Genomic DNA, 287,500 nt, shown 5'->3' with positions numbered 1-287,500 from the left:
GTTACCACCTTTGTTCAGGATCTCAGCACCTCACCTAGATTATTGCAACAGCACCCTACTAATTGGTCTCCCTGCTTTAAATCTCTCACTAGCCTACTCCATCCTACACACCATCGCTGAAGTCATTGTTCCATAAGTACAGACACAAACGTGTCATCCTTTCTCAGTCAACTCCAGTGGCTCCCTATTGCCCTACGATAAAATATAATAAACTCTTGTCGTTAGCTTTTAAGCCCTTTAGGACATTGCTCCAACCTATATTTCCAGCCTCGCTGGACATTATCCCACTTCCAGCACTTCTCAATCCATCCAAACTGACCTTCTCTGTTTGTCATACATGACAATTCATCTCCCACCCCTTGCCTTTGCATAGCTGGTTTCCATGATTGAATGGATTATTCAGTCATTCCAGGTGTGTCTGATTCTTCGTGACCCCATTTGAGGTTTTCTTGGCAAATACTGGAGTAATTTGTCATTTTCTTCTCCAATTCATTTTGCAGAAAAGGAAATCGAGGCACACAGGGTGAAGTGACCTGCCCAGGGTCATTCAGCTAGGAAGTGTCTGAGGCCAGATTTGACCTGAGGAAGATAAGTTATCCTAACTCCACGGAGTCACCTAGTTGCCTGGATGTGCTCCCTCTCCAATTCAGTCTCATACGGTCCCTTTCTTCCTTCAAGATACACCTCAAGTTCCTCCTTCTGTTTGAAAGCCTTTCCAGATCTACCCCCTGCAGCTGCTAGTTCTCAGTGTACCCTCACCTACTCTGAATTTAATGACTTTTCACTTAATCGCTTTATGTTTATTTTGTGTATACACACACATAGATAACACATAGATGGGCACATAGATGTACTTGTTACCTCCTTGATTAACATGTAGGCTTTTTGAGAGTGGGGACTGTTATGTTCTTGATCTGTCTCCTTAGTCCTTATCACAGAGCCTGGCACACAGTAGGTATTTAATAAATGTTTATTAACTGATTAAGGATATCATGGAATATTTCTAGCAGTCCCAAAGCTGGAAGATCATTCTGGAGTCAGAAATGTAGGGAGGGTAAATTAAGGGAGCTCTCCAAACAACGAGCTAGGTTTGCAAGAAGTTGACTCCTGGTTTGGGGTGTTTCTGTCTGCCTAGGTTCTAGACAAAAAAGAGATCAGCTGTACAGTCAGCCCTTTTTTGACTTTCCCTCTCCATTTATTGGGAGAATGGGTCTAGAGAGACTTCTTAACACTACCACACGAAAGAAGCTATACCTTGGGTATATAAAGAGAAGCAAAAGGCTTATAATCTAATGGAGTGGGGAGGAAAAACATGCAAACAAATATGTATAAAGTAAGCTAAGTAACAGGAAAATAAGAAGAATAACAAAGGAAAGGCACTGGGATTAAAAGAGGTTAGGGGAGACTTCTTATAGGAGATGGGATTTTGTAGGGACTTGAAGGAACCAAGATGGTCAGTAGTCAAAGTGGTAGAGGGAAACCATACCAGGCATGGGGGGCAGTCACCAGAAAGAATGAACCCCTGGAGTGGGACATGAAGCATCTTATTCATGGGACATCCAGGAAACCAATGTCACTGATCCAGAGAATGTGTTAGGGAGTAATAAGCTAGCGTGGAAGAGGGAGAGCATTCCAGCATGGGGGACAGTCACTCCTGTGATAAAGAACTAGAAATAAATAGGGTAACTATCAATTGGAGAGTGGCTGAACAAATTAATTAATTAGTAAAATAATTATATGAATGTAATGGAATATTTTTGTGCTATAAGAAATGACAAAAGGGATAGTTTCAGAAAAACCTGGGAAGATGTATATAAACTGATGAAAGAGAAAATGAACAAAACCAGGAGAACAATTTATACTGTGACAACATCATAAAAAATGACAACTCAGAAACACTTAAAGATTAATCAGTGCAATGACCAACCTCAACTCCCAAGGACCAATGGAGACACATGTTACCCATCTCCTGACAGAGTAGTGAGAGATGCAGGGTGCAGAATGAGACCTATTTTTGAATATGGAAAATGTATGGAGTTGTTTTGTTTGATTTTGCATATTTGATACAAAGACTTTTTTATTAGGGGGAGAGAGATGTCAGAGTCAAAAAAGGGAGCTTAGAGCTAGAGCTGACAAGAAAAAGGAAAGAAAACATTGACGCATTATGGAAGTTTGGAAGGAAACAGAAAAGTAGGACTACTTTGAAAGTAACATGTTGACTGGACATGGATAACCTATATCCGTGGTTGGTGAACCAATGGCACATGTACCAGAGTGGGCACCCAAGCCCTCTCTGTGGCATGTGCACCATCACCCCAGCAGAGCATGCCAGTGTTCATTACTAGAAAGCCAGAGGGAAGAGGGGCCAGTCTGCTCCCCTCCCCATCTCCACACATGCCTGAGGACATTTCTCACTTCACCTGCCTCTCTAAAAGGTTGGCCATCACTGACCTATATCAAATTGCTCACTTTCTCAATGGCAGAAAGAGGAAGAGAGGAAGGAGGAAGATAATCTAGAACTAATTATAATTATAAATTATATATATATAATTATAAATTATATTATAAATTATAAATTATAAATAATTATTTTATAGGTAACTGGAAATAATAAAATATTTTAAAAAGTGATATACTGAAATTATTATATTTTATTATATTTTTTTAAAATGCAAGTTGCATATAATGAGATTCATGGCTTCACATGATTTCACGTGGCTCCTGTTCTGCTTTGCATGTAAAAATGTTCTTTTCAGTTATTCAGAATATAGTTTTTTTAAATAGATGATGAAATGTTAAACCCAGTAGAATTGCTCGTTGGCTATGACGGGGGTGGGGGGAAGGAAAGAACATGAATCATGTAACCATGGGAAAATATTCTAAATTAATCAATTAAACAAACTTAAAAATAATAATAATAAATAGATGATGAAATACAGAATCTTAATATATATGTTTAAATGACAGCATATAAGGGCTTAGAGTAAAAGTTAATTGAATTACAAGAAGAAATAGACATCAACTCTAATAGAGGGGGACCTTAATATGACATCTTTCAGACTTAAACAAATCTCACAAATAGAGAGGTAAGCAAGGAGGGCCTGAATAGGATTTTAGCAAAGTTAAGATAGAATAGATCTTTAATGACTACAGAATGGGAATAAAAAGGTTTTCACTTAACCCCAATTACCTAGTCCTCATGGTCTTAGAACTAATACTCAGTGTGGATTCTAAGACAGAAGGTGAGAGTTTAAAAAAACAAAACCAAAAAATTTTAAGAGGGAAGGAAACAAGCATTTATATCCTACAATATCTCAGGCACTGTGCTGAGTGCTTTAAAATATAATCTCATTTGATCCTTACAACAAATGCGGGAAATAGGTGTTATTATGTTCCCTATTTTATGGTTGAGGAAATTGAAGCAGCTGGGTTAAGTGACTTAGCTTAAGGTCACACAGCTAAGGTTGGATTTGAACTCAGGACTTTCTGACTTCTAAGCCCAGCATTCTATCTGTTTCCATCTAGTTGCCTAGAGAAAATTTAAAACAAATACATAAGAAATAAAGAAATTACTACAATATTTTGTACAATTATCTGCCAATAAAACTGGTAACAAATAAAATAGATGAATATTTACCAAAAAGTTATCTGTATTAAATAAATAAGAAAAAAATTTAATAACCCAATTTTATTTTATTTTATCTTTTTAAACCCTTACCTTCCATCTTAGAATCAGAAGTAGGGCAAGGAATAGGCAATGGAGGTTCAGTGACTTTCCCAAGTTCATATAGCTAGAAAGTGTCTGAGGCCAGATTTGAACCCTGGGACCTCCTGTCTGTAGGTCTGGCTCTCAATTCAGTGAGCCACTCCGCAGCCACCTTAAATAACCCAATTTTAGAAAAAGAAACTGAACAAGCCATAAAAGATCTACCAAAATGGGGATGGAGCTGGGGCTGGGGTGGATAGGACAAGATAGATTCATGATGGGATTCTATAAAACAGTCAAAGGACAATTAATTAAATTAGATAATCTAATAAATCAAAATAATTAATCTAATAAATTATATACATAAATTGATTGCAAAAGTAGGCAAGGAAGAAATCCTATCAAACTCCATCTATGAGAAAACTAGAACAACAGCATCTTAAACATCTGAAACCTGACATTTCTATTCCCTTTGACACCTCCTCTAGGTGTCCTGATACACATCACATACAATGTCAGAAGTAGAAAGACCTAGTCCAAACTACTCATTTTACAAAGAAGGAAACAGAGTCACAGAAAGGCAAAGTATCTGATCCAGTGGTCACAGGCTCATAAGATTTAGAATTAGAAGGAATCAGGTGGTATATGGGTATAAGATCTTTATTTTTACAGATGAGGAAAGTGAGGCTCAGAGATATTAATTAATAATAATAATTAATATTAATATTATATAATAACAATTATATTATATAATTACTATATTATATATTATATATACAATAATATACATTATATGATAAGTAAATAATTAAAATAATATTATATAATAATAATTAATAATTAATAATACTCTCAAGAGTAATGGCGGAAGGAGAATTCAAATCCAAATCTCCACGTCCTTATTGGTCTTTTTTTCTCTCCTTGTAAATTTGATTAGCTATTTTTTTTTTTAAGCATGGTACGGGCAGCTAGGTAACTCAGTAGCTAGAAATCCAGGCCTAGAAACAGGAGGTCCTTGGGTTCAAATCTGGCCTCCGATACATCCTAGCTCTGTGACCCTAGGCAAGTCACTTAACCTCAATTGCCTAGCCTTTATTCCTCTTCTGCCTTGAAACTGATATTTAGCATGGAAGGTAAAGGTTTAAAAAAACAAAAAAAGCACGGTAAGGTCAAACAGAAACAGGCATGATATTCTCCCACAGTCCAATTTGCCATGGGTGAGGCAAGGAGACCATTTCGCTGCCTCAATTTACCCATGTGCTTGTTTGTTACATGAAATATCCAGATGTCTCCCTCCGTCCCTCCTCTCCCTACACTAGAGAAAGCGTCCCTTGACAAGACGATGCCTTCCTTGTTCCTGTTATTGGTTCACAAGTTACTCTTCCACTCCTCTTGCTGGTTCTGTGTCTTTTGCTCTTTATAATTTCCTGAATTCGTTTGCTCATCATTTTATCCCAAGCGGTAGGACCCCAGCGCAGTCAGAGGCCACGGCTGGTTTGGCCATTGCCCAGTGGATGGGCATCCCCTCGACGCCCGCTTCTTTGCCATTATCAAGAGAGCTGCTACAAACAGTTTAGCATATGGAGGTTGGCTTTTCCCTTTCTCCTACTCGCCTTAGAAAACTGGCATAATAGTGGTGTTTCTGGGCCAAAGAGTATTTAATTTCTAATGTTAGGGGCATAACTCCAGATCGCCCTCCAAAAGGGTGGATCGGCTCACAGTTGCACCAACTGGCTTTTCCCTCCAAGCAGGATGGCAACAGCCGGGCTCCCTGTCTGTACTTTGTCCACCAGTCCCCACCAGAGATATGCTGGTGAATGTTTAACAGCCCCCCCCTTCCCCCCCCCAGGAGGCAGAACACACTTTTAAGATTTAATTTGTGATGTTAGCATTTCCTCTATCATTTCCTGAAGTCTAGACAGTCGACAAAACGATAAATCAAGCCCCGATTTGTAAGACTTGCAATTTCTAAGGCGCAAACACTCACCCTGAAAATTTAACAATCAGCCCTTCCAAGCTCGGGGGCTCCAGTCAATTGTCCATGGCCTCTCTGGAACATGCTCGCTTTGGCGTTTGCGTGTATGTGGGTTGCATGTGCTTCGAAGTGCAGACTAAGATCACATTAGATTTTTGTATGTCATAAGAAAGGGTCAGCGCAGTCCATCCTGCACTCTGCTGTCTCTCTCTAAAGAAAACATGGTAGCCTAAATGCTTCTCCTTGCCTTGCCTCCAGGGGAGACACTGTGGGCAAGGGGCGCCATCTAGTGGAGCTCACTGGTCACTGCTGATTGGCCAATGGAGCCCTCGTGGAAATTTAAGGAAATGGACATGGAATTGACCTAACAGGGATTTTTGCACCAACAAATAGGAAAAAATAAACAAACAAAACATCTCCCAGACATCCGACCACTGGGCAAAGTGGTTGAGGAAGAGATGGATAGTCTTTTTAAAATTTTAAACCATTATTTTAGTATCCGTCCCGAGGCAGAAGGATAGTAAGGACTAACGATGAAGGTGAAGGGACTTGCCCAGGGTCACACAGTTAGGAAGTGTCTGAGGTTACATTTGAACCCAGGACGTCTCATCTCCAGGCCTGGCTCTCTATTTCCTCTGATAACTTTATGCAACTGCCTCCCTTCGATCCAATTCATACATCGCTCTGTGGCATCCTTGGTCCCCTCCAACATGGAGGTCAAGCAACCACAACGCAGCATCCTTCAAAGCCCCAGCAAAAATCTTCACAAAATGACTAACAAACCATTAGCCTCTCTTTGAGGAAGAAGAGCTCACTCCTTCCTGAGGCCGCCCATTCCACGTTGGGGTAGTGGTATTGCTTAGGAAAAATGTCTTTGCATCAAGCATGAATTTGCTTCTCTTGAGCAAAACCTCACTCTAATTTCCCCTTACTCCTACCTCTCCCCTCAGTTAACAAGCCACCCAAATCGAATTCCTCTTTCAGATGGCAGCCCTTCAAAGACTTGAAGACAGATCTCAAGCCCCTCCCCCTACTCCCTCTGGACACTCCCTGTTTTATCAATGTCCTTCCAAAAATGTGGCTCCAAGAAATGAACATGATGCTAGCATCTTGCCTCTCAAGGTAGATTAGACTCGCAGTAGCTTTTTTGAGCTGTTATATCATACGGCTGACTCATGTTGAGCTAGCAGTCTACCAAGACTTCCAAATCTTTTTCAGAGGAATTCATCTCTGATCATGACTTTCCCATCTTGAGTGTGGGGAGCTGATTGCTTTTTACAAAAATCTAAATGTAAAACTTTGTCTCTTTATTGCATTAAAAGTTTTTATTATCTTTTATCTTTATTACATTTCATCTTGTTGGATTCAGCCCAATCATCTAACCTGTAAATATTGTTTTGAATCCAGACTCTGTCATCAAATGTTCGCTTTGTGTCATCTGCAAATCTACTGTTTTTGCCTTTATTCGAGTCATCAATCAATCAATCAATGTTTCTTAAGTGCCGAGCACTGAGGATCGAACAAAAACGAGAAAAGACAGTCCCCCTCTCAAGAGGTACACAGCCCAGTGAAACAACACACAAACGAATATATACAAAGAAAACTATATCCAAGACAATATTAGGTTATTATTAGATTAAAATCTTTGATGAAAATGTTAAAGTATAGGGTCAAGCCTAGTTTTCGAGGGCACTCTGCTATATGCCTTCTTCCATATCGACATGGTTATTCATGATTATTGATAGACTTATTGATGATTCTCCATTTATTAATGAATAATAATGAAGCGCAGCTATCCAATCAATTCTGAATTCACCTATTCTGCTACCCAGTTCCTATCTCCTTACCTTCGTCCACAAGGAGAACACGAGATCTTTGTCAAATGCTTTGCTAAAAATGCGGCAGGCTAAATCTACAGCATTCCTCTTACTATCGAGATTGTTATCCTGCCCCCCAATAATGATGATGATCAGCTGAGGCTGTCACGACCTGCTCCCCACGATCGCTGCTTCCTCATCTAGCTGCTCATTAGCCACACGCAGAGCAGTCTTCCCCTACGTGAGTGTTTTGGTTTCGCTTTGCTCGCCTTGTTCTCCCCAAATGCCCAGTGCCTGGAGAAGACGGCTTAGGATTGGATGGAGTCACTTGTAGACATGACGCAAAACATGGGAGTGATGCATGGAACAAAGATAGAAAAAACGAGAGTGCAGACATGGAAATGCGGTGGCCATCCTCTGTTCCGATGCCAGCAAAGAGGCTGAGAAGCGCTCCTACTGGAGACACCGGTGCAAGCAGGAGACACTGGCGACCCACACAAGACCTCCCTGGGAGGTGGGGCTGGAAGAGAGCCATATGCCTTAGGATGCTTGGCTTAGTGACCAACGTCGTATTATTCTGCTCAGCAAGCGTTTTGTGCCTCAAACCTAGCAGTTACTCCTGAGTTAATCACAACTGGCCTCCTTCACTGAGAAATAGAAGCACGTCTCCTGCTGGTGGGACGTGAGCGGATACTAACCTTGCAACATGGAACCAGACTCGAAGGGCCACCAAGCTGCGTGCCCTTCGGACCAGCAGTACCTCTACTGGTCTGTGTTCCAAAGGCCAGAGAGAAGGGAAAAGGACGTACTTGTACACACATCTTTGTAGCCGCTTTTCCCCCAGTGGCAAAGAATTAGAAACTGAGAGCTGGCCATCGCTTGGGAAATGGCTGAACAAGGTGTGGTACACGGTTGTAAGGGAATACGATCGAGCCGTAAGAAACGGGGAGCAGCACGAGTCCAGAAAACCGGAACCGACTTCTGTGAACTCGTGCAAAGAGAAGTAAATGCAACCAAGAGAACAATGTATGTAAAAACAGAAATATTATGTGATTCTCACCGGTGAAGGACTAAACTGTTACCAATCAAGTTCCCAAGATACCCACAAGGGACCGATATCCACAGATAAAGAAGGCGCTGTCAGAGTCTGCTTACAGACCAAAGAATCTCATCTTCCACTTTATTTCCTTCATGAATTTTTTTATTATATGTGAGATAAGTCTTCTGTCATGGTATGAGCAAAATGGAAATATTTATTGCATGAAAGCCTTGGTATGACCTACATTAAACTATTTACTGCCTGGGTTGGGGGTAGAAAATCTGAATCCTAAAATATCAGAAAACAACTGTCAAAAATAGGTGGTTCAATAGATTGAGAACCAGGCCTAGAGATGGGAGGTCCTGGGTTCAAATCTGACCTCGGGCACTTCCTAGCTATGTGACCCTGGGCAAGTCACTTAACCCCATGACCTAGCCTTTACCTCTCCTCTGCCTTGGAATTGCTACTTAGTCAATTCTAACACAGAAAGGAAGGGTTTTTTAATTAAATTTTTAAAAAATTATTTCTACATGTAACTGAATAAATAAATTAATTAATTAAATATGTATATGTCTGCTTTCTGCCTCCCTTCCTGTGGTAAGGAATGAAACAAGGGAATGGGGAAAGACTGGAGTTCATGACTTTCTATCCTAAGAGGTGGGAAGGAAATGAGGTGGCTTCCTTGCGCCAAGGGTTATATGTTCGCCTCTGTTGCATTCCTTTGATTTTACTCTGCTTTTACTAATCTAATTAACTTATCTGTTTCACTATAAACTTGCGTCTGAGGTGCTTTATGAGCACAATGCAGGATCTAAGAGAAAATAGGGATTTCCAGAGGAATGAAAGCTCAAGGGCTGCTTGGAAAGTAGAGCCTGTGAGTTTCTGGATCTTCTCTCTCCTCCCACTCCCACCCCCTTAGCATTTGTGAAGAGGTTCCTGTTATAAATACATTCTAGAATTTTGGAAGGAATAAAAGTCAAGCTCATTTGCCTACAATTTGCATAGTCCATCCTCCTCCCTTTGAGGAAGTTGGGACATTGGTTCTTCAACCTTCCCATTCTCGAGGAGATTTCAGAAACCACTGACACACAACACTGAAGACTTGGGAACTCTGAACAACCCAATGATCAGCCACAGCTCAGGGGCCTCCCGATGAATACGCTGCCCACCTCCTGATGGAGAAGTGATGAGCTCAGTACAGACTGAGACACACGCTTGGACATAGCCAATGCAGTGATTGGCTTTGCTTGATGGTACATGTTTGTAACAGGGAATTTGGTTTTTATTTCTTTCTCAGTGGAGGTGGGGGAGGGAGTCAAAAAGATAGAAGGAAGATTTTTATTGACTCGAAATAATAAAATTTTATTGAAAATTTTAAAAAATCACTGACAGAGGTTCAGCAATCACCCCTGCCAGTTCTTTTGGTTGGGTTAAAGTTCATCTGCACCTAAAACTCATGCCAGCCAGCCAGATACAATGAATATTCCTGTCTCTGTGACTCTGCTCATACTGTTTCCCCTTCCCAAGCCCCCCAAAGTACCCTTCCTCCCCCTCTCCAAATCCTCTTAGTTTTAGTTCAGACATTTTTTAGTTGTATCTGACTCTTTGTGACCCCATTTGAGGTTTTCTTGGCAAAGATATTAGAGTGTTTGCCATTTCCTTCTCCGGCTTATTTTACAGATGAGGAACTGAGGCAAAGAAAGTTAAGTGACTTGCTCAGGGTCACACAGCTGGTAAGTGTCTAAGGCCAGATTTAAATTCAGGTACTCTTAATTCCAGACCAGGCACTAGGTCACCCAGCTGCCTAAATTCTTCTGATTCTTTCAAGTCCAATTTAAGTCCAACATCCTCCAAGAAACCTTCCTGGGCCACCCTAGTCAAACTTTTCTGTTTATTCTTGAAATCCTGACAGCTTTTATTATCCAGACTCCTCAGGCTGGCATTTCTCCTTATAAAAAAAATCTCATTAGGCTTTCGTTGTTGTTTTTACTATTTCCTACATATTTTTTCCTGTATGTTATCTCCTCTGGACCTGGACATCCAGATTTTGCAAGTGAAGGAGGGAAGAGGGATTATATCACAGGCTCCCTTTTGACACCATCTGGTCCAGTCCTTCTGCCTATCCTGAATCCCTTCTACATCATCCCTAACCAAAGGCCAGTAATGGAGAAGTGTAACTTGCCTTTACATAGCTCTCTAAAGACTTACAAAGTACTGCTTTCTACACAACCCTATGAAGCAGGTAATGCAAATGTTATGAACCCCATCTTTGCAGAAGAAACAGAGGCATAAGGAAATGAAGTGACTTACCCAAGGACATGCATCTAGGAAGTATCAGAGTCAGAATGTGAACATCAAAGGTTCTGCTGTCTTCTATACCACTATACTTTGTCTCACTGGTGTGGTATACCAACTTTCAGGGGCATCCAAGCAAAGTGCCTAGCGTATGTTGATTTTCAGTCATTTTCAGTCACATCCAACTCTTCATGACCCCATTTGGAGTTTTCTTCTTTTTTAAAATTTTATTTTTGTCATGCAAGACACATTTCTATACCCATCATTGTTGTCAGAATACATTCATACTATAACCAAAATCCCAAAATAAAATAAAAAATACACTGAGGTGAAAGATGGCCCCAAGAGTTCTTTCTCTGGAGATGGATAGCCTTCCTTGTCATAAGTCTTTCAGGATTGTCCCAGAACAGTGCATTGCTGAGAATAACCAAGTTTTCACAGATAATCATTACCCAATATTGCTGTTACTGTGTACAATGTTCTCCCAGTTCTGCTTATTTTTTTCTGCATCAGTTCCTGCAGATCTTTCCAACCATTTGGAGTTTTCTTGGCCAAGATACTGAATTACACAGCTAGTAAGTGTCTGAGGCCAGATTAGAACTCAGGAAAATGACTCTTCCTGATTCCGGGCCCGTCCCTCTAACTACAGAGCCACTTAACTGCCCACCTGTAATAAATACATTCTAGAATTTTGGGAGGAATAAAAGTCAAACTCACTTGCTGTAATTTGCATAGTCTGTCCTCTTCCCTTTTTGGGGAAAGTTGGATCAGAAATGCTTATTAATTAATTACTTGATTGATTCTTTTTTTCAGATAAAAGGTAGCAAGTATACCTTCAATACCTCAATGTTCCCTCTCTACCCCTTGACCATTCTAGTCTCAATCACAGGAATTTAGTTGTAGACTAGAAGGAACCTTAGCAATCCTCTAATCCAGTCCTATCATTTTTAGAGAACTGAGGCTCAGAGAGGTTATTCACCCAATATCACATAGGCACTAAGGGGTGGAGCTGAGATGTAAATGCGCATCATTCAAGTAGAAAGACTTTGAAAAGCTGGAGAGACTCCAGAGAGGTCAACCAGGATGGCAAAGCGCCCTAAATTTGTGTCATATAAGGATAGCTATAAGGAACTAGAGATGTTAATCCTGAAAGAGACAATTCAAGAAGAAACATAGTCTACTAAAGGGCTGTCACATGGAAGAGGGATTGAACTTGTTTTGAGTAAGGTAGAACCCAAAATACTAGTTTGTAAATTTAGGTAGGAGAGCAGGAAAACTCTGGAACTATCAGTTATCAATAAGTGCACTGGGCTGCCTTGAAGTTCAAAGGGCTCCCTCTTGTTGAAGATTCTTAAGAAAAGCCTGAAGAACCACCACTTAGTTTTTATGTGGATTCTTTTGAGAGGTATGAATTGGTTCCTTCCAAATATGAAATTCTGGAATAATGAAGGAATAGAACCTTTACAATCCTTTCCAGCTCTAAATTTATAATTGTATTCTGTGAATCCATGATGCTGACTACAAATACAGCATTCTTTCTTTCTACTAAAACTCCTCAAATTTTTCATATCTAAGATTTTATACATACTATATTTTAGTCTATCATATCACATTCTTATATTGATGTTTTTATATTTATTATATTTGTTATTATCTCTGATGTCCAGTAATATTATTCCTATTCCTACTGAAGTATAGTGGCCTTCTATGCCTCATTCTCCCTCCCCTAAAAGTGGAGCCTAAAGAAAGTAGAATTTAGTCTAAAAAAAATGAAGTATTTAACCCCAAAGAATGTTTAGCTAGTACCTAAGATAGTCCAGACTATCTATGTATCTGGAAGGGTGGGTTTTGGGAAGTTGGATGCCTTATTTGTCTGACTTTGTTCTTAGGGGATAGATAGCCTTACCACCCCCTCCCCACCACTGAAGCTTAAAGGGTTTAATGCACAGATCCAGCCCCTCAGGAACACAAAAAAAAACAAAACAAATAAAAACCTCCCCATTCAGAGTTATTGCGTTTAGAAGAATTGTCAGAGTGGCTTCAGCTTTTGCTGCTACTAGACCGCCATCTTGGCTCCACTGTTCAGAGTTATTGGGGCAGAGCATTCATTAGTCACACTCTCTTCTATGGGCATCAAGGAAGCAGAGCCAGCTCCATGTGTCACTAACCCTCTCTGATTTCCAGTTACCTTATTTATAAAACAAAGACATTGGGTTGGATCTGTGTTGGTGAATCTATGGCACATGTGCTGGAGTGGGCTGCTTCCCTCCCCCTCTCCATTGTGCCTGAGGACATTTCTCACATGACCCACCTCTCTGCCCAGCTGCCCAATGGGAGCACTTCCTCCCCTCCCCCTCTCCATCCCACCTGAGGACATTTCTCACATGACCCACCTCTCTGCCCAGCTGCCCAATGGGAGCACTTCCTCCCCTCCCCCTCTCCATTGTGCCTGAGGGCATTTCTCACATGACCCACCTCTCTGCCCAGCTGCCCAATGGGAGCACTTCCTCCCCTCCCCCTCTCCATCCCACCTGAGGACATTTCTCACATGACCCACCTCTCTGCCCAGCTGCCCAATGGGAGCACTTCTTCCCCTCCCCCTCTCCATCCCACCTGAGGACATTTCTCACATGACCTACCCCTCTGCCTAGCAGCCCAACTGGGAGTGCTTTCTCCCTCCTCTGTCTGGAGTAAAGGGGTGGCTCAAATGTGTGTGAGGGTGCAGTCTCGGCACTAGGTCTCTAAAAGGTCACTAGGCAAGATGATCTCTAAGACCCTTTCCAATTCTGATTCTAGTAGCTTCTCTCTACTTAATATTAACAGCTAGCCATCTAAACATCAGAGGTCTAATTCTAGGGCCCCAGCTGGGCTGCCCCTACCCTTGTTTCATTTGGGGTCACAAGTTCATTGGATTAGACAGCTTCTGGCCCCTCCTGTCACCTGATCCATGGGGAGACCATTCAAGTAAAAAAGGGAGAAGTAAAAAACCCAGTGGCTCATTCAATAGATTTATTTTCAGGCAAGTTGAGGGCAGTGACCTGAACAGACTGAGTTTAGGTGATCAACAGTTCCTTTCTGGCAACCTTGGGTTCTTCTCCCACTGAGTAGCGGCCTTCAGACTGTCTAAGCTCTGCCTTACAAATGTTATGTTCCGGCGGAGGGATCAGGCCTTGAAAATAAAATCCAGGTCAATCACCTCTCAGGGGCCAGGACTGGATTATGCTGGAAAAAAAACCTTTCTTCGTCCCAAAGCAATAACTATATATCCAACATCCCAAATGTGCAGTACCATATGGCCCAACTTTGGGCCTGCAGCTATGAGTAAATGCAAGAGGATGTGGGCCCACTCGGCAGCCTATTTTTCTGGGAAGAAGCCGAGCTGGCAATGGGTTTCATCACTCTCCTCTTTGGCCCTTCTCCAATGGCGCATCAGCTTTCAGGGATCAGGAGCAGTGGAACTGACCCTCTTCCTTAACTCCCTTACAATACTTAAGAGCAGACTTTTCCAGGCTAGACAAAAAAAGAAGAGAAAGAATTTGGTAGGTACTAAAAGAACTTGGTGGTACAGTAGATAGAGCACTATGCCTGGAGTCAGGAAGAACTGAGTTCAAATCTGACCTCAGACGCTTATTGCTGGGCAAGTCGGATCCATAACTTCGGATTTCATGGATTCATGTGTGCCCCTGTGCGCATGCCTTAGTTTTCTCATCTGTAAAATGAGCTGCAGAAGGAAATGACAAACCACTCTAGTATCTTTGCCAAGAAAATCTCTAGAAAGGAGTTAGAGTCAGCGGATAGAACAATGGACTTGGAATCAGGAACTCATCCTTCATGAGTTCAAATCTGGCCTCAGATACTTATTAGCTATGTGACTCTGGATGAGCCATTTAACTGTTTGCCTCAGTTTCTTCATATATAAAATGGGCTGGAGAAAGAAATGGCAAACCATCCTAGTATCTTTTCCAAGAAAATCCCAAATGGGAACATGAAGAGTTGGACACGACTAAAATGACTGACCAACACCAAAAAAGCATCCTTGGACATAACAAATCCACCAGAAAGTCACAGGGTCATCCATGCTGTCACCAAATACTAAAGGCTAAAAATCTGTTGGAAAGAGTCCTACGCTGATAATAATCGCTAGTACTTAGATGGCACTTTAAGGTTGGCAAAGTATTTTACAAATATTATCTCATTTGATCCTCACAAGAGCCCCGTATGGTAGGTGCTATTATTATCGCCCTTTTATAGATAAAAGAGACTGGGGGAGACAGAGGTTCAATGACTCACGTATCAGAACTCAGGTTCTCCTGATCCCAGATCAAGCCTATTATCATCTGTACTACCTAGATGTCATGAAAGAAAAGTCTAGTCTAGTCATGAGAGCTGAGTTCCAATCCCAGCTCTTCCCCTACCTTGGACGAGAAGGAATTCACAGATGGGCATGCACACGTGCACACGTGAATCCATGAATCCTTGGCTTGAAGTCATCTTCCTCTGACTCCCCCCAGGGGCGACGCTTTCTTTTGGCACTCATGCATCCCGCTTTGTAGTGCAGCATTTGGTGTACAGTCTGAGCTCCCCCCTCTATTTGTAGATTCCTTAAGGACAGGGACTAGCGTTCTCCCATCTCGCCCGCAGTGCTGGGCGTGTGGCAGTCATTGGTCACTATGCTGATTTCCTTTGGGTTCTCCAACTCTGGGAGACCCTGACCTCTCCTCTGCTTCTGGGTCTTTGGCAGTACCAACCAGCCCGTCTGGTGGGGCCATTTTGCTACCAAGCCCAGAGGGGCCATCTTGAAGGAGGGCGGAGAGACAAGAAAGACTTACTTCACGGACACCGAGAATTCTCCTGGGGAACTCTCGCTTTCCCGGATCAAGAAGGCTCCCAGGTGATTTCTTCTGAGCAAAATCTCTTCTGCAAACTGCCTGGAGATCCGACCTGCAAACCACCTGGGGAAAGATGGGCACAGAGTCTGAGGAGGTCTGATGTTCTCAAGGGAGCCCAAGAGAAGAGAAGAACAAAGGACAGGAAACTGAACTCCAGGAAAAGCAGGACCACTCGATGTTTGGAAGCCAGGAATGCCTTCTAAGCAAACAGAGCTGAGGCCACAAAAGGCACCGATTCAACCCCTAGAACCATGGCTATGAGACCTGGAAGAGAATTCACAGACCTAACTTGGCTAACTCTATTTTACAAAGGAGGAAGAAACTAAGCACACACACACACACACACACACACACACACACACGCACACACGCGCGCACACACACACACACACACACACACACACACACACACACACACACACACTGACCTGGGTCACACAATGCTAGTAGAAGAAGTGAGCCTGGACCTCTGCCCTCCTACTTCCCATTCCAGGCTCCTTTGCACACCGGACCACATTTTTTCACATTCCTAGCACATCTGCCTCAGAAGCCCGACCTCTGACTATGGAATGCGAGGCTAGTCTTTGGGTCTGAGTCCTGGCTTCATCCCCAGCTAGGTGTATGGCCTTGGGTAAGGTCTCTGAGCCTTTCTTCTCATCTGCAAATTGGGCACACGCAGGGTTTTCTAATGTTGCATAAAATAATGTCTAGCTTATAGTACACAGACATTCGCTGTTTAGCCCTGGATCATATATAGTCTGGGTTGTCCGCTGTCAGTTTTCTGTATGTGACTCCTCTTCCCAAGGAGATAATGGCTTTGTCTTTTCTTTCTTGTGTTTCCCTGGCCTGGATTTCATATATATCCATCCCTAAGCACTCAGCACAGACTTGTTACTGTAAGGAAGAAATGGAAAAGGCAGCTAGTTTGCTCAGTGATTAGAAAGCAGGGCCTGGAGATGGGAGGTCTTGAGTTCAAATTTGACCTCAGACACTTCCTAGCTGTGTGACCCTGGGCAAGTCACAACCCCCTTTGCCTGGCCCTTACCATTCTTATGCCTTGGAAACAACACACAATATTGATTCCAAGACAGAAGGTAAGGGAAGGAAGAAGAAAAGGAAAGGGAGAAAAAGGAAGAGAAGGAGATGGAGAAATACACATTTTCCTTTCTCTACTATCTGGTCAGCTCAGGACCAGATCTATCTATGATGTACTCTCCTGCATACTCGCTACTCTTCTCCCCCCATACCACAGTGAGCCTCACAGCGGAAAATCTCAGGTTGACTCAGTTACAGACGGGGGATCCCCTCCAGGGCTATTCTGGGATCTAAAGAGTACCTGTTTTACATCAACAAGAAGCTACAATTTGGCAGCCAATGTTGTTATCTCTGTTCATCTCACTGGAAGATGATGGTCAAGGAGTATCTTCTCCTTCTCTGATCTATCCTACCCCACAGTAGCTGATGGGAAAGGGCATGCGGTCTGTACAAACTCACTAATAGAAAAAAAAATACTAGGTGACTGGGGATCTTGAACTGAGCTCTCTCTCTCTCTCTCTCTCTCTCTCTCTCTGTCTCTGGCTCCCTCTCTGTCTCTCTGTCTCTGGCTCCCTCTCTGTCTCTCTGTCTCTGTCTCTCCCTCTCTCTGTCTCTGGCTCCCTCTCTGTCTCTGTCTCTCTGTCTCTCTGTCTCTGTCTCTCTGTCTCTGTCTCTCTCTCTCTCTCTCTCTGTCTCTGTCTCTGTCTCTCTCTCTCTGGCTCCCTCTCTCTCTGTCTCTGTCTCTCTGGCTCCCCCCCCCCCCGTCTCTCTCTCTCTCTGTCTCTCTCTCTCTTTCTCTGTTTCTCTTTCTCTCTCTCTCTGTCTCTCTCTCTCTCTGTCTCTCTGTCTCTCTCTCTCTCTCTGTCTCTGGCTCCCTCTCTGTCTCTGTCTCTCTGTCTCTCTCTGTCTCTGTCTCTCTGTCTCTGTCTCTGTCTCTGTCTCTGTCTCTCTCTCTCTCTGTCTCTGTCTCTCTCTCTGGCTCCCTCTCTCTCTCTCTGTCTCTGTCTCTCTCTCTGTCTCTGTCTCTCTGTCTCTGTCTCTGTCTCTCTGGCTCTGGCTCCCCCCCTCTCTGTCTCTCTCTCTCTCTGTCTGTCTGTCTGTCTCTCTCTTTCTCTGTTTCTATTCTCTCTCTCTCTCTCTCTCTCTCTCTCTCTCTCTCTCTCTCTCTCTCTCTCTCTGTCTCTCTCTGTCTCTGGCTCCCTCTCTCTCTCTGTCTCTGGATCCCTCTCTCTCTCTGTCTCTCTCTGTCTCTCTCTCTCTCTGCCTCTCTCTCTCTGTCTCTCTCTCTCTCTGTCTGTCTGTCTGTCTCTCTCTTTCTCTGTTTCTATTTCTCTCTCTCTCTCTCTCTCTCTCTCTCTCTCTCTCTCTCTCTCTCTCTCTCTCTCTCTCTCTGTCTCTCTCTGTCTCTGGCTCCCTCTCTCTCTCTGTCTCTCTCTGTCTCTCTCTCTCTCTGCCTCTCTCTCTCTGTCTCTCTCTGTCTCTCCCTCTCTGTCTCTCTGTCTCTGCCTCTCTCTCTCTCTCTCTCTCTCTGTCTCTCTCTCTGTCTCTGGCTCCCTCTCTGTCTCTGTCTCTCTGTCTCTCTCTCTCTCTGTGTCTCTGTCTTTCTCTCTGTCTCTGTCTCTCTGTCTCTGTCTCTGTCTCTCTGTCTCTCTCTCTCTCTGTCTCTCTGTCTTTCTCTCTGTCTCTATCTCTCTGTCTCTGTCTCTCTCTGTCTCTCTGTCTCTCTGTCTCTGCCCCCCCCCTTCTCTTTCAGGAAGGAAAATGAGGATATCAGAACAGGAAGTCAGGAGAAAACAAAGGGACAGAAAGTCAGATGCTGCCAGCCTTCACATGTTCTCCAAATTAGATTGGGAAACTCATCCACTATAACACATTCCACCCAGAACTTCCTGGTTTATCATTGTCGCAGGCTCATGGCCTTCAGAGAGCCTCAGGTGTGTACAGGCTAATGTCTAAAATCCGCAGGCTGGCCTTTCCGATGGGCCTTCTCTCTGGTCCCCAGGGCACAGCCTGCTGCAGCCAGACTCCCTCCGAACGGGTTAGAGCTGGCTTCAGCACATCCCTGAAGAGACATTTCGGCCCTTGGGACATCGTCCACACCCGGCCTTGGAGGGAAAGAAAAGGCCCCGGGCCTGGAGCGCTGCTCTTGGGCCGTGGGTGGGGAAGGGGAGCACCTTAGGGCGGCTTCTTCCTTTCACCCATGAACGTTTGCTGGCCAGATGCTCAATTTAACAGTTTCAATGGCCAAATAAGAACCCGCTACATTTGGATGTTGTGGGGAAACCTGCGGAGTGGAGGTAGATTGGAAACCTGGTTTTCTGTGTAGAGGGAGTTCCTGGGTGTCTAGACTTGAGTCACGGAGCAGATGTTAATTATGCAGATTAAACTTAAAAGAGTGTTGTGGGATATTCCTGCCCCGCCCCCCCCAGCTCTGCTGACTCTCGCCCTCTGTCCAAGCCCTCGCTGGCCTCTGACAATGCCTTGTACAAGGTGCCAACGCATTCACGGTCTACGGATGAGTTTTGTCTTAGAATCGGTGGCACGTCCTAGAAGAGAAACAGGATGAGACGCCCTTAGCCAAGCTCGCTCTTTGTCAGGGTTCTCACCAAGCCGCAATTCTTTTTTTTTTTAAACCCTCACCTTCCATCTTAGAGTCAATACTGTGTATTGGCTCCAAGGCAGAAGAGTGGTAAGGGCTAGGCAATGGGGGTCAAGTGACTTGCCCAGGGTCACACAGCTGGGAAGTGTCTGAGGCCAGATTTGAACCTGGGACCTCCCGTCTCTAGGTCTGACTGTCAATCCACTGAGCCACCCAGCTGCCCCCAAATATTACAATTCTTAAGAACTGCATCAGCAAAGAGGTCTTGATCAATGACACATGTAAAACCCGGTGGAATTGGTCGCTGGCTACAGGAGGGGGTGGGAAGAGGGGAGGGAGAGAACATGATCCACGCATCTATGAGAAAATATTCTAAGTTAATTAATTAAATAAAAACTCTCAAATTTAAAAAAGGGACTGTTTTGGTCCCTAGAAATGTGGGGCTCACCAGAAGTGTATAAGGTGTTGCCCAGCAGCCCTTATACGAAAGGAAAGATAGAAGATTGACCCTTGGGGGAAGGGGCTGGAGCTGAGGGGATGGATAAAAAGGAGGCAGACACCAAGCAGTTTTACCAAGTAGCGAGCTACACAGATCAAGCTCCAGCTACCCAACTTCACAAGGACAGGAGACAGTTAGGTAACTTTAAAACAACACAGGGGAGTTAGGAATGAGTATTGAAATCAGCTGAGAGAAAAGCCATTGATCGCTTAGAGCCAGTGCTCTGAGCACGGATCATTCCAGCTTGAGGACAGGAGATTAAGAAGGAAAGGTCTTTCGCATAGATAAAGGAAATTCCATGAGGAAGCTGTTCTTTGCCAGAGGCCAAGCTCCAGGAAGGAGAGAGACAGGTGAAAAGATAATAAGAGGTAAAAGAGGTTAGCATGCTGGGAGCTGCTCCTATTTATTGGCATTGAGATGCAAAGGTTCATGATACGTATTAATGAAGACACAGTGGATTGCCACTGGTTCAGTTGTAAATTACGACAAGGCAGAGTCGTGGATTTCCTCCTCCAGGTGAGCACAAAGAAAGCTGAGTTTGCGCCTAAACTTTAGGAATGTTGGGATCAAAGGTCAATGCCTTTCTCGCCATGTGCAGGACTGAGCATGCACTTTCCTAAGACAGTCCTTACAGATTAATGATTTCCCCTGTGCATACACAGGTGGGGACTGTTACAAGAAGTAGCTGCTCCGCTCTCTAGTAACTGAGTACTCTCCTTTTTCAGGGAGGGGGTGTCAATACTAGAAGAATATATGTTTGGAGCACTCTATAGGTCCCTTGCAGGGAAAAAAGAGTTGGTTTGGTTGTTTGGGGCCTTGGATATGAGGTCTTTGAGCTTTTTGTTGGGCTAAACAAAGGCTTGCAAATGAAGACCTGAAGGCAGAGAGGATGCCAGTGGGCATTGGTAGAGGGAGTTTACTCACACCAGTGAGCCAAGAGCAAAGCCCAGTTCCTGTCCTTAAATGAAGCCTGCCCTGCGTTAAGTAAATGGGCAGCCCAAGTGCTCACTCGGGAGCTCTCCAGAGAGTGAGGCAGAAGCCAAATTCGATGGGGATAACCCAGGTGGGCCAAGGAGTCCACAGCTCTGGTTAGCAACAAGTGGCCCAAGATCGAATCCAGCCCGTGTAAAGGGAGCTGGTCTCAGTGCTGAGACCCGGGGTGCTGCCGCATCTTCTTGTGACACAACGATAATAATAACTGCCCTACATAGGATGGGTGTGAGCAGCAGGGAGCTGCGGGGTGTGAAAGTATCTTATACACTGTGAAGGGTGACATCAATGCAGCTTGTGACTGTTACTCACTGAGCTGAGTCTCTCTAAAATCAGCAGCCCGGCAGCGCGTGGCCTCCTCTGGCCGGTGCCCTTCTGGCTCTCAGGCCCTGGAGGAGTTCTCGGCCCCAGGCTGGGGCAGGGGACGGTCTCCAGCCTGTGGGCAGATAAGGGGCTCCCGAGAAGGGGATCAGAAGCAGAGGAAGGAAGGCAGCGGTCAGAAGGTCGAGAGACTTGTGTCAAAGTACCCTCAGACGCTGGAAACTGGAGGTGGCAGCCCAAAATAAGCAGACAGGACAGAAAAGAAACCTCCCTCTTGGAGGGAGCAGATCATGAGGCTCCTCTCTGGTGTTCAGCATGGGGGGAGGGGCTACTTGAGAGCTTGGGTTGGGGGGGATGATTTCCCCCTAAGGCAGGGATCACGACTAAGGAAAGGAAGTGTGGTGTAATTGAACCCAGCATCAGGCAGGAGCTAGCTGAGTTTGAATCCCTCCTCTAAAGCTAGTTGTGACCCAAAGCTCTGAGCCTCCGCTGGATCATCCTTACAATGATGAGAATATCTGTAGTGCCCACCTCACTAAGAAGTAGGGAAGGCAGAATTTGAACCCACATCTTCTGACTCTGAGCCCAGCATTCTATCCTTAATGCAGGCTGCCTCAGTCAACATCTATTGATTCGAGTAACAGAACAGGGGGCTAAAAGGAACTTGGAGATAATCTAGCCTTTACACATGAAGAAACTGAGGCCCCAGAGAAGGGAAATGCCTCGTCCAAGCTCTCCCATGAGTCAAGGGCAGAGCCCAGGATTAGACCCAGATGGGGGGTGGGGGGGCAGTGTTCTACAGCTTGAGAGTGTCTGGAACAAGCCAAGCACGGGACAAGAAGGCACACTGTACCCCGGCTGGTGGCTGGGTGTCTCCTTTGCTCACTCAGCCCGATTGTGGGTCCTCTGAGGGGAGAATGTTCCTGCTGGCCCAACAGGAGGCAGAGGAGCAGCCATTGAGGAACTTACGGATGGGGCTTGACTTGGATGTAATTCTTTGGGATGAAGCCTTCAGCACCGCGCAGCTCCGCCTTGTACCAATTCTGGTCATCTTCCATGTTCAGAATCTGTGTTCAAGAAAGCAGAGCCAATGTAGTCCGGAGGTGAGCCCAGCCCGCGAGCCCAGCCTGTGCCGGGCGCTGTGGGGGAGGCAGCTAGACGCAGAGCCTCTTCATGCTCGGGGAGGTCAGTACCAGGGAAACTGAGGCAGGACCCGGGGCGCCAGAGCTAGACAGTCCCTAGCCGGGGCTCTGCTGGGCTGCTCAAGGTACCCTGACTGGTGGAAGTGAGACTTGAACCCTCCAGCCTTGAATGACGACAAGGAGCATTTGTATACTGCTCAAATGTTTGCAACCTGCTTCACAGCTATCATCACCATCCAGGCGGGGGAAACGGAGTCATCATTTACTGAGAGCCTGCTCTCTGTGCGGCAGGCACCGCGCCAGTGTCTGGGGATGCTGACGGGGGAAACGAGCCCCGGTTTGAAGGAGTTTGCACTCTGCAGGGGCAAACGCGCAGCGGGGAGAGGCGAACCTCAAGCCGACCACTCTGTGGGTTACGGGACTCACACAGAGGAGCCCAGAACCCGGGGCCTCTCCTAGGCTCTTTCCTGGACTCGGTGAACTGGATTTTACAGGCTGCCCTTCCTATGACTCCCTTTTTGATCCACTTATCGATGGTTTCGAGCTTCATAAAGGGATCAGGGAGTTTCCACACGCTTCTCTTCGGCAGCTACATCCACTATGTTGGAGGGGGAGGTCCCTCGCTCTTACACAGCTATTCTCCAACTATTCCAGGAAATCTGGGGTCTCACTGATGTGGGAATCCCCCCCAACACTGCAGATTTCAATCAAGCAATCATTATGCATTTGCTTATTTATTTTAAGAACCCTTCCTTGCCTTCCGGCTTGGAATCAATACTGTGTATTGGCTCCAAGGCAGAAGAGTGATCAGGCTAGGCAATGGGGGTCAAGTGACTTGCCCAGGGTCACACAGCTGGGAGGTGTCTGAGGCTACACTTGAACCCAGGACCTCCCATCTCTAGGCCTGGCTCTCAATCCACTGAGCTGCCCCCAATCATTATGCATTTATTAAGCACCTACCATTTGCTGGACAGCTGGGGGTACCAGTACAAAGAAAGAAAAAATCCCTACTTTTACATTTATATTCTAAACCCACCTCAGCCTATTCATCCTGTGTGACTTCACCATATCCTTCCATAAGGACCCCACAGGAGGTCAACCCACTTTGTTAGCAGTTTCCTCCAGTTGTCTCCACATCCTGGGAACGATCAGCTGTCTCTCTCACTCCCATCTGTTTTTTGGCACTTTTTTTGTCATAATCACTTTGACAACTTCCTTTACACCACTTCCTCTGCATAATCCCGTGTCTGAAATGTGTGCTTGTCTACTCAGGCCCACTCATAGAATTTTTCTGAGACTGAGAAGTGTCTGAGGTCAGATTTGAACCCAGGTGCTCTATCCACCCAAGTGCCCCTCTAGCCTCCTGTTAACGTATCCAAAGAATCTATGCACAGGTCGAGGGTATCCTTGATGAAGGGAACAGGCTGCTGGTGAAAATAAATAAACAAAACAAACACCCAAGAGTCCTTCCAGAGAGTAGAGACTTGTTTCAGGGGCAAGACTGGGAGGGAGAACAGAATGGGAAATCGTGTTTGCTCCAAAGGGTGTCAAGGTAAGAAGAAAGGAGAAATTGTGGCAGGGAAAAGACAGGTGAAGAATTGGTGAGTCTGATAGGGTAAGAGTGTCACTGAAGGAGGAAAAAAAGCAGAACAAACCCTAGAATCCTTAGAAGAAAAGAGAAAGGATGACTGAAGAGCAGACTGAGAGCAAGGGTCCAGGAGCTGGTGTTATATCAGCAAGACACTAGGGATAAACTTTGGAGTCAGACTATCTAGGCTCTTCTTTCTTCCTGCCCTTGGGCAGTGATTTCATTTCTCTGAAAGGAAGGAAATAAGCGTTTAAGGGCTTATTCGGTGCCAGACACCATGCTGAGTAAGCATTGGAGATACAAATATAAGTAAAAATCAAGTCCCTGCCCTCTTTCTGAGGGGAAAGACAACATGCAGAAGGCAGCTAAAAGAGGAGAAGAGAAGAGCAACCCTCTTGGAGGCATGGTTCTGAAGTCTAGAAAGCTGGGAACAGGGCTAAGAGAAGAAAGAGCTTGCTGACTGAGATTTCCCACCAAATAAAGGCTCTAGAAAGAGATCACCAAAGGGAAAAGGGGACTTGACCTTGTAGAGGAATATTCCAAAAGGAGCAAGCCACGAGGATGCTAGTCTGTCCCAGGACAAAGAGGCCCCAGAGGCTAAGGGAAGTTCTAGGATGAGCTTCTAGGCTTTGATTTCCTCATTTACAAAATAAGGGGTTTAATCTTTCAGGATTCTTAATCTAAACTCTGTGAACTTTAAAAAAGATTATTTCTTTAAGCCTTTACCTTCTCTTGTAGTATTAATTCTAAGATTGTCCAGGGCCAGGCTATTGGAATTAAATGACTTGCCCAGGGTCACACAGCTAGGAAGTGTCTGAAGCCATATTTGAACCCACGTCCTTTAGACTCCAGGCCTGGTACACTACCCATTGTGCTACCTAGCTGCCCCCAAAATACTTTGATAACTGTATTTCAACATAATTGGTTTTCTTCGTAATCTCACCTATTATAGCATTTTAAAACATTATTCTGAGAAATGTTTCACCACGTTGTCAATGGCATCTATAACACACAGAAAAGTTTAAGAGCTCTGGAAATGTATCTCTAAGGTCTCTTGCAGTCCTAAAGTGATGATTCTAGATTCCTAATTTGATCGTTTCCATTCTTGCTCTTTTGCAAACTTGTGCCACTCAAGGCAGGTCTCCTTACCCTTCTCCTCCACCGTTTCCTCATCTTGCAAAATCAGAAGATTGGAATAGGTTGTTTCTAAGGTTCCCTTCCAGTTCTGGCCTTCATGGCTCTATATTGTAATCCTCCTGCTCCTACCCCTGCCTCACCGAAATCCAATTCATGCTCACGACAAGACGTCGCCCTGCCATGTCTCTGGGCTCCTTCCAAAGGAAGGATGAACGATAATATGGTTCACCTATAGATGTGATTACGAAGCGTCTTACACACATTCAATGCTTTGCTCAAGCAAGAACCTGAGAATGGGTAGGGGTATCACCTCCATTTTACAGATGAGGAAAATGCACAACCCTACATTTTAAGCACAAATGTGTACAGACTAACTGAATTGTCTCATATTTATAGAAAATATTCTTCCAGGCTGATAGGATAATCCCTCTCTTTACTTTATCCCACCTCCCATAGGAAGATTCCTCAAGAAATAATATCTGTTAGGAATGAGTGAACAAGTTGTAGAATGTGCTTGTAATGGAATACTATTGTGCCATAAGAAATGACAGACAAGATGATTAAAAAAAAACAACTGAAAAGACTTATATGAACTGATGAAAAGCAAAGTGAGCAGAACTAGAACAATTGTACACAGTAATAACAATAATAATGTATGATAATCAACTATGAATGACTTAACTAGGAAAAGCTCCAAGCCAGCTCCAAGTGTGAAATTGGAATCCGTTACCCTAAAAACTATGATTCCGAGCAAAACTACAATTCCCAGGAGCCTACTTACTTCCTGTCATGTGCTGACATAAACAGGAGATAAATTGGGTGGAGTTCTGTGTCTAGGGCTCCTTCCTTCCTGTTGGTGGCTTTGGTGGAGCAAGCACTTTGAGCAGGAAGAAAACTTAGTCACATGGTTCTATTTTGTTAGAAAATAAACTTTATAAAAATAATACTTGAAGTATTGGAGATTAATTTAACTCTTACACAAGGAACATATGATAAATGCAGATTGAAACATACCATTCGGTTTTTTTCTTTCTTAATTGCATGTAATAACAATTATCAATATAGGTTTTCCAAAACTATAAGATCCAAATTGTCTCCCTCCCTCCTTCTTCCCCCCTCTGTTGGAGATAGTAAGCAATTTAATCTGGGTTTTATATATATGCATATATATATTATCATGCAGAACATATTTCAATACTGGTCATTGTTGTAAAAGAATATTCATATAAAACCCAGACCCTGAAATAAAAACACAAATAAGCTACAGTAAAAAATAGTATGAGGGGGCAGCTGGGTAGCTCAGTGGATTGAGAGCCAGTCCTAGAGACGGGAGGTCCTAGGTTCAAATCTGGCCTCAGCCACTTCCCAGCTGTGTGACCCTGGGCAAGTCACTTGACTAGCCCTTACCACTCTTCTGCCTTGGAGCCAATACACAGTATTGACTCCAACATGGAAGGTAAGGGTTTAAAAAAAAATAGTATGCTGTGATTTGCATTCCGACTCCAACAGTTCTTTCCCTGGAACTAGATAGAATTCTTTGTCTTAAGTCCTTCAGCATTGTCCTACATCATTGTTTTGCTGACAGTAGCTAAATCTTTCATAGTTGATCATTGTATAATATTGTTGTTACTGTACATCATGTTCTCCTGGTTCTGTTTACTTCACTCTGCATCAGTTCATGTAGGTCTTTCCAGCTTTTTCTAAAATCATCCTGCTTGTCATTTCTGATGGCACAATAGTATTCCATCACCATCATATGGTACAAATTGTTCAACCATTCCCAATTGATGGATATTCCCTCAATTTCCAATTCTTTACCACCACAAAAAGAGCTGCTATAAATATTTTTGTACAAGTAGGTCCTTCCCCCTCTCCAACTTTTTTTTAACCACTTTTATCACTAGTGATTGTGTTGCTGGATCAAAGGGAAACATAACATTCCATACTTTATTTCCTCCATGAATTTTTCCCTAGTATAAGCAATCTATGTCTTGTTTCACAACTTGATGAATATGGACATATGTATTATATTTTAATATACATACAACTTATACATATTACCCATCTTCTTAGGAAGAGGGAAGGGATGGGAGGGAGGAAGAGAAAATGGATTGCAAAATGTCAGAAAATGAATATTAAAAGTTATATTGACTTGTAATCTGGAAAAATAAAAATTTGTTATGAAAAAAAAGAAGAAACAATCAGCCACCTAGTTCCCAAGTCTGGACCCAACAACTACCATAGACCCAAATTTGTACTAGGGATCTAAATCACCTGGACATTTATTTTGGCTGGATTAGTCCAAGGTGACCTTTTTAGAGGTGGGAGCAATGTATAGCAGAAATAGCATTTGCTATGGGAACCAGGAAACTACGGTTTCAATTATGACTGCGAGAGACTTGAGTGACTCTAGGTATATCTTTTTTACCTGTCAACAACAGTTTCCTTATTTTTCAAAGTGGGATTGGACTAGATTATTTGTAAGGTCTCTTCTAATTTTGGCCTTAGATGATTCTAGATTATAATTTTATAATTTATAAAATCCCAGGAGGCAGACTCCCCAGTGCAGGTCAGGCATTCATCATTATAATATCTAGTCATTAGGATTAGCATCCAGGTCTTTGCAGCATCCTTTCCCTTTCAAAAACCTAATTTTTCAATGCAAAAAAGAAATGTCCTCTCCCTGCTTTGGATTCATGCCCCATTGCCCTCTATCTAGACTTATATACGTACCTACTGTCTCCTCTATTAAAATGTAAGCTCCTTAAAGGCAGGACTATCTTACCTATGTCTTTCTATCCCCAGTTCCATCGGCTGATGAATGGTTACCCATTGAGCCACTAACCCAAGATATACATTAAATTCTAATAAATCTGGCCTCTGACCCTTATTAGCTGTAGGACCCTGGACAAGTCACTTAACCCTGTTTGCCTCAGCTTCTGCATATGTAAAATGAATCATAGAAGGAAGTGGCAAACCACTCCAGTATCTTTGCTAAGAAAATTCCAAATGGGGTCTTGAAGGGTGGAATAAGACTGAAATGACTGAACAATGACTGTCTATAAGCTGGGCCATGAAACATGTCAGTGTTAGCCATAGGCCAGGGCCAATATAAATGTATGCATGCCTTGGAACCAGACAGAGTGGGGAGGAAGGTGGCCCATCAATACTTCTGGGAAAGCAACTTAAAACCCAGAAGTGAAGTAAGGGCACCATTTTCCTCCCTCTTGTCATCACTGAGGTCTATAAATTCCCAAATAGCCTTGATGAATTGCTCATCTTACAACCCCAGGAGAATGAGATTTGTTTTGCTGGAGGGTTTCCTTTGCTTTTTTCTTTAATTTCCAGTTTTGTTGTTTTTTTCAGTGTGACCAGTGCCTGACACGAGGTAGGAAATACAGACTTGACCTGTGATTTCATTGGTATCTAGAATTCCCGGGAGAAAAAACTCTCTTTGCCAATGCATATCAGTACCTTCCCTTGCCACTTAGACTTAAGAGTTTCAAGCAATGGTATCAAACCCAGTAGGAACAGATTCCTGTAGGCAGAAGACTGATTCAGCAGCCACAAATTAACATAATCTATGTACTAATAGAATATATTTGTAATATAATCTATTAATATAATCTTGGTATAATCGTAATTTTGTTTATTTTGTGAAACGTTTACCAATGATATTTTCATCTGGAGCCAGCTCTCTCTCCACAGAGCCTCTTAAAATACCTGTCTGGTTCAAGGAGCTGTTTCCATTGTGTTTAGAGCTCCAGGTGTATGTAGCATGATGAGCAAAGAATAGGAGTTGAGATCAGATCTCCAAGTCCCCCAGTGGTAGCATTATCCATCCCCTCTTCCAAACACTGTTGGGGAGTCCTTCTGTGACTATGGCCTCAGGGATGCATCTCTACCCCTCTATCATTCATCTCCCTTACCCTCTCCCCCTAGTCATTCCAGCTTTGCCTAGGAAAGCAACCCACTCTCAAGCCATTTGTAGAGCACTATCATGTTGTTAGTAAAGCGCACATTTACTAATAGAGAGTCCATGGCTTCCTCGGGAGCTCAAAAACCTGGAGGGAGACAGGCAGCACCTTGTTAAAAGAACAAAGAATAGAAGCTGGTAGTTGGGGAAAACAGTATGATTGGTTAAAGGTTTGACAACCAGCCATTCTTCTGGAGAGCAAAAGAAACGCCTTCATCAGCACCTTCAGTTAAACAGAATAGTCACAGAATCCAACAGGCCCAGGTGTGGAGGGAGGCAAGCCTTAGGGAGATTCCTTTGAAAGAAATTTCTAGCCAACACCAGGATGTCTTCCACTTCCAGAGGTTAGAAAAGTCGGCTTAGATGTCACTTCTCCTCATTCGATTTCCATTTCTTACTGTCTGACTCTCTGAAGAAGCTAGGTTTTGTTTTTCTAGTTCTAATATGCTTCTTCCCTAGTCTAAGCTGAGTTTCTCTCCCCATTCCGTCATATCTCTGCTGGTCCTAAGTATCTCAGACTCCTTCCCTTCCCCTTAGCTATTTGAATAGCAAGTCATTCAGCTCTCGCTCTCTCTCTCTCTCTCTCTCTCTCTCTCTCTCTCTCTCTCTTTTTCTCACTGAATTAACCTCTGGTTCTAATAATCCTCTGATTCCTACTTGGGTATATGTGTTTTCTTCAGATTCATTGTTTGTTTGGACCCAATTCAAATGAAAGGTATCAGGTTTGGTTGACCCCACCTGAGTTCAAATCTCAGGAATTGCCTAAGTATACAAAATTACAAGTCCAAGAAGGAAAGAATGGAGGTAATAAACATGTATTAAATGCCTACTGTATGCCAAGCATTGTGCTACACAAATCAAATATTTAATTTGATTCGAGCTACAACCCTGGAAAAGTGGTACTATAATTAACCCCATTTTACAAGAAAGGAAGGAAGGAAGGGAGGGAGGGAGGGAGGGAGGGAGAGAGAGAGAGAGAGAGAGAGAGAGAGAGAGAGAGAGAGAGAGAGAGAGAGAGAGAAAGAGAGAGAGAGAAAGAAAGAAAGGAAGAAAGAAAGGAAGGAAGGAAGGAAGGAAGGAAGGAAGGAAGGAAGGAAGGAAGGAAGGAAGGAAGGAAGGAAGGAAGGAAGGAAGGAAGGAAGGAAGGAAATGAAAAAATTATGCTTCAGCCTGCACATTCACTTCTTTCTGTGAAAGCGGATAGTATTTTTCCTTGCAAGTCCTTTGGAATTAATCATTGTATTGATCAGAGTAGTCAAGCTATTCACAGTTAATCATCATTACAATATTGCTGTTATTTCGTGTACAGTGTTCTGGTTCTGCTCACTTCCATCAGGTCATAGAAGTCTTCCCAAATATTTCTGAAACCATCCTGTTCAAAAATGAAAGGTTTCAACTGGATGGTTTCTAAGATTCCTCAAAGTTCTATGAGTCTTTTCTATAGAAAGATTCTGAAATTCACTCATACCAGGGTGTAAATGGATGATAATAGCTTAGATTCCTCCCCTCCTGAGGGGATAGGGCTCAAAGTCTTGAGCTAAATGGATAGTCATGCATTTCAAACTTTAGGGAGCAAGTCAAGGAAATATTTGGAGGAGCAGGCATCTTATAACTCCACCAAAAAAAAAATTACTGGTAGTAAGCCTTGTAAGATTGGCTCTTTGTGTATGTATGTGTGTGTGTGTGTGTGTGTGTGTGTGTGTGTGTGTGTAATTTGCATTCATGTGTGTGAATATGTCTCTGAGGCAAGAAATGACTCTTTAGTAGGTATTTATGACATCTGCCACAGAAGTAGATAACTTGAGGATGCCCTTCTGAGTATTCTCTTTTTAAGTCATCTCATTGGCTCCTGGAAGGTCAAATATCATCTCTGAAGATAATTTCCAAACTCGTCCTGTGCTCTAGTCTCACATAACCAAAGTGGAAATCTGTTTTTCTTACTTGTGAAACTATTAGGTGTTTTCCACGTGCTACCTTACTATACAGCTACTAGTTGTAAAAAAAAAGAGCCAATCAGGAGCCTGCAGTGAACCAGAAGTCTTGTTCATCATCCAGCTGTCTTTGCTAAAATCTTGCTCACTCCCAGATGCCTCCATGTTATTCACTGACTAACACCGTGGAGCTATCTATCACAAACTCTATCTGAAACAGTCTAAACCAAATTAAGCCAACCTTGTGGTCACCTATTGCTATAAAACATCCTGAAAGATGCTGCTTCTGTATCCCACATATCCCTGGATATCCATTTTTCACCCTCAATTCTTTCCCAGCCTACTTTCTTAGAGGTCTGTAAGCTTAAATTGTCCTTTTCCTCCTTAGGCCTAGCACCCCATCATACTCCATTCTTTGACCACTCCAACATGCGTGTCCAATAATTTCCCTTTTAATAAACATCTTTGTAACTCAACCAGGACTTCTCAATATCTGAGGGGTAGGTTTTTCATGGTTGACACCAACTATCTGCTAAACAGCTATACCTGGGTGTTCCGTAGGCAGCTCAAACTCAACATACCCCAAATGGAATCTATACCCTACTTAGACCTATCCCTTATTCAACATTCACTATTTCTGTTAAGGGTATCCCAATTCTTCAAGACACCCAACTTTTTCTCCTTGGTATTTATCGTTGACTCTTATTTCTCCCTCTCCACACACACATTCAAACAATAGCCACATCTTGTTTAGTCAGTCCATCAATAAGTATTTAGTGAGATATGCTAAGTGCCAGACACTAAACTAAGCTGAAGATACAAAAAAAAAAAAGGCAAAATATAGTCCCTGCCTTCAAGGAGCTTACAATCCAGTGGTCTCAACAAGCAAACACATATATAAATAAGTCATCTGCAAGAAAAATAGGAAATAATTAAAAGAAGGAAGGCATCAGGATTAAAAGGGTCAGGGAAAGGCTTCCTGTAGAAGATGGGATTTTACTTGGGACTTAAAAGAAGCCAGGGAATCCAGGAGGTGAGAATGAGGGAGTGCTTCCAGGGCTGAGGGGCAAATGCCCAGAGCCCAGAAATAGTGTCTTGTTTGAGGAACAGCAACATCATCAGTGTCATTGCATTGAAAAGGGTAGTATATATTGGGGAATAAGATATAAGAAAACTGGGAAAGTTAAGGGATGGGGGTAGATTATGAAGGCCTTTGAATGCCAAACAGAGGAGTTGTATTTAATCCTGGAAGTGATAAGGAGACACTGGAGTTTATTGAATAGGAAATGTGAGGGGATGAGACCTGCTTTTTAGGAAAATCGTTCTGTCAGCTAAATGGAGAATGAATTGGAGTGAGGAGAGACAAATCAAAGAGACCCACCAGCAGGCTATTGCAATAGTTCAAGCATGAAATGATGAGAGCCAGTACCAGGGTGGTGGCAGTATCGGGGGAGACAATGTGGTGGATTTTAGATGTTACAAAGGTGAGATCAACAGTCTTGGGCAACAGATTGGATATAGAAGGAGGAGGTGGTGAGAGATGGTAAGGAGTATTGTCTAAAGTACCTCTACAGCATATCTTAAATCTCTACCCTCTTCTCTTTTCTCATGGCCACCACCCTAGCTCAAGTCCTCCTCATTTCTCTCCCGGACTATTGCAATAGCTTCCTAATTAGACTCCCAGATTCCAGCCTCTCCCTTCTCCAATTCAGCCTCCAGATAGCTACTAAGTTGATATTCCTGAAACACAAGTCTAACCATGTTGCTCCCCTGCTCAAAAAGTTCCAGTGGATCTCTGTTGCCTCTAGGATAAAATATAAACTCCTCTGTTTGGTTTTCAAAACCCTCCAAATAGCTGTGAATTGGTTCAACCATTCCAGAGAGCAATTTGGAATCATGCTAAGAAAGTGAGTAAAAATTCCTCACCTTCTGTCTGAGGGATTTCTCTGAGAGGTATTTACCCTCGAAGAGGTCAGTGTCAAAAAGAAAGGCGTCATCCACAACAAAATTTTTGCAGTAGCAAAGAACTGAGAACAAAGCATCCCCATCAATTGGGGAATGACTAACCACATTGTAGCTCATGAATGTAATGGAATACTACTGCTGCTGTTAAGAAATAATGGTCATGATGAATACACAGAAGCTGGAGAAGCTTGAACTGATTGCAAAGAGAACTAAACAGAGCCAGGGAAACTGGCAATGTCTACAGCAATGTGAATAGAAAGAACAATGACAACAAAAACAATCAAAACAAAATGCGATGAAATCATGATGACCAAGCTTGTCCCCAAAGACAAGGACCATAATAGAAAACACCTCCCTCCCATCTCTGAAGAGGTGGGGGACTGTGGGTGTAAAACTCTAGTAGGTAGCACAGTGGACAGAGTGCCAGATCTGGAGTTGAGAGGACCTGGATTCAAATCTCACCTTGGACACTTTCTAGCTGTGTGACCCTGGGCAAGTCACTTAACCCCATTTGCCTAGCTGCATTTCTGTCTTAGAATGGATACTAAGACAGAAAGTAAAAAAAAAAATTTAAAAACATCTCCTTCCTATCTTTGAAAAGGCGAGGGACTATAAATGTGAAACTATGTAATCTCAGGTTCAATCTATAGATTAGTTAGTTTTATTGAGTTGCTTTTCTCCTTCTTTTAAAAAATTCTTTGTTATAAAAGATGGTTCTCAAGGAGTACCTGAGAAGGAAGAATATATTGAAAAATCTAAGTGATGAAAAAACGAAAGACAACAGTAATTTCTTAATGCCCTCCATCCTATTTTTCCAGATATCTTTCCCATTTCTGTCCTCTAGGCACTCTATGTTTCAGTCCAATTGGCCTAATGGTTGTTTCCTCATAAGACGATGTTTTGGTCTCTGACCCTGCCCTATACTTGTAATCCATTCCTGCTTTGCCTCTGCCTCAGACCGATATGAGTTCAGATGGTTCTGCCACAGGTTGGGCACAAATACTCCAAAGGAACATTTGGGAGGGAAACGTCTTTCAATTTGCAAACCTCATATTTTAGATACGCTTTTTGTGGTGGCAAAAAACTGGGAAATGAGGGAGTGTCTCTCGATTGGGGAATGGTCGAACCAAGTGTGGTATATGATGGTGATGGAATACTATTGTGCCGTAAGGACTGATGAGCTGGATGATTTCTTTAAGAACTGGCAAGACCTCCACGAACTAACGCTAAGTGAGGTGAGCAGAACCAGAACAGTGGCTACGGTAACAGTATATTGTGAGATGATCAACTGTGAAGGATTAAACTATTATCATCAAAACAATCTCCCAAAATAACCCCCAAGGGATCCATGACCAAAAATGCTATCCAGAGCCAAAGAAGGAACTATTGGGATCGGATTGCAGATCAAAGCAAGCCATCTTTCACTTAATTTCCTTCGTGAAATTTTTTATTGTATGTATGATATGTGTCGTCACCCCACGGGAATCTAGAAATATGTATTGTATGAAAGCACTGGCATAGCCTCTATCAGACTATTCACCACCTCAGGAAGGCAGGAGGAAGAGAGAAGGAAAGCATCTGAAGAGTAAAAGGTCAGAAAACGATTGTCCAAAATCGTTTCTAGATGTAATCTGAAATATATATAATATAATAAAACTATAATATATAATAATAAAATATAAAGTATTATATATACATTTATATAGAATATGTGTATATATATATGTGTGTGTGTGTATATATATATTATATATATAATATAAATCCTTGAGGGCAGGAACTGTTTTTCTTTTGGCTTTGTATTTCCAGTGCCTAGCATAGTGCTTGACACAATACTTGTCTGCTGAATGTATGCAACACTTCAGAGTTTGCATTATCTCATTGATAAGCTGGTCAAGGATTAATACTTCCTTTTTACAGAGAGGGAAAGAAAACAGGTTCAGGGATATTAAGTGACTTGTCCACAGTCACACCTCTAGTAAACATCAGAAGGGAGATTCATATTTAGAACTCCCTGAATCCCTTTCTAGCACTCCATCCAATATGCACCACTCTCTCTCTCTCTCTCTCTCTCCCTCTCTCTCCCTCTCCCTCCCCCCCCTCTCTCTGTCTCTGTCTCTGTCTCTGTCTCTCTCTCCCTCTCTCTCCCTCTCCCTCCCCTCCTCTCTGTCTCTGTCTCTGTCTCTGTCTCTTTCTCTCTCTCTCTCTCTCCCTCTCTCTCCCTCTCCCTCCCCCCCTCTCTCTGTCTCTGTCTCTGTCTCTTTCTCTCTCTCTCTCTCTCTCTCTCTCTCTCTCTCTCTCTCTCTCTCTCTCTCTCTCTCTCTCTCTCCCTCCCTCTCCTTCCCTCTCCTTCCCTCTCTCTCTGTCTCTCTCTCTCTCTCTCTCTCAAAAAACAAAACAAAACTCTTACCTTCTGACTTAAAATGGATACTAAGCAACAAATCTAAGGCAGAAGATCAGTAAGAGCTAGACAAATAGGGTTAAGTGACTTGCCCAGGGTCACACAGCTAGGAAGTATCTAAAGCCACATCAGAACCCAGTTCTTCACAACTCCAGGCCTGGTACTATCCACTGTGATACCCAGTCTTCCCTCACCTTCCCTCTTTAACCCTACTTAGAAGCCAGGACTGGGCCAGAGCAGGGGAAAAAACCTAGGTATTGAAGTCCTGGCTCATGCCATTGAGAGGAAGGGCCTCCTCTCTTTGAGGCCAGGCCAGGGACTTGTTTGTTCACAGATGGATTTTCCATTGTTCTGCTAACAGAGTTAAGCAAACAGGAACTGAAAGGAACAAGGGGGTGGGGAAGAGTCCTTGCTGTAAAGTACACCAGCACATTCATTAGTCTTCAAGGGCTTTTTATTATTTAAAAATAGTAGGCAAGGGGGCAGCTGGGTGGCTCAAATCTGGCCTTAGACACTTCCTAGCTATGTGACCCTGGGCAAGTCACTTACCCTCCATTGGGGAGCCCTTGCCCTTCTGTCTTAGAGTTGTTATTAAGACAGAAGGTATGTGTTTAAAATAATGATAATAATAATAATAATATTAAATGAGAGTGTGTTTGTGTGTTCATGCCAAATCATGAGAGGTGAGGTATAGACCACCTATGTTTTCTGCTGGGGGTTAGGGGCAAGTATGTTAGTGGATGCATGACACTTCCTGTTTGTATGTGTCTATACATGTTAATATTTATATGCAGGCTGGTCTCTGTGTGTATCTATGTGCGATCAACTAAAGAAACCGGGAACATTTAGCCTAGAGAAGAAAAGACTAAGTGAGTTCATGATTATTGTTTTCAACTCTGTCGGACTCTTCATGACCTTGTGAACAGTCTATCATTCCCTCGGCAAACATGCAGGATTTGCCATATTTTCCTTCCTGTCCTCCGGTGGATTAAGGCAAACAGAGTTCAGGTGACTTACCCAGGATCTCACAGTTACATTTGAACTCGGGTCTTCGTGACTCCAGCCCCCCTGAGCCAGCTAGCTGGCTCTGAGTTCATGAGAACTGCATTCAAATGTTTAAAGAGTTGTGCAGTAGAGAGACTAGAGATGTTTGGCTCCAGATCATAGAGCCAGGAGCCACTGGTGAAAATTGCAAAGAAACAAATTGAGGACTTGATGAAAGGAAATGCTTTCTAAAAAGCAGAGCCATCCCAAAGTGGAACGAGCTGCCTGGGAGAAGAGTGTGCTCTCCCTGGTGGAAGGTCTCTGACAGGGGCTGACCTGCTGTCTCATTGCTGTTAGGACTGCGGAGACACCTTTCAGCTCTAAAATTCTATTTTGGCGTACTTAGAAGAATGTTTTTCGGTTTGCCTGAGTGTGTGTGTTCCTTCGCACAGGTGTGGCCCAGAAGTACCACCCACAGAGCTGTTGTTTCATGTGGTGAAGGAGGCAAGACTGGAGGGGAATTTCCACCAAACCAGAGACCAGAAAACTCTAAATTAACTTTTGCCCCAATCTGCCAAGTTGGGGGAAGCCACACTGTATAAATATGCTCAGTTTCCTCTCTTCTCTACCTCCTTGCTGGGCTTATATTCATGTTGTTTAGTCATTTCAGTGGTGTCCAACTCTTTATGGCCTCTTTGGGGGAGTTTCTTGGCAGAGATACTGGAGTGGTTTGCTATTTCCTTTTCTGGCTCATTTTATAGATGAGGAAACTGAGGCAAAAAGTATTAAGTGTTAAGTGACTTGCTCAGGGTCACACAGCTATCATCTGCAATGAGGATAAACTAGAAGCCTTCCCAATAAGATCAGGAGTGAAACAAGGATGCCCATTATCACCTCTACTATTTGACATTGTACTAGAAACACTAGCAGGAGCAATTAGAGAAGAAAAAGAAATTGAAGGCATCAAAATAGGCAAGGAGGAGACCAAGCTATCACTCTTTGCAGATGATATGATATTTTACTTAAAGAATCCTAGAGAATCAACTAAAAAGCTAGTGGAAATAATCAACAACTTTAGCAAAGTCGCAGGATACAAAATAAATGCACATAAGTCATCAGCATTTCTATACATCTCCAACACATCACAGCAGCAGGAAATTGAAAGAGAAATTCCATTTAAAATCACCTTAGACAAAATAAAATACCTAGGAATCTATCTCCCGAGACAAACACAGGAACTATATGAACACAACTACAAGACACTCTCCACACAACTAGAACTAGATCTAAATAACTGGGAAAACATCAGGGTCACACGGCTAGTAAGCATCTGATTTGAACTTTGATTTTCCTCATTGCAGACTTGGCATTCTGTTCTCTGAACCATTTAGCTATCCTGGGCTTATACTCATAGCAGACCTGGCTCCCATTTTCTCAAAAGAAGTTTTCTAGGCATTGAACCAGCCCTGCTGGGAGGAACCATTCTAAAATCATGGACTCTCAGAGCTGGAAGGATTCTGAGAAGTCATGGCATCTAACGCCTACCTGAACAGTTCAACTCTTTCTCCAGACTGGGATATCCAAAGAAAGCCATGGACCGAAGAAACCCAAGAATTCAGAGCTCTTGGAAAAGTGGAGAAGCATAGTAGAAAGAGTGTGGAATTTGGAGAGCCAGGAACTGGGTACAAACCCTAATTCTGTCACTACCTTTGTGACGTTGGACAAATCACTTGAATTTTCTGGGACTTAGTTTCCTCATCTGTAAAATGAAGAGATTGGATTAAGTGACTTCTGTCTGACATCCTTCCCAGCTCAATTTGTGATCCTGTAAGATCCAAGCAAGGTAGAATTTTGAAGTAAACGGAGTTTTCTCCAGCCTTTCTTTCTTAGCTAAAAGATCCTTGATCCACTTTCTCAAACCTTGCTCTCAGAAAAGAACCCAGCCACTGGCCATTGCTTGGTGTGATTATCAGTCATGAAGCAACAGGCTTCAACTTTCTCTCTTACTAAGGAATGAAAATCTCTTCTCCATATTAAAGGTAAACTCAGAATTGAATTTCTTCTGGCCAAAGTAGAATGGATTTCTGAGCATGAGGTCACAGCCATCTAGTAAAGGCATATGTAATCGTAAAAGCTAGCATTTATATAGCACTTTAGGATTTACAAAGCACTTTACAAATATTATCTCTTTTGATCCTCACAACAACCCTTGGGGGTATGTGCTAATATTCTCCCCATTTTATAGATGAGGATACTGATGCTAAGAGATCAAATGACATGGTCAAAGTCATATAGCTAATAAGTGTCTAAGGTCTGATTTGAACTCAGGTCTTACTTTCAGAGATAGCTAAGAGGTATAGTAGATAAAGCATTGTACCTAGAGTCATAAAAAAAAACTGGATTCAAATCTGACATCAGACATTTACTATTTGTAAAGTACTTAGTACAGTGCTTGGCACATAGTAGGTACTTAATAAATGCTTAGGGCAGCTAGGTGATGCAGTGTATCAAGTGCTGGTCCTAGAGTGAGGGTAACCTGAGTTCAAATTTTACCTCAAATACTTATTAGTTGTGTGACCCTGGGCAAGTCACTTGATTTTGTTTGCTTCAGCTTCCTCATCTGTAAAATAAGCTGGACTCTTTTTTGCAGTAGGAAAGAAATGGAAATTGAAGGAATGGCTGAACAAATTGTGGCATATGATGGTGATGGAATATTACTGTGCTCTAAGGAATGATGAACAGGATGATTTTTGAAAAAGCTGGAAAGATCTACATGAACTAATGCAGAGTGAAATAAGCAGAATCGGGAGAGCACTGTACACAGTAACAGCAATATTATATGATGATCAACTGGGAAAGACTTAGCTGCTCTCAACAAAACAATGATCCAGGGCAATTCCAAAGGAGTTACGACAAAGAAAGATCTCCACCTCCCGAGAAAGAACTATTGGAGTCCAAATGCAGATCAAAGCATACGATTGTTCACTTTAGTCTGTGTTTTTATTTGGGGGGGGGGTTGGTTTATATGAGTATTCTCTTATGCCAATGACCAATATGAAAACATGTCTTGCACAATAATACATATATAATGCAGATCAAATCACTTACCATCTCTGGGAGGGAGGAGGAAAGGGAAGAGGGAGACAATTTGGATCTTATAATTTTGGAAAATGTATGTTAAAATTGTTTTTGCATGTAATTGGGAAAATTAAATTAAAAATTAAATATATTTTAAAATCCACAGGTTAGTTTGCTCAGTAAATACTCAGCCCACTGGAGAATGTAGTAAATGGGGAGAAGCCATATGATTCTGTACGTGATCCTGAACATGCTAGTAAAGCTTGCTTCCCACCCCTCCCCCTATAGTCTCAGACAGAAGCTCCTCAACTTCTCAGAGAACTCACATTCCCCACCTACATCCTGAAGACTCCAATTTGCTGAATCCTCTTTTTCAAGTAGGGTCAAAAAATGGCAGAGGAGTCAGCAGTGGAGACAGCAGCATCCACAGAAAGACAGGCTACAATTTAGGAATCACAGATAACACGGTCCATTCAGCCAAGGTTGGCCCAGATGCTCCTGAGCCTGAAGGCAGAAGCTAATTTTTGAGTCTGTCTATCTCTGAAATGTAATTCCTATCCTCCACCCCATCCCAAAGTCCAAGTCTGGTACATAGGTGCTCGTTCTTTGCTCCGTCTTATCAATAGCCCCCAAACGAATGGATAAATGAAGGAAAGAAACATCTATTAAATGCTGTCTTTGGCACGAAAGATACAAATAGAAAAGTAATTGCAGTCACTGCTCTCTAACAGGGAAGACACACACACCTTTCTTCAGTCTTAGGCCAAGAAAAACCCTCAGATCTTGCCACTTACTTCTCAGGGGATTTGGGGCAAGTTACTTGGCTTTCCTGGGGCTCTGTTAGCTCATCCATAAAATGAATGGGTTGGTCTGGACAGCCTCTGAAGTCCCTTTCACTTCTAAAATCTATGACCAGGAGGCAGCTGTGTGGTTCAGTGGATAGAGAGCCAGGCTTAGAAACAAGAGGTCCTGTGATTAAGTCTGACCTCAGACACTTCCTACCTGTGTTACTGACCAAAATCACTTAACTGCAATTGCCTAGCCTTTACGGCTCTTCTGCTTTGGATCCGGTAAACAAATTATTGATTCCAAGACAGAAGGTCAGGTTTCAAAAATAAACAAACAAACAAGTGAGAGCCAAGACCCACTGGGTCTGTTAGCTGAGCAACAGGACAAAAAAGAGGCTCTCAATAAGATTTTTATACCAGTTGTAAAAGCCTGGCAGCAGCACGTCGCAGGTAGAACACTAGTCCCACCTTTCCCACTAAATCTTTTTATGGCCTTGAGTCAATTGTTTCCCTTATTGCTCCTCAGTTTTCTTCTTGGCAATATGAAGGAATGGTACCAAATCGGGGATTCTTAAATACTGTTGCCTTATGGACTATGGCCGAGAGAAGGAGAAACAGGAGCCTATCCCTTGGCCTCCCATTCATCCCACTGTTCATAGGAGAAGGAGCCACTGGTCTAGAAATAAAAAAATGTGCCTCTGAGTCCTACTTTTCCCTCTTAGTAGCGTGGGAATTTGAGCCTCTCTTAAGTTTCAGCATTTTCTTCCGTAGAACAAATAAATAACATATCCCAGGATCGAACAATATACGTTCCCTTTATTATAAGTAAACTACTTTGTAAAAGGTAAAGCACTACATTGTAGCACGGAAGACACGGAAGCACAGGCAGATTCATGACTTTTCCGTCCTGAGGCAAGGGGATGGATGGGAAAATCTTTGCTTTTTTCTTTTAGACCCTATACATAATCCCGACGTTAATGACCAGGCTACTCGTCCAATAGAGAATTTTCCCTCTTCCTTTCCCCAAAATCTTGTAAGTAAGGGAAAAACAGCTTGAACACCAAACGAGCCTCCCCTGATAATACACCCAATCGGACAGAGGCGTCTTTCTCCAACCAGAGTTAGACCTTCCTGAAATTTCAGAAATAGAAAGACCCTCGGGGCCATCTTGTTCAATCCTGTCGTGTTAGAGCTGAAGTCACTGAAAGCCGGGCAGTGGAAATGACTTACAGAAGGTCTCCTGGCAGGTACAGTTAATACCAGAACCGGCACATCCTGACTAAATGCAGGGCTCCTTCTCTTGCTGTGGATGGCCTCAAAGTCCTAAATCTGTCTGAGCAGTTCTAATCCATTTCCTGAGCATCTCTCCTGCAGGGATCCAGGCATTCCAAAAGCAGAACTGCCCCCGCCCACCTGTGCTCTTACCTTCAGAGTGTCGCCTTTGTTAAAGGGCAGCTCATCATTTTCAGTGGCCTGGAAGCTGTACAAGGCCACAGACTCCATCCCGGGCAGCCACGTAGACTCGGGACTGGTCAGTCAGATCTGTAGTAGGGTGAGGAGACACACACCACTCTTGGGTCCTCCCCACGGCCCCACGGGGCTCACACCGGCAGGGATCCTCAAAGGCGCTTCCGGTGTGCGGCCCCTAAACCCCTTCACCTTCCGGACCCCGTGTGCCCTTCTCTCCGACCCAAAGGGACAACAACACTGGTTTCCTGCTTCCTCCAGCAGAGGAGTGTGTGCGTGTGTGTGTTTGCATGCTCTTTTGAAGAGGAGACTGAAAGTGCCCCTCAGGGAGAGAAACAGGAAGCCACTGATGTGTCACTCTATGGGGGGAAGGAAGGTGTCACCCAGCTGCGAAGCAGCCATGACTGCTCCAATCGAAGGTCTCAAAGCACTCTGAAGAGAACTAAGAACTCCGTTTGTTCGGGTATAGAGTACTTGAGAGCCTCCCTCTCATCTTCTCCTCACAAATAGCCCCCTGAGGATATGACTGGGGATGAACATTAACAATCACCCCAGTGCAAATATCAATAATATAGAAATAGGTCTTGATCCATGGCACGTGGAATGGAGCACTGGCTACGGGAGGCAGGTGGGGGGAGGGGAGGGAAAGAGCATCAATCATGTGACCATGGAAAAATTCTCTTAGTTAATCCGTTAAATGGAATGTAAAAAATAGCTCCCCCCGCCCCCCCCCCAGGTAAAGAGAGTAGCGATTCCTCTTTTACAAATGGGGAAACTGAAACTCAAAGAGGCTAAATAACTAGTCCAAACACACCGACGAGCCACCTTTAAAAGTCAAGTCTACCGGATTTCTGTTGGGTGTTCTTCCCAGCGTTCCATCCTGCCTCTGAGACGCGAGGAGCCCGAAAGCCCAGCGAGGAGGTGACTTTCCCAGGGAGTTACGGTTTTGAGTTTCTGGGCCACAAGAGGAAGAGGAGAACTCAGGGCTGTCCTTAGGCACAGCAGCTTCATTTGAGGACTGTTAGGAAGAGGGCTCCCAGCCCCAGTGTACCACCCCTACCCCCTGATTTGTCACGGCCCCTGAAATTCTACCTCTGGACACATTTCTTTAGCTCTCCGTGGCTGTTAAAAAATAAATACTGGGTCAGCTAGGTGGCTCAGTGGAGCCAGGCCTAGACATGGGAAATCCTGGGTTCAAATTTGGCCTCAGAGACTTTCAGGCTATGTAAATCACTTAACTCTAATCATCTAGCCTGGTACCTCACCGCCCTTCTGCCTAGAAATCTCTATTTAATATTTATTTTAAGACAGAAAGTAAGAGTTAAAAAAAAAACTTCCAGTTTAAAAACAAATAAATGAATAAATACTTCCAGGGCAGCTAGGTAGCATAAGTCGATAGAATGTCAGGCCTGGAGTCAGGAGGACCTGGGTTCAAATCTAGACTCACACTTCCTAACTGTGTGACCCTGGGCAAGGCACTTAACCCTCTTTGCCTAGCTCTTATCCTTCTCTCTTACAGTTGTTAGGAAGACATAAAATAATGTTAAATAGATAAACAAATGAATGGATGGGGGCAGATAGGTGGCTCAGTGGATTGAGAGCTTAGCCTAGAGAGGGGAGGTCCTGGGTTCAAATGTGATCTCAGATATTTCCTAACAGTGTGATCCTGGGCAAGTTGCCTAACCCCCACTGCCTGGCCCTTACACTGTATTGATTCTAAGGTTTTGTTTTGTTTTTTTAGAGTGAATTTACAGCTTATTGAATTTATTTTTCTGTAATTGCTATTTAAATGTATTTATTCTACTTCTTATAACCAAAGTATCTTAAAATATATTCATTTCATATAGGTTGTCAATTTTTGCGGGGAAATAATTTGACAAAATATTCTAACAACTTTATTTCTTTTCATTTGTTACAATTTTTATAATAGCAATTTGACTTTCTTTTGTTTATATATGTATACACATATATGTATAATATACATATACATGTATGCAAATATATGTACACATGTATAAATTATCTGTGTATGTGCATATACATAAAACACAAATACATATATGTATATATATTTTCATTTTATAATATTTTATTTGATCATTTCCATGCATTATTCTTTAAAGACAAAGATCATTTTCTTTTCTTCCCCCCCACCCCCTGTAGCCAATGCATGATTCCACTGGGTATCACATGTGTTCTTGATTCAAACCCATTGCCATGTTGTTAATATTTGCATTAGAGTGTTCGTTTAGAGTCTCTCCTCTGTCATGTCCCCTCAACCGCTGTAGTGAGGCAGTTGCTTTTCCTCGGTGTTTCTACTCCCACAGTTTATCCTCTGCTTGTGGATAGTATTTTTTAGATCCCTGCAGATTGTTCAGGAACATTGCATTGTCACTAATGGAGAAGTCCATCACCTTCGATTGTACCACAATGTATCAGTCTCTGTGTATAATGATTTCCTGGTTCTGCTCCTCTCACTCTGCATCACTTCCTGGAGGTTGTTCCAGTCTCCGTGGAATTCCTCCACTTTATTATTCCTTTGAGCACAATAGTATTCCATCACCAACATATGCCACAATTTGTTCAGCCATTCCCCAATTGATGGGCATCCCCTCATTTTCCAATTTTTGGCCACCACAAAGAGCGCAGCTATGAATATTCTTGTACAAGTCTTTTTCTCCATTATCTCTTTGGGGTACAAGCCCAGCAGTGCTATAGCTGGATCAAAGGGCAGACAGTCTTTTATTGCCCTTTGGGCATAGTTCCAAATTGCCCTCCAGAATGGTTGGATCAGTTCACAACTCCACCAGCAATGAATTAATGTCCCTACTTTGCCACATCCCCTCCAGCATTCATTACTTTCCTTTGCTATCATGTTAGCCAATCTGCTAGGTGTGAGGTGATACCTCAGAGTTGTTTTGATTTGCATCTCTCTGATTATAAGAGATGTAGAACACTTTTTCATGTGCTTATTAATAGTTTTGATTTCTTTATCTGAAAACTGCCTATTCGTGTCCCTTGCCCATTTATCAATTGGAGAATGGCTTGGTTTTTTGTACAATTGATTTAGCTCTTTATAAATTTGAGTAATTAAACCTTTGTCAGAGGTTTTTATGAAGATTTTTTCCCCAATTTGTTGTTTTCCTTCTGACTTTAGTTACATTGGTTTTGTTTGTACAAAAGCTTTTTAATTTGATGTAGTCAAAATTATTTATTTTACATTTTGTGATTCTTTCTATGTCTTGCTTGGTTTTAAAGTCTTTCCCCTCCCAAAGGTCTGACATGTATACTATTCTGTGTTTACCCAATTTACTTATGGTTTCCTTCTTTATGTTTAAGTCATTCACCCATTTTGAATTTATCTTGGTGTAGGGTGTGAGGTGTTGATCAATTCCTAATCTCTCCCACACTGTCTTCTAATTTTCCCAGCAGTTTTTATTGAATAGTGGATTTTTGTCCCAAAAGCTGGGATCTTTGGGCTTATCATAGACTGTCTTGCTGAGGTCAGTTGCCCCCAGTCTATTCCACTGATCCTCCTTTCTGTCTCTTAGCCAGTACCAAATTGTTTTGATGACTGCTGCTTTGTAATATAGTTTGAGGTCTGGGACTGCAAGGCCCCCCTCATACCACCCTGAACGCGCCCGATCTCGTCTGTTTTTTTTTTTTAATGAATGAATGAATAAATAAATAAATACTTCCTAGAAGAGAATTGATGTGGTAGGTGGGAAGAGTGCAGAAGTCTGAGAGAATTGGATTTGAATCCTGCCTCTGGTACTTAGTAGCTGAGTACCTGTGGAAAATTCAATTAATTGTCATGTCTTTTTGATTTCCTCAAATTTAAAATGAGGATGGTGGTATTTATTTCACAGGGTTGTTACAAAACCCAAAGCAGGTAATTTGTGGGGCTTTGCAAACCTCAAAGCACTATTTAAATATCAGTTATTATTTTTGTTTGATGATGTCCTTTTCTCACTTTACAGTACTTACTTTCTTTTTTAACCCTTACCTTCTATCTTAGACAGGCAAAAGAGTAGTAAGAGCTAGACAATTGGGGTTAAGTGACTTAACCAAGATCTGAGGCCAGATTTGAACCCAAGTCTACTATAGTGTTAGATACATACATACACACACATTTATATATACATACTTATAACTCTAAAGAAGACTATATAAATATGCCTATAACTCCATATAATATACACATATAACTCCATATGTGTTATAATTCTATTTTAGTCATTCCAACTCATCAATAGGATCCTTTGTGGTCATATTTTTTAAACATAAAATTGGAACATTTTGCCTGACAGAGAATTTCTCATAGTTACCATCACATTATCATAATTAATTGCCTTTGAGTCTGGAATTTTCTCAGAAAAATCCATGATGAGTAGTGACATATATGTCACATACATGTATATTATTTATTGTTTATATGTGTTTATATACCCATTTAAATATATAAATATATGTATATATCCTTTTATATACATACCCCCACATATATATTACAATAAAAGTTTATGTATATATATGTGTATATAACTTTTTCCTGTCTTTGCTGTTGTTCATATATGGTGACTTGTCAGGTTATTGGACCAGAAAGTATATGCAGTTTCGTGATCTTTTTAAAAAGTCTAATTCCAAATGAACACCCTAATGCAAATACCAACAACATGGAAATGGGTTCGAATCAAAGACACATGTGATACCCAGTGGAATCGCATGTCAGCTATGGGAGGGGTGGTGGGAGGGGGTGGGAGGAAAAGAAAATGATCTTTGTTTCCAAGGAATAATGTTTGAAAATGACCAAATAAAATAATGTTTTAAAGGGGAAAAAAAATCTAATTCCAAATTGTTGTCAGGAATGGTTGGACCAATTTACAGCTGTGCCAATAACATATAGAGTTCCCTGTTTTCCCATTTGCACTCCAAAATTTCCTATTTTTGTCTTTTACTATCATTGCTATTGCAGTGACCATGAGGTAAAGCCGTAGAATTGTTTTAATACATATGATTTGGAACTATTCTTTCATACACTTGTCAATAATGTACAATTCCAAAACTTCCTGTTCAAACCTTTTTTTTTTTTAAGCCTTTACTTTGTCTTAAAATCAATACTAAATATTGGTTCCAAGGCAAAAGAGAGGCAATTGGGCTTAAATGACTTGTCCAGGGACTGTGGAAGAGTCTGTATTCATATCCTTTAACCATTTATCTAATGGAAAATGATTCCTGTTCTCATATAGATTGCCAATTTTTTTGTTTATTATATATAAAACCCATATCCTAGAGCTCTGCTGTAAAGGTTTTCTGCCAATTAACTACCGTTCTCCTAACTCTAACCACATTGATTACAGAAGCTTTGGCCATAAGAACTTCGATCAATATAATGACCACTCATGATTCCAGATAATAGATGCTGAAACATGCTACCCACCTCTTGACCGAGAGAGATAATGGACTCAGAATATAGAATATATATATATATATATATATACATAGAAATGTTTGTAGATATATCTAATTGTGTTCAAACATATGTTTGTTTATGTCAATATGTATATACATACATATATATGCAATAGGAAGAATCATTGGAAAATAAGTTAAGAAAGTAAGAAAAGAACATCAATAAACATACCCACACACATATATTTGCACACATCCAATAAGGCAATTTGTTTTGCTTGACAACAAATATTTTATTAAAGAGTTTTTCCTCTTTTTTTCAATGGTGGAAAATCAATATTTATTCACTAAAAAAACCATTTTTCAATGTTATTTAATCAAAATTGTTTGTTTTATCCTTTAAAATGATCTCCATCCCTTGTTAGTTAAGAATTCTTCCACTACACTTTCTGGCAAAACTTAGCGTTGAATATCAACACAATTAAGCTTGCTTAATAACCACTTACATTTTAATTAATTAGTCAACATATTAAGTATCATAACTCTAATTTAGTTACTCCTTCAAATCACCACTAGGATTCTTTGTGATGCTATTTTTTAAACCTAAAATTGGAACATTTATCCTGATGGGGAATTTCTCAAAGTTATCATATTATCTCAGTTAATCACCTTTGAGATTAGAATTTTCTCAGAAAACCCAGGATGTCTGGTTGCATAATTATAGCCAAGAGACTGATTTTTTTGGAGTGGTTTATACCTGGCTCTGAGAACAGTTCCCAAAAAGGAGATCTGAGTTTTCTGGGAACAATGGCTAGCTACATCACTGGAAAGAGCGAATGTCTTCCCCTGGGAACTGCTTAGAAGGGCAGAACTTATGTTTGTTTGTGGTAAAAACAAACCAGTCACATGACTGATCTGACAGGGCCCTTGAGATCTTCCTGCATTCTTGAGAACTCTGTGGGTCAGCCTACCCCAGTCTATGTTAGTTACTAAGAATACTCCAGTTTGAAAACCCTATTCCTCCCCTTCTGCACTAAGCAGTGTCCTTGGCTTGAGGAGTCCCAATGACTAAGCAAGAAGAGACAGGAAGGAATGCAAAACGTCAGTGTTTGGTGACCTCAGTAAAAGAATTGGGTTGTTTTGTTTGTTTTAACTGGCATATTGAAAGGGCTTTAGAGATCCTGCAGAGGACAACATTTAACAATGAAAAAAAAATAGCACGTCCACAGAGCTCCCAACGCTTCCAGTGTCCAATGAGGATAGAAGATCTGACAGCTAATCAGATTATGGGGGCTTTGTCTAGAGCAGTGATGATGAATCTTTTAGAGGGGTAGATGATGTGAGAAATGTCCTGGGGTACTCCTGGAGAGGGGAAGGGGCAAACCTGACCCCAAATCCCTCTGATTTTCTAGTAACAAACTCTGGTGAACTCTGTGCTGGGGCAATGGCATGGGTGCTCACAGAGAGGGCTCTGAGTGCCTCTTCTGGCATGCATGCCATAGGTCTGCCACCATGAGTCTAGAGCACCTTCCATAGTTTTCACTGGTTGGGTAAAGCAAGGGAGTTCCCCAGAAAAAAAGTAATTGAGACTTTGAAGATAGTAGGGAATGATAATGATTAAGAAATCTGGAAGCCAAAACAGAACCTTAGTAGGCTAAAATTTTACAGTATTGAGCCATTGACTAAGAGCTGCAGTTCACTCCATGATTGGAATAAAAGGAACCTGAAATACTAGAGGCACTACTATGGAGGAAATCCATAATCCAGTCTCCCAGGGCCTATCAGACATGAAATAACAGTCTGATGAGATTACCCTGGCATTACCATTTAGTATAGTAGAGACCCACTCTCCCTTATTTGCTTCAATCTAGTTTATGTGTTACTCGTCCCAGCAGAAAATGGGGGTGGGAAAGAGGTTACAAAGTAGGCAAGTGGTATTTTAGAGGTACCTTGTTATACTTTTCTACCATTGAGGTATTGCTCAGCTGGCTAACTGATGCTTTTCAATCTTCTATAGCCACTAGGGTTTGTAGACTGAGTTCAGAGCTTGAGAAGCCCGACCTTTAATTAAGGAGACTAATTTAGGCTCTCCTTTATGAAACTTATTGGCTCAATAACATATTTCTACTGCCTTCCAAAGATGATATTAATTATAATAAAAACCTCTTGTTCAAACTTGGGGATCCCCTAAAAGAAGGGAATTAATGAAGTACCTCAATGTACAATATAAATTGGATATGGGACAGGTAGTGATAATAGCTAATAGCTTGATTTTATCTTTAATCTTTGTATAGCACTTTACGTGTAATTTATTCCTATTCACACAAAATAGAATCATAAAAATAAAAGAATCAGCACATTAACAGGTTGATTAGAATAAATTTAGTGACAGTTTGTGACTATTGTCATAAACAGCTGGGAGGCTAATATTTAAGCCTCAAAAGAACATAAAATGGCTTTTTTTTATGGTTACTAATTAGTCCTTTATGTTTCACCTCAGCTCTGCACTGTCCAACCACTCAAGACACATGTAAAACTGGTCAGATTGAGGCTAACTATCCCATTAATGGTCTTTTTTCTCTAATGCAGAAAATTCCCTTACTGCTCTTCTTACCACTTACCTCAGCCACTATGATTCTAGGGCTATCATTGCTACAATATTCATAAATCTCCCAGGACCTTTAGACATCTTTAATTCATAAAGTAACCTTTTAGGAGGAAAGCAAAAAACAAAAACAAACCACCACAGGGGCTTCTTAGGTTTGTTTAGCTGCAACCCCCAGAACAAGCTAGGACCATCATGACACCAATCTAAGGAAGGATCCTATCCTTCTCCATTCTTTAATCTTGTCATCTGTAGGGCCATACCTGGGAGCCCCAAACAGCAGCTAACTCTTCTTTTAAAAGTATATTGAGTCATCAATTTCTCTGGCTCCAAAGCAAATTAGGGAACCCCTTGTCATATCAATGAACAAGCTCTTTAGTCCTGAGTAATATATGGCTGGAAGTCAGCCCAAAGCTCTCATGAACCAGGAAGGAAAACTCTGAGATGTTCTACACAGTGGAAGATGCAGGTGGAGAGGTAAAGAATTGCAGCTGCTATATATTTTTAAATTGAATTAAAATCAGATATCTATTAAATCCATACCAGCTCCATTTATTTGAATGTCTGTTGGGAAATTGCAAAGGAACAAGACAACATGCCAGGGTGGAGGTCTAAATTATTGAGAGTTTGTAAATCCAATTTGAATTTTGCCAGTGCAGACTGGCTTGGGGTGTGTAGCCACACATCTAAGAGAGATAGGAATTTATTTTAAGAGGGAGGAAGAATAATTCTCAGGAGTCACTCCTACTTAACACAAGTTGGTAGCCATAGAGGTAGTTAATAGAGCAAAGCAGGCAGTCATTTTTCCCCTTTCCCCTGGAACACAAGACATGGAGTTTAAAAAGAAAGCCATTGGGGAAGTATTGATTCTAAGACAGGTAAGAAGGTAAAGGTCAAAAAAACTTAATCCTTATCTTTTGTCTTAGAAGCAATACTGTGTATCAGTTCCAAGGCAGAAGAGCAATAAGGGCTAGGCAATGGGGGTTAAGTGACTTGTCCAGATTCTCACAAGTAGGAAATGTCTGGGGTCACATTTGAACCCTGGACCTCCTGTCTCCAGGCCTGACTCTCCATCTGCTGAGCTACCCAACTGCCCCAAATGGAAAGAAAGAAAGAAAGAAGGAAGGAAGGAAGGAAGGAAGGAAGGAAGGAAGGAAGGAAGGAAGGAAGGGAAAGAAGGAAGGAAGGAAGGAAGGAAGGAAGGAAGGAAGGAAGGAAGGAAGGAAGGAAGGAAGGAAGGAAGGAAGGAAGGAAGGAAGGAAGGAAGGAAGGAAGGAAGGAAGGAAGGGAAAGAAGGAAGGAAGGAAGGAAGGGAAAGAAGGAAGGAAGGAAGGAAGTGAAAGAAGGAAGGAAGGAAGGAAGTGAAAGAAGGAAGGAAGGAAGGAAGGAAGGAAGGAAGGAAGGAAGGAAGGAAGGAAGGAAGGAAAAGAAAAGAAACCAATGCCTCCAAAGAAGAGTGGGTTTCTGGAGAAGTTTCAGGCACATAGAGGGATCAGAGACAGTTCTACAGATATACATTTAGTGCCCCAGGCTAAGACAACTTGGTACAACTCTTAAAAACAAAAATGGTTTTCTGGAAAAGGAGACACTAAAACAAAGTCAGCCTAGGACAAGATCATGATGGCAATAGACTAAGTTCAAAGAGTTGGAGCTAAAAGGGGCCTCAGAGCCAAAATTCCACACTGCAAAACAATGCTAGACTATAGATAACATTTCATCATGCAGAAGAAAACATAAATTCTAGAAAAGGAAATGAAAAAAATGGAGAATCCCATTGGCAAATCTTCAATAATGGAATCTTTGAACTCAGGAGTGTTGATATGTTCCTGAGACCAATGGAAGAAGAACTGAGGGAAGGGATATGAAAAGGACCCCCATGTCAAGAAACCTGAACCACTGATTAAGGGATGATTTCATTAGAGGATACAATTTCCTTGTTCCTGTTTGAGAGATTACCCAGTAGCCTAACTCTCCACACTTTGTTCTAAGATGGGCGTATGAACTGTGAACAAAGGCACAGAGATGGAATATGTTTGGGACAGGACAAGTATAGAAGTATGGCAGAAAAACAGATGAGTAAAGGGAGTAGAATGTTCCAGGAGGAATGACGAAGGTGGCCAATGCTGAGTAATGTTGGCAAAGCTGGGAGATATTACATTCACTTCCTTTCTTATTCAACATAATCTAACATGAGTTGTATGTCCATCACATCGCAATTCCTCTATTACCCTCCTTTACCACCACCTCCAAAAAAGAAAAAGAAAATCTCAGTGGCAATGCTAAGCCTATGAAAGTACTTAAATAATTTGGGGCAAGATATCTCTCCAACTTCCACCTAGCCTTCCCCCAAGTGCTACCACACTCCCTATACATACACACACAAATATATCCAGCTTTGATCTATATTATTGAGTGAAATTCCACCATTAGAGACTCAACTCTTTGGGTTAAAATATTTACTACTATTAAGATACTAAGAACTCTGGCAGATATACCATGTTGAGGCTTATATATAAAAAATAGCACCATAATGTAATAGAAAGAGCAATGAATTAGAATAAGCAGATCTCTTCTTCCACAAGCTTGCTATGTGATCCTGTATAAATAATTTCAAATCTTTGAATTGCTTGCTTATCTTTAAATTGGGGAATGATTATACTTGTATGGGCTATCTCTTGCTGTGTAAAGGGTAATGAGCCTGGAAATATAGGAAGGGGCCAAATTATAAAAACTCCAAATGCCAAATAGATGTTACATTCAGTCTTGGAAATAATAAGATCCTGTTGGAGTTTACTGAGTTGTGGGAAGTGGGGCAGGGACTAAAGGGAAACACACAATCAAACCCTCATTTTAGAAAAATTACTTTGGTAGCTGAATAGAGGAAGCACTAGAATAGGGAGAGACAAGACAAGAAAAACAGTTAAAAGGCTATCTCAATTGTCCAGGAACAAATAATAGTCAACACTTAACATTTATATAGCACTTACTATTTGCCAGGCATTGGTACTAAGTGCCTTATAATTATTATTTCATTTGATCCAAACAACCATTCTGAGAGGTAGGTACTATGACATTTTACAGTCCAGGATATCAAAATCGGGTATATGGAGTATTCAGAGAGGACTAAGAGGTGTGCGCTTTTGCTGAGTCTTTTTTAAGGCTGCTCATCCACTTTTGGTGTCAACCCGGCCCCCAACGCTCACCTGTGACTCCAAGAAGCTATAGAATGTACAGTGGCACATCGTGATGAAACCTGCTTGCCAGAGGGGCTAAACCAGCTTGAAGGTAACTGACAGGCCACAAACCCATGGATGAGTTAGGTGGATGTTGCCCCCAAGCATGTGAAGAATGGGTCGGTGAGAGCAATTTGTTCCAGTAGCCATGGAGGGGCTAAGGCAGGGGCTGTGGAGCACTTAGAGCTTGGTCAGACATGGAAGACTCTAAGGTCATCCATGGGCCATTGCCAGTTGTCCTGACATTTGTCTTGCCACTAGACTTTGATGACTCTGAAAGAGAGAATGAGGCTGGTGACTTTGGGTAACTCTGCCTCACATAAATCCAATTCACCTGCAAGTCAAGGCATCACCTTATGATGTCAGTGGTCCTCTTTGAAACAAAAGAACACATGTCTTGCCCAGAGTCATACAGCTAGGAAGTGTCTAAGGTCAAATTTGAATTCAGGTCTTCCTGACTCAAGAACTGGCTCTTTATTCTCTTCATCATCTAGCTATGCTAGTGCATCATCACCTAGAAATGACATATTCCTGAATCTGGGAAATAGCTTTGTGAGTAGAGAGACACCATGAAGCTAGAAGCTACAAGATTTGGCAACAGACAAGATATGTAGGATAAGTAAGAATGAGCAGAGGATGACAGAGCAGACAGATGACTGGGTGGCTAATATCGCCCTCGGGAGTAAGGAAGGGAAATCTCCATGACTGGTGTCTTTCCTGAGACAGTGTTCCCAGAGTGGTGGCTCTGTGTGGTGGCCCATGAGCATTGGCTCTCATGTCCTGATTAGAGATGTATTCTACTATATAAACTACTTTGGTAGTTCTGTATTTTTTCAGGTGGACATATTCAAAGAGAACTCTTGCTTGGAGAGTCCCAAAAGAGACCGGTGAAGGCTGGGGCTTTTGTCCCTTATCAGCTCTACCTTACCCCTCACTCGGTGAAATTTCTTAAAATGTATGCTAACTTTTATAATTAATAAAGTTTTATGGAAAAATAGTAATAGGAAAGATGAGAGGAGGATTTGGATGGAAAGATGATGTGTTCTGTTTCTTGTTGGGGGTGGGAAACCAAAGGAAAGGGGAGAAAATGAAGCTAACTCATGGCAACACTAAATGGGTTTGAATGGGAGGCTTGTTTGAACATGGCAGAGAGAAAGCAAGCCCATAGCATCCAGAGAAAGATTTAACATGAAAAGGCAACAACTGTAGTTCCAAGGTATATTTGAAAGAGGAATTTCAAAAGAACTGAGATACTTTGGCCCCAAGGTGTGTTTTCACACTTAAAACACAATTAGGGGACAGCCAGGTGACTCATGGAATAGATAGCCCTGCCTGGAGATGAGAACTTTGGGATTTAGATCTGGCCTCAGACACTTCTTAGCTGTGTGATCCTGGGCAAGTCACTTAACGTCCATGACCTAGCTCTTACTGCTCTTATAACTTAAAACCAATACATAGTATTAATTCTAAGACAGAATATAAAAGTTAAAAAAACACAATTGAACAAAGCAGAAACATTCTACATGAGACCAACAACTGGTAAGCTTACCTTCTGGGGAAGTTGTTGAGTAATATTTGCTGGAGAGTAAGAGAACTGAGGAAGTTAGCAAAAATTATTGAGCTGCAAAATATGGAGATACATACAGTACTTTAGTCATGAAGACACATATCAAAAACACCCATAAGAAAATAAGTTGAAAAATAATAAGTCTTGATATAAAAATAATAAGTCACCGAGAGCGTTTTTTTGCCATGAGTCCTTTGGAATTGTTTTGGATCATTGTATTGCTGAGAAGAGCCAAGATAGTCACAGTTGATAATATTAATATTAATATTGCTGTGTAAAATGTCCTAGCATCCTTTCAAGCTGGCTGCCACCTGACAACCCCCTCTCACCAGGCAGTAAGCCCCAGGGATTTAAGAGGTTAGTGAGATTGCTTGTAACCTTGTAAACAAGAGTTACCTGAAGAAGTACTTTATAAACCCCCCAAAATTGTACAAATATATGCTATTATTACAAACATAAAATAAGAGAAAAGGTAGTGTTTGAGCTGCATCTTGAAAGAAGAGGATTCCAAGAATTAGAGATATGGAGGGATAAGAACCTGTAGGGCAAGGCACAAGAGATGAGCGATGGAGTGCTGGGTATAAAGAATAGAGCAAAGACCATTTTAGCTAAGCTGAAGGACCTCAAAGGTTGAACTATGTATAGAGGTCAAAAAGATGAGAACAAATTTTGGAAACCATAATGGCTAATATAAATGTAGGATATTATTATCATTATTAATCAGTGATTAGTAAGGAGAGTGAACGACTAAAGAATAAGTTTTTCAGTACTGTCTCTCTCAGTACAGTCCAGGCTAGAAAATGACTTGATCTGTTCATAGTACCCTGGACAGGGACATCTATACCTGTAGGAGAGCAGAGTTAATAATTAAATAAGCATTTCTTTAGCACTTACTATGTGTCAGTTACTGTGCTAGGGATACAAAGAAAGGCAAAAGGCAATCATTGCCCTCAAGGAGCTCACAATCTGAGTGAGACAATGCAAACAACCATATATGAGGAAGCTCCACATAGGATAAATCGGAAATCATCAACAGAGGGAAAGCACTAGAATTATGAAGGATTGGGAAAGGGTTCCTGAAGAAGATGGATTATAGCTAAGACTCAAATGATGTCTCAGACCATCATGGTCTCCTGGCACTATCTCTTAAAAATATCTAGCTACCTTTATTCTGACTCTATCCTCATTATGGCATCATATGTCTAGAATTGGAAGGGATTTCAGAAACCATCTCATCTAAACCAGATGTTTTACAGATGTGGAAGCCAAAGGAGGTTAAAAGACTTTGCCCAAAGTCATGAAGATAGTTGCAGAGGTAAAAACAAAACCAATGAAACCAAAATTAGAAGGGAAGCCACAAACTGGGGGTAAAAATTTATAACAAAAACCTCTGACAAAGGTCTAATTTCTCATATTTATAATGAACTAAGTCAAATGTACAAGAAATAAAGCCATTCCCCAATTGGCAAATGGTTAAGGGACAAGAATAGGCATTTTCAGATAAAGAAATCAAAACTATCAGTAATCACATGGAAAAATGTTCTAAACCCCTCCTGATTAGAGAAATGCAAATCAAAACAACTCTGAGGTACCACCTCACACCTAGCCAATATTACAGTGAAGGAAAATAATAAATATTGGAGGGTATGTGGCAAAATTGGGACACTAATACACTGCTAGTGGAGCTGTGAATTAATCCAACCGTTCTGGAAGGCAATTTGAAATTATGCCTAAATGGCTTTAAAAGAATGCATACCTTTTGATCCAGCAATACCACTACTAGATTTGTACCCTAAAGAGATAATAATGAAAAATGTTTGGACAAAAATATTCATAGCTGCACTCTTTGTGGTGGCAAAAATTGGAAAATGAGGGGATGCCCTTCAATTGGGGAATGGCTGAACAAATCGTGGTATATGTTGGTGATGGAATATTACTGTGCTATAAGGAATGATGAACTGGAGGATTTCTATATGAACTGGATGAACCTCCAGAAACTGATGCAGAGTGAAATGAGGAGAACCAAGAGAACATTATATACAGAAAGTGAAACATTGTGGAACAATACAATGTAATGGATTTTGCTACTACAAGACAATCCTAAGGGATTTATGAGAAAGAATGTTATCCACATTGAGAGAAAGAACTGTGGGAATTGTGATATCGAAATCACTTTAAAAGATTGATATATATTAATTTAAGGTCGCCAAGGAATTCAGCTATGTAATTCCTAAATGAAAACTCAAGTCAGCAGTCAACCTTTTATGGAGTTTTAATTACAAACAGGAGGAAGAAAGGTATTAGAGAGAGAGAGAGAGAGAGAGAGAGAGAGAGAGAGAGAGAGAGAGAGAGAGAGAGAGAGAGAGAGAGAAAGGAGAGAGAAGGGAATAGGGCTTAAATACCCCCTCTGTTTAGGCTGGGCCAAAGGCCCAAGCCCTTAGATAGCTGAGGCAAAGAAAAGAGATCAGTCCCTATCACTCACATGACCAAAATGGAGAAACAGTCTCAGGGGCCTCCACCTCCAGCCTCCTTCAGAGCAAAACTTCTCAGAGCAAAACCTCTCAGAGCAAAACCTCTCAGAGTAAAACCTCTCAGAGCAAAACCTCTCAGAGCAAAAACCTCTCAGAGCAAAAACCTCCCCCCCTCCTCAGACCCCACTATCTTTAAGGACACCATCTAAGTCCCCTCCCCTCAGTTCTCACATCTACCAATCACTGTCAATGTCTCCCCTGTGCCAATGGTGGCTCTAGCTTAACCCAGGACTGCCCAGAGGTTTGTTTCCTTTGCACATGTCTGTTGAAGGTCACATTCTCAAATAATTAAATCTTGATCTTTGCTGCAGCCCTTCCTAAATCCTGTTAGACTGAGCAGGGTGGAGATTGTAAGTTCCAAGACCTGGTTCTGTCATTCCAAGTATCTCTATTGTATCAATTCTAAAATCAATCATGACTCAAAGAACTTCCTGTTCTATGCTTAAGCATAGGTCAAAGCCCTTTCCATTGTTTAGCAAAAGGTTTCTGTCCTAAAGTAGTCTTAAGTAGGGAGGAGAAGGACCCTCCCATGCCAAGGGTTTTCACATTCCAATAGAGTTCTTACTATCAGTAGGAAATTTTTCAAGTATGAAATTTCCCAATGGGGAAATTTCCAACATTCATAAGTCTAAGAAATTTTAAGGTTTACAATTGAATAGAAACACAGAAGAAAAACAAATGAGTTATCACTTATTTATATGGATATATGATTAGGGGTTTTGGTTTTAAAAGATTATTCTATTGCAAAAATGAATAATATGAAAATAGATATAAGTGATAACATTTGGATGACATAGTAGAAATGCTTATTGGATCCAGGAGGGTGGAGGGAACAGGGGAGGGAAAGAATGAATCTTGTAAACATGGAAAAATATTTTTTTAAAAGATATATAAGTTCAACTTGTAAAAAATAAAATTTAAAAATATTTTTAATAAAAAAAGAAATATTTGGAATCTTTTATGGGCCAGGCACTGTGCTAATTGTTAGGGATATAGAATGATGCAAAAAACAGTCCCTACTCTCCAGGAGCTTACAGTCTAATGGAGGAGAGAACATGAAAATGAAAATATAAAAAACAAGATATATACAACTATAAGTAGGGAATAATTAAAAGAAGGGAGGCTCTGAAATTAAGAGGGGTTGGGGAAGGCTTTTTGTAGAAGTGAAGACCTAAAGGAAGCTGGGAAGGTCAGTAGTCAGAGAAGAGAATGGAGAGTTTCAATCATGGGAGAATCAGAGCGAATGCAGGATCTGAGAGATAGAATGTTTTATTTGTGGAATAGCAAGAAGGCCACTATCCCTGAACTGAAGGGTGCCTGTAGGGGAGTAAAATATAAAAAGACCAGAAAGGTGGCTAGGTTATTAAAGGCTTTGAAAGTCAAAAGGAGAATTTTCTATTTGCTCTTGGATGCAACAGGAAACCAATGGAATTTATAGAGGAAGTAGGGTATGGGAGTAGAGATGACAATCCATTTTAGTGGCTAAGTGTAGGATAGATTAGAGTGGGGAAGAGACTTGATGCAGGAATACTTGATACAAGTATATAAGAATAAGAGTCATTCCCCAATAGATAAGTGGCATATGTGTGAGTGCACACATATAATAAAAAAATAAATGTAAACTACTAATAACTATATGAAAAAAATGCTCCATTACTAATAATAAAAGAAACACAAATCAGAACAACCCCAAGGTTCTACCTCAGATTATCAAAAAGAAAAAAAAAGTGGAAAATTATTATTTTGGGAGAGATTGTGGAAGGCCAGATATACTAAAGCACTGGTGGTAAAGTGTGGATTTTTTCAGCCATTCTGAAAACAATTTGAAACTATATTTTAAAAATCACTAAACTGTATATACATTTTAATCCAGTGATCCTGTGTAAATAGAACCCAATCACAAAGGCATGTGTCCCTGAAGCTCAAAGGCAGAGAAGGGCCTATATGTATGTGAATATGTATGTGAAAATTGAATATAGCAAAGAACTTGAAAGATATCCCTTCCACATCATGATTTTCCCCATTGAAGTTTCAATATATTTTGGGTTGGCATAAGAAATTAAATGGGAATCTTGGGGGGAGTTTTGCAAAAGCAAACAGATAACACATAAGGACTGGCTGATAACAAAGAAAAAGTTTAGAAACTCAGAAACACATATATGTATAGTATTGTATAATATCAACATGTTTTATCTTTTAATATAAATATACACTATTTCTTTTTATAAGTTAAAATAAGTAAAAAGTTAAAGTTTTCAAAAAGACTGTGAAAGCCATCAAATGACATGCAAAGGCTAGGAATGTAGAGATATCATAAGTTTAGTAACTCATAAGTGTGTATAAGGCACTGGAAACACCCCATAAAAGAAAAAGGGAAAATTCAAATTTCTTCTCTGGTATAACAGGAGGACCAAAAAGTTTTACTCAGATTTTTCAGATTGTCGGGGTGCAATACCCCTAACCCCTGTAATGTGGAAGGGATACCTGTTTATGCCCTTAAGTTGGGGAATGGTTAAACAAATTATGGCAAGTGAATATAATAAAATTGCACTTTTAAAATGACGATTTTGATGCTCACGGAGACATGGAAAGACTTGAATGAACTGATGATATACAATAAAGTAAATCAGAGAATGATTTTTTTGATGGCCTTAATACTGTAAAGTAAATCTATCTGAAAACCTCCAGAACTGTAACCAAAGCAGCCACCAAACATGACTTCAAAAGCATGATGATAGAACCTATCTTCAGTCTCTCAGTAGAGTGGTGATAGAGGCAAAGAATTAGACATGAATTTTGAGACATGGACAATAGCTTAACTTTTTCAGCTAGACTACACATATTGGCTGGTTGGTTTTTTAATTGGGGAAGGTTTCTACTTGGGAGTTGTCACTATGAACAGTGACATAGCTTTAAAAGATAATGAACAAAATTCTTTAAAAAGTACAAAGGATGTGTGACCCTGGGCAAGTCAGTTGACCCCCATTGCCTAGCCCTTACCACACTCTTCTGCCTACACAGTATTGACTCCAAGACAGAAGGTAAGGGTTTTGAAAAATAAATAAATAAAAATTAAAAAGTACAAAGGACATGCAAAAGGGATCAAGAAGATTCAAGTTCTAATCTAGCCTCAGACACTTCCTAGCTATGTGACCTTAGGCAAGTCATTTAAACTCTATATGCCTAGGAGTTAGCTAGGTGGCTCAGTAGATAGAGTCCTGGGTCTTTAGTCAGGAAGACCTGGGTTCAAATGTGAATTTAGATACTTCCTAGCTGTGTCATCCTGGACAAGTCATTTAACCTCTGATTGCCTGGCAAAAGGATTCACTGAAAAGGAAATAGCAAACACTCAAGTATTCTTGCCAAGACAACATGGATAGCTATGGTCCATGGGGTTGCAAAGAATCAGATCTGACTAAACAACAAAAACAAAGCAAAAGGGTAAAAAAAAACCAAACAACTTGTTATTGTCTGGTTAAAATTACAGATATTTCTATCATTATATATATATTAATTGTACATAAGAAAGTTTACAGTTTCTTATATATTTCTCTTTCCTGTTCATCAATCTTGATATATTTGTTTGATGAATTAAAATATTTTTTAAAAATTGTAAATTCTTGAGAGTAGGAATTATTTCATTCTTTGTCTTTGTATTCCCAGTGCCTAGCAGAATTCCTGGCATCTAGTAGTCACTTAATAACTGCTTACTGATTGACTGATTGATCAGCAAACCAGCCAGTCACAGGGCCTCTCTCTAATCATTTTATTTGCAAGAGTCCCTATTCTAAGGCAATCAGGGAACAAAGGATTCTGCCAAGTCACCATGGAGATGTTTGGAAAATTCAGTCTTTTTTGAGCATCTACTGAATACAAGACATGTGGGAGGTGCAACAATTAATAAGATCTATTCCTTGCCTTCCTATAAAGTGAAAGGATTACAGAGTGTCAGAGTAGAAAGGAACTAGATCTTCTAAAACAATCCTATGTTTCAGTTCCTCAAAACTTTGATCCCTCTTTATTTTCCTTCAGGACTGGTATGGATCATGTTAGTGATTGAAAGTCAAAAAGATTAATTCCTTGTAAGTCTCCTACTTTTTCCAACTGTTGCTGCTTCCCTTAGGCCACTCCCTCCCTCTCCCCCATATTTTAGAAAATGTCCAAGATTCTCTGTATCTAGTTTTTTTCTCTCTCAGAACTCTTAAATAAATTTCTTTTAAGATTTTTGTGCAACCTTTAGTTGTACTTGTGTACATCTTTGTCTCCCCCTACAGGGGAAGTGGAAAGAGCCCCGGATTTGGATTCAAAGGATCTGGGTTTGAATTTCAGCTCTGTTAATTACAATCATGTGCTATTGGTAACATGGCTCTCTGGGCCTCAGTACTCACATCTGCAATCCTAGATAGCCTCTGAGGTCCCTTCCCAGATCAAAACTTATGATCCTAGGGTCTCCACAAGTAATTTATGGCTCTGGGCTCTGATGGACTGGTTTTGCTCTTACAGGTTGAACCCCCAAAGTTCAATATCTTTCTTCAGATCATTGCCCCTTTATGGAATAACTCAAAGAAAATCTCCAAATGTGTTCATGGTAGCTCACATACAGATTTCCTTGAATGTGGGTAGCAGGATCCCTAGCTCCTGTACAAGTAGTAAAGGCAACAATATAAAGATCAGATAGTTTCACACCTTTATTTTAACTGATAATGAGAAAGATACAGAGGATCCATAAAAGCCAAATACAAGTATTTAAAAATACATATAAAGCACTCAAAGATCCCACTAGTTTCCCACAAAAGAGCATTGTACTCAAGTCTACTATTGGGGCAAACCTTTGTGAATTGCAATCCATTGGATCCCTCTTTCACATAGAAAACCATCTGTGATTATATATACTTTGAAGGAATTAAACAAGCAATATTCTTTCTATCAGAACAACACTGAGAAAATTCATGGTAATGGGAAGGAATGGCAAAGTTACAGAGTAGAAAGGAACTAGATCTTCTATTCCACCCAAGCTATTGTCATGCCTCAGCAACAGGAGGGAGGGAGAGAAGCTAGAAGTCTTTTCTTTTTCAGAGGCCTGATATGGGTGTAATTTTAGTCTATGAGATGGCTCTAGTCCTTCATCTGCATGAGCTTCCTTCAATAATCATGATTTGAAGCAATCTTCTTTATTTTCATCCATAACTTCAATAAGGTAGCAGGCACTAAAATAACCCACAAAATTACAATCTTTCTGGATATTATCAATAAAAAGTACAGCAAGTAGAGAGAGAAATATATATATTCTAGTCCAAATAACATGACACACAAAGTAACTGCATGTGCGGCATCTTCTTTGAGTTACTTCCCCAACTTGATCCTCTATTCCTGGGCTAGTTCTCCAATGAGTGGTTGCTACCTCAAGTTTCTTGGAAGAACCTGTGGGCCACTTATTTTACACTATACAGTTCATGAGCCCTTATTTGTGATCTTCCCCAAAAGGAAGAGATAAGAAAAAAAATGTTCCTCTTTCTTTCATTCTTAACCTTTGTTGTGTCATAGACCCTATGAAGCCTAAGGATCCTTTCTCAGAATAACATTTTTAAATAAATACAATATAAAGGAAAGCAAAGGATAGTGAAAATAGAAACGTAATATAATATTTTCCTCATCCAAGTTCATGGAGTTCTTGGATATCTAATCGACCCCAGGTATCGAACCCTTGCTGTTGAAGGTCACCCCTCTGTATGTGAGGCCATACATGTAACAACTCTCTTCTCAGGCTGATTCTGACAAGGAAGTCACAGTGTTCCAAATGTTTCAGAAAGCCACAGGGAGCTAGCACCGAAACAGTGAAAATCTGCTTTCTGGAACCCTTCCTTTGGGGCGTCTACAAGCAGGTGCAACTCTCACCTTCCCGTGCCACAGAGCAGTTATTACTAATTCCTAGGTGGAGAAGACTTTGCAGGAATGGTTTCCCCTGGCACAGAATCAGATATGGTCTGCTGTGTACTGATCTGCCTTTTGAACAAAGCAAGGTGAAAAGAAAGTCCAAAAGAGATGGTAAACTATTCTGTCAGGATGCATTTATAGACCACAGAGAATATAGCTCCTCTTTCAATAAGAATCCATCTTCCTGAGGTTTGGCCAGCCATTCATCTAATCCCTGGAAACAAGTCACTAGACCACGTATGTCAATGTTTCTATGGGTCATTACATTTAATTTTAATTGAGAAACTGACAAATATCTCCTACAACTGGAATTCTGATAACTGGATAAGTCCTCCATCCCTCATTTCACCATAGACAGCTTTAATCTAAAGAGAAGGGGGAGGGGGAGGCATTCTAGGCTGTAAGCAAAGATTTCTGATCAGATTAAGTATCATTTCAAAGGCAGAAGAGTGGTAAGGGCTAGGCAACTGGGGTTAAGTGACTTGCCTAGACTCACACAACCAGGAAGTATCTGAGACTAAATTCGAACCCATGACCTTCCATCTTTGCGTCTGTCCCTCTATCTATTGAGCTACATAGCTGCCTCAATAAAGTATTATATTAAAAAAGGAAGAAAGAACTTCTGGGAAATAGTCTGGCAGAAAATAAATTTAGACTAACATCTCATACCATATATCACAATAAATTCCTAGATATGAGGTTATGTCATAAACAAATGAGAAGAACTGAAATTGGCATTTACTCCATGACTAAGCCTATTCTTGCAGCTTCTCCAATAAAGTAGGATTTGCCAAAAATGGATTTCTCCTAAAATGACCTTAAAGAGCCCACAGCTATCTCCATGTCAGACTAAATCACCAACACAGAACATTACTTAGAGGAAATGGCAGGGTCATCACTGTAAAACAGTCAAACAAAGCTGAAAGATATCAGGGTTGAAAGAAACCTCTGATTTTATCTCATTTAACCTCCATATTTTTCAAATAAAGCAAATGAGACCTAGGAAAGAGAATCAACTTGTTGAAAATCATACTTGTTAAGTAGATGCCAGGAACTGTGCTAGGCACTGGGAATATATAAACTTGTTGTTTCATTGAGTAGTAAATTGGTTACATAATGTTATTTAACATTGTTATACTAGGCTATATATATTGTTCTGTCATCTTGAAACTAAATAGCAAGCCCAGAACTTCTGTTTTGACTATTGAGGCAGCAGATGGGAGACTGATCCCAGAAAACCATTTGGTAGGGGGTACATATTGGCTTGGGGAATGACCATGAGTTGAGCATAGAGATATCCAAGGTTTATTGATGTGGGTGAATTTAAGGCCTTCCACTATGTGGCTCCCAACACATTTCCAGACATCTCACATTCTTCTATCCCTCTAAACCAGTTTACTAATTTTTCCCTGAAATCTACTTTCTTCACACAAGCTGATCTCCAAGACTAGAATGAACTTCCTCCTCCTTTTGCCTCTTAAAAACTCTTTCATCAAGGTCGAATCTGGGTGCCCATTTCTTATATAAAGACATTCCTGATGCTTTCCATTGTTAATACTCACTCCCTTCTGAAATTACCTTGCATTTATTTAACATGTACCTGCTATATACTTTCCCCTTAGAACTTAAGCCCCATGAGGTCAAGATTTGTTTTATTTTTGCCTATATAGCCCTCCAACTTAGCATGGTGCCATAAACATATTAGTCGCTTAATTATTTGTTGAGTTAGATTTGTCCATATTTTATGTTAGTCATATTTAAGCCTAGTAGACAATTAATCCCTTTATAGATGGTGATGAGGAGTAGAGTTGGGTAGACAGATTGGAGGAAGAGAATGGGGAGAAAGATAAGAAATACACAAAATAATTGCAATACCAATTAGGGCAGGAGAGGGCACCCTAAGTATGTAATTCAATCCCTAGGGATTAATAGACTACCAGAACGTCTGAGCTAGAAGAGACTGAAATCATCCCTTTGTTTTAACTTCCTCATTTAAAGATGGGGAAATGGAAGTCTATAAAAATGAAGTCACTTTCTCCAAGTCATAATGGCAGGTAGAACTAGAACCAACTCAGTCCTGGGCTCTGTTGGTTTGGGCTATGAAGTGAGTACAAGGTAATTAATTAATGCCAGTTAATGCTATTCTGACCCTTCCTGAGGTCAAATGGCATTAACCCTTACAGGAAGGCTCATGCGGCTACTAAATTAAAGACTTAGGGAAAGGACCTAAAACTGTGTTGGCGAACCTATGGCACATGTGCTGGAGGGGGCTGCTCCTCCCCCCCACACTCCATGTGCCTGAGGACATTTCTCAAATGACCTGTCCCTTTGTCCAGAGCCCAATGGGAGCCCTTCCTTCCTCCCCTGTCTGGGGTGGGGGGTGGAGGGGCTCACATGTGGTGTGAGGGGTGCAGACATTATGTGACTGACCTTGGGCAAGTGACTTAACCCTTTTTGCCTTGTTTGTTTCCTCATTTGTAAAATGAGCTGGAGAAGGAAATCACAAACTACTCCAGTACTTTTGCCAAGAAGACCCAAATGGGGTCATGGAGAATTGGACATGACTGGAAAACAAGAGAGCAACAACAAAATCCTTCACTTTGTGAATTTTGGAAGATGAGAAGATTTGAACTTTTTGTAGGCATCGTAGTACTCCAGTACCCAGAATGGCAGCATCCATTGACAGGGTCTGAATTAGGAACCAGGAATAGACTGGAAACAACAAGGAAAGTTAAAAACTACAACCCAAAAGAAAAACTACACCATACAAAAGAACTCCAACAACTTCAACTATGGCTTAAAGCTGCAAGTTGCCCCTGTGCCACATTTGCTTTTTCTAAGTTTGATCCCATTCGCCCCACTAATTATTGATTGATGTCAATTAATTACCCCATTTCATTAGCTTTTAGAAAGGGAAATATTGCTAATGGTGGGGGATTAGCTGGATTGTTTTCTTTTTATTTTAATTTAAACATACAGACAAACAAGACACATAATTTGAGAGAACAAGACATAACTCACAACAATCTACTTTCTGGGTGGGGGGAAACAACCCCAAGAATAAAACAAACTTTAAACACACACACACACACACACACCCCAAAGCTCAGATGGTGGCATACTCTCATATTATGAAGAGGCCCAAACCTGACTTTAAGGCCTGGATACAGATATCTGATGGATGAGGGATGTGATCAGAGATTGGGTCCTGAACCAAAATAGTAGAATTCCTAACCCTTCTCATTGTTCAAGGCAGGGCAGGAACTGTGCCAGTAGGCTCATTATTTCAGAAATTATGACATAAAAATTTAATCCCCTTTTTATGTCATAATTTCTGAAATAATAATAAAATATTATATTATATATTTAAATAAAAAAATAAAAAAATAATAAAACAACTTTGCTGCTACTTTGGTTCTGGCTTACATTTTTAGCATAATTAGATATTACATTAAAAGTTAAGGGCAACAAGGTGGCCCAGTAGATAGAGCACTAGACCTAAAATCAGGAAGACCTGAGTTCAAATTTGTCCTCAGACACTTACAAGCTGTGTGGCAAATCTCTTAACCCTGGTTGCCTCAGTTTCTTCATCTGTAAAATGAGCTGGAAAAGGAGATGACAAACCATTCTAGGATCTTTGCCAAGAAAACCCCAAATAGGATCACAAAGAGTTAGATACAACTAAATAATAATGTTAAAAATATCTGTGTACCCATTAAACTCATATGTGTCTTAAATGACTAACTCCTGTCTTTCTGTGCTATATCTTGAATATATCTAATAATAATGATGATGATAATATTGTCTTGATTAAAATTGCCTCAAGACTGATTTTGGAGTAAAAATATGTTTAGTGATTATATAAAGTTTATTGGTTAGGTCAGCATCATAACCGATAAAGTGATATGGTTCTCTCTTGAAATTCAGGGATGGCCTGAGGTGGTTCAGGCAGCCTGATAAAATAGAGTTTTAGGAGTTCATTATTCAGTTCCTCTCTTGAACATCCCAAGACATCTTTAATTGGTGATAACTAATTAAGAAGTGGTCCATCAATCTTTTTATCCTTCCCCATCCCCACATCATAGGAAACCCATACACAAGAAAAGAACTCTTGTCCCTTTCAGTTATTAAACAAATTCTGTTAAAAAGGAAGATATTCCTTAGGATTCTAAAAGATAAAGAAAATATAAAAAGCAGCAGAATGGATGGTATCTCTGGCCTGGATCCCAAATACAGGAATACACATAATTCTCCCTAAAATATAGGAGTTAATACAGTATATGAAGAATAAATTCTCACAATAGAAAATAATAGTAGTTAATATTCATATAAGATTTGTAAAGTTTAAAGCACTTTACAAATGTCATCTTATTTTAACTTTATAATATTTTACAGATAAAGAAACTGAGGTTGGGAGAAATTAAGTGATTTTTCACACATCAATGGAAACAAACATCAATTGAAAAAAATATAATCTCAAGAATAGAGAACTATGGTCTCTGGAGGAATGTTTAATGTTTAAAATGTCATAAGGTCTAAAGAATGATGTTTTGTGATGAACTTGGAGCCAGGAAGACCCGAATTCAAACCCTACTTCAAATCCTTGCTCTGCATATATGACTTGAAAAGTCACACTAGCTGGGGCAACTAGGTGGCTTAGTGTATAGTGCCAGGTCTGGATTTGGGAGGACCTGGGTTCAAATCTGACCTCAGGCACTTCCTAGCCATGTATTCCTAGGCAAGTCACTTAACCCTTTTTGCTTTGAAAAAAAAAGTCATACTAGCTAAGTCATTCAACTTCTCCCAGACTTAGTTTCCCCATTTTAACAAAGGGTTGATAATATCAACTCAAATGAGATGGATAATATATGTATAGTACTTTGCAAATTTTAAGGTACATTATAAATGCTAATTATTTTTATTGTTATTATTAGTCTCAAACTTCAACATGCATCATGTTACTTGTTTGAAACTCCTAATATGCTTTGTTATTAACAGCTGTTGCATAGAGGTTATATATTTTTCTTCAGCAAGGAGATATATTGATAATTGCTTCATAATATGAGGCAAGCAATACTGTACATTCGTTACTACTAAATTAAAGTAATACTGTAAGTAGTACAATTGTTTCATGTATAATAATAACAATAATTTTTGTAAAACCTTGACAAGGGGAAAGGAGTTGGAGGAAGGAGAAAAAAGAGATATATTTTTGGATACAATCAATATGAGAATTTGTTTCTTTTAGATAAGCATGTTTATTATAATTCTTTACATATTTATAACAAATCATATATATCATATTATTGTTCTGTTACATATTGTGTTATATATGGGTTTTTTAATGGTAATCAAAAAAAGAGCAATATCCCAACAAAACTAAATGATCTCCAATAGAAATAAGCCAAAATCTAAAATTACTTCCAACATTTTCATGAAGTTCAACTTTTTCTAATGTCTTTTCAAAACTATATGAATGTTGAGAAAGAACACTATCCACTTCCAGGGAAAGAACTGTGGGAACAAAAACGCAGAAGAAAAACAAATGATCGATCACTTAGTTTGATAGACATATGATTAGGGTTTTGATATTAAAAGATCATTCTACTGCAAATATGAATAACATGGAAATGGGTTTTGAACAATGATACATTATAACCCAGTGGAACTGCTTGTTAACGCCAAGAGGGGGGAAGGAAAAGGGATGGGAAAAATTATGAATCAGTAACCTTGGGAAAATATTGTCAATTAAAAAAACTATATGGATGTTTTGAAATTGGGCGTGGATAGAGAAGAAAAACATGTTTGACTAATAAAAATGTAATCTATCTTATTACAATTTACTCACCATGATACCACACAAGAACCACACAAGGGAGAAAAATACTTCTGTTCAAAGCAACTCGCCAAGTTCTAATAATAACATGGTAGAATAATGTGGAGCTGCAGAGAGAAAAGAAAATAAGCTGAGTACGGACAATGATACAATTGAACTGAGCAATGTTACCTGGAAAATAAATGCAACCATTCTGAAGCTCACAAAGAAAGGAGAGGCTTTGGTGCTTATTAAATAGCCTCCATCCGTGTTGGCAGCCTCATCTCTTGAGGCTTGAAAAGAACATCATTTAATGCAAACAATTCATCTTGATCCAAAGTTACCAACGTAAGCAAGTTAGCAAGCAAAATTCAAAATGCAGTCACAAGTTTCCACTGTGTGTCTCAGTAAGCTTGCTGTGTTAATGAGAAGAGTTTTAGTTCCACTCCATAAATTATACTCAATCACAGAAGAGTTTGAGGGCGGGGTGGGGTGGAGGGTTCCCCCAGATTCATTGTCAAGTTATGATTATGTCCTCAAACTTTAATTCATAGATTTCAGATGCTAAATATTCAAGGCAATAAATATAATCTAGTGGCTTTATTATTAAATATTTCTGGAAAAAAAAGGGTCTGTCCTGGGTGAAAAAAAATCTTAACAATATAGATAAGCCAGAGAAGGCTCTAGTGAATGCTAGTAGTGGAGACTGGATGGCAGGATAGGGAACAAGAAGGGACCTGAGAAGATTAAAATGCTACCACTTTGGATATGAAGTTAGCCAAGGTATCTCCATGGGCAACTCTATCACATATAATTTCTTCGGTCATTCATAAAGACAGAGAATTAGTTTCATCCAGCAAGTAGGCTGCATTTGGACATGAACTTCGTGAGACCAAAACTATGTAGAAAATGAGTTCAATCTGAGCCCACTCTCATCTATAAATGGGTCCAGCCATTTTGGAAAACAATTGGGGACTAGACCCATAAAGTTACATCCCCTTTCGCCCAGCTATACTCAATCTGTAGCTCAAAAAAAAAAGAGGTAAAGGGCATACATGTTTTATAAAAAGTACTTTTATAACTCCACAGTAACTGAAAACTGGAATCAAAGGGGCCATTTTCCTTTTGGGGAATAGCTAACCAAATAGTGGTATATGAATGCAATGTAATATTATAACATAAGATATTACAAAATGGGCAATTTCAGAGGAAACTGGAAAGACTTCTATGAAGTGATACAGAATAAAATAATCAGAACTAGGAGAATAATGTATACAATAATTACAGTATAATAGAGAAAAAACTCTGAAACACTTAAGATCAGTACCCTGATAAATCATTACTCCAAAAGAATAAAGATGAAATATATGACTCACCTGACTGAAAGGTGATAACTTAATTTTCAAAACCATGACAACAATATACCTAGCAGATTGGCCAATATTACAGTAAAGGAAAATATTAAATGTTGGAGGGGATGCAGCAAAATTGGGACACTAATGCATTACTGGTGGAGTTGTGAATGGATCCAACAATCCTTGAAGGCAATTTGGAATTATGCCCAAAGGATTTTAAAATAATGCATACCTTTTGATCCAGCAATACCACTACAAGGTCTCTATCCCAAATAGATTTTTAAAAATGAGAAAGAACCTGTTTGCATAAAAATATTTATAGCTGTATGTTTTGTGGTGGCAAAGAATTGAAAAGTAAAGAGATGTCCTTCAATTGGGAAATGGCTGAACAAATTGTGGCACATGATGGCCATGGAATACTATTGTGCTATAAGAAATGATGAACAGGATGATTTCTGAAAGAACTGGAAAGACCTACATGAACTGAGGCACAGTGAAATAAGCAGAACCAGGAGAACACTATACACACTAACTAAAGAACTGTAGAACAATCCAATGTAATAGACTTTGCTACTAACATCAATACAATGATCTAGGACAATTCTGAAAGACTTAGGAACACGATCCACCTCTAGAAAAAGAACTGTTGGGGTAGAAATGCAAAGAAAACATGTGATTTATCTCTTGTTTATTTGGGTGTTTGATTTGGAGTTTTGGTTTTATAAGATTATTCTCTTACAAAAATGAATAATATGGAAATATGTTTTGAATGATAATACATGTATAACCCAGTGGAATTGCTTGTCGACTCTGGGAGGGGGGAGGGAAGAGGGGAGGAAGACAACATGAATCTTATAACTTTGGAAAATTTATGTGTAAATTTGTTATTGGAATAAAACAAAGATTTTAAAAAGGTGATGTTTTAAATTTAAAGGTGATAAAATACCTTTAAAACATAGCTAATGTGAGAGTTTGTTTTGCTAAATTACACAGTTTGGGGATAGATTGATTTTTAAAAATATTTGTTAAATTAAAAAATAAAAAATTGTAAACTTTTAAAAAAAGTTTTAATCCACTTTCCTCAGGAGAGATGCTGTCTCTCAGGGAGAGAATGTGTCCCACAGGTGTGGGGGAGAAATGTTTGTACTTCTTTATATATCTTTTCAGTAAACATGCCTTTGTAAAAATAATTTGATTTTAACTGATTAAAGGGATGTGGGGGTGGGGACCACTAAACCCTAGTGGTCAACAGTAATATGATCACACCAGAATTGGGGCTCAAGTCAATAGTATTAGAGAAACACCTAAGAGTACCTCTAGAACCCCAAGAGGGCAATGTATAGCTGACCTTGTTTTGGAAGAGTGAGTCTTGAATAACTGCTGTACTTATATTTTTTCTCAGTGACTTATTTTCTAGATCTGTTGTTTTGATATGAGATACCTCAAATTTTTTTACTCTTTTGATTTTGTCTTTTTGTTTTTGGGAGTCTTCATTTCTGTTTGGGTCATAATGATTTTCAAAGTATCTCTTAGCAGAGTAAGTCTTTGTGACTCCTAGAGTAAGTTCTTAATTCTTCCTCTAAGCTTTTCTTCCATAGCTCTCATTTCTCTTCCAGTTTCTTTTAGAGCTCTTATTTCTTTTATAATTTCATTTTAAAACTCTTGCTTCATTTCTTACAGTAACTCTGTTTGATCTTAAAATCAAGCTATAGTTTTTTTTAATGTTTTGCTTATAGATATTGTATAGTTATTCCTTTTTCTGGGATACTGTTGAGCATTCTTGGCTCCATAATAGTTTCTTATTACAGGTGTCTTTTTTGACTCACTCGTTCTTCTAGCCTTATTTCCTTAATTGGGACTATATGTTAAGAATAAACTATGTTCACTCCAAGAAGGAAGTTTGGTCCATGCTTTGTTCTAACCTATATTATAAGACCCTACCACAGATTTTTCTAAGTATTGAGTGCTATCCTATGTTCTTCAAGGCTTTCAGTGACTTAAGCAAGGGAACCCCAAACTTCTAGCAGTCTGATCTGACCTGAAGTCTGATTGTTTCCCTCCTGGATTGAGTTTTGCAGGCTCATATCTCCATTTGAATCTGAGAGACATAATTGCCAGCTTGCCCATGGTTAGATCTTCTGCTAGGCCAAAGGGGTCATTAAAATTACAGGAAGGCAGATTTGATTTTCGTTGTTCTTTCTATTTACATTATTGCCCTAGGTATGAGAAGAATTAATTTTAACCTAGATGTTATGATTCAATGATTATAGTCATTGATTCTACTAATTTCCTAGTTCCACTTAATTAATTTTACATCAGTTAATATAAGTGCAACCCTTTCCTCCTTGTATCCTCCATATTTATAGATTATTATAGTGTCATAATATTCCATTACAAATGCCACACCTTATTTTGGTATGTACCAGATCTTTCTATTTTTCTTTGACTTCCTTAGGGAATATACCTATCAATCTCTTGGTCAAAGAGCATAGACATCTTACTCATTTTCTTAGCTTAAGTCCAACTTTATTTCCAGAACGATGGGAATAATTCATAGCTCCATTAGTAGTGTATTGGTATGCATGCTTTTTCACAACCTGCTTAAAATGGCTATTCCTATCCTTTTCTTTTTTTTTTTAAACTTTACCTTCCATCTTAGAATCAATATTCTAAGGCAGAATAATGGTAAGGGCTAGGCAATGGAGATTAAGTGACTCGCCTAGTATCACAGCGCCAGGAAGTGTCTGAGGTCATATTTGAATGCAGGATCTCCCATGCCTAGGCCTAAGCCTGATTCTTAATCCACTAAACCACCTAGCAGCCTCTAGTCCCATCTTTTGTCATATGAACAGTTTTCAATTGAAAAATTAGAAACTGTAAATGACGATGTGAAAAATGTTCCAAATCCCTATTAATAAGAGAAATCCACATTTAAAATACTCCAAGGTTTCAGATTGGCTAATATAACAGCAAAGGAAAGCAATGAATGCTGGAGGGGGTGTGGCAAAGTTGGGACATTAATTCATTGCTGGTGGAGTTGTGAATTGATCCAACCATTCTGGAGGGCAATTTGGAACTATGTCCAAAGTGTGATAAAAGACTGTCTGCCCTTTGATCCAGCCATAGCACTGCTGGGTTTGTACCCCAAAGAGATAATAAGGAAAAAGACTTGTGCAAGAATATTCATAGCTGCACTCTTTGTGGTGGCCAAAAATTGGAAAATGAGGGGATGCCCTTCAATAGGGGAATGGCTGAACACATTGTGGTATATGTTGATGATGGAATACTATTGTGCTCAAAGGAATAATAAAGTGGAGGAATTCCACGGAGACTGGAACAACCTCCAGGAAGTGATGCAGAGTGAGAGGAGCAGAACCAGGAGAACATTGTACACAGAGACTGATACACTGTGGTACAATTGAATGTAATGGACTTCTCTACTAGCAGCAATGCAATAATCCAAGACAATTCTAAGAGAGCTATGAGAAAGAACACTATCCATATCCAGAGAAAGAACTGTGGGAATAGAAACACAGAAGAAAAACAACTGCTTGAATACATGGTTTGATGGGGATATGATTGGGAATGTAGACTCTAAACAATCACCCTAATAAAAATATTAATAATATGGAAATAGGTCTGGATAAGTGGCACATGTAAAACCCAGTGAAATTGCTCATTGGGGTGGGAGGAAAGGAGGGAAAGAACATGAATCATGTAACCATGGAAAAAATATTCTAAATTAATTAATTAAATAAACTTAATTTAAAATACTCTAAGGTTTTATTTTTTACTCTTCAAAGATGACAAATCGGAATAGTCAATGTTACAGGGGATATGGGAAGACAGGCAATTCTATATTGTTAATGTACTGCAAATTGGACCAACTTTTATGTATATTGATTTAGAATTATCCAAAAAAGTTACTAATGCATCCATAGCCTTTATTCCAATAATTGTACTACGGGACGTGAATTAAAGGTGGTCAAAGAGAGAAACAAAGGTCCAATATATACAATGATAACAACATTTTTTGTGGCGTCAAAGAATTGGAAACAAAATTGCTGAACAAAGTAGAAACTGAATGTAACACAAAATCATTGTGCAGTAAGAAATAACAAATATAAGGAATTCAGAGAAATATGGAAATTTTTGAATCAACACATACAGAAGGAATAAGTGGAACTAGAAAAACACTACATATGATGACTAAAACAATGTTAATGGAAAGATTACTAAAAGGAATTTGAACTCTGAGTAACTTGAAAACCAATACCAACCCTGGAGAATGGCCAACAAAACATACTTCTCCTCTTCTAGGAAATAATGCTGTAAGAGGTCACTGTATTGGGTATTTTTGCTTAATTATTTAGGTCTTATCTTTTGTTTTGTCACAAGGGGAGGTTCCGTTCTGAAGGAGCAGAGGTCAGGAAAGAGAAGAGATATTTCCAGAAATGACTATGATCCACCTTGCTGTAGCAGCTTTTGCTTTGTCAGTCTGTCCACACCAGCCATAAGAATAGACCAAAAACTCTTTGAGGAAAACAACTCTGTTGCTGTGCCTCTTAGACCCAGCTCTGAGGTTGAAGACCTTGTTTGAGTATTTGTGATAGACCTAACACTAACGCAGTCATCATGAGAAGAGCTTTGTCAACTATGCATATGGCCCTAGGAATAATTAGAGTAAACATCCACCTGCATGGTATGATTCTAAGGACTTCAAGGCCCTCTGGCCCACTATCCTACCAACATGTGGAAGAGTAACCCTTGAACCCTTGAATAAACTCAAGACTCAAGAAGTCTCAAAACAATATGGTTTTATCTGTGCATAAGGGCTTTAAAAAAAGGATTGTATTGGCTAAGAGGAATCAAGAGATCCCCTATCTCTGTCTGACCAACCTCCTCTGCCTCAAGGAGATAGACAATATTTATTTTCTTGGGTGGGGGAGTGGAGAAGTGGCTAGCAAGGAAGAAGGTCAATATTCACTCTTTCATGTCATCTGCCTTTTCACCAACAGTTCTCCCTCAGTTGATGTTCCTCCTGAGTCCTTAGTCTACACCATTTATTGGTCATTCACTAGCAACTCTCTCTTGGTTCTGTTTGCCTTTAATGCTCTCTGCTGTGTTGTGTCTCATCTACCAACATCATGGTTACAAGGCCCTGAGGAAGGAGTCACAGAACCCTATGATGTCAGCGGTGCAAAGAACTCTGGCAATCATCTTTTCTAGCCCATCTCTTTCATTTTGCAGTGGAGGAAACTGAGGCCCAAAGAGATAAAAGGACTTGTTCAAGGTCATAGAATGAGCGTATCAGAGTCAAGATACAAACTCACACTCCTGACTCCCAGTCCTGGGTTCTTTTGACCACAGTTTGCTCCCAGTTCTTTTGGCATGTCTTCCTGTAGACAATTCTCTGATCCTGGACAGAGAATTCAAATGTGACATAATCCCTTAAGCAAGAACAAACAACCAACCAAACAAAAATAGGCACTAACTCTTACCTCAGAGTCCAAAGAGGCAGAAGCACATTTCTAGCATTATTCATGTAACTAAGAAAAAAGATAAGTAAGAGATATTGGCTTCTCCCTTTTGCTGCCACGTTCAGTAGACATTCTCTGGCTCTCAACTTAGCAATAGTGTGCAATAAAGGATTCTGCCCCTTCCCTGGTCCTGGGTTCCAGACTGTCAGCATAAAGAGTTCGGAACCAGGACGCAGGAACCCAGAGTTCTATCAGCCATTAATTATTAAAGGGTGACAACGAACTCTCCCTGGACAGGTTTCCTCCTCTATAAAGTGAAAGAGTTGAACTAGGTACTATCTAAGGTCTCCTGCAGGTTTTATATTCTATGGTTCTAATACATATTTGCATTTTAACAGAGATCTTCAATGCCTTCTCCAAAGGAGTCACTCCCTCATGGTGGAATTTTAGAGATTTGTGGGAAAAGTACTAAAAAAGAACTCTTAAGAGTTCCTCGAGCCCCACCACATAACTGGGCAGTCACTTTCTTCACCTCTGAGGAGGGTCAAACTAGGAGCAAGTGGCAAGGGATGGATGGATCACAAAGCCAAGTTCTTTAGGAAACACAGGAGGGGGTTGGGGGCAAAAAGAAAGAGCCCCACAGGCTCTAAGGCCTGAAATAAACAATTCATGAAGGAAAATATGGAATGAGGGAGAGGGAGAGAAAGAGAGCCCAGACCAGATGGAGCACTGAGGCCTTCTGTCTTAGCCTGGGTCCTGCTGCAGCTGTCACTCAGTATTCTTAGCATGTTCTGTCCCCGAGGTTGGGGGAGGGAGCCATTTCCTGGCCTGGGGTGGCAGTGGGACAGGGAGCTCATACAAGAGCATTCCAGGTCTGTTCATTCCCTCTAGCAAAGACAGAGTGTTCTTGCTGGGCTACACAGGCCTTTTCCAAGTGCTGAATACCTACCTCCCCCAAGCCAAATGGAGCTTTCTCTAGGATCTGGAAGGATGGAGAGGCAAAGCAATCCCCAGCTGCTTCCTGGGAGTCTAGAAGAGCCACCTGACTGACCACACCCTGTTGGCCTTTGGTAAAAATGGGGAAGGAAGGGAAATATGTCTTCAAGGCCATGCCCTCCCTTTTCTGTACCCATTTGCCCACCAAGTTCCTCTCCCACTCAGCCCCTTTCTCAACACCTTCAGGGTTGCCTTGACACGCCTTTAGAGAAGAAAGACATTGACAAACTCATCTATGCTGGGATTTTGGAAACTAAAATGCTTCTACCTCTTAAGGATATTTTAAAGAAGATTTAATTACATTTAAAAGAGAAGCTTGGAAAAGGGATGAAGTAATAAAGTAGAATTGGTATTGTGGCACCTACCATGCAGGAAAATATTTGTACAAGGAGATTGTTCTAATGCAGAAGAAAAACACATGATGGATCCCATGGTTCAATGGGGATATTTTTGGGGATAGAGACTCTAAATGATCACTCTATTGCAAATACTAATAATATGGAAATAGGTTTTGAACAATGATACATATAAAACCCAGTGGAATTGCTTGTTGGCTCTAGGAAGGGGGAGGGAGGAAGGGAGGGAAAGATAATGAGCCATGGAACCATGGAAAATATTCTAAATTAATTAATTTTTTTAAAAATTTTTTAAATACTTAATTTTAATAAATAATTAGTTGAAATTTTTTTAATTAAAAAAAGGATATTTTTCTAGCACCTCAAATGGTGCCTTTGGATGACCGCACTTCCCATGGCATGAATATGGATGATTTCCTCTAGTGTAGAGGGGAGGGCTGGTTCTGCATATCAGAGTCATACCCTGAAATTCCAAGAAAGAAAAGTGTATTAGGAGGAAAATCTCCCAGAATCTCCCACAATGTGGGCTGGGATCATTTTTTCCCCTTAAAATGAATCAAAAACAATCTTTGAGGCATTACTGAATCACAGAACTAAAAACACAGACTTCATTTTTTTCCTGAATACAAGAATCTAGGAGCAGCTTTAGCTCATTCTGGATACTTGATTGGTGGACCCCCAGGGACAACAAAGAAATAAGGAAATTTTGCTCAGCTGAATAAACCCAGTGCCCTTGCAGCAGAGCCTTGTCAAACATCCTTCTCCTGCTGTGGTTAAGCAAATCTTCTTTTGTTAACTGTCAAGTTTTCTACAGGTGTTTAATTTCCTTCTAACATCAAACTTAACCTATGAAAAGATGGGTCTGAGTCAGACTTTTCCAACAACAAAAAAATGGAACCCAAAGGAGACTGGAGTGAAAAAAACCAGAGCAGGAACATTGTAACGGATCGTTGTAAGGGAGGAGGGTGCTTTGAAATGGCAGAATTTGAACTTCAAAATTTAAAACTTCATTTATATGTAGGTAGAGGTTGGTTGACCAAGAGGACCCTGATCGCCTGAATCCTCTCAATTCACCTGATGAAGTTCCATGGGGTGATGGGAGCAATATTCGAAGCCTGCCCCAGTGAAAGTTGGGCCAGTTTTTCCTTCAAAGGCATGGAAACCATTCTCAAGATTTGATTGCCAGAGAGGGCTAAAGGCTCTGACTGTTGACATAATTTTCTGGTCACCTGAGAACACAACAGCCACGAGGAATGCCAAGGCACTTCTACACTTGGCTGATGGAAAATAACTGGCAATCGAGGCAAAGCTAACCAGCTAATCAAATCCAAGTATCTTTAATGCGTATCAGTATGGAATATCCATCTCTTGCTATGGCTAAGGAAATCTCCTTTTATTAACTGTGGAATGACTTTTGCTTCATTCATTTTTTTTCTAATAATGAACATGAACTACCAGCCTGAGTCAAGCCCAACCCAGAACAATTGGTCTAGTCATGTGAGATGGGGGCGGAATTGGGCATTATACAATTTGTTGAAGTGGGGGATGTGCAGTGCTCATATCAGCCTTCATCCTTTTGGTGGTTCTTCTAAAGATGCGATGGCTTATCTCAGAGGTCAAATTCTGTGGGTCATTTTGGGGACTGCAACACTCCCAGTACTACCCAAACTAGATAAAAATGTAATTGGAGGGGCAGCTAGTTGGCTCAGTGTATTGAGAGTCAGGCTTGGAGAAGGGAAGTTCTGAGTTCAAATATGGCCTGGGACACTTCCATCTGTGTGACCCTGGGAAAGTCACTTAACCCCTATTTCCTACCCCTTACAGCTCTTCTCCCTTGAAACAGACACACGATATTGATTCTAAGACATACGGTAGATGTTTTTAAAAAACTGGAAAACATTTAACAAAATAAATAAAAATACAATAAACTTTTTTTCTTGTCATTCCAAACTCTTTGTGACCATTTTCTTGGCAAAAATGAGGCAAATAGGGTTTAAGAGACTTGCCTAGTTACATAGATAATAAATGGCCAAGGATGAATTTGAACTCATGAAAATGAGTCTTCCTGACTCCAAGTTCAGTGCTCTATCCACTATACCACCTAGCAGCCCATATAATAGGATGTAGATGTTGTTAATACTTAGCCTTTTAAGGGCCCTCAGGGATCCCAAGGCCTCCCATCCTTGATCACTGACAATTTACTTTCTCCAAGTTCTATTAGAGATTTTCCTTAGAGCTCTGTTTACTTTCAAAGCAGTCAGAAGGAAATGGAATTGGGGGGATTGAAAGGGATATTTTCTTCACAAAAAAAGAATAATAAACCATGTGCTTTCCCCTTGCTGGGACTGGATGCCTTTGTTTCCCTAATGGTCTTGATCCCTTAATTGCTCTTGGGGGACCTACTGAAAGAAGGCCTTTCCCAGCTTTAATGGAATTATATTTGTGTACTACTGAAGGGGAAAAAAACCCACGTGGTTTTAAATAGCTTTTTAGAAATGATAGTGCTATTGAACAAACATTCCTCCTCTTGTGATGGTTTGAGGAATGTCCAGTAGTGACAGAATCAAAGCAGATTCATAGAAATTTAGGTTTGTCTACATGTGTTGAAGGAAATATTGTTGTTTTACATTTTTACTTGGCATTCAAGAAGCTGATTGGAATTGTGCCATGTGGCCATTGCTATGATTTGGTGGTATAAGCCACTGGGGCTATACCTGAATAGTAATTCTCAGAGACATTTCTAGAGTGGGGGGGGGTGGAACAAAGGTTCTGGTTGCACCCCAGTTCATTGCTGAGTATAGATATAAGTAGATATTCATCAGTTTAAAAAGTTTCCATTCTCTCTCTCAAATTATTGAACTAGAACTTTTTTCTCTGTAGCTTTCAATGAAGGGCCCTAGAAGAACTTCAGGTCCCAGGTGCCTTCTTCCATCTCAAGGAAGCCTGTGATACTGAGTTAGACATTTGCAATCTTTGTGGCAGTCTTGTGAATTTGAGGTATTAGGAGCTCCTTGGGACCCTCAGTGGACACTAGCTGAAAGCAGGAGGAATTTCTTGAATTGGAGAGGATGACCACTAACAAGAAAGGAACTCAAACCCTGGCCTGAAAGGCCATAATTCTTTACCTGAGCTATCCCAAGTGTCAGTTACTGTCCTCATCAACTAAGGTAGACCAGCCAGAGGCAGTGATACTGTGTTCTATAATCCCTGCCCCATACCATGCACACACTCTAGCAATAATAATACCCATCAAGCACTGGGAAAGCAATGGCAGCTCAATTCGTAAATACAATCAGAGTCAGGTCTCCGCATTGGATGGGTATTCCAATAGGGCATACAGTCAAGTAGACATAGTGGGATAGTCAGGTTCCAGCATAGGGCAGTGATTGTCAAAGAACAAGGCAGCTGGGCTCCAGCCTCATTGGTGACAGTTGTCTTAGCCTGACACCACGGCAGTGGCAACACTTAAGTAATGTTCATGACCCTGGGAAACTAGTAGTGGTATAGGTTCCAGAGGTAACGATCAATGGGCAGAGACATAGACCTCAGCAGTGGTGGCCAGGGAGCAGTAGACATCGAGACAATGCCCCAGGTATAAGTGAGCAGAGAGACATGGCATCCAGCAGCCCTGACAGTCATATTGGCCTCAGTAGCAGAATAGACATTAGTGGCAATCCAACAATATGGCTGGTCACTGATATGGGCAGCAGCAGAAGGCAGACCTACTGTAATCCATTGCTTATTGAAATCTAGAACTAACTGACCCTTTCACATTGCTGCCTGCTCTGCCATCAATATTGTAACTGTGACAGGATGTGTCATCATCTTTGCAGTGGTCCTGATGTTCCTGATAGAGCTCCTTAAATGGAGAGACCCACTTTGAACTACAAAGATTTGGCATCACCTACACTGTGAACTTGATCCTTTGTTCTTCCAAAAGGGGGGGTGGGGCATGAGGAAGTCTGGGATTTCTGGTCTTTGTTCTCCCCAATTCAGCCACTCCTCCTGGGGGGTTCTACATTATTTATTTTGTTTTGTTTTTGCTAAGTTAATTTTAGTTTTTCTTTTCCTCCTTTATTGCTGCTCTGTGATATCACAGAATCAGAGAGTTTGGTGGTAGTAATATCCTAACCCCTGCCCCCAAGCAAGTCAGGCTGGTTTTTCTTTCAAAGGTATTGTATTCATACTGAAACTTTGTTATCTCAAGAGACTAAAATCTCTGGCTGTTGACCTCACTTCTAGTTTCCTGAGTACACAGCAGATGTAGAAGGAGTTCCAGGAATGTTCTGAAATTTAGCTGGCGGAAAATGATGGGCAACTCAGGCAAAAGGACTTCACTCATTTGAGTTAATGCCTGTCCTTGCAGAATGCCCACCTCCTTTTACAGCTAAGTTAACTTTTGCTAACTAGTGAATGACCTACCATTTTCTCATTTTGTTTCCAAATTAGACATATTGAACAAGAGTCTGATTTAAAGTCAAGCCTAGCCCAAAATACAGGACTTGGACCTTTTTCGTAGCCACTGACTTCCTCCCTCCCCTGCCTCCCTCCCCCACCCTCCAAGCACACTCTCTAAAGGCAAGGGTACTCCAGAAGAATGCAAATGAAAATAACCTTATCTTTATCTGGGGTCAGTCAGTCATCAAAGTACAAATATCAAGCAAATAAAATTCAGCAGAACAAAAGAAAACAAAGCTAAACTGATTGCCCAGCAACAATAAAGAAGAGGGGGGTGAGAAGAAGGATTTCACCAGATTTCTATATCTCTTGAGACCACAGATAATCAGTTTTTTTTTTTTCCCAAGAAGATTCTTCCTTAAGAACATCCGCCAGGGAAGAAGAACTACTTAGCTGATTATGGTCATTATGGTCATTCACCAAGGTTCAGGGTCTTCCTTTCATTTCAGACTTATTCAGACTGCATTTCCCAATAATTCAACCAAGTCTTTCCAGGCTGGGAAAAAACTTCAGCTCCTGGAAGTCTGTGTAACTGTTAGCTCAATGTGAGGTTACAGTCCTTCCCTAAGGACAGGTCTGCAAATAGCAATCTTGAAAAAAATGATTCATTTCCAGCTTTGACAACTGCCTTAGGGATTTAAGAGTCTGGAAATTCTAGAGTCGGATACCAGTTGCCAATAGAGAGGCAATTCTCATAACGTGCATCTCTGGCGTGAAATAGGAAGTACTCATTACAAAAAACTAGACCTGGCCAGCCAGATCTGGGCCATGTCAGTTGCCTGGACAATGCAGATCAGATGTGAAGGGGAAATAACCTTCCCAGTTATTTCTTCCATCCTAGAAAGTTGTCATACTTCCTGGGAGAGTATAATCAGTATAACAAATTATTTTATTTTTTCTATATGTCTTAATAAGGTTTTTTTAATCTTAAGCCATTTCTGTGATTGATTAAATAGCTTTCCTATACCTGATACCCATATTATAAACAGAGTAACTTTTCTAGGAGGGAGTCTGTTGCTCATTTCAGAGAAGACTAAGCCATACTTAAGCCTTGTTTCAAAGATTTTCCTAGATCTATTCTAGGGGGAAGGCCAGAGAGTCAATGAGAGAGAAGCCTAACTCAGATATCCCCATTTTGGGGTCAGCCCACACCTTCAATTAATTCCAAGAATTCAATTAACTCCAAGAATAACAGCCTGAGCCTTCAAGGAAGAAGACTGTTTTTCTTTAATATAGATAAAAAATGCAACTAATGGAGGGGTGTGTGGCAAAATTGGGACACTAATGCCTTGTTGGTGGAGTTGTGAACAGATACAACCATCATGGAGGGCAATTGGAAACTATACCCAAAGGGCTACAAAACTCCCTTTGATGCTACTACTGGGTCTGAATCCCCAAAAGATAATAAAAAGGGGGAAGGACCTACTTGTACAAAAATATTTATAGAAGCTCTTTTTGTAGTGGCAAAGAATTGGAAATTGAGGGAATTGGTTGGGGAATGCCTGAATAAATTGCGGTACATGTTGGTGGTGGAATACTATTCTGCTATATGAAATAATAAGCAAGATGATTTCAGAAAAAGCTGGAAAGTGCTGCAGGAATTGATACAGAGTGAAATAAGTAGAACTGGGAGAAAATGGTACACAACAACAACTATATTGAATGATGATTATCTGTGAAAACTTGGCTACTTTCAACAGTGCAATGATCCGGGACAATCCTGAAAGACTTATGATGGGGACTGCTCTCTACCTTCAGAGAAAGAACTGTTAGAGTTGTGGACCTTTGTTTTTATTTTGGGGTTTTGGTTATGCATGAGTTTGCTCTTGCAAGGATGACCAAAATGGAAGTATGTTCTGCAGGACAATAAAAAATCCAACTGACAAATACAAGACTGGTGAAATATGAGTTGGTCTACTGAAAAAGATCTGGGAATTTTAGTCAGCTGTGTTCAATATAAGTTAACAGAATAGTAATTGAATGAATTGTAACAAAACCTTGAGAGGCAGTGGTGTGGTAGATAAGAGAGCAAGACAACATAAGGAAGATCTGGGTTCATATCCTACTTCTGATACATATTGGTTGACTGACCCTGGGCAAGTCACAGGCATCCATGTTTCACTCTCTGGACTTTGCCATGATGCTTTAGCTGCCTTCTCCCTCCTGCCCCTTCTTCTGTTGGCAAATCCCTTCTGGAAAGCCTTCTTTATTCTGACCTTTATCACCGTGCTGCCCCCTACTCTCCTCTGGTTTTCAGTTCTTTTATTTGTTGTCTTCCTCCATTAGAATGTAAGCTCCTTGAAGGCAGGCACTGTTTGTGGGTTTTTTTTGCTTATATTTGTATCCTTACTGTTCACACAGTGCCTGGCACATAGTAAGCAACTAGCTTCTTTTTTTAAGATACCATTTTTATATATAACATAATACGTAACATGACAATAATATATGTGATTTGTTATAAATATGTAATAAATTATAACAAATATGCTTATCTAAGAGAAACAAATTCTCACATGAGCTATGTTAAAAAATCTGTGCTATCCTTTTTTTCCTCTTCCCACCTTCACTCCTCCCCAAGAAGATAGGTAAATAATATAGGTTGTATATGTATTATAACACATATTTCCCCATTTGTCATATTGTGAAACAAAAACACGTACTGCTTACACACTAGAGAAAATTTGGGGGAGGAAACAAAGTGAAGAATGGTATGTTTCAATATGCGTTCAGACTCCATCTGCTCCTTCTATATAGGGCAGTGGTTGTTTTTTCATCATGAATCCCTTGAGGTTGATGATCATTCACAGATGATCATCATTCATCATACTTCCTGACTTGACGTCTACACAGTCCTCTAAGATTGTAAGTTTCAGGGAAGGAGGCAACATTGGCACAGGGAGTTTCTTCACCCGAAAGTTTCCTAACACAATATGAAATTATAGGGACAGACCCTATACTTATCCTAACCTTAGCCTGGACCACTTTTGTGAAAGGAGGTTAATGTGGGAGGTGAGGAAGGCTCAGAGGCAAGGGGTATAGGAAGGAGCCATGGGATCCAGAAAGACAGATCATAACAGTGGAAGTGATCTGAGATTGTTATCAAGTCTAGCAGAAATCTTCTCTATCATATTCCCAATGAGTCGTCATCTAGCTTCCCTGAAGAACCCTAGTGATAGGGAGCTCATTACCTTATGTAGCAGCAGCCCATCCTACTTTTGCACAGCAAGGTTTAATAGGAAACTTTTCCTCACATTGAGCTGAAATCTTCCTCCCTTTGACTTCCATCTGTTGCTTCTAGCACAAAAAACCCCAACCTTCTGTCCTAGAATAAACACTACATTTCAGTTCTAAGGCAAAAGAGTAGTAAGGGCTAGGCTTAAGTGACTTGTTCAGGGCCACCAAACTAGGAAATGTCTGAGGCCAGATTTAAACTCAGGTCCTCTAGAATCCAGGCTTGGCACTCTGTCCACTGAGACACCCAGCTGCTGCCCCGATCCCTCTTTTTTCAAATTCTTGAAGACAGTTGATAAACGCCCTTCAACGTTTTCTTCCTTTACACTAAACATCCTGGGTCTTTTATCTTAGCTCTATTTTTATCTTATCCAAAGGCTTGTTTTGATTATGCTCATTAATAATTTATTTCCTTCCCTGGATGTGCTTTAATGTGTCAAGTGTCCTTCCTTCCCATGTTTCTGAGCCATTTCAGCCATGTCAGTCTCTTCTTGACTTCATTTGGGGGTTTTCTTGTCCAAGATACTAGCTTGGTTTGCTATTTCCTTTTCCACCTTATTTTTTTTAAACCCTTACCTTCCATCTTGGAGTCAATACTGTGTATTGGCTCCAAGGCAGAAGAGTGGTAAGGGCTAGGCAATGGGGGTCAAGTGACTTGCCCAGGGTCACACAGCTGGGAAGTGGCTGAGGCCAGATTTGAACCTAGGACCTCCCATCTCTAGGACTGGCTCTTAATCCACTGAGCTACCCAGCTGCCCCCCACCTCATTTTATAGATGAGGAAATATAGGCAAACAGGGTTAAGTGACTTGCCCGATGAGACCAGAGTGGGGAAGATGAGTCTTCCTGACTCCAAGCCCAGTGCTCTATTCCCTGGGCCACCAAGCTCCCCTTTCCTCCCCATACTTGATATATACTCCAGGATTCAGGCTGACCAGGGCAGAATCCAGCAATATGATCACCCCCTCGAGTATGCTTTTCTATTAATGTAGCCCAAGCCTGAACTACTTCTTTCAGTGCCATGCCACACTGTTGACTCATACTGAGAGTGTAGTTCTCTATTTCCACATCTTTTCCCTATAGTCTATAGGCATGCACACCTCCTAGATGAAAGAGTGGATAGAATTCTAGACCCAGGATTAGGAAGACCTCAGTTCAAATCCAGCCTCACATACTAACTGGCTATGAGAACTTGGGCAAACCACTTCACTCTCTCATCCTCAGTTTTCTCATTGGAAAAATGGGAATAATTAACCTTTCAGAGTTGTTGGGCATACTAAATGAGATAGTAAATATAATTTGTAAATTTTAAAGTGCTACATAAATGCTAGCTATTGTTATTTCATGTTTTATTTATAATAATTTCAAATTTATTTTTAAGACCTATATGTAAATCATATACTTATCTCCATTATATTTGGCATATTCAACTCATCTCATCGTTCCAGACTATTAAGATCTTGTCAGAATAGGATTCTATCATCTAGCTTATCAATTCTAGTTCCTATGTTTAAGCCTGCCTTCTCAGCTGCAAGGCCATCATGGTCTGTCTGAAGAGGAAGTTATAAACTCTAGTGAAATCATAGGATCTTAGATAAAGAACTGGAATGAACCTTAGAAATTATCTTGTCCAACCCTCTCATTTTATAGACAAAGAGACTGACGCCCAGACAGATGAAATCACTTGCAAAGCAGAGTTGGATTTGAACCCAGGTCCTCTGTCTTCTTATCCAGGGTTCCTCCTACTCTTCCATGCCGCCGCCTCCTCTTTGTTTAATTATTTGTCAGCAGGAAACAATAGCAAGAAAGACTCTGGGCCAAACACTGTGTTAGAAACTAAAGTTACAAAATTTAGATAAGATATGATGGTTGTCCTCAGGGAAAGTCAGTTGTGAGTGAAGAAACTGTAACATGCTGAGAGGCTATAAAAACAATAAAACTATCTTAGCAGATGGGCTAAAACTAGGTTGAGGATGTCCACCCCAAGTATGTGTAGACTTCCCCTGGTTACGGAATGGGCAGATAAAAACAGTTTGAGGACAAATAACAACAATTGGTGGTCTAGTTGAAATAGAAGACATCTATACAGATAGCTATAGTACATGCTATTGCAGAATGTGGTAGGGCAGCTAAGAGGTACAATGGATTGAGAGCCCCCTCTAAAATCAGAAAGGCTAACCCAAGTTCAAATCTGGCCTCAGACATTTACTAGTTGTACAACCCTGTTTGCCTCAGTTTCCTCATGTGTGAAATGAGCCGGAGAAGGAAATGACAAACCATTCCAGTGTCTTTGCCAAGAAGACCCCAAAAATGGGGTCACAAAGAGTCAGACATAACTTGAACAACAACTGTAAAACATGTTCAACTTTTGCGCCTCAAGGACAATTTGGTCCCTATGGATGCCATATTTCTGGTGGTCCTAAGGTTTTGAGGCAGTGATTTGGGATTTATAGCTATGCCGTGACAATAAGTGAGCCTCAAAACTTGCTATACTAACTTATTTCTAGCTAGACATGCACAGAAAATAACTAGCCACCCAACCTTTCTCTCCTGGGGCAATCAGAGTCTGTATTTTAAAGCTGCCCAGAGGTATGGATTTCCCGTGTTGTTGTAGAGTCATTTTCAATTGTGTCTGTCTCTTTGTGAGTGGAATTCTAGACTCCAGGTCTGGCACTCTAACCACTTTACCACCTAGCTGCCCTGGATTTCCAATAACATCTCATGATTCTTTTCTAGCCTGTGCCCTCATTCACCTGGATGCCAGTCTCACTTTTCTTCTTCGTTCAGAAGGATTCATTCAATAAGAATATATGATAAATTGCATTTAATTCAGTGAAAATGAAACTAAAATATACCATTAACATCCAAACAGCTTGAAAATCTGGTAGTCTGAATTTTTAACTCATTTCTGGAATTCAATGTTATGTAACTCATGGCACCTAACATAATGTTCAGCACAGATCAGACAATTAATAAATGTTGTTGCTCTTGTTACTGTGTTTGGGATCAGGAGGAAAGCATCAAGAGAAAAAAATACTGGAAATGGAGTTAGAGAACCTACATTCAAATTCCAGCCTTGTTATCTTCTATGATTTTGGGCAAATCATTTTACATTTCTCTATAATGATTACAATAATGTAAGTGGAAAGAAAAAATCGGAACAATACCTAAATGCTATGTGATTATAATGACCAAGTTTGGCCCTAGAAAAGAGTTGAGAAAATGTACCTCCTTAAATTTTTTTGCAGAGATGAGGAACTATATGTAGAAAGTATTCCATATGCTATTAACAGAGATAGTTGATGTATCAAATATATTTTCCAAATATATTTCTCTTCTCTCCTAACCACAGAGTGATCACTAGTAACAAAAATAAAAAAATATAAGGTAAAAACGTTCAGCAAAAACCAACCAACACATAAACTGCTTTTGTTGTTGCTGTAGTTCTTTCGCACACATTGTTTGGTAAACCAAATATTTTTTTTATTCCCCTGGCATCAAGGGATCTATCACAGAAAAGGAGCCAAAAATGATATGTTAAACTAATTACAAAAATGCTGTCAAACTGGGTGATCCTTTTACATGGTGTAACTAATTCCTTTAGGTGAATTAGAAAGGGAATAATGCCACAGAACAAACAATGATTGGTTGTGCCTCTCCTTACCTTTAAAAATTCGGTCAGTCCAGGCAAGAGAGAAACCCAGCTCTTGGATGAATGAGTAGAAGCATAGAATTGAAGGGGGAGGCTATAAAATGCATGGAAATGATCAAATAAAATACTATAAAATTTAAAAAAAAAAGAATCCAGAGGAAAATGTGAAAGTAGAGGCAACCAGAAAAGAAAAAGGTCAGGATTCCATCAAGGAGTGTTTGAGGCAATCAAGCATGAAGAATGTTGGATCAGGTGCTATCTTTAACTACTTGTGTTGCTTCATCCATTTGGAGTGATATGAAGTAGGGGTAGACAGAGTCAGGAAGACTTGAGCTAAATCCTGCCTCAGATATTTATTAGCTGTGTGACTTACCCTGGGTAAGTTATTCAACCTCTCCAAGCCTCAGATTCCTCATCTGTAAAATGAGGGTGTTGGACTTGATGGCCTGTAAGGTCTATTCCAGCTCTAAATCCCTGCTCAATCCAAAATAAAAAGATTTTTTTTTTTAATTTTCACAGTGGATTGTATTTTCTAGATTTTTGACTTTTTATTTTGGACTATTTGTTTCTGTATTTAAACTATTTTTGTTATTATTTCCTTCCAGTAGTTTAAGCCATATTAGCATATTTTTTTCTTCAAACCAATTATATATTTTTCTATCGCTCTATCTATCATTTAATGGGACATTATTTAAATTAAAACAATTGAATGTAAATTTGAGCTACCAAAAAGCACTTTAAACACCTATAGAAACCAGTCTCTTTCCTAGCCACTGGAGATACAGAGAAAGGAAAAATAAACCATTCAGGTGATGACACTATTTGACCCTGGAGACAAAATTATTTGTCTGGAATAATTAGCCTGGTTGCCCTAGAGATCCTAACCAGCAGCATACCCTTTCCAGCTGTAGGAATTTGTGGCTGAGGTGCTTCTACTGCTAGTCACATACATTTAAGTCTTGGAGGCATGGGGATTAGACATTTCCCTGGAAAGATCTTGCTCACCTTTTTCTTGGTTTTCCAGAAGCTTAGTTGACTGGCTTATAGGTTCATAGATCTACAGTTGGTCATTTAGTTCAAGATCATCCTATTCACCTAGTTTCCCCATTTTACAGATGCCTGCATAAGCTAAATCAATTGCCCTAGGTCACATATGTAATATGGAGCAAGGCTGGGATTTGAACCCAGATCCTCTAACTTCAAATCATGAATTCTTTCCTTTGTCCCCAGTGACTGTCCTATTAGCTCCATATATTTGTCAGAACATTTGTCTGACAATGTAGGAGATTTAGCAAATGCTGTTCCATATGTGCAGTATTTAAGTATTATTTTGGTCTTTTTTGACTGCCTAGTAGTTCAGAGAAAGATGCATTTAATTTTTAAAAAATCAGTAATAATCAGTTGTCTTTTTTTAATGCACAGGACTTATCATATAGTTTTTGTTCCACATTTGATAAATTGAACCAGGCAACAATATAAAATATTGTTCTGACTTAGGGCAGTGTGGAAGATAGCACCCCTGAACTGCAGATGCGGAAGTGGGACACATGGAAAGAGCTCCCCAGGGTGCCCATCTACCTGGGGACCCGAGCAAGTTAGGATTTTGAAGAAGAAGAAATGCAGGCATTGCTGATGTATTTTGAAAGTCATCCTCATCGTTTTGTGGATGCTAAGAGATACTGAGCAAGGTGAGGAGGATGAGGACCCTACGTAGTCTTCTTGGGAGTCCTTAGGTGTCAGCAAGGCAGTGCAATTGTGATCAGTTTAGGTCCCTGGTTTTTGCCATTCTCCATGTGTATTAGTATGTTTTCTAGCTAGTTGGTAAAATAGATAAGAGTGCTAGGCCTGGAGTCAGGAAATTATGGTGCCGTTCAGTTGTTTCAGTCACATCTGACTCTTTGTGACCCATTAGGGGTTTTCTTGGCAAAGACACTGGAGTGGTTTACTATTTCCTTCTCCAGCTCATTTTACAGATGAGCAAACTCAGGCAAACAGGGTCAAATGACTTGTCTGGGGAGTCTGGAAGACCTGAGTTCAAATCCCACCTCAGGTACTTACTGACTGTGTGAACTTGGGCAAGTCATTTAACTTCTATTTGTTTCAGTTTTCTCAACTGTGAAATGGGAGTAATTACAGCACCTTCCTCCCAAAGTTATTGGAGAGATCAAATGAGATAACATTTGTAGAGTGCTCAGCACAGTGTCTGGCACCTAGGAGGCACCATTTAAATATTTATTCCCTCCCAAATGCAACGAGGAGAGAAGGTGGCTTCTGTATTTTCTCCCAACTTGTTCTGAGAGGCTATGGCTGAACCCTACAATATGACAACCTGCTTTTGTCATCTCAGCTCACTGCAGTTGCTTTGGGGTTCAGATATTTTCATGCACTGGCCAGCAAGGCTAAAGGAATAGGGGTCTTTATTTGAACTCCTCTAAGGGATCGCCTAACACTTAGCCTGAGATACCCAGAGGCAAGAGGGATTCAGGACAAAGCATCCATCAGGCCTTAATCTTGGGAGGGACCAGGATAAAGCCAGGTCTCTGTGGCTTGGGGAAGGCGGAGGGTAAGTTCATACAAGGACTTGAGTGTGAAGATCTTCTGGGCACAGCAGCAAGAGAAAAGGGCTCAATGATATTGGGAGAAGCAACTCTGCTTTTTTGGCACACTCAGGAGATTCCAAGCTCTGGTCACTCCTCCTAGTTCTATAGGAGGATTCCCCAAATGGGAGATGCGGATTTTTTAGTGCTGGGGAGAGCTCTCTAGCAGGGACTTCTTAGTGCTTTCTTACCCCTGATATCACAGAAAGAGAAATGCTTAGGAGTTACTAGAGAAAGCCCAATTGTCCAGCTTCCCTCCCTTCCGCCCATCACAGGTCTTGGATGTTTCTAGAAAAGAAGATTCCATAGAAAGAAGATTCTAGAAAAGAGATCAGGGTGTGATGCCAGGAAGGAAGGCAGGAAAAGAGACAGACTGTTCCAAAATGAGTTCTGTGGATCTCACAGGGGTCCAAAGAACAGGAGATCAACCTGACGACCCCTGAGTTCTGTTGAGGCCATTTCACATGGGAACATTCTGTATCCGCTGGCCATTGTTCTGCAACATAAACCTGAAGCAGTCCAAGAGTCCGTGACTCTGACATGCTCTACTAGACAGAATTCCATCTTGGCAGTCCTTCATTGCTACCTCTGCCGTGCTGGTGTGCCCTCTTGCACACACTAAGATGCCAGGGCAGAGGAAGCAACTGAGCAAAAAGCTTTATGGTACCAAGGTTTTCTCATCCTTGGACTTGCCTGCTTCTGGTATGGGGGTACCCCTGGGCTCCCTGGACACCCCAAGTCTCCAGAGGAATCCCAGGGTAAAGAGCATGTGAAGAATGTCCTACTCTTGCACCGCTGCAGTGCTGGCTAAAGAAAGCCAGCCTTAATGTACCTAACCCAACAAAAACTGTGTGTTCAAAGGAGTCTCTGAGAGAATACATCCAGGCGCATTTCCCCCTGCCTTCTGAGAAGCGCAAATATGTACCTTCTGTTTGCATCTCAAGCATGGATTCATGTCTGAGACATGCAGTTTGCCCTCCTTTATGATCACGGATACCTGTGCACCTCAATCTCATCGCATATCTCCTTGTCTGGTCACCGTCTCTGATCCTTTACAGTACACACATCCTGGACCCTTCTCGTCAGGGAGGCAGTCTTCACCTGCATCCACCTCCCAGCCATTCCCTCAATAAATTGATCTATTTCAAATATTCACGGAGCCTGTTAATTCCTTAAGAAAGTATATCGGACATATCAAGCTCTCCCACAACACTTCCAGATTCACATAGAAAGAAACACCTGCCGTAAATCTCTCTCAAGCCAACTTTAAGCATAGACTCATAGAAATCATTCTTTCTTCAAATATTTCCCATTCTGAATCTCTTAGCATTCTAATCTCATGCAAATGAATGCCCCAAACCCTCATGGAACATCTGATTTTCCTTTTATGTGAGCGTGCTCATGGTGTCCAGGCTGGGCTCCCAATTCACCAATTGACACAAGCCAGCACTAGAGAGTCTAAATAACCTCTCTAGGATGGCAAATACATATTTCCTCATCTTCTTCCAGCTCTATCCAGAGAGAGCAAAATCTGCAAAGGGGTACAACATGCCTCCCATGCCACCCCTTTCATGCCACATGAGCCCAAATATCTGATAGCACTAAAGAGAGGGATTTGTAGCAAAAGGTGAAAAAATGAGAAGTATAATTGTAAAAATTGTCATTGTTGGAATACACAGTATAATAATAAAGAACTGGGCTGGAATACATGGGTCGAGGGGATATGATTGGGGATGGAGACTCTCAATGAACATCCCAGTGCAAACACCAACAATATGGAAATGGGTTCTGATCAAGGACACATGTAAAACCCAATGAAAGTGGGCTGTGGGAAGGGTGGGTGGATGGAGAGGGAGGGAAATAATGTAACTCCTGTAAAATAATGTTCAAAATTGACTAAATTAATTAAAAAAAACATAAAGAAAGAACTGAACTAGTAGGCATGGGGTAGCCATCTTGGCTGAGGAGCCAGGAACTCACTGACTAGTTTTAGTTCTGGTAGATCCCATCCCCTAATAAAAGGGTTCAGGACCTTTTTTTTTTTAACTCTCTGCCTCTTCACACTCTTGTCTCAGAGCCCTTAAACATTATCTGAAGTTTAGGTTTGAACTTAGAAAGATTTTACAACTCCAGTTGATGTCATGATGAACCATTTAGTCTTGTAGACTAAAGATGAATCAAGGCATCCTACCAAAGAAGTGATTGATTTAAAGTCCAGAATTTTTGACACAGCCAATCATGAAATTTACTTTTCTAAACTATGAGTATTTGCCATGAGGATTTTGTTTTTAAGTTTTTAATTGTTTAATGGGGGAAAAGGGGGGCAATAGGAAGGACAGATAATAGAACAAATAAATAAAATTTAGGTTTTTATTATTATCTAGGGATTCCCCCAAAAGGGGTAAATTTAAAAAATACTCAATGTACAATGTATATTGCTATAGGTTATCTACCTATCACAAAAGAAATAGGAAACATAAAAGATTCATAAGTGTATATACTAACTGAAGAGTTTAAACAAGCAGCAATAATGTAACTATTATGTTCTCTCAGGAAGGCGAGTACCTAAATATCAGAAATCAAAGTTTCATATTTTAATGGTCAGTCATTAAGTGCCTATATTAAGTGTCAGGCACTGTGCTAAGTACTGAGGATACAAAAAGAGGTAAAAGAGAGTCTTTGTACTCAAGATGTTCACAATCTAATGACAGAGACAAGAGCAAACAAGTAAAAAAAATGCTGCCAGGGGATGAAAAGGAAATAGAAGAAGGTCTTAGAAATGAGAAGGATTGGGAAATATTTCCTAGAAAAGCTGAGATTTCACCTCAGCTTTATACCATACAAAAAATTCTCTTCAGGTTCATGTTTTCCAGCAAACTAGGCTGGAGTTGAACTCATCCTTCTGCTGGTAGAACTCTGAAATGGAAACTCCTGTTGTGTTAGTCAGTATGTCCAAGGGACCCAAAAGCTCTGATCTGTCAGATCCAAGAGTAGAACTCTCCACCTCAGGATCTATGCTCTGAAAGAACCACAAAATGGAACAAGCATCTAGGAGCCAAAGGTACAGACCTACTTTTCCTAGTCAGGTCTCTGTGTGAGTTGCTGTGCTACTAGGTTTGGGGGGAAAGGGTGCTACCCAGGAAGGAAGAGCTAATTGCAACATGTTCAAGAGACAGGAAAGAAGAGAGTAAGATGGAAACTATCTCTCCTTTTCTAACTATTGCACCATTCTGCTTCTCTGATGCCGTCATGGGGAAGGGTGAAGAACAAGGAACTACTCAGGGTTTGTTTCTTTATACCAGAGCACCAAGTCCTTTTAGCAATGAGACACGTGTTTTTCTGAAAGTGACTGGTTGCAAGCTTAGTGCTCCATATATGTTCTTTACCTAGAGCATATCAGAGGGTTTAATGTTGATACTTTATTCCTGCAGTTTCTACAGTTCTACTGGCTTACCTTTTCATAGCAGCCTGCCTCAGTTAACCTGTGGTCCTATTCCTAGTCATCTTAATGACTCAAGACCTTGCATGATTTCCAGTAAGATGGTTCTTCTTCCTTTTTCTTCTCTAGTCCAGAAATCTTTTTATACCAATCAAGATTTGGACCTATACAGAAAACTTCAGGCCCATACTCCCATAGGAAATGAAATCTTAGGAAGCCTCTCCAATGGTTTAGTAGATAGAGTATAAAACTTGGAGCCAGAAAGATCCTGATTCTTCAGGTTTCAGAACTTTAGGATTTAGAGTCTACCTCTGATTACTTAGAACAGTGTGACCATCTGCAAGTCATTTAATCAACCTTTCAGCCTCAGTTTCCAGAAATGTAACAAGGGATAATAAAACTCATACTATCTTATTCTATAAGTACATATCAAGTATCAAGCATTTTTGAATAACTGAATTGATCAGGTGACTCACAGAGTACTTGCTGCGTGGTTTCGTCAGGCCTGAACTTGCAATGAATTCTCTTGACATTACCCAACTCTTTCATCCTTTCTTTCCAAAGTTCTTCTGTCCTTATTGTTACCAACTAAATCAATCCTTAGATCAAAAAACTCGATGGATTTTGACACCCATAACATGGCAGTACATTTCCACCAAATCAATCATTTTTTCAAGAGATTGATTCATAATTAGTATATTCAGAAAATCAATAATGCTAATGAACACATTAAAATGTAGCATACTTCAGCAATAAAAAATAGGTCAGATGATGAAAATGTAATACAAAAAACAATAAAGCATATTTTCAAGTTAAAACCAATGCAATAGTTACAATAACTGCGTCCATATATACCAGTAGTAAATGTACACTAAGCAAACTGTCTACAAAGTCAAAGTCACCTAACTGTAACTCCAACTCTAACCCAAAGCCTTTCAAAATGAAGTGATGCTGACTCTTTTTTTCTCATAAGCTATTGCTTTTTTGATTGCCTATTTTTTAATCAATGAAATTGAGACATTCAGTACACTTTCAGAAGATAGGCTCTTCCTGTATGATTCTAGCCCATTCCAGTTTCTGTTGAGTACAAATTTTCTCTCAGTCCTGAAAAGAGAAGTTACTCGTCTTGTATTGTGCCTTTTGTAAGCAAAGCAAACAGAAGGGAGAGAGAGAGAGAGAGAGAGAGAGAGAGAGAGAGAGAGAGAGAGAGAGAGAGAGAGAGAGAGAGAGAGAGAGAGAGAGAGAGAGAGAGAGATGAGAGAGAGAGAGAGAGAGAGAGAGAGAGAGAGAGAGAGAGAGAATGAGAGAGAAATAGAGAGAGGGGAGGGGAGAGAGAGAATGAGAGAGAGGAATGAGAGAGAGGGAGAAGGAGAGAGAGAGAGAGAGAGAGAGAGAGAGAGAGAGAGAGAGAGAGAGAGAGAGAGAGAGAGAGAGAGAGAATCACTGTCTTGCCTTTCCTGTCACTTGATCATCAATGGAGACTTTGTTCAATCCAGAGTTCATGCTTGGAATGTCTTCATCGTCCCCTGGCAATTAGTTCCTAAGCTTTTTCTGTAGAAAGCCAAGCTGCAATGACTTTCTGGTATCCTCTTTCTTCTTCCCACTAGCCTATTCGAGTTCAAGGTCAAGAGCACAGACCCCAGGAACTTGGAGAATGCTGTCTGAACTCTCCTAGCTAGCAGGTGGTCCCCTCTCCCAAATCTTCTGATAGTGTATGTTCTCTCATCAAGATCATAAGGTGAGTTATACATGCAAATCTTCCAGAAAACTCTAAGGCATTATATAGATACCAGTTATTAATGAGCAACTATTCTCTAAGCCCAGATATCATGGTAAATGCAATCTGCTTCCCTTCTCAATCATGCATTTATCTAAACATTTCATAAAGACTTGTTATGGACAGTGTCCTGTATTATAAAGTAGGGACATAAAGATGATCAATAGTATTCTATTCTTACCCTCAAGGAACCTACAATATAATTGGGAAAACAAAACAGGCTCATGAATAACCATAAAAATACAACTTGGAATACCTATATAACAGAGATACAAAAAAAGTGTTGGGTGCCCCGAGGAGCAGGGAGATTACTTCCATTTGGGTAAGCAATTTCCACAAATATAAGCCTCTACTTACACTGCCATTATCTTTTATCATAGTTCAAACTCTAATCACAGTCTCTTCTCTAGATTATTATAAGAGACTTTTATTTGGTTTGCCAGAATCCAAATTTCCTCCTATCCAACCTGTCTTCCATATAGCTGTCAAAATAATCTCTCTAAGATGCAGATATGACCATGTCACATCCCAAACCAAAAACATTCAATTGTTCCCTACTCTGGCTAGGATAAAATGCAAATTCTTCACTTTAGCATTTAAAATTTTCTGTAATCTATCTTTCCAGTTTTGTTTTACTCTATTCTCTTTTATGCACTTTATTTTCCAAACTATTTTTGTAGTTGTTCTCTAGCTAGACATTCCAACTCTGGCCTCTATGTATTTGCATAAACTATTTACTGTGTTTAAAATGAAATCCTTCCTCAATCTTGCTTTTATCTTCCCATCAAGGCTCAGCTTAGGGACCATCTCCGTGAAGCATTTCCTGATCTGTTAGCCTCTTTTCCTTTCTTAAATTATTTTGTATTTATTTATATATGTACATGTTGCATTCTACTTTTCCCTCCTCCAGGGGTAGGATATAAGTTCCATGAGGGAAGGGAATTTTTGGTGTTCATTTTTATGTTTGTTGCCTAGTACAGAATTTTGTCTGTCAAATTAAGGATGTGGCATCTAAGCTAGGCCCCAAAGGACAAAATAACTTTCTTTTAATAAATAATAAAAATTTAATAAATAATAAAAAAATAAAAATAACTTGGTGTCTGGGAATTTGTCAGTTTGTTGAATACAAAAAATTGATTCAGAACAAGCAACATGTATAATTGCAAACATAACAGAGAGAAAGAAGAGTTTATTTTTTAGGGTGAAGTGAAAAAATAAGTAGTTCAACTAAATTTAAAGTAAGTTATTGGTCAATACACAAGGGTATGCTAGAGTCAACTAGACTAGAAAGCTGATTGTTAAATTTTCAGTGTGAGCATTTACACCTCAGAAACTGACAAATCAAGGCTTGATTTTATTTTGTTGATTGCTTAGAAAATGAAGATGAAACTTAAAAGTGTGTTTTGTTCAGTGCCTGGCACATAGTGGGTACTTAATGTTTTTACAATTGAATTGACTTGTCCCCAGAAATCCAGTTGTTACCAGCTTGCCACTAGATACATGTATGAATTCCTTTACGAAAACTCAAGGGACAACTAGATAACTTCAGAGAGCCTGGAGAGGGGAGGTCTTGGGTTCAAATGTGACCTCAGACACTTGCTAGCTATGTGACCCTGGGCAAGGATCACAACTCCAATTGTCCAGTCTTTACTGTTCTTTTGCCTTAGAACAGATACTTAATATTTATTTTAAAACAGAAGGTAAGGGTTTAAAAAAAGAAAGAAAACATAATTACATATGAAAATTCATATTTAAAAAGCATATAAACTAGGGGGTGGTACTTTGTTTTATTAAAGTATCCTTGGTTTTATAAAAGTAGTCACTATAACATTCCTTTAAAAAGGAGTTGCCTTGGCACACCTAAAATAAGATTAACTTTAAAATAATTTGGTTTGCTCTTGCTTCAAGAATTCTGAATTGTGATCATTGCACACTTTAAATAGGAATTTGATGTATGTCAGGGATGAGGAGTAGGGAAATGGTTTGGTTTATTTTCTGTGCTCAGAATTCTGGGTAGAAAAATAGTCAAAAGACTTTTAACCAAGAAGGAAATAGAAATTATATATATATATGTATATATATATATATATAATAAGATTAGAAACTATATGTTAATACTTTATGGAGCTGTGATTTCATTGGTCTGAATACTCTACCCACCAATTTGGAACCTTTTCCCATGTATCTTCATGAGTTGCTATGTCTAAATAATTAATTGCCTTGTAGCCCAACATGATGATTCAACTGGTCTTCTCTTAGGGGCATTCATGTAGTTCCTAATGTCATATACAAATCCTTTTCAGTTTGGCAGGGCTTGTCAGAGCTTGTGTTCTTCCTGCAAAGCCACAAACCCAGGGTTATCTTTCTGCTATGTCAGAGGAAAACTTTAGAGAAGATATTACGTGGATTTTAAATGTTTTTATACTTCCAAAGAATGTCTCAGAGAAAAATAATGAAAAAGTTTACAAGGATAACTGAGACACCATTTATAGGATGTTTGGAATTTCTTCTGAAAGGAAAGTATTGTATAAATACTAATTATATCTATTAGTTCATTGATCAATTTAATTAATATTATAACTCCAAAAGCTTGAGGCTGCTGTAAAACAGTTACCATGGAGTTATTTGGAAATGGAATTGATGACATCTGACCCTAATGTCTTCCCTGTGCCCAAATCTGGGGTTCTTAATGTGACTTTCCCTGTTGTATAAGGGTTCAATGCACAGATTTCAGGGATTCCATGAACCTGAATGGGGGGGGGGAGGAAATGCATTTATATTTTTCACTAACCTCTACCTTACATTTAGCATATTCTCTAATTATTTAAAAAATGGTATTCTCAGGAGTCCATAGGTTTCACCTGACTAACAAAGGAGTTCATGAAACCAAAAATTTAAGAATCTCTGCCCTAAAGGAAGTCCTTTATCTGACCTGGCCTAAAAATACATTTTTTTAAAGTATGTTTTCTAATATATTTTCAAATATTTTTATATAATTTTAATATTTTTCTATCTGATGGTTTTCTTCTAAAATGAATCAATATATCTAATTGAACTTTAAAAAACTCTTATTTTTTAATTACATGTGGAGATAATTTTTGATAATTGTTATCTGACATTTTTTAATTCAGAGTCTCTCCCTCCTTCTTTCCCCCTCACCCCAAGGTGATAAATAGTTTGATATTGGTTATACCAGTACTGTCATGCAATACCTCATGCTATGAAAGAAAACACATATCACACATACGATAAAAAAATTCATGGTGAAAAATGGCATTGTTTGATCTGCAATCAGACTCCAACAATTACTTCTTTGGTGTGAATGGTGTTTTTTTTTTTATCATGAGTCCTTTGGATTTATTGGAACTTTGCTTGGTGATAATAGTTTAGTTCTTCACCGTCGATCATTGTACAATATTTGTTTCTATATACATTGTTCTCCTGGTTCTGCTCACTTCACTCTGCATCAATTCATATAAGTCTTTCTGAAGATTTTTCTGAACTTATCTTGTCATTTCTTATGGCCCAATAGCATTGCATTACAACCATATGCCACAGTTTGTTCAGCCATTCTGCAATGGATGAACATTCCCTTAGATTCCATTTCTTTGCCTTACAAAAAGAGCTGCTAATATTATTTTTGTAGAAGTCCTCTCCCTGTATGTCTGTATCTAATAGTCTTCTGGTATTATTTCACTTACATAATCTTACCACATCCATGACAAGTGACACACCCTTTTAATAAACTGGTAAAGTGAAATTGAGTGACTTTACCCAATGCTACCGTGTGCTGCAATAGAAAACTCTTATTTTCAATAGAAAAAGATTTAGTAACTTATGACCTAAAGCCTGTTAAACAACTGCAAAGACCTATGCAAAGTACTCAAATCTGCCTTGAAGCAATTTGAGATGGATCCTATAAAACCTGGAAGGCTAGTCATTGCTCTGCCATGACCAGGACATTTAAGAATATAGGACTTTTTAGGAATCACATGTTGGAAGGAATCTAAATTAGTCCTTCAATTCACAGAGGAGGAAATTAAGCCTAGCAAAGAGAAGTGACCTGTCCACAGACATCCAGCTTGTTCTCACTAAGAAGGAAAATAATCCTGGGCTCTTCACTTTTTGTCCTTGGCTTTTTCTCCTTTCATACACTGCCTCTAGCTGAAAGAGTTAAGAATTTTACAGAAGTGGTGGCCACGACACTTCTCTCACTTCTCTATAACCACTCTTACCCATCCAATCCAACCAGAAATAGAATTTAGAGAGTGGGAGTTCTTCGAGGTTATAATAGCATCAGCATCTAGAGTTTTGTGGTTTCCTCTTCCACCTTGTTATTGGTTCAGATGATTTGGAAAAATTAGCATTTGGTCCAGAGACATCAGTAACTGCCCAAGCCACAAATATTTGATTGCACAAACAATACTCTGGCCTGTCTAGGTAAAAATTGGACAAGGGGCAAACAGATGCCCTATTTTTAAAAAATGGTCAGGCAAGTACTTATGGCTGAAGTCTATAGAATCTAAATTTTTATACTTTTGCTCTTATATGTTACCACTGCCCGCCCCTTCCCACTCTTCCTACTACCTATCCTTTTCATTTTCCTTAAGACTCAACTCCAAAGAGGCAGTTAGATAGCACAGTGGATAGGGTGCCAGGCTTGAAGTCAGAAGGACCTGGGTTCAAATCTTACCTTAGAAACTTCCTAGCTATATGACTCTTTAGTGGGCTGGGATGTCCCCAGACTGAAGCTGGTTTGTGCATGTGGGAGCCTTATTAGAGAGTGAAGATGTGAGCGTCCCAGCGTCAATGTTTATTGTTACACACATGACAAAGAAAAATGACAGAAAAGAGGGAGGCAAATGAAGTCCTTCATTTGCTGCAATAGATTTCTAGTGCTTTATGGATGGAACAACATCCTTATGTGCAAACAATTCCTTGGAAGTTGGTTAAGAGGGAGCTGATCAGTGAGAGTTCAATCTTTATGAACATGCATTGTAAACTCTGCATGATACGATCCTTCATGTGGGGCATCCCCATGTATTCTCTGAATGTTTCTTGTCCACTTATTATGTGGCAAAGAGGGCCTTTTGATTGGCCCTGTGATAGGTCCGATGTTTCCCAGAGTTCCCCACACCCCTTCTCCCAACTTGGACTAGGAAAAAAGGAACCAAGCTAAGACTTGATTGTTTTAGGAGTGATGTAAAACTTAAGCTGTGTCTTCCTAGATCCAGCTTCTCCATGGCTTCTGGCAGTGTTTGGTTGGTTTTCTGATCTACTAGGGAATAAAAGGTCCTGATCATGTAGGATAGTTAGTGTTGGTCAGTCATTTTAGTCATGCACAACTCTTTGTGACTCCCCTTGGGGTTTTCTTGGCAAAGATACTCGAGTGGTTTACTGTTTCCTTCTCCAGTTCATTTTACAAATGAGGAAACTGAGGCAATTAGGTTAAGTGACTTGTCTAGGGTCACACAGCTATTGTCTGAAGCTGCATTTGAACTGAGGTCTTTCTGACTCCATAGCACCACATAGCTGCCACCTAGGGTAGTAGGGTTGGGTAGAGGGGGCACCTTTCTAGTTTGGTGGAGGGCTGAAGACCATGAGGGTAATTACAACCTTCTCTGCTGATCATATGGAAATGAGGGAAGGGGTCATATCTATAGTAGCTGAGTACTCCTGTGTCCTCATTATATGCCCTTGCTATACTAGTTCTAAGTAAACTTCCTTTTGTTAACGATTCAGTGACTTATGAGTGCCTCTTGGCATTCTAACTCCAAACCTGAACTAACATGGCGTTGGGGTCAGATGTATGCCTAACAACCCTGAGTTGGAACATTACTATATACCAGCCAACCAAATCCATTCTGTTGTGGTGGCAAGAGCTATATGGAGCCTCTCTTAACCAGGCTGTGGGTCAAGAGCATGTGGCCCTTTCGTTTCCTCTATTACTATCTGGTCTTTTCCCCCTCTAGCTCTTAGGTGATAGCCTGTCAGATAGTTTTGGTCTTGTTATCTTTGAAATGTCCTGGAACTGGAGTTCGTACCAATTCTGCTGTGACTAGTGCAAGGCTGAGGAATGACTTGCAGGACCCAGCCCAGAAAGTGCATTGATATGATGCTGAGAGTATTTGGCAAACAAAGGAGTAATTTTAAGTTCTTAGAAGTAAATTTGTTGGGATGAATACTTCATAATTGTTTTAAATTTGAATCTTTTCTCCTGCGTCGGAAGTTGTGCAATGGAAAATACGCCTCAGTACCTGTAGTTACTATATCTCTACTCAGTAAATATCTCTTGATTAAAGCTAATTGGTGATAATGGGTCAAGTGATACTATAGCACTTAATAGAATTGATGATATTGAGAAGACATTAATTGGTGTGGATAATTGTTAGCCCCTTCCTGGATCACTGAATTAAGGTGCTGGAGAAGACTTTTGTTTGTCTCTTGGACAGCAAGGAGATCCAATCAGTCAATACTTAAAGAAATTAGTTCAGACTATTCACTGGAAGGTCAAATATTGAAACTGAGGCTTGAACACTTTGGCCACATAATGAGAAGATGGGACTGATTGGAAAAAAACTCAGATGTTGGGAAAGATTGAAGACAAAAAGGAGAAGAGGATGACAGAGGAATAGATGGATAGATAGTGTTATGGAAACAACAAACATAAATTCAGACTTTGATAGTAGAGGATAGAAGGACCTGACCTGCTCTGATCCATGGGGTCATGAAGAAATCAGACACAACTGAACAAAAACTGATGTTAGAAACAACACACTAAAATGGGGGCTCAAACTGATAGCATTAGAATATTCCATATTCTTTTGGGTTGTCCCTATAACCCTAAAGGGGAAGATGTAATCAATCCTCTAGAGACCCAACACAAAAGTGTCAGTATGAGTTGAGATAAGGATCCCCAGAATGGATATGGGTTACATTAGGATACATTAGAAAAGTACACTAATACTTTCAGACTGATGGTGCTCTTACTAAATGGAGTTTTCAGTTCATTAAAGGCACTCTTGTCTACCAGCTAAGTTAAGTTAATTTCCTTCAAAATGACATTTTTAGCCCAGAGACTAATGGCACCATTATGAAATTCAAAGCCTTCATCATGCAATCACACTCCCAGCTTAAAAAATTTTTAGTGGCTCTTCATTTATTGGACTTAATATAGCCCAAGCCTATCGTGGTATTATTGAAAGTCCTCCCCCTAATATGCTCTCCAGCTTACCTTTGCAGTCCCACTTTCCCTTAAATCTGTTTCCTCAACTTTAAAGTAAGGATCTCTTCATCTGTGAGTTTCATAAGAAATAATGTAAAATACTTTGAAAACAATGTGCTATAATAAATGTGAATTATTATTTTCACTTATTATATGTCTGGAATGCTCCACTTGTCTTCTTCTCTACCTTTTGAAATCCTACCCATCTTCCAAGGCCCATTTTCTCCAGGAGGATTTTATTTTAAACCCTTACCTTCCGTCTTGGAGTCAATACTGTGTATTGGCTCCAAGGCAGAAGAGTGGTAAGGGCTAGGCAATGGGGGTCAAGTGACTTGCCCAGGGTCACACAGCTGGGCCGTGTCAGGCCAGATTTGAACCTAGGACCTCCCGTCTCTAGGCCTGGCTCTCCATCCACTGAGCTACCCAGCTGCCCCCTCCAGGAGAATTTTCTTGATCCAAAGCCAGAAGTGATTTTTCCTTCTTTTGAAATTTCAGAACATTCTGTAACTTTTGGTTGGTGTTGAACATATCCTGTCTTGAACTACAGTTATTTTCATATAGCTCCTCTCCTCTGTGCCCCATTCCATTGTAAATTCCTTAAAAGTAGGGATTTATGTCTCTTGGTGTCCTCTGTAGCTGAATCCATGCCTTATGTACATATGTGCTCTAAGTACTATGTACTCTATGTACATAGAAAGGAGCTTGATCTATATTTGTTGAAAAAATGTTTGAATTTAATTGAAGCTTATTCCGACCACCTCAACCCAACAGTATCACTCTGTTCTCTGAGTTTCTAGTCTTTATTGTCTCTTTCACTTTCCTAGAATTTCCTACCTATTCTGATGTCCACAATTAAATTGCAAACGTGTTACGGGCAGGTCACATGTCACCACATGCGTCAGTATCTTCCTCAGCCTACCTCATTGCCTTGGCTACATAGTGTAGGTTCTCAGGAGAGGGTAATTGACACGATTACTCCGGAGTAGAAAACACTTGTTGAGTCAATCAAGTCCAATTCTTCGGGACCCTTCGTGGGCTTTCGTGGCAAAGATACTGGAGCTGTTTGCTAGATCTTTCTCCAGCTCATTTTACAGATGAGGAAACGGAGGCAAGCGGGGTTAAGTGACTTGTCCAGGGACTCTTCCTGCCTCCAGGCCGGCACTATCTGCTCTACTACCTCGTTGTTCCACAGAAAACGCCAAATCCTGCTGTCCAAGAGACTGTCGCGGAGGAGGCTGGCCGACAGGCATACGTAATGAGCCAGAGTGGGTGCTTTCATCTGAGAGGTAGCGATATAGCAGACAGACATAGCCAGGTTCCTGGCTTGACCCAGAGACCTTGGGTAAATCGCTTAACCACCGTTTCCTTACACGTATAATGGAGATAATAATAGCACCTACCTCAGGGCTTGTGGTAAGGGTCAGATGAGATGATCTATGTAAGGCACCTCATGGAGTCGGCCGGATTCTCATTATTACTCTGAAGCACACAGACCCTGGCCTTCGGCGGCGGGGAGGAACAAACACAAACGGCCCTCCAGCACGGTGAATAAAGCGGGGAGTAAAAGGGCAGAGAAGGGTGAGGTTGCTGCTTTTCCCCTTTTCTCCCAGTATAACATGGACAGCTCCTGACTGCTTCCCCAACTGCCTCAGCTCTTACTGATCGAATCTCTTTCCTCTAGACTTGTCTGGACACTTGTGTGGAGCAGATGGAGCAACTTGACACTTGCTACCTTGTATTCCTATTTATCTGTAAGTACATGTCTAATCAATACGACTCCGATCTTAGTACAACATTTCCAGGGAACTCAAAGCTACTCAGAGCGGGCAGAGTTTTTAGGGTTGTGTCCCTCAGGAATGCTCCACGAATAAATAGATTCTCAATCATGCTCACAGCTGATTTAAAGCCTGGGCGGGATCTGAGACGGGAGCTAATCCTGGTTCCTCATTTGAGGGAAACTGAGGCGGGAGGAGGAAGGTGCTTCTCGCACTGTCACAAGGCTGTCTCGACTCCGGAATTGGCCGAACTCCAGAATTAGCAGTTCTTTTCTCAGGGAAGGCATGAATATATGGTCAGTCCCGGGCTGAAATGGGGAAAAGGCCACAGGCTGAGTCGCTACGACCCAATCCTAAGAGAAAAGGAAGTTAGACAGAAGGGGTGGACGCCAGACGGTGACAGAGATTTGTTTTCAGACATGTGGGTTCAGGGGAAGATGTTTCCCCTTTGGAGCCGTGCCTCAGTTTCCTAACAAGGGAAATGGGCGTGGTGCGTGGGAACCGAGAGAGCACCGAGCACCCATCAGTCCGGCGGAGGGAGGCAAGACCTCGGGAAAAGGGGTGGTGTCTGCCTGGGGTGGAGGACAGCAGCTGTGTTCCAGTAGTTAGAAAGCCAAATCGTGGGAGGAGACTTGGGGGCAAGGAGCCGGGGGCTTAAAGAGGGGGAGGTCCCTGTTTACTTCAAACATCTATGTGTCTGAGTGTCAAGTCTCTCGGGATCCTAGCTCGGGCCAAGGACCTGGAGCTTGGGGAGTTCTCTGGGCCGGGAGGGAGGCGGGGCTCCCGTGCACGCGGCGCCCCCAGCAAGGAGAAGGGGAGGAGGGGGCCCGACCGAGGCGGTTGGGGTTAGGGGGGCCAGGGACAGGGGAAGGAAGCGCGTCCTCGCGCAAGCGCGCGCACGCCCCAGCGCGCGAATCCGCTCGGCTAGCTTTGCTCGAGGGGGCGGGTGGGGAGCGGGGGAAGCGGGGCGGGGGGAGGGGGCGCGGAACGCACGGATGCGCGCACGCAGGCAGGCGCGCCCCCTCCCGGCCGCCATGTTGGATGGTGTGTGGGTGTCAAACCGAGGCAGACGCGGTGGCGGCTAGCAAGCTGAGAGGGTGGCCCCCCACTAGGCTCCTGCTCCTTCCCTTCGTCCCCTCCTCCCCCTGCGCCCCGCACTCGAGGGCCCCTGGGTTTCCGGCGCGGGGGGGGACCGGAGGAGGAGGAGAAGAGAAAAAGGTGAGCTTTGGGCAGCGATGGTGGAGGGGGAGGTGGGAGGTTTTAGGCTCCCTCCTTCCCCAGGGAACGGCGCGGGAGCCGAGCTTTGGAGCCAGTACTTGGCTGGCGGTGGCGGCTGCTGCGGAGGCTCGAGGATTCACCAACGCCTTCAGTCTAGCCGGGGGTGGGTAGGAGGGGGTAGCCAGGCAGGACTCAGCCCCTCCCCCCACGCGGGGCGATGGTGGGGGCGTGGGAGGGGCGCCCCTCCTCCCTCCCTCCCTCCCTCCCTCCCCTCGCCTCCCCTTTGCTCTCAGTCCGAGCTGCCACTGTTGCCGCTTCCGCGGCCGCTTCTCCAGCCCTGACCCCTCCCCTAAGCTGAGAGTCACCCTCCTGCTCCTGCTGCGGGGTTGAGGCTGCCTTTTGTTCCCTGTGTGGCTGTGAGAGCGAGCTCGGTCGGGGGTCCCGGACTGTCTGCCCGGGGGTGGATTGTGCCGGCTGCGCGCTCGAGATCATCTCCCCACCCGACCCCCCTTTCCCCTCCTCCCCCCGTAACCCCGGGGCTCTGTATTTCCCTTCCCATTTTGGCACATCACTACTGTTGCTTTCAGATCATGGCATCCCAGGCTCTAAGGTGAGCTAAGACTATCTGAGACGGCTGGCTGCTCAGGCTGCCGTAAAGTGGAAGAGGTGCCACAGGTCCACCTCGCCTCTCTCCTTTCCGGGGGTGGTTCTCTGCCCAAAGTTTTCCTGCAAATGGCTTTGGCGTCTCCAAGCAGACTCCCCTCATTCAGGCCACATGCGAGCCTTTGAATGGGAGTCTCAAGATCCAATGATATAACATGTAAAAGCGCTCCGTAAGCTTAAAGCGTCGTGTCGCTGTTAGCTGCCGCTATGACTGTGATCGGGTTTTGTTGATTCGAACTTCATCCTGCTCCTTGTTCAGGGAATGGTTATCCGGGTTCGTAGGAAAAATCAAGAATCGCGCTTTCGTCTTTTCCCAGCTCTGGACGGCCAGAGGCCGAAGTTCTTGATTCAGGGAGGCCGGCTCTTACGGAGAGGAGGGGGAGACGAGTTCCTACAGTCTTCTCCCCCTTGACCACGAGATAGCGGAGGTGTGTGGCAGACATTCCCACTCATAAACGGAATCTCAATTTCGCAGCGAGTTTTTTTTCTTCGATTTGTATTAAGTAATTCAGTTTTTATCTGTATTGGCCTGAACCTAGATTGCTTAGGAGAATCCGAGGATGATTTGCAAACCAATGAATGTTAGCAATTTGGTATTATAGTTAGGGTTTGTCCCAGATCTTATAAAATCGTGGACAAACTAAGAGTTCCAGGAGACTCTTGTAGAGAGCTGTTTTGCTCTTAAAGTTTATTTTCTGTTCCATTGACTTCACTTTGCTCATTGGCAAAGATTTATGTAGTGTTGCAAAGGCAACCATCAATAATAAGTAAGATTAGTTCGGCCCAACCACAGGAGGCATTAGAATATAAACATTTAAAACTAGAAAATATTTTACAATCGGACGTCCATTGAGCTAAATCAGAAAAATGTCTCTTGTAGAATGAGGTTTCCTTACCTAGACATTTCTTATGTAAAGGGTCTTCCATGGCAAATTGAGGATTAGTATTATGACTTTAATATATTGCGATAAATAGCTCAAATCGTTCCAAATTTTTTTCACTTGATTATTAAACATATTGCTTTTCTGACATTAAATGAAACATTTGTAACATTTCATAAGAAGTGCAAATTTCAGCTACACACAGCCTTAGGCCCATTTTATTGTTTTGGGGGAGGGGGGAGTAGGAAGTTTGCACCTGTGGAGAGTCCTGATTAGAGCAGTGAGGACTGGGGTTACCTAACCTCTGGACCTCAATCCCTCTGTAAAATAAGGGACAAAACTAGTGTACTAGTTCATTCTAAATCCAAATCTGTGATTTCCTGATCTTTTTATTTCATTTTCACTCATTAAAAATAAAGACCCAAAATGTCTCTGTAATTTAGCTTCTGAGTTTTGCCTGCTACAAGTGACTTACCCTTTTCATCAGACTATTGAATTCTAAAGGCCGCCCCTCAAGTGGCCCAAGGCAGCTTAGAGTAATAGAATATTAGAATTTTAGACTTGGAAGGGATCTGAGTTTATCTCATCTATCCCCTTCATTTTATAGATGAGAATCTTATAGATGGGAACAGTGCTGGGACTAGCGCCCAGGCCTGATGACCCATAATTTTTTCTTGTTTTTCATCGCACTGCTCTTCAAATACAGAATTTTAAATTCTAAAACATTGTCTTTAGTAATAGATGTTGCACTGTTGAAATGCAGTTATATGGACAAAACATTTGGGATTTTTAATTCACTTGAAGCTGTGATCAAAAAGAAAAAAATCCAGGAAATGTATTTTTAGCAAGGTCAGAGAGAGACCAACTATATTTGCATCAATTTCATATAAATTTAGCGTTACTATATAGGATAACCCAATAGTAGAGTTTAGCTTTTTTTTTTTTTTGGATGGATGGTTTTAGATAGAATCTATTTTGCTTCTGTCAGATGCTATATTATATTACTAGATGCTATAAAAAATGGGCATACTTTCAAATAAATTCTGTAATTTTTTTGGTTGTATTCTCCATGTTGTTCATTATTGGCAAAGATACTAGAATGGTTTGCCATTTCTTTCTCCAGTGTATTAAGGCAAACGGTTTAAGTGACTTGCCCAGGGTCACGGGGTTAGAAAAGTCTGAGGCCAAATTTGAACTTGGGTCATCCTGACTCCCAGCCCAGCACTATCTACTGGGCCACCTAGCTACTTCCCTATAGCTGAAAATAAAAGCTTGGTTGAGAAAGAATAATTGAAATTAAGTAAACAAATTTAGGTACTTTTTTGTTTATGGAATTATTTGATCAGTCATGTAAATCTAATATTGAATTACCTATTAGCCTTTTAATGCATATCTTTTTCAAAGGCTGGATTTTTCTTGAATATATTGAAACTCTAGTGGTGTCCTAATGATAGGAAAGGCTTTTGACTTTAAAATTTAACCTAAGAACTACTGAAATTTATTTAAAACTTGAAGGAATTGTACAAGTAGGTCATAGGATCAAGGCTTTAGAAATGAAAGTAGTCTTAGAGCCAATATAGATACAACCCCTTAGTTTTACTGATGAGTAAACTGAGTTTAAGTAACTTGCCTAAGGTCACACAGATACTGATGGAAGTAAAATTGGAGTCCAAGTCAGGTCCTTATACAGCCTAGATTCTTTTCTCAGTAGAAATATTCATTCTTGTTTGTAAGTTTAGGAAGATAAATTATAAATTGGATGGCCAGAATTAAATGGACCTCCTGGCAGCTGACAGGCAAGTGAGACTGAGGAACAGTCAGCCGAATATTGAAAAGGCTTCTAATTTATTTTAAAATCAGTTTGAGGAGATTTTGCATGGTGGAATGGATAGAGAGAAGCAGACTGGCCGGCTGCAGAGTCTAGAAGGCTGGATTCAAGGGTTTCTTTGGACATATATCTGCTCCCTCTGCCACCCACAGTGTAAATCACTTAACCTCCCAGTGGCCCAGACTCCTTTACAAAATAACAAGTTAGACATCAGTGACTCATCTGAACTTAGAGGAATTTTCTTATCCAGAGCTCCCTATGCCAATGAAATCACAGGTATGGACCAAAAACAAAAAATCCTTGAGATTTTGTTCCAGAAATTCTAATAATGGGTCAGTGTTTTTCAGTCCAGATCTGTGTCAGCGCTAAAACTTTGCCTTTCTCAGGGATCCATTCACAACAATAACTGCTGATTTTGTAGGGTACTTTAAGGTTTGCAAAGCCCTTTATATATGTGTTATCTCATTTGATTTTCACATCTCTATAAATAAAGTAGGTACCATTTCCCCCATATAAACGAGTAAACTAACACTGATCGTGGTTAAATGATTTGTTCAGGTTTAGCTAATAAGTATTGTCAACAGTTTTTAGTCTGTTCTAACTTCTAACTCAGAGTCCAGTCAGAGCATTTGCCATGCCACCCAACAATTAAACAGATATAGGGGATTTGTTTTCCTATATGTAAAAACCATTTCATAATGCTATTTGTCCTGCTAGTTAAGTGAGGCAGGCAGGTGGCAAATGGATAAGATTGGAGTCAAGGAAAATCTCAATTCAGATCTGGCTTCTGGTGCTTGCTAACTGTATGACCCTGGAGAGTCACTTAACCTCTGCTTCATGTTTCTCACCTGTAAAGTGGGGAAATCGTATCTACCTCCCAGGATTGTTGTGAGTCATACTAGATAATTGTAAAGTGCTTAGCACAGTGCCTGGCACATATAAACATTAGCTGTTAATACAGGAAGATGCATCTTCGTGAATTCAGATCCAGCCTCAGACGTTTACTGTGTCATCCTGGGCAAGATATTGTCTCAGTTCCTCATAAAATGAACTGAAAAAGGAAAGGGCAAACCTCTCCAATATCTTTGCCAAAAAAACCCCAAATAGGTCACAAAGAGTGAATACCACTGGAATAAATGGACAACCACAAGGACAGAGTATGCAACATTGAAGAATAATGTCTTAAAAAATCTAGAGAAGGGATGATTTAGAACCCTAGTTATAATAATTTCCATTTATATAGTGTTTTGAAGTTATAAGACACCCAGCATGGTTATTCATTAGAGTCTTTAAAAAAACAGCCTTGAAAGGTAGTTACTTATTATTATTGCCATTTTATAAAGAGGAAACTGAGACTGAAAAGGGCCACAAAAGCTAAGTAACTTTTTGAGTCAGAATTTAAACTCCAGTCTTCCTTATTCCAAGTCCAACCAACACTATCTCCTGTGCCTCTTAGCTGTACTATTCAAGAAATGGGGTATGATTTTTTGTGAAATTACACTAATGATAAACACAAAAGCAGCTTCATCCCAAGAGATTATTGATTATTGTGAATGATGTAATTTAAAACTGTCATTATTTCATAGTTGCTTTTGAGTGCAGATTCCTTCTCTAATTGTTTCAGAGCACTGTAAAAGTCACATTGCAGTGATAAATATGGATTAGTAAGAATATAATGATTAAAGACTACTAATTACTGTTCTAAAATTGATTTACAAAATTCAGGAATTAAATTTGGTTTCACAAAAGGAATTTAATTTAGGTATTTTCTGTTTATAGTTTTGACTGGTCACAAGTATTAAGGTAGAGTTTTTGTTTTTAATTTGATTTAATGATGGCAGTTATAGGAAGTGCCTATACCAGTGATGGTGAACTTTTAGGAGAAGGAGTGCTGGGACCCTCCACCAAGTGCTGCCTCCCCCCCACCCCCCTCCCCGGACGGGGGGGGGGGGGAGGAAGCACTCCCATTGGACATGCTGGGCACAGGGTTGCGTGATGATAGGCCTGTGTGGAGAGGGAGAGGAGAATGGTTAAAGCATTCCACCCCCCCCCCAGCTCTGCTCCCCTCCAGCTATGTGCCATGCTGTGAGCTATGCTCCTCTCAAACCTAGCTCCTTTCCAACCCCACCATGGGAATCACCTTCGTCACAGACTCAACAGGCTACTGTCTGCACAGCACCCTTACACAGCATGTGAGGCTCCTCTCCCTTCTGCCTTTCTCCCCTTACCCCAAGTGCCTTACCCCAGAGAGGGGAGAGAGGAAGCCTTTCCATCGAGCTACTGGACAGAGGGACTGGGGAAGTGAGGAATGTCCTCAGGTGTATGAAGAGGGGGAGGGGAACAGCTCCACCCAAGTCCCTCTGGCTTTCTAGTAAAAAACTGGTGGGCAACCCCAGGGTTAGACCACAGAGAGGGTGCTGCATACTCCTTTTTGGCACACGTGCCATAGGTTCACCATCACTGCTCTAGTTGGTCTGACTCTAGTCCTTTCCCTTCCAATAAATTCTGCATCCAGTTGCCAGGTGTCCTAAAAATTTTCATTTTTTTATTCCTCCACTCAATTCTTTTACCATCTATAAAGTCCAAACTATTGTTTGTTTATTGATGTTGATTACACACATGATCACTTCCTAAGAAATCTCCTCCTCAAAAGAATCAAAGTAGACTCGAGCAAAATAAATGAACATGGATACTACCCAAGTCTGAAAATTTGTGCTTTGCTTCACTCTGAACCTATAAGGTCATCAACTCTCTGCCCAATAGCAGTGTTTTTCAAGTTCTATTCTCTATCTCAATGGGACAGCTAAATAGCTATGTCTAGTAAGCAGTTGATGACTTAGGACTAAAACTCAGGGAAGAGATATGGGCTGGATATATGCATTTATGAGTCATCTGCAGATTTGATTACTACACCCAGGGGAATTGATATGGTCACCAAGACCATGAAGAAATAGAAAAGGGCCTAACAAAGCACTGGGATGTGGCAAGACATAGAGGGCATGGCAAAGGAAATCAGAGCATGCAATCAGATAGATAGGAGAACCTGCAGATAACAACTTTACAAAAAATACTGAGTAGTTCTAGGAGGAAGAATTAGTCATCAGAAGTCAAATGCTTTAGAAGTCAAGAAAGGCAAAAACTGAGAAGCTGTGGAATTTAGCAATTTAAGAGAACTATCTTGTCAGTAACCTTTAAAAAAGTTTCAATTTAGTTCTTTCTAGGTTTAGAATGAAAGGAGTAAAGAAAATTTGAAGAAAAGATGGGGAATGAACCCTGGCAATAGGATGGCCAAAACAAAGAATAAAAGGGTCACTGCAACATTTTTTTAGTCAAATGAGCAGAACAGAAAAGAAAGACAACTTTGATGATTACTTTGAATTTATAGTATACTCAAAAGGAAAAACAGATTTTATATTGGATTTTTAATTTCATATATGGTCCTTTCTGTTCTAATTTGTATATGGAAATGTTTGGTGTGGCTAAGTTAAGAACTTATTTTTCATTGTAAGTTATTTATTTAGTCAATTTAGAACATTATTCCTTGGTTACAAGAATCATATTCTTTCCCTCCCTTTCCTCCCCCCACCCTTCCTGTGGCTGATTCACAATTTCACTGGGTATCACCTGTGTCCTTGATCAAAACCCATTTCCATGTTGTTGGTGTTTGCACTAGGATGTCCATTTAGAGTCTACCTCTCGACCATATCCCCTCGACCCATGTATTCAAGCAGTTGTTTTTCCTTCTGAGTTTCTGCTCCCACAGGGTCTCCTCTGAATGTGGATAGTGTTTTTTCTTGTAGATCCCTCCAGGTTGTTCAGGGACACTCATGGAGAAGTCCATTACATTCGATTGTACCACACTGTATCAGTCTCTGTGTATAATGTTCTCCTGGTTCTGCCTCTCTGCATCAATTCCTGCAGGTCATTCCAGTTCACACGACTTTAATTTTTTAAAGAGAGATGAGACCTTTACTAAAAGTTTGGTTTCAAAAGGGACAAGATATGGGATAATAGCTTGAGAGGATGTCAAAGGCAAATGAAGTGGTTTGGTTTTGTTTTTTAAAGGATATAGGAAGATATAGATCAAGAAAGGCATCAGTAAAAGAGAAAGGGCTGGAGGTAGTCGTAAACTCCAAGGGATAGGAGTAGAGGGGTTTGGCCTGAACAAGAAAAGTTCACCTCTTCCTCAAGAGGGTGGAGAAATGGAGAGAATAAAAAATGTTGCAGAGATTGGAGATGTAGAAGTAGGGAGGAAGGCCAAGATGAATAATCTCTACCTAATCAAGTATGATGAGAGGAAGAGAGAATCAGTGATCTAGGTGAAGTTTGGAACATTGTAAAGGGAGAAGGCCGGGGTGTAGGCGGGTTTTGTTGTTCCCTCAACTAGACTAGCTTTTTGAAGGTAGAAACCATTGTGTTGGTCTTCCATTTTGAAATTCAGCACAGTGGAAACAGTATTTATATTTAATAAGCACTCAAAGACCTGTGGCCTAAAAAATGTCGGGTTTAATTTTATTTCACAATTTCTTCTCATTACTACTTGTTTAACCTTTTAAATCATGTTCTCAGAGTTTGTGAAGAGGTTATAAAATTACAATGATAAAATTGCTGGTTAGAGCTACAGGATAATAATAGGCATTAAATGATTTCCGTTTATCATATTTTTATTTCTATAACTTTAGGCAACTTTTAATCAGTGTAAAAATAGTTACACTCCAATTATTTTCAATTATTTTGTATGACTAGCTAAAACAGTATTATTTCAAATTGCATATTCAGTATTTTCATCATTTTCCATTGAATAAAATCCCCCAATTATAGGATTAATTTGATAAAAGAGCTACAATAGCATCCAATATTTATCCTTAAAAACAAGGGTATTATATGAAATATAATGTGAAGTGCAAAGAAAAGCCCATGATCTCTGTCCTAAGACATGAAAAAAAAATCTCCCAGTCACCTGTCAGTAATTTACTTCAACAATTCTCATATCTACAACATGTATAGGAACTTCTATTTGTCCTGTTAAAAAATTATCAGCAAAAATGATGTCAATCTAGGCTGTAGGAGAATGAAATTTCGATCAGGATTATGTCCTAAAAAGCCCCCATTATGTACCAGCTGATATGCCCTACACCTCATGCTTCCACAATAGAGATCTTTACTAGAAGGCATAAATGGCTCTAGGAAAAGCATCAATAAAAGTTTTAAAAAGAATTTTTTTCAACTTCTTAAAATTCCATTGTAAAGCTGGAACCATACATAGTAAAGGTTCAGTTGACAGCTGATTAAGGTTAATATGGTTCAAATAAGAACTATATTTGAAAATTATAAAATTGAAAAATACCTTAAGGGTTTTGTTTTTCAGTTTACACAGTTCTTTTATGTACATCTTTGTTAGAATCACGAGCTTTGATTTTCGACACACACTTGTATTGATCATCTTTAAAGAGTATAGGCCCCTGGTGGTAAACCTATAGCACATGTTCCAGAGAGGACACCCGCCCTCTACCTGCCAGAATTCTTTATTAGAGAGGCAGAGGGGCTGGGGTGAAGCTGTTCCCCTCCCCCTTTCCATGCACCTGAGGACAGTCCTCACTTCACCCACCCCTCTGCCCAGCAGCCCAGTGAAAGTGCTTCCTTCCCCCCCTGTCTGGGAGAGGGGAGCAGGCATTTGGTCTTGGCAGGGGCACAGCATGCAGTCTCTAAAAGGTTTGCCATCATTGTTGTAGATGTAAATTTGGTAGACATTAGAATTATAGTGAAAGCCATGAATAAGATCTTGGGAGGCAGAGTGCTGAGAGATGAGGATGGGGTACTGAACCTTGGGGAACATACATGTGGAATCCTAGATTTAGAACTGGAAGGTGCCATAGAAGACATTGACTCCAATACCCCGAGACCCCCCAAGGGTAAGGGAATTGGTTGTCCAAGGCCATACAGGTAGGCAATGACAGCAGTCACAGTGGAACCTAAGTCCGCCTCAGATTATCGGGGACAGAAGACCTATTGCAGAAGGTTAAGAAGGAAAACGTGTGGATGGGGAGTGGAAAAAAGCAGGGGAGACCACATACTTGATAAGTCTGGCATTGAAGTAAAGGAAGGAAATTGCAAGGTTGTTGGAAAGGGTAACAGAGTCAGCCAACTTTTTTTTTTTTTTAAGTTGAGTGGCCTGAAGATGTTTGAAGGTAAAAGGATCGATTGATTGAACATGCTAAAAAAAGCAAAGATGATTTTGGGAGCCAGGCCCAGAGACCGAGTTGAGAAGGATCTCCGAGGCCACCTAATCCAGGAGAGAGAGTCTTCTGGGTATACTCTTCTGAGCAAAATCGGTCAGCCTTTATTTAAGTATTTTCAGTAAGCTCTCTGCCTCCTTAGCAGCCAAAGTCACTTTTTACCTGGGGGGGGGACCCCTTGCCACTTTTGATTAGTTTTAATAAGTTTTTCCTTATGAGAAGTCTAAATGTGTTTCTTTGTAACTTTCTCCTACTCCTGTACTGTCTCATGGGTTCAAGTGAAAAAAGCTCATCTTTTTTCTTCTTCAAGACAGCTATTATGACCTTCCAAATCTCTTCTTCAGGCTAACCCCAGTGATCTGAAACTCTTCCTTAAGCTTAGTTGCTCCCCTTAGGAAGGGCTCCAGCTCATCAGAGGTTGTCCTCTCTGAATCTTCCAAGTGAATTTACTATTCTGAAGGTGGTCTGACTTGGGCAGAGGGACCATCACCATCTTAGTTCCAGATACTATGCCTCTTTTAATGCAGACTAAGATTATGTTGGCTTTCTTTCCCTGACTGGCACGTCTGACCATGTCACCTCATTTCCCTTATCAAGAATACACAGTACCTCCCAGTTGCCTCTTAGGGAAAAACAGACTCCTCAACTTGCCCTCTAAAGGCCTTCATAGTTTCTAGATTTCATTCGATTGATTTTCCTTCATATGTTCTTTGTTCCAGCCAGAATGGCCTGCTTGCTATTTCCCCAGTTCAGGCATCATTCCATCCTTTCATGACTTTTGCCTGGATTGGACCTCTTATCTACGTCTTAGCCTCTTTAGCTTGCTTTAAGACCGCGCTCGGACTGTACCTCCTTCCAGACTGCTTTCTTGGCTCTTTCTCCCCAGCTAATCTCATCCTTAAACTAAATTGTATTTACTTATTTGTTTGTATCTTTCAGTAGAATGTGAGCTCGTGAGGGTAGGGGCGGTTTTTCATTTCCATCTTTGTATCCCCAAGTTCTTAGCACAGTATTCTGCATAGAGTAATAAATTATAGAACTCCTAAAACCCCTGGATCTATTTCAGAGAAGGCATGGAGTGCAGAGTACTTTTGACTTGAGTAGAAGGAAAAAACACAAGATTATTTTAAAAATAATTTTTTATTGATGTAATTTGTTAAATGTAACCACAATCCCCCTCCCCATTCTCTCTCTTCCCCCTTCTAGCAAGCCATTTCATGTAACATTTTTTAAGGCTTAAAAAAAAGATGAGGAAAGTTTGAAAGTCCTACCTCTGCAAAGGGGTGGTTGAAAAAGGTGTGTTCTAATGTCTTGCCTTTCTTTTTTTTTTAAACTCTCGCCTTCCATCTTGGAATTAATACTGTGTATTGGTTCCAAGGCAGAAGGGTGGTAAGGGCTAGGCAATGGGGGTCAAGTGACTTGCCCAGGGTCACACAGCTGGGAAGTGTCTGGGGCCAGATTTGAATCCAGGACCTCCCGTCTCTACGCCTGGCTTTCAATCCACTGAGCTACCCAGCTGCACCTTAATGTCTTTTCTTTCTATAAGAGCTTTTTCTTTTAATTTTGCAACATTCTTTTTTTGGGTGGTTTTTTACTTTGTTGTAGTCATTGTATATATTGAGTTTTTTTTGGCTCTGCTTGCTTCATTCTGCATCACCTGATGTTAATCTTTCCATGCTTCTCTGTATTCATCATATATATAATGTTTTACCTCACAGTAATATTTCATTATATTCAAGTACCACTTTTATTTAGCTATTCTCATACTTGCAGTTCTTGCTTTAACAAAAAGTATTGCTATAAATATCTTGGTGCCTATGGGGACTTTTTTCTTATCAGTAGCTTTGGGAGTATGAGCCAAGATGGAATCTCTGGGTCATAGGGCAGAGACATTTTAATCACTTAAGTTGTGGAATTCCAGATTACTTTATAACGATGATACTGATTCACCACTGGATCAAGAACAGAGTGTGCTTTTATTATTTATTTTTAAAACCTTTTCTTCCTCCCTCCCTCCCACTCATCCATCCACCAGGCAGTTGAGTGACTTGATTAGAGCTATGAAGCTAGGATTTGTACATCCTGTGGCCAGATTTGAACCCATGTTTTTCTCAATCCAGGCCTAGAGCTCTATCTACTATGCCAACTTAGCTGCCCCTGTAGTGTGCTTTTATTCCCATAACCCTTCCAATGTTGACTGTTCCCATCTTCTGTCATGTTTGCCAGTTTGCAAAGTGTGAAATGAAATTGGAGCATTATTTTGAATTTCATTTCTCTTATTATTGGTGATTTGGAGCATCCTTTCCAACGGTTATATTAATAGGTTACAATTCTTCTTTTGAGATGTTCATATTCTTTGACCACTTATGGGACTGGCCTTTGGTTGTATGTGTTATCTGTTAATTGTATATGTAGCTTAGAAGATGAGCCCTTATTAGAAACTTGATGAAAAAAATTTTTTCCCCACATTCTACAATTTTCTCTTATCCTGGATGCCTAAATCTTGTTTGTGCAGAAGCTTTTCAGTTTCATACCATCAGCTGTCTATTTTAATCTTTTGTAACTGCCTCTATCCCTTGTTTGGTTACAAAAACCTATTCTACCCATAACTGTCAGAGGTTTAAGATGTGCTTCTCTTCATTTTGTTTTTTCATAGTAACATTAGGTATTTTCTAAGCACTTAAAGTAATACTAAAGCCTGCTTTGCTTATATACAGCAAATACCTAATTTTCAAATGCTTATTCATTAGTGTGCAGGACTCTTTTTTTGCATAGACATTAGTCACATACCTTCCTGAGTTCATTGAAAACTTTTCATTAGTTTGATACTTGTCATTATTAAGGACCATTTAGTGGTTAAACCTCATTATTATGTTGTAGCCCTTTTTTTTTTTTTAAAACCCTTACCTTTAGTCTTAGAATTAATGCTCTTTATTGGTTCTAAGGCAAAAGAGTGGTAAAGGCTAGGCAGTGGAGGTTAAATAACTTGCCCAGGGTCACACAGCTAGGAAGTGTTTGAGGTTAGATTTGAACCCAGGACTGCCTGGCCCTGGGCCTTAATCTCAATCCACGGAGCCACTCAGATGTTTCTTAGCTTTTTTAAAAAGCATGTTTAGAGGGGGCAGCTGGGTAGCTCAGTGGATTGAGAGCTAGCCCTAGAGACGGGAGGTCCTAGGTTCAAATCTGGCCTCATACACTTCCCAGCTGTGTGACCCTGGGCAAGTCACTTGACCCCCATTGCCTACCCTTACCACTCTTCTGCCTTGGAGCCAATACACAGTATTGACTCCAAGACAGGAGGTAAGGGTTTAAAAAAAAAAAAAAAGCATGTTTAGAAAGAATTTAACTAGTACAGTTGCTGATAATGACAACTTATCTTAGCATATACTTAGTGAAATAAATGCTTTTAAAAATATGTGCAAAATATTTTCATTTGATTCTTACAGTCCTACTAAGAGATAGGCAAGATTATTTCAAATATAGTGAACTACATAGGGCAGCAATTCTCACCATTTTATGAATGAAGATAACAAAACAAGATAATAACAATAAAGATAAGATAACCAAATGACAATAATTAGGCATTATGCCAAAGCTTACATGGCTATTTAATATATAGTTCAGTGGAATGGTGGCCAGTGGCTCTGAGGTCAGAGGACCAGGTTTCAAATCCTGAATCAGATACTTATCCATGTGGCCATGGACAGCTCACTTAACCTTCATTGGACTCACATTCCTCAAACGTAAATTTAGAGAATTGGATTAGTTGGTCTTCCAGATACCTTCTAACTCTATGACCCTATGAAAGAATAATGACTAAAAAGCAGGCTTCCAAAACCTAAACTGTTGCTAATTATTCTATTATTATACCGCAATCCAAACTAAAGAGCCGCGGGGCATATGGGTTGCTAACTAGTTTGTTCCTTCCATTCTAGTTTCCTCTGACCCAGAAGTAGAGAGACTTAAGAGACCCTGTCATTGCCACCATCAGGAATCTTGATGAACAAAATATGCTCTTTGAATTGTTAGTGCCTATTTTTCATCTTTTCTTTACCGCTAAACTTTTAGAAAAAGTAATTTTCACACTCTACCTTTCATTTCCTCTTTTTTTACTCAACCCTTTGCAGTCTAGCTATCACTACTGAAACTACTCTTTTCACACTCATTAATGTACTCCTTTCTAAAACCATTTTCCCCTTGTTACTCTTTTGAGTTCCCGTAACACTTACCACCCATGACTATTTCCTCCTTTTTGGTACATTTTACTCTTCAGGACCTCTTTACAGAATTTGTCAGTGGAGGGATCTTTAATCAATAGAGCTCCAGGGTTTGGGAAGACCTGGTTCAAATGGGATCTCAGACACTTCCTAGCTGTGTGACCCTGGCCAAGTTATTTCTCTTTTGACTTGGAACTGATACATGTGTATTCTAAGACAAAAAGTAAGGGTTTCATTTTTATTTTTTAAAATAATGTATTTGAAGGGGCAGCTCTAGGTAGCACAGTGAATGGTGTTCCAGACCTAGAGTCAGAGGACCTGATGTCAAATCTGGTCTCAGATATTTACTCGGGGGGTTACTCCGGGCAAGTCACTTACTCCCAGTTGCCTATTCCTTCTCCTCTATCTTAGAAATGATAGACAGAAGAGAAGGGTTATTAAAACAAAAAAAGATTTTGATGCTGGGTTGGTAATGGCATATGCCTCAACTGTAGTATTCCTGCCAAGTAGAACTTCACACATCAAAAATGCCTTTGTGAAAAGATATGGTTTGCTCCATGCCGTGAAAGAAATGGAACCAACACTAGGCAAAATTGGGAAGTTGATGGCAGGCATCTTAATTATTCAGATCCCCTCCCTCTTCACTCTGCTCCTGGATGAGCACAAAACTGCCTACCATTTTAGGTACCTGATCTTTACCTATTCTTTTTTTATAAACTTCTTTCCTTGATTAAAAGAGAAAAGCATCGGATGTCAGTCGTTTTTGCTTATTTTCAATAATTCCACGCTCCCCTTTCTGTATCCTGCTTCGCTAAGATGAACAAGCCAGGGACTCGCCCTTTATAGTAAGAATATTCGTAATTATGTCAGGAACTTGGATGGAGATCCGCTTTTAGAAGTTGCTAGGGGTAGAAACTTATGTCTTCCTCTGTTACTCAATTTTGCCAGAATTTGGAAAACTTTCTGCTCCAGCATGGGTCAGTTTGACAGACTCCTTTCAGCATCAGACCTTCCTTATTCCATCCCCTTTCTCTTTCCTGACTTAATTCATGTAAGGCTTACTTTCCCTTTAGCCTTTTCTATTTTCCAAGTCTATCAGGTAGTCAATGAAGGTAGCTGTAGAGTGACTCAGATTCCTAGGAGAAGCTGAGAATCAAGGCAGTTGAGCTCACAGAAGTAAATCAACAATGACTGTGAAAGAAGAATTCTTGGATCAAGTTTCTGAATAAAGTAGAAACTTGTTCTGGAAGAATACGATGGTACAGAGTCATGATTGTAGAAGAACAAACTGATCTTTTGCCTGTAAGTAAGGTGAAATATACTGGTCTGGGGGAAAGGACTTCTAGGGAGTAGATCTCAACTTCTTAGTGGTTCCGTAAGTTTAGAAGAATATTACAGATCTTTGCAGAGGCAGGTCTACTGGGAAGGGAAGGAGAGATGTTTTGACCACTTTGGGATCTTGAAGGATGTCCTTTAAATTTTGTTGTTGGGTTATACAATATTTGGTCAATATTCAATATTTTGCTAGTCTGCACTGGATTTTGATTGTGGAGGCCTATGAAACAGGAGCCAAATTTTGAGGTTTCTAGTGAACATCTTGGATGAGAATATGAGCAAAAAAAGATATCCATGAGAAAACTCTCAAATTTGGTCACAGGTCATATTAATCCAGTCTGAGGCTTGGGATCATGAATTAAATGAACTTGAGAGGCTGTATGATGTATTGCAAACCCAAACAAAAGTAATTTTTTACCCCTTACTGAGGTTAATCTAGAAAGATAATTCAAAGATGAAAGCTATGTTCATATTTCAATTGAGTATTTTTTGATCTATTGATTTAGAATAGATACTCCCTCAAGACAAACAAGAACAACAATGTTATCCTGTTGTCAGATTAGTTATAACCTATCCATGTTATTACATTCTTTGCTAAATTGTGGATTTCTCCTTCCTTTAAAATCTTTTTGCATGGACTCAGCCTGTGGTAATTAGCCAGTGAATTTCTCCTAAGAAATGTCCTTTGGTTTCTTCAAATGTGTTCTTATTTCTTGATACCACTTGGTTTCCATTTGAAAATTTCATTTAAGAAATTTTTAACATTCGTTTTTTAAGTTTTGTGCTTCAATTCTCTTCCTCTAACCCCTACCCCTTCCTTGAGACAGTAAGCAATCTGATATAGATTTTACATGTGCAATTATGTAAAACATTTTCCCACGTTAATTATTTTGTGGAGGAGAACTCAAAAGTATTTTTGGTTCACATTAAGACTCCTTCATTTCTTTATCTGAAGGCAGATGGCATTTTTCATCATGCATTTTTGTGATTGTCTTGCATCATTGTATTGCTGAGAAAAACTAGACCATTCACAATGCTGTTATTGTGTATAATGTATAGTATTCTTTTGGTTCTGCTCACTTCACTTTGCATCAGTCTATGCAAGTCTTTTGAGGTTTTTCTGAAATCATCCTGCTTGTCATTTCTTACAACACAATAGTATTCTATTACAACCATATTCCATAACTTATTCAGCCATCCTCTAATTGATAGACAATCTTTCAATCTCCATTTCTTTGCTACAGCAGCAATAAATATTTTTCTACGATAGGCCCATTTTATTTTATTTTTATCTCTTTGGAATACAGATGTAGTGGTAGTAGTATTACTAGATCAAAGAATATATACAGTTTTATAGCCCTTTGGATATATATGAAACTGAAAACTATTCAATTATAATGACCAACCTTGGCCCTGAAGAGAAGAGAAAAGGTACCTCCTTTCTCATCTTTGCATTTGATACTTGCTAGCTTTATTTTTCATATTTTGTTTTTTTGAAGAGTTAAAAAAAATTCCATATAACAAATAAGCTTAGTCAAGCAAAATGAGTTCATATAGTGGCCATGTTCATATGTCTCTCCACTTTGTGTCCATCACCTCTCTTATCAGAAATTGCTTCATATGGAGACATAGTTGATCATTCCATTGATCAGATAACTATCTTAAGAATTTAAAAGTTGTTTTTTAGAGTGTTGCTGTCCTTTTATAAATTTTTTGATACCGATCACTTTGCCTCAGTTAATGCTATCCAAGATTCTTTGAAATACTTTTGTCATTTCTTACAATAATCTTCTAAATATATCAATTTATATTTTCATATAATTCTTATAATCATAATTTCCTTCTGAATGTGGGGGATCCTTTCAAGTTATTTGTAATTTCTTTCTATTTATACTTTTCTCTCTGGTACTAAAAATAGCACAAGACAGTTTTAATTTATAATTTCTTGAAATATACTTTCCAGGGTTTTTATTCTGGTTTTCAAGGTGTCTAGCAGCATTCCTTAAATTATATATATATATATATACATATATATATATATTAGTAAAACCCTTACTTTCCATCTTCGAATCAATACTGTGTATTGGTTCCAAGGCAGACTAGTAAGGGCTAGACAATGGGGATTAAATGACTTAACCAGGGTCACACAGCTAGGAGGTATATGAGGCCAGATTTGAACCTAGGACCTCCTGTCTTTAGACCTGGCTCTTAGTCCACTGAGCTACCCAGCTGCCCCCCTTAAATTATATTTCTTTGGTCTTTTTTCTAGGTCATGTTTTTACATGAATATCTTAATTTTCTTCTATTTTTTATAATCATTTTATTTTGATCAGATATTTCTTGCTGACAGTAATTGGTTTATTCCTGTTTTCAGGGTGACCATTTCTTGGATGGTGTTCATTTCCTTTCTAAGCTACTGCTCCCTTCAATTTTTTTCCTCAAGAATCTTTGTTTAATTTTTTAAGCTTTTCATTTCTCCTATATATTTATAGCCTTTCTGGAAAATTCATTTTTATAGTGGTTATATGATTTATTCATCTCTCCAGCTTCCTGAATTAGGTCTTTGTGCCCAGAGCTCCATTGCAGTTTTTGCTTGGGGTGATTGGTCTGTATGGTCTTTTCTAGGATCTCTTGCATTCCTACATTGATTTCCCCTTTTAAAGCTGAGACTTTGTATCTTAGGGGTTCAGAATGTTGGATCTCCTGGACCTTCTTTGCATCTCAGGATAGTATAAAGGGCCTCAGAGCCCCTATATTGGTCTGAAGACTGTGGGTTACCATTCCCCGTTGCTTCTAAAGCACTTACCCTGGGCCTTTCACAGGACATCTCCTCCTGCACTTGATGCCCATTGATAAAGAGCCTTGCGGATCAGCCATGTCCTACTTAGAAGCTGGCAGGCTCCCTTTCTTATTGCCCTTTGGTTTCTGGTTGGCACCTAAGTTGATTGCCCTAGGAATAGTGGAGACTAGAAGAAAAAAAGATCATTAGTGATCTTACTAGAAAATAGAGTTCTGACCCCTTTCTCTATATTTATAAAATAGAAAAGAGCCTGAGCAAAGTACCCTATAGTCTAGATGTGTGAACTTAATGGAAATGTTGCTTTTTTATTTTCTGGTTGAAGTTTTGTGCTGTTCTGGAGTGAAAGAAGTTACTATAGTTTTCCACTGAACTTTGTCATTATTTTCTTTGGTGTGAAACTCAAGAATTTTTGCTAGAATATGTACATGGGAAATTTATTATCTGCCTCTTATTCGAGCAGCCATATTGTCCATATGAGTATATTAAATTTAGAGGTCCTTTAGGAATATATGCAATTAAGCAGTGTATTTTTTTTAATTCAAATATGTCTTTATTTTAAAATATCAATTAAAAATAACTGCATTTTATTCACTGTCATTTGGAATAGTTTTAGAAATGTCATATTTTTGCTTTTAATTTGAACTAAGATTTTTTTTTAACATTATTTTATTTGGACATTTCCAAACATTATTCACTGGAAACAAAGATCATTTTCTTTTCCTCCCCCCTCCCTGCACCCCCCCCCCCTTTCCCTCTCCCATAGCCGATGCACGATTCCACTGGGTATCACATGTGTTCCTGTTTCTAACCCATTTCCATGTTGTTGGTATTTGCATTAGAGTGTTCATTTAGAGTCCTCAGTCCTATCACCTACACCCCTGTAGTCAGGCTGTTGCTTTTCCTTGTTGTTTTTACTCCCACAGTTTATCCTCTGCTTGTGGATAGTGTTTTTTAGATCCCTGCAGATTGTTCAGGGACATTGCATTGTCACTAATGGAGAGGTCCATCACCTTCGATTGTACCACAGTGTATCAGTCTCTGTGTACAATGTTTTCCTGGTTTTGCTCCTCTCGCTCTGCATCACTTCCTGGAGGTTGTTCCAGTCTCCGTGGAATTCCTCCACTTTATTATTCCTTTTAGCACAATAGAATTCCATCACCAACATATACCACAATTTGTTCAGCCATTCCCCAATTGATGGGCATCCCCTCGTTTTCCAATTTTTTGCCACCACAAAGAGCACAGCTATGAATATTCTTGTATAAGTCTTTTTCCTCATTATCTCTTTGGGGTACAGACCCAGCAGTGCTATGGCTGGATCAAAGGGCAGACAGTCTTTTATCACCCTTTGGGCATAGTTCCAAATTGCCCTCCAGAATGGTTGGATCAATTCACAACTCCATCAGCAATGAATTAGTGTCCCCACTTTGCCACATCCCCTCCAGCATTCATTACTTTCCTTTGCAGTCATGTTAGCCAATCTGCTAGGTGTGAGGTGACACCTCACAGTTGTTTTGATTTGCATCTCTCTGATTATAAGAGATTTAGAACACTTCTTCATGTGCTTATTAATAGTTTTTATTTCTTTGGCTGAGAACTGCCTGTTCATGTCCCTTGCCCATTTGTCAATTGGAGAATGGCTTGATTTTTTGTACAATTGATTTAGCTCTTTGTAAATTTGAGTAATTAAACCTTTGTCAGAGGTTTTTATGAAGATTGCTTCCCAATTTGTTGCTTCCCTTCTGATTTTAGTTACATTGGTTTTGTTTATACAAAACCTTTTTAATTTGATGTATTCCAGATTATTTATTTTGCATTTTGTAACTCTTTCTAAGTCTTGCTTGGTTTTGAAGTCTTTCCCTTCCCAAAGGTCTGACATGTATGCTATTCTGTGTTCGCCTAATTTTCTTATAGTTTCCTTCTTTATGTTCAAGTCATTCACCCATTTTGAATTTATCTTGGTGGAGGGTGTGAGGTGTTGATCTAAACCTAATCTTTCCCACACTGTCCTACAATTTTCCCAGCAGTTTTTATGAAATAGTGGATTTTTGTCCCAAAAGCTGGGATCTTTGGGTTTATCGTATACTGTCTTGCTGAGGTCATTTATGCCAAGTCTATTCCACTGATCCTCCTTTCTGTCTCTTAGCCAGTACCAGATTGTTTTGATGACCGCTGCTTTATAATATAGTCTGAGATCTGGGACTGCAAGGCCCCCTTCCTTTGTATTTTTTTTTCATTATTTCCCTGGATATACTTGATCTTTTGTTCTTCCAAATGAACTTTGTTATGGTTTTTTCTAAATCAGTAAAAACAATTTTTGGAAGTTCCATGGGTATGGCACTAAATAGATAGATGAGTTTGGGTAGGATGGTCATTTTTATTATATTGGCTCATCCTACCCATGAGCAGTTAATGTTTTTCCAATTGTTCAAGTCTAGTTTTAGTTGTGTGGAGAGTGTTTTGTAGTTGTGTTCATATAATTTCTGTGTTTGTCTCGGGAGATAGATTCCTAAGTATTTTATTTTGTCTAAGGTGATTTTGAATAGGATTTCTCTTTCTAGTTCTTGCTGCTGAGCTGTGTTGAAATTATATAGAAATGCTGATGACTTATGTGGGTTTATTTTGTATCCTGCAACTTTGCTAAGGTTTGTTGATTATTTCAATTAGCTTTTTGGTTGAATCTCTAGGATTCTTTAAGTAGACCATCATGTCATCTGCAAAGAGCGATAACTTGGTCTCCTCCTTGCCTATTTTGATGCCTTCAATTTCTTTTTCTTCTCTAATTGCTACTGCTAGTGTTTCTAGTACAATGTCAAATAGTAGAGGTGATAATGGGCATCCTTGTTTCACTCCTGATCTTAATGGGAATGGATCTAGTTTATCCCCATTGCAGATGATATTAGTTGATGGTTTTAGATATATACTGTTTATTATTTTTAGGAAAGGCCCTTCTATTCCTATGCTTTCCAGTGTTTTTAATAGGAATGGGTGTTGTATTTTATCAAAGGCTTTTTCTGCATCTATTGAGATAATCATGTGGTTCTTGCTGGTTTGCTTGTTGATGTGGTCAATTATGTGGATGGTTTTCCTAATATTGAACCAGCCCTGCATCCCTGGTATTAATCCTACTTGATCATGGTGGATGACCCTTCTGATCACTTGCTGGAGTCTTTTTGCTAGTATCCTATTTAAGATTTTTGCATCTATGTTCATTAGGGAGATTGGTCTATAATTTTCTTTCTCTGTTTCTGGCCTGCCTGGCTTTGGAATTAGTACCATGTTTGTGTTATAAAAGGAATTTGGTAGAAATCCCTCTTTGCTTACTATGTCAAATAGTTTGTATAGTATTGGGGTTAGTTGTTCTTTGAATGTTTGATAGAATTCCCTGGTGAATCCATCAGGCCCTGGGGATTTTTTCTTAGGAAGTTCTTTGATGGCCTGTTGGATTTCTTTTTCTGATATGGGATTATTTAAGAATTCTATTTCTTCTGTTAGTCTAGGCAGTTTGTATTTTTGTAGATATTCATCCATATCACCTAGGTTGGTATATTTATTGCCATATAGTTGGGCAAAGTAGTTTTTAGTGATTGCCTTAATTTCCTCTTTGTTGGAGGTGAGGTCCCCCTTTTCATCCTTGATGCTGTTAATTTGCCTTTCTTCTTACCTTTTTTAAATTGGATTGACCAGTACTTTGTCTATTTTGTCTGTTTTTTTCAAAGTACCAGCATCTAGTCTTGTTTATTAGCTCAATAGTTCTATCACTTTCAATTTTATTAATTTCTCCCTTAATTTTTAGGATCTCTAGTTTGGTTTTCTTCTGGGGGTTTTTAATTTGTTTGTTCTCAATTTTTTGATTTGCATTTCCAATTCATTGATCTCTGCCCTCCCTAATTTGTTAATATATGCACTCATGGATATGAATTTTCCTCTAAGTACTGCTTTGGCTGCATCCCATAACGTTTGAAAGAATGTCTCACCTTTGTCATTTTCCTCAATGAAATTATTAATTGTTTCTATGATTTCTTCTCTAACCGATTTTGGAGTATCATATTATTTTATTTCCAATTAATTTTTGATTTGGCTCTCCATGTACCCTTTCTGATCAACATTTTTATTGCTTTATGATCTGAAAAGGTTGCATTTATTATTTCTGCTTTTCTGCATTTGAGTGCCATGTTTCTGTGACCTAGTGTATGATCTATTTTTGTGAATGTGCCATGTGGTGCTGAGAATAAGGTGTATTCCTTTTTGTCCCTTTTTATTTTTCTCCATATGTCTATTAACTCTAATTTTTCTAAGATTTCATTCACCTCTTTTACCTCTTTATTATTTATTTTTTGGTTTGATTTATTTAAATTTGATAGTGGTTGGTTCAAATCTCCCACTAATATGGTTTTACTGTCTATTTCCTCCTTCAATTCTCCTAGTTTCTCCATTAAAAATTTGGATGCTATACCATTTCGTGCATACATGTTGATTAGTGATATTTCCTCATTGTCTATACTCCCTTTTAACAGAATATATTTACTTTCTCTATCCCTTTTGATCAGGTCTATTTTTGCTTTGCCTTTGTCCGATATCATGATTGCAGCTCCTGCCTTCTTTCTATCAGTTGAGGCCCAAAAGGTCTTACTCCATTCTTTAATTCTAACCTTGTGAGTATCAACCCGCCTCATATGTGTTTCTTGAAGACAACAAATGGTAGGGTTTTGAGTTCTAATCCAATCTGCTATTTGTCTATGTTTTATGGGTGAGTTCATCCCATTCACATTCAAAGTTATGATTGTCATTTGTGGATTCCCTGGCATTTTGATATGTTCCCCTAGTTCTGACCTTTCTTCTTTAGCTTTCTCCTTTTGAACCAGTGATTTACTTTAGGTCAGTCCTCCTAGTCCCCTCCCTTGAGATGCTTCCCTTTCTAGCCCATAAGCAGTGTATTTTATTGGAATATACAGTTCATAAATGCTGATTTTTAAATTACCAGTGTCTCCTTTTTAAGCTAGAAGATGGTTCAATGACCAAGTTAACAAAATTGGCAAAGAACAAAGATTATAACTCAATAGATTTAATTCAGCATTTGGGGATGAAGCATCACCTTTTACAGGATCCTATGAACACTAGACAATAAATGCTGATAAGTGCTAATGATATAGATAGCAATTTGTACCTAGGGTGCCTTTTTAATTTTCTGAAGTGAAAATCACTACTTGTAGCAGGAGCTAGTGTTATTTACTTCCCTCAGAGAGAGTTTGATGCATTAAATATCCTAGCATATCTTTCATGAAGAATGTTTGATGGGGGTGGGGTGGGAGTGGGGAGATTCCATACTCATAGAATCAGATAATTTTAGAAGTTGAAGGGATCTTAGAAACCATCTGATCTTTTATTTTATATCTAATTAATCAGTAAGCCTTTATTTTTCCCAGGCACTGGGCTAGGCATAAAAGATACAAGTGGACCCTTCCCTCTAGGAACTTGCATTCATTCCATTGAGGGAGGCAAGCATGTATAGGCACGGATTTATACACAATAACCACAAGGCAGTTTTTGAGGGAAAATATACTAGTAGCTAGGGTTTTCAGGAAGGGCCTTATTCAGTTGTGAGCTTTTCATTAGATCGTGAGCTCAGTTAGTGCACTGACTGTTTTCCCCTTTATTGTATCCCAGGGCATAGGATAGTGCCTAGTATATAGAAGGCTTTTAATGCATGCTTGTTGACTTGACCTATAGAAGGCGATTCTTGGGCTCAGTCTTGAAGTAAACTAGAGACGGCGTGTAAGAGTTAGAGGTAAGGAGGCAGCAGTGCGTTTCAGGCACAAAGTCATGGAGACAGGAAATGGGGGTGTCTGTTGTGAGGAACAGCGAGAAGCCTAGCATGGCCAATAGAGTATTTAGTGGGGGCAGCTAGAAGGCCCCACAAATTGAGAGGCCCCTGCAGAGACTGGGCATGGAAAGAGGTGGCGGAGAACTACGGAGAGAGCCGTGGAGGCCAGGCTGTGAAGGACCTTCGTGGTGGTAACAGGGAACATGAGAGTACCAAAGAGGAGTCACGTGGCCAGAGACGGTATTGTTGGAAACTCCCTTTGGTGGGCCGGGATGGGGAAAGACGACATTAGGAGGCGATCCTCAAGGGAGAAGTGACGAGGCCCTGAGTTAGGACATGTCAGGGAGAGGGGTGGGTGTATGGGAGAGATGGCCGTGGCAGAGATGGAAAGATTGGGCAGCCGGTTGGGGATGCACGATGAGTGAGGAGGCGAGTATAACGGCGAATCGGGAGCCCGGGGTCCTAGAGAAGAATGCCGTGGACGAGGTCGAGTTGGAGAGGAAGGAGAGTGAACAGGGTGCTCAGCTGCCTTGTGGGACACACACTGTTCAGGATGGCCACGTGGCAGTTGATGATGTGGGCCTGCACTCAGGAACGAGTCTCTTTGTCTTTTTTCTCTCTACATCAATGCACGCACACACAAACAGCCTGGCTATATGGGTCCGGAGACCTAGGTGATAATTGAATCCATGAGAGCTGATGTCAGCGTAAGAGAGGACGGCCCTGAACAGACCCTTGGGATGTGTCCGGTTAGCGAGCTAGTGATGATTGAGTAAAGGCGATCAAGAGCACGCTCAGGAGAAAGCCAAGAAGGAGAAAGCTGTACTCCTAGATCCCAGGGAGAGGAGAGTACTCAAGAAGATGGGCCAGCGATGCCACATGCTATGGAGAAGCCAGGAAGGATGGTGACTTGAGAAGAAGCCAGCAACTTGGGGAAGGTGGATGATTTATCCATAGCCACATAGCCATGCAGTGTCAGAGCTTGGGGGGCTGATGTGGTTTTTTAGCTCTCAAGCTGATGCCATTTTTGTAATACCAGAACTCCAATAATAAATTTTGCCTGCTTCATGATTTTGCTCATAGTAATTCCTGGAGGAAGGATTCTCAGCTGCCCTTTTTCTTAATTTTCTACCTTTGCTGTAGCAGTACCAGCCATATTACTCCAGAGTTTTAAAAGGTGGCTGTATTTTCTTCAGAAACTGCTCTTCCTTTGACTTAACCTATTTCTGGTAATATTACTATAAACTCACCCGCTCATGTTTAAATCCTTAGTTTCAGTCTTTGTTCTCGTTGCCTAGAATGTCCTCCCTCTTCCAATTTCCCGTTTGACTTCCTATCTTTTCCTCAACTCAAATGACAGCCCCTCAAATCAGACTTCCACAGTTTTTCCAGTCCGTTGTTACTTTTATTCCAGCTCTTCATTGATCACTTTGTGAACTTGCTAAGAGTTGGCAGAGGACCAAAGTATCTAGAGTTAGAACTAATTTAAAATATAATTTTTAGCCCAGTGCCCTCATTTTACAGATTTAAAAAGATGAGGTTCAGAGGGAATGAAGTAACTTGCCTAAGATCACACAGATCTTAAATAGTAGATCTGGGATTCAGACCCAAGCCTTATGACTGCAAATCAACTGTTGTTGTTTTTTATGGCTTATGGTATCCTGCCATTATTTGTATGTGGCTTAGCTCCTATTAGAACTAAGCTTCAAGAGATCTAAAACTCTACTTTGCACAGAGCACAATCTTAGTACGTCTCTAAATTGAATTGATGATCTCTGGTCCATTAGCAGTGATGTCCATAGTTTTTACTAAACTTGGAAATAGTGATCCAAGGAAAGTCAAACCTTAGATGATTAAAATAGATAAAACGCTCCTATTAGTGTTTTTCACCTTGAAGTATTGGTATCCTTTGTCAGAATGACAATCTTAGAACTGGAAGGGACCCTAAAAAACATCTAGTTTGATTAGCGTGTTATTTCTAAAGAACTAACCATTTGATCCTCAATTTACTTTATCTTTAGCATTAATGTGTGCTTTGACTGCCTTTTCATTATTTAGTTCTAGTGATCTGTATGCTCGTTTCAAGTAATTTGAATTTAGATTTAATAATTCCTGGGGCGAGAGAATTGCAATTCTGTTAGCTTTCAGGAAAATGGAGGCATCTGGAAGTGTCTGTGGAAAGCTATCATTTCTAAGGACAAAAGTGCCTTAGAGTCATGAACTTAAGCTATTTCTAGTCTAGAAAGAAAAGAACCACCAAAAAAACAACCAGAGGATTTCTTAGAGAGGTTGTTTTAGGGGAGAGGACCTTCGACCCTCCCTCAGGACTTTTAAATCTTGGTGATAGTTTTAGAATTCTCAATTTAAAAAAGTACCATCTAAATAACAAGAGCCATAGAGATCATATAGACCAAGTCCATGAATAGATTTCAGAGATTCTGTGGTTTTGGATAGGGAAAAAATTACATACTAATTTTCTACTTGAAATTCAGCATTTCCTTCTAATATGAATTTAGGTAATAAACCACAGTAAAACTCATTTTCATATCAATTACAGTTGAAAATTTACAGAATATCTATGATACTTATGTTGCCTTGTCAAAGACTACTTATTCATGCTAAGCAAAAAAAAAACAACAACAAAAAACTTTCATACTATCTTTAAAAAATAAAATTTATGTTTAACTTGCTAATATTTTAAGTGTTGTATATAGTGGGGGCAGCTAGATGACTCAAGAAATTGAGAGCCACAGCCAGACACTGGGAGGTCCTGGGTTCAAATTTGACCTCAGAAACTTCCTAGCTGTGTGACCCTGGACAAGTCACTTGACCCTCATTGCCTATCCTTTCCATTCTTCTGCCTTAGAATCCACAGTATTGATTCTAAGTTGGAAGGCAAGGGCTTTAAAAAATAAAAATAAAAACATTTTGGTAGCTATTTCTAGATAATTAGTTTTCTTTGCAAACCTGTATATTTTATGCATTAAAACAAATGATCTGTGGACTTCACCAGATTATCAGAGGGGGTCCATGACACAAAAAAAAGTGTTAAGAATCTTTGAATCTAGATCAACCCTCTAATATACAAGATGAGAAAATTTATGCTTGGAGAAGGGAAGTGAGGGACAGATAATGCGACAAGGACTTTAGAAGATATTGCTACGGGTCACGTGATTTTTTCCTTCACAGCTGTGCTTTAAAAAGAGCTTCAATAGTTTTGGAGAATGTAAAATTGTTTTAAGAGAATCATCTCTACATTTGATATTGTTGAGTACTTTCTCTCCTCTGGATTTTCAGGATGCTCCTTTCTCTTGGTTCTTCTAATTTTTGGCTCCTTGATTTGATCTCTTTTGCTAATTCATCATCCATGGTATTTATTCCTCTTAATTGGATGTGCCCATATTATCTGTCCTGAGCCTTCTTTTCTTTTCTCTTTACATTAGTCCTCTGAGTGATTGCTTTGGGTTCCTTGGATTCACTTTTTTTTTTTAACCCTTACCTTCTGTCTTGGAGTCAATACCACTCTGTATTGGCTCTAAGGCAGAAGGAGTGGTAAGAGCTAGGCAAGGGGAGGGGGGTCAAGTGACTTGCCCAGGGTCACATAGCTGGGAAGTGTCTGAGGCCACATTTGAACCTAGGACCTCCTGTCTCTGGGCCTGACTCTCAATCCACTGAGCTACCCAGCTGCCCCCGATTCACTTCTTTATATGTAGATGGCTCCCATATTTATATATCCAGACCTCATCACTCTTCTTCTTTTTCTTATTTTTAAATCACTAGGCTTTTTGTTTTTTTCATTTCATTTAAAAACAATTTTGGGGGGAAATTTCTGACAATTTTTTTCCTGACAGTTTATGATTCAGATTTTCTCCTTTCCTTCTTTCCTTCCCCCTCCTGGAGATGGTGAATAATCTAATGTTATACTAGTGCTTTCTTACAGTACATATTTCCATATTGCTCATGCTGAGACAGAAGACACATGCTATAAAAAAACTCATGAAGAAAATTAAGTTGAAAATGATGTGCTTTTATCCGCAATCAGCTGAAATAGTCTCTTCTTTAGCTCTGGATAGCATTTTTCATCATGAATTCCTTGTGGATATCTTGGAAACTTGTTTTGCTGGTAATAGTTTAGTCCTTCACAGCTGAATCATTATATAATATTTCTGTTATTATATACTGTATTCTTTTGGCTTTCTGCTCACTTTTGTATCAGTCCATATGAGTATTTCCAGGTTTTTCTGAACTCATCCCGTTCATCATTTCTTATGGCACAATAGTATGTCATCACAAACATTACAACTTGTCTAGCCATGCCTCAATTAATGGGCCTCTCTTCAGTTTCCAATTCTTTGCCACTACAAAAGGAGCTGCCAAAAATATTTTTGCATAGGCAGGTGCTTTTCTCTTATCTCTGATCTCTTATTTATGATCTGATCTCTGGATACAGACCCAGTCGTGGTATTGCTTTATCAAAGGGTATGCATAGTTTCTATGGCCCTTTGAGTCTGGTTCCATATTGTTCTTCAGAAATGGTTGTGTCAGTTCATAGTTCCACTAACAGTGTGTTAGTGTCTGAATTTTTCCACATCCCCTTCAACATTTATCATTTTCTTTTTTGGTCATATTAGTCAGTCTGATAGATATGAGCTGGTATCTCAGAGTTGTTTTAATTTGTGTTCCTTGAGTCAATAGTGATTTGAAGCATTTTTTCATATGACTATTGATATTTTTAATTTTTTTCCTCTGATAACTTCCTGGTTCATATTCTTTGTTTGTCAATTGAGGAATGCTTTGTATTTCCTTATCCTACTTCTGAGCTTTGATACCACATTACCAACCGTCTACCAAACATTTCAAACTGAATATCCTGTAAGGCATCTCAAACTCAGCATGTCAAAACGGAATCCATCATCTCCTTTTCTGCCCCAGCCAACTTGATCTACTCTTCCTTCCTGTTACTGTCTAACGACACTGCCTTCTAGTCACTATAGTTTCCAGCCTTGGTGTCTTCCTTGGCTCCTCACATTCAGCCAAGTTGCCAAATTTCCTTTTTTCTAGGCCAGCATTGGCGAAGGTTTTTAATTTTGTGTGCCCATACTGCAACTTCAAGCTAGCTTCCTGCATTACCCCAGAGAGTGGAGGGAGGAAGTATTAGCTTTGGGTGTCTGGACAGAGAGGTGGGGATTGCAAAAAACGTCCTCAGGTGTTGGGAAGAGGGTAATGGAGCAGCTTTCCCAATGCCTGCTTGGCACACATGTGCCAGTACTTTGCCAATGCTGATCTAGGCTATACAGTATCTCATATATAATGTTTTCTCTCAGCTCACACATACCACAGAGCCTCTTTAATGACTTTTTCTCAAGACTATCTCAGTAGCCTTCTATTTGGGCTCTCTTCCCCATGCCTTCCCCAAACTGCCAAAGAGATTTTCCTAAAGAATAGGACTGATATAACCCCTACCCCTACTTCAGCAAATTATAGGTAGGTGTCTTATTTCCTTGATCTGATAATAGCTAACATTTATGTGGTGCTTACTATATGCCAGACTTTACATTTACAAATGCTTTACATTTATTTCATTTAATCCTCAACAACACTGTGAAGTAAATCCTATTATTATTATCCCCATTTTACAGATGAGGAAACTGAGGAAACACTTACCTAGTAGAAGGTTACACAGCTAGTGATTGTCTGAAGCTGGATTGAACCTCAGAACCTATCCGCTATGCTACCTAGCCCCTTTGACATTTAAAGCTCTTTACAACTTGGCACCTTTCTACCTTATTAGTGGTCTGATGTTACTTTTGTCTAGTCTGAAGTGTAGCCTACTGGATCACAGAGGACTGGCCTACTAGCTGTTCCAAATGCTACATCTCCCTTCTTTGTGTTTTTGGATTATCTCTTTCCCATAATTGGAACCTATTGCTTCCTCATCTCCTCTACTGCTTAGACTCTCTCATTTCCTTCAGGACCCAGCTCAAGCATCAGCTTTCCTGATCCAAGTCTCCCCCTCCTTCCCCATACTACCCGATAATCGTGTTGTATATGTTCTGTGCATCCTTCTATGTGTAAGCAGTGTCTCCTCCAAGGGAGTTTCACTTCTGTCTTTGTATCTCCAGTGCTTCAGATACCTCACACATAATAAGTGCATGATAATTTCTTGTTGATTGTCACTTGAGAACAGTATTTCAGTTTTTAGAGCGCTTCTTAAAATACAGGAATCATGGATTCTTGGTTGACCTCATGAGGGCTGGTAAAGATATATTTGCCCTGGTCTTCCAAATCTAATCCAACTGGCCATTAAAGTGAAAAGGAAAAGGGAAGGAGAAAATTACTATCATATACATGCTAAACTAGAGCTCAAATTGGTTTCAATGAAGAAATTCATTAGTAGAAATACCCAGTAATTGATAGGAAAAAAATCCAAGAAAAGAGCCAATTTTAAAATTTTAGTGATAGCCTCACGTGTCTATATACAAACGAATTATAAGTGAAAAAAGGCAAGGTGAATTAGAAATCTTACTTTGGGAAGTAAACATAGTTGTCACTGGGACTTGGGCAGATAAAACTCAAACATGGTACAGCTCGGAACAGGCTAGGGGAGTCTCTTCAAAAACTGATAAAAAGAAGAGTAGATGATGAAAAAATCATATGAGGATATCCAAGATCCAGATAGGGGAACACTTGGAGTAATATTATCGGAACGAGAAAGAGAAGTGATGTTCATGTTAATCTAGTAGAGACTACCCAGCCAGGAAGAAGCAATAAATGAATTTGGAAACAGATAAGCCTAACTTGGAGAAATGATATGTAGTAGTGATGAGAAGACACATTTGGTGGAACTCTTTCTGTCTGCCAAGCAAAAAAAAAAAAAGCTAATAAAATGTTGGCTTGCTTTAGTGACGATTTCATTCCTTAAAAGGTTGAGGACATGGCAAGAAAAATAGATACTCTGGATCTGATTCTGACCAAGAAGGAGGAACTAGTTGCCCAGGTAGAAATGTTAGAAGCTATTGAATCTTAGAATTTGTGATAGAGAAAGAAAGGAAAATGAGGCATAATTTAATATACATCTTAGATTTTTGTGGAAATAAGATTTCAAAGGATTCAGAGAGACAACAGGATGTCATCTCAGGAGAGTTGTAGAACTCTCAAGGATTACTTGAAGATACACATAGGTACATAAATTCCAGTAAGAAGAGAAAGGGAACATTGTTCAAAAAGATCAATGTAAGTGGACAACACATTTAATTTAGACTTTAAAAAAGATGTAATGGTATAGAAGTATAGAGTAGTGGAAAGACATTAGAGTTCAGAAAGACCTAAAGTTCATGATAAATCTTAGGAACAACAACAAAAAAGTATGTTTAACTACTTTGAGGAAAAAGAGTTATGATTAACAAAAGAATGCAGAATCAATCACTCCATGTGTTAGACAGAACAACAGGATGACGGAGAGATGGCACAATTATTCAACTCTTTATTTTGTTTGTTTTCTTTGATGATAAGAATAATATTTAGACTGGAAAAGAACAACAACAACAAAAAACAGAATAAGGAACTGAAATCTAAGATAAGAAAGAAGATAAGTGTATACCTAACTGTAGTTGATGAGTTCAGATCACCAGTCCTAGGTGAACTACATCGCAGGGTATCATGTGGATGAGAGACTGATCTTAGAAAGATTATAGAGACTAAGGAAAGATGACACAGGACTGAATAAGGGCAAGTCCCAATTTTTGAGAGAGAAAAATGAATGAGAATGAGTGAGACTATAGACTAGTAGCTTGATTCTGACTCCTGGCAAAATTCTAGGACATCTGTTAAATATCATTTACATATACAAATGAAAACATTTAAAAAGCTGGCTTCAGTTATGAACAGATGTGGGAATACATATGTAGAAGATATAGGTAGATTTTATAGAGATTTCAGCAAAAAATTTGATGAAGTCTCACATGTGGGTGAGATAGCGAAAAGAAGGCAAAAGATGGTAGTTTGGTATACTTAGAATATGTTGAGTGGAATGGAAATAGTAATTATTAGTGGGCAAATATTGTGGAAGACTGTTCTTAGTAGAGTGCCCCAAGTATATGCTTGGCTCTTCAGTTCAGCCTTTTTATCACTACTAGAATAAAGTCACAGACTGCGTGCTTATCAAATTTGCAAATGACTTATCTGGGAGAGAGAGTTATTAATCAATTGGTTTGTCAGGTTTAAGCTCCAAAAAATATCTTTGCAGAGTAGGAAATGGGGTTAATCTAATATATATGAAATTTAATAGTACGTGCAAAATTGTATATTTGGATTCAAAAGATCAGTTTTTCAAATATGAAATGGGAGAAAGTATGTCCATAAATAGCTGCCTTTCACATGAAGATAATCTTAGAATTTTAATGGACTGCAAATGCAATAAGCTGGTATAATAGCCAAAATTAACAAGCGTCTGTCCCAGAAAATAAATAAGTAGAGTCAGAGTTAATTGAGATGGGTAAGAGCTTAGTAGCAAATTAAAAAAAAAAATGATACATGTGTAATAATCAAGATCCATTGCCCAGTATCTAAGAAGTCATAGAATAGGAAGTTCTATAATGAGTGGCAAGCTTATCAACAGTAATATGAAAAAAAAACAAAACCTCAAGTTACTATTAAAATAGAAGTGCAGATTCAAAACACCCAAGGTGTATGTGCGTATGTGTGTGTGTGTGTGTGTATATATATATGTATATATATAAATAGTTTATATCTGTTTAAATGTACACAAACCAAAGTTCATGATTTCTTATACTATTCCCTAGTCATCTTCTTATCTTGAAATATTTGTGTTTGTTGAGGATTTCAGGTTCACAAAAAGTTTGTTAAAGCTTATAATCTAGGAAGGTAAGAGAAATAAATGTAAAATAATTAGGTGTTAAAATGTATGGCATAAACTGCTACCAGAATTCAGATAAGGGGGCAGCTAGGTGGTTCAGTGGATAGAGCACCAGGCCAGTCAGGAGGACCTGTGTTCAAATGTGGTCTCAAACACTTCCTAGTTGTGTGACCCTAGACAAGTCACTGGACCCTAATTGCCTAGCCCTCATAGCTCTTCTGCCTTGGAAAGGATAGTATCAATTCTAAGACAGAAAGTAGAGATTGAAAAAAGAATTCATATAAGTGGAGAAAAAAAATTGGGAGTTGCATTGAGAACTGGAGCACAGGTCTTGGATGAAAGGGAAGTATGGGGTAACATTTTCATATATATCATTGCAGAACACAAAAATAAGTCTGAAGTAAACCTCCGTTGTGTGTGTGTGTGTGTGTGTGTGTATAAACTCTACATACTCATTCTGCTTGTCTGTACTGTATATTTAAAAAAATTGTTTCAGTGGCCCTCTTTTTTTGGCATCACTGTTGCTAATCCTCCTTTCTGTTTCTTTCCCCCCTTACTTCTCCCTACCCTATTCACTTTGAAAAAGAAAGCATCTTAAATGAACATAGTCAAAATAAATCTACAATGTCCAGAAATGTATATATATCTATATGTCTTGTTTATCACTTCTCTGTCAGGAGATAGGCAACATGCTTCATCATAGGTCCTCTGGGTTCAGAGTTCTTAAGTCTTAAAAAGTTGGTTTTGTAATGTTTTTGCTGTGTATAAATTGTTCTCCTGGGTTTATTAACCCTAGTTCAATATTTTCATTTTACAGAAGTCTCTCACAAGTGTCATCAGCCCAGGTTATTTCACACTAATCAAAATTTGCTAAATTTGTATCTAGTGTATGTCACACCTAAGGTGCATTATTGTACTTAGTATTTTTATATTGAACTTACAAGAATTTATTATACAAATGAGTAACATAGATCCAGGTTCTAATATGGGTTCTACTAATTAGTCATGCCCTTGGGTAAGTCATTTACTTCTCTGTGAGAGAATTTTTTGTAAAATGAGGCTATTAGACCAGAGGGACTATAAGACTTCTTCCTATTGAAATTCTGTGATTCTATAAGTATTATTTATTGAATACCAAAATTCAGTTGAATTGTATGTGAAATTCTTAGGAATGGAATGAGATAGCAATATTGATAATTTGTCTTAATTTCCACTATAAATACTTCAGATTTTTTTAGGATTACAGGCTAGAGCTAGGAAGGATTGCCAGAACCATCTAGTCCAAATTCTTCATTTTACAGATGAAAAAAACAGAGGCTCAGGAAGGTGAGGCCACAAGTTGTCAACATTAGAGATCATATTTCATTCTAGGTCCTCTGACTACAGAACCAGTCCATTGTATCATGCATATTGTACATGATTACTTAAGTAATTGGTCATAACTTTGAAGAGAAAAGAACATGTAGAAACTCTTAACGTTTGTTTAAAATGTTAGTAAAAATTTAACCATTTTGAAATGTTAAAACTGATTTAATTTTGATTCTTTCTTTAGGTCATGGCTTACAGTTTTTTGCCTTTGAGTCTCAGAAGAAAATGATATTATAAGGGCCTTGCTTCAGATCATTCAATGATACAGAACCTTCATAGGACATAAACTTTCTGAATACCAAATTGCGTCTTTGTAAAGGGCTTTAAAAGTATAACAGAAAATAAAAATGACGACTTCGTCTATAAGACGGCAGATGAAAAACATTGTGAACAATTATTCAGAGGCTGAAATTAAAGTTCGAGAAGCAACCTCCAATGACCCTTGGGGTCCTTCTAGCTCTTTAATGACTGAAATAGCAGATCTGACTTACAATGTGGTTGCATTTTCTGAAATCATGAGTATGATCTGGAAACGGCTAAATGACCATGGGAAGAACTGGAGACATGTGTATAAGGCCCTGACCCTCTTGGATTACCTGATTAAAACTGGCTCAGAACGGGTGGCACAACAATGTAAGGAAAATATATTTGCTATCCAGACACTAAAAGATTTCCAGTACATTGATCGAGATGGTAAAGATCAAGGAATTAACGTAAGGGAGAAATCTAAGCAGCTGGTATCCCTTCTGAAGGATGATGAGCGACTTAAAATTGAGAGGGCCCAAGCCCTGAAGACCAAAGAGCGCATGGCTCAGGTGGCCACTGGGGTTGGTAGTAACCAGATTACCTTTGGTAGAGGTTCCAGTCAGCCCAATCTGTCAACTAGCTACTCTGAACAAGAGTATGGCAAGTCTGGAGGCTCCCCAGCATCTTACCATGGCTGTAAGTACAATAGTCTTTCTTCATGTAAAGAATATGGCTTTAGTTTACAAAGTGTTAATTTTGATAAGATTTGAAATATTCATGATTTTTTGTATGTTAAATGGAAGAGGTAACAAACATCTAAAGCACTATATAATTATAATCTCTTTAGTCATTTTATATTTGATCCTCAGGATGTTTTGTAAAGTTGTGTAGTCTCTGACTTCGCAACACTGAATGTCCATGAAAATACAGTGAAGAATTGATTTTGTATTTTGCTCCAGATCCTGCTCAGGTCCTTTTTGTTCTCCACTGTTTTTTCTTGCACATAATATATCTTCTCTAAAATTGTTGTTATATAGCATCAACCTGAGTGTAGCTTATTCCTCTTCTTGCTAAACAATATGATGTGACTAGATCTAGTTCCTATCTTCTCAGAGGGGGCAGTATATATATCTATATAGATATATATATAGATATATATATGTGTGTGTGTGTGTGTGTATTTTTTTAAGAGCTTTTTTTCCTGGATCTTATGCATGAGCAGAACTTCCCTTCTAGTTTTATTTTGGAACCTAAAGTAAACAAAGGTAGTGTTCATGTCAACAAAAGTTGGAAGAAAAACCTGGCATCCCAGTTTCTACAAAATATAAAATGTTTGCCACAAGGAAGTGGTTAATCTCCCTCCCTAGGCAAATTAAGATTTACTTTCTTTTGTAGTTACAAAGAAATTGCTAGGTTTTAAAGATTGTATTTCTATAATCGATATCCTTAATAACTCCATATTTTGTTTCATTGTCACAAAGGACAGTTTTTTCTGTCCGATTTTTCCATCATACATTTATATTGAAAATATCCTGGCAGTTTTAGTTCATTTCTGGACTTGAAATGTGAACTTTGAAATGTTTCCTCATTTTGCACATTTTAGACTAGTTTGGCTTTGTGCCTCTTCCCTGTGCTGAAGAAGGTTTCCTTTGTAAACAGAATATAGGAATGAAAATACAATTAAATATCTAATAGAAAAGGTTACTTTGAGACAACTCTAATAAAGTAATGCCTGTTTGCACAGATGTAATTAGATAGTATATAAATGTTTCCATCTGTATAGCATTCTAGTATAGCTTTGCAAATAGTAATCCTTATTTTCTAGAAAGCCTGCTTGGCTCAACGAATGTAACTTTTAATTCAGTTCCTTTGCTCAGTGCAAAGGGGATGGTTTGGGTGTAGAAACATTTTCTATTCATGTATGTAGGAATTTTGATTTAACATTCAGGTTATGTTATATGTCTTCTTATTTTCAGTTTCCATAGTTTTTCTCCTTTTAATCTGAGCATTAGTAATTTAAGTTTATTAACCACTTAAAATTTTTCTGCTTATCTTCCCATTTATCTTCAAATAGAGAACTATGACATTTCACATAAATAAACCTTTGTCTAAAAATTAAAGGTGTAATATGAAGCAGAAACCCTTTGTATTCTTTGTTTTTCTTTTCTCCATCTTGACATTTCCCTTAAGAGCCCTTTTAATTGTTAACATCTGTTTGATTAATACTTATTTCTGGTAAGTTCTGGTGTACCTTTCTTGCTTAAGGTATAATTTAGGTTTAATAAGGAATCACAAAACAGAAAATGAAAACATTAAAAGACTTGTGCTTGATAAAATATTTGTGAAACTGTTATGTAGCTAAAAAGAGACAGCATAGTACAGCAGAAAGAGTATTAGGATTGCTCATTCTCGGGGCTTCAGTTTCCTAACATATAAACTGAAGGGATTGAATTAAATTATCCTGAATGACATTTCTAGCTTTAGAGTGATTTGATTAACCTCTAAAATAAAAGTTATTTTATGGAGATTATATTTAATTGAACGTGAAATAGTGCTTCCAAATGAAGTATAGGCTAAAGGAAATCAGTTTAGGTTTAAGTCTAGTTGGCCAATCCTGAATTCCCTTCTTTTGCAAAAACTGCAATGGGATCTCTAATCACAATTTTTCTTTTTGTATCTGTGTGTGTATGTGAACTGAATGACAGCACCTGGAGCTGCACTGTGTCCCCAGCACTGTGCAGGTGCCCTAGTGAATCAAAGTGAGGATCTCCATCAACTGAATCACCACCATCATTTCCTGCAGCACTTTGGGTTTTCCTCCTTTCCAAATAGTGACTGGCCCCAATCCTGCTTAACTTGTGATCTCACAGCCCAAGGTGGTATGGCTGTTAACTTTACTTGTTCCAGTAAAAATGATCAGCACATTTGCTAGTCGTCTGCATATCTTTCAAGTACAGCCAACTCTTTTATTATTCAGAGATAGAATGTGGGGTTTGGGAATTATCTGGGCCCTTTTGCTTTTCTTCTTCCCCTCTGCTTCCTGATTTGGCCATTTTGCTAATTGCTAGCATTATCACTGGAAAATAAAATGAAATATAGTCACATATTACTTGTTAGAAGCTTTGGTAAAGGTATAATTGGGGAAGAATTATTTGGATTAGGCATACATTTTGTTTATCCACACTGTCCCTGTTTTCCATTACTATGGAAAAACAGATGCTAATTACACCATTGTTTCTCAGCTCTTGGAGTAGGATTGAAAGAACCTGGTTTCTAGTCCTAGTTTTGCCACCAGATGTTCTATGACCTTGGTGTACATTTCTTAACTTCTGTTTAGGTATGGGACTTGATCTTTAGGGTCTTGTCCTATGTCTTCTGTCCTTTGTTTTTAGAAACCAGTTTGAAGATTGACTTATTAAAATGCTTGAGTTGTTTTAAAATAAGAAATTTAAAGTTTAGAATTTCATACTACTATAGTGCTGGCTTACGTAATAGATGTGCTTTAAGTACTTTTTGTCATTTGCATTACAGTAGTTTTATGAAGATAGAATTAATGTTAAGTTATGGATTTCAGTTACCTACTTTACCTTCCCCTTTATATTCCTCAATTAGTATGGATAATTGAGAGTTAGCTGTACTAAAAATTCTAGGCACATTCATTAAAGATAGGGCCAGTTGGTGACAATTGCATCTGTTAGCCAAGTAATTAATAATACATCTTGGTCTGAATCTAACAGGTTATTAAAAAGTGAAGATTTCACTATTGTCTACTAGACCTACAAAATTCTTTTGGGATAATTTGCCACCAGTTGTAATTTATGTACTTCTAAAGATAAAAATGCCTCTCATTCTCTTTGTATTAGTAGAACAAAATATGTTTTCTTGAAAATATAGTAAGCAAACATTAATTCAGTCCTGGAGATAGCAACAACTCATTCATATTACTAACTTGTTTGATTTATACTTAGTGAAGGTATTTGAGTATATGTTCTCTATTTTTATTTCTGAAATATTTTTTCTACCATTCCTTCTGCATTATCTAACGACGTATGGTGTTATATGCAAAATTAACTTCTTTAGAAATAATGGCCCAAATTTTGCTTTAAAGCATCACACAAATGCAATTTAATAATGTCTTTTGACTCTGATCCCTAATATTCTTTGAATTTCCAAGAAAGGGAATGCTAGGCTTGGAGTTCATTCAATCCATATTTATCAATCAGTCAAGATTCTGGCAGCTGTTATCTACCTTCTCCAAGGATATTCTCCTTTCTTCCTTAAAGAATACTGTGCCTGGCTCTTAGTCTTTCAGTCTTTTTCAAATCCAGCCCTCATTCAAGGAGGCTTCAACATACGTATTGCAATTTTCTTAAAAACCCTAATTTCTTAGTGTCTCAGTTTACTCACTTCCTATGACCTTTTTTTACCCAACAAAGGTATTAAAAATTCTGAAATTTCTTTTCTTTTATCACTATTTCTTCCCCTCTGCTTTACCATCCCAAAATCCTCAACCCTATTCTTCATTTACAAACCACGAATCCCTCCATCTTTTAGTTATTTATTATCAAGGCCATCACTCTTGAACTTCCTTGACTTTCCTCTCTTCATCATCTCCATCCTGTGGGAAACTATACACAGTCCTCTATTCTCAAATCTGCTGCCCCTTTACTTATATCACTTCACATACTTGAAAATTCCAGCCGTGGAATAGTTCCTATACCTCTAGGGCCTTCCGATTCTCAGTGTAGCTGAATGGAGCTGGAGAAAATCTCAGAACCAAGTGGACTGATTCTACTACAAATTTATGTTTCATTATCTCAGTTGAGCTCTCATTCCTGCAGGAGTACTAATCAATTCACTATCCTAAACTATTTTTCTTCATTCTTCAGATCTCCTTGGGCACTTTCCTTCCTGCTTCCCCTCCCCCACCCCCACCCCAGAACCTTGTCTCATATTTTACTGAAAAAATTGAGGTTCTTAGCTGAGAGCCTCCTCTTTTCCCCTCATTTCACATCACTCAGCTGCCTTCTGTCCCTATCTCCATCATATTAAAAAAGTGGCCCTTTTTTTTTTTGCTGTAAGCATAAGTTATCCTATCATTTTCCAGCAGTTTGCCTCCTCTTGTTATTCCCACTCTCATTTTCCTTGACCACTGCTTTCCTGCTACCTACAAACAAACCTATTTCTTCCCCATTCTCAAAAAACCCTCACTTGATTCATCTAACCCCCAATAACTATCATCCTATATTTCTCTTCCTTTTTGTGGCTCCTTGAGAAAGCTGCCTACAATAGATGATTCCATTTCCTTTTCTCTTACTCTTAACTCTACAGTTTTGCTTACAACCTCATCATTCAGAAACTGCCCTTTCTACTGGTTAATCTAATAAAAAAAGAAAGAAGAGAATCAAATTAACAGTATCAAAGATGAAAAGGGTGATTTCACCTCTAATGAAGAGGAAATGAAGGTCATTATTAAGAACTATTTTGCCCAATTATATATGGCAGCAAATATGACAATCTGGGTGAAATGGGTGAATATTTACAAAAAATATAAATGGCCTAGATTAACAAAAGAGGAAATAGAATACTTAAATCATCTCATCTCAGAAAAAGAAATTGAACAAGTTATCAAGGAACTTCTTCCCTAAGAAAAAATCCCCAGGGCCAGATGGATTCACAAGTGAATTCCATCAAACATTTAAAGAACAACTATTTCTAATACTATACAAATTATTTGACAACAAAACCCTGCCCTTTCCAGAGTTATGGATTTCTTTTCTCTTGGTTTTCATGCTTCTTCCCTGCCTATCTGATCACTTATTCTTGTCTCCTTTGCTGGATCTTCATCCAGGTCATACCTGCTAAAAGGGAGTCTCCCACAGCATTCTGCCTTGGTCTCTCTTCTCTCCTCCCTCTATACTATTTGACTTCATGACCTCATCATTTTTCATGGATTCAGTTAGTATTTCTTTGCTGATTCTTAAATCTACTTACCTATCCCTGATCTCTCTGCTAGGTAGCACAGTGTTCCTGAAGTCAGAAAGACCTCATTTTCCCTGAGTTCAAATCTAGCCTTAGACACTTAAAAGCTGTGTGACCCTGGGAAAATCACTGAATCCTGTTTGCTTTGGTTTCCTCATCTGTAAAATAAGCTCGAGAAGGAAATGGCAAACTACTCCATTATCTTTGCCATCTTATCCATAAGAAAACCTCCAATGGTTTCATGAAGAATTGGACGTGATTGAACAACAACAACAAAAAATCTCTCTGCTGACCTCCAGCCTCTCAAATCTCCAACTGTTTTTTGGATATCTCAAACTGAATGTTTGTTATGTATCTTAAACTCACCATGTCCAGAACTAAACTCATTATAAACCCCCAAATTCCTCTTTTCCTCTTAATTACCCAAACTTAACAACCTGTCATCCTCACTTTATCTTACTCCCTATTTCTTGTGTTGTCAAGTCCTATTGATTCGACCTTTGTAATAATATCTTTTAAAAATATTTTTAAATTTTAAAGTATTTTTCCATGGCTGCATGATTCATGCTTTTTCCCTTCCCCCTTCTGGAGCCAACAAACAATTCCTCTGGGCTATACATGTATTATCACTCAATACTTACTTCCGAATTATTCATTTTTGTAATCATTTAAAAACCAAAACCCCATATCTTATTTCCATGTAAACAAGTGATAAATCATGTTTTTCTTCTGCATTTCTGCTCCCACAGTTCTTTCTCTTGATGTGGATAGTGTTCTTTCACATAAGTCCCTCGGGATTGTCTTGTCTCATTGCATTGCTATTAGTAGCAAAGTCAGTTACATTTGATAGTTCCACAGAGTTTCACTTTCTATGTACAATGTTCTTCTAGTTCTGCTTATTTCACTCTGCATCTGTTTATGGAGGTTCTTCCAGGTCATATAGAAATCCTCCAGTTCATCATTCCATCACCATCATATACCACAATTTGTTCAGTCATTCCCCAATTGAGGGACACTCACTTTTGTACAAACATTTTTCATGGTCTCTTTGGGGTACAAGCCCAGTATCAGTAGTGCTGTATCAAAGGGCATGTGTAATATCTTGTATACACTACCGTTTCTCCTGTGACACTGCTACACCCTGGTACCGACCAGTGTCTTCTCATGCTTGGAACATAGCCTCTGTTTGGTCTCCTTGCCTCAAATCTGACTACGTGTCTGTCTCTCTGTCTAGCTTTCAAAGAAAGCCCTTCATAAATAATCTACTCCCTTCCAGGTTTTCCAGTCTTCTGTTACACTTTACTCTGTGATCCAGTTACATTGGCCCATTGGCTGTTCTTCCTACAAGACAGTTGTTCTCCAGATGGCATTGTCACTGACTGACCCCCATACCTGGAATGTTCTCCCTTCATCTCCGTTGAATCTCAGCTGGTCCTGCCTTTAAGGCTAGTCCCTTCCTTCTGAGATTACAGTCTTCCATCTACTTCTGATTATGGTTATTTGTATGTTTTCTCCCCCATTAGACTGTGAACTCTTTGAAGACAGGAACTGTTGTGCTTTATTTTTTTCCCCACCTTTCTTGGTATTCCTGGTACTAAGCACAGTGCCTGGCATACAGTAGCTTCTTAAACTTTTGTTGACTGACATTTAATTGAAGGATCTAGTCTCCTTTTCTGGTGGATGATTGTTTGATATCTTTTTATTTTTACACTAAATTAATTTCTTTATATAGTTATCCATATATAGTCCCTTACAACAAAATCCTTCATGAGAAACTGTATAACAACATAAAATACTTTGTAACAAAGAATTTAAAATAAAGAGGAAGCAAAGCAGTTCGGCAAAACCAGGTAACATTGATGTCTTACACATATATTACTTTTTAAAAAGGAATTGCTGTCATTTCAGTACCTGCTTTCCCTAAGAACTCTAACAAAGAAATGCAGTTAAGCAGAACCAACACATTAGTCTTGTCTGACTGCATAGACCTCATTCCCTGCCTATGTGCATCATTGTTGTGTGTCCTCTTTAGTGAAACTTGTTCCCAATTCTTTGCTCCTATTATGGTCCCTATCAATCCCCAATTCTTTAATCTTAAAATAGTTTCCTTTATATTTTTGTGGTCATTTTTCCTATCCTATATTGTTCTTTTGATTCTGTTTGCTTGAATTGCACACAGCTTCTTAAGTAGCATTTTATTTCATATATTCTGAGAAATTATAGAGCCATTGTGATGTAAAGTTGGAGTAATTCTCCAGCAGAGATTTTTATCGTTTACTGTTATTGTTGACATTTCATAGAATCTGAACTGGAAGGGACATCAGAGGTCAAGCCTTCTTTTAATTTGAAGATGATGATTTTATCAAGAGTTCAAAAAAAAGAACATTTGTACTGACTCATCCGAATGGTGTGCCCTGGCTTTACAAGTAATTTTTAATATTGTTATAAGGTATAAATTGGCATTTATCTACATTATTAAGATCTGTGTATGATTCCCACAGTAAAAGAATAGTAGTTAATAATACTTTTTCTCTTAAGATAAAAATAAAAAACAAATATCTTATACACATATCCAAGTTAGTTTTTAATTTAAATGCAGGACTTCCACAAGTTAGAATTGATTCTAGCTTTGCCCATTTCCCTTCTGTTAGGGGTTGCTATGTCTCAGTGGTAAATTTCTACTTACCGCTTCTTTAAGGGTATAGCTGTGAGCTGGAGAAATTCTGTTCCTGATAAGGCTACTGTAGTAAAAAGTTGGGGGTGGGAGGTTGGAGATAAATCCTCTTTTACTTTTTTGTTGTTGGGGACTTACAAACGTTTTTGAGAGATTCAGATTATAAATTTTATTGCTACTATACATAATAAGTGTATAGTAGCAGCATAATCCTCAAGGAATTAAATGCTAAATTTTATGGACCATTGCTCTCTACTCCTACCTTTTTGAGCTGCTAATCCTGATAAGGGTTGATTCAGAAGGGAAAAGAAGGCAAACTTTCAATTTCATATGGAAAACATCTTTTTAAACACATTATATATTATCCCAACCTTAAATACTTTCCATATATTATTGTTGATGTTTGGGTGGAGAACCATTCTTTAATATCATTATGTTATCAATCAGTTATAGACCCCTTTTGCTTAGTCTTTCTCATGTCTTTTCCCCCCATTCTGTTTCATTCAAAGAAGGTTCCATATAAGCATTTGAATCAAACCTTTTAAAAGTGTGATGAATTTTGAGGTCAGTAAGTAGAGAGAAACCTGGTAGAGCATAAGCAAAGATAAGGATAAGAAAACACTCAGTTCTCAAACTGATCTTCTTAAAGCACAGACTTACCTTATAACCTCTTCTTTCTCTCTATTCAAGGAACTCCAGTGTTTCCCTATCACTGCAGGATAAAATGTAAAATCTTTTATTTGACATTCAAAGTTCTTTACAACCTGGTTCTTTCCTGTCCTGCTCATCTTTTTACTAACCCTATCTTCCTTATTCTTTCCTGGATCTTTCCTTTTTCAAATGCTGGCTGATATGCCACCTTAATGTTAGTGTCTCCTTTCTGTTGAGTATATCCAATTTATCCTGTGTATAGCTTGTTTGTACTTTGTGTTTGTGTGTTGTCTTTCCCATTAGACTGGGCTTCAGAGTAGGGATTGTTTTTTTACTTTTGTATCCCCAGTGCCTGGCACTGTAATAAGTACTTATTAAACAAGTTCTGACTTGACTTTGGCACTTAAAGCCCTTCACAAACTGATCATTTCCTACCTTTGCAATCTCCTCACACATTACCACTCTTTCTACCCATTGTATGGTCTAGCCTTACTGGCTTGCTTGCTTTTCCACCTCTGATCCCTCTGCCTTTGTATTAGATCCCCCTCTTGCCTAGAATGCTCTTTCCCTACCTCCACTTCTTAGAATCCCTTGCTTTTTTCCAAAATCAGGTCAAGTACCACATTCTGAAAGGGATCTTTCCCAGACCCTCCAGCTGCTAATGTCTTCCATCTAAAGTTTCCTTCCAAGTAGGGCAGCTAGGGTAGAAAGTGGATATAGTCTCAGGTCTGGAGTTGGACACTTCATTTTCCTGAGTTCAACTCTGACCTCAAATACTTAGTAAATTTGTGGCCCTGAATAAATTATAACTCTGTTTGGCTTAGTTTCCCCATCTGTAAAATGACCTGGAGAAGGAAATGGCAAACCACTCTTGCATTTTTGCCAAGAAAACTTCAAATGGGGTTATGAAGAGTATGGCGGCAACTCAAAATCCACCGCAAAACAAATAGCAAATGTATAATGTATGAACCTATTTATGCATATGTTGTCTACATCCATTAGTAAGTTCCTTGAGGACAGGCTGTTTTTGCTTTATCTTTGTATCTCCAGTTATTAACATAGTGCCTGACACTTTAAAAAATGCGTATTGTGATTAACTATGTGGTAGCTGAGTGATTTGAGAGCCAGGCCTAGAAATGGGAGATCCTGAATTCAAATCTGGCCTCAGACCTCCTAGTTATGTGACCCTGGGCAAGTCACTTAATTCCAGTTACCTAGCCCTTACTGCTCTTTTGCCTTGGAGCCAATACACAGTATTGATTCTCAGGTGGAAGTTAAGGGGTTTTAAAAAATGGTTGAGTAACTGATAGATTTAGATGGGGAGATAAAAAATTTAGATGAAGAAATTACTGTACTCCTGAAATTTGTACCAAAAAAGTGCTCTGTGAGGTCCACATAGAAAGCTAGTTATAAAAGGAAGGTTTCATATAAGCATTGGCATTTGAGTTGAACCTCTAAAAAGTGTGATCGAATTCTACAGTCAGTGGGTTGAGAGAAACAGGACATTCCAGGCATAGAGGATACCATAAGCAAAAACAAGGATAAGGAAAACACAGAGTATGTGTCGAGAAGGTAAATAAGGGAAAGAGAAACAAAGTAGTCCACTTTATTTGGAGCATGGAGTATGTGGAGGAAAAGAGTATGAGATGTCTAGAATGGTAGAGTGACTCCCTATGTTCGAGGGTCTTGGAAACCAAAGAAAGAAGTTGAATTGAACCCTTTTTTGTTACATTGAGAGGAAAAATGTAACAAGATTTATGTAACTAGATCCATGAATAAAACAGATTATTATGGCAAGTAAAGATGATTAATGGTGAAATCTGGGAGACCTTTCTCCTCACCTTCTCCCAAATCCTAGACATGTTCAGCCTCGGCCCATTGTTTTTATTTCTGTTTTGAAGGGATGCGACATTTGATAAGATGTGTCAAAGAACTACCCTCACACGAAAAACTAGATATGAATTGTATTGAGTGGTTGAAGAATAGCTTATCAAATTGTGGTACATCAAAATGTAATAGAGTACTTCTACATCATAAAAACCAGTGAACTGGAAGAAACATTCAGAGAAAATATAGGGAAAATTCCGAGAAATTATTTATAAAATAAAGAAAGCAGAACGCGAAGAACAATATATACATAATGACGACAATAGTGTAAATTGAGATAAAACTCAAAGGCAGCAAAACAGATCCAATACAGTGAAATAGTATTGGCACCAGATTAAGAATACACATGCTGTAGTGGTGTTTCTATTGTATATGAATTTAGCATATAAATTCAGTAATGCATGCCATTTCCATTTTGTGCCTTTCTAATTGAACTTAAGCTGAAGGACAAGGTCTTCCCCTTCAAATGGTCCATTAGAGGAACCCACTGATACCTCTCTCTTCTTTCCCTCAAAAGTTGAGCAAAGGGAGTAGACAGCCCTCTTCTTATCCCAAAGTTATCTTATTTTACATTGTTCTCTTTTGTCTGAGGTTATTCAGCTTGGAAAGAGATTATAATATTGACTGAAAACTCTTATATACCCAGCTGATAATAGACCTAAGTCAGTAAGATAAAACTGTACTGTATTAACAAACTAAGTTACAAAAATCAAAATGATATTTACTGTTTATTGATCACTCGTCAGTTTTGTTTATATTTTTAGGGAATGAGTATTTGAGAAATGTCTCTTGTGTCCAAGTAAAATAGCTCTTAAGCCCCCCCCCCCATAATACCTAGATGTTTTTTAATTTCTTGTGGGAAGAGATTATAATATTGACTGAAAACTCTTATATACCCAGCTGATAATAGACCTAAATCAGTAAGATAAAACTGTACTGTATTAACAAACTAAGCTTTTTTTTTTTACTGTTTATTGATCACTCGTCAGTTTGGTTTATATTTTTAGGGAATGAGTATTTGAGAAATGTCTCTTGTGTCCAAGTAAAATAGCACTTAAGCCCCCCCATAATACCTAGATGTTTTTTAATTTGTTGTAACAGAGTGAACATCATTTAGCCTCTTTCTTCTAAGTAAAATATAGCAGCCATCAGTAAATATTTATTAAGTACCTATCATGTGCCAGGCACTATGCTAAGAGCTGGAAATACCAAAAGAGGCAAAGGACAGTTCTTGCCCTCAAGGAGACAACATGAAAACAAATATATACAAAGCAAATTACAGGATAAATAGAACATAATTAACAGAGAGAAATCACTAGAATTAAGGGGCATTGGGAAAGGCTTCTCATAGAAGGTAAGATTTTCATTGGGGCTTAAAGGAATCCTGGAAGGAGCTTATGAGATACCAAATGAAATATAGAGGAAGGAGAGAAAGGGGAGACAGATATATTACCTATCTTAAGGCTTTTGTGGAGAAAGAGCTTTGTAAACATTAAGTTATTATTTAAAGGTGAGTGACTTGATAATATGAGACAACTTTTTGGTATTGGAGTTGTCATTATCAAGACAGGTTCATGAGTAGAAATAAAGTAAATGGAGAATTGTGTTAGAGAAGATTTTAATCTCCTAATTCAGGAGTTCTTAACTGGAGTTTTGTGAACTTGTTTTAAAAAGTATTTTGATAGTTAAATTTTGGTAACAGTTTCAGTGTAAGTGGTTTCCTTTATAACCCTGTGCATTTAAAAATACTCTTTTGAGGAGTCCATAGACTTCACCAGATTATCTAAAGGGACCATTATATACAAAGCAGTTAAGAATTCCTGTTCTAAATGTTGAAAGTAGCACTAGCAGAGAATTAGAATTTTAGGAAGAGTCAGTGTGGTATTGCATGCCTAAATAGTCTTTACTCTTGAGGGTGTTGACGCTGAGGAATTTGAGTTTCTCATTTACATTTTTTAAAAATTTAATTAATTTATTTGTTTATTTAATTTAGAATATTTTTCATGGTTACATGATTCATGTTTTTTCCCCTACCCTCCTTCCTGCCCCCTCTGAGAGCCAACAAGCAATTCCACTGGGTTTTAAATGTATCATTGTTTAAAACCTATTTCCATATTATTATTTGTAATAGAGTGATCATTTAAAGACAACATTCTCAATCATATCCCCATCGAATCATGTGATCAATCATGTTTTTCTTCTGCATTTCTGCTCCCACAGTTCTTTCTCTGGATGTGGATAGCTTCTTTCTCATAAGTCCCTCAGAATGTCCTGGGTCATTGCATCACTGCTAGTAATAAAGTCAGTTACATTCGATTGTGCCACAATGTATCCGTCTCTGTGTACATTGTTCTCCTGGTTCTGCTCCTCTCACTCTGCATCAATGCCTGGAGGTCGTTCCAGTTCACATAGAATTCCTCCAGTTTGTTATTCCTTTGAGCACAAGAGTATTCCATCATCACCAAGTGCCACAGTTTGTTCAGCCATTCCCCAATCAATGGACACCTCTTCATGAATTTGAGTTTCTGACTTGCCATAGGGCTAAAACACTAAGTCTGACACTGAGATAGTAAGTCTCCAGGGCTTCAGTGTTGCCTGAGGAGGTTAAATTGGCCTAGGTTGGAAGTGGAGCAGGTCAAAACTCTTTCCAATCAGATAGGGTCAGGCAGTGAGTAGCAACTTCTTATTTCTAGTCTGGATGTAAGGGAAACCCAGGGACATGCCATGCTCCCCCCGCCCAACTTTTTTACTCTAAGGGTATACTCATTAAAAGTGAAATCATTAAGAAAGGGATAAAAAATTAGGTTTGCTTTTTTTTAGTATTTTAAAGTATTCTTCCTACTTTCTCACCTAAAATCTAAAAACCTAAAAATTTTAAGTTGTAGTATTCTTTTATTATTCTAATGTTAGTAGTTTTTATGTTGTAATAAAATCATATTCAATTTTAATATAAGTGGCAAATTTTGATAATTCATGGTACCTGACTTTTTTTTCACTGCTCCTTGGTGGTGATAGATTCCTAACTTGACCAGGAATACAAGTTAGGTAGAAATTTCACTTTGACAGGTATATAAATAGTCTGGGAACAGGGAAGCAGTCAATAGGTTTATTTCATTGAAAATCAGCACTGTGTAGGCACTTTGGGTGGAATTTATGAGAAAAATGTTAATTCTTGCTTGTAGGAAGCTTCAATTTCAATTTCAGAACCCTAAAATTAATGAAACAATTGGAGATCAGAAAAATAATTTTCATTATGTTAAATAATTGCTGTCAAGAATAAATTAAAGTCATATAGAAGTATATGAAAAAGTTCTCAAAGTCATTACTGATTAGAGAAATGTAAACCAAAATAATTCTGAGATGCCGCATCATCAGACTAGCTAAAGTGACAAAAGGGTAAAATGACAAATGTTGGAAGGAAACATGGAAAAATGGGGACACATATGTTGTTGTTGGAACTGTGAACTGATCCACCCGTTTTCAAGGGCAATTTGGAATTATGCCCAGAAAGTTATAAAAACTGGGTATATCCTTAGAACCAGCATGCTGGGTCTATTTCCCAAGGAGATTAGGAAAAAAGGAAAAGAACCTATATGTTCCAAAATGTTCATAGCAGTTCTTCTTGTGGTGCCAAAGAACTGGAAATTATGGGGATGTCCATCAGTGGCTAAACAAATTGTGGTATATGATTGTAAGGAAATAACTGCTGTGTGCCAAAAGAAAGATGAGCAAGTTCATTAAAAAAATTTTTTTGGAAAGAACTACATGAGGTAATGAAGAGTGAAATGAACAGAACCAAGAAAACACATACAGCAACAGATTTAATATTGGAAGAATAACTGAATGTTTACCTCCAGAGAAAGAACTTCCCTTCATTATAATTTAATATTTTAAAAGGTGAAGAAAATGTCAAGGAAAATAATACGATTTGTTCTGAAAAATCAGGAGTTGTTGATTGCTAAAATGGAGACATTGGAAACTTGGGTAGCAAATAATTATTTCATTATAGAGTTTGACATAAAGGACAGGAAAACTGTATGATCTGATATATATTCTACATTTACACAGGCCCTATTTCCCAAGGAATTAGAGAAAGAATGGGTAGGATTCAAAATCATAATCTTTTTCAGGAAGAATTAGCTCAGGAATAGGAAGCTTTCAGGAATGAAATTTTGAAGACATACAGCAGAGTGATTTCATTGAGAAGGAAAAAAGGGAGCTGATCATAGAAGAACAGGGAACTCATCTAGAAACTTAAGATTTAAAAAATAGAGCAATTGAAGTTTGAATCAATAGCAATGATTGAGAATAGATTAAAAAAAAGAATAGCACACTACTATAAGAATTATGTTATAAATAAGAATTATGTTATAAACCCTGCAAAGCAGAATGAACTGAAGTTAATTTTAAATGTTATGGATGGCCAAAAAAAAAAGTTTGTTTTTTTTAAAAGCATCAAAGGGGAGAAGAAAGGATTCAGTGAGGGAATAAGACTACTGTTCAAGGTGGATGAAGTATGATAGTAAGAAGACTTCATTACAATTTTCTTTTGCTACTGCCTTTTCCAAATAATCTTTGGGCTAAAAAGGGACAAACAAAATGGCTAGCAGGGAACAAAATCCAAGATAAGTCAAAAGAATGTCAGCATCTAACTGCCATGAATGAATTCAAGTCACCAGTCTCAGATGACCTACATCCTAGAGTCCTGAAAGAACTGGCAAATGGGGTTGCTAAGCCATCGTTCATGATCTTTGAAAGATCTTAAAAAATGGGAGGATTGCCATAGAACTTAAGAAGAGCAGTTGTTGCCCCAATTTTTGTAGAGTCTGTAAGGTATAGATCAATGAAATTGTTTTTTATCCTTCTCAATTCTAAAACACATTTTTAAGGAGATTGTTTTTGAGCATTGATCACTAAAGGGGTGATCACTAAAATCCATAGAGTTTTTAAAAAAACAAACCATGATGGGCTAAGCTTATTTACTTTGTTTGTAGGTCAGCTTGATTGGTAAGAGTCAGTGTGACATACCAGCCTCAGAGTAGGAAAATTCTGGTTCAGCTTCCCCATTCCCTCACTTAACCTGTCAGTATGCCAGGCTGTTGTCATAAGACTTTTAGTTTCAGAGAAGGTAGTGATGATCTGCCTCAGGAGAGGAAATTTCCTCCTCTAAATGTTCCTATACCAGTAAAATCATAAGTATAAATAGCAAGAGCCACAGACTGTGGTAGATCCATGTAAAGGCAATATAGAACACAGATCTATTATGGCCTAATCAGCATAGTGTAATTGGGAAACATTTGACAAAATAAATGTATGTCACAGAGATATATATTAATTTGTGGTTTCCTAAGTCATTAAGCAACTGAGCCTGTTTCTATGAGTTTGATATCACTTCTGTAGAAAAAGTATGATTAGATTCAAGCAAAATGTCCTTCTTGCAACATTTTTGAGTGAGATAAAAGGATGGAATATGGTCTTAGATACTGTGTGGTTTTATGGATATGAACCTGTTTGGATGCGGTACGCACACTTAATAAATGCTTGTTGATTGATGGCCAGACCCAAAGAGAATGTCACTTTGAGGGCCAGGCCTCCAGGAGAATGCCTTAGGTATCTATCACTAACTTAAACAAGACTTTGATGACTTTTCAGTTAGGCACATGGTATAAGGGTTGGAAGGTTAGCTAGCGAGTGATGAGTCCAGGTCCAAAAAAAAAATTCCATTGGATTGGGAGCATTGACTGAAATGAAGGATTGAATTCAATAAAATGACTTTTACTAGAAATATGATGTTCAGAAGGTAGTGGATTCCTGACTGGATAACCATTTGTTGGTTTTGTTATAGGAGGAATTCTTCTTCACTTATGACTTGGGTTAAATAGCATCTGAGGGCCCTTTCAACTTTGATATTCTTATTCTCCCCTTGAGTCCCAAAAATCAGTTTCACAAATATAGGATATAGGAAGTATGACTAGGTAGCAATTCCTGTGAAAAAGTCTAGGAATGTGGGTGAGGCTGAGGTCCCCAGTAGTGAGAGTGAACCCTAGTTTGCTGGGTCTCTGGGTAGCCATAGCTTAGAAAGAGCCAGACATGTAGCTTGTTCCTCAGCATGAAAACTCAAGCTCTCCTTTCCCCAAATACTGCGTTCTTCCAAGAAATTACTGATGCAGGAATTCTGTGAGAAACTTGGTTAGATGGTTATACATTGACATTGAATTATCACCTATAGAAAATTCTGTTTAGAGCCACTAAAGTCCTCTAAATCCATTGTCCCCACCCTGTGAATCATTGACTTTAATTGTGAGTGATCTAATCCCTCCGCTTGATTCAACCCTCTATAAGTATCTACCTAAAATCAATAAAGTGTCACTGATCAGCAAGAGGCCTTTGAGTCTATCTGTAAGTCTGTCCGTGACCCTCCTGATCCCAACCTCATTCCTCTTATCCCATTCCAGGACCCCTAAAGAATTTGTGGAGGCCTATGAGTTGTCACTATGATGCGGAGACCAAGAGAAGCCAATTCTAACGAGGGCTGAACTTGCCTCCGTCTAAAGCCCTTGATTGTGTTCTGGACAGCCCAGGTTAGCTGGAGAATGCCTAGAAGAGGACAGCTAGAGTAGTGAGAGCCCTGCAGGTGCCCTTGGAGGTGCAGCTAAAAGAACCGAGTAAAGAATACTAGAATGAACACGTATTTGAAGAGCTGCCTCATGGAAGAGGGCTTAGACCTGTGCGTGGCTCCAAAAGGAGAACTAGAAGCAGAGGGGGATTTGTAGAGCAGCAGCTCTAGGTTTGTAAGAAATAACTTCCTAAAATTAGAGTTAGAGACTAAAATTAAATGGACTGCCTCAGGAATAAGTAGGTTTTCCCTCATTAAGCCTTTCATGCAGAGACTAGATGGCCATTTGAAGGGGTAGAAAAGGATTCATAGGTGTGTGGTTTATTAGATGCCCTGAAGATCTTAATGATCCTGCACTGACTGAGAAATTATTAATATGGGGGGGGGGGGCAGCTGGGTAGCTCAGTGGATTGAGAGCCAGGCCTAGAGTTGGGAGGTTCTAGGTTCAGATCTGGCCTCAGTCACTTCCAGCAGTGTGATGATGGGCAAGTCCCTTAATCCGCATTGTCTAGCCCTTACTGCTCTTCTGCCTTGGAGCCAATACACAGTATTGTTTCTAAGGTGAAAGGTAAGAGTTTGAAAAAGAGAAATTATTAATATGTTTTCATTGGGACCAGTGAGGGAATGGGTTTTAGAATTTCGGACCGGATCTCTAGAGCTGGGTAAGATGATAGCATTTGAAAGCAAGGCCAGGGGAGTTTGGCTTGGAATCATGGTGAGAGCACTATTTAAGGAAATAGTGTGACAGCCAGTAACACAGGAATGGAAAGGAAAGAAAACTGTTTTACTCAGCAACAGGAATGTCTGAAAAGGGTAGGTCTGAACTTGGGTATGGGGAGATAAGTCATAGATAGTTCCAAACTTTCTCGCCTGTGAGCAAGCAATGTGATTATCATGCAACTGGAAAGAACTTCAGAGGACATCCAGTACAATCTCTTCATTTTACAGATAAGGCAGCTAACCCAGGGAGGTCGATGTGCCTAAAGGCACACACAGTTAAATTTCAGAGGTAGGATTTGACACCCCCCCCCCAAATCCTCTGACTCCACAAATGCTAGATAAAAGCATAATATCTTTCACATAATTTATGGTTTCATAATTTTGGAAAACATTGAAAATTATTACATTTAATTGGGAAAATGAAATGTCTTTGAATAAAAAAATTGAAATGTAATTGGAAAATATTTAACTATATTTATCAAAATTAATAAAATGCAGTAAAGGTAAAAAAAATTTCAGCTCCAGATGTGGCATTCTTTCCACTGTAGCTATCCCCTCGCCAAAAACCTTAGATTCAGTAGATATTTAATATTTTAACTGAATTATCTGTTTTTTTTTTAAACCCTCACCTTCCGTCTTGGAGTCAATACTGTGTATTGGCTCCAAGGCAGAAGAGTGGTAAGGCCTAGGCAATGGGGGTCAAGTGACTTGCCCAGGGTCACACAGCTGGGAAGTGGCTCAGGCCAGATTTGAACCTAGGACCTCCTGTCTCTAGGACTGGCTCTCAATCCACTGAGCTACCCAGCTGCCCCCTGAATTATGTTTTACTGAGACCCAGAAACTTATTCAGAGATGAGTTCAGATTTGGCATTGTTAATTTTGTAATAATTCATTCAAGCAGGTCCATTGATTAACTGGAAGAGAATTTAGAGTCATCTAGTCCTTTCTTTAAACATTTTAGGAAAGGCTGCATGTAATAATGGATAGCCAGAATCAGGAAGACTTGGGCTTAAAAGTCCTATCTCTGTCACATATTGACTGTGACCATGGGCAAGCCATTTAACTCATTTCTCAGTGCTCAAGACAGCTTTGATTAAATGCCAGAGAAAGTGCCAGTTTGTGTTGGTTGGAGGAAGTTCTTCACTAGGAGTCTGTTATATTGATAAGATCACAGGTTTTGTTAAAAAAAAAAAGTATTAGGGGGGGAGGGGGAGAGGGAGAACAAAAAGGGAGGGAAAGAGAGGGGGGAGGGGGAGGGAACAAAAAGGGAGGGACTAAAAAGGGAAACATCAAGGGAGGGGACAAGGGGGACTGATTCAAAGTAAATCACTGGACTAAAAGGTAGAGCCGAAGAAGAAAAGGTTAGAATTAGGGAAGGCAATCAAAATGCCAGGGAGTCCACAAATGACAATCATAACTTTGAACGTGAATGGGATGAACTCACCCATAAAACGTAGACGAATAGCTGAATGGATTAGAATCCAAAACCCTACCATATGTTGTCTTCAAGAAACACACATGAGGCGGGTTGACACCCACAAGGTCAGAATTAAAGGATGGAGTAAGACCTTCTGGGCCTCAACTGATAGAAAGAAGGCAGGAGTGGTAATCATGATATCTGATAAAGCCAATGCAAAAATAGACCTGATCAAAAGGGATAGGGAAGGTAATTATATTTTGTTAAAAGGGACTCTAGACAATAAGGAAATATCATTAATCAACATGTATGCACCAAATAATATAGCACCCAAATTTCTAATGGAGAAACTAGGAGAATTGAAGGAAGAAATAGACAATAAAACCATACTAGTGGGAGACTTAAACCAACCATTATCAAATTTAGATAAATCAAATCAAAAAATAAATAAGAAAGAGGTAAAAGAAGTGAATGAAATCTTAGAAAAATTAGAATTAATAGACATATGGAGAAAAATAAATAGGGATAAAAAGGAATACACCTTCTTCTCAGCACCACATGGCACATTCACAAAAATTGACCATACATTAGGTCACAGAAACATAGCACACAAATGCAAAAAAGCAGAAATAATGAATGCAGCCTTCTCAGATCACAAGGCAATAAAAATAATGATTAGTAATGGTACATGGAAAACCAAATCTAAAACCAATTGGAAATTAAACAATATGATACTCCAAAACCGTTTAGCTAAAGAAGAAATCATAGAAACAATTAATAATTTCATCAAGGAAAATGACAATGGCGAAACATCCTTTCAAACCTTTTGGGATGCAGCCAAAGCGGTAATCAGAGGCAAATTCATATCCCTGAAAGCTCATATTAACAAACAAGGGAGAGCAGAGATCAATCAATTGGAAATGCAATTGAAAAAACTCGAAAGCGATCAAATTAAAAACCCCCAGCAGAAAACCAAATTAGAAATCCTAAAAATTAAGGGAGAAATTAATAAAATTGAAAGTGATAGAACTATTGATTTAATAAATAAGACAAGAAGCTGGTACTTTGAAAAAACAAACAAAATAGACAAAGTACTGGTCAATCTAATTAAAAAAAGGAAGGAAGAAAAGCAAATTCACAGCATTAAAGATGAAAAGGGGGACAGCACCTCCAATGAGGAGGAAATTAAGGCAATCATTAGAAATTACTTTGCCCAATTATATGGCAATAAATACACCAATTTAGGAGAAATGGATGAATATATACAAAAATACAAACTGCCTAGACTAACAGAAGAGGAAATAGAATTCTTAAATAATCCCATATCAGAAATTGAAATCCATCAAGCCATCAAAGAACTGCCTAAGAAAAAATCCCCAGGGCCTGATGGATTCACCAGTGAATTCTATCAAACATTCAGAGAACAGTTAATCCCAATACTATACAAACTATTTGACATAATAAGCAAAGAGGGAGTTCTACCAAACTCCTTTTACGACACAAACATGGTACTGATTCCAAAACCAGGCAGGTCAAAAACAGAGAAAGAAAACTATAGACCAATCTCCCTAATGAATATAGATGCAAAAATTTTAAATAGGATACTAGCAAAAAGACTCCAGCAAGTGATCAGAAGGATCATTCACCATGATCAAGTAGGATTCATACCAGGGATGCAGGGCTGGTTCAACATTAGGAAAACCATCCACATAATTGACCACATCAACAAGCAAACTAGCAAGAACCACATGATTATCTCAATAGATGCAGAAAAAGCCTTTGATAAAATACAACACCCATTCCTATTAAAAACACTAGAAAGCATAGGAATAGAAGGGTCATTCCTAAAAATAATAAACAGTATATATCTAAAACCAACAGCTAATATCATCTGCAATGGGGATAAACTAGATGCATTCCCAATAAGATCAGGAGTGAAACAAGGATGCCCATTATCACCTCTACTATTTGACATTGTACTAGAAACACTAGCAGTAGCAATTAGAGAAGATAAAGAAATTGAAGGCATCAGAATAGGCAAGGAGGAGACCAAGTTATCACTCTTTGCGGATGACATGATGGTCTACTTAAAGAATCCTAGAGATTCAACCAAAAAGCTAATTGAAATAATCAACAACTTTAGCAAAGTTGCAGGATACAAAATAAACCCACATAAATCATCAGCTTTTCTATATATCTCCAACACAGCTCAGCAGCAAGAACTAGAAAGAGAAATCCCATTCAAAATCACCTTAGACAAAATAAAATACCTAGGAATCTATCTCCCAAGACAAACACAGGAACTATATGAACACAACTACAAAACACTCGCCACACAACTAAAACTAGACTTGAACAATTGGAAAAACATTAACTGCTCATGGATAGGACGAGCCAATATAATAAAAATGACCATCCTACCCAAACTTATTTATCTATTTAGTGCCATACCCATTGAACTACCAAAATACTTCTTCACTGATTTAGAAAAAACCATAACAAAGTTCATTTGGAAGAACAAAAGATCAAGGATATCCAGGGAAATAATGAAAAAAAACACATATGATGGGGGCCTTGCAGTCCCAGACCTCAAACTATATTACAAAGCAGCAGTCATCAAAACAATTTGGTACTGGCTAAGAAACAGAAAGGAAGATCAGTGGAATAGACTGGGGGAAAACGACCTCAGCAAGACAGTATACGATAAACCCAAAGATCCCAGCTTTTGGGACAAAAATCCACTATTCGATAAAAACTGCTGGGAAAATTGGAAGACAGTGTGGGAGAGACTAGGAATAGATCAACACCTCACACCCTACACCAAGATAAATTCAAAATGGGTGAGTGACTTAAACATAAAGAAGGAAACCATAAGTAAATTGGGTAAACACAGAATAGTATACATGTCAGACCTTTGGGAGGGGAAAGGCTTTAAAACCAAGCAAGATATAGAAAGAATCACAAAATGTAAAATAAATAATTTTGACTACATCAAACTAAAAAGCTTTTGTACAAACAAAACCAATATAACTAAAATCAGAAGGGAAACAACAAATTGGGAAAAAATCTTCATAGAAACCTCTGACAAAGGTTTAATTACTCATTCTCCAATTGATAAATGGGCAAGGGAAATGGATAGGCAGTTCTCAGATAAAGAAATCAAAACTATTAACAAGCACATGAAGAAGTGTTCTACATCTCTTATAATCAGAGAGATGCAAATCAAAACAACTCTGAGGTATCACCTCACACCTAGCAGATTGGCTAACATAACAGCAAAGGAAAGTAATGAATGCTGGAGGGGATGTGGCAAAGTAGGGACATTAATTCATTGCTGGTGGAGTTGTGAACTGATCCAACCATTCTGGAGGGCAATTTGGAACTATGCCCAAAGGGCGACAAAAGAATATCTACCCTTTGACCCAGCCATAGCACTGCTGGGTCTGTATCCCAAAGAGATAATGGACACAAAGACTTGTACAAAAATATTCATAGCTGCGCTCTTTGTGGTGGCCCAAAACTGGAAAACGAGGGGATGCCCATCAATTGGGGAATGGCTGAACAAACTGTGGTATATGTTGGTGATGGAATACTATTGTGCTCAAAGGAATAATAAAGTGGAGAAGTTCCATGGAGACTGGAACAACCTCCAGGAAGTGATGCAGAGCGAGAGGAGCAGAACCAGGAGAACATTGTACACAGAGACTAATACACTGTGGTATAATCGAACGTAATGGACTTCTCCATTAGGGGCGGTGTAATGTCCCTGAACAACTTTCAGGGATCCAGGAGAAAAAAAACACCATTCATAAGCAAAGGATAAACTATGGGAGTGGAAACACCGAGAAAAAGCAACTGCCTGAATACAGAGGTTGAGGGGACATGACAGAGGATAGACTTTAAATGAACACTCTAATGCAAATACTATCAACAAAGCAATGGGTTCAAATCAAGAAAACATCTAATGCCCAGTGGACTTACGCGTCGGCTATGGGGGGTGGGGGGGAGGAAAAGAAAATGATCTATGTCTTTAATGAATAATGCTTGGAAATGATCAAATAAAATATATTTTTAAAAAAAAAAGTATTTTAGACTTTGTTTTTTAATTTCTTCGTTTTTTTCTTCTTCTTATAAATTGGTAGGGCTTTGTTATTTGAAGTTTTTAAAAGCACCCATATAAGAATGTAATATCAAACATTATCAAAATATATCAGAAAGGCTATCTCTAGTAGATGCCTTCACTTTCTTTCCTCTAACTCTTCTTACATTCCATTCTCCAACCTTATTATTCCACCAAAACTTCTCTCTACAAAGTTATTGGTGATACCTAATTGCCAAATCTGCTTTTTAGATATAGTACATGTTTAACACTTAGATGTAGTAGGTCATTCAGAAAACAATGCAACACAGTGGAAGAAAGGTAGGAAAAATAAGTAATACTGGTTGGGAAGATTCTGCCCCTAACTTTAACTGATTATATTATTGTCATTTTATTTTATTTTTAATTGAAACATTTTATTTAATTTAGAATATTTTTCCATGGTTACATGATTCATGTTTTTTCCTCTCCTCCTCCCTCACCTCCCCCCCATAACCAATGAGCAGTTTCACTGGGTTTAAAACATGTCATTGATTAAGACCTATTTTTATATTGATATTTGCATTAGGGTGATCGCTTAGAGTCTACATCCCCAATCATATCCCCACCGACTCATGTGATCAAGCAGTTGTTTTCTTCTGTGTTTCTGCTCCCAGAAATCTTTCTCTGGATGTGAATAGTGCTCTTTCTCATAAGTCCCTCAGAATTGTCTTGGATTATTGCATTGCTGCTAGTAGAGAAGTCCTTTACATTCCATTGTGCCAGAATATATCAGTCTCTGTGTACAATGTTCTCCTGGTTCTGCTCCTCTCGCTCTGCATCACCTCCTGGAGGTTGTTCCAGTCTCTACGGAACTCCTCCAGTTTACTATTCCTTTTAGCACAATAGTATTCCATCACCAACATATACCATAGTTTGTTCAGCCATTCCCCAATTGAAGGGCATCCCCTCATTTTCCAATTTTTTGCCACTACAAAGAGCGAAGCTATGAATATTCTTGTACAAGTCTTTGTGTCCATTATCTCTTTGGGGTACAGACCCAGCAGTGCTATGGCTGGATCAAAGGGCAGACAGTCTTTTATCGCCCTTTGGGCATAGTTCCAAATTGCCCTCCAGAATGGCTGGATCAGTTCACAACTCCACCAGCAATGAATTAATGTCCCTACTTTGCCACATCCCCTCCAGCATTTATTATTTTCCTTTGCTGTCATGTTAGCCAATCTGCTAGGTGTGAGGTGGTACCTCAGAGTTGTTTGGATTTGCATCTCTCTGATTATAAGAGATTTAGAACACTTCTTCATGTGCTTATTAATAGTTTTTATTTCTTTGACTGAAAATTGCCTATTCATGTCCCTTGCCCATTTATCAATTGGGGAATGGCTTCATTTTTTGTACAATTAATTTAGCTCCTTATAAATTTGAGTAATTATAAGATCAAGGATGCCCATTATGACCTCTATTATTTAACATTGTACTAGAAACACTAGCTGTAGCAATTAGAGAAGAAAAAGAAATTGAAAAATCAGCACAATTAAGCAATACAAAAAAATTCAGTACAACTGAGCAGTATTTTGAAACAGTCTGAAAATGTGCAGTGTGTACCTGTGGATCTCTCACTTCCACAAAGGGGTCTTTATTCAAGTCCCACTTGACCTTTATAATTTTGTTATGCTTGTTTTTAATTTTTTAATTTGGCATGCAGTTGTTATTTGCCTTTTTGGAATTACTGTGAATATTGTTTTCTTGACTGCATCATTTAATAGCAATTTTTCTTTTTTATGTTATTTTCTTTTGTTTTTATTACCATACAAAACACATTTCCATATTGGTCATTGATATAAAAGCATACTCCTACAAAACCCCAAAATAAATACACTGGTGTGAAAATTAGTATTCTTTGATCCACATCCATCTGACTCAACAGTTCTTTCTCTGGAGGTGGTTAGCTTTCCCCATCATGTCTTTCAGGATTATCCCAGATCCATTGCATTGCTGAGAGTAGCCAAGTTTTCACAGTTGATCATCATATAGTATTGCAATAGTGATCTTTTCATTCTTCTCTGCATTTATGGCACACTTTCTTTCTTAAAGTACAGTGATATTTAATCTTTCAGTACCCTAGTTTGTTTTGCCAGTTGATGGCCATCTATTTTGTTTTCCAATTCTTAGCTATTACCTGAAGTGCTGCTATAAATAGTTTGGGGTTTATAGGGATTTTCTTGTTGATAGCTTATTTGGTTCAAAGGGTTCAACCATTTTGGAAAACAGTTTGGAATTATGAATGTAAAATGACGTTTTTATCAGAATGGTTGTACCATTTTAAAGCTCCACTAACAGTGTATTAGTGTATCTGTCATTCTACAACTTCTGCAACACTGATTTGACACTTTGCAGTGCAGGAGGTGAATTCAACCTCAAGGTTGTTGTGAATTGTTTGTTATTAGTCATTTTAGAGCATTCTTCTGTATGATTGTGACTACTTTGCAATTCTTCTTTTGAGAATTGTCTGTTCATATCCTTTGACCACGTATCTGTGCGGGAATGGTGCCGTTTAGTTATATTTAAACTTTTAGAATCTTCCTTATCTTTGATTTCATAAAAAAATTTTTAATGTATATTATTTAGCTCCACTTTATTAGAATACAGATTAGAGAGAGGACTTGGGATATATATATATATATATATATAGACAGACAGACAGACTAATTCAGACAACAGGTCTTATTATTTGGAAATGCTAAAATAATTTTTGAATAAAGTATTATATTTTGGACTTTACATGTATTTATAATGGTGTTTTACTGAATTAACGTGGCTTTTTATTGTTAGTTTCCAGTTTTAGTCCATATCTACAGTTCCATTTTAATAGAAGTGTCTTTATGCAAAGCTGGCTAGCTATTCAGTTTAGTATTTATTAAGGAATTGTATACAGTTCTAGGTGATGGAGAGATAAAATGTTTAGATTACTTAGGTCACATCCTCGGGTATCCTTTTTAATGTTACATGAATGGGAAATGGTTAACCACATTGTGGGAAAATTGCCAAACATAGCAAAAGAGGAAACAGAATTTCCTTCTATCACCTTTACAGTGGTGGTTTTTTTTTTTTTAAGTAAAATTAGCTAAAATTGACAAATCCTAGCACAGACAGAAACTAAGAATCAGCATGACATCATAAAAGAACAGTATATTTAAAGTATAAACATCTGCACTTGTATTCCAGCTTTAATATAACCTAGCCTCTCTGGATGTTAGTGTTTTTTCCCCCTGTAAAAAGGAAGTTGTACAGATGGAAAATTTGCAACACCTGAGCTACATTCCCAGCATCCTTTTAAGTTATGTCCTCATTTTACGTAAGGATGCTTACCCCTCGCTGTGGGGCTCTTTTTTGAGAGCTTTTGGTAAAGTGCTTCAGGTGTGAGTTACTGTCTTTTTGCTCTGCTCACTTAAATGAAAGAACCTTTTTTCTTTACCTTCTCTTTTGATTTAGTATTAAAAATCCTATATATTTTTTAAATACTAGGAGTATTTACTCATTTTTACTCCTACAAATCACTGTCCCTATCTATCTCATAGGCTTATAGAGAAAATATTTTGTAAATCTTAAAGTACTTTTTAACTGAGGTCTAATTTTTGTTTGGGGAACTTACTGTCAGGGTCAGGCAATCAATAATTATTTATTAAACACCAACTATATTCCAGGCATTGTGAATGCTAGAGATACAAAAAAGGCAAAAGATAACCCCTACCCTTACAGAGTTTATCATTATAATGTAAGGGGGAGACAGCAAACAAATATGTAGAGAACAAGTTATATACTGATTAGAGAAATGCAAATCAAAACAACTCTGAGGTACCACCTCACACCTAGCAGATTGGAATATGATAGTAAAGGAAAATAATACATGTTGGAAGGGATGGCAAAATTGGGACACTAATGCATTGTTGGTGGAACTGTAAATTGATCCAACCATTCTGGAAGGCAATTTTGAACTATGCCCAAAGGGCTTTAAAGGAATGCATACCCTTTCATCCAACAATACTACTACTAGGCTTATGTCCCAAAGAAATAATTAGAAAGGTTATACAAAAATATTCATAGCATATCTTTGTGGTGGCAAAAAAAATTGGAAAATGAGGGGGTGCCCCTCTGTTGTGGTTTATGAACAAATTGTGGTATATGATGGTGATGGAATACTATTGTACTGCAAGGAGTGATGAACTGAAGGATTTCTATATGAACTGAAAGAAGTGATGCAGAGTGAAATGAGCAGAACCAGATCGAATGCAATGGACTTTGCTACTAGCAAAGAATCTAGGACAATTCTGAGGGACTTGTGAGAAAGAATGCTATCCATATTGAGAGAAAGAACTATAGGAGTAGAAATGCAGAAGAAAAACATAAAGTATCACTTGTTTATATGGGTACATGATTTGGAATTTTGGTTTTAAAAGATTGCTCTATTACAAAAATGAATACTATGGAAATAGGTATGAAGTCATAACATTTGTATAACCCAGTGGAATTGCTTGTCAGCCCCAGGCGGGGTCAGGGAAAGAAAATGTATCAGGAAAACATGGAAAAAATATTTTTAAAACATAAAAAAGCTTATATGGGGGGAAATAAGGAAACCATTAATAAATTGGAGAGAGCAGCTTTGATGGAATAATAGGATCAAAAGCCAGATTGTAAAGAGTTAAGAAGTGAGAGAGAAAGTGGAGCCACCAAGTAGAGATGGCCTTTTTGACAAGTTTAGGTACAAAGGTGTGACAGAGGGCAGAAGAGACAAGATTATAATTAGCTGGTTTAGAAAGATTAAATGAAGGCTTTTTTCAGGATGAGGGAAACATGAGCATGTTTCAGGCAGTTGGGAATGAGCCCATAGAGAGGAAAGGAGTGAAGAAGACAGAGGGAGCAATCTGATGGAAGAAAATGGGATGGAATGTTATCACTTGAATAAGTAGAGAGGTGAGCTTTGGTAAGGTGTAAGAACACACCATTCCACAAGATTAATAATCTTTAAATAAAGTTTGAAATCCATTGGATTCCTACTCCATTATTTCATTTTATGAGTATAGAAATAATCTTGTTTTCTCAGAGGATTTTTCAGCAAGTTTTGGTAAGTTCTAGCAAGACTCAAAAAAGTTTCCAGTACAAATTCAGTGATGGCGAGTCTATCAACTGGGGATCACTTTAACTAGATCCATAGAAGCTTATTATGAGGGGATTAGCCACCAGGTGATGTGTGTATTTGTTTTTGTTTTGTTCTGAATTAGTCCGAGGTTTAGAAGATTCCCTCTAATGTGTAGAGGATTATTCTACTCTTATCAATGGATGCAGTATATGCAGTAATGAATTTATAGATCCTGGAAGTAAATATCTACTGCATAGGTAGGCAAATAGATTATCTAAGACAAATTAAAGATAATGTGAAGGATACATTTATTCTGAGCTTCAAGAGTGGAGATTAGACCAGGAATTAATGCAGAGTGAAAGGAGCAGAATCAGAACATTGTACATAGAGACTGATACAATGTGACACAATCGAATGTAATAGACGTCTCTATTAGCAGCCCTGCAGTGACCCAGGACAATCCAGAGGCACTTAGGAGAAAGATCACTATCCACATCCAGAGGAAGAACTGTGAAAACAGAAACACAGAAGAAAAAGATATGATCGATCATATAGTTTGATGGGGATGTGATTAAGGTTTTGATGTTAAAGGATCGCTCTACTGCAAATATGAATAACATGGAAATAGGTTTTGAACAATGATATATATAAAACCCAGTGGAGCTTCCGGAGGGGGGAGGTAACAGGGGGCGGGATCATCAATCATATAACCATGGGAAAATATTCTAAATGAAAAAAAAAGTATAGGTGAGTTAGGAAATAGTCCTTCTAAATATGTGGTGGTAAAAAAAATGGGAAAATGAGGGGATGCCCTCTGATTGGGGGGAATGGCTGAGCAAATTGTGGTATCTGTTGGTGATGGAATACTATTGTGCTCAAAGGAATAATGAACTGGAGGGATTCCATGTGAACTGGAAGGACCTCCAGGAAGTGATGCAGAGCAAAAGGAGCAGAACCAGGAGAACACTGTACACAGAGACTGATACACTGTGGTACAATCGGATGTAATGGACGTCTCTACTAGCAGCAATGCAATGATCCTGAATAATTTGGAGGGACTTATGAGAAAGATGCTAACCACATCCAGAGGAAGAACTGTGGGAGTAGAAACAGAGAACAAAAACAACTGCTTGATCACATGAGTTGATGGGGATATAATTGAGGATTTAGACTCTAAAATGATCACTCTAGTACAAATATTAATAATATGGAAATCGGTCTTGTTCAATGACACATGTAAAAACCCCAGTGGAACTGCTTGTTGGTTATTTGAGAGGGATGGGAGTAGGGGAGGGAAGGAACACAAATCATGTCACTATGGAAAAATATTCTAAATTAATTAAATAAACTTAACTTAAATATGACCAGTATCCTATATAGTTTTGGGAGTCTTTTATTGCTGAATGAATGAATGTCAGTGAAAAGGTTTGATTTTTAGTTTTTTACTTTAAAGTTTAAGTTAAAACTGTAAATAATAAAAATAGTGTATTTTTGATAACCCTTTAACTATAGAAATTGAAGCCTTTAACATTTTCCAGATAGTTTTGAGTCATGCCAAAATATATCAATTAACATTATATAGATGACAAAATAACTGGTAGCAGAAAGAGCTGAGAGGATTCTTTAGTGATTGGTTGAAATTGGAAATGGTTTCTTTACTCCCCAGAGAGTGACTTAAGAGAAAGCAGAGCCAGTAACTTTTATCCCAGTAGTAGTAACTATCCCAGACTTTTTTTCCCCATGTGGCCTAGAGAGTGTAATGAACCTCAAAATTCTTTAAAGTGATTAGAAAGCTGGGCTTAATAGGTTAGAATTGATCTATTCAGGCCCATCTTACATAAACATCTAACTGTCATGTGCAATGACATAAGGGATTCTTTGTGTGATAAAGATACTGTTACTAAGGCAATAAAAAACCTTTATGCTAGAATCCTTGCAACTAAGGCATGCTGTGTAGTGCTCAGCTGATATACAAGAGTTGGTGGCTGTGAATACTGATAGTAGAATTTAAAGCTAAATTAAACTAACAGTGAGGGATATTCTCTTTTAACTTGTGTTTTAATATGCCACTCATGGCATAGATCTGAGCATCTTTTAAGTGTAATTCATTTTTTTTACTATTAATAAGAGAAGACATTAAAATATTTAAAATAACTTCAGTAGTGCTTATTTGCTGGAAAGTGTAGAAGACAAGAGAGCTCTCATTTGTCTAATGTGTTTCTATTCAGAACCATGTACAATTAATTTCTGGCACTGCTGAATGCTAGTTATGGTAGGGGACCAACGGTAATTATTTTCTGGGGGAAAATGATCATAATTTTTCAAAGCACTTAGAAGTGCTTTTTCTATAAAAATTCCATTTTCCTTCTATCTTTCCTCTTAAACAAAGCAACCCCAAACTATTCAGATCTTTCCCCTTTTGTCTTCTTTGCTCTTTCATCTGTGGCAATTTTTGTTTTCATTTTTAATAGTAATTTAATCTCCCCCAATAAAATTAACTAATAGATTGTTTATTTTATTATTCCTTTTAAAAAAAAAACAACTGGCTTTATTTCTTAATTCAGTTTTGCTTATTTATCTTGATTTTAGTATTTGAATTTTTGTTTCTAGGGCTTTTTGATTTTTTTACTAATTTAAAAAAAGTTACATATGCCTAATTAATATTTTGATCTTGTTTTGTAGAAGATCATGTTTAGGGAAATAAATTTACCTCTAAGCACTGCTTTGAATTCATCTTATAGGGCAAAAAGAGCTAGGCAATGGTGTTTAAGAGATTTGCCCAGGGTCCCATAGCTAGGAAGTGTCTAAGGCCAGATTTGAATCCAGGACTTCTCATCTCTAGGCCTGATTTTTAATCCACTGAGTCATCTAGTTGCCCCTCAAACTATTTTTATTGATGATAATTTTTGTTTTGTTGTGGATTTGTTCCTGACTTTTCAGTTTTTGTAAAGGTTCTGAGAAATGTGTATACTTTTTTATTCCCATTAACTAATTGCCAGAGCGCTAACATAGCTACTATCTCTTCATCATGTTTTCTGAAGTCGGGCCATCATTTTCTACTCATTCCAAACTTACATTCCATGCCACTTCCAAGCCTTCTCCATACCATGGCTTATTGACTCACCCCCTTTATTTTTTGTCTTCCTTTCATGCTTATGTATTTCTAACCTCATCACACAGCACAGTACTTGACACATAATAAATACTTTAACTTTTGGTTAGATTTATCTAAATCTGAAAGGGGCACACTAAGAACAGTTATTATTTTAATTGTTCTTCCTGGGGGTTCATTTAGCTTTTTCTTTATTTAAATGCTTTATCATTTGGCTCATATAAATAATTTGTGTATGTACACATTATTTTACTATTTGATATCTTTATAAACATAATGCAGTTTCCCTGCTTAGCTCTTTTTACCATGTCTTTTTTTCTTTTACCTTGTCTGAGATCATCACTTCTACTTTTTTTGTATTCACCTTAGATTTCATAGATTCTTTAGCTCATCCTAATACTTTGTGAGTCCTTATTTTTTCAAGTGGGTTTCTTGTAAATAGAATGTTGTTGGATTCCAGTCTTCTACTGCCTTCCATTTTATGGATGAGTTCATCCTATTCACATTCACAGTCATGATTATTGAAGTAGTTTTTTTGTGTGTGTCATAATAAATTATTATATTTACTTTCTTTCCCCTCTATCCCACTTCATATTACAAAGAAAAAAGTTAGTGAAAGAAATAAATACTATTTATTTATTTATCGAAATGGTCTTCTCCTACTCTTTTGCCTTTCCTCAGATTTAAGTTGCTGGGTTCCTTTCTTTTTTTTCTTTTAAATGCTCCCTTTCTGATCTGTCTTCTATGACTGAATTTTTATTACTTTTCCCCCCCATTCTGTCCTCCCTTTTAACCCTCTTTTCCTCTTCTTGTCTCTGCCTATTCATTCCCTACCTCTTCCCCTCCCCCCTTAAAGACTGGATCTCCTTATCTCACCCTTGCATTAGCCATTCATGGGCTGTACTGCGCTGTTAATCACCTAGGCTTTGACCTCTCCTTCCAACATGTGCTGATTTGCCCATCCTTAGGCAGTCTTGTGTCCACCCCCTCCCCATCTCCACTTTTAGGGATGGCTCACCAAATTGGTGCTAGACGTGGTGAAGATTCTTTTAACTTTTTTTTAATAGTTTAGAGCTCCCAAACTCAAATGAGCATCCTGCCTTAGCCTTTCCAGTGGGAGGAATTACAGAATTGTGTGCCATCACACTTGGCTTTCCTGTTGAAATAGATATACATACCTACATATACATATATATATATGTATATATATAGAAAAATTTTTAAAGCCTCATTTTCCAAGATTTAATACTATGTATCAGTAATAAAGCAGAAGAGAGGCTAGGTGATTGGAGTTAAGTGACTTGCCCAGGATCACACTGGTAGGAAATGTCTTAGGTCAGATTTGAACCCAGGGCCTTCTATCTCCAGGCAAGGTATTCTATCTGCTGAGATATTCCCTCCCCACAATATTTTAAAGAAAATGTTTATGTATTTTTTAAAATATCACTATTAACTTTTCTGCAGGATCTCTTCCCCTCTCCCTTCCAAATAACCATTCCATATAACAGTATTTTTAAAGGGGGGAAAAAGGGATGGAATCAGTATAACTGATCAATATATCAAAAAAGTTTGAAGACATTCAATATGCAATATTTGTGGGCCTAACTACTTCTTCAAACAAAAGTTTGGGGTGGGAGTGTCTTCTAATATTTCTTCTTTCAAGCCAGATTATTCTTTACACTTCTGTATCATTCACTACATGGTTATTCTTTCTTTTTAGATTTCTTGGCTTTGCTTCTTCATTAGTTCCTATAATATAGATTTTTTCCATTATTCTCTCTATTCATCCTTATAGAAAGCATAGTAATATTCCGTTATTTTCCTGTGCTATAATTTGCTTATTCCTTAGTCATTGGGCCTTTACTTTGTTTCCAATTTTTTTACTACTACAAAAAGGCCTGCACCAGATATTTTGATATCAGTGGGACTCATCATTGGCCTCCTTAGGATGTAAGGAATAATAATTCCTTTACCTTGGAAGGAGTGGAATCTCTAGATCCAGGGGTAAAAGCACAGGTGGAGAATGGAGAGTCTCAAATGACACCAAAGTTGTCCGCCCTTCTTAGAAAAACTTGGGGTTAGACGGACATTAGGTTGATTCAGGAAGGCACCTCTGAGGCGCTGGTGGAGGTCGGCTAGAAAATGGCTGGTGTGTGAAGAAAAACACCTGCTTGAATACATGGGTCGAGGGTGAATGGCTGGGGATGGAAACTCTGAATGAACACCCCCAACATGGAAACAGGTTCTGATCAAGGACACAAGTCATACCCGATGAAAGTGTGCATCGGCTGCTGGGTGGGGGGAGGGGAGGGAGGGAGATGATGTGATTCTGTTAACCAAGGAATAAGGTTCTAAATTGACTAAATAAAATTAAAAAAAGAAAATGGCTGGTGTAGAGGCGTGAAGAAGTCTAAAGAAGTCCAAAAGCAGTGTAAGCTGGTGGTAGACAATATAAACATCTCCTTTAAAAAAAAAGTATAGTATCTTAGTGAGAACAATACCCAGAGTAGTTGACATACAGCAAGTCTCAGATGAAAACAGCGTCAGTAACAGGGGCGACACCAAAAACTTTGGGCCATATCAGTAATGACCGAAACACAACCGTTTCTTACCTACAACCTCTTCTTGGATATCTTCTCATACTGGCAAGAAATGGGATTCAAACCTACGCTTCTCATTGTTTGGTTTTCATCACTGTTCAAATAGGAAAAATAGAATAAGCAAAGAGGTGGAGGAAAAATTGTAGTATGTTGAAAATCTGCCTGTGAGAGGAGGGACGGACGGTAAGAACTGCCTGACTTGAGTCTTTCTTTGGGGAAGATTGAGAGAAGTAAAGGAGGTGTGCTTGGCATGTGCCTTGAATAAGAGAGTGACAAGACGCAGTCTTTGTCTCGGGCAGTACGGTGCCCGGCGGCTTCCGACAGAGGGGGGTAGACGGGCATCCTATGATGCAGGATACCGTGACCAGCAGGTTCGTGTGGGTGAAGCCTACAGAGTGAGGCTGTCATAGCCGTCGGTGTAGGTGACTTCATCAGTATTTAGGATGAACTGACGATAGACAGTCAAGGAGAGCAAAGACGTTCTGATGCCAAGCTTGGGAGAAAACCCAAAGAGCAGTGGGAATCAGGAGAGTTTGCCGAGGGTAGAGAGCGCGTGCGGACAGTGAGCACTGCGAAAAGATCGTGACGATGACATAATGGCAGGTTATCGGAAGGAGCTTCCGTGACGTGCTGCAGATTGGGCTGGAGGAGCACGTCCTGGAGATGAGGGCTTGAGAGTTGTTCGTCGAGGTCATGCTTTATAAAGCGCGTGGATTATCCAGTGGGTTACATGTAGATCTGTTTCGGGGGGTGAAAAGACAGTTAAGTGCTTACGACGTCTAAAGTGTGCCGAAAGGCAAAATAGTTCCTGCTGCCAAGGAGCAGAGATAACCAATATGGGCTCGGCTGTGGGAAAAAGAGAATCTCCATCTTGATGTTGCCGTGGCAAAGCAAAGGGTAATGCCAGCGTCCTTGCTGTTGATAAAACCGTGGTGTCAACCACAGTTCCGAGGACGTCAGCAAGAGAAAATGGCTGTGTAAAAGCGAGTCCTTTGAAGAGGGAGCATCTAGAGCACCTGCAGGGGCCGTTGCCCAGTCTAGCTCTTGATAGAAGAAGTTGCAGGCTACAGGGTCGGCTACAGCTCTATCTGCAGTCCTGGAAAATGATGCTAATAAAGCATGTATGTAGAGGTTTTAAGATTCTCAAAGTGCCTACTGATATTATTTGTTTTGATTCTAACACAGTCCTGTGAGGCATTAAGTGCTATTTAAATAGGATTGCTTAAGTCAGCCAAGAAGTGATACAGAAACTTCAAAGTCTATATTTTTAGAAATATGTATTCTTACATTTCTTTTAAACCCCCATACCTTCTGTCTTAGAATTGAAACTAAATATTGGTTCCAAGGCAGAAGAGAGCCTAGGCAGTAGGGGTTAGGTAACTTGTCCAGGGTTACATAGCTAGGAAGTGTCTGAGGCTAGATTTGAATCCAGGATCTCCTATTTCTAGGCCCCATCTCTATAACTACCTAGGTGCCCCAGTGTTGCATTTTTTAAAAATGTTGAATATTTAAATTTAATGTTTAAAAATGTGGTATTGTCATTACAGTTGTCTTTATTTTCTATATGCTTTTAAAAAGTCTGAATTCTCTATTAGCATGTTCTTGCAAATAAGAAAAGTTTAGTGAATGTATTTACAGTGTTTTTATTTCTTGAATGCCAAATTAAATGAAAAATTTTAATTGATCAACCCTTTGTAATCTTATTTTTAAAACCCAATCTTATCACTTCAGTGAGATATTTTGCCCAATATTAGTTTTTTAGCTTTTTAATACTGTATTTTTCCCCTCAGTTATATATAAAAACAATTTTTGACCTTTGGGGTTTTTTTTTAAAAGTTTGAGCCAAATTATCCCCCTCCCTCTCTGAGATGGCAAGCGGTAGGTTTTACCTGTGCAACATGTGCATTAAAACATTTTTCCACGTAAATTATTTATGGAAGAGAACACAAAAAGCAAAATGAAGAAAGTAAAATATAGCATATTTCAGTTTGCATTTAGACTCCATCAGTTCTTTCTCTGGAGGCAAATGGCATTTTTTTATCATAAGACTTGGAGATTGTCTCCAATATTACTTACCTTAATTTGCTGAATCTGGTGGTCTTTTCTCAATCATCCTTGATTTCTTTGACAAGTTTTTTACATTATTGAACCTCTCTTTCTGGATAGTCTCTCTTTTATGGGGTTCTGTGATACTACTCTTCTGTTCTTCTCTGTCTGTTTCTCTCAAACCTTTACCTTTTGAGTGCTGAGTGCTAGGTGATTGGGGTGAAGTGACTTGCTCAGGGTCACACCCTGATAGGAAGTGTCTGAGGCCAGATTTAAACCTGAGCTCTCCCTTTTCCAGTCCTGGCTCTCAGTCCACTGAGTGCTCCTCCATATCATACTTTCCAACGGAGTGGATCCAAAGGCTCTTCTTCCACCATTTTCTCTTCTCTCTCTCTATTCTCCTTGGTGCTTTCATCAGCTGCCATGGATTTCATCATCTTTCTGCAGGTGACTGCCATGTCACTAGCTCCCTATTGAACATTTCAAACAACATGCTCGGTAGGTATCTCTAGCTCAGTATGTTCAAAACAACTTTTTTTTACTGAAAGCTTTGCCGCATTTCTGAGTTTTTTTGTCATGGCTACCACATACCATCATTCCATTGTCTCAGGTCATGGTCTGAGCATTTTCCTCAACTCCTCTTACATAGTCCAGTTTTATTGTTTGCTTTCCCAACACCTCTGGTGTCCATCGCCTTCTCCTTCACCTCTAAGAGCCTGAACTATTGCAGTTGCCTCCTAATTGGTCTTATTCATCTACACAGCTGCCAAAAGGGTTTTCTTTAATTGCAGGTCTAACTATATGACTTCCCTACTCTAACCCCAGGGACTATGGTGTGTCTAGGAAAAAGTATGAACTCTTGTTTCTTCTCACCCTGCCTCAACCTACCTTTTTAGCCTCTTTATGCATTTCGCTTCTTAAATTCTTCATTCTAACCCCACTAACTTTCTTACTCCATGTCCTATCTTTGTTTGGCCCATTTGCCTGGAATATATTTCTTCACTATATTGTAGAATACCTTGTTTTCTTCAAGACTCCAATCAAGCCTCCCTTTCTACATACATATTTTGCTGACACTCCCCCACATACTGCCCTTTCTACTCAAATCACCTTCCATTTATTTTGTATTTATTCTTAACTTATATGTTCATATTGTCTCACTTGATAGAATGTAGGCTTAATGAGGGCAGAAATTGTTTGAATTTTGTCTTTGTATCCCCAGAGCCAAAAATAGTTCCTGGCTACATAGTAGGTGCCTTTATTAATGCTTGTTGATTGTTTGATTCCCTTTCCAGGAATATATGTTATTATAGTTAAGGCACTTAATCTTTTTTAAGTTCAGTTGCCTTCCAACCCCATATGATTGTTAATTATTGTGACTATTAATAAGCCTAAAATAATTCTCTCATCCTTTGTTTTCTGTATTTACCGTTAAAGGTTCATTATAACTTTCTTTAAAAAATGTATTTAATATTGTAAAGATTTGGCAAATCTCTTGGAAAGGGAACAAATAGCCTGCAGTAAATTGTTTTATGGTCTTTTACTTGTGATAACTATGGTTTATTGCCTCAACAGCTACCTCCCCTCGTGTTTCTTCAGAGCTGGAGCAAGCCCGACCTCAAACAAGTGGAGAAGAAGAACTTCAGCTACAGCTTGCATTAGCAATGAGCCGAGAAGTTGCAGAGCAGGTCAGTTATCTAAGGTAGCTTTTTTATAGGCAGCATCCCTGTCAAAATTGTCCCAAAGCTTTTATTAAGCTCTTTTTGAGCACACTCTATTTTCCATGAGTTCATATCTCCTAGAGCACCAGAGTATGGGAATTGTCTGGAGGGGAAGCAGCATTTGGGTAAGGACTGTGAGTCAGTCCTAAGAGATAAAAGGCAAAAAGCAGTCGATGCCATATTTCAGAAACAGTGTTAAAAACGTTATTGACTTCTAAAAAGATAGCACTGTCCCCCACTAAGCTTAGTGGTTATTAAGTATTTTAAATTATCCCTATAAAAGGGTAAATTTTCAAGAGAATTAGAGGGCAACCCCATTAAGCAGGTTATTTGTTACTCATTTAGATTTATTAGAGATATTAGGTGTATCTCCCCAAGCCTACACATAGGGCTAAAACATCAATGCTGTTTCTCACTACCACATTCTAAATGAGTACTGCCCAATGCTTTGGTCATTGGATAAACAACAAAGAATGCTCTAACATCATAGCATATTATTAGTTGTCAGAAGAATACTTTCCTTATTTGATAAAATTATATAATTGTGAATGGAAATTTGAAATGGAAGAAAAGGTATTATTTTTTACTACTTAGAGAGGTAGAACTGATTTTTACTTTCCGAAATTGTAGTTTTGGACACTTAATGACTACCTGGTGAAGTAAGTAAAGAAATTGCATTAAATTTTTTTATAATAACTTCTTTATCTTAAGATGTTATGTTGATGTGTTTTTGTTATCATTGGTGATACTTCATTTGGAATGCAATTTCCAACTCTTGGAATATCAGAAAAGCAGCATCCACAGATTGTGTTGTGGGTAGGACTTAACTTTTTTTTTTTTTGCATCACTTTAAATTGATTTATGCTATAGTCTTTCAATCATCAGGGATCTTCACTTCATTATGAATTGGTACAAGGCCAACTTCACAATAAATAGTCACCTGTGTTATAGTATTTGAAATATACTAGGAAGGTCACCAGAAAAAAAAACCCAGACCCCTCTGAGGCTTGAAAGCTTTTTAGTCTTTAATAATCATTTATTAAACATGTAACTATAGGAGCTGCTAGGTGGACAGAGAGCCAGGCCTGAAGATGAGAGGACCTGGGTTCAGATTTGGCCTCAGATACTTCCTAGTTGTGTTACCCTTGTCAAGTCACTTAACCCCAGTTGTCTAGCTCATACTGCTCTTCTGTCTTGGAACCAATTCTTAGTATCAATTCTAAAACAGAAGATAAGGGTTGTTTTTTTTTATAATTGGGAGGGAAGACACTGTTCTGACCACTAACACTTTAGCCAGTATTTTCCAAACTAATCAGGACATGGGCCACTCATGCCTGAAATATAGAGAGAGTATCTCATCATAAGGTGAATAGGAGTGTGAAATAACTTCAGGATTAAAGGAGAATAGGGAAATTTTGGAAGAAATTCAAATAATTTAAACCAATTTTAACCCCAGAATTATATATCAAGTATTTTGGTATACATATAATTTTATAGATAATACTTGAGAGGGGAAAACATCAAAATTTGATCACAAAATTCTTTGTACAAGTTGTCCTAGCCAGAAAAATTTTCAAAAGTATCTGAAAACTGTCAAATGGGACATAGGGGCAAGGGTACTAAAAAGAATGGTAAGGAGATGCCAAAAATAAACTGATAATAGATTGGGGTATCACAGTGAACATCCAAGGCTTTTTCTAAGCTATTATAATTTTGTGGCACAAATAACATATAGCCCTTCCCCTTCACTTTTTTCTCATTTTTACTTTAACATACAAATAGAACTTCATATTAATAAATAGTATTTTTTTTACTTAAATGATAACCTTTTTGTAACAAAATCAATTCCAAATTCCCTTATCCATTTCAGGAAGAACGTCTCAGACGTGGAGATGACCTAAGGTTACAAATGGCCCTGGAAGAAAGTCGTAGAGATACTGTTAAAATTCCAAGAAAGAAAGAGGTAAAAATAACAATAGAACAATAATGCTAGCAGAATCCTCTAGATATAGTCTAATTTGGTCCTAACAGGTTATATAATTTTTTCCTAAGGTACCCTGAATTTTATAATAGTGCATTATGTTTTAATAGAATTTCATCATAGGTAGTATGATGGTGTCATCATTCAAAAAAAAATTCATCTACTGTATGCAAGATTAAACTAATGTATTTGAAGCTAGCAAAACATACCAATGGGGAGGTTTTAGTCTTGGACGGCTATTTCAGTTTTATTTTGGTGGGGTTTTATATTCATTTTTACAGGGTTTTTTGTTCATTTGACCTAAAAGCATTGCTTTCTCCTCCCCATAGCATACTACTCTTTTGGATTTGATGGATGCTCTACCCAGTTCAGCTGCTGCCCCTCAGAAAGAAGAGCCATGGGGAACATCAACTGTAACAAAACAAACTGATCCCTGGGGAGGAGCTGCAACTACATCAACTACTTCTGACCCTTGGCAATCATTTGGTAAAAAGATCTTTAACCATATTTAGTAATCATGCACTAAAGAGGGCTTGGGTTGACATAGTTTTTTTTAGCTCTTATTTCTTTTTTTTTTTTAATTATATTTTATTTGATCAGCTCTTATTTCTTAATTAGCTTAGTTGTTCATAATTTTTTAAAAACTCTTACCCTTTTGTCATAGAATAAATAGTATATTGATTCTAAAGCAGAAAAGCAATAAGGGCTAGGTAGTTGGGGTTAAGTGACTTGTTCAGGGTCACATAACTAGGAAGTGTCTGAGGCCAAATTTAAATCCAAAACAGGCGTACCTCCCAACCCCCAATCTCCAGGCTTGGCTACCTATCCTTTGAGTCACCTAGTTGCCCCTGTAAATGATTTCTTAACTGGCTTAGTGGTTCATGATTAATATTTTAGAAATGACCTAATCAGTTACTGTGAAGTAAAGAAGAACTAATTGTGTTGACTGTGTTTTTCAGCACTTATTTCTTTACATTTTGAATAGTTTTCTTTTGGTTACTTACTACAAGGGGAAGGAAGTGACGGCTTGGTCTATAATTTTTTTCCCATAGTTTCCCATTTTGTCTCAGATATTTCAACCAGCAGTCTATATCAGATTATGGTGGTACTAGGCACCTGAATCACTGCTATAATTTGCTGAAAATCATGTACTTAATATTACAGGGTCATGTTAGCTCTAATTATTCCTTACCCTTAAAAGCAATAGTCAATCAGTTTAATTTGTTTAGAAAATTATTATTAAGGCCTGTTTTGGAGATAGTTTTACAGTTGGCTTTTACTATTTAACATGAAATCTATTATATTTGAACTTCATAGTGGTAAAAGTTTTCTGGTATTTCCTTTACAAGCAGTCTAGTTCTTAGCAACTCCTTTTTTATCCATTTTGTCTTTGATGGTCATTATTATAAGACTCTTGGGACCACCAGATGCTTCTCATTCACTATAAAATGTTGCCTGACTTTCCTATTTCAGATGAAACGAATGAATTAATTCCTTTCTTATCATGTTCCCCCTTTTTCAGATGCCTTATATTCAACCCTACGAGAGTATAGTTGAACCTCTCATTACCCTTCTTGGCAAGTGTTCTCTTGAATTCAGAACTAAATTTAGACTTGTAATTTTTTGCAAAACCATCATTTAAGTAGAAACTTTGCAAGAATAATTAGTCATGATTGATACACACACACACACACACACACACACACACACACACGATATAGTTAGTTTTACTGTATTTTGTTAGGTATTTATGGCAGTATTATAAAGTTATTAACTATGTTTATTTGTGAGCCACTTTTAAACAGAAGTAGTATCTCTTCTGAGACAAGTGGCCTCCCAAAATGAATGCTACTACTCTATTTTAAACATGAAAAGTAGAGGGGGTTTTTTGGTTTGGTTTTTTTAGTTGAAAGTGCATTAAGAGATTACTAAATAGATTTTTAAGCACTGAGGGAAAAAGAAGGTGGGAATTACTAAATTCCAGCATAGGTACACTAAGAACAAGACATAATAACATAACCTCATTTTTCTCTTTTGATAGTTACTGAACTAGTCAAGTCAGTAAGCATTTTTAGAAGATTTTTATAGACAGAATAAGGAAAGACATTTATATTGTACCTACCTATGTGCCAGACTCTGAACTAAGCACTTTTGGCAAATATCTAATTTGTCTTTATAACATTGAAAGGTAGATGCTATTATTTTCATTTTACAGTTGAGAAAACAGAGACAAACAGACTTAATTGATTTGCTCTGGGTCATAGAGCTAGTAAGTATATAAGGCCAAATTTGAATTCATCTTCCTGACCTTAGGCCTAGGAGTCTAATGAGCCACCAGCTATTTCTGTATAAATTATACTTTAATTTCAACAAAATACATGACCAAATTTCTCATGATGTCCTTGTGGACACAATGAAGACAACTATGAGTGTAGTTCATTTAATTGATTAGTGATCAATATCAACAAGCATTTATATAATGCTTTTTATGTATTAGACACTGTAAGATTTAAATTAATATCCAATATTCCAAGTATTATATTTTATAAAGTTTATTAATAATCACTAGAAGTAAAGGAATAAAAGGATAACTATATAACAAAATAAAACCACATGATTAGACTCTCTTGCCTGTTTAAAAAGACCACCGGCCATCACTGCCATTACAGGAAGGAGAGGGGGAGAGAGAGAGATGGAAATACAGAGAATTATGTCCTGCTTATGTCAGCAAGTAATGACAGGATGAGAGTGGGATACTGAGAATCATAGTTTTTAGGGTACCAAAATTAATTATACAATCCCTGCTGTGATCTTTTGGGAAACTAGTCTCCCCAATGGATCATTTAAACATAACCAGCTTATACCTCTAAGGATCTTCAACTAGAGGTACATACAATATTGCACTTGCTAAGGGGAAATTACAATAATTTGGGGATAAAAGGGAAATAAAAGAGAGAGAACAAAACCATTGATTGCTAGGCACATTGACAAAAAAACAATTGGGGACAGTCCCTTTTGGCATAAGAGTTTACATTCAAAATAAATGCATTCAACACCCCTACAGTTCAATTCCTCTACATCTCAAAGTTCATTCTGGATCTTTTGATGCAGTATGAGATTTCTTCAGGCATCTCCATGGCGCCTTCTACCAACAGTTCATTCTCTGGATTTTGGGAGGTAGCAAGTGTCTTATCCTAAAATGACTCTCAAGCAAGAAAAAGTTTTTTTTATAAAACTATAAATTAATTATACAAACCCCCCTCCCCTGAGGAGGGTGTTGACAAACACATGGATCACTCAGGGATACATGGCTGAGTTATCAGGTATGTGAATCAATTGTTAAAAGGAAATAAAAAACATTTTAAAAAAACACAGAGAAAAAGTAACTTCTGGATTAAATACAAAATGTCAAAATCTTATGTTTAAAAATTCTAAGTTAAGGAAAAATAGACCTATAACAGGTCCTTGAATCAGAGCCTGATTAAAGTGGTTTATGTCCCATAAGCCTGTAGCAGCAACACAAAGGAAGGCAAAAAAAGTCTCGGCTCTCAAGAGCTTATATTCTAATGAGAGAGGCGACAAACACACACCTGTGTGTGATATATACAAAATATGTACAAAATATTTTGGAAATAATCTCAAAGGGAAGGTACAAAGATTCAAAAGGACCAGAAAATGTTTTTTGGAGAAGGTGGTACTTGATGACATTTGAAGGAAGTTTGGAAGTGAGGAGAGTTCCAGGCATGGGGGCAACCACTGAAAATACCCAGAATTGGGAGATGGACATCTTGTGCAATGCCATTGTCACTGGATGCCAAAAAATATGTGAAGGGAAGGGAGACTAGAGTTAGGTTATTTAAGGGCTATTTGATCCTACAGATAAATACAAAGGTCTCCAGTGGTACAACACAAGATTTTGTCCTTGATCTTGAAGTGTTGTCCTCATTATTGAGATAAGAAATGAAAATGTCTTCAGAAAGAGCTTGTTAACAGAACTATTCAGTCACACAATGGACTGCTTTGCAAAATAGTCAGTTCCTTTCCCTGACAGTAGAAATGTCCTAGGAGAAATTGGATGCCCCCCATCAAGTATTTCTACTGAGGAAGGAAATTCTACATAAGGCAGGAATTAAATTGTTGCTTTCAATCACCAAAATTCTATGATTTCATTAAATTTCCATTTGTAGCTTCAGGAAGCACCAGTGATTTATTATCTCAGGTGCCTAAGAGAGCAGATTTTTTAAACTTTATTTTTCAATGTAATTTTTAATTTAAAAAACTCTATTCCCCCCCATTCTCCCCCCTGAGAAAAAAACATCTTTGTAATAATATGTATAGTCAAGCAGAAAGCAAGTTTCCTACATTAGTCATGTCCAAAAAATTTTTTTTCATTCTTTATCTTGAATCCATCACTTTTCTGTTAGGAGAAGAGTAGCATTCTTCACTATTAGTCTTCTGGAATAGTAGAATTGCTTTTGTCTCTTTAAAGATTTTTGTTTGTTTGTTTTTTGTCCTTTCAAAGTTGTTTGTCTTTACAGTGTTGCTATTATTGTAGAAATTGTTTTCCTAGTTCTGCTCACTTGATTACATATCAATTCATACATATTCCTAAGTTTCTCTGAAACCATTTCTATCTATTGACACTGTCTTAGAATTGACAATAAGTAGTGGTTCCAAGGCAGAACTGTGGTAAGGGCAAGGCAATGGGGTGCATTCCCTCCATCCCACCCGATCCCTTCCCCATCATAATGTCTTACATCACATTTACATTAATATATATACTTTAATATTTTTAGCCATTCCCTAAATGATGGTTCAGAATAGCAATAAAAGAAATGAGAAGTGACAAAAGAAATGACAGGCATTAGATCTTTAAAGGAAGAAATCTATCACAAGAATGTGGGTAATTTAAAACAAGGACAGATATCCAAAATAGTAGATTCACTAGGAAGAAAAAGAATGGCAAAATAGAAATGCAAAATTACAAAAAAAATGAATTGAACAAGTTGGTATCATTCTAGAGGGATGGCCTGTGGCTATAGGCTTTGTGAAGAATGTGTCAGGAGGAAGGTCTCTAGAGAGAATTCATATGGTATAGAGATTAGAGGTTTGGATTACAAATCATAAAACCTGGATTAGAATCCCCTCCCAGATTATACTAGCTGTATCATCATGAGCAAGGCTTTAAAATTTTCAGGGCCTTCTTTTCCCCATCTTTACAGAGGTATACTAAATACTTTCCTTACCTCACATAGCTGTTTTGAGGAAAGCATTTTCAAACCTTAAAGCACTATATAACTATAAGTTCTTACTAGTGGGATGCCATATGTCTCTTGTAATAATCCCAATTGCTTCCTTATTCCACTAAATGAAGAACTCTGGGGAAAGTTCAAAAATCCCTGCTAGAGAAGGTGAGTCACCCAGACAGAATAAAATCAGCAGCAATCTCCCCCAACCATTTCCTGCCAAGACAAAGTTTGAATATGAACTAACTGCCAATTCCCTAGAAGTCTTTTCTCTACCCACTAGCATGAATCATGAAGTACCAAACTCCTTTAAGCTCCTCACTACTCCCTAGTTTGGGAGATCTGGTATGGCCTAGATCCAGATAAGAACATTTTTTAAACAATCAGATTTTACTAGCTGGTGAGAAGGTGCCCCTTCCCTCCAAGATTCAAGCCGGGTACCTAATTCCACCAGAGGGCCCATATTTTTAATTAAAGGTGAGACATGCTGAAAAAGAAATATTCTATTTCCTATTCAGTTATTGAGATAGACAAAGACTAAAGCAATCCCTGCTTATAAAGAGCTTAAATTCTTTTGGAGGGCATATAAGTAAATAAAAAAGTAAATATACAGAATCACAGATTTTGGTTGGAGAGGACCTCAGTAGCCACCTAGTCCCAACTTTTACCTAAAATGAATCCTTCAGTATAGCATGACTATAAAACAGTCATTCTTCCTTTACTTCAAAAACTTCCTTTGAGGACTTCCAGTCAAGATGGCAGCTTAGAAGCTGCAAAAGTTCAGACCTCAGAAACCCTTCCTTACTGATCGCAAACTGAGAGCTCCTGGGACATTGAAATTCAAGCTGAACAACATAACAGACCATGGGAACCCTCCTCCCGGACCTGGATCAAAAGGTACGGCCCCCCAAAAGCCAAAACCCTAGATCACTTGGATCTAAGGGGCAGGCAGAAGGTCCCAGGACCCATCCCCCCCCCAACCCAGAGTTCTGAGTCCACGGCAGCAGCAGGAACTTCAGGGTCAGCAAAAGGGCCCCAGGGCTGGCTATTTTGAAGGACTCGCCTTGAAAGCAACCAGTCTCCGGGATGCCCAACACAGATGGCAGGGAAACATAGAGAGAAGGGGGAAGCCTGTAGACCCCTGGTTGGGTCCTTCCAACTGAGTCTTAAGGGAGGTCCCAGCTTTAGGGCACCAGCTGAACCCAATCCCATCAGGAGCCCTCAGAGCTACTGAAAGGAGAGAAATCTTAGGGCCGGCAAAGAGGTTGCTCCAAAGAGCTTACCTTGAAAGTAACCTGGGCCAGTCTCCAGGCATTCAACACAGATTGTGGAGGAGGAGGTTGGTTTTTTTTTCCTTTTTTTTTCTTTTTGGCTCAGGGATCATTTGGCCTATACCAGCTGATCCTAATTCCATCAGGAGCCCTCAGAGCTTCTGAAAGAACAGAAACAGGGCCGTCGAAGGGCTTACCTTGAAAGGAACCTGGGCCAGTCTGCGGGCATTCAACACAGATTGTGGAGGAGGAGGTTTTTTGCTTTAGGGCTCAGTCAGTACAAACAAGCTGAACCTAATCCTATCAGGAGCCCTCAGAGCCCAGGGAGGCCACGACCCCTCCCCCCTTAGAAAGCAGAGTCTTCTGAAAGAATCAGCTGAATCTAATCCCATCAAAAGTCTCCAGAACTCAGGGAAGCCCAGGCTCCCCACCCATCCTCATTGACTTCTGGACTTTAAGCCAATCAAAAGCCTCCAGAGGACAGGGAAGCTTAAACCCCCAACAACCCTCCCCCAGAGACTACACCAAGAGATCTTCTGTTAAAGCTTCAAGAGGGGAGACTGATAGAAGCCCCCAAAAAACAAAAAAATGAGAGGAACAAGAGCACAGACAAATACGGGGAGGAAAGAAGGGGTGAATTTGAGCAAACAACAGAAAAAGAAGAAACTACAATAGACAGCTACTACTCAGCAAATGGAATAGAGGGGGAGAGATTACCAAACGATAAACCAGAAATCCCAGCGAATTGGATACAGGCTGTGGAAGAACTCAAAACACAACTAAGAGAGGCTGAAGACAATTGGGAAAAGAACTTAAAAATTAAGATAAGTCATCTGGAAACAGAGGCACTTGAACTAAAATAAGAAAATAGTGTCTTGAAAGCCAAAATCAACCAGCTGGAAAATGAGGCAAAGGAGATGAAAGATGAGGTAAAGAGGATGAAAGACGATCTTCAAAGAAAATCAGAGCAGAAGGAAAAAGACGACCAAAAAACCAGAGATGAAATCCAATCTTTAAGAACCAGAATACAACAACTAGAATCAAGTGACCTCACAAGGCAGCAGGACACTATAAAACAAAACAAAAAGAATGAAAAAATTGAGGAAAATGTGAAACATCTCATTCACAAAACAGATGATTTAGAAAATCGTTCAAGAAGAGACAATTTAAGAATAATTGGAGTACCAGAAGACCACGAAAAAAGAAAAAGCCTGGACATAATACTAGAGGAAATTATCCAGGAAAACTGTCCCGAGATTCTAGAACAAGAGGGGAAAGTGGAGATTGAAAGAATCCACAGATCACCCCCTGTATTTAATCCCCAACTGACAACACTAAGAAATGTTGTAGCCAAATTCAAAATCAATCAGATGAAAGAAAAGATATTACAAGCTGCCAAGAAGAAGCCATTCAGATACCATGGAAACACATTGAGGTTAACACGGGATCTGTCTGCATCCACACTGAAGGACCAAAAGGCATGGAATACGATATTCCGGAAAGCAAGGGAACTAGGTCTACAACCAAGAATAAAATACCCATCAAAACTGACTATATTCTTACAGGGGAAAGTATGGTCATTCAACACAACAGAAGAGTTCCAAGCATTCATAAATAAAAGACCAGACCTGAACAGAAAATTTGATGTCCAAGCACAGAACTCAAGAGAATCATCAAAAGGTAATTTAAAAAGAGGGGAAAAACAAACAAAACAACAACAAAAATTTTATAAGAGACTCAATAAGTTAAAATGATATGTATCCCTATAAGAAAAGAGGTCATTGGTAACTCTTAAAAACTGTTGCTATCACCTGAGCAGCTAGAAGAATTACACTCAGAGGGAACAGTGACAAACTGTATAGGATGAAAGGACAAGACATAAATAGGTATATAGATATATGCATACATGAATACATATACATGTGTATGTGTGTATATATATATATATATACATACACATGACTATAGCTAAAAAAGAAAAGAGGTTATGACTAAAAGAAATGGGAAAAGAAACAAATGGGGGTAAATTTATATGTCATAAAGAATCTCATGGTGGGAGGGGGTAGAACATCGATACACTGGAAGGGTAAAGAGGTTGGAGACAGGAAATACTCAACTCCTACGTACTTTGAAACTGACCCAAAGAGGGAAGAACAACCCAATCCATTGGGGAAGAGAATAGATTTGTGCCCTATAGGGGAGTAGAAGGGTAAAAAATGGACTGGTGGGGAGGGAAGCAGTACAAGGGAGGGAGGGGGGGGATTTTAAAAAGACTACAGGGGAAAATAAGGGAGGGAATAAGAAGGGAGGGGGGTAGAAAGGGAAGTAAAATAAGGGAGGGAACGAGGAGGGGGGGCTGACTATAAACAAACATTGGTATAGAAGGAAATAGTGAAAGAAGAAAAGGCAGGACCAGGAGTAGAAATCAAAATGCTGGGAAATACACAGCTAGTAATCACAACTCTGAATGTGAATGGAATGAACTCACCCATAAAACGCAAGCAAATAGCAGAGTGGATTAGAATCCAAAACCCTACCATATGCTATCTGCAAGAAACACACATGAGCAAGGTAGATACACATAGGGTGAAAGTAAGAGGATGGAGCCAAACCTATTGGGCATCAAATGATAAAAAAAAGGCAGGAGTAGCAATCATGATATCGGACAAAGCCAAAGTAAAAATAAATCTAGTTAAAAGAGATAGGGAAGGTAATTACATCCTGATAAAAGGCAGTATAGACAATGAGGAAATATCGGTACTCAATATGTATGCACCAAATGTCAGAGCATCCAAATTTTTAAAGGAGAAACTAGAGGAGCTCAAAGATGAAATAGATAGAAAAACTATACTAGTGGGAGATCTGAACCTTCCCCTACCCGAACTAGATAAATCAAATCAAAAAGAGGTGAGAGAAGCAAATGAAATCTTAGAAAAATTAGAGTTAGTAGACATATGGAGAAAAATAAATAGGGACAAAAAGGAATATACCTTCTTTTCAGCAGTACATGGTACATTCACAAAAACTGACCATGTACTAGGGCACAAAATCATTGCAAACAAGTGCAAAAGGGCAGAAATAATAAATGCAACCTTCTCAGACCACAGTGCAATAAAAATAATAATTAACAAGGGTACATGGATAGATAAATCAAAAATTAATTGGAAATTAATATGATTCTCCAAAACCAGCTAGTTAAAGAACAAATTGTAGAAACAATAACTTCATTGAAGAAAATGACAATGGTGAGACATCCTTTCAAAACCTATGGGATGCAGCCAAAGCAGTACTCAGGGGGAAATTTATATCCTTGAGTTCATATATAAACAAATTAAGAAGGGCAGAGGTCAATGAATTGGGCATGCAAATTAAAAAACTAGAAAGTAAACAAATTAAAAATCCTCAGATGAAGGATCCTAAAAATCAAAGGAGAAATTAATAAAATTGAAAGTCAAAGAACTATTGATTTAATAAATAAGACTAGAAGCTGGTACTTTGAAAAAACAAATAAAATTGACAAAGTACTAGTCAGTCTAATTAAAAAAAGGAAAGAAAAAAACCAAATTGACAGTATCCAAGGTGAAAAGGGAGACCTCACCTCTAATGAAGAGGAAATCAAGGCAATCATTAAAAACTACTATGCCCAATTATATGGCAAAAAATATGGCAATCTAAGTGATATGGATGAATACTTACAAAAATATAAATTGCCTAGACTAAAAGAAGAAGAAATAAATTACCTAAACAACCCCATATCAGAAAAAGAAATTGAACAAGTCATCAAAGAACTCCCTAAGAAAAAATCCCCAGGTCCAGACAGATTCACAAATGAATTTTATCAAACATTCAAAGAACACCTAACCCCAATATTATACAAACTATTTGACAGAATAAGCCAAGAAGGGGTTCTACCAAATTCTTTTTACGACACAAACATGGTACTGATCCCAAAGCCAGGCAGGTTAAAAACAGAGAAAGAAAACTATAGGTCAATCTCCCTAATGAATATAGATGCAAAAATCTTAAATAGGATACTAGCAAAAAGACTCCAGCAAGTCATCACAAGGGTTATCCACTACCATCAGGTAGGATTCATTCCAGGAATGCAAGAATGGTTCAATATTAGGAAAACCATCCAAATAATTGACCATATAAACAAGCAAACCGACAAAAATCACATGATTATTTCAGTAGATGCAGAAAAAGCCTTTGACAAAATACAACACCCATACCTATTGAAAATACTAGAAAGTATAGAAATAGAAGGGCCTTTCCTAAAAATAATAAACAGTATATACCTAAAACCATCAGCAAACATCATCTGCAATGGGGAAAAACTCAAGCCTTCCCAATAAGATCAGGAGTCAAACAAGGATGCCCATTATCACCTTTATTATTTAATATTGTACTAGAAACACTAGCAGTAGCAATTAGAGAAGAAAAAAAAGAAATTGAAGGTATTAAAATTGGCAATGAGGAGACAAAGCTGTCACTCTTTGCAGATGATATGATGATTTACTTAAAGAATCCCAGGGAATCAACCAAAAAGCTAATCGAAATAATCAACAACTTTAGCAAAGTTGCAGGATACACAATAAACCCACATAAGTCATCAGCATTTCTATATATCTCCAACCCAGTTCAGCAGCAAGAATTAAAAAGAGAAATTCCATTTAAAGTCACCTGAGACAATATAAAATACTTAGGAATCTATCTCCCGAGACAAACACAGGAACTATATGAACACAACTACAAAACACTCTCCACACAATTAAAACTAGATCTAAACAATTGGAAAAACATTGATTGCTTATGGGTGGGACGAGCTAACATAATAAAAATGACCATCCTACCCAAACTTATCTATCTATCTAGTGCCATACCCATTGAACTACCAAAAAACTATTTTACTGAATTAGAGAAAACCATAACAAAGTTCATTTGGAAGGATAAAGGGTCAAGGATATCCAGGGAAATAATGAAAAAAAAATACAAAGGAAGGTGGCTTTGCAGTCCCAGATCTCAAACTATATTACAAAGCAGCGGTCATCAAAACAATTTGGTACTGGCTAAGAGACAGAAACGAGGATCAGTGGAATAGACTTGGGGTAAATTACCTCAGTAAGACTAGTCTTTGACAAACCCAAAGACCCCAGCTTTGGGGACAAAAATCCAGTATTTGATAAAAACTGCTGGGAAAATTGGAAGACAGTGTGGGAGAGATTAGGTTTGGATCAACACCTCACACCCTACACCAAGATAAACTCAGAATGGACAAATGACTTGAATATAAAGAAGGAAACTATAAGTAAATTCGGTGAACACAGAATAGTATACATGTCAGAACTTTGGGAAGGGAAAGATTTTAAAAGCAAGCAAGACTTAGAAAGAATCACAAAATGCAAAATAAATAATTTTGACTACATCAAATTAAAAAGTTTTTGTACAAAGAAAAGCAATGTAACTAAAATTAGAAGGAAAGCAACAAATTGGGAAACAATCTTCATAACAAAAACCTCTGACAAAGGTGTAATTACTCAAATCTATAAAGAGCTAAACCAATTGTACAAAAAATCAAGCCATTCTCCAATTGAAAAATGGGCAAGGGACATGAATAGGCAATTTTCAGTTAAAGAAATCAAGACTATTATTAAGCACATGAAAAAGTGTTCTAGATCTCTTATAATCAGAGAGATGCAAGTCAAAACAACTTTGAGGTATCACCTCACACCTAGCAGATTGTTCAACATGACAGCAAAGGAAAGTAATGAATGCTGGAGGGGATGTGGCAAAGTAGGGACATTAATGCATTGCTGGTGGAGTTGTGAATTGATCCAACCATTCTGGAGGGCTATTTGGAACTACTCCCAAAGGGCGATAAAAGACTGTCTCCCCTTTGATCCAGCCATAGCACTGCTGGGTTTGTACCCCAAAGAGATAATAAGGAAAAAGACTTGTGCAAGAATATTCATAGCTGCGCTCTTTGTGGTAGCCAAAAATTGGAAAATGAGGGGATGCCCATCAATTGGGGAATGGCTGAACAAATTGTGGCATATGTTGGTGATGGAATCCTATTGTGCTCAAAGGAATAATAAAGTGGAGGAATTCCATGGGAATTGGAACAACCTCCAGGAAGTGATGCAGAGTGAGAGGAGCAGAACCAGGAGAACATTGTACACAGAGACTGACACATTGTGGTACAAGAGAACGTAATGGACTTCTCCAGTAATGGCTTTACAATTTCCCTGAACAACCTGTCCTCAAGCAGAGGACAAACTGAGGGAGTAAAAACACCGAGAAAAGCAACTGCTTGACTACAGAGGTTGAGGGGACATGATGGAGGAGAGAAGCTAAATGAGCGCCCTAATGCAAATACCAACAACAAGGAAATGGGTTCAGAGCAAGGACACATGTGATACCCAGACGAATCGCGCGTCGGCTAGGGAAGGGGTTGGGGGGGGGGGGTTTGGGGTGGAGGAAAAGAAAATGATCTGTTTCCAATGAACAATGTATGAAAATGACCAAATAAAAAAATGTTAAAAAAAAAAAAAACTTCCTTTGAGGAGGAGTGGAACAATCTCCTGTGTATTCCAATTTTCTTATTAGGACATTTTTACTGGTATCAAGCTTAAATCTGTCTTTTTGTAACTTCTACCCAATACTCCTAAATGTGCTGTCTTGCACCAGAGAGAGTAAGTTTGATGCCCCTGCCATGCCATTTCAAATATACTAAGACCATAGTAATGGCATCCTTGTATGACATGGACTCAAAACTGTTGTCCTCTTCTGCAGTCTTTCCAGTTTATTCATGTCCTTAAACTGTGGCTTACCTCTCTGGGCATTATCATTATTATTATAGCTCGGGAGACTTCTATGGTCACATAACATACCTGTACTAGAACCATGTTTTCTTGAGTTCTAGTCCCGTATTGCCAATTTGCTTCCAAATTCTTATTCATTTGCTAAATCTATCTAAAACTGTGGAATTTTCAAAGTTGTTTTTTTCCCCCAACTGTGGAAAATTACATCAAAGTCTTAAATAAAAATCATCAATGGCAGTTCTTATGATGGCTCCTAACATCATTATAACACAATAACTTTTTGTTCCATCTCCATCAGTTATGTTAAGTGGCCTAAGAGGTTGCGATGTTGGGTCTCTGAGTCTAAATAATGACAAATCCACCATTGAGCTTTTTTAGTACCCTTTATTTCCTCTGTGATACAATAAATTATAAAGATTAGTGGGTCTCTTCCTAAATGATTTTGGTTGTACTGTTCTGTCTTTTCACTCTTCATGAAAGAACAGAGATGTTTTGAAAGCTACCATTTGTGACAAGGAATGTCATTAGCATTTTTTTGCATTACATCATTGAAGATAGCTCAGCTCAAATACAGTTGAAGGAAATTTTAAGGGTTGGAATAAGGGAAGTCGGAGTCAGCCAGGTCACTGTGGCATTTCCTTTTCTATTCTGGAAATGTAGAGCCTCCAGCTGTTAAGTGAGCTAACAACATAGTGATTCAAAAGGTCTTTGGTTAGTCCCGGTCTTCCTTCCTGTTGAGGAAAACACATGAACTTTTTCCCATTTCTCATCACCCTCCCCCTTGCTTGACCATCCTGCTTTAAGAAAAGAGCACAGAGGACTATTTTCAGCCTAATGTGCAGCAGGTGGTCCTGTTTACTCGTTAGCAATCTCTTGCATTGATTCCTATTCCTTTGACTTACTGCTTCCTATGAGTTTCCCCTGCTTTTAACATTCTCTCATTCTCATCTCCTTAGATTATATAACTATGAGGATAAATGATGGGCAAGAAGAGATGCAATAGAGAAAAACATCCCTTATGCTGCTTGTTTTGTTTTTTGGTCCAGTAATGCAATCTGTCACTTTTAGAGTCCTAAGAGAAGTGCCTGGGACACCGAGAGAGAGTGATTTGCCCATGGTAGCTTATCTGTAGTATGTGTCAAATGGGACTTAAGTCCGGGGTCTTCCTGATTCCAAGACCAACTCTATCCACTGCACCACACTGAGTGCACCAAATAGGACGATAGACAAATAATTTGCTATTTCTAACTTTGGTTATTTCCTCACTAGTATTTTTTGCTTTCCTAGCCTTTGGAATTAATGGTCTAAGGAAATAGTTATTTCATACTTTTCAAGCACCCAGATTTCCACTTACTTTAATCACCTGAAACTCAGCTGTGAGCCAGCAGGGAAGAATGTCTTAAAGCTTATAGAAGAGATGTAGAGCCAAGATCAGGCCAGAATGAATAAATGACAATCATTTATTAACTTCTAAGGATAGACTACAAAAGCATATAAATGAATGGGAATCAAGGAAGGTGTTTTGTTTTAGAAAGTTACAGAACTTATTTACTTAGTTTTTATTGCTTGTAAAGTTACGGTCACTAAACTTTCATAAGTTTGATCATTTTTGTTTTGCCCAGCAACCCTAATTAAAGAAGATTAAAAGAAATAGGTAAGACTGGGTTTTTGTATATAATAATAGCTAACACTTATATGCTAGCTTTAAGGTTCACTTAAGTTTTCCAGAACATTACATGAATTTCATTTGATCCTCCATAACCCCATGGGGCATTATTATTATCTCCATTTTACAAATGATGAAATACATTGAGGAAGATCCCATGATTTGCTCAGGGTCACAGAGCCTTAGTCAGTAAGCCTTAAGTACTCACTTTGTGCTTAACTGTGTTAAGCCCTAGAGATCTAAAAAGAGGCAAAAGACAATCTCTGTTCTTAGGGCCCTCACACTCTAATTGGGGAGAAACCAAGAGAACAAATGTGTACAGAGTGAGTTACATAGAGGATAAATAGGAAATCATTAACAGAGAGAAGATACTATAATTAAGAATGGCCAGAGAAGGCTTCTAGAAAAGATAGGACTTTAGTAGAGACTTAAAGGAAATCAGGGAGGTCAGTAGTTAAGAGTGGAGGAAAGTATGTTCTAAGGATAGAAGACAGCCAGGGAAAATGCTCAGAGCTGAAAGATGGAATGTCTTATTTAGGGAACAGCCAGTGTCACTAGACCAAAGAGTACATATTGGGGAGCAAGGTACAGAGTGGAAAGAAGACAGTTAAGTGTCTGAGACAGAATTTGAGTGAGTCCTAATGATTCCAAGATCAGCACTCTTCTCTGTACCACCTCCTAGCTGCCTCATATATGCAACTAAAGAATTAACGCATATCCCAGAGAAGAGGAAGAAATCCTAATCTAAAAGTAAGGAAATAGCTAGCTGTGTGACCCTGGGCAAGTCACTTAACCCCAGTTGCCAACCCTTAACACTCTTCTGTCTTGGAACCAATACTCAGTATTGATTTTTAGAGAGAAGGCAAAGATTTAGAAATAAAAGTAAGGAAACAGGCTTAGGAAAAGGGAAGTGGTTTGCTGAAGGCTGTTATAAATCAGTAGCAGGCCTGGGAAATGAACTCAGATCTGGCTGTTAGTCCAAATGTTATTTCTTTTTTAAAATAAAAATTTTAAATAAAAACATTTTTTCCTCCCAGTTCTTTTTCTCATTTTACCCCTCTTCTCACAACTACACATAATAGCAAACTAGTTCAAGCCTTCATTATCTGTCACTGTTGTAGAATCCTTTTTTCTTAATCCACTGCCAGATAAATCTTCCAAGTATAGCTTTAAGTTTTTCCTAATGTCCACTTGTTTTTAATTCATCTGAATGTATTGTCAGATAAACTCTCCTTAATTATAATTTCAATTTAGTTAGTTCTTTGCTGAAAAAACCTTCAGTGGTTCCCTACAGCCTACTGATTATATAATTCATGCTTAGAAGAATCCATGACTTTATCTATGTGGTACTACCTCCTCTTCAGGCTATAATCCATCGACTCCCTGTAATCTTGTTGAGTCCTGTCTATATCTTCCCATAAATCCACTTAGCTTTCTAGAGTCCTCTTTCTAGAATTTTTAGCATGTGGATGCCAATTGAAGCAACTTAGGATGTCACTCTTTTAACTCTTATTGTGAAAAATCACAAATCTAGAGCTGGAAAGGACCTTAGAGATCATCTGCTTCAACTTCTCATGTTAAAGATGAGTAAAAACAGGAAAGTCACAGTCTTTGTTGGAGATAAAATTTGAACCCGTGCCCTTTTACTTAATTAAGAGCCTTTCTAACAGAGGAGTAGGACAGGGCAGCTGGACTTGAAACCTCCCCCTGAATCGACATCAGCTTCATTAATTGGCTACTCTTCGGAGCTAGTCTTAAAACCAATTTCAAATCTACCTAAAATGAATAATCCAGCGCAGAAGTGTCTAACAGCCTGAGTGCTGCCAAACCACATTAAATGTAACTGGGAAATGTTAAACAGAATAAATAAAAATACAATATAGATAAGAGGAAAAAAACATTTGAACCAATTCTTCCTTACTCCATGTCCAGTGTTCTTTCCAGCGCACCATATTGTGGACATAAGTGCTAGAAATGCAGGAAGGAGGGGATTCAAAAAACTGGAATGACCAGTAGTAGTATGTTGTAAGGTAAGTTTTTAATATTGAAATTATACCTCAGTGGCTAGCACGTGGAAGGCAAATCTCTATGCAGTAAAACTATGAAATTCAAGAATTCTATTTATGTAATTTTTGCATAACCTAAGATTTGGGATTTTGGCACTGGAATTAGACGGTTCTTTAGATTTTTTTGTAGTAGTTGGAATGTGACTGTTATGTAGTGGACTTGCCCCAAGACCAGATAGGGCTTGAGTTCAAGTCTCGCCGCCAGCATAAACTGACCATAAAAGTCTAAGCAGATCAATTCTCAGTGCCCCCAATCTGTAAGATTAGAAATTGTAGGATAAGGGCAGATCTTCATCTTCATTAATAGTTGGTTTCTCCTCAGGACTTAGCCATTCTAGTCTAAAAAAAACTCTAAATTTGTGGTTTGGCCCAAGCATGTTTAGGAATTCCTACACTAAGCAGAAAATTGTACTAGATAACTTCTAAGGGTCCTTTCCAACTCTTGATATTTTATGATTCTCTGGAGTGAAAGTTTGAGGCTGATATAGGGAAAATTTGCTTTTTTAAGAGTAATGCTATTTATTTTTTATTTAGGAAAGAATTCTACTAAAAAGAATCTGAGAGAGTATTTAAGTCTTGGCTTTATGAATTCAAACTTCAAAAAGGAAAATAACAAAGATTTAGAAAGGAAACCAAACATGAAATTTTTTAGTATAGTATTTTAGAACTGGAAAATAGGGATCTTAGATGTCATCACCAACAGCTAAGGAATTTTATGGCTAAGAAAGTTTGATGAAATTACTTTCCTTAGGTCACAAAGCAAATCAGTGCAGCTGAAATTAAAACCCAAGCCTCTGCCTTGTTACACTAGTGTTCTCTGTTATAGCATACTCTGTTGGAATGAGATTTACTTAAATGTACATTTAGAGCATTAAGTAAATGGGTTCAGAACTTTGTACACAGAGACGGATACATTGTGGCACAATCAAATGTAATGGACTTCTTTACTAGCAGCAATGCAAGGATCCAGGACAATCCAGAGGAACTTATGAGAAAGATGCCATCCACATCCAGAGAAAGAACTGTGGAACCAGAAATGCACAAGAAAAATATGTGATCGGTCATGTAGTAGGACTGGGATATGATTAGGGTTTTGATGTTAGAGGATCGCTCTACTGCAAATATGAATAACACAGAAATAGATTTTGAACAATGATACGTGTATAACCCAGTGGAACTGCTGGTCAGATTGGGGGAGGGGAGATCATAAATTATGTAGCCATGGAAAAATATTCTAAATTAAAAAAAAAAGATATAAATAGGTTCAAAAAGACTTTATAATGTGGAATTGTGATTTTAATATACAGATTTTAAAACTGGATATTTGGGTTTTGTTCTTAAATGCAGTAGAGAGAATTGGAAAGAATACTTGACCTTGAAAGACAAATATTTCTGAAGGGATGGCCTTAAAAGAACAAATGGAAAGATTTAAAAGAATTTAGAAGAGTTTCAAAAGCTATAATAGAGCAGAAAAGAAGGAAAAATAGAACTTTTTTATATTTGTGAGAACAAATTGAATTTTACTTGAGCAAAGGGAACTCTAAACTTAAGATTGCTTGATATTAAAACTTTTTTTAAGGATTTGTTGTTGATGAAAGAAATAACTGAAAATACATTTTTGGCTCTTTAAGTTCAGGCACTGTTTCTCTATTAGTCTATTTCTAGTTCCTTTGTGATGTTATTTTCTTTTACTGATAGCTTGATGCAAGTGTGCCAAAGGTGGCAAAAGTGGGCAAAATCAGAAATTAAAGTTTGGCCTTTGAAACCCCCCCTAACTCTAGTCTTCTTCCTTTTCCCTACCACAAACACACATTTATCCCTTGTCTCAGTCACGTTTCAGCTGGTTGTGAGTCCTGCTGACAAGTATCCACACTGATTATTAAGAAGCCAGCTGACAAAAATGGAAGAGAATACCAGGTTCTTCTCTGTTGCGTTTGGCATTTTCAGAGATGGCATCTTTGGTGCCAAAACATGACCCCAGGGGGATGAAACTCCAGGGTAGGAAGACAGGCTGTGACGGGGATGTTTCTGGGATGGTGGACTAGCTCTAGGTGTGGCTGACAAGATTACAGAGAAAAGCACCTGTGGCCATACTTGTCATTAATGTATTCCTTCCACTATGAGAAGCCCAAGACCCAGGAAACTTTCTAAGCTTCTCTCAGTATGAAATACGTTTTTGCTGTCATGATACACCCTACTCATTTCCTCCTTGTCCTGAATAAATGAAGACCTGATGCACGGCCTCTGAAAAGTTGTTGATCACTATAGCAAGTCTTCCCTTATGAATTTAAACATGCTATTTCATGGCTATGCAGATTTTGCAGAATGAATTACTCATTGAAAAGATCTTCGATCTAGAGCTTCAAGGGATCTTTTACAAAGCTTTTTAAAGCTTGCTAACCCAACTGCCTCTTGACAGAAATGAATAAAACTAGACCCAAGAGGGGCAAGCAAATTGTCCAAAGTCATACATGTGACAGGGTCTGAACCTAATACTCTTATTACAAAGCATTGGACTAGGCAATCTTACATTTACAAGCTGCTGCTTGAGTGAGGACATCTTCAAGAGCATTGTGCACTTTTACCTATTTTCTTTGGCATTTGGACTAACATGCTAATGCCATTCAACAGTCAGCAAGCATTAAGCACCTAGAATGTTCCAGAAACTGTGCTAAGTTCTAGGGAGACAAAGGCCAAAACAATCCCTTCCCTCAGAGAGCTTAGATGCCAATAGAAGAGGCAATCAATGGCTCTCTTTGATCATCAGTTTCAGTGTTCTACTAAACTACGTACTTAATACTCTTTTTGGTGACAGCTTTGGAACATACTGTATTCACAACGTAGAGCACAGATTTAGTGACACAGCTCCATGTGCTGTCAAGTTTCATAGAGAAGAATCTGAATTCTGGCAACGTTTTCTTTCTGCAGGTGCCAAAGCTGCTGTCTCTGACCCATGGAGGGCACCTGCTGGATCTTCTACTCAGTCACTTCCAAAGAACACAGATCCATGGGTACCTTCTCAGTCAGCTAGTGGAGTAGCAAAAGCTACCACAGATCCTTGGGGACCAACATCTGCTAACAAAACTATTTCCACTTCTGGTAAGTCTTTCTGTTGTTATTGACTCGTTTTACCCCACTGCTGCCAAATTAAAATGTTAAGGAAGCTAACGGTGATCATTATAAGTGTGAGTTATTTGGGGTGGTGTGTTGGGGGGGGTTTTGTTCCTTGGCATCTCAACACAGTTGGTGTTCCCTAAGTTTGCCGTACCTGCTTCACAGCAGATTTCCATGTCTCTTTCACAGCCTGCCACATTTTGGCACTTTACAGTGCTCTCACCCCCTTCTAGGTTTATAGAACACCTTTCCCAGAAGGGCAGTATGTGTCATAAATATTCTCATTAATTCTTCCAACATCGAAGTGAAGAAAGAAATGGACATGTGTTGATAACCCGACCCAGGGCTCATAGGCAGATATAAGGTTATCTGTCTTCACTTCTCCCAGGAATCTATTGCCTTCATGCTTTCCTTTTGACTGTCCAGGGAGCCTCATTTACTGCCACCCCCCACTCCCACTCCTCCTGGTAGTATAATAAAATCTGCCTGTTTCTTCTCTATTCCATGGTATTTTATGTCCCTTATCTTTTTTTTTTGTATCTTTCCTTTTTCTTTCTCTAATCACTCCTCTCTTCCCCACACACAAGTGCTTTACTTATAGGAATAGTTGACAGGGCAATATTTGGGGCAGAATTTTCCAGGTCTATTAAAGTATACAATGTAAGTGGTTGCTTACTGTACTCATAGACAAGATCACCCTTGACTACCTAGCCTTAGAGAAAAAGTCTTAGCAGAAGACAAATTGAGACATAGAAAAAGTAAAGTGACTTTGCCCCTTTGTTGTATATTTAGTCATCAGTTTCTTTTCTTTAATATAGGATCTTTTGATCTCTTCAGTAACTTGAATGGTACACTTAAAGATGACTTTTCTGATTTTGACAACCTCCGAACCTCTAAAAAGACAGGTATGTAAAAGTGATGGATAGAGTTGGGGGGCTTTTTCGTCCGTTCCCACCCCCCAGTAATATTTACTTGGTAACTACTTTCATTTATGCTTACAGAAATAAGATTCAAGCTTCAGAAGGAAGTATTTCATACTTCTTAACTTTGTATACTTCATATTTTTCTGTCTTGAGGCTATAAAGCCTTCTGGGAAATCATACATGCAGCATATCAAAAGTATATGGAGTAAAAGCATTTGCTGTCATATTTTTGATAGCTTTTGGTCAATTACATCTGCATTTTATTTCTCTATTCGTTGATGCTTTCTAGATTCTTTCTAAAATCTCCAAATGACATTTCATTGAATCAGAGAAAAGACCCTACATTGTCTGCCTTAGAAATTACTCACTTCCCTTCTCTAGCTTGTTCCCAACCCTGAAAAAATATACCAAAGACTTCTTTGATTCTTGCTTGGGCTACATATCCCAGAAGACTTTTTCTTTGATGGGGAGGGGTGAGGTTGGATAGTGTGGTGTAAAGAGTATTGAGCTTAATGTTGGAAAAGATCTGGATTTTAATCCTGGTTTTAATACTGTAGCCAGGGGCAAGTCATTTAACTACTAAGCTTATTTCCTTATACTTTACTAAAAAAAGATATTTTTTTCATCCTATTTTAGTCACCCAGTCTTCTGTTCAGCAAAAATTGCTTGGTTTATATTACAATTCAGTGTTTTCATGAAGTCTAAGCTCATTGACCAGTTTTTCTTCCTTCTACCTTCCTTAGACCTTGAACCCCCTTTGCATAATAATGCCATTTTCTTTTTCCTCCATCATTTGTCTTATGGTATCTCTGGAGAAATACCTCTGTTGGCCTCTTTAGGCAAATAGACTCTATAAAGTGATTAATAGGCCACCCCAGTAAAACCCATAACCGAAGTAAAAAAGGGACAGGGCAGATTACTTACTGGTCTCTCTGCTACCTATGGTGGCCCTCATTTCTTTCCTCTTCCCCTTTCCCCGTTTATGATTGCAGTAACCCAAACCCACCTGGAAAGTGTGGATGCCATGCTCTCCTTTGTGCCCAGCAATGGACCCTCTCTTCTAGTACTTCAGAAGCTCCTTGCTCACATGTACCAGGGCCTTGTTACCCACCCTAAATCATTGAGACCTGAGCAAACCTTCCTCCAGAGCTGTTCCCTTTAACTCAAAATTGCTGGCTGCCACCAAGACCTTCTACAACACCTACAAGGCCACTTTGGCAAAAAGTGGTTCAGGTAGAAATCCTAACTGTTCCCCTCCTTCCCCAACCCCTGTTTTTAAAGAATAAAGTGGTTTGGGTTTTAACAGAAGACTAACACTTGGGCTTATTTACCAAAGACAAGTTCCCCAAAATTAACCAACCTTCTTTGGTCTCCCTGATTTTCTTCTGCCTGTGGGTAAGACATGTTCCTTTCTTGTGCTGCCCAAGAATCATGTCAGCCCAGCAAATGCTTTCACCCAGCCACTTCCCAGCATGACCTGCCACTTCAGTACCTTCTTTTGTAGACCTAAGATCATCACTTCCCACAGAGGAGGGGGCAGTAGCCACTGCTGCCAACATTAGCGTTGGGCAAAGGAGGAGGATCCGTGTGCATATGTTACAGGGAGGGTAGATGTATCTATAAGAGAAGGTAAGTGGGGAAAAAAGAGAGGAGAGGACGGAAGAGAAAAGAGACTGGAGACATTGAGAGGAAGAATGAAGACCTAAGTAAGGCCATAGATTGTAGGTAGAAAGGCTCAAAGGATTCTTATGAAGATAATCTTGTACAATTAGTGTCCTACCTCAGAAAAGAAGTTGATATAGGCTGAATGAGAAAGTTCAACCCTTTCTGGTAGAATTAGGCAACTGTGCCATTGCATGGCATCTGAGGCACAGGGGTGTAATAATCCCTAACACTTCCCACCCAGTGTTCCTTTTTTCCTTGTTCTTTGTGTGTGCCTTTCTCTCTTTCTGCTACCCCTTCCCCACTTAGGCATTTTCTTCCTCTGCTCTTCTTTTTTTATGCATTCCACCCCCCTCCAAGCAGAATATCTGTGAGTGCTGAGCCCTAGTTAAAAGATTGATAAAAGATAGGTAATCTGAAACATCTAATAGTTTAGGGGCTTCCGTTTAGGTTAATTATGAACATCTCCATGAGGCTGTTTCATAAATGAGAGTTCACCTAGGAATGATAAATTAGGCCATTTTATATGGAAGTTCTGTTCTTCATGGTCTTTGAAGAGTGGGAGGATATATTTAAAAAAGAAATTTCAAGTGTTTTCCTTTGTAGGCTAATTTCAAGGTAAAAAAAAGTTTCGTGTGTCTTTATTAAACTTATATGTGAAGTAATGAAAAACTAGATTGATGGCTTGATTGTAGTGAATCTATTGTTTTGAACTGTTTTTGCATGACAAACACTTGTCTTTCATTGCACTTTATAAAAGCTTCCTAAGTGACATTGGTATGTCTTAAAGTGACATATGTATGCAGATATATCTCTCCAGTTTGGTACCTAAGCATTCCAACTTTTCTTTTTTTTTTTAGCTGAATCCATTTCTTCTCTACCATCCCAAAACAACGGTACATCAAGTCCAGATCTCTTTGATTCTCAATCTGTGAATTTGGTCTCAAGCAAACAGAGTGTCGCTCGGAAAACACCAGAGTCCTTCTTGGGTCCCAATGCAGCCTTAGTGAATCTGGACTCTCTAATAACCAAGCCATCACAACCTGTTCCTTCACTGAATCCATTCTTAGCTCCAGGTATGGATGTCTTAGCCCTTAAGTAGCAAATATTATCAGCGCGTAGCTGGTTTTGAATCTAGCTTTTCAAACTATTTCCTTGTTTGCTGAGAGACTGTTTCCTTACCCTCTTCATTGTTTTGCTCCTTGAAAAAAATGGATGGAATGCCAAGTCAACATTCCCCTGTTATCGGCTGCTCAAGAGCAAACAAGGCTTGGAGTTGAGTAGGTAGGGGGCCTTTTTTTCTAGCACTATCCATAAGAGAATTTTTTTGAAACCCAAAGAGTTATTTTAAATGGACATTGTTAGAATCTATAATAAAATGTTTTAACTCCTACCTGAAATACAGAAACATAGATATTGTCCAGATCTCCTTTTCATCCTTTTTTTTTTAAAAAGCTCTGCTCTCTCCTCTAGTGCAGTGGAACTTGAATTTCAGTTCTGTTAACATGGGGCAAATTACTTCACCTCTAACTTGACCTCAGTTTCCATATCTTAAATGAGGAACTTCAACTAAATGATCCCAAGGTCCCTTCTAGTTCAGAGTCCTCTGATCTGAGAGCTGTACCCCACCACCCTCCCATAAAAAAAGGTTATACTCTGATGAAGTCCCATTCCCATCTGAAGATCTTTTGGTATCACTATTAAAAGATGGACTTAAAGGGGTACTAGGTGACTCAGTGGATTGAGTGTCAGGCCTGGATATGAGAGGTCTGGGGTTCAAATCTGGCCTCAGACATTTCCTAGGTGTGTGACCCTGGGTAAGTCACTTAACCCCCATTGCCAAGCCCTTACTGCTCTTCTGCCTTGGAACCAATATGCAATATTGTTTCAAAAATGGAAGATAAGGGTAAAAAAGAAAAGATAGACTTACTTCTCTGGAACGAGAAGGGTGGGGCACCTCTGATTGTGCTTTAGACCACATGAAAGGGCAGACGGCAGTTTCTCACTCTTGCTTTTTGGCCATAAATTTCTGCATCCCTTCCTCAAACACGTTAGAATCTCAGTTGCCTAGCAGCCACACATTTCTGGATTTGCTCTCCTGATTTGATTACTCATATCAGTGGAGAAATATTTCATGAGTTAAAATGAAGCAAATCCATTGATAACAGATTCTAGAAAAAAATCCTCACCAAGACATCAGTAACTGCTAAGTGCATGAAGATTTATTAATCAGGCTAAGTTAGCATTAAAGCTGAGACTTTCAAGAAAAATCTGACCCATCTCTTTTTCTTTGTTGTTGTAATGATGTGTGATTTGTGCTTCTTGCAAACAGGCTATTGAGATTTTCATAGTAATTTTCCAAATACACACTGAAGTTTAATCTGTACGTACTCGGTGTCAATTCAGAGTCCAAATTTGTATTATCTCTCCATCTTTGAGAGTTCTTGGGAACTGATTGCCTGGGTTGTTACTTAATTTTGGAGTCAGATAGCATGAGCTAAAGGAATTCAGATCAATAAACATGTGTTCGTTCAAAATAACTCTCTGGGGATTGGGAAAGGGGTGAGGGGTGGCACAGCAGGAGACTTCATGGATACAGGGCATTCCCAGTGAGGAAACTTCCTCCTCTAATGCAGGTTGGCAGATACTCAATCACTTAGCAGGCACTGCAGGGCGCTGTAGGCACCAACAGCTGAACTTTCTTGCCCAGGATGTATCAGGGGAGAACTTGAACCTAAGATCAGTTTTCCACCACTATTCCCTGTTGCCTTGCACCAGTAAATGATGAGCAAGATATTTGGCATGTCTAACTTTGGTTCCATCTTTGAGTACATAGGATTGTAATTAGACAGTTGGAAGGATAGGAAAGAAACAAACCACATCTTGACCTTTGAAATCCACAATCTAAGGAAATAAAATATATTAATGTCATATAGCGCACTGACTTCTGGGAACTTCAGTCATCTGAACCATACCCACGAACTTGAAATTCACAGCATCCCAAAAGGCTTAGGGAAGTTTTAGACTTTTAATAGCTTAAAGCTGCACCAAGATTTTTGGGTCATTCTGTTGAAGTGGGTAGGGGGCAGCAATGGGTCCTGCCTCGAAATCTGCTAACTTTATTCCACAGGAGAGAGAAAATATGGAGTCAAGTCAGGGCAGAGACCATTGAACTAAAATTGCATGTAAAATTAAGGCTGCTGATTTGAGTCTTTGTTATTCTTGTTTCCCCAAGTGTACTACTAAAACAGACCTACTAGGAAGTGAGAAGTGGGGTGGAAATGGAACCAATCTCTAACTAGAGAAGCCTTCTGTTTAGGGAACATTTTTGTATCAGGGCAGACAAGTCCTATGTGCCTGTCTAGTTTAGAGGTTCACTTTTTGCTGACTGATACAAGTATTGATTAACATGAACCTTTAGAAAGGTGTTAAATCATGTTCACAATACTGTTTAGCATGAGAAGAAACCATTTCATTCCGAAAGATTTTTACCATAAATGCTTCTTTAAATGTTTCGACTCTTGAGGAATTTGGATGTCGAGTGTTTTGGGGTAGAGAGTTTTGAGGAATAAGTTTGGAACGATACTTTGGAGTCAGATCATGGAAGGTTTTGTTTTTTTTTTTTTTAATTTTATTTAGTCCATTTAGAACACTATTCCTTGGTTACAAGAATCATATTCTTTCCCCACCTTCCCATAGCTGACGTGCAATTCCACTGGGTATTACATGTGTCCTTGATCAGAACCTATTTCCTCATGGAAGATTTTTGATGTCAGAAGTTTATATTTTGTCCTAGAGGCAGCAAGATATGTTATGGTACCCTGGGGGAAACAACTGAAGTTTTTGAGCAGAGAAGGGACATGGTCAGATATGTGTGTAAGATTATGTTTTTTACAGTTGTATGGAAGATTAGAATGGAGAAGGGGGAGATTAGAAATTAGGAAGCCCTTAAAATAATCTAGGAGAGAGCTGATAAAGACCCCCATTAATCTGATAGCTTTGTAAGCAGACAGAAGGGAATAATAATGAAAGATATTTCAGAAGCATAATAGACAAAAACTATTTGGCCACTGTTTGGGTGCAGGAGAGGGATGAGTCAAGGATGACCTTCTAGAGACATAGACAAGCTTCAGGAGCAAGGGCACAGATAATGAGTTCTATTTGAGATAGTGCAGGGTTACCGAAGGAGGGATAAACATTTATGTAGAGCCTATTATGTGCCTGGCACTGTACTAAGTGCTTTTATAAATACTCTCTCATTTTACCCTCATAACAACCCAGCAAGGCAGGTGCTATTATTAACCCCATTTTACAATTCAGGAATCTGAGGCAAATAGATTAAGTGACTTGCTCAGGATTACACAGCTAATAAATGTCTGAGGTTGGATTTGAATTTAGTCCCCGTTTTCTATCCATTGTACCACCCAGCCGTCTAAAGGCAGCTAACATTGCGAAACTGGAGCTTAGAAGAGAGGATAGTAATAAATATATAAATCGAAGATTGAGTGATCTGTATAGAGATGATAGTTGAAAGTGTAAAGAGAGGAGATAAGGAACAGGACAGAACCTCAAGGGAACACCTGTGCTTATGGGTTGGGTAATGAGTGAGGAATCGACAAAGGAGACCGGAAGGTAGTCATAGAGGTAGAAGAAAAAGAACCAGTTTAAAGCAGTGTCACAGAAACCAAGGAAGCAGCAGGTATCCAGGACAAGGGGCTGTTTTAAAAAAGCAGCCAAGAAAGCAAGGAAAATGTGAAGATTTTAAAAGGTTGCTGGATTTAGCAATAAAGAGTTCTTCAACAACAGATTGTGGTACATGAATGTATTGGAATATTATCATGCTGTAAGAAGTGGTGAATACATAGAATTCAGAGAAGCATGGGAAGATTTCTATGAACTGATAGTGAATTAAGCAGAATCAGGAAACATCATATACAGGAATTTATATGTAAACATAAAGAAAAAAGATTTTGAATGTTTCTTAATTAGAAGAACCAAACTTGACTCCAGAGAAGAATTCCCACTTCCCTCCCTTCTTTGTATAGAGGGGAATATTACATATACTCCAAGATATCATAGATGTGGTAGTTGGTTTTGCTAAACAGCTTAAAAAAAACTTCAGTAAAATAAAGGTAAACAATATACTTGGAAGTTAAGGTGATTTTAAAAAATAAGATGCCAATACAATGAATATTTAGTTTTAGAGAGCACATTGACAACTTTGGAGAAAGAAGTTTTAATAGATGGATAGGATCAGAAGCCAGATTGTAAGGAACTAAAAAGTGAGTAGGTACTTAAAAGGCAGAAGCAGTAAGATTAGAACATTTTTTTTCCTAGGACTTTGGCATTGAACGAGAAGAGAAGATGTAGGATGATAGTTTAAAGAACTGAAGCTGAAATGACATTTTTAAAGGAAGGAAGAGATCTGAGCATGTTTGTAGATAGCAGAGAAGCAGTAAGTAGACAGAGATCAAAGATGGGAATAATGCTGATGCTGGCCAGTTCCATTCTCAATAAAAATTGGAAATTTGTATGATAAATTCTCTGTAGAGATAAGACAAATAGATTTTTTAGTTGATGTCCGCAAAGATGGTTTGGGGAAGAGAGCTTGTGACAGCCAATAGCTATATTGTAAAAATATGTAAGATTTGAACAAATGCTTGGAAGATTTGATTTGGATTAAAAGAGATCAATCAATAAACAAAATGTTTAGAATCACTCTACTCCTTAGTATATTGTAAGTTTTTTGTAGTTTGCTATTAATAAAAAGAGATTTTCAGGAAAGTCATCACAGCTTCTTTCTTGCTGTTTTGACAATTTTTGCTTGTACATTTCTTCTTTGGTTACTTTAACAAATGCAAGAAAAAGAGATGAAATAATCTGGTTTTTCAGTTTATTTGTCCACAGGCATTCCCATCTACTTCACCATTTTAAAGCTTTTTCTTTTTAATTGTTACTTTTTCACTGAACCACCCAGCCGCCCCATTCTCCACCATTTTATTTCACTGAAGGAGAAAGGAAGAAAGGAAGCTAGAATAGTGCAACTCCTATATACCATCATGTCTCCTGTAGTGGTGTGGGGCTTTGCCTGTATCTAGAGGGAAGACAGAGCAATCCCCTGTGCTCGCACAGATACACATTTGGGAATGATAGTTTTCAAAGAGAGGCTGTCAAGTTATTTATAGAAGCTACCCATAAGAACTTGACAGCCTCTCTCAACTTCATTTTCTTACTTTTCCTTATCATGCCAATTATCCTCTTTTCCATCCAGAGGTTCTATTTCCCTCTTCCGATTCTGCTCCTTAATTTCCCCAAACCAAATTCAGCTCCGACCTACTTCACTGTAGTCATTCAGGAAACACACATTTATGAAGCACCTACTTTGTATCAGGCACTATGTTAAGGGGTTACTTAAGGTGTTTGGGGTTATTTGTAGTGTGTTGTTCAAAGAAAGAGAATTTCAGGTCCATTCTCTCAACTTCCTTTTGGATCTTTTGACAATCTGTTCATTTTCTTTTGTGATCATTTATTTTAAAAACTCTTCCCTCCATCTCGGAATCAATACTGGGTATTGGTTCCAAGTCAAAAGAGCAGTAAGGACTAGGCATTGGGGCTTAAGTGTCTTGCCCAGGGTCACACAGCTGGGAAGTGTCTGAGGCCAGATTTGAATCAAGGACTTTGTCTCTGGACCTGGCTTTCTATCCACTGAGCCACCCAGCTGCCCCTCTGTGATAACGCTTAACAAATATGAGAAAGGAAATAAAGCAAACAGAATGTATTTTCTCAGCTTGACTGTCCCTGGGCATGAAGGAAGGCACTAAGGCCATTTCAACTCTTATATGTCATCATTAGCCTCTCTCATCTGCCTGTAGGACAAAGCCTTCCAAGCCACCCTACTTGATTTCCCCTTCCTCGTGGTCTTTCTTAAACTCTCTTCCACAGTCTTCTTATCTGTTCTGTCTGCCCCTTTCCCCTTTTTCTCTGCATATCCCTCCAAAGTATAGTTATAAAATAATGAGAAGCATTTCTTCTGTAGCTAGTAAACTCCATTTTAAATAATGGAGCAGAAATTTAGAGGATTTGAAGACAATCACCAGAGAAGACTAGAGAGTGATGATAAAACTCCGCTGTATTCTGTTCTTGTCAGATGACACCCAGAGTGTAATATCCAGCCCTAGATGTCCCGTTTTAGGAAGGACTTTGATAAACTGAAGAGTAACTAGAGGAAGGCACCCATGCTGGTAAAGAACCTCTTAGATTGTGCTCTGTAAGAATCAGGTTCAAGAAACAGATAATGTGTAACCTGGAAAGGCGAAGAGTTACGAGGGGAAGGCTAGCATTTGGTGCAGGGTAATCCTACAGGTTAGACTTTCCCCTGAAGGGCAGAATCAAGAGCAACAAGTGGAAGCAGCAATGAGGCAACATTGTTCCTGATAGACGGAGAAACTTAGTAACAATTAGAGATATTCACAATGGAATGAGTGGCCTCCAGAGGGAGGGAGTTTTCCCTCATGGAAGATATTTAAGCAGAATTGCTGGAGATATTGTAGAGGAGATTCTTATTCAGGTATTGTTTGATTAAATGGCCTGAAGCCCCTTCCCAATTCCAGGGTTTATAAACATGCTTTTAGCTTTGTTGGAATAAATGTGTTTTCTTTGAAAAATAAAGCTTATTTGGGGGTGAGGCCTGGCGTAGTGGTGGGGGGTGTTTTTGCTGATGGTTTTTGAGACCCCTTTGGAGGTACAGTGACCCCTCGCTCTGGCGCTCTCTAATCTGGGCTATTTACTTCTCAAAAAGCAGAATGGCCCCCCTTTTCCCACAGGCTTGCTAGTTTGGTGCCAGACTTAGTTCTTCATCTAGAGCTCCCCAGCTCAGGCGACCCCCTTAGCCTTCCTAGTGGCAGGAACTAGCTGCACTTTGTGACAGGTGTTGTCTTCCTTCTGCGAGAGTGGTGTGTGTGTGCTCCCAATCTCTAGGAAGGGCAGAACGTTGTTCCACGTTAATAATCGTGCACTTCTTCCATTTCAATAGGTTCTTCCACAACACCCACTCCGGTCAATCCTTTCCAGGTGAATCAGCCTCAGCCCTTGACATTAAACCAGATGAGAGCAAGCCCCATCATGGGAACGAGTCCTTCTTTCACGTCGGTGTCCTCCGTGAGCATGGAGCCGGCCCCTCTGCCGTCCGTTGCACCCGTGGCTGTTGGGATGGCCCCAGTCCCGTCTTTGGGCAGCGTGACATCTCTGACTAGGATGGGCCAAGGGATAGCCATGGCAGGATCCCTGTCCCAGCCTCTGCACAGCGCAGGAATTCCTCCGCCTGCCTCCCAGGCTACAAGTACCACCAACCCTTTCCTCTTATAACACCCCGGACGGACGGAGCTTCCTTTCCAGAACATGTTGCAGATTGAAGTCTTCGTTGGAGTAAAGCGAACAAAACTCTGTTTGGACTGAGTGGTGTGCGAGAGATTGGAACATCCGCGTGGGGTTGGCTTGGAGAAGTTTCCTCTGCTGGCTCATGTGACCGGCCGTGGCAGATGGTTCCTGGGTGAGCCCGAAGGGAAACTGGCCTCTGTGTGCCGGTCCTCAGTCCTCCGCCACTCCCGCTCCCTCCACGCGCCAGCAGACGTCCGACCAACGTGCTGTGCTCCAGAGCGTCCCCTGCGTCGCTGGAGATCAACCGTAGAGGGCTGGGGAGGGCTTTTTGCACACAGCTACACAGTTCCTGACTGCTGGTTCACCCGTAGTCCTTATTAGGAGAATAGTTGGGCGTACAGAAGACCAGATTTACACGTCAAGCATTGCCACTTGCTTCTCCTGACTGGATGCGGAAAGCAGGTTTGCTCCAAAGCTTCACTTGAGAGTTCTCTCGTTGTTAAGCCTGAGATGGGACGTCTGCAGTGTTCATCTTATACACTACTATCTGGGGACTCCTAGTGACCCTTCTGGGGAGAGCATGCTACACTCGTGCTGAATGAGGCTTCCGCTCTGTGCTTGTCCAGTAGTGACTCTCTGAAAGTTATTGTGTGTATTTTATTTTTATTTGACTTATCACATAAGTTGAAAGAAAAAAATACAGTGGAACAACTCTTGAATTAAATTCACTAGGGCAAGCTTTCAAACTAATTCAGGCTTAACCTTGCTATATGCAGTTATTCTTGTATACTTTTGCACATATTTTGTTTTTAGTACAGTTTCATATTTGAGTTTGCAAAATTACCTAATAGTCCTTTTTGCTAACATTTTTATAATGTGGTTCTTATTTAACTGTCTAGTTTTGATAGAATTTTATCAGGTCTGGCTGAAATTAAAATATTGGCAGGTGTCATTTTTATGGTTTAAAATGCTCTCTTATTTATGGTTTTTAGCTCTTGTTTCTGTAAGGGAATTTTAAAGGAAAGAAAAACACTAAAACACTTTGAACAGGAACAATTCATAATGAAAATGAAAGCAAATTCTTGAGACTATATTAAAAAGAGATGGGAATTTGATTACACTAAGATGACATTTATTTACAAAAAAAAAAGCCTCAAGTTGCCTTTTCCTTTCTTTCTTCCCCCTTTTTGGTAGTTTTCCAAACTGAAGCGACTTTTAGCCTTTGTAGGTAGATCATGAGAGAGGCTATTTTTCTTACTATAATATCAACATCTTGAAATTTTAAAAATTCTAATGTATGAATGTGACTCTAAATTTTTATCAACTAATTATTTTTTACAAAAGGCACTTTCCAGGTTAACAATTAGTTTTCTTTACAACTTGAATTGTAAGTTGAACACATCTTTAACCCTGCATGATTTTGATTTCATATATCTTAATTAATCCTTGCTGGAGTTAAAGATGGTTTAATGTTATTTGTATACAGAACTGACTTCCTCCACTGTGGACTCCCCCCCCCCCCCCAATGATCTTATTTTCACTTACCACCTTCCAAACCTCCATAAGTTATACCCAGAGGTGCATGTTTAAGAGTTCTGAACCTAACCAAGTCTCTTGTCAAAACACTGCTGAAATGATGTCGTCTCGGTGTCCTTTCCTGTGTTACAGAGCAGAAGTTGGGAAGGGAGACAGGAGAATGCCAGAACTAGATTGCAGCTGTGCTCTTATTGTATATATTGAAATAACCTAAGATAGTAGGACACAGAAGGAAGGTACAGTAAGCAGCTAGGGGACTGAGCTGTGCCCTTTTAGCCAAGGTTCAGGAAATAGTCCAGACTGTGGTCACTGATATCAACCCTACAGGTGGAAGTTAACTTCAGAGCCCTCAAAATACTAAGAATTTGGATGTTAACATACACTGATTTCTCCCCCCTACCCCCATTAATTTTGAATGTATTAAGGCAGATTTCGGAATGCTTATCTGAAAATTTTATAGGAGGAAAAAACTATTTGCATTCAGTACATTATCAACAAAAACGCATTAATGTTGTTTATGCCCCACCCTATTATCCCACTTCAATGGGGAAAAAAATTAAGCTAGATTTTGTAGGACAGAAACAATTCACTTATAAGCGTAGGAATTTTCTAGGCCTTGGTATTGGCATATGAAAAATGCACTTTCCAGTTGAGCTGTGGCAAGAAGGTTCACCCTGTTTATTCTTTAGGTTTGGTTACTAATAAATGAAATTCTCATTTTTAAAAATTCTGCTAGTGTATACAAAGTTTTACGTATGTCATTACAGGTTCAGTGAATTTTTAGTCATGTAGTAATATTTATAAGCGTTAGGGATTCTTTTTCTTTTCAGAATAACTTTCTTTTGGGATCAGGGAGAGTAACGGATCGCACCATCATGGAGTGGTGTGAATAAAAGGCTGTGGGTCTAGGAGAATAACTTGCATGCTCTTATTTGAAACCATTCAACCAAACTACTTTACTCTCCTACCACTTTTCTTTCTCTCTTGGGGAAAAAAATCATACTTCTTAATTACTTAAGCAATTATGTCAGGCAGTGTTTGTGAGCTACTCAGAAACCAATTATGGGTGAGGGTGGAGGAGAAACCAGTTGCAGGACCCTGACGATTTCCAGCCTGAGCAACCTCTGTCTGTTGTGAAATAGTCTGTGGAAAAGATTTGGCTATTTGCTTATCGTTTGCCAGAGGTTGCAGACCTGGGCAATGTTAGCCGATATGTCAAAAAGATCCATCGGGTTCAAGTTTTCAAGCCATTTCAGGATCCTTTGCTACTCTCCTCTGATGCGCCATCATGTAAGTGAAGTTCTCCCCTTTCCTCTCCTCTAACCACCTTCCCACCCCCTTTTCATTAGAAGAAACTTGTTTTGTTTGTCTCTACCCCCCTTGGATTTTAACTTTCCCACTAAGGTGCTTCGGTCAGATATGTTAGGGACCCAAAAATAGCCTTACTGGTCAAATTGACCCAAGTTTAAATAGTGTTAGCAATTCTTTTGTATAAAAAAAAAACCAAAAAAGTAAAAAAGCAAAAAAAAAAACCCTTGGTATGACTTTGAACCCTAAAATGTGGTCAGTTATTTATTCGGTCAGTTTTATACTCTAGAAACCACAGTATGTGCTGGAGGAGGCCTAGGACAGGAGGGGGAAAGGGAAGGGGGGGGACCCTGCCGGTCGGGGGGGCTTTGGGTGGGTGGGTTCCACCTTGTGCTGTTTACAGTCTTTCTGAGCTCACACAAAGTACAGCTCATGATATTCTCCATCTTCCTTTTTGCTGTTACTGTTTCTAATGTGTACTGTATGTATGTATTAATATTGCACAGATTGTGGAAAAATTATATGGTTTATTTTTCACAAGTGGAAATCTCACACAAACCTTGCTTACTTTTTACAAGTGTTACAACTGAAATATTTACCAAACTGTTTTCATAATCCTGGAGCAGGCTGCTTTTTTGAATTTGTGCTGACTATTGACACTATTTACTGTATAAATATAATTTATCATTTGTATCATAATGTTATGTATCTCTCTGTGTCATTTTTTTTACCCTAAAGATGTCATACTGACATGTTTGATGCCAGCAGAACAGTGGAAAGAAGAGGGCCTGTAGCTGCACTGGTCAGAATTAAAATTGTACTGCTTACGCTGCCGCGTGATGTCGCCTTTGTCATCTTCAGGTGCTGGAGCCTGGGCCCATTGTGGAATAGTCCTTAAAACCTCCTCAGTCTGTGAGCTCTCGAGATGACAGGCACAATCCTACCTGGGTGATGGGGGGCAAATCATGTCCCTTCCCTGGGCCCTCGCCTCCTCGTCTGCAGAACGAGGAGGGTTGGACTCGGCGGGCTCTAAGGTCTATCCCAGCTTTAAATCGAGGCAGCCAGGAGTCAGGAAGATCCAAATATCAATCCAGCCCCAGATGTGAGCAAGTCCCGTCATCTCTCTTTGCTTTAACCTACTGGAGAAGGAAATGGCAAACCACTCCAGTATCTTTGCCTAGAAAAGCCATGGGCCAGGCATCCGAAAGACCGGAATATGATGACTCTTCTTCAGATGCTAGTTTTCTCATCTGTAAAAGTGAGGCAATAACACCTCTGAAAGTCATGGTGAGGACCAGATGAGATCATTGTAAAGCACTTAATTAACCATAGTCAACACCATATAGATGAGCTATTATGTATGTGGATATACATTTGTTTTTTACTTTTTAGTTTTATCTTTATTTTTTAATAGCAAATTTACATAGAAGTTTTCCAAAGTTATATGGTTCATGTTGTCTCCCTCCCTTTTCTCTCCCTCCCAGAGCTGACAAGTCATTCAGTCTGGATTATACATGTATTATGCAAAACCTATTTCCATATTACCCATTTTTATAAGTGAATTGTCTTATAAAATCAAAACCCCACATCATATACCCAAATAAGCAAGTGATAAATCATATGTTTTCATCTGCATTTATATACCAACAACAGTTCTTTCTCTAGAGGTGGATGGCATTCCTTGTCCCCCAGAATTGTCATGGATCATTCTATATCACTTGTGAATTTTAGATTTTCTCCATTTTGCTTAGTCCTGCACTCAGGAATGTACACACCCACACTACACTGGCATGTGCTAGCAATCAGAAACAACTAACTGTCCCTATGTCTGTCCTAAGCCAAGCTTTGAGCCACCATTGGCACATGTGAGATGCAAGAAGTGATGTAGAGAACTGCCTTTGGAGTTCTCGACACTTCCTGTGGGTAGAGCTGGGCATGAGTTGACCCTGGAACTCTAGCCTGGAGGAGTGACTCAGCCAGCTTCCTTGAGATGGTCACATGTTAAGTGATAAGACTGACTCCCCTTTCTCTTGGCTCTCAGGGGAGGCCCCCTTGGCCAAGGCCTTTGAACTCCTACCTAGTTCAGCCTGAGCTAGAGCAGTTTAAATTCTTTTTTTTCTCTCTCTCTCATTCTTAATTTCTTCCTCCTATTGTAAATAAACCACCATAAAATTCCATTCTGACTTGAGTGCTTCATTGGGATTTCGAAATTAAATCCCTGGTGACCAACTAAATTTATATTCAGTCTCAACCCCGTAAATTTACCCAAAACAGTCTGGCAACCATAATCACTAAGTCTATCACACCATATTGCTGTGACTGTACCATGTTCTCCTGGTTCTGCTTAGTTCACTCTGCATCAGTTCATGGAGGTCTTTCCAGTTCTTCCTGAAACCATCCCATTCATCATTTCTTAAAACACAATAATCTTCCATCACCAACATGCCCTCAGAAAAATACTACTTCCACCAAACTCTTTCAAATAAGCGTGTCTGTTTATCTGAAAAAAGATCCGAGCCAACACCTAACCACCAAATGGGTAAAATCCTCTCTTGTTAACCCCAGAGTGAGACTGGATACTTTTCCTAGATTTATCGGCACTCCCAAGTGCTCTGTTACTCCTTCCTCTGTGCTGGAGACACCTTAAAAATCTACAGGACAGCTAGGTAGACTCATGGATAGAGCTCCAGGCTTGGGTTCAAATTTGGCCTTGGATACTTCTTGGCTACATAACCCTGGGGAAGTCACTTACCTCCAATGGAATCACCCTTGCCACTCTTCTGACTTAGAACTGATACTAGGAAGAAAAGTCTGCCGGGGGCAGCTAAGTGTTTCAGTGGATTGAGAGCCAGGTCAAGGGATGGTGGCCTGGGTTCAAATGTGGCTTCAGGCACTTCCTGGGCACTTAGCCCCCATAGTCTAGCTCTTACTACTCTTTGGCCTTAGAACCAATATACAGGGTTCTAAGACAGAAGAGTTTAAAAACATATATATTGACCTGTGGCTGGAATTGTCTCCTTCCAAAGGAAAGGGGAAGAAAAAGCAAGTTGACATTAACCCTTCCGCCTCGGTACAGATTTGCACAATGCTTTATTCACTTCATATTCCACAAGGCTGTGCTCAAACTTGGATGATTCCCTTCCGTCTATCAGCTCTGGGGTCTGTCCTCTCCCCACACTGTTCAGCAGGGACTCTCCCGGCATAAGGCGCCAGAGAACTAAGTGCTAGAGGGGCTCGGCCAGCCCACCAGTTGTGCCGAGAACCTGCCGGAACACATTCCACCCGTTATGAAATCTCGCGTTAATATAAGCGTGGAGACTGTACTTGAAGAGATCCTTTAAGGCTTGTGCTTTGTTTTTTCGATCCACAAAAAGCAGGTATCAAGATGCTTACGTTTTCTATGCCTGTCAATCGTGTGATCATGGAAAATGTTCTAGAAAATTCTGCGAAAACCTGCCCGTGTCCTCGTGGTGTTTTTAGCACAGTCATCATCAATAAGTAATACACTTTTCCAATAATGATTGTGTGGAGATGAGAAGTGGGCAGGCGGCTTGGTCATCAGAGAGGCCAAGTGGGCTAGAGGGCAAGGGCTGCCTGGCTTGGGGTCGGGAGACAAAAAAGAGGCTTCCATCCCAGCCCTGACATTTGCTACCTGCGAACCATCGTCTCACTTTCCTCGAATATAAAGTAGGGAAAACAGTACATCGGATGGCATGTCCTTGTTAGGAAAGATCTAAATGTCCGTCATTGTTCTTGTCATTTTGGCAGAAGTACCATCCTTGGTGTCTTTTAGAATTTTCCAGTCTCAGAATTTGAAAAACAATCTTGATTTCCTTCAAAATGGCACCCCTCAAGCACAGGTCTACAGTGTCTGTCCTGAGCATCTCCTTCATCCCATTGCTACTTCCTCCCGTGATACTAGTTCTGAGGAAGCAGAGTCCCAGTTCGATGATTCTACTAGAGTTGCTCAGGAGAAAATAGCAACCTCAGGAGACCAGCTTCGTTTGGCATCCACTGACTGCCCTTCAGTTTGATCTTCCAACGCTTCTGGTCGATACGGTTTCGTTGGGTCTCCCACCTTCCTCTCTGCAAGCCTGCACTGTGACCCAACACTGCTCATAAGCTGCTTAATGTTTTGCAAAGCTTGCCACTTGGCTCTCTTACCTCTTCCCTTGGCAAGAATCAGATGTTTTCCAGTTAAATGAATCCTGAGGTCTTTCAGCTTCCTTGTCATCGTGACTGCAGTGGTCAAACTTTTCCAAAAGAATGTTCAGTCAATAATAGATTGTTTCAATAGATTAGGTTGGACCTACTCTAATGGAATGCCTCCTTTCCTCCATCTCGATGGCTTTTTACCGCTGCTGCACACAAATATCCCATTTGGGAATGACTCCGCTGCCCAGAACCGGTCTTGTTCTGCCTCTTCAGAGAGGACCCATTTCATTTTTGGGGTGACATTATCCGTACTCACCATCTCAAGCACCTTGAAGAAAGCACGGATGACGCCAGGCACGAGCCTTCTGGGCAATCCACAAGCCTTGAGCTCCCTCTCATTTCCTGGTCCCAAACCCTGTTCTTCAAACCTCCCTTCTCAGTGAAGTCCGTCCTATTAAAGGACATCATTTGGAGAAAACCACTCAATCTGTGTCTGCACCACTACTTCCAAACAGACCTTGCTGAGTTCTTCTAGTCCTGGTAGGGATGAGAGATGTGCGAGGGCGCACAAGTGGCAGAGTCAGAAGGGAAGCATACAGCGCTGAAGGGAAGTCAGTGGGGCAGAAAAGGGATGACGCCTTGCCTCAGTTCCCACCTCCTCTCTCCCACCAAAGATGTAGACATTTGTGCATTGTTGTTCTTTCATTTTGTTTGGAATTCCTATTTTTTTAAACCCTCGCCTTCCATCTGAGAATCGATACTGGGTATTGGTTCCAAGGCAGAAGAGATTTAAGAGCTAAGCAATGGGGGTTAAGTGATTTGCCCAGCATCACATAGGTAGGAAATGTCTGAGGCCACATTTGAACCCAGGACCTCCCATTTGTAGGCCTGACTATCTAGTGAGTCTCCTAGCTGTCCCCCAACAGATCAAAATTTTACCCTTGGCTCCTGGGGCTGGTCTGAGCAGGCTCCAGCATCTCAGTTGCTAAGGGTTTTAAAAATTCTATTCTTGTCGGGAGTTCTGAACAAATAAGAAAGCTTCTCAATGATTTTGAGTGCTTAATAATGACTGCATTTTCCGAAGCAAAACAAAACTGGATCTGGAGTTTTCCTAAGGTAAAAAAGCTGTGTGGTGAGGGGGATGGATGCTGCTGGGTCAGGCTGTCCCCTTCTTTGCTTTCTTTCTGTGAACACATCCCTATGTAGGGGTGGAGTGAGGCCAGGGACAATAGAGCAGGAATTTCCTGGAGGAGAAAGGGAGTGGTAGGATCCCACCAGGAGTGCCAACATTCCAAGGGTGGGGGCCTGAGAAGAGAGTAAGCTTCCCTCTCTCTCCCTTCTCCTTTCAACCTCGAACCCACTCAGTCCAAAAGGTTTCACTTCTAATAGGCTCAAGAGAATTTACCTAAAACCAAGAGTTACAGTGTCTACAGAATGAAGAAATCCTGGAAGCTTACCCAGAAATTCCAGGGTAAAAGCAAGGATACTGCTTTCCACGATGACTTGAGACACTAATAAAAGCAGCAGCTATCACAATAAGAAAAATAAAAGAAATTAAGAATAAACATCAGCAAAGAATTCACATTATTCATTTGCAGCTGGGTCATTTTGCAGGTGGCAAAATCAATCAAGAAATTAAATAAGCAGTGGATTGAGAGCCAAGCCCAGAGATGGGAGGTCCTGGGTTCAAATTTGGCCTCAGATGCTTCCCAAGCTGTGTGACCCTGGGCAAGTCACTTAACCCCCATTGCCTAGCCCTTACTGCTCTTTCTGCCTTGGAACTAATACACAGTATTGATTCTAGGATGGAAGGTGAGGGTTTAAAAAAGTAAGCCACTGCCTAGCCTTTATCATTCTTCTGCCTTAGAACCAGTACATAATATTGATTCTAAGAGGGAAGGCTAAGGATTTCCTTTAAAAAAAATGAAGATGATTAATAACTATAGCAGGTTACAAAAGAGCACTCAAACATCATTAACATTTCTGTATTTTACCAAAGTCACAAGTTAAAATAGAGAATATTCTATTTCAAATACGTACAATATAGAAAAATAGTGGGGATTGGGGCAGCTGGCGGATGGAGTGTGTCCTAGAGGATCTGGGTTCCAATACGACCTCAGACACTTCTTAGCTGTGTGACCTTGGGCATGTCACAACCCTTTTTGCCTAGCCCTTGCCCTTCCGTTTTAAAGTCACTGAGAATGTAAGAGTTTTTTTTAAGTAGCTGGGATTTAAAATAAGACATACCCAGGACTTATATGAGAGTGTACAGAAGTTAAAGAAGACCTAACTAATTGGAAGAAATCAATGTTCATCACTGGGCCTTGCCAATACAATAAAGAAGATAGTACTACATTACTAAATTAATCTACAGATGACCAACAGGATACATCACATAGAAAATAGCAACAAAAATTCAGATGAAAGAACAAAAGGTCAAAAATCTTGAGGGAAATAATTTTTGTAAAGTAGGACTCAAAGATGCCTTTCACGAACAGGGCTTACATTATATCAGGAGCCAGCGAGGTGCCTCTCAGGGGAGAGAGCATTGGATCTGGAGTCAAGAAGACCGGAGTTCGAATTAATTAGGCAGAGGCTGAAAGTGTCTGACACTCACTAGCTGTGGGGAAGGAAATGGCAAATCCCTCCCGGATCTTGCAAAGAAAATTCCATAAAGGGTCACGGAGAGTCAGACATGACGAAATGACTGAACGACAATATTAGATCACAAAGAAGTAATTATCAAAACCATTTTTGTCCTGCTTAAAAAAAAATAGAAAATGGATCAGTGGAACAGAATAGGTGAGTGCTGCCTAAAAGCACATGAGCGTGGCAGCGTGGTGTTTAATTAACCCAAGAACAAACTGTTAGAGAAGAGACTCTTCATGGACAAGAATATGGAAAACCCAAAGGGAATCTGGCAGGAAATGGGTTCAGTAAAACATTTTACATCCTACATCATAAATTCCATAGGAAAAACCCGATTTAATGTAGTTAGTTATAACATTATAAAATTACAGATTCAAAGGGTATTTCACAACAAAGTAGGTAATGAATTTGACAAGGAATAGTGCAGTTTATAAAAAGAAAATAGGCCACTTCTATTGGAAAATTATATTTTTACATCAAAATCAACAGTATTTGTATTAGCAAAATCAGGAAGAAAAGTTATGGAATGGGGGAGGGGGCGGATCTTGGCATCAAACATCTCTGAAAAAAAGTCTTTGATACTGAACATCCATACAGAATTGTTACAAATTTATGACTCATCCATTTCCCAACACATCAGAGAAGATGAAGTTTAAAAAATCAGAAATGAACTGCATGAAAAAATGCTCCGAATAAATGAAAATGCATTTATTATCACCTCAACAATTGAGGCTCAGTCTAACTATTCTGTAAAACAATTTGGAATTATGCAAAAAGTTATTAAATTTCAGGATTTTTTTTTAATCATAACAAAAGACAACACATAGGTCAGGCTAACTTTTCCCCACTTGGCGATGAGACTGTCCATAAGACTTAATTATCCCAACTCAGTGGATAGAGTTTCAGGCCTAGAGTCAGGAGGAAGTCCTGGGTTCAAATGTGATCTCAGACATTTCTTAGCTGTGTGACCCTGGGCAAGTCACTTAAGTACAAATGCCTAGCCCGTACTGGTCTTCTGCCTTGGGATTGATCTTTGTAATCGATTCTAAGATAGAAGTGAAGGATTAACAAAAAAAAAAAGACAATCATTCCAAGGACCGAAGGCTCAAACTGTTGATGTATCTTCCTGGTCCTTTAAGAATAAATCCCAGGACACAAGATTTTGGGATTCTTTAGATCTGACCCATCCTGCTGGCCGAATGTGGCCCCATGGCAAATGGGGGAATGGGGGAGGGGTGCCAAATGGTAAGCTTTTTGTTAAATGTGAGATGGCCTATTAGTGTCTCCTTCCATTCCAATACCAAGGCGGAACCCACCAGACCAGCGAGAATTGGACCTGACTTAAGATATGTGCCCCGGCCACACAGCGGCTGAATTCATGCTGAAGGAGAAGGTGGGACCAAAATGGCATCACTATGTTGGGGCCAACGTACAGTGTGTCCAACTTGGCTATCAGACCCGTAAGAGCCTGGAAGGCTCTCCCAGGTCGGGCACAAATAGCCCGTATGAGCATCCGGAATAGAGAAATCTCTCAATTTGGGCATCTCACATTTCTTTTGAGCTACTGCAGTTCTGATTCGCCCCTGGAGCCAGGGCCACCCCCCGTGTCTCACAATGGACGCTGAAGTTCTTCAGAGAGACCCAAGGGTCTTCATGTTGCTTCTTCTGGCCTCTGGGGGCCTCGGGGGAATCCCCCTAAAATCGTCTTTTAGCCCAAAGTCTATTGGGCACGCGAACAACATGGCGAACCCATTGGAGTTGGGCTCTCTGAATGCTTGGCAGTTCAGCTCAAAAAAGGACTTGAGTGTCCAGGACCTTCTCTTGTGGAGGGACCTTCGGAATTGGACCTGGCCCAGGAGAAGTTCCATGAGAAAGATGATCAGGTTCTGATAGGGAAGCCTGGCACTCCTTTAGAATGCCACCACCTTAACGGCATTATCCAGTCACCAAAGACAGGCTTTATTGTCTTACTTGACTAAAAACCCTGCCCTGAAAGTGAAACATTTCATAAAATGTTGGCGGATCAATGAGTTTAGTATGTCTTTATGTTCTGATCTCTGTTTTCTGTACAGGGGACACAAAGGAAAGATGTTGCCTTCAAGGAACTTACATTCTCCTGGGGGTGGGGGATAATGTGTGGACACGAGAACAAGGGAGACACGGATCACATACAGAGGAGATGGAAGAGAGGACGATAATAGTGGGGGAAGTCAGAGAAGTTCTGCAAAAAGTAGTGCTTGACTGCTGGGTTTGGACCCCAAAGAGATAATAAGGAAAAAGACTTGTACAAGAATATTCGTAGCTGCGCTCTTTGTGGTGGCCCAAAACTGGAAAACGAGGGGATGCCCATCAATTGGGGAATGGCTGAACAAACTGTGGTATATGTTGGTGATGGAATACTATTGTGCTCAAAGGAATAATAAAGTGGAGAAGTTCCATGGAGACTGGAACAACCTCCAGGAAGTGATGCAGAGCGAGAGGAGCAGAACCAGGAGAACATTGTACACAGAGACTGATACACTGTGGTATAATCGAACGTAATGGACTTCTCCATTGGTGACAATGCAATGTCCCTAAACAATCTGCAGGGATCTAAAAAACACTATCCACAAGCAGAGGACAAACTGTGGGAGCAGAAACACAGAAGAAAAACAACTGCCTGACTACAGGGGTCGAGGGGATATGACTGGGGATGTCGACTCTGAATGAACATCCTAACGTAAACATCAACATGGAAATAGGCTCTGATCAAGGACACAAGTAAAACCCAGTGGAAGTGCGAGTGGGCTGTGGGAAGGGTGGGTGGAGGAGAGGGAGGGAAAGAACATGATTGTTGTAACCAAGCCATAATGTTCTAAACTGACTAAATAAATAAAAATTAAAAAGAAAAGTAGTGCTTGGGCTGAGTCTCGAAGGAAGAGGATGCATCCTATGATGAGGAAGAACATTCCCGGCATGAGGAGCCACCAGATGGGGGATGGGGGTGCGGCGTGGGAGCAGAACCTCAAGCTGGCCCCTACGTGTGCATACAAGGTAGGAAGAAGCCAAGTTAGGAAGTTCAAGTGGAGTTTATGTCTTATCCTAGAGGAAACGTGGAGTTTGGTGGGGGAGGAGAAACGCAGTCAGCCGGTGCTTTTGGGAAACTACTCTGGCCAGAGAAGAGCGCAGGCAAGCCCACGGTGGTCGTCCTTTGCTTGCTACTAGTACAGGATGCCGTGGTGACTGGATAGCTCTTCCCAGGGACATCGTATGGGAAAGCCAAGAGGATACCCAACAGTTGCATTAACCCTGGCACCGGCACCTGCAGTATGCAAGAAGGTCCATCAGATGCGCTCGGTGCTGAAAGGGGTGTCCTCTGCGCTGGACCCCGACAGTCCGGGTGCTCCTCCGACTCAACGTTGCTCCTTTACTTTGGGAGGCCCACCGTAAACGGCAAAAAGCTGGCATTATCCACACCAGGGACCAGATTGTTAAGCTCTTGGTCCTTCCAAAGTGCTGAGGCAAATTCTGGGGTTTCCGGGCACTTCTTTGGGGGCCATGACATTTTGGGGTAAAATTTGGGGCAATGAGGTAGAACCGTGGATAGAATGTTGGACTTGGACTCAGGAAGACTCATTTTCCTGAAGTGAAATCTGGCCACAGACACTTTCTAGCAGTTTGACCCCGGGCAACCCTGTTGGCCTCAGTTTCCTCATCTCTTCAAATGGGCTGAGGAAGGATCTCCACCCAAAAAATCCCCAAACAGGGTCACAAAGGGTCAAGCCAGGCCACGACAACAACAAGAATGTAAAGGAGTGAAGAAGTCAGCCCAAGCTGGAAGGTGGTCCACGCAGGAGGTAACTACCGGAGCCTACAGGGAGAGAACAGTCAAATGTGGGAATGGCGGGAAGGACGCGCCTAGGCCCGAGAAGAGTGGGAGCGCGCCCCCCTTCCCTGCAGAGATGGCGCTTATGGGGGTGGGCGAAGGCAAAGGGTTGTCTTGTTTTCCATGTTTCAGTCTGTGGCCATTGGAAGGCTCTGGGTAGGGGAGGGTAGTATTTGCAAATGAATGTGACGGAGAGAAACAGAGCAGCAGCCTTAAAGCAGGGGCCCAAGTACAACAAAGACGCTTTTAGATCAAAGCGGACAGACTTGGTGTCTCGGCTCTGCGTTCCCCGCGGCCGCGCACCCTCCTCTTCTTGCTGCTCCTCCCTCCAAACCAGAAAAACAGCCCATGCCCAGCAGCATCAGTGTTCCTCCGCCCGCCTGCTGCTAGGGGTTTGCACCTTCTTCTTGCTCGGGACCTGTGGCCTCCCGAAGGCTTTGTCCTTGGACGCCCCCGTCACTGAGTCCCCAAAGCAGAACACTTCCTGCTTGGTGAGAGCACCAGCTCCGCTAGGTGGCATCTTCCTGGGTTCAAATGTGGCCTTCCTAGAGGTGTGGCCCTGGGCGAGTCCCTTACCCCCACTAGCTCTCTTGGGAGGCCGCGGTTTCCCTTCAGAAGACATCTTCAAGCAAAGGCCGGCTTACCACGTGTTGGGGCGCTGCTTTCCTATTCAGAAACAAGCTGTTCCAGGTGGCAGACACGGGACGCCGGCTAAGGCCGTCCTCCTGGGTAACAGCAGTGTTCAACAGAAAGCGGAGAGTGTCCCCCGGGAGCCCCAGCTTCCATGGGCCGTTGGTTAATGAGGTTGTCCTCCAAGCAATTCCCTTAAGATGTACTGAACTCGTTTCTGTCTTCCGTCTAACCTGTCTTTATTTTCCCGTCTGACAAAAGCCATCTTGGGGACGCCTTTCTTTAAGCCTCCATCCTTTTGGCTACCGAATATATAACCTTCTATGTATCAGGTGTTTGGAAAAGTCAAGAACCCCTGCTGGAGATGACGAAACTTGGGGCTTCTTGTCCCAATCCCAAAGGGGGGAGATGCCCTTATCCTCCAGGAGTAGCTACGTAGGCCTCCCCCTCCACCCCATTCTCTCTCTTATGATTCGATGCCTGCCAATAGTTCTGATGGTACCATCTGAGAGCTTTTGAGAAAGCCCCGACCTGGGTGAAAATAGCCCAAAATTCTCTCTCCATTTCTTCCATGCTTGAAATTTCACTGGGATTAAAATAGTGTATCTTCAGGAAAAGATCCTTGTTAAAGTAAAATGCCTAAAGTCACTCAATGCCTCTTTGGGGACTAATTAATAGTGCTTGAAAGTTTGAAAAATTCTTTACATACATTTAATTTGTGTTTAGTCATTTCAGGCTTGTCCAACTCTTTGTGACCTCTTTTGGGTTTTCTTGGCAAAGATACTGGAGGGTTTGCCTCTTCCTTCTCCAGCTCATTTTATAGATGAGGAAACGGAGGCAAACAGGGTCAAATGACTTGCCCAGGGTCCCACCACTAGCAAGTGTTTGGGGCTGGATTTGAACTCATGAAATGAGTCTTCCTGATTCCAAGATCAGCTCTTTGCCCACTATACCACCTCGCTATGAAGGGAACAAGAGAAGAGATGGTTATAGGAAGTATCAAGACATAGCTGTGGCAAGGAGAAAAGGACTTCTAGGACCAAGCATGGGGTTTTCTGGGTCTTGTTACAGGGAGCAGGAGCAGGAGCAATGCTCAGTGACGTGCAAGTGGAGGCCAGAAGTGGTCAAAGGCTGCCATCAGTGATCAGACAGACAAGGGCAGCATCCACTGTCCTCGAGTCTAATAGGCATCAGATTTGTGCTCCCAAGCCCCCTTTTACTGGGCATATCTCTGACCTGGTAGCTGGTGGGCCACCCATACTCATACTTATATCCAGAGAGAACAGTAGGTAAGAGCAGCGACTTTGAGCAACTTATCTCCATGAGACTCCATTTCCACCTCTGTAAAACGAGGGCGTTGGATATGATCACCCAGAATTCGCTTTCTTGCTCTAAATTCCATGGTCCCCAGCACAGCACTCTGGCCTCCTCCTACTTTAGTGTCTTTGCAATCTTGGTCTCCTCATTACAGGGATCATTCCTTCAATAGTGCCAATCACAGTCCACCCATAATTGACATAAAAATTTGACATAAAAGGACACAAAATGTCTTTTTATTCTCTGCCATTCTTGTCCACTTCTTGAAAAATCCTATAAAAGGGGTCTCCCCAATGTGCCAAGGACCTTTCTCTGCAACTTACAAAATTATTAAGTATCAATCTGGCAAATGGGGCATCCATCCAGTATCCTTCACTCTCACTACCATCTTTATCTTATATTCAGCATTTTGCAAACCATCTAAAATCGATACTGTATAAGCACATGAAAAAGTGTTCTAAATCTCTTATAATCAGAGAGATGCAAATCAATACAACTCTGAGGTATCACCTCACACCTAGCAGATTGGCTAACATGACAGCAAAGGAAAGTCATGAATGATGGAGAGGATGTGGCAAAGTGGGGACATTAATGCATTGCTGGTGGAGCTGTGAACTGATCCAACCATTCTGGAGGGCAATTTGGAACTATGCCCAAAGTGTGATAAAAGACTGTCTGCTCTTTGACCCAGCCATAGCACTGCTGGGTTTGTACCCCAAAGAGATAATGAGGAAAAAGTCATGTACAAGAACATTCATAGCTGCGCTCTTTGTGGTGACCAAAAATTGGAAAATGAGGGGATGCCCTTCAATTGGGGAATGGCTGAACAAATTGTGGTATCTGTTGGTGATGGAATTCTATTGTGCTAAAAGGAATAATAAAGTAGAGGAATTCCATGGAGACTGGAACAACCTCCAGGAAGTGATGCAGAGCGAGAGGAGCAGAAGCAGGAGAACATTGTACACAGAGACTGATACATTGTGGCACAATTGAATGTAACTGACTTCTCTACTAGTAGCAATGCAATGATCCAGGACAATCCAGAGGAACTTATAATAAAGAATGCCATCCACATCCAGAGGAAGAACTGTGGGAGCAGAAATGGATTAGAAAAATATGTGAATGATCACGTAATGTGATAGGGATATGATAGGGGTTTTGATGTTAAAGGATCATGCTACTCTAAAATAGATTTTGAACAATGATACATGTATAACCCAGTGGAACTGTTTGTCAGGTTTGGGAGGGGGAAGAAAAGAGCAGGGGAGGGGGGATCATGAATCATGTAACCAGGGGAAAATGTTCAAAATTTCAAAAGATAAATAAATAAAATTGATATTGTACTTCACTACCATATCCTCTGTTGGTCTTTGGGTCCATTTTAAAATGTTGATTCTTCAACAATGTTAGTAGCACATGATTTATAACATGATAGCATAACCATAAAAATAATGACTATATTTTGATGAGGTTTTGTTTCAGGGTGAATGCTTGGATCAATAAAACCATTATGCAGTCTACTAAATATGAACCCTTTTCTTCCTATTCTTATGTACCTAGTTGATTGTCCATCTTTAATGTTTGTCCAAGACACACACACACATATTTATATACATATATTTTTATATATTTATTATTTTTTATGTATATGTATGTAGGCCACACACACACACACACATATTTATTTATTTGATATATAGATATATGGGTAGACCAGTCACCTATCCAACTACATATTGTAGTCTGAATAGTAGTAGTCTTCATCCACTTGGTTTTTCCTGTGTGGATACTGGTTTGGGGGTTGATTTTAAATTCTGGTCTTATTAGTTGATAGCTTGACAATTCAGAAACAATTCTCTGATATATCAACAACCAATTGTTTCCAATTGATAATCATGGATAGACAATGTCATTTGATTATGAAATTTTACACCAAGTCTGACCCTTTCCAGTTTTTTTATTTAAAAAATTATAATATGTGAGAGTAAGACTTCCATACAGTCTATGAACCTTTGGCCTTCTTAGTTTACTGATTTGGAGACATGTTTTACAACATATCTTTTGCAATTACAACAGTGTGTTGACTCAAGAATGTTAGAAAGATCTTCCATTTAGAAGAACAACAATTAATATTTTATAAACAATCTAAAAACTGGGTAGCTCTTAGCACCCTCTCCCCATTTTTTTAGGCACTCTGACACAGTTGCTCCAGAAGTGGAAGGAGGACCCTGAGGAGTTATTTCATGAGTTGTCATAAAAGAATTCATCACATAGTGACCAGTCAGCTAGTAAGGAGCCATTTAGTACTGAGCCTCAGAAAGGAAACAGTCTACTATTGCAACTATGCTAAAAAGTTTTTCTTGCAAGGTGAACTTGGGTTCTACTGGCAAGCTTTTGAAAATTCAAGGTCACCATCCACCCAACAAGAAAGCTTCAGAGCAGGCCTTTTGTGAACTTTCTCTTATATGTTTATCACGTGTTATTTTGTATTATATGATAGTTGTTTGTGAATGTATCCTATTTCCCTAGTAGAACATACTAAATGAAGGAAGAGGTTATTCTTTATTTAATCTTGGTTTTTCCTCAATGCATAAAAGGAACATCAGTAAATGCTCAAGACCTCATGTTTAGTGTCATAAATGGGACTAGAATTCAAGTCTCTTGACTTCTCATCTGGTATTGTTCAATTTTCTTTTCTTTCTTTTTTTTTTAATCCTTACTTTCTGTTTTAGAATTAATACAAAATATTGGTTTTATGGAAGGAGAGCAGTAAGAGCTATACAACTGGAGTTAAGTGACTTGCCCAGGGTCACACTGCTAAGAAGTATCCGAGGTCAAATTTGAACCCAGGACCTCCTATCACTAGGCCTGGTTCTCTATCCAATGTGCTGCCTAGTATGAAATTTAGGTTACTCCACCCTACTTAGATCTTACTTTGTGGAGAAGATGAAATTGTAATCTCCTGATTGAACAATAAAGGTACTTAGTTCTTACTTTACAGTGAAGCTAGAACTTTAAGCTAAGTCTATTTTAAGATCTTAATACAAAAAGATGTTAAGTAACTATAAAGGGTAAATTAATCACAAAACATTTAAATAAATAACAAAAGGTGAACTTAACAAAGAAGTGCTAAGTAACTCAAAAGATATAATCTAATCAAAGAAGATGAGAACTAAAGAATGGGCAGTCCTGGAGAAAAGCCTCTGATATGATCGGTAGACATGAAAATTTAGAGGAGGGGACACAAGAGTAAAAGGTCTATATATTTCATGTCACTTCCTCTCTCTGGTACCTTTTGCGGTGGAGAGTTGGCTGGTGGCAGCATGCTGGGCCTTTTGGCATCTTGGCATGGCTACAGCTATTGTCCAATTTGGTGGTGAGTTTCTGGCTGGGTTTTTCTCCTTTACTTTCCAACTTTATCCTCTTAGAAGTCTCTAATCTTCTTCAGAGACCTAGCGGTGGAGATCTTGAACTCTCCTGGCACAGGCCAGGCGGGAGAAAACCCTATACCTTCTTCCCTCTTTCTCCTTAAATCCTTCCCTCTATATTAATTAAAATTACCATAAATTTCCAGACTGACTTGGGTATTTTATTTGGGATTTTTTCCCTGGTGACCAATTCATTTAGATTTTAAGCACAACCCTAGAATTATCTTGACACTAGATGCTCCTACTTGTTCCATTTTCAACAAAAAATAAATGAACTTTGCACAAAACCATGTCTGAAAATATGTAAAATGGCAGCCTGGTTTATAGCCCTAAATGCCACTGTTAAAGAGAAGTTGTTTTGGCCCGCAGCAAAGTTTCAAGGTAGCAAAAGCATTGAATTTAGAAGAACACCACAAAAATACTTCGCTCTCCAATAATATAATCATTTATTATACAAAAATATTTGGCTACAGATGCTATTGCTTCAAAGTGACATGGATATAATGATACTTAAGTAAATAAACATAACAATAGTCAATTTAGCATACTACATAAGCAGTTTAGATTTAAAGAGGCTACAAACATATTGAAAGGTAAATGCGATGTAACTCAAAGGATATAGGTAATATTTCATAGTTATTTTAGAATGCCTTCTGACAGGTCTGCCACTGAAAAGGTGCGCATGTCCAAACTGTTGGTGTCATAGCCTAGTTTCTTCATGTCCTTTGTCACCACATTCAGCAAAAGGGTAACAAAGCCCTGGGAGCGAACCCTCGTAACTATAATGGGGAGGAAACCACAGCATTAGCTTCTAGGGAAATGGAAACTTTCAGCTCACCACCCCGAATGGAGCCCCAAGTTCTGCCATTTCTAGACGTCATGATGCTCTTTCTGTTCACTATGCTTAAGCTACAAATGCTGCCCAAAGACCATCGTCACATTTTGTGTTCTGCTAGCTAGATCCATGATTACATCACTCACTAAGACAGGAGCTGAGCACAGCACTTTCATGGCTCAAGCCAAAGAAATGAGCACTGGGACCTGCATCATCATGGAAACAGCGGTGCTGGTGATAGCCTTTGACTCTGAGAAGGAAACGTGCTTCACTGAAAAATTCTGGTTCAAGCCTCCTTACCAAGAATGGAAAGAAGCACAGAAGAAATGTTCTGCTATTTTCTGGCTTCACAAAGAATGACGAGGAGGTTATAAGCTTCTCTGGGTAGAGACAGGGTCTTATTTACGGGCTGGCTTACAGATACTCAATAAAAAAAATGACTGAATCACTAACTGAACTAAATGAATGGCATAAATAACATTTCCTTGCAGACCATCTTAAAAAGTGAGCTGCCCTATGAAGCTTTGTTTGGGATGAAAACCAGGATTCCATTATTTTTCACTTTATTTGTTAGGGATCACCGGAAGGGCACAGGGAAGCTCCATTTTCTCTTTTCTTGCCTAAATTGCAAATTCTTTCCCACAGTATCCTTCCCTTTGGCCCAGGTGCAGTTGCCATCTCCACCCTGGGATTTATGCCCTCACCCTGCCTCGGGCCACAGACCACAGGGCCCTCCGGCCTAGAGCTCTCTTCAAGATCTGTGCAACGGCCAGCGTGACCTGAACAGTAACTCTGCCCACAGTATCTAGGGTCCTTGGATTTGACCTCATCACCCTGCAAAAAAATGCCCTGGGCCTCATAACAGCTTTTACTTTGCCATCTTAGTTTTCCAGAAATCTTATGGAATATAAAGTTTATTCAACCAACAGCAAAGTGTCTCAGCAGGCAAAAAGGTTGTTACAACATTCATCCAACAAAAACATCTTACAAACTTGAACAGTGTTAATAGAGATGGGGGGGGGGGCATAAAAAAGCTCCTTCCTTCCTTCCCAACTAATATCAGACTGTTTTTGGCTCCCTACTAAACACTCGGTGTACTTTCTCATAAAGGCACTGGATGTTGTTGTTGTTTCCAAGTGCTGTCCCTAAGCACTGAAGAGGGACAGGGGAACGTGATGACTACCAAGTGACGCAGCCTTTGCCTAAACGACCAGCAGTTTGTAGGCCTTTCTCGCTTCACAGCCCAGGCCTACAGTCTGAGTTTTACTAAAGCGCCAAGAGCTTTCGGGAGGAAGGCTGGAAGAGCATTTCTGGGGAGGGAAAAGGGCGAGAGGGACGCTCTTTTTCCAATGAGTTCTGCCTCTCTGGGGATATTTGCTGACTGGATCTGCCCTAAAAGCAATAGTTCATATGATGAGTCTCCTTTCCTCCCTCTTCCCTTCATTCAAACTGGTTTGAGGGTTCCTGGTGCTGTTACTGAGTCGTGTGTGTGTGCTGAGTTGAGCCAATGCAATCCCTCCCATTGCAGGGGCGATGCCTTCTTCACCCTTCCCTGCCTCTGGCTTCTCTGTTTGGGAAATAGGAAGTCACTTGTTCACTGATCTGAAAAACGTGTTTTCAAAGTGGTTTTGTTAAAAATGGACAACATGAAAATACGTTTATGGGAGAATACGTGTGTAACCCAGATCAGATCGCTGGCAGCCCCGCCAGGGGGAAAGGAAGGGGAGGAGGAGATGGGCTTGAGTGTGGAGATGTGCTATACCATGTCATTGGCAATCAGTAAAGAAATAAAAACGAAGCTTTAAAGTCATTTTGAGATTCGGAGTAACCCTTCTGGAACTTTCCTTCTCCTTTTGGGAAAAAACAGAGAGCTTTTTACTATTAACTGCTAATGATGAGTATTTTCTTTGTCTGGTTTATGGCAGAGCCCCAAGCAGAAGAGAGGAGGAAGCAAGGAAACAAGCATTTATTAAACCCCTACTATTTGCCAGCCACTCGGCTTAGCACTTGAAACAAACGATCTCATTTGATCCTCACCATAAGTATAACTGAGGAAAATGGGGTCAATAGACTTGCTGGGGGTCACATGGTCACATTTGAACCCGGGTTTGTCTAATGCCACGCCCTGGGCACCTGGTTACCTCTAAAGGCAGTTGAGATTTAAAACACAAACTCCTAAAGGGAGAGAAAAGCTTCAGGGAAGTTTGAAAATTCTGTAAGTGGTCAATTTATTCTCCAGTGTATAAGCTTTATAACAGCAAAATGCAATGTCCTGGCTTGCTGCATACTGGCTTTGTTCGGGGGCTGGATAACAGATGCTAACCCGATTTCTGATGTTCAGCAGAAAATGCTGCACTTTCCCTGGAACCTTAAGCCCAGACTCCCAAACGCTGCATGTAACACACTGAGCACGCTTCTCACAAACATGATCCTCTTAAGTGTTTACTTTGCTCTGCAAATAGAACACACGCATGCCTAACCATAATGAATAAAAATGGTTTCAGGGCAGCTGGGTGGTTCAGTGGCTAGAGCCTGGCCTGAAACAGGCTCTTACTTCTACCTTGGAACTCAGATACAGTATTAATTCTAAAAATAAAAATAGTTTCAAAGGAAATTTGGGCCTATTCAGGTATGCTTAAATTACAATAAAGCAAAGCAACGTTACACCACAATGGGCACCTCGCCTATTATAATTAGTTAATAACTACCACCTACAAATAACCTGCTTGCTGTTTATAATGATAAAGCCTTTTCCTCCAATAAGGCTTCAAAACTGACAGCAAGTGAAAAGGAAAGCAACATTCTGACTGAGTCAGTGGTTATTCATTTTAAAAGGTAATTGCTACTTTGGAACCACTTTCTTTGCAAGGAGTGGCTGAGGCACTTGTTCATTTTCTTTCTAATTTGGTATAAGGAAAAATAAATGGGTGTCCACCTGAAAGCATGCACGGTAATAAATGGGGCTGGTAAGTGACAGACAATGGGGAAAAGTGCTAAAGAGAGGGGTTGCTGGCACCAGAGGAAAGAAGAGGGCACCGTCTTAATCGTACACCAGGTACGGGGCATCTAAAGACTGAGGAAACAAGAGATTTGTTCTCATCTTGTCTGAGACACTGCAAAAGCTACAGAGCTGGACGGAACTCTGAAGAAAGGCAGGAAGCTGAAGAGGAAAGAACAGCGCAACCCTAGACCATAATCTCCATAAGAATTTTAACCAGATGACCTGGGTTTAAACTCTGACTCCAGTCCTTACTACACTTAAAAAAAAAACAAAAACAAAAACCCTTACCTTCCATCTTACAATCCATACTAAGTCTTGGTTCCAAAGCAGAAGAGCAGGAAGGGCTAGGCAATGGGGGTTAGGTGACTTGTCTAGGGTCACACAGATGAGAAGTATCTGAGGTCAGATTTGGACACAGAAGCTCCCATCTCCAAGCCTGGTTCTATCCACTGAGGCACCTTGCTGCCTCCCTCACTAGATACTTTTACTACCCTTCCCTTATCCTTGAGCTCAGTTTCCTAATCTATAAAATAGAGCTGGACTACATGATCTTTAAGGCTCCTTCTAAGCCCTACATCCACCCTCACGTTTAGGACTATGATCTGCCCTACATACATTTCTAGGGTGAATTTTAGGATATTGGTTTTGTTTTCCTTCTCTTAAAAAAAGCCCAAACTTCTCTGTAATGATACAAACTACATTCTTTTAAGAGTCTTCATAGACTAAGAAGTACCTTGCAAGTCTCTTAACCCCCAATGCCTAGCCTTGATCACTATTTTGCCTTGGAACCAATACACAGTTTTGATCCTAAGACGGAAGGTAGAGCTTAAAAAAAGAAGAAGTACCCTGCATGCCTTTCTCCTGCTTTCCTGGTCAGAAGCTATAAGCCAAGAAATGTGAGAAAATCTCATGAAACATGACCATTGTTGTCAGACTCTTGTGACACGGAAGGCCTGGGGGGGGGGGTTCTTGCTCTCTAGGATTTTAGACCTATTTATTCACTGTCTTCTCAAAGCTCACAGTCTGATGCCCAAAACACCTTCTATCCAAACTATGTTCATTCCCTTGGATGCTTTCGCATTGCAATCTCTTCGGGAGTATGTAAGCTGGCAAGTTTCTCGTTTTGATGCTTTATTGTGGATGGCCCATGATTCCATCTGGTACACAGTATTGAATCCACTAATGTGGATCACGATCCCTCTGTGATCTGTGAATCGCGGGGTACTTAGCCAAGGGGCAGCTGAACAACAAATAATCACTGGCCATGCCCGTAATTAATGACATTTCTATAACGTCTTTAGCAGCCCTTTAGGATCTGAGAATGCTAATACAGTTGTTATATTCTCAAATCCACGCATCAAACACTTACGGTGTACACACAGAATGAAAGCTTAAGCTAGTATAAGCAAACTTGCTCATTTTGCTTGTCAAGGAGGCTAGCTTTTACCTTGTCTTCCTTCTCCATGAGCTACTAACTTGGGGTCTGTGTATTCCGGCCGCCGTCCCATGAACCAGCTAGGAAAACAAAGGAACAAAAGAGGCAAAACGATTCATTAAACACACACACATTCTCAAGTTATGAAATGTCGTCATAATGAATTTGGCTTGTACTTCCCGATTTAAAACAAACAAGAAACTGTCTTCTTCAAAAGTATCTAGAGGCAACTTAAAACTGGTATAAGGGAATCAAGGAGCAGCATGTTATGACTGGCAGAGCAAGCCTTGGGGTGAGGAAGACCTCGAGTTCAAGTCCTGCCTCTGAGCCATCCTAGCTCTGTGACACAGTGCAAGTCACATACGCCCTCCATGCTCCAGGTCCCTCCTGGAGGCTTATACCACAGAGGGGGCATCAGTCTGGCCAAGAAGAGGGAATGGTTTGGAGTTCCCTTGGCCAGGGAAATCATACCAGGGTTCTAGGCCTGAGGCAGATGCAAAACATGAGTAAATAAATTTACTCTCAAACCTTCAAAGCTTATTCTGGAATAACACATTTACATTTATAAATCTTCTGTAATAGTCTAAAGAAATGCTTTACAAACAAGCTGCTATTCAATTTTGACAGGGTGTGTGTGTGTGTGTGTGTGAAAGCAAAGCAGTGTTCTGTCTAGAAAAAAAATAATTCTTTGAGAGTAGGAAAAAAGGAAGAGGGTTTTAACAGTGAGCTCCACCAAGGATTTTCAAATTCTAATAACAACTCCTCCGAGACAAAAGAGTTTCTCTTCACTGGCTTCTCTTCTTATATTCCAGCTCAAGACACTGCAATGTGCTAGGAGGAGAAATGTCTAACAAGAATTAAACTTTCTGGATTATCCAAAAGGGAGACTTCCTGTGGAGTATATCCTGATTTAAATTTAAATCAAGCTTTTATGTGCTTTGTGGATAGTCTTCTCTGAATTGATTTACATGCACCTTCTAGCCCCACTGGAAGGCTCTTGGAAACCCAGGCTGACTCCATCTAGCTTAACTAGAGAGCAATGAAGCAGGGGGCAGGTTGAAGAAACATCCAGTTTCCTGGTTCCTCCTGAAAGAATTATTAACCATGACTTCAGCATTTTGTTTGGAGTGAATTCTCAAAGTATCAGGAACATCTAAATTCAAATACACATTTCAAAGACCAAATATAAATGATTACTTTGATTATATGCCAATTAAGATAGATTCCCTTTAGTGTGAAGAATCTGATTCCATTTAGTGTGAATAATCAAGGGTGACTCCAAAGGACTTTCAATACCAAAACAGGCCATTGCTATTCCTACAATAACAAAGAAAATGCACTATTTGGAGGAGGTAAATCTAGAGGGGGGAAAAAAGCACTTTTTGCCAATTCAAAGTAATTCTTTAAGATTATCCACTGTAGCAGTATAGAAAGCATCACTCACATTCACTGAACAACTATTCATCTGTTATATGAAAAGCAGAATGTTACATGTTAAGGAAGGTACAAAGAAGAAGAGGATATCCTCCTTATTTATCCTTAAAGGGCTTAAAATCCAATGAAAGAAAGAAGCAAATACAAAAATAATTTTAATTCAAGATGGAAAAATTCAATAAAAATATCATAAGAGAAATGTAAAGAGTTCTAGAAAAGGGGTGGGTGGGTGGAACTTGATGGAGTCGTATATGATGTGATGGAATTCTATTGTGCTGTAAGGGATGACGAACAGGATGATTTCAGAAAGAGATAGAAAGACCTACATGAACTAATGTAGAGTAAAATAAGCAGAACCAGGAGAACACAGGACACAGTAACAGCAATACTCTGGAATGTCGAATATGATAGTCTTTGCTATTATTGGCAATACAATGATCCAAAACAATTCTTAGAGATTTATGACAAAGACTGCTATCCACCTCTAGGGAAAGAATTGTTGGAGTCAGAATGCAGATAAAAGCATATGATTTTTCATTTGTTTATTTGAGCATATGTTTGGGGGATTTGGTTTTATAAATTATTAACAATATGGAAATATGTTCTGCATGATGATACATGTATAACCCAGAGTGAATCACCTGCTAGCACTGGGAAGAAGGGGAGATAAATTTAATCAGATAACTTAAGAAAACTTGTGTAGAAATTTGTTATTACACGTAATTGGTAAAATAAATAAATAATATTTTTTTAAAAGAAGAGGAATATCTTGGAAAAAAAATAAAGAAGATGGAGAAAAGAGGAGACTTCATGGAGGTTGTGGCATCTGAACTGCACTTTAAAATAGATAGGAATTCAATAGGTATGGGGTGGCAAAAGGAAAAGGCATTCTCAGCAAACAATGCTCAGGGGCAAAGTTTAGTTAGAATCGGGAGTATATAGAGAGGAGTAAGTGGTAAACAAGTCTGGAAAGGCTGGTTGGGGCCAGATGGAGAACTTAAAATGCTAGATAAAGGAAAATTTGATATCTTATTTGGAAGGCAATGGGGAACAAAAAGGTTGTTTTCTTTGGGGGAGGGGAAAGATGATTTAATCAGAAGTGGACAGAAAGAAAATGACGGGCAATATCCAGAGAAGGGGTTGAATCTAAGAGAGACAAGAGGAAGTTTGGCAGCTATTACAATGATGTTAGTAGAAATGAAAAGGGAGAGATGAAAGAAATAATTACAGAGGTGGAACTAATAGGCCTTGGTAACTAAATCAGTATGAGGGAGAGAAAAGAGAGAAAAAGAATCAAAGATAACTCAGAGGTTTGTTTAAATTAATTCTGATTACCTTCTGTAGAACTGCCTAAATAAAGGTGGTCTAGTATATATGTGTATATATATATATATATATATATATATATATATATATATGTAAATGAATAAAATAATGAACTTGGAATCAGGAAGACTTTGGTCCAAATCCTGCCTCAGAGAAGTACCTGTGTGACTTTGGGTAAGTCACTTAATCTCTCTAAGCCTCAGCTCCCTCATCAGTAAAACTGGAATAACAACAGCACCTATAAAATGACAAAGATGGGAATAGTCAATGTTGGAGAGGTTGTGGAAAGAGAGGCGCTCTTTTAAAACAGTGTTGGTGAGGTTTTGAATTGGTCCAACCATTATGGCAATCAATCTAGAATTATGCAAAAGAATGACCAAAATGTCCATACTATTTGTCTTATATAGAGTCTGCTCCTAGGCATATACACCAAAGGAAGTCAATGACAAAAAGAATAGCTCCATATATATCAAAATATTTATAGTAACATTTTTTTGTGGAAGCAATTTACTAGAAATAAAGCAGATGTCCATTAAAGGGAGAATGGCTAAACAAGCTATGATACACAAATGCAATGGACTATCACTATGCAATAAGAAAACAATAAATATGATGAATATGGAGAAGCATGGGAAGACTTACATGAACTGATGCAAAGTGAAGAGAGTAGAATGAAAAAAATAGATATAACAACTACAACAATGTAAATGAACAGACGTGAATTTTAAAACTACTCCACCCTACTCAGACGGTACTTTGGAAGATTTGATTTAGCTATTTCCTGATTTGTAACAATGGAGATACTTGGTCTAACAGAATCAGGTCTTGGAAACTCTACATTCTCCACCCTACTTAGTTTAACAAGGTCAGGAATGTCTGCACCCATATTCAAGGATTAAGTATCTAAGAAGATGACCTTCAACAGACATGTGCAGAAACAGCAGACAGACCCCTGGGCTGTCCTAAGTCAAGCTAAGCTAACATTGGTACAGATGAGATGCAGGAAATCGACGTAAAACTATCTATATAGGGCACATGACTTCCTCTCTTTGCTCTCTTTCCCCAGGGAGGTGGCTCTGGCTGGCAGCATGCTAAGTGTTCCAACATCTTGGCATGGTGGCAGCTATTTGTCTGGGTTTTGGCAGTGAGTTTGCCCTTGAATTAATTCAGGTTCAGGCATCTTGGCTGAGCCCTCTTCCTTCCTCATTTACTCTCCAAAACCTTACCTTCCTAGAGCCTCTAATCTTCCCCCTGGCACAAGCCAGGTGGGAGAAATCCTATACCCTTTCCTTCTCCCTTCTTCTTAATTTCTTTCCACTATATTTATTAAATCACCATAATTTTCCAGCCAACTTGGGTATTTTTTTTATTTGGGATATCCAAGGCAACCAAATAATTAATATAGTTTAGGTCACAAAGCTAAAATTATCCTTTACACAGAACAACAACAAAATGAAAATAGAATGCTACAAAATTATAGTGATCAAGTTTGGAACCAAACAAGAACTATAAGAAAATACCCTTTTTTAGAGAAGTGATAGATTATGGATGAGGAACACTGCATATAAGTTTTCAATACCTTGGTTAGTTTTACTGAGTTTTACACACACACATACCCTTTCTGTTCATTATTACAAGGGTTGGCTTTCTGGGAACATGGGGGTGGGGGGAAGTGACACCCAAAAAAAAGTAACATAAAAACAAAAGATATCAATAAAATCATATTTTAAAAGTAATAACAGCAACTTTCTTACAGAGTTATTTTGGGGACTAAGTAAAATACTATATGTAGAATGTTTTAAAAACTTAAAATAAAGGTCTAATTACTCAAATTTATAAAGCGCTAAATCAATTGTACAAAAAAATCAAGCCATTCTCCAATTGATAAATGGGCAAGGGACATGAATAGGCAGTTCTCAGCCAAAGAAATCAAAATTATTAATAAGCACATGAAAAAGTGCTCTAAATCTCTGATAATCAGAGAGATGCAAATCAAAACAACTCTGAGGTATCAGCTCCCACCTAGCAGATTGGCTAACATGACAGAAAAGGAAAGTAGTGAATGCTGGAGGGGATGTGGCAAAGTTGGGACATTAATGCATTGCTGGTGGAGCTGTGAATGGATCCAACCATTCTGGAGAGCAATTTGGAACTATGCCCAAAGGACGATAAAAGATTGTCTGCCCTTTGGTCCAGCCATAGCACTGCTGGGTTTGTACCCCAAAGAGATAATAAGGAAAAAGACCTGTACAAAAATATTCATAGCTGCGCTCTTTGTGGTGGCAAAAAATTGGAAAATGAGGGGATGCCCTTCAATTGGGGAATGGCTGAACACATTGTGGTATATGTTGGTGATGGAATACTATTGTGCTAAAAGGAATAATAAAGTGGAAGAATTCCACGGAGACTGGAACAACCTCCAGGAAGTAATATAGAGCGAAAGGAGCAGAGACAGGAGAACATTGTACACAGAGACTGATACACTGGACTTCTCCATTAGTGGCAATGCAGTGATCCTGAACAATCTGCAGGGATTGAGGAGAAAAAAATGCTACTCACAAGCAGAGGACAAAAAGTGGGAGTAAAAACACCGAGGAAAGGCAACAGCTTGACTACAGGAGTGGAGGGGATATGATTGAGGAGAGACTCTCTAATGAACACCCTAATGAAAATACCAACAACATGGAAAAGAGTTTGGACCGAGGACACATGTGATACCCAGAGGAATCACGCATTGCCATTGGGAGGGGTGAGGGTGGAGGGGGGGAGAAAAAGAAAATGATCTTTGTTTCTAATGAATAATGTTTGAAAATGACCAAATAAAATAATGTTTAAAAGGAAAAAAAAATGTATATTGAAAGTTGTTACTATATGTACTTTGGAAAATAAAATACATTAAAAAAAACTTATTGTGAGTTATTAGTAATATAATATACTATTATATATATAGAATATATATATTATGTTACAGTATAGTAGTTTTTGCTATAAACTCTTCAAAGCAACAATAAAAACTTAACAGATTGTCTAGTCAATTCAAGAATAACTCATAATTCACAAGACATTCCTTTTTATTCTATAGCAGAAATATAAGTTCAAAGATAATAGAAGACTAAATGACTATAGGACTGTAGATTTTAGTAAAGGTTTTTAATAAACCTTTCAGGAAACACCATCATTTATTTGTTCAAAGAAACCAATTATTTTGGCAGTACAAAAGCTATATATGCATCACAGGCTATCTTGAAATGCAAAATAACTTGGATGGGGTGGATAAAGTGTTGGACTAGGGGAACTGAATTCAGGTTCTGCCTCTGACACTAGCTATATGATCGATCACTGGCAAGTCACAACCTTGTAGAGCTTCAGTTTCTATTTTTGTAAAACTGAGATAATACTTGTACTACTTACCTCATAGGGTTCTTATGAGAAAAGCCCTCGCAAACCAAAATGATACATAAATGTAAGCTTTCTTTTGTGAAGAATGCTTAGGTTAGAACAAAATTTATGTTAAGTCAAATGGGAGTTTGTTTTGCAAAGTTTGGATCAAAGCGGACAAAATAGTCTATATTTGCTTTCTAGGTAGTCAGAGCTGAAGAAGGTGGTAGGGAAGAAGAAAAAGGACTCAGTTTGGGAAGGTCAGCTCTTTTCATTCCTAGCACTTACTACCACTTACTACAGAATTGCTCACCCCAATCCGCCCACCCCACCGATCTCAAGGAACCCACAGTCTTCTGGGAGGGGACAACATGCAAACAACTATGTATAAACAGGACATATACCGGATAACTTGGGAATAATTTCAGAAAGATTGCACAATCACTAATGGGGGTTAGGAAAAGCTTCTTGTAGAAAGTAGCATTTTAGCAAGGACTCTGGAAGCCAAGGAAGCCAGGAAGTAGAGAAGAGGAATTTCAGGCATGTGAGACAGCCATGGAGAATGCACAGAGTTGGGAGATGATAGGTCTTATTTAAGGAACAGGAAGGAGGCCAATATCACTGTATTGAAAAGTCAGCTATTTGTGTGGCTCTAGCCAAACCTTAACTGAGAGAAAGCAGAAGGGGGAGGATAATGTTTTTTTGTTTTTAAAGAAAAACATTAACTATTTTAACTGGGGTGGAGGATGGGGAAGGTAAGATAAAGAATAAGACTAAAAAGGTAGAAAAAGGCCAGGTTAGGAAGGGCTTTAAGTAAAGAGAATTTTATATTTGGTCCTGAAGGTTTATAAAAGGGAGACCTGGAATTTATAGAATAGGGAGACATAGCCTTTTAGATCTTTAGGAAGTTCATTTTGACAGATGAATGGAAGATAGACTGGAATGAGATGAAAGGTGAGACAGGGAGACAACCAGAAGGCTATTTCAATAGTTCAGGCTCAAGACACAAACCTGGAAAAAGAGAACAACTCCATAATGTCTATAAGCAAAACCTCAAATAAAACATACAGTTTGGGCAAAAATTCAATAAGAATTCCTGGAAGAGGTAAATTCTGAGGGACTTATCATGAGGAATGCTGTCCACTTGCAGAAGGAGAACTGTTAGAGTTGGAATGCAGATGGATGCATAAAATTTTTCACTTGTTTATTTAGGTTTTTGTTTGGGGGTTTGGTTTATATGATTATTCACTTGCAGGGATGAAAAATATGAAAATGTATTTTGCATGATGACACATGTATAACTCAGACTGAATTGCCTACCAGCTCCACAAGGGGGTAGGGAAGGAAGGAAGGGTGACAATTTGTATCATAGAACTCTGGGAAATTTATGTAGAAATTTGTTATTGCATGTAATTGGTAATAAATAAATACATTACAATTAAAAAATAATTCCCGGAAGAGGTAAAGCAAGGGTGTAACAGGAGTTTAAAAAGATTTTTAAAAGTGAAATGAGAGAGCTAGATGAAAGTGGTAAAAGAAATGAGAGCTATGGAAGAAAGAACTATAAAAGGAATTAATTGGATAACAAGAGGTATGAAATCTTGCTCAAGTAACTCCTGAAAATGTGAATGGATCAAAGAGAAAACAATGACTCTGAGATGACAAGAAATAAAAGTATCTAAACAATTACTTCCTGAAAGAAACCTCAAAATGAAATATTGTAGGAACATTATAGACAAAATCCTGTCTTCCAGGTCAAGCAAGGATCCAGAAAGAATTAAAATACCAAGAAGCCACAGTCAAGGATTGGAGATACTTTAGTAGTCACACAGCCAACACTACATAGAAATAGAGAGCTTTGAAATACAATATTCCAGAAGGCAGAAGATGTGAGCTTCCTGCAAAGAATAAGTTATCCAGAAAAATTGTGTATAGTCATACAGGGAGAAAAAAACAACTACTTAAAATAGAAAACTTTCAAACATTCCTGGTTAAAAAAAAACAACCCAGAGCTGTGGAGAAACTCTGAAGTTTAAAATACAGAAATTAAGAGGAAAATGAAAAGGTTAAACATGAAGAGACAATCATAAGGGACTAAATAAGGATGAACTGCTTATGTTCTAGGATAAGGAAATGATAAATGTTGTCTATCTTCTTCAGGGGTCTTAGAAGAAGTTTAATTAGAAAGGACTGGTGGAAAATGGGGATGAGAAAGACATTGGGGAAGAAGGAGAAAGGAAAGGAAGGTTAGGCAAAATCTCATGTAATTGGACTGTGTAAATAGAAGTCTACACACAAGGAGTGGGGGAGTTTTAGCTGACACTTGAACTTCACTTTCATCTGAACTGACCAAAGGAGGGAAGAATGAACAAACACATACAGAGTTGAGTACAGAAATACATTTTATTCAGTGAGTAAATAAGAAGGAAAGGGGAGAAAGGAGAAGGGGAGGGAATGTAGGATTAGTCCTAAGTAAAACAAACTTTTTATGATGTATAAAATATTTATTGCTCTCTTTTTGAAGTGGCAAAGAATTGAAATTGGAAGGGATGCCCAGTTACTACGGAATGGCTGATGAACTAATGCAGAATGAAGTGAATACAACCAGGAATGTTTATACAATAGCAACAATTTTCTTTTGGATGTGGCCAAAGTGGATTTTTATTTTTTGGCTTTATATGACATGTTTGTAAATGTTTTGTTTCATTTTCATTCTTAATTGGTGGAGAGGGGATCAGTTGAGAGGAAGAGAAGGTAAATTATTACCTATTGAACAAATATATATGATTTAAAAAATAAACAGACCAGGCATGAAAAGGGCCTGTACTAGGGTGCTGACTGTATCAGAGAAGAGATAGGGGCATATTCAAAAGATGTTATAAAGGTAAAGTCAACAGGCTTTGGCAAATGATTGGATGTGGAGGGTGAGAAATAGTGAAGAGTCAAGGATTATTCCAAAGTTATGATCCTGGGTGACTGAGAGAGTGCTTATCCACTCAGTAGTAATAGGGAAGTTGGGAAGAGTTTGAGTTTGGTTCAGTTTTAGACATACTGAGTTTTAAGATTTCTGTGGGACAACCAGTTTGAGCTGTCCAACAGGCTTTGTAGTGAGTGAGGTATTTGGAAAAGAGATAGGGTTGGGAGAAACATCAGGGCTGGACAAATACCTGAATCACTGGCTTTGAGATGATAATTAAATCCATGGGGGCTGATGAGATCACCAGGCAAAAGAGAACAGAGAGAAGAGGACCCAGGACAAAGACCTGGAAGATACCCACAGTCAGCAGGAGGTGACTTGGATGAAGATCAAACAAAGGAGATGAGGAGTGGTCAGAAAGGAAGGAGAACCAGGAGAGGGTGCTGTCACAAAAACCAAGAGAGAATTAAGAGGGTAATGGCCAGTGTCAAGGGCTGCAGAGGATCAAGAAGGATGAAGACTGAGAAGAGGTCGTAAGAAGAGACCCTTTATAACTTTGCAGAAAGCAGTTCATCTGAATGATAAGGTTTAAGCCTCAAGAAGAGAGTGAGAGGGGGAAAAAATGGAGGCATCAATTGTATGTGTTTTTTTAAAAAAAGTTTTGCTATGAAAGGAAGGAGAGAATGATAGCCAGCAGATTAAATTAAATGAGGGTTGTTTGAAGATGGGAGAGAAACTGGCATGTTTGTAGGGAGGAGGGAAGCAATTAGTAGGCAGTGATTAAAGATTAGTAACAGTAGAGCTGACAGAGGAGATAATCTGATGGAGAAGAGATGAAATGGGATCATTTGTGCATGTAGAGAGCTTTTGCTTGGCAATGAGAAGGGCCACCTCTGCATGTGAGACTGAAGTAGAGGAGATGGTGGCAGAAGGCATCTGAAATATGTAAGATGAGGAAGAAGAGAGAAGAGTGAGAACTTATCTGACAAACTCAATTTTTTCAGTGAAATGTGAGGCAAGATTCTTAGTTGGGGGTGGGGGTGGGGGGTAAGAGATGAAAGCCAGAGGAGGTTGGAAGAGGAATGAAAAGGTCTGGAAAAGTGGATGAGGAACTGATTAGGGAGGTATGAAAGACTCGCCTTACTGCAGTGAGGGCCCAGTTGAGAGTATGGAACATAAATTGGAAGTGGACCCAGCTGACATACTTTCATTATTTTCTCTGTCTCTGAATAGGAGTAACCCTATGAATAGGAGCACTGGTGGCACATGGTAGGGGTAATCCAAAAGTAAGCCTTAACAAAAGATTCATGATAAGGCAAGGGACAGGAGAGAAAAAGATGGTGTCGCGTTGGACTGGTTCCCCAAGGGTCAAGATGGGAAAGGGAGAATAGTATATATAGTTGGTGCAGGACAAGGGTGGAGAGACTGGAGGTCATGGTGAGGACAAAAACAGAATTGGGAGTTGCAAGGCAGAAGTGGAATGATAACAGATTATGACCAGATAAGGGAATTTCAGAATTCGTGAACAAGGAAGTGGTACATTTGTGGGAGATGGCAAAAGCAAGGGTGTGACCATTTCTGTGTGTAGCTGAGGTGGGGTAGGTCATAGGAAAATTAGTAAGCTGAAAGACAGGGAGGTAAGTGTATAGAGATGAGGAGGAGAAAAGGCCGGTGAGCCAGGTACTGAATTCTTTGAGGAAAGGAGAATACTCTGGAAGTCAGTAGGAAACAACTCTCAGAATCCTGATAGGGTGGTAAATATGGATTGACCAAACCTCAAAGGAGAGGCTAATGAGTGATGGTGATAGAGAAGCGTAAAGTAGTAATGAGGAGCAAGGAGTATTCTAATACCTTTACTTCAACCAGTGTGATATGAGTCAAAGGGCACGGACTCTGCTAGTCTAAACAAATTAGAGGGTAAAGGAAGAAAATATTCTTTGAAAGTATGGATGGAGAAAAGTTCATGACTATACAAGAAGTATAGAAAAGTTCACAGAGGAAAAAATGGACAATTTTGATTTCATAAAATTGAAAAGGTTTTTGCACAAGCAAAATCAAAGCAGTTAAAATTAGAAGTGAAACAGCACACCAGGAACAAAATCTTTTCAACAAGCTTCAAGATGCAGAAAGAACTGACTAAATATATATAAGAAAAAGTCATTTCCCAATAGATAAATGATCAAAGAATATGAATAACTCTCAAAAAAAATTAAAGCTATTATCAGTCATATAAAAATGCTCCAAAACACCAATAATTAATGAAATGAAAATTAAAACAACTTTAAGATTCCACTTCACTTTTATCAGATTGCCAAAGATGGGTTAAAAGGAAAACGACAATTGTTGAGGGGTTTCAGGAAGAGAAGCATACTGTTCATGGAGTTTTAAATTAGTGCAACAATTCTAGAAAGCAATTTGAAACTATTGCCAAAAAGTCACTAAACTCTGCAATGCTTTGACTTGGTAATAACACTACAAAGAAATCAAAGAAAGAGGAAAAGGAAATATATGCACAAAAATCTGTATAGTAGCAATTTTTGTTGAAGCAAAGACGTGGAAACAAATGAGATATCCATCAATCGGGGAATGAATGAAGAAATTGTGGTAATATGAATGTAATGGAATATTGTTGTATCATAAGAAATGATCAAAGGGATGATTAAATAGAAATCTAGGAAGAACTGTATAAACTGATGCTGAGGGAAGCGAGTAGAATCAAGAGAATAATTTATATAGTACCAAATAGCAAAAATACTGCCCCCCAAAAAGCATAAGTAAGAAAAACCAGGCATTGAAGCATTTTTTAAAATGCATTTGAGAGAAATTTAAAAGGAAACATGGATAATTGGGATAGCTCTAAAATTAACATTGAATTTATTATATACTTTAAAAAAGAATATGATGAAGATTCACACTTTCACATATAATCCTTTTCTGTTATACTTTATATGTGGAAATCTGTATCTTTTTTTGGTGTTCAATTCAGAAGAGGATATATAAAGACTAAACACCGGTAATATGTGTAGTGTAGGAAAGCCATGATCATTGTCAACTTTCTATAGTTTGATGTTATAGCTTGAAGTAATATTCATTATGATAGGACTTCAATGAGTCACTTAGACTAAGTGGTCTTTATGCCCACAGAAACATTCAGGCAAAATAGAGTTTGTACTTTTCCACCATTAATTTGCTCCTCATGAGGCCTGCAGCTTTTGGAGTAGATGAACTCTTGTTCTGCTGTAGGCAGTCTCGAGTCTTTCTCTTTCTGCTGCCGTACCTAGTTAATTAGATCCTTCCAGCAGTCTGTGCTCCTAAAAAAGAAATAGCCCATCCTGAGCTTCACTCAAGCCTACTATTGATAAGGGTCCCCAAGAACTTTTCTACCCTGTCTGGGTCGGATGGGGAATGCCCTCTCCCACATCTGGCACTGATTGCCTATCATCAACTGAACCCATCCTTAGGGTATATCACTTGGTCACCTGACCCCAATGTTGGGTGTTTTCTCTCTGACCCATCTCTTATGTAGGTAAGTTTCTTGCACCTGCTGTAAGACTGAACCTGTTTATATTGCCATGTAGTGTGTCTGCCTGTTTGCTGTGCCATGTAATAACAAAGCTTATGGATATCATTTTCCTGACTATAGTTTTTCTAGAAATTCCCAAATGCAGGTATTTGCCATGAGGCCAAATAAAGCAGAACAACTATTAAGAAACTCTTATTAGGAGAACTATTAACTGTGTGTAAGAACTTAGTAATCCTCCCACCCCAATAAAAGAAGAAGTTGGCAGGAAGCTAATATCTTGAATCATTCTGTCAAAGTAGGACTTAGTCATGGTTGAAATTTCCTGTTCCCATGGGCAGGGAATCTGAACATCAACCAGCTGCCAATTCCCCAGATGTCCCCTCCATCCCCAGGCCCAGGCTTTTCTCTCCCTCCCCCCAATGCCTGACCTACTAATCCAGATAACTCCATATAAATTTTACTAGGGCGAGTGTAGCCAGGCCCTGCCGTGGATGAGCTTCCATCCTTCCCAAGTTTCCCAATGGCCCTTTCTGACTATATTTCCCTCTCAAAGAAGCTGGCTTACTTTACTTTTTAACTTTGTCTTGTTGTGCTCGGCATTTTCTTGTACTGTACTACAGGATCTTGAACCTCATCTCAATACAGCGTACTTCTGTCTCTTCATTCTTTTACTTTATAGACTAATTGTTTAAATAAAGATTTCTGCCTTGATAATAGTACTTAGGAAAAAGCGTATATCTCACAAGTCTATAATTATTTCACATTTTTACATAAGGAAGCCAGGCTTGGCAATTCCTTTATTTTCTAAAAGTCCTGGGCCACAAGGATCCATTGCACAGGGCATCCCCCAAATCTTGATGCAGTTTAAAAATGCATTAAGACTTTTGGGGTGCATAGTAGACACTGCCTATAAAGATTTTATTTAATCTTGCATTCCAAGGAGTTTAAATGTGATTGTGTGTCAACCCTTCTTTGAAGAGACAAAAGCCAGAGCTGTGGAACACTCCATATGCTATTAAACTCAGTGGATATGCTAGGTTAGTATAGTTGAAGGATGTTAGTATTCAATGAGAGAAAACCAGAACTGTGAAACTAAAGACAATCCTATATTAAAAGTAAAACTGTTACTTAAGAAGGCTTCACTCATTTTCCAACTGTTTCTATTATTAATAATACTGACACACATAAAATACCTCTTAAGGTATCTAAAACACCTGCTTCACTACTACTCTTTATGAAAGCAAGGAAACGACGACTTAGGGGTGAAAAGACATATCCAGGCCCATAAAGCTAGTAAACGTAAAACAAGATTTCAAGTCCAGATCCTTCTGACTCTAAATGATCTTTTCATTTACTATGTCATGTGGCCTCTCATCTTGTTCTTCTTGTTGCTATAGCGTAATAACAATCGCCTCATAATGATTCCTGACAGCGGATACAAAAAGAGATTCTAGTGAAGTCGATTTCTAATTTCTACACAAAGAAGTTTAACATTTTTTTTCCTCTTTTGAAAACTTCATAGTATTTAAGAGGGTTTTGGTTTTTACTGCAGTTGTTTTCTTTTAAGTGGTTCAGGATATATGTGTTAGTAAAGGACTGCATAGATCATCTAGGCTGGGCACAAAGAAGGAATCCCCCCCCCCAATATCTCTGACAAATGTTCACCTCGTCTCTGTCCTTAAACACAACTAGGAACAGGCAGCTCATCTCTTTGTGAGGAAATCTGTGCTCCACTTCTTATCAAATTCTTCCACATATTATTGAAAATGTTTCCCTACAACTGGGTCTACAGTAACGGACTACCTCTTCTCTCTTCCATATAATAGTCCTTCAAATACCTGCAAACTATGGTTCGTTCAATTGTTTTCAGTCGTGCCTGACTTTTCACGACCCCATCAAGGTTTTCTTGGCAAAGATACTAAAGTGGTTTGTTATTTCTTTAATCAGCTCATTTTACAGAAAAGCAAGTGAGGCAAACAGGTTTATTTTAAAAAATTTTTAATCTTTCTTCATAAGTTTATTTTAAAGGTCACTTTTAATATAACAAATATAAAGTCATCAATGTTATATAATGTTGCCCAGGGTCACTCCGTAAGTGTTGGAGACCAGATCTGAACTCATGAAGATGAGACTTCCTGGCTCTAAACACAACACTCCATCCTCTGTACCACCTAGTTGCCTAAAGACTGTAGTATAGTGGAAAGAACAATGAATTTAGAGCCAGAGCACAGAGATTAGAATCCCAGTTCTGCTACTTGTTTCTATATGACTTTGAGCAAGTCACCGAACTTCACAGGGCCTCAATTTTCTCATCTATATAACAAGGGAGATTCTCCCAGCTCTAAATCCTATGATCCAGAGCAGTCACTGCCTCATTCCTCCTTCCCCTTGATTTGATCTTCAATATATATTAGCCATCCCTTCTAGATTTGTACCACTTGAAAATTCTCAAGAATACTCTATCTCCATCCATGTCAATCATAAAAACATTAACTGACAGAACAAAGTACACAATGAATCATGGCAGAGTGCTAGGAACCTGCCAAGTATAGGTGATATTTTCATCTAGTATCTACAAAAATACTTATCAAAAATATATTCAGTTGAAAGACTTACCTGAAATTATATCATTACTGGCTCCAAAAATTACTAAAAAAAAAAAATCACATAAGCTTGGCTTTCAGAAAATTATTTAGATGAATACCTTTTCACTCTAAATTATAGACAAGATTAGTTTGATAATCCTTAAGTCCTTGACTTCTGGAAAGCAAAACTGTTTAGCAGTAACAATTTTATGTTGATGTTTAAGAGATATAAATATAAGATCTATGAAAAAACACATTTACTATATATTTTTAAAGTCTCATTACCTCCAGTTACTCTTTTCCTGATGATAGCACACTATCTATCATCTAAATATGGTATTTAGTATATTTATGATAATATCAGCTAAATATGATTAAAAATTGCCAAACTGTCATTATCATTGCATAATGAAAGGCAAAACAAGTTTAACTAGTCTGTAAATGTACTCTGCAAAGTGAAGTTTTAATTATCTTGCTATAAATAAGCTTTGTGAGTGAAGGTATTCAGATACAACCCTGAGATTTTGCTGAAGTATACATTTTTAAGGCTAGAAAAAACTCTCAAGTTCATCTGTCCAAACTCATTTTATGGATGAGAAAGTCAGATCAGAGATATTAAGTTTTTACCCAACAAGAAACTTACCCAGGAAGTTAAACACATAATGCAGTTATGGTGAACCTATGGCATGGGTGCCAAAGATGGCCCTCAGAGCGCTCTGTGCACATGAGGGCCACCCTCACCCCAACTACCCCCACTCCCCAGAGTGTATTACTAGAAAGGCAGAGGGCCTTGGGTGGAGCTGCTCCCCTCCCCCTCTCCACTGTGCCTGAAGACATTTTTTTCCACATCCCCCGCCCCTCTGCCTAGCAGCCAATGGGAGCACACAGGGCATAAGGTGGGTGGTTCACAGGCATCAGAGCTGGGGGGGGGGGGAGAGCAGAGTGCTCAGGCCACTCCCCTCCCCCTCTCCACATATGCTTCTCATTAACTGCCCCAGTGTGTTGTGCTCATTGGCCCAATGAGAGTGCTACCTCTCTCCTCAGTCTGGGATAAGGGGGTGGGGCAAGGACTAGAAACAAGGTTTGCAATGCCCCAGTTCTGTGTTCTTTTTGTTAAAATATGCGGCAACCATGAGAATACAATTCTCAATAGTAATGTAATGGGTTAAAATTTTTGGGTAGGAGTTTGACAAAAGTATGGAGAGCAGGTTGCTAAAACACCAACACAGTTTATTCTGAGGAGTAGTTAGGGTAGGAAATAGGAAGGAGACTGAGATTATCACTCTAATATCTTATAACTATACCTAAAATCCAAATCCTATACTAAAATTTCTAAGAAACCCCAAATCTAACTGTCTTCTTGGGCAGGATTTTCTTGCCTGGCAAAGCAGGCCTAACTTATCTACTCTGTCTACCTAAGATTATATTTGCTATCCAACTACCTAAGCTAATCAATAAGCATTCATCACCAACAACCTCCTTAAAGTGGTTCTTCCTCAACTGTAAAGAGTGAAACTGCCTGTCACAGAGAAACAGATACAAACTCCTTCTCCCTCAAAGTTCTGAGGAGAAAAGGCCCAACTGTCACCTCACCCCTTCTTTATATACTTTCCTTGTCTCCTAGGTGACAGAATCTTCACAAAAGTCTGTCAGAGATGTTCTCAGCTGTGAAACTCTTACTTAGAAACTCTGCTCTTAAAGAGATAAACTCCTTTGAACAGTAAGAAGGTTTATATTCACCTTTTTTTTTTTCTACTTGCTTCAAAAAACAAATACCACAGCATTCTGGACTTGGAGTTAGAAAGGCATAGGCTTGAATCCTACCTCTTATACAGTGTTCCAAAAGTCTTAGCTTTTAAAATCGTTTAAAAGAACACTAAGATTTTGGGGGCACACACTACTATTGCTAATTATGTAACCAGGAACTACTCGTTCAACCCTTCTAAATTTCAATTTCCTCATATGTAATATAGAGATAATAGCTGACATTTATATAGCACTTGAAAGTTGGCAAAGTGCTTTTATTGTATTCTTTAAAAATTCTTACCTTCTTTTGGGAGGTTGTTCACATGCTAGTCTCCCCAATGAATTGTCCCAAATATATCTATACATTTCAAGATTGTCTTGCCTGGGCATATAAGGACCCAAAGATAAACATTTCATGGAGGCTTTAACTACATATAGGTGTTGCTATTAAAAAATGATTGCTAGTTACATTGACAAGGAGCCATTAGGGTGCATTCCTTTTTTTTTTTTGGTATAAAGGTTTTATAGTCAAGATAAAATAATAGTGCATGGGAAGAACAGAAGTGAATGGTAGGTCCAGCCTTCTGTATGATTCAGTTCATTATATCCAAAGGGTCACTCAGACTCTTATGGTGTAGTGTTTAATTTCTGGAGACATTCTCTATTGCTGTCATCTTTTTAGCTCATCTCCAGGAAATCTTGTTGTGTAATTAGAATTTTGTACCCCAGGACTTTGTTTCCCATAATCTTATTTTCTTCCTCACATTACCTTACGTTTTGGAGAAAAAGTTTCTGTAACCTCGCCCTCTCTTGCTCTTCTCCCACTATCGTGGTCAGGGAAACTCTTTACTCAGGCTTTATTTTGTCATTTTATTTCCTCTACTTCAAGTGATTATTAATAAATCTTATAAATTGTAAAAAAAAAATTCTTACCTTCTCTCTTGGTATCAATTCTAAGACAGAAGCGTGGTAAGGGCTAGGCAATTGGAGTTAGGTGAGTTCCCCAGGATTACGCAGCTAGGAAATATCAGAGGCTAGATCTGAACCCAGGTCCTTCTGATTCCTGGTCTGGTGCTTTATACACTATATTACCTAGGTGCTCTGACAAAGTGCTTTTATATGTTGATCATGTTTAAGCTTACCTGGTCTACTCATTATATTTACAGATATTATAATACTTAAGGAGTATTATAAATCTCACAAAATTGTCTCAAAGTAGTCTGCAAACTTATAAAAGAAAATGTAATGAACCAAGGTTAAAAATATCAGGGATTTTTTTAAGGCATCCCTATTCAAATTTCAAAATAATTCAAAATAAAGAATGCCCTCTACATTCTTCAGCCCTGATCTGAGGACCTCTAGTAATGGAGAATTCATTAACTCCCAAGTCAGTCTCTACTATTTCTACATGTGTTTCTAACTGCTAGGAAGTTTGCCCTTATCTACAGCTTAAATCTGCATCCTTGTAACTTCTACCCATTTCTCCAAGTTCTAACATCTGAGACTAAACAAAATCAGTCTAATCCATCTTTCACATCAAAACCAACAAATACTTGAAACTTGCTATCATGTCCTCTCCCTTCATCCCACCTAAATCTTTACTTCTTCAGGCTGGTAGACAGAAGCTTTGCCATCCTAGCCACTGACCTCTAGATCAGCATTGGCAAAGTATTGGCATGCATTCCCAGCTGGCACTCAGAGAGCCGCTCCATTCCCCTTCTTCCCAGTGCTGGAGGACATTTTTTACATGTCCTGTCCCTCTGTCCAGTCACCCAAAACAAGCACTTCTGTTCTCTCAGATAATGCTGGGGGTGGGGGCAGAGGTGGGGGGAGCTGGGGTGCTCACAGACAATTTGAATTTGCACTCTGGACACTTGAACTCAGAAAAATGTTCCCCAACACTGATCTAGATGGTCTCCCCAGCTTAAGTGACAACTACGTGCCTGCTATCTCTACACAGCAGACTGGTTACAATTTCAGAATTTTATATATAAGGAAACTATTAGACAATAATATTTGTACCAACAGTCACCCCTGTTCATTAATTCCAGAGGACAAATTAATAAAACAATCTTCAGAAGCACTTTTAGTCTACTGTTTAGTCTGAAGTTTAAAGAATTAGGAAGAGACCTTAAAATCATGTTCTCCAATATCTTCATTTTACAGAGAAGGCCCAGAGAAGGAAAGTGTCTTGCCTAAAGCCAATCAATAAATCAGCAAGCAATTATTAAACACTCACTGTGTTAAGTGCTAGAGATACAAAAACACAACAAAAATAAGACTGGCGTCAAGAAGTTTAAATTCTAATGGAGGAGACAAACAGGTCTATAAGCAATACGTAGAATGGATTAAGATAATCTGGGAGAGAAAGGCACTAAAATGGTCTCATGTGGAAGGTAACACTCGAGTGGAATCTTGAAAGAACCCAGGGGTTCCAAGAGGGAGAGGAGAGGAGAGGAGAGGAGAGGAGAGGAGACGAGAGGAGGGAGTGAAGAGCAGGAATAGGAGCTAATCATTTCAAAGGCTAGAGAAGAAAGATGGAGCAACATCTGTGAGAAATTCAGTAGACCAGTATGGCTGAGCCAGTGTGCCTGGAGATTGTAGAGTGGATCAAGTCGGAGGACAAGGGGAAAGAATGACACAAGCAGACGTGCTCTTCTGGGAAAGGGTTTTGATGATATGGAGGATGGATTAGATGAGGAAGTAGGGAGACTATTAGAGGGCTATTGCCATCATCCAAGGGAAAGATATGAACTGAATTAAGATCATTAAAGATAATGAACTGAATTAAGCTAGCGAATGGAGAGGATGGGATATTTATGAAATCTTGTAGTGACATAAACACAAAGATTGGGCCATTGACTGGATATGTCGGGTGAATGAAATAGAACTTTCAAGCCTCACTTACTAGAAGGAAGGTGGTATCCTACACGGTAACAGTTAATTTAAGAAGAGGTGGGTTTATAGGGAAGGAAGGAATTCTATTTTGAACATGTTGAGTCTGAAATGCTTTTGAGACATCAAGTTTGAAAGGGCTAATAGGTAGCCGGAGATACAGTTCCTGGAGCTGGATATACAGATTTGGATAGAGACAATAAATGAACCCAAGGGGGTGGATAGGGTCACCAGAGAAAAGAGAAGAGGGCCCAGGACCGGGCCTTGGGGAAGACCTACAGGGATAGTCAAAAATGAAGAGAGATTGGTAAACAGTGTTAAATAATGCCAAGAAGTCAAGGAGAGGTTTGGAGAAAAGGCCTCTTCTAGCAGTTTTCAAAGAAGGAAATTCAAACAAGTAATAATTATATGGGGAAAAAAGTTCCAAATCACTATGGGAGAAATGCAAATCAAAACTCTGAAATCCCACCTCACATCATCAGATTGGCAGATATGTCAAAAAAGAAATAAAGTGACAATTGTTAGAAGAGCTCTAAAGCAATAGAAGTTGTTTTTGTGCTGATTATTAACTTGAAGTGGGAGGTCCTCTGATTTACCTGTGATTCAGGTCTGTAGCTCGAGATGAATGAATTGAACTGTTCTCAAAGATTTAAATGACAGTAAAATACATGGAATTTTTTAAAAAACTGCTTTTGCTGATAACTAAAGTTATCAGATGTCACATTTAGCCATAAGATGTGAGGTAGGAATCCAATGTGTTAAAACACATAGCAGGTATCCATGGAAGCTCCTCCCCACCTCTGACACTGGAGAAGGCAGGAAAATATATGTCTGTATACTGACTTCCAAATTAGAAGTGTGCTAGAGTCAACTCGAAGCAGTCTGTGAAAGCAAATTGTTAAATAGTAAGCTTAAACTTAAGCTTAATATGTTGAAAATCAGTGAGTGCCAGAGAAAGGGCTTGTTTTGTTTTTGTTAACTGATACTTAAGAAAGTGATAAATAAAATGCTAATAATGCATATTAAATGTAAAAGTTTATCATTCTTGTTGAGCCATTTCAGTTGGGTCTGACTCTTCATGACCCCATTTGGGGTCTTCTCAGCAAAGATCCTGGAGTAGTTGGCCATTTCCAAATGAGGCAAATTTTTAAAAAACGACTTGCCCAGTATCACACAGCGAGTAAATGTCTAAGGTTGGATTTGAACTTGTGAAGATAAATCTTCCTGATTCTAAGTCCAGCGCTCTATCCACTTTGCCATCTAGTTGCCCAAAAATATATGTCATATGTTCATTTATTTCTCCAGGTTGTTAAAAATTTACCAGAATATACTAATAGCAATGCAATGATCCAGGACAATTCTGTGGGACTTATGAGAAAGAATGCTATCCAACTCTAGAGAAAGAACTGTGGGAGTAGAAATCCAGAAGAAAAACATAGAGTTTATCACTTGTTTATATGGATGTGTGATTTGGGGTTTTGGTTTCAAGGGATTATTCTTTTTAAAAAATGAATGATATGGAAATGGATTTGAGTGATAATATATATATATTCCACTGGGTTATACATACATACATACATACATATATATATGTATGTATGTATGTATGTATGTATGTATAACCCAGTGGAATTGCTTGTCAACTGAGAGGGGGCAGGGATGAGGGGAGGAAGAAAAACATGAATCATGGAACCATGGAAAAAAAATTTTAATTAAATACATTTTAAAAAATTTACCAGCATACTACTTCCAAAAATTCCTATTTTCTCTTCTTTTTGCCCTGGAGCTACTTACAGTTCAACGGATCATTCCTTTCTTTACATAATGACAGGGAAGAGAAACAGAGTCAAAAAGTCTGTCTACAAACATTATTAAGCACCTCCCTTGTGCCAGGCACTGTGTTTAGTGCTGGACCAAGAAGTTGCCATCAGTCTCTTGTTGCTGTCACTGCTACAGCTCTAGCGGGTAGCATCAAAGAGCTGAGATAGACCCTGAAGAACTGTGTGGTGGAGGCAGAGACCAGCTAATGGCTGCTTCTCTATTCTCCAAGCCTATCCTACTTGACTTTTTGGCATTATTTAACACTGTTGACCAACCTCACTTAGCTGTCTGACTTTCTTCTCGGTCGCCGTTGCTGGATCCCCTACACTAATGTATACTAGATTAAGGCAAGAAAGATCAGCCAGCAAAGACCAGAGTGAACCCAGACTGCCAGCTGAGACCGGGGTGAGACTGATCCCAGTCCCTGGAACTTACTCCTCTCCATTCTGTTTCTCAATTTTCAGGGGCAATCTAGTGGAACCTCTTCCTTTGATGTTTCTCTTGACCTAAAAACTGGGAAGAGCTTTAGAGGAAAATAACTGTCCAATAAAATGTGTCTAGGGATAATAGGCAGTGCTTGTGGAGAGGACTATTTGGAGATTACCATAATTTTAACATTCAGAGAAATATTTCATATCCAGAGGCAGCATGGCATAGTGGCAAGAAAACTAGTCTCGAGGCAAGAAGGCCCTGGGATCAAGGCCTGCCTCTGACACAGACACAAATGGGCAAACCGCTCAACTTCCCAGGGCTCCAGGCCACCCTCCCAGGGTACCAGTTGCACAGAAGGCATATACATCTGCATTGGGAGAGGAAGCTCCCTCAAGGAAGAGTTCCCCCCCATACCAGGGAAATCGCAGGTCCAGTCCCAATCTCCATCCCTGTTCTACTGCCACACCCTAGATCTAGACAATGATTAGCACAAGCTGTGCAAGCTTACAGGCTGAAGACTTGCAAGATAATAGTAGATCCCGACGCCTTGAGGAGAACCGAGGCATGTGCCCTTCCTTAAAATGCTCTGAAGCAATCACTGGGCAGGTGGCCAGTACGCCACCTTGTACCCAAATTATCTGATACTCTATTGTTGGCTAATGATTTTTTTGTCAATAAAGTGATGGTTTGCTTTTTTGTAGACTTGGAAAAAGCAGGACACAAGCCAGGTGGGGGCAATTGTTGCGGTAGGGCCCCAGGGCTCACTTGGGAAACCCACCAAATATACATGTATGTACCTTGCATCACAGGCACTTACACCAACGATGACACGGAAAGAGCAATGTTAGCCTGCCAAATGCCTCTCAATGAGATGACTTCTGATAGGCGACTAGAGACCTTGCCCAGATCATTCTGTAATCTATCTAGGCCATGCATTTAGTTATTGTGAAACGTTCTATAGAAAATTGGCGTTCTTGACTATATAAACTAGTATTTGTTTCCAGGTTTAATTGAAATACAAAATATTTCCTAGGCAGGGAAATTGTCATTTCAGTGAATGACTCAATACATTTTGGTCAGCTTCTTAAGGTATTAGAACTTTAGTATACAACTTCGATATAGGTATCTTAGGACTAAAAAAACAATTGTGCCTTTTAAATCTAGTTTTCTCGCACTTTTGTCCTCCTCCCACACTTAATGATCCACTGACACTGGCCTCCTTATCATTCTTCCAACAAGATACTGGACCTCCTGACCTCATGTATTTTCCCTAGCTGTCCCCCAATGCCTATCCCACCTTATCTGTCTCTTGGCTTCCCTGAAGCCTCAGCTAAAATCTCACTGCAAAAAGCCTTTGTCAGGCCTGCTTAATAATAGTGTCTTTCCTTAGATATTACTTTCCATTTTCCTTCCATATGTGTTATATGCACGGTTGTTTTCATGGTGTCCTTTGTATCTCTAGCACACTTTGTGTACAGAGGAACATTTGTTGCCGTTGTTCAGTTGTTTGTCATGTCCAATTATTAGTGACTCCATTCGGAGTATTCTTGGCTAATATAATGCAGTGGTTTGCCATTTCCTTTTCCAGCTCATCTTATAGATGAGGAACTGAAAGTCATTTGTCATTAAATGTCTGACACCAGATTTGAACTCGTGAAAATGCGTCTTCCTGATACCAAGCCCGGGGCTTAATTATCCCTTGCTACATAGTAAGGGATTAATAAATGCTTATTGACTGTCTTAATAACTATGGAAAAACAAACATACTAGTGAATTGCTGCTGTAGCTGTAAACTAAACCAGCTGTTCTGGAAAGCAATGTGGAACAACGCCCCAAAAGTCATTCAAATATGCCTATCTTTGATCCACCAACTAATAAGTCTATATCCCAAAGAGATAAATGAAAGTTGAAAAGGACCCATATATACAAAAATATTTATAGCAGCTCTTTTTATTTATCGCAAAGACCTGGAAATTTCAGGGGGGAACCATATATTGGTTCAACAGATTTTTAAAAAAATTTATTATTGGTTAAACAGATTATGATATGTGAATATAATGGAAAATTATTGTGCCACAAGAGTTAACAATAGGGATTGTTTCAGAGAAACCGGAGAATTATATGAACGGATTCAGAGTGAAATGACAAGAACATTTATACAATAACATTATAAAAAACAATTCTGAAATACTTGAGAACTCTAGATCTATTCTATCCATTTATTTATCTAACTGTCTATCCATCCATCCATCCATCCATCCATCCATCCATCCATCCATCCATCTAACAGAAGAAAGCATTGTTCATGAAGCTGCATAGCTAACCACAATTCTGAAGGACTAAAGACAAAACATGCTATTAGCATATTGACAAAGAGGTAAATTAGGAGCCAAGATACAGATGAAGATATATATTTTTGGACAAAGCACAACATAGAGGTTTGTTTTGCTGGATTCTGCATATTGTATTACAGGACTGTTTTCCTTTTTTTCTTCTATTATTCTTTGTATATGGAAATGCCCATATTATTTGGTGTTTTTTAAGTTCAGAATTGTTTGTTTGTTTCTTTTTAAGAGGCCATTAGCTTTGGCAATAAGAAATTATGTGTAACTTTGGTTAGAGTAATTTTGGTGAAGTATAAGCTGGTAAGCCAGAGTACAAGGGGTTAAGAAGAGCCCAGGAAGAAAAGCAGTGGTATTCCCCCCCCCCCCCCCCCCCCAGTGTTTAGCTAAGAGAAGGGAGATACTGAGTAATATTTAGCAGTATGATCTAGAGCAGGGGTTCTCCACCTTTCTAATGCCGTGACCCCACAATACAGTTCCTCATGTTGCGGTGACCCCAAACCAAAAAATTATTTTGGTGGCTACTTCAAAACTGTCATTTTGCTACAGTCATTCGGAACATAAATACCTGATATGCATCATGTATTCTCATTGCTACAAAGTGAGAGGTTGAGAACCGCTGATCTAGAGAGTTCTTTTTAAGGATTAGAGGTCTTAGGTATGTTTGTAGGCAGTAGGGAAGGAACTAATTGATATGGAGAGATTTAAGATTAGTGAGAATATAGATAATAATGAGGGCAATTTGCTTAAACACACACACACTTCAGAAAGGAATAGGATCAAAGTTGGCCTTGGAGAGATGAGTTCCTTCTTCCATCTGAAACTGGAAGAAAGGACAAAAATGTATCCAGGGTTGTAAAGTGAGGAAGAAGGATTGAGAGAGGAGGTGGAAGGGAAAAGAGCATGAGACAAAGGCCTCAACTGAGGTAGCAGAGGAAGGGGATACTTTGAGGAAGCCTGAGGAGAAAGATATCAACTTAAGACTTTTGCTCTCTGCCTTTTGTTTATATTGTCTGCTGTGTAGAGCTGAATCAAAATGTATAGGTATATATGTTTATAGGGTAGAAGGACTCCATAGGTTCAATATTTGCATATGAAGCGGCTATGGAGATGATAAGTCTTTTCCAATATAATTTATTATTATTTTAATGGTATTCATTTCTTTTTAACACACTAACTTTTTGATAGAGTGAAGTTATTTACTGAGGGCTAAAAGATAGAACTGAACTAAGATAGAATCTTGTCAATGTCATCAAGAAGTCAGTTTAATTTCTGACCATAAATTCTCTTTTTAGGATAAGGATTAAGTGGGGCCTATATAGAGGAAATTCCCCTTGAAAGCCTTCCTCTACCAGTTCAAGTAAGTACCTTTTTTGCAATTTATAATCTTTGAGAGTTGTCTAGAACATTAAGGGGTTAAATAACTTGCCCAGGTCACAAAGCCAGTAGGTGTCAAAAGCAGTATGTGAACCCAGGTTTTTACCTATTATGTCATGTTGCCTCTCTTTTGACATTAAAAAAGATTTTCATGTCATTCTATGTCATTCTCATTTCCAAATATATCATTTCCTCCTTCCATACCTGGTGAGTTATGAGCCATTCCTTGTAATTAAAAATAAAAAAAATAAAGTTCAGCAAAGGGAACCAAAATATCAACTGAGTCTAAAAGTTTTTCACACACCCATAGTGCCCAACCTCTGCTTAGAAGAGAGATGCACTTTCTTATTTCTTCTGGGGCCAAGCTTGCCAATCCAGCTTCTAAAATAATTTTGTGCTCTAGATCACTTCGATACTATAGTGTGAAGAAGGGATTAACTCTCCCCTGCCCATTTTTAGATTTAATCACCAGAAGCATATACACCCCACTTATCTGTAAGTATGGGGAGGTCTGTGACCCATGTGTGCTATAGTGAGTGATGAATCAGAATCGACTGACTGCCCCCTGGGCAGTCCTAAGCAAAGCTATAGCTGCAATTGGTGGAAAGCACAGGAAATGACGAAAAGAAGGGTCTTTAAAAGTGGCAAGTACTTCCTGTGACCAGCTCTTATGCCTTCAAACTTGGCCCTGGAGGAGCTCTGGCTTGGGGCCTCTGTCTGCTCTTCAATTTTCCTTTAGGACTACCACATGGGTGAATGAAAAAAGGCTGACTCCCTTTCCCTGGCTTTTCTGGAGGTACTAGCCTCTGGAGAGGACCCTCATCTTGGAGGAGGCCTCGTGGCTAAAGCCCTTGTTTAATTTACCTCTAGGCCCCCTTTGCTGGGGGCCTCTGAAGCCCTGCCTGGTTCAGACCAGGCCAGAGTAATTATCTACTCTCTCTCATTTCCTTACTTTCACTCTTTCCCTCTATTTTATAAATAAATTGCTATAAAGTCATTCTGACTTGAGAAATAATTTCTGGTGATCACACTCTTAATCACAACCCTTTAATTTTTAATCCTTACAATAGTGAAATCTAAAGATCCCTCCTCAAAATGTTTTTAAATGCATGAAATAGAATACCTACAATTACAAAGGAAATAAGTTATATTGAAATATAATGAGCAAAATAATGTTTTTTAAAAGTTCACGGGCTCTAGGTTAAGAACCCCTGTTTTAGTGGTGTGTAGACCGAATCCACTCCCCAGGCTCATCCTCCCCAAACTCCTCCTACGCCGCATCCCTTTTGTTTCTAAATCTAGTCCCTTTTCTGTCTTTATAGTATGGCAATTTTCTGTAGTCCTGACTACCAATAGGTAAGTGCTACATTGTTACAATTGTCCTACAGGTTTGCAGGACATAAATCACTTTAATTGAGCTTTGATTCAAGGACCTGTTATGGGATTATTCTTGCTTACTTAGAATTTTATATTCATATACCCTATAACTCAGCCATGTATCCCAGGGAGATTCTGGTGTTGGTCAACACCCTCCTCAGGGAGGGGATTGTATAATTTTTGTAAAATTCAAGATTAAAAAAAATTTTTTTTCAGAACACTTGCAAGAAAAGAAACCCACTAACTCCCCAAATCAAGAAAGTGAACTGTTTGGAGAAGGCACCATAAAGAAGCCTGTAGAAACCATATGCTGCATCAAACGATCCAGAATGAACTTTGGGATGTAGTGAATTGAACTGAAGGGGATTGAATGCATTTATTTTTCATGTAAACTATTATACCAAAGGAGATTGCCCCCTAATTGGCTTTTTATCAATGTGCCTACCAATCAATCATTGGTTTTGTTCTCTTTCTCTTTTATTTCTCTCTTCTCTCCAATTACTGTAATTTCCCCTTAGATAGTGCATTATTGTATGCAACTCTAGTATAGTTACTTAAAATGAATCATGGGGAGACTAGGCATGTAAATCTGGGAGATTTCAGCATGCTCATCTCCAAACAGAATCACGGGGGGGGGGGGGGGGGGGGGGGAGGGGGATTGTTGTGTAAATAGAATCCACTCTCCGGGCTCATCCTCCCCAAGCTCTTCCTACTCCGTATCCCATTTTGCATGAGTACATTGCGGGATGGGGAACACTCTCTCTAGGTTGGTCCTTCAGTGGAACACAGGCTTAAGCGGGAGCTCTGGTGCCTGCTGTGTGCTTGAGGGCTTTTGTGGGCTTTGGCGTTTGGCGGGCTACAGATTTTGGCTACCTGATTTAGCTTAGAGTATTTTAGTTAGGTGATATTGTCTGACTCCCTACATTTCCCTCTTTTTACTTTTATCTCCATTTTGATTAAAACTTAATTGTTAAGAGTTACTAACAGACTCATGACTTGAGAGTTAATTTTATAGATGGTGGCCACAAACTTTTTTAAAATTAATATTACATTTAATATTTTACTTTCATTATTACAGTGGAGTGTATTGAAATTACCTTGTCAGCTTTTGCAGCCTGGATGTTGATTCTGGTACAAACATAGGAATGGTTCTTTTGTGTCTGAAACATACATTTGAATACAAATTTTGTTAACAGGCTGAGTATTGTTAATATAACTGAATAGCCAATAGAAAATGAAAATGTGACCAGAAAAATCTGTAAGTTGTGTTATATGATCACGCAAGATAACTAGAGAAGGGCAAGAAGATCCTTTTCTACTTTTTACACTCAAATCATCCCTGCTCTAAATTTCATCTTTAGTGCTAGTTTTAAAGTGCAAGTTTGTCTGAAAGGAGTATTGTTTTCATTGGCTATACTTAACAGGGGGAGAAGAGCCAGGAAGAGAGACATCGAAGTCCAGCTTGTTAGATTTTAGCTAGTTTAGCTTGTTAGCGAGGCTTGTTAGATTTTAAGATTGAAAGGGATTTTATAGGCCTTCTAGTCCAATCCTCTTAGAAGTTACAACATGGGCAGTGATTCAAATTCAAGTATTGTTTCTCCAAATCCTGGTTTTTCTATTCCACCTAGAGGCCTTCCCTCCTGGTTCACGATGTTGCATTAGGTACAATGCAGTGATTATAATGGACAACTGTCCACACAGCAATATTTGTCATAAGCAGAAAAACAAGAAGCTCGCTGAGGTAATGTATCAATTCAGCTGGCTCATATGACAGATCGGAGGCTTTCGTGTTAGAAACTGTTATACAGAGTGTCTCATTCACAAATGAAACGGTGCCAGCTTCAGTACTCTGACAAGGGTGAAAGGGAGAGCAGCCAAATGCTCTCTTCCTTGAACTCTTAAATTTCCCCTTTCCCTCTAAATAAGGTCCCAGGTCACTACCTGCTGCCAGATAACAACATCCTTCTCTTTTCTCCAAGATGAGCTCTACTCCAGATCCCCTATTTAGACACCCCCGTCTTGCCCCAGCAGCACCCTCATAGGTACTGTGCTCTCTTCTATCATCATTCCTAAATGAATTAAAGATATACTTCCTGCTGTTTGCCTAGGGCACAAAAATCATTAGTTATGACTCTGCTTAAGACTTAAATGGTCACCCTAAAAGAAAAGCAGGTGTATAAATGAGCTGGAAGTAGAAAATCTAATTTTCTGACAGAAGCAAGATACTAGGGCTGTAAATATTCTTATTTCTTGTGACAACCAATAGCTGAGAAGCTGAGGTTCCATCTCCCACTAAGAGGCTCCTCCCTTTCTGAGCTCACTTAGACCAGGCTCAATTTTGTCCTCTAAAGAGAGACCACAGGCTTTTTTTTTTTAACCCTTGTCTTCTGTCTTAGAAGCAATAATTCTAAGGCAGAAGAGTGGTCTAGGCAACTGGGTTAAGTGACTTGCCCAGGGTCACACAGCTGGCAAGTAGTATCTGAGGCCAGATTTGTCTCTTACTGTCTTTAGCTCAATGTGTTTCCTTGCCAAAGCAGAATTTTAAGAGGTATAAAGTTTTAAGCTTATGAATGGCTCATCTTTTGAGTTTCCCAAAAAGTATTTGCAGACATGTAAACATATACTTACAAATACCTAAAACCTGAAATGGTAACCCACAACTCCAATTATACTCTCTGGAAAGAGGAGTATGAAAGGTAGATATTTGAAATATTAACAAATGAAGCACTTTGTGGGACTATTAAATGGCCATTTTTACCTTGATTCTGCAGTGTCTGAATAACCCAAAGTCCATATGGAGAAAGTCAGGGCATGATTCTAATCAACTCTTAGTGCTTAATCCCTTTTTTGGAAGCCCTACAGAGTATTCTTTTGAGTTTGTCTTCTTCTGAGCTAAGCCTCACCCTCTCCTCAATTAAACAAACTCCTTGAAGAAAAGTGAGGCGCGCTTCAGGAACCCCTCAAGATATTTTATGTGGCCTTCCTACTAGGTTGCTCTGGAGTCTATGTCTCACAGAGATCCATGGAATAATGTTCATGAGGAAATGCCTTAGTTTCTCACTAGAAGGTTGGAGGAAGGGGAGATTTCCAGGCCTGAGTCCTGAGGGAGAGCTGCGCATACTCTAGTAACTCATTTAGGACTAGGCTTTCTTCTGAGACAGGTGATTTTTTCCATTTCCATTGCCTTTTGTTGGGTTTGGTTGGGTTTCAGTCGTGTCTGACTCTTCGTGGTCCCATTTAGGTTTTCTTGGCAGAGATCCTATATTGGTTTACCATTTCCTTCTCCAGTTCATTTTGTAGATGTGGAAACTAAATCAGACATGGTGAAGTGACTTACCAGGTCACACAGTCAGTAAGTGTGTCTGAGGCCACATTTGAACACAGGTCTTCCTGACTCTAGGTTAAGAACTCTATTCACCGTACCACCCAGCTGTTTTACAATTGTTAGAGGGTTTTATACTTCAATGGCGTCCCACTCTTTACGAGTTCATTTGGAGTTTTCTTGGCAAAGATACTGGAGAGGTTTGCCATTTCCTTCTCCAGTTTATTTTGTAGAGGAGGAAATAGAGGCAAAAGGGTTGTGACTTTCCAAGGTCACCCAGCTAGGAAGTGTCTGAGGTCAGAAATGAATCTTCCTGACTTCTGGCTCTGCTCTCCATCCGCTGCATCATTTAGCTGCCCTTAGGCAGCTTTGTTAGTTTCCTTTATTTAATTTTTTTTCCATTTGTTTTGTGTCGAGGCAGATTCTTGTAAGTAAGATAGGTAACTTCTGAGAACTGTACAAAATGTTACTTGTTTGTTGGCTTTGCATAACTTTGTATAGAGAGGAAGGGATAACTGTCCGTGGTGATTCACTAGTCAAAAGCCAGGAGAAGGAGCTTTTTTGGATCTACTCTATCAGGAAATTTATCAACTGTTTAGATCTTTAATTCCCTGAGCCAATTAAGTCAAATGTAGCCTATTTTAGGTGGGGATAGATCCTGAAGAGATGAATGTAATCTCCAGGGAGTTGTTGTCCTTAGTTTCTAAAGAGGGCCACTAACATCATGATTTCTCGACCTGCACATGAATTGGATTTAAGTGAGGCAGAGAGGCAGCCATACTCTCTCTTCTAGAATCACTGAAATCCAGGGGCAAGAGAAAAAGTCAAGAAGCCTTGCAATGGCATAAAGTACAGTGGATGATCTTGGTTTCTTCCACATCTGACCAAACTCTAAGTGCTCCACAGCATCTGTTTCAGCCACCTCCATGGCCACTGGAACAAGCTGTTCTCATCCACTCATTCTGTCTTCACATGCCTGTCTTCACATGGTCCTAACTCACCAATGGGCTTGTAGGTTACCCTCAGCCTGGTTTAGTAGACGTGCAGAGGTGGTCTCACTGGGGTGTGCCCACTCTGTATACTACAGCTTCTTGGAGCCACAGGTGAGAGTTGGGTGAAAGGCAGACACCAAAGGAAGAGGAGCAGCCCTGAGAAGGACTAGGCAAGCCCTTACACTAGAGGTGCTAACCTTCCCTGAACACCTCATATACCTCAATCTCCAGGAGTATCAACCTCCCAGGAGAGTATAATTGGGAGTTATAGGAGACTTTGTCATGTTTTAAGGATTAATCAATGTGCTCTGACTTTATGAGTGTTTTGAATTTTAAGCCTTTCTTTTGTGGAGGAAATGAATAGATGTCCTATATCAAGTCTACTTTATATACTCAGTACTTTTCTAGAAGGGACTCTCTGTTAAACCTTGGACATAAGTCAAATCTAAGCTTTAAGATACTGAGTTCTAATCCAGAATAGGGGTGAAAAATGAGCCTGCAGGTGACAAGGAAAAAAAAAAAGCTCAATTCATCTCTATTCCATTGAGCCTGGTCTGCATAAATGTAGAGCTGAGACCCTTAAGTAGGAGGTAGTACCCTAACCCTCTTTAAGCCTAGAAGCAGTTACATTCTAATTACAACCCTTTGGCCCTTCTCCTCTTACTTTCCTAATCAATGGAACAGACATTTGTCAATAGTGTGATACCAAAAAACATGGGACCTGTTTCAAACCTAATGGTAGCCTGCTTTTTTGGCTTACATTATTGAGTACATCCATAGAGGTAACTTGGCATAGTAGATATGTGATCCCAAGCAAATTAACTTCTCAGTGTGCCAAGCAACTCGCTAATGATATAAATTACAGAGCATATGCTGATCTGAATTGGTAAAGGAAGTTCCTAACCAATGAAATCAGAGATCCAGTCAATTTAACAGCCCAAATCTGGGGATTTTAGTCATTGAAATCCATTCTTCCCATTTGAGAAGTTGACAATATTAAAGCTTCTATTTTGAAAACTGTCCTACAGTAGGCTGAAAAGAGGAAGTGTATCCTTTGGAGAGAGTATATATACTCTCTCTTGTCTCTATAATCCCAAATTACTTTACTTTTCTATGATAATCAGATATTCAGATAATCAGATAAAAACAGAAAATTGTTCTGTTTTTCTGTGCATGGGAAGTGGTTAGCTAACTACATTAAGGAGTTACTTAATTGACTGTATAAGCTTGTCTAACCTAAGTGACCTTCGGGTAACCTTTAAGTGCCTATCTTTGTCTACTTTTTTCCTTTTCGGCATCTCTGTTCAAATTTGTCTACTCAGGAGACCTGACTTTATTCAGGTGAGAGCAGCTCTCTCCCAACTACCTGGCTATTTAATAAAAATTCTGATTAATCTGGTCTGCCAATCACACCATGGTCTTTATTCCCCAACAATTCCAACAACAATCACAATCAGTGCCACGTGGTTAAATCAGGTATTAGCAAACTTTCAGAGATTATATACCAAATTTCTGTTCATTATAAGGCAGGTAGGTGTGGCATTTAAAAATACAAACATGCAAGAAGACCCAACATACTGTCGGTTAATGTCTTCAGAGGAAATTAGTTGGCAGCTGAAAGGAAGAACATGTACTTAAAGGAAAAGCGAGGGAGACACTGATGAGAGGTAGAGGGATGGCAAGTTCCAGGTTTTGTTTATTTTAAAGTGGGTGTGATGGCGCTGAGAGAGGAAGCAGAAGGCTCCAAACACAAAATTTGCTTAGTTCACCGTTCTACCTAAAGACAGGGACATCGATCAAAATCATCACATATGGTGCCACAGCTTGCAGCACCTAGTAGAGATGGTGGCAGTCATCAAATGGAGAGTATAATTATACTACTGATACTACTCTTGATGCCCATGCGATACCAGAATCCAATGTGATACTCTGTAAAATTCAGAATGTGTGAAATGGCTTGATATGGGACTTAAGAGAAATACCAATGAAAGAAAAAAAATGATTTGACATGCAAAGTGAATAAATGTAACAGGAAGAGACCTACCGGCCAGGAATTAAAGGCACATGTACAGCTCCATAACCTCGAACCACATCATTTCCAAAAATGTCAGGTCCATACACACTTATCACTATTTGTGGCCCTTAAAAAGAACATAATGGTTAGCCACAATAGGTAAAAAAAAGTATATGTTTTGTTAATTCCATAAATGAAGTTGGTCTGGAAGTAAATGTGGTTCTAGAAGGTGGCCTAAATCCTAGAGGACCTTTAAAAGAGCCATACTGCCTGGTAATGGTTTTCAACAATTATCAATCAATTCACATTAAGCACATCAGCAGACAATGAATTTAACAAAGATTATAAACTAGGAACAAAGAAGCCTTTTCTACTGAAAGTCTTTGATGGGGGCAGCTAGGTAGCACAGTGGATAGAGAGAGCTAAGCCTGGAGTTGGGAGGCAATGGTTCAAAACTGATCTTGGACTAGTCCTAGCTGTGTGACCCCCGGCAGGTCATTTAACCTCAACTGCCTAACCCTTACTACTCTTCTGCCTTGAAACTGATACTTATAAGGACTCAAAGACATAAGGTAAAGGTTTAAAAAAAAAAAGCTAAGAAAGACATGAATGCACAGAAAAAAATACCACCAATCAAGGTCCACAAAAATGTTATGAAATTTAATTTCTTTAATTTTGATTTGGGGGTAAGTTTTTTTTACTTTTTTAATTTCAATAACAAATTTCCATACAAGTTTTCCAAAGTTATATGATCCAAGTTGTATTGTCACCCTCCCTTCTTCCCTCTCTCCTCCCAGAGCTGACAAGCAATTTGATCTGGGTTATACAAGTATTATCATGTAAAACATATCTCCATATTGTTCATTTTTGTAAGTGAATAATCTTATAGAACTAAAACTGGGGATAAAATTAAGAGAAAAATATAAAATACCATTGTGTTTTAAAATCAGACAGGAAGTATAAATGTCTATTTAATAGTTATTTTAGAGTTCAAATATATATATACATATATATATATGTACACATATACATAGTATACCTATAATGATATATAGATGATAAAGGAAAAAGGTAAACCCCAAGATAACTATTGTTTTTGAAATGAGATTTAATTCACAAGATAGGCTCCTTAATTGATAGTTAATTTCTTCTATGTATAATACCTACCATAAAATAATATTTATTAAGCAATACAAAAAGCACTATGCTATATGTTGGGGATACAACAACAAAACAAAACAAAAACATGCAATGGTCCTTGTCTTTAAGAAGCTCATACCCTACTAAATGTGTTAATATATTCTGGTACATACGTTGGTCCTGGACTTGGTTCTTCTTTAGTTACGACATGTGGAAATCTGATACTTCCATATTTGAATACATTTTTTCTAGTCAAATAATGATATTAATATTTAATACTAGTTACTGACATCTTCATGAAAATTTAAGAGAAAATACTACTTTAAAGCAGACTTATAGAAATATCAGTACTCTCTCTCTAAGCTCCACTAATTATCAAGCACTACTTAACCAAATCTTGGCTCTTGTAATTCTAAGAAAAGCTTTTAAATCTTCTTACCTTAGTTGGTTCCTCAGTCTGTCCAAAGCCTCTAGCAGCTACATTCAACTTTACATTTTAAAAGTCCCTAAGTATACTCTCCTAGGGCCTTCACTAATATATTTGTTGATGGCTTAGCATTCTCTACCTCATAAGAAGATCCTGGTGTACTCTGTTCTTAGCCTAGAGAGCTACTAGGTCACACAATTAATGATCTCAAATGCTTATCTTCCAGTTAGATGTCAAACACCTCTGTTAAACATCCAATATAGTAAAAAGAAGACTATTTCCCTATAAAGAATCTAGGGTTTTGGTAGCAGCCATATTCCTTTAAGACTAGAAGCTTCTGCCTGGTGTGGGGGGAGAAGGTAGAAATGGCTGTCTGAGCAGCACAGAGCAAACTAGAGATTTCAGGGCTTCTTGGTCAAAGCAATAATCCTCTGTGCATATTCTTTGGGCACTGATATCCCTCCTCCCCCCACAAAGCTCTTCTTGCTATCTGGGAAAATTTCTGACTTTGGATCCTAGATCTAGTCTTGTCCCTTGCTAGGTTAACCACTGCTGTACCCTCCTTTATGGAAACTGTGCCCAAACAAACCATTAATATCTAGTTGTACCCCTTGTCCTCAATATTTCATGATCCAACTTTGAACTTTAGAAGATAACACCAATCACAATTCTCTTAGGAGCACAGGCTGAAAAGTGAAAAGCATCTCAGAAGCTAACCAGTCCAACCTCCTCATTTTACAGATGAGAAAACTGCCCAGGGAAGTCCATGGCTACACGGGTAGTAAACAAAAAAGGCAGAAATTTAGAAAGACAATTCCCATGACACAGAAGGAAACACAGAGAGATCTAGAGAAATATTTATGTACATATAGAAGAAATAGAGATACACAAAGACAAAGAGGAATAGTAACATATTCATAGGAACGAAGAGAAATGCGGTATAAAATAATAGTGAGAATGACCCAAAAGAGACAGATCTCTCTCTCTCGCTCACACTCACTCACTCACACACACACACACACACACACACACACACACAGTCATGCAACATCCCCATCTTGTGGATTTTTAGAACAGTGCCACTAAAAATTTTGAAAATTATGGTATTTCTCCAACTATGGACATATATTATTTTTTGTTTCTTGTTTCTTTTTGTTTCTTGTATATTTTGTTTCTATTATTTTGTTTCTTTTGATTCATCAAGGATCAAAGCCAAAGGTTGGAGACTCCCCAACTTTACTATAAACAAATATACTAAAAATGAACTAAAATGTTAACTTAAACTAGTATAAAAATACAACTGTTTTTAACTACCTTTTCTTAAGTAAGATCTTCTAAGACATTCCATTGTTTTTGTAGAAATATTTTCCCAAGGAAAATTCAAAGATTTAATACTTGTATGCCTCACCTCAAAAGAACTCTAAGGTCATAAATTGTATTGTAAATGTTTCATGAAAAAATGCCTAAAATTATAGACTGTAACAAAAGGTTCTCAAACCATTTTATGAGAAATGTTAAAAAACTAACTAGCTAACAGCACAATGAGAAAAAGCACATTGTAAAAAGAGAAAGGGAACTAGATTTTAATCATTATCATAATTTATGCAATTTACACAGCACTTTGTGGCTTACAAAGTGCTTTTGCATACACTATCCTATGATTCTCATGAGACAGCAGGTAAGAGGCCACCTGATTTAGTTCAGTTGTATTTCCATTAGACTATAATATGCTTTTGTTAAAAACAAAAAATCCCCAAACAAACCAGAACCCAAATAGGATTTAATATAAATTTTATCCAGGATTCTAAGAATACTAGATCTAGTAGGCAAAGTTGGGAAATTCTCAAGTATGTCCCCATCCCAAATTCTCCTCCCTCTTTTTAAAACTATTTTTAAAAACAGAATGATGAAATTTTAAAGCAGAAAACTCCTATTCAATATTCAAAACTTCAGTTCAATATTCAAACTTCTATTCTTCCTTCTAGAATTATAATTCTGAGCGCCTGCTTTGTAATCAATCATTCAGTTTTGAAACTAAGAAGACTTGAGATATGGTAAAATCCTGTCTAGTTTAGGCCAAAGTGATTCCAGACTTCACTTGAGGGCATTAGCTGGAAGTTCTAAAACTTTACATTACATTTACATTCCAAAGACAGCTTTGATGTCTTGCTTCAATTCCAACTTTTACTTACAGCCATAAGGATTGGTGCTTTTAAAGGTGATATCAATAGGGAAGTTCCAGATCAGGGTTTGCTGTACATCTTGGCTTTTAGAAGTAATTTGGGATATTCCTTCTTCTAAGCCCTAAGGGAAGAAATATACAAACTTAGTGTTTGTATTAGTGTTACAAAATTAGTGTTAGTGTTACAGCAATTAAACCACCAAAGAGATAACTTTACGGAAATAGCCAAAATAAAAACAACGTTCATTTGGAGGAATAAAAGATTTAGAACATCAAGAGAAAAAATGAAAATAAGTAGGAATAAGGAAATGAGGTCAGCATTTCTAAAACTCATATTATCTTATAAAGCAGTAATGATGAAAACTTTGGTAGTGATTTTAAAATAGTCATGTGGAACTAATATTATTTCCTTTTTTGATGTAAGCTGAGAGATAAGAGATATGTATGCCTATATTGTAACAAAGCATTTGATAAAGTCTTACATTCCATTCTTGAGGAAAAGGTGAAAAAATACAGGTTAGATCATAATAAAATGTGGCTAAATGCTAAACCCAAACAGCAGTCAGTGAATTAGTGGAATAGACTAGACAAGGTCAATGATAAAAACAAAGGCCTCTTATACAAAATATTTTTAACAGTAAATTTTGTAATAGCAAATATTAAAGAATGGCTAAACAAATTCTGGGCCAGGAATGCAAAATGCTATTCTGTGCTGTAAAAGAATGTAATGCAATGTAATGAATACACAGATGCAGAAGGAATAAACTGATGTGAAGTAACTAAAACAAAGGAAACTATATAACATATATGTATATATAATGACTGTAAGCATATAAGTAGGAAAAAAACATCAACAATAAAAAGAGAAAACAGCACTGTGAAATCATAAGGACCAACCTTGGCCCCAAAATATTAAGAGATTGCAGAAGTGCACACTGCATATCTTAGCTTTTTCAATATGTCATTTGGTTTTACTGAAGTGGTTCTTTTATTCTTTCTCATTCTTTGTTTAAAAGGATGGCCCTCTTAGAGGTGATATAAAAACAAGATACCAATAAAAAGAAAATTTAAAACTACATTGAATTTATGTAACTTTGGGAATAGATAACAATTCTTAGTATTTGTAGAGAGAGTTTGATTAAATTATGCTTAGTGGATCATATCTATGGATAAGAGGTTCACCACTTCTGGTCATTCAAGCTCAGGGTCTTGAGCAATAAGGGTGTCTAATAAACATTTGTTGTTGTTCAGTCGTTTCAGTGGCATCCAGCTTTTGGTGACCCCCTTTGGGGTTTTCTTGGCAAAGATATTGGAGTGGTTTCCTTCTCCAACTCATGTAAAAATGAGAAAACCGAGGCAAACATAATTAAGGATCACACAGATAGGAAGTACCTAAGGCCAGATCTGAACTTGGGAAAATGAGTCTTCCTCACTTCTGGCACTCTACCTGCTGTGCCACCTGGATGCCCCTCTAATAAACATTACCTATTAACAAATGGTCCATTTTTATCATGTCATGTTAGGACACTGAATCTAGAAGTCTTGTTTCTTTACAATGGAGGGGAAGGGCATGCGAGGACAGGAAAGAGAGAAAAAAAACAAAAGAAATGAAAAAAGATTTATAGTTCAACTTACAGATGTTGGTGCCCAATCTTGGCCATAAACGAAACAATACTTGCAGTAGAGGTCATCAAATTCTGGAAACTTAAAAAAGAAACATACTGGTGATTTATTTCATTTTAACACTTCCCCTCTAATATTCTGTGGGCTGCCAAAAAAGTTAACACAGAAAGCATTGATTATTGAATTACTATGAAGTTGGAAACTTTTAGATTATCTAGCTCATAGGCACACATACTGGTTGGAACTATTATAGTCTATTCCAGACCAATAGTTTCCAAAATGAGGGCTATGGAGTGGTTCCAAAGGGGCCTGACCCTAAAAGGGGTGTAATCAACTCCTAGCCAGTCTTAGATTTCTCTACAACAACCATTTGGTCTCTTTTAACACTCCTCTATTGAACCATCTCCTATCGCTGATCTCTTGAGTGACTGCTTAGATTGTGGGTTGCTCAGGGAAGTGATAGGCATTCCCAGCAGTTATGCTAGCAAAATCCCCTGCCCTGCTCTACATCATTTCCACATCCTATCCCCCATCAGTAGTAGAATCTGTGTCAGGAATGATGACTAGTGAATAAGCCACTTCATTCCCTACTTTTCATTTACTAGTTGGAAAGAGTAACACAGGATAAGTAGGCATCAATGTTATGCAATTACATTACTTTTCCCCACAAACCCACCTATTTACAAACTTTTCTATTTTCCATCCTTCCAGATTATCAGGTTATCAACTTCATCCTTGACTCTTATTCAAGTGAAACTGCTCAATTCAAAGTTAACAATGATCTCTTCATTGCCAAATCTGATGGTCTTTTCTCAATCCTTATCCTTCTTGATTGCTCTGAAGCATTTGATGCTGTGATCATCTTTTCTTTCTAGATAGATACTCTTGCCTTTCTGGATTGCAGTGACAGTTCTATCTTGGCTATCCTCCTATTTGTTCATTTCTCCTTAGTTTGCATGGTTGGATCACTGTCTATATCACATTTCCTAACTGTGAGGATACTTTAAGGACTGTCTTTTTTCACCCATCTCTGAATACTGTCCCACTTGATAACTCCATCAGTTTCCATGGATTTGTCATCTCTAGACAAATGACTCTCTAACAACATATTCAGTCCTACCCACATCATCAACTACCTACTGGATATTTTAAATCTGATGTCTCATAATCATCTCAAACAGCATGCCCAAAGCAGAATTACCTTTCCCCAATATTCACTCCTTTTCTGAACATCCCTGTTTCTATTAAGGACACCATCATTCTTCCAATCATCCATCATCTTTGCATTATCTTTTGACATTAGTTGCTAAAATCTTGCCATTTCTACTTTTACATCTTGCTCTTCTCTCTGCTCATACAGTCACTTAGTTCAGGCCTTCATCATCTCTACTGAAATAGCCTCTTAATTGTTCTCTTTGCCTCAAGTCTCTCCTCTATTCCATCTTCTATACAGCTGCCAAAGTGACTTTTCTAGAGTAATGGCCAGTAAATTCTAGTAGCCTGTAATTGACTCTAGGATCAAATGTTATTTCATTTCTTATCTCATGGCTTAAAAATCTGCTTTCATGTAAATTTTAGAATATATATAACTATTAGCATAGTAATACATATGAAATTTATAAATGAGTAAATAAAATAATATGCCAGGTATACATTCTAATTTATAAATTTTTTAAATAACAGGCATGCACAACTTTTTAAAAATATGCCCAGGTTTAAACTATTTTTTTTATCAGCATGAAGAGAAAGAGGGTAAGGCACAAGAGCCAGAGTTGGGGAGAGTGATCAGATTTGGCAATGCAAGAGGATTGACTGATATAGTAATGAACTAGAAAAGAATAATCCTATTCTGATGAATGTGGATAGGGTGACCCAATGTGGTTGAGATTTTTTTTAAAAGGGACAGGGACAGAATTGGAAAAGAACAATCTCATATGCAGGGAAGAACTAACCCCTGGGGAATAGCAGAGGCAAAAGGAAGAATGCATGGAAAGAAAGCAAAGTGGACTCCATATAAAGATCTGACAAGAGGGTGGAGCATTCCCCTGTGGAGTTTGGGGGAAGGATTTAGGGCTAGAAGAGAACTGAGAGATTATCTTGTCCAACCTCATTTCAGTCCAAGAAACTGAGGATAGAGATAAATGACTTAAGTGCCTGAGGTAACATAAGTAGTGAATAGTAGAGATTCTCTCCCTCTGGCACTACATTATGCTTTCTTCTGTTTTGAAACACCACACAAGGAATGGCACAGATCGTTTTATATTATGCAGAAAGGATTATCAAACCCCATGGCCTCATTTTACAGGTAAGGAAACTGATTTCTCAAGAGATGAAGTGATTTGTCCAAGAAACGAGCAGAGCTGAGATTAAAATCAAGTCTCCTGATTCCCAGCCCAAAGCTTTTTCTATCACAAATCCAACATCTGGGCCCCTGGAAGGGAAGGACTAAGGTAGGAGCCAAAATCACAAACTAAAGGAGGTGGAATAGGAGTCAGGATAAAGTTGGAGGCTGAATTCACCTCTATCTCCTCGAGGGGGCAGCATAGTACAATGGAAGGAACACTGGCTCTTCAATCAAAAGGCCTGAATTCAAATCCAAATGCTGCTTTTGGTAGTTCAGGCCAATCTCATCAATCTCGCTTACTTTCTTCATCTATAAAGTGAGGTTACTCTAGATGACCTCCAAGACCCCTTCCAGTTCTAGATCTATGATCTTATAACTGCTGAGTCTACAAGGGCCTTTACCATTTACAAAGGGAGGAAGGTCCTGTATATCAGAGTGGGAGATGTGAAAAAAGAGCTCCAAGAGGGAGGGCAGACCCTCCTCCTATAAGGGAGGAGGGGAAGTGACTCCTTGAGAGGTTGGGGGAGGAGGATCCTGGTGTGGTGAAGGGAGATATCCCTAAGGAGCAAAAGATGAAGTGACTGAGGAAACAGATTTGCTCTTCTGAGAATATCAATTTATTAAAACAACACATGCCAATTGCTCAACAAATTAGGACCAGGCTCCTTCGAAATGTCTGAGGAAACAAAGACTTGCTCTTCTGAGCATATCAACTTATTAAGTAATGCATGTCCATTGCCCAACAGATCTGAACCCTTCCTCCTCATAGGACTGGATCCACACAACAAAGGGAGAGGTAAACTTTTATAGAGTAAAAGCAATTGTTCAATAAGGCAGATTAGTTAAAAGTAAACAATACATCAGGCAATCTGATTTGTAATTAGATGAGAGGTTAGGGCCTTTCCAAGTTGGGGAAAGGAGGGTTCAATTCCCTGAATCCCTCAGAAAAAGAGATGCCCCACTCTTCCCCAAGTATCTGTAAACAATCAGAGGAACATGGAAACAATAATGGATGGATCCGTATGGAGTCCGTTTTCAGGTAAGACAGAGGGGTGGCTTAAGATGTACAATTAGGAGAAAACTCTTCACATCAATCTTAGGATCTAACTCGGTTTTTGGTCCATATAAGGAGCAGGCAGAGCGGGTTCGGGCTTGGATAATGAATAAGGTTTTATCCCGATTCCCACATGTGAACAGTTTTCTCACAAGACAGAATTTGGACTAGACTCATCATGAAATAGAAAGGAAATTAGACGCGCTCCGAAATTCACAAGACGAACCATGTGGTTCCCTCAGTTTCCACCATTGGCCACTTGCTGTGCTAACCCCCTCGATTCCCTCACGATTTTCTTATACTCCATACTTCTGGGGAGGGGAATGTATGAGGTATGAGTATGTCTTTGGGGGAGGGGGCAGGTTCTGGTCCATGTGTGTCTCTGGATGTCCAGGCCTGTGGGTATGCGTGTGTGACTTTTGTGTGGGTCGAGCTGTCCGGGTGTGTGACTGATATTCCCATGTGGGGCCCTGAGTCTAGATGGGTGTATTCGAGATGCCAGAGGGGGATGGGTGTGTTTGTACGCGTGCGTGCGTGGCGTGTCCTCCCGTGGGTTCGGGGGCGTGGCTACAAGAACGCCTATTCTACCGCCTTCTAGTTCCCCCTCCCCCTCTCCTGGCCCTCTAGTCTGCCCGTCACCCCAGGGTCCTCCTCACCAGGGCGCTCTCCACTTGCCCGTTCACCATCAACAGAAAGACCGTTGGGTTGAATGCAGCCATGATTCTCAGACGGCCCCGCGCGCCACCGGCGTTGCTAAGAGTCTCTAGAACGCCCCTTAGCTACTGACGGTGCCCCGAGTAGGACAAGTTTCCTTGAAATGGCGCCTTCGCGCCCAGGGCTGCCGCTGCTGCCTTAATTACCACCGCTGTCCAGTGGGTGAAAGCGAGCCTGATTGGAACTTGCGTGGTTGCAGGGGTTGCGGGAGCGGATCAGGCTGTTTACACTTGCGTATTGGGCTCCTTTGGGAGTCTAGTGAAGCCAATTAGCACCATCTAACAATGTTTTGTGACCTATATTTCATATCGCCGTGAGTAGCGTGCCGAGTCTGGAAGAACTGAGTTCAAATTCAGCCTCAGCTACTGCCGAGCAGTGCACCATCAATCTCTATTTGCCTCAGCTTCTTATTTGTAAAGTAGGAATAATCACAACTTCCACCTTCCAGGGTTGTTATAGGGATCAAATGAGGTAATACTTGTGAACCCCTATTTTAAAGGCACTGGCTCCCTAATACTTGAGGCAGCAGCGTCAAAGAGATTCCGGGTGCCCCTTGAATGGGGAGGGGCGCCTAACTCAAGGAAGAAGACCATCCGTCGCAGAGGAAAAAAGAAAGTTGTGGGATCGTGAATGATGAACCAGATTTAGTCCGACACTCATTTTACTGAGGAGGAAAGAGTTTCAGAAAGGTTGTGACTTGCCCCAAATCACCCAGAGGCACAATGTGGAACCCAAAGTCATCCGTGTCTGTTCTAAAAATGGATTCTAGGCGGTTCCGTGAAAAGAGAGCCGGTCCTGGGTTCAAATGTGACCTCAGACAGTTACTAGCTGTATGACCCTGGGCAAATCACTTAATCCCCACTGCGGGCCACTTTACCGCTCTTCTGCCTTAGATTCAATACCAACTAAAGCTTTTTTTTAAAAGGGATTCTAACATCTCATCAGAGGCCACTATTTCTCCATCAAATAATATCTTCTCAGAGTCCTCGGCAGGGAATTTAAAGAAATGGTTTCTACTCCTGTCTCTGCCATGGACTTCCCTTCCCTCTCTGCCACAATTCCGTTCCCCATGAAATAAAACTGAGTGATCTACAGGGGTACCCAGAATGTGAATGTGACCTCCGACTCCACAGAGAATACCTTGAATAAACGTAAAGAGCAAAAACAGCTCCAACAATCCCAGGGGAGAACTGGGGAGAACTATGGCTTCTTGGTTCTGTGCCTATCTGACCCTGGCTAGGATTGGCGGAGGGGATCCACCAGTTACTTTGTCCTGCTGTCACCCAGGACTGGCCTCTTGTAAATAACTCCCCCAAGGAATCCACAACCCTAATAAATAAACATAAATAAATAGAAAAATAATAGAATAAACAAATCCTATTACTAAATATATTTTATTATTTCTATTGATGTTAAATATATTATTACATGTAATAATGTATTATATTGTATTAATTATTAATATATTTTAAAATATAAAAATCAAGTTGGCATGGACCCCCTTTCTTCGATGCCTCAGTATTACTCTGGCACTCAGTATTATCCTACAACTGGCAAAATCAGTGCAGAACAGGTATGTCCCCTTACATTTGGCATAGAAGATAGAATAGCCTGCTGCCCAACAAATCTATTGCCCCTGCTATATCTTCTAGCTCTAAGTTCCAGACATAATTTTGAGGTGTTTGGTTCAGTGTCAAGGTGGGTACACTACAAAACATAAATAGGATTGAGATGAGGATTAAAAAAAATTAGTCCAGATATAGATTTTAAAGTTATCTTTACTGAGGTGATAACCCCAAAGGAATAGATAAAGTCACCAAGGCATCTTAGATTAGGGATTTAGAATTGCAAGAGAAATTACAGTTTATAGGACCATAGATTTAGAAAAGTTCTAATCCATCCTCATGATCCATGGAGCCCACCCTAATCTCTCTTCCAAACACCATTCCTTCATCATCCATTGGATATCTTCACCTAGATATCACATAGAAATCATTCCATAAACCTGACATGGAATTCATTATCTTTTCCCTAAAACCCTCTCCTCTTCCTAACTTTCCTGTTCCTTATTTGGGGGTGAGGGGAGTAAAGGGGGTTAGTTTCCTTTCAACCACGTTGGCAGTCTTGGAGTCTTCTTCACAGGTAGACATGTAGGTTTTGATGGGGATGCACCAATATTTCTAAAAAAAAAAAAAACAGTGCTGTGTGTCTTTTTTAAAGTTTATATTTTAAAGGGAAATTTGAGTTTTAATTTCCTTGATGAATAAAAATGGCATTTTATGAGCTTTTTCAACAAATGTTCACCATAACAAAGACAACTTCCCATTCATTTGCCCTAATTAAATGATGGGGTGTGTTATTCATATGTATGGCCATCTTCGCCTTTTCCCTTTTATCTAATGTATTGCCAAGTCTTGTCGAATCTATCTCCATAATATCTTTTACATTTGTCAAGTTCTCCCTGCTTGTAAGACCACTATCTTAGTTAAGACCCTCATTGCTTCTCCCCTGAGCTATTGCAATAGCCTCTTGGATTGGTCTCTCTTGCATCCAGTCTTTCCCCACTCCATGGCCAGTAAATTACTATTCCTAAAGCACAGATCTGACCACACCAGTCCTTCGTTAACAAAGTTCCAGTGGCTCCCTCTTACCTTTAGGATAAAATACACACATGTTTAATCCAGACCAAATTGCTTACCATCTCTGAGAGGGGGAAGGTAAGAGAGAAAGGGAAACAATTTAGGTCTTATAATTTCAGAACATGTATGTTCAAAATTATTATTATGTGTCATTGGGAAAATAAAATATCTTTGAAAAAATAAAAATAGCGTAAAATACAAACTCTCTTTTTGGAGTTTAAAGTCATGAATGATTTGGCTCTAGTTTACTTTTCTAGGGATTTCTTTTTTGCACATTTTGCCCCTTCATATACCTCTTTTCTAATCAAACAGGCTGACTTGGTATTAGTCCCACCTCTGGGTTTCTGCAGAGGCTCTCCTTCTTGCCTGGAATGTACTTCCTTCTCACCCCCAACCCTTAGAATTCCTAGCTTCATCCAAAACTCAGCTCAAATGCAACTTCTAGCAAATTGCCTATCCTGATACCCTGTATAGTGTTACCTAAACTTTGGCTGCCACAGTGCATTCCATAATGTCTAGCGTGCATAAACTTTTCTGTAACGTATAGGATATAGTAGCCATTTAGAATTTTTGGAATTGCAATCCTTTTTCTATAAATGTAAATAAACTGAAATTGTTTGTATAATTGGGGATTGGCCAATGAGACCCTAGTCCTTAGAGCGTGCATTCCTGGTGGATTATACATGAGCAATATTCGCTGCCTGCTGCTTTTGGGACATGAATAACATAGAGGATCCTTTCCCTCACTTCAGAGTATGCACAGATAGACTGTTTCCTTTCAGTAATGCATGGTGACCAAAAAAAAAGCCTTTTAATTGGCTGCTGAAAGAATAAATAAGTATGAATGCAAAAGGTTCACCAAGAGATGTGTTACTCTATTCCTTGGTGGGTTTCAGGTGAAGAGGATTTCTTGCTGATGGGTCCCTGAGGGAATGGTACATTTAGCACCAGCTAGGCAAGTGGTGATACCAGGAGATCTATCAAAAACCATCTGTGGTCCTATTAGCAAGCAGAGTCCTGGAGTCAGTAGAAACCATAGCTTAGACTAGTGAGAAGTCACCAGGCAACGTGCTAGACCCGTCAGCCAAGAGACCTCATCCTATAAGGAGCTGGGCTGGCTGAACAAGGAGAGCATCTTCAGTGGAGACTCTGTGATGAGAGGAAAGGGGTTCCCCAAATGTTCTCAGCATGCATATTTCAGTGCTAAGCTTGAGCCCACTCTCCTCAGAGACCAAGTGTGTGCCGAGGAGAAAGTGTATCCTTTCCTGCCCACTCAGGGAGTCATTTCTTTAACTTCTGCCCTTGCTGTAATTCCTTTGTAAAAGCTATTTGTTCTCAATTGATTAATTGATACTAGAGGAGCTCTCACAAGGAGGGGTCATGAACAGTGTTATAATACTCCAATCCCTTAAGGATACCCAATGAGAGAACCCTGAGAGGGAAACTAGTCATCTCCCCCTCTGGACACTCAATAAACCAGTATTAATTGGGATTTGGGGATTGAGCCCATATAAAATTATCCTTGATAGATAGAATGATAGAATTAGATTCTAAGAATTTATGGCTCTGGATTCCAGGGTTCTAAGTTCTATGATTGTAAGGTTATGTTGTTCTGTGCATCTAAGATTAATAGTTTTCTGATTCATGTTTGTTTACAAAGGTTTTCTTTTTTTTTTCTTTTCAATGGAGAGATGGGAAGAAGGGGAAATACTTTTTAATTGAAGATAATTTTATTTAAAAAACAAAGGTTTCGGGGGCAGCCAGATGGTTTAGTGGATTGAGAGCCAGGCCTAGAGATGGGAGGTCCTAGGTTCAAATTTAGCCTGTGTGACTCTTGGCAAGTCACTTAACCCCCATTGTCTAGCCCTTACCAATTCTTCTGCCTTGGAACCAATACACAAGGGTTTAAATTTTTTTTTTTAAACCAAAGGTTTCTATGGTTCTAAGTTACATTCATCTGAATTATATGTTTCTATAGTTTTATTAGTCTGAGATTTATTTTGAGCTTAGGAAAATTTAACCCCCTGATACTTCCTGTTTTGATGTCAATGCGATCAGTTTTCAACTCTGCTAGATATCTATATATCACTCCTTTCCTCATAGGACTTTTCAAATAATGCACCAATGAACTTAGAAAAACTTGTTTTTATTTGCTTGAATAAATACAGATGCAGCGATGCAAAGGTTTTCTTTTATATTCTGAGGCAGGGGAAAGTGAAGGGAAAGAAGAAATACTTGCAACCTTGATTGTGCAGTATAGACACAAAAGGAATTAAGGAATTGGGGTAGAGAGAATACTTGGAAGGGGGGCTTTCGAGGGACCCTTGATAACACTGACATTAAGAAAATTGGTCTGGATCCAAGTGTTGATGGGATAAATTGGGACATAAACTTCAGGAAGGCCATTAGAAGAGCAAGGTCTCCAGGTCATCACTCCTAGCAGTACCCATTGACCAGCGTAGAAGCAAAGGAGAGGGCTGCCATCTGCCACCTAAAAGGAGAGAGGAAAGTCACTAGGTGAATATGCACCACATGTGCAGGGAAGGCAGGGGAGACGGAGACAGATTCATGGATAAATACCAGGCTTTGAGCTTACATAAATGGAGGAGAGACAGATGGAGGTAAAGAGGGCTCACCGTGATCTCTGGGGAAGTGACAGGAGGGCCAGTGCACAGAGTCCCATTTGGCATGGTTATCTCTGGACTGGGACAGTCAGATTGGAGCTGGAATATGGCTTGACAGTTGGTTCGAGACATGAGAGGCAGTTTAACACGCCACAGCTTATCAGGTGGGATATAGGGATCTGGGAGTGGATAAAAGACGAGAGGAGGCTGACCCCTTTTTCCTTTAGCCCAGGGTCAGGGTCAGAAGGGGTCTGCAGAGAGAAAAGAACGATTCCAGCTCCTACCCCTCAAGTCCATTTCCCACCTTTTTTAGGAGAGATGGAGAAATCTTGGGGAGAGGGAGAATCCTTCACTTCCAAATTGTTCAGGAAGATCTCTGAGAAATAGGGTTTGGGTTTGGGCGTAAGTTTACTAATCTTCCTTTCTCCATTCATAGTGTAAACATGGACTGGTCAGAAGGGGAGGGTATGGTCTAAAAGTTCCCATAAGTAACACTACCTCCCATTTTGACAACATCTCACTAGCTTCGGCTCTATCTCACTTTTGAAGTTGGTGACATGCCTAGGGGTCTCTAGGGTACACTTTCTTTAGACCATTCTTTCTTTTTAAACCCTTACCTTCCATCTTGGAGTCAATACTGTGTATTGGCTCCAAGTAAGGGCTAGGCAATGGGGGTTAAGTGACTTGCCCAGGGTCACACATTTTTTAGATAAAGAAGTTGAGCCCCAGACAGGGCAAATAATTTGCCTAATGTCATACAATGAGTTAGTAATAACAGAGCTAGCTAACAGACACTAGAACTCGTGTCTCCTAACCCCCAATCCAGTCTTCTTTTCATCATAACCTCCTGGGTCTGGGAGGCTACCTTATAAGCAGCTATGTCTTCCCCTTAGGGTCTTGCTTGCATAATATCTTGGTCACATAATATCCTGGCCTAATCAATTGCCCTCACCAAAATCTGATTTAAAGCCCTGAGCCCAGCAGGTCTTCATCCAAGGGGAAAAACTGGAGCCCTGGACCAGAGGTATGGGGTAGATAGAGCTGTTGAGGGAAGGAGGCTGCACCAACTTCACCAGAACCAGGCTTCCAGGCTCACTATCCACAAGGCTCCTGGGGATCAGGATCAGATTCTCAACAAGAGATAAAACGTCTGCAGTCTGCAGATTCAGCCGGCGTTGACCCAGACTCACGGTGAAATGGGAAGGTGGAAAGCTATGAGGGAGAGACAGGGATGGAGAAAGGCAATTTAACCAGGAGTGGGCAGCCACAAAATTGCCCAGACTCTCTCTAAGTCCATCCCTCCTCCTGACTTCTGTTGAAGATCCACCCTTTCGCCCAGTCAGTCACACAGGCTCACAATCTCAGTCATTCTTGACTTCTCACTCTGACTCAGTCTCTCTTATCCAGGCAGTTGCCAAATCTTGTCAATGCCATTTCCCCAATATCTCTAACATGTCTCCTTTCAACTCATGGCACCAGTTCAGACACTTTTATATTCCATCTCTGGTTCCTAAACTTTTAACAGTCAACCTCCCAAACCTTCAATGCATTGGCTTCTTGGAATCCCAAGCTCTAATCAAGGCTCAATTCAAGTACTACCTTCTATAGAGGGACTTTCCTAATCCCCCCAATTGTTAGAGCACCCACCTCTAATTACTATATGTCTTGTATTTATTTATCTGCATACATGTTCCCTCTAATAGAATGTATGTTCCTTGAGAGGGAGAAGGTGGGGAATGGAATTGCTTTTGTCTAAGTAACTATCACACAACACTTGGTGCGTAATAGATGCTTGATAATAAATGCATGATGATTAATTGATTCTGTAAATTGATCTAAGCTGTTTCAACAAAACTGGGTCTCATCATAGGGAAGATCTTCCTTTCCTTCCTTCCTCCCTTCCTTCCTTCCTCCCTTCCTTCCTTCCTCCCTCCCTCCCTTCCCTCCTCCCTTCCCTCCTTCCTTCCTTCCTTCCTTCCTTCCTTCCTTCCTTCCTTCCTTCCTTCCTTCCTTCCTTCCTTCCTTCCTTCCTCCCTTCCTCCCTTCCTCCCTTCCTTCCTTCCTTCCTTCCTTCCTTCCTTCCTTCCTTCCTTCCTTCCTTCCTTCCTTCCTTCCTTCCTTCCTTCCTTCCTTCCTTCCTTCCTTCCTTCCTTCCTTCCCTCCTTCCTTCCTTCCTTCCCTCCTTCCTCCCTTCCTCCCTTCCTCCCTTCCTCCCTTCCTCCCTTCCTCCCTCCCTTCCTTCCTTCCTTCCTTCCTTCCTTCCTTCCTTCCTTCCTTCCTTCCTTCCTTCCTTCCTCCCTTCCTTCCTCCCTCCCTTCCCTCCTTCCTTCCTTCCTTCCTTCCTTCCTTCCTTCCTTCCTTCCTTCCTTCCTTCCTTCCTTCCTTCCTTCCTTCCTTCCTTCCTTCCTTCCTTCCTTCCTTCCTCCCTCCCTCCCTCCCTCCCTCCCTTCCTCCCTCCCTCCCTTCCTTCCTCCCTTCCTTCCTTCCTCCCTCCCTTCCTTCCTTCCTTCCTTCCTCCCTTCCTTCCTTCCTCCCTCCCTTCCTTCCTCCCTCCCTCCCTTCCTTCCTTCCTTCCTCCCTTCCTCCCTCCCTCCCTTCCTCCCTTCCTTCCTTCCTTCCTTCCTTCCTTCCTTCCTTCCTTCCTTCCTTCCTTCCTTCCTTCCTTCCTTCCTTCCTTCCTTCCTTCCTTCCTTCCTTCCTTCCTCCATCCTCCCTCCCTCCCTTCCTTCCTCCTTCCCTCCCTCCCTTCCTCCCTCCCTCCCTCCCTCCCTTCCTTCC

General features: G+C 39.4%; 4 protein-coding genes across 12 annotated transcripts in view; 1 reads left to right on the top strand and 3 right to left on the bottom strand.

Moving 5' to 3' along the window:
* The window catches only part of GRAP (GRB2 related adaptor protein), a 74,796-nt gene extending 32,205 nt beyond the window's left edge, over nucleotides 1–42,591 (bottom strand). Inside the window, exons 1-4 of one of the 2 annotated variants that reach the window (XM_001362943.4) lie at nucleotides 42,467–42,591; nucleotides 41,581–41,697; nucleotides 22,135–22,232; nucleotides 15,662–15,784 (exon numbers count right to left, since the gene is read on the bottom strand). In XM_001362943.4, the coding sequence (XP_001362980.1) occupies nucleotides 15,662–15,784; nucleotides 22,135–22,232; nucleotides 41,581–41,658 (299 nt within the window). In that variant the 5' untranslated portion in view covers nucleotides 41,659–41,697; nucleotides 42,467–42,591. Of the gene's footprint in view, nucleotides 1–15,661; nucleotides 15,785–22,134; nucleotides 22,233–41,580; nucleotides 42,249–42,466 lie in introns of those variants that run through there. The other variant, XM_056806750.1, reaches the window with a different exon arrangement.
* Nucleotides 42,592–104,746: 62,155 nt separating this feature from the next.
* Nucleotides 104,747–216,006, top strand: EPN2 (epsin 2). Of its 7 annotated transcripts, none has more exons than XM_056806746.1 (11): nucleotides 104,747–104,862; nucleotides 104,966–105,035; nucleotides 140,489–141,246; nucleotides 143,256–143,426; nucleotides 179,064–179,176; nucleotides 181,080–181,172; nucleotides 181,520–181,676; nucleotides 201,189–201,359; nucleotides 202,193–202,279; nucleotides 204,820–205,035; nucleotides 211,992–216,006. In XM_056806746.1, exons 3-11 carry the CDS (start codon nucleotides 140,652–140,654, stop codon nucleotides 212,321–212,323), a joined length of 1,935 nt encoding a protein of 644 aa, XP_056662724.1. In that variant the 5' UTR covers nucleotides 104,747–104,862; nucleotides 104,966–105,035; nucleotides 140,489–140,651; the 3' UTR covers nucleotides 212,324–216,006. The 7 variants fall into 7 exon arrangements, with proteins under 7 accessions (XP_056662724.1, XP_056662727.1, XP_056662725.1 ...); XM_056806745.1 differs by lacking the exons at nucleotides 104,747–104,862; nucleotides 104,966–105,035 and adding exons at nucleotides 106,067–106,277; nucleotides 107,200–107,368; XM_056806747.1 differs by lacking the exon at nucleotides 104,747–104,862 and having other exon boundaries at nucleotides 104,957–105,035.
* A 15,646-nt stretch (nucleotides 216,007–231,652) lies between these two features.
* Nucleotides 231,653–279,614, bottom strand: B9D1 (B9 domain containing 1). 2 transcript variants are annotated; one of them, XM_001370094.4, is made up of 7 exons: nucleotides 279,402–279,559; nucleotides 275,360–275,428; nucleotides 273,735–273,846; nucleotides 270,006–270,102; nucleotides 264,745–264,807; nucleotides 236,507–236,574; nucleotides 231,653–232,002 (listed from the first exon to the last, which is right to left on the bottom strand). In XM_001370094.4, the coding sequence occupies exons 1-7, from the start codon at nucleotides 279,462–279,464 to the stop codon at nucleotides 231,860–231,862; spliced, it is 615 nt and encodes a 204-aa protein (XP_001370131.1). In that variant the 5' UTR covers nucleotides 279,465–279,559; the 3' UTR covers nucleotides 231,653–231,859. The 2 variants fall into 2 exon arrangements, with proteins under 2 accessions (XP_001370131.1, XP_007498026.1); XM_007497964.3 differs by lacking the exon at nucleotides 264,745–264,807 and having other exon boundaries at nucleotides 279,402–279,614.
* Nucleotides 279,615–283,896: 4,282 nt separating this feature from the next.
* Nucleotides 283,897–287,500, bottom strand: part of LOC103104534 (serine protease 33-like) — a 9,490-nt gene continuing 5,886 nt past the window's right edge. The window contains exons 3-5 of the mRNA XM_056806317.1: nucleotides 285,675–285,934; nucleotides 284,735–284,901; nucleotides 283,897–284,589 (exon numbers count right to left, since the gene is read on the bottom strand). Coding sequence (XP_056662295.1) covers nucleotides 284,371–284,589; nucleotides 284,735–284,901; nucleotides 285,675–285,934 — 646 coding nt within the window. The 3' untranslated portion in view covers nucleotides 283,897–284,370. The remainder of the gene's footprint in view (nucleotides 284,590–284,734; nucleotides 284,902–285,674; nucleotides 285,935–287,500) is intronic.

Source organism: Monodelphis domestica, chromosome 7, assembly GCF_027887165.1.
Source record: "Monodelphis domestica isolate mMonDom1 chromosome 7, mMonDom1.pri, whole genome shotgun sequence".
NCBI lineage: Eukaryota > Metazoa > Chordata > Mammalia > Didelphimorphia > Didelphidae > Monodelphis > Monodelphis domestica.
Note: the sequence above shows the minus strand (reverse complement) of the source record. Positions and strands in the feature narration are given on the sequence as shown.

Excerpts from the sequence above, each read along its gene's own strand:
- EPN2 (XM_056806746.1), top strand. The coding sequence starts at position 140,652 with ATGACGACTTCGTCTATAAGACGGCAGATGAAAAACATTGTGAACAAT. Across the intron at positions 179,177-181,079 it reads GCCGAGAAGTTGCAGAGCAG|GAAGAACGTCTCAGACGTGG; the intron begins GTCAGTTATCTA and ends TATCCATTTCAG. Across the intron at positions 205,036-211,991 it reads GAATCCATTCTTAGCTCCAG|GTTCTTCCACAACACCCACT; the intron begins GTATGGATGTCT and ends CCATTTCAATAG.
- B9D1 (XM_001370094.4), bottom strand. The coding sequence starts at position 279,464 with ATGGCTGCATTCAACCCAACGGTCTTTCTGTTGATGGTGAACGGGCAA. Across the intron at positions 270,103-273,734 it reads AAGCACCAATCCTTATGGCT|GGCCACAAATAGTGATAAGT; the intron begins GTAAGTAAAAGT and ends GTTCTTTTTAAG. Across the intron at positions 264,808-270,005 it reads GTGCCTTTAATTCCTGGCCG|ACACAAAAGAACCATTCCTA; the intron begins GTAGGTCTCTTC and ends TGTATGTTTCAG.